This window comes from Rutilus rutilus (assembly GCF_951802725.1).
Source record: "Rutilus rutilus genome assembly, chromosome: 19".
NCBI classification, from domain to species: Eukaryota; Metazoa; Chordata; class Actinopteri; order Cypriniformes; family Leuciscidae; genus Rutilus; species Rutilus rutilus.
In genome coordinates, this window is record NC_140232.1 from 6,456,572 (window position 1) to 6,674,349 (window position 217,778).

Sequence of the window (217,778 nt, forward strand, 5' to 3'; positions counted from 1 at the left end):
CCGCCGAAAAGTCCTCATCTACATCCACCATCCTCCCGGTAAGACTTAGATGGTCTGTCCACGATCACCACTGCACCGCACTTGTGGACTCCGGGGCTGAAGGTAATTTCATGGATCACACCTTTGCACAACAGTTTCAAGTTCCACTCAGAGCACTTCCCCAGAGAATCACCGTACATGCACTCAATGGACAGTCACTACCAGCTATCTCCCAGACCACCGAGAACATCACGCTCATCACCTCAGGGAATCACGCAGAGACTATATCGTTCTACATCATGGACTCCCATCACACACCCATTGTCTTGGGTCACCCCTGGCTCAATCAACACAACCCCCACATTGACTGGAAACAAAAAACCATATCAGCCTGGAGCACTGAATGTCATAGCTCGTGTCTTGTGTCTGCCTGTTCTGTTGTCTCTGTTCCTGTGTTGCAGGAGGAAGCAGTGGATTTATCAAACGTGCTCGCGGAGTACCGTGACCTGAGGGAAGTGTTCAGTAAGTCAAGGGCTGCTTCTCTCCCTCCGCACCGTCCCTACGACTGTGCTATAGATTTACTGCCAGGTAAGTCTCCGCCTAAAGGCAAGATTTATTCACTCTCGGTTCCGGAGAGGGAGGCTATGGAGAAATATATTTCTGATTCTCTAGCATCCGGGTTCATCCAACCTTCCTCATCTCCAGCGGGGGCGGGGTTCTTTTTTGTGGGGAAGAAGGACGGGTCGCTGCGACCTTGTATTGATTACCGGGGGCTGAACAACATCACGGTAAAGAATACTTATCCTTTGCCGCTGATGTCTTCAGCCTTCGAGAGGTTGCAGGGAGCGTCCATCTTCACAAAACTGGACTTACGTAATGCTTATCATTTGGTCCGTATCAGGAAGGGGGATGAATGGAAGACTGCCTTCAACACCCCTAGGGGGCACTTTGAATACTTGGTCATGCCTTTCGGTTTGTCCAACAGTCCCGCAGTCTTCCAAGCGCTCGTCAATGACGTGCTGCGAGACATGATCGATCAGTTTATTTATGTTTACCTGGATGACATTCTGATTTTTTCCTCGTCTCTCCAGGAACACGTGCAGCACGTCCGACGAGTACTCCAAAGGTTGCTAGAGAATGGGCTTTTTGTCAAGGCGGAGAAATGCGCTTTTCATGCACAGTCGGTCCCTTTCTTAGGACACATCGTGTCGGCTGAGGGTATGCGTATGGATCCTGACAAAGTTAAGGCTGTGGTAGAGTGGCCAAACCCAGATTCCCGTAAGGCCCTACAGAGGTTTCTGGGGTTCGCCAACTTCTACCGGCGTTTTATTCGCAACTTTAGCCAACTAGCCGCACCTCTGACTGCCTTGACCTCTCCCAGAACTGCGTTCAGGTGGTCGGAAGCAGCCGAAACTGCTTTTTCCAACCTCAAGAGCCGCTTTGTTTCGGCTCCCATCTTAATCGCCCCTGATCCTTCACGCCAGTTTGTGGTGGAGGTCGACGCGTCGGAGGTGGGGGTAGGCGCAGTTCTTTCACAACGCTCTCCTTCAGACAACAAGATGCATCCATGCGTGTTTTTATCTCATCGCTTATCACCCGCTGAACGAAATTACGACATTGGCAACAGGGAGTTGTTGGCGGTCAAGTTAGCCTTGGAAGAGTGGCGCCACTGGTTAGAGGGGTCTGGGGTACCCTTTATCGTCTGGACTGATCATAAGAATCTGGAATACATTAGAACCGCCAAAAGGTTGAACTCCAGGCAGGCTCGGTGGGCACTTTTTTTCGGCCGTTTCGATTTTACCCTCTCGTATCGTCCGGGTTCCAAAAACATCAAACCCGATTCTTTGTCGCGTATTTTTGATCGATCCGAACACGCACCTACTCCCGAGCGTATTTTTCCTGAGACCCTAATTATCTCTACGCTCACATGGGAGGTCGAATCGTGAGTCAAGAAGGCTCTAGAAGGGGTAACGCCTCCGATCCGGTGCCCACCGAACCGCTTATTTGTGCCGGAGGAACTACGTCCAGACGTTATTCGGTGGGGTCATTGTTCTAGTCTAGCCTGTCATCCAAGAGTTAGTCGCACCCTCTATTTGGTCAAACAACGATTCTGGTGGCCGCTTATGGCTCGCAACGTTCACAATTTTGTTTTGGCTTGCTCAGTTTGCGCCATTGGCAAGTCGTCCAATCGACCCCCAGATGGGTTACTCCAACCGCTGTCGGTGCCTTCGAGACCCTGGTCCCATATCGCACTAGATTTTGTTACCGCCCTCCCACCCTCCCAGGGTAACACGGTAGTTTTAACCGTGGTGGACCGATTCTCGAAGGCAGCCCACTCTGTTCCCTTGCCCAAATTACCCTCAGCCAAGGAGACAGCGGTTGCAGTCGTTAATCACGTCTTTCGGTTACATGGCCTCCCGACAGACGTGGTGTCCGACAGGGGACCCCAATTTGTGTCCAAATTTTGGCGAGAGTTTTGTAAGTTGCTGGGGGCGACGGTCAGTCTGTCTTCCGGGTTTCACCCCCAGAGCAATGGTCAAACTGAGAGAGCCAACCAAGACTTGGAGAGAACCTTGCGATGTACGGCTGCCAGGAATCCTTCCTCCTGGAGTCAACAACTGCCTATGGTGGAGTACGCCCACAATTCATTGCCAGTGTCAGCTACGGGCCTATCTCCTTTTGAGTGTAGTATAGGATACCAGCCACCGGTTTTTCCTAGTCTGGAATCCGAGGTCGCGGTCCCCTCCGCTCACGCCTTCGTCCAGAGGTGTCACCACACATGGACGAGAGCCCGTGAGACTCTCCTCCATGTGCGGGCGCGCACCAAGGCCAAGGCCGATCGCCACCGGTCTAGGCCTCCCGTATACGTCGTCGGTTCCAAAGTGTGGCTTTCTACCAAGAACATTCCGCTCCGCTCCGTATCCAATAAATTGGCTCCTAAATTCATTGGCCCGTTTTCTGTCACCAAAATTGTTAGTCCGGTGGCAGTCCGCCTCAACCTCCCTCCAGTGTACAGGAGAATTCATCCGGTATTCCACGTGTCCAAAATTAAGCCCGTTTTTTTTTCCCGCATTAATCCGCCTGCCCCGGTTCCCCCACCGCCGCGACTCGTAGATGGGGAACCATCCTATTCGGTCCGTCGCATTCTGGACTCTAGGCGGAGGGGACGTGGATTCCAGTACCTGGTGGACTGGGAAGGTTACGGTCCGGAGGAGAGAAGTTGGGTTCCGGCTCGTGACATCCTGGATCACTCTCTTATCGATGATTACAATCGACAGGTAAGGGAGTCTGGGAACGCCGTGAGGCGTTCCTAGAGGAGGGGGTACTGTCACGGTTGTTGAATGCATTGTTTCCTTTTCGTCTCGTGTCTGTGTTTGTTTATGTGTGAGTGGGCGTTGTCCCGCTCACGTGTCTGTCAGCGCTCCAGCTGATAATCATTATCATCACCATCACTGCAGTTCATTCCCGTTCCCTTCATATACTCACACCATTCTCTGTTCCAGTGTCGGATTGTTTGTTTGAGGTCCCGTGGAGTTGCCGTGTCAGTGTTTGTCTCGCCGTGTCTTCCTGCTGTTCGTGGTTTTCGTCATTCGGGTTCACCGCACTCCAGCACCGGGATTTGGATTCTTCACCTTACTGCACCAGCGCACCACAGACCATCTAGTCCCTGCACGAGCCTGAGTCGCCGCCCACCAGTGTATCTGAGACTGTGTTGTGTTGTTCTGAGTTTATTAAATATTAAGGAACCTGCGTTTGCTTCCGGTCTTGTTTCTATCATGACACTAAGAGAGAGCAGTAATCTTTCCTCTTGTATGTCCTTGCTAAAAAATATCTTTGCATGCCAGCAACAAGTGTCCCTTGTGAGAGGATTTTTTCAAAGGCTGGAGAAATTATACAGATAATTAAACTTCAGGTCTTAAACTAAGTCCTTCCACAGCAGAGAAATTAATATTTTTGAATAAAAATCTATAAAAAAGTGAGACATTGTGTTCTTTTATTAATATTCATTTTTCATGACCAAAATAACATTATGCACAGTGAGGAGCCTACAGGTTACAAGCTTCACATATTAGAAAAATACAATAATAAAAAACAAAAAAATTTTTTTAATGGCTCCTTGTCAAGGTTGTTTCAGATCAACACCTGCAAGTGACCACTAGGTGTCATCGTTGAGACGGGTGTCGGATTGTTTCAAAGCCTTGACACAATATGGCACATTTGCTTCAACTGTTTCATTGTTTCACGAAGCCTCGATCTGCCCACCACTACTGTTTGGTTCCTGTGTCCTGTTTCCCTAGTCTGAGTTTGTCTAGTTTTGGGTTTATTTAATAAAGTTTGTTGCATGTGGATCCTGCTTCCTCCTATGATTCAACCTCAACGTTACAGAACGACCGACCAACAACAACTGAAGCACAGAGGTTTAAATACACAGACAGACAAGCTAAACAAGATAACAAAGGGGCGTGGCTAATAAGAAACACCTGGGGAGACTATTCAACATAACGGGGAACTGCCAACATGGGACAAGACAGGAAAACACAGACATGAATCATGACAACAAGAGAGCAGGAAAGGTTTCAGTCGCCGGGGCGACGATCAGATAAGATGTCTTTATTGCTGTAAAAAATGTGGTCTTGTGGTCAGGACCTCGGCCATAGGAGAAAAACCTGGAGACATTAAAACAGACTTTCCTGCAGACTTTCCTGCATTCATTCATCACTAACATATTAGTATTATAATAATCTTTCATAGTTTCTTCATCAGCAACCAATCCAGCTGCAAATGCAAAGGAGCACGCTTAAAACCAAGAGTCATAAATCCTACCAACAGAGGAATCTCCCGCTTGGAAATTCCCCCTTTCTTATTGGTTGAGCCAACCCTGAAAAGTGGGACCTTTCTCAGGCTTTAAATGGTCGCTATACAAGCTCTTCCCTCTCTTCTTCTGGCCTCTACTGCTGCTTCTTCGGGTTGATGTCTGTGGGGACCACCCACCACCATCTGCTATGCTTTCACTCTCCCAAAGGAGTCAGACTGTATTTTCTTCAATCCAACTCAGAAGAAAACTGCAACCTTACCGTCACTGAACGGGCAACGATCAACTCTTCCGGCTTCTTCACTCCTTGGTTGCCTGTGTGGCCTCTCCGGCCCAGGGCCGGCAGGCCACAATCTGTATGTGCTCAGCCATGTGCTCATGGAGAGAGTGAAAACCTTCAACCAGAACAAAGTCAAACAAACCACTCAAGTTCGCCAACTTTTCTTCATTCAACGGCGAAGAAATCGATTGAGACTCATGGAACCATCAAAATGTTTCCGCTGCAAAGGCAATGCAAGTATCCATTTAATGAGGTGCTCTGAAAATGATAAGCTGATGGTTCTTTTCATAGTTAAATGGATCTTTTCCATAGTTTCATTTCCTGCTTCCAGTTCCATTCTGTCACTCACCATTTTACCTATGCATGTGTTTATGTGTGTTTAGATTAGTCATGTTTGTGATTTAGTTAATAAAACTTGTGCACAATATGTATTTGGTTCTGATTCTCTGCTTACAACAAAGTTTACTTTACGTTTTAGATTTTGACTACAGGCTCATAGTAATACTGTACAGTAAGAAAAACATTTCCCTTCCCCGGAAATGAACATTTCTTAGAATTAATAAACAATTAACGCTAAGTGTTCACGGGACGAACAGGTGGGTTGATTGTAATATTAATTTTACTACATTAAGTTAATTCTATTAACTGATCCAAATATTCATAATTATAACAAGTTATTATTGATTATTAATATTTCATTGAGCTAACTCGTTACATGTGTTTTGGAGCTCTCCTACAATAAATTTACATGCATGATTTGAGTTGACTTTCTGAAGTATACAGAAGGCCTGGTATGTGTTGTTTACAGCTGAAAATTATATTGTAGTGTGTCACATTGTAACAGACCTTTGCCTTAGTAAGAATATCTATAGGAAGGATATATAGTATATTTATATATTTATATGAACTGACAGTTCTGCTTACTTAAACTTTGAATTTCTTAACTTACAAATTTTGAGGCAACTGATTGCCTTAAATTCTCTAAGTTTTGCCAACTTATTCGGGTTTACAGTGACCGATGGTTGGAGGGGAGCGGTTAAAGATATTCAACACAAACCGTCAAACTCACATCATCAGAGAAGGAACGGCATTCCAGAGTGGAAGCAAATTCAGATTTTGATTAAAGATTACCATGACAAACTATTTTTTTTCTGTGTATTAACTTGCACAGATTAGTTGTTCGCCACAAGACTAGTAATGTGCACTATAAGTAAATAGGGTCGATTTTGATTTTGTAATGAATTCCACTGAAGGCAAGCTTGATGAAACCAAGTGCAGTTTTATTAAATCAAAAAGGTGAACAGATACCTTTAACATGAACTTAAACTCACCAAAAATGAATACAGAAAACAAAGCTTGACAAGAGATTAAGGGAATATGAGGACAATATATACACAGACTAATGACCGAACAAGGCCTGAAAACAATCAGAACATGATATTTATAAGAGGAGCACATAACAGACAGGAAAGCATGACTGTGAGCAATTACAAAAAAAAAAGACATTAAAAGTGTACCAAAACAGATGTGACAGATTCTATGACATCTTTGAGAAATACTACAGAAATTGAATAATAAAATATAAAAATAAAACACTATAGTTTTCACTGTTTGAATTAAATATAAATTACTTTAATAATAAGGATACAAAAGTGATTCAGCCAAAAGCAGTGAGTGATTTCTGATTTTTTACATTAATGAAATGGATGGCAACAGTTTATTAGGCTGCTGTCTATTTAAGAAAAAATGCACAGATCTAATATACTGTTATACATCTGATTTGCTCCTAACTGTTTACATTCATGTAGAACATAACAGACTGTGTTCATGTGAATACTCCACACAATGTGCATTTTGACAAAATTGTGTGTGTAATTAACCATTCAAGCGCAGTAAGCTGTGAAAGAGAACTGAATTTGGGATTATCTGAGCGGCATCTGTGTTTGAGGTTCGGCTCTATGTCCGTCAGTGCAACACACAGCCGTTTTTTGCAGCTTATTGTGATTACTAACAAACCAACGTCTCAACTTTTAGTAGAGTGAAGTTTAAAAAATATAACGTAAAATTTGTAAATCGATGCGATTCAGCAGAAGATAGAATCGCGATTCATATACAGTGAGGAAAATAAGTATTTGAACACCCTGCTATTTTGCAAGTTCTCCCACTTAGAAATCATGTATCAAATCATGAAGGGGTCTGAAATTGTCATCGTAGGTGCATGTCCACTGTGAGAGACATAATCTAAAAAAAAAAATCCAGAAACAATATAGAAATTGAACTATTTAATTGTATGATACAGCTGCAAATAAGTATTTGAACACCTGAGAAAATCAATGTTAATATTTGGTACAGTAGCCTTTGTTTGCAATTACAGAGGTCAAACGTTTCCTGTAGTTTTTCACCAGGTTTGCATACACTGCAGGAGGGATTTTGGCCCACTCCTCCACACAGATCTTCTCTAGATCAGACAGGTTTCTGGGCTGTCGCTGAGAAACACGGAGTTTGAGCTCCCTCCAAAGATTCTCTATTGGGTTTAGGTCTGGAGACTGGCTAGGCCACGCCAGAACCTTGATATGCTTCTTACAGAGCCACTCCTTGGTTATCCTGGCTGTGTGCTTCGGGTCATTGTCATGTTGGAAGACCCAGCCTCGACCCATCTTCAATGCTCTAACTGAGGGAAGGAGGTTGTTCCCCAAAATCTCGCAATACATGGCCCCGGTCATCCTCTCCTTAATACAGTGCAGTCGCCCTGTCCCATGTGCAGAAAAACACCCCCAAAGCATGATGCTACCACCCCCATGCTTCACAGTAGGGATGGTGTTCTTGGGATGGTACTCATCATTCTTCTTCCTCCAAACACGTTTAGTGGAATTATGACCAAAAAGTTCTATTTTGGTCTCATCTGACCACATGACTTTCTCCCATGACTCCTCTGGATCATCCAAATGGTCATTGGCAAACTTAAGACGGGCCTTGACATGTGCTGGTTTAAGCAGGGGAACCTTCCGTGCCATGCATGATTTCAAACCATGACGTCTTAGTGTATTACCAACAGTAACCTTGGAAACGGTGGTCCCAGCTCTTTTCAGGTCATTGACCAGCTCCTCCCGTGTAGTTCTGGGCTGATTTCTCACCTTTCTTAGGATCACTGAGACCCCATGAGGTGAGATCTTGCATGGAGCCCCAGTCCGAGGGAGATTGACAGTCATGTTTAGCTTCTTCCATTTTCTAATGATTGCTCCAACAGTGGAGCTGCTTGGCAATTTCCCCGTAGCCCTTTCCAGCCTTGTGGAGGTGTACAATTTTGTCTCTAGTGTCTTTGGACAGCTCTTTGGTCTTGGCCATGTTAGTAGTTGGATTCTTACTGATTGTATGGGGTGGACAGGTGTCTTTATGCAGCTAACGACCTCAAACAGGTACATCTAATTTAGGATAATAAATGGAGTGGAGGTGGACATTTTAAAGGCAGAGTAACAGGTCTTTGAGGGTCAGAATTCTAGCTGATAGACAGGTGTTCAAATACTTATTTGCAGCTGTATCATACAAATGAATAGTTAAAAAATCATATATTGTGATTTCTGGATTTTTTTTTTTTAGATTATGTCTCTCACAGTGGACATGCACCTACGATGACAATTTCAGACCCCTCCATGATTTCCAAGTGGGAGAACCTGCAAAATAGCAGGGTGTTCAAATACTTATTTTCCTCACTGTATGAATAAATTTTCCCCCCACCCCTAATATAATCCTTGTGTAACATCGTGTTACTGATCCCATTCAGAGTATGATATCTGATGATATTGGTGATGTTATTAATTTCACATTATTGATTATAGTGAACATGAAGCGTACATCTTCACATTCAGCTGTGATAGTCTGAAGAAAATTAAAACACATTTTAAACAAAAAACTCTGAGCTCCTGCATCATACACGCACAGACATCAAGAATCAGTGTATAAATGTGTCTAAAGTAATTCAGGAGTTATAGGTCATTTAATGGTAAACATTTCCCACCCTGTGCTGCCATGTATTTCTCCTATGTTTTTTTTTTTTTTTTTTTTTTTTTTTTTTTTATACATGCATTTCTTTTACAGTATAGGTCATTTATATTATAAAACTGACTATTTTTAAAAAAAAATTCCATAATAAATCTATAACTGTTGAAAAAAATGATTGTTTATCCTCATTCCTGTCCTTGAATCTCTGCCTTTCCTGAGCTTCCTTGTTAATTTTTTCCTCTTCTTCTAACTTCCGTCTCTCATCTTCCTCTCTCAGCCTCTTCTGAACTTCCTTGTTCATTTTTTCCTCTTCTTCTAACTTCCGTCTCTCATCTTCCTCTCTCAGCCTCTTCTGAACTTCCTTGTTCATTTTTTCCTCTTCTTCTAACTTCCGTCTCTCATCTTCCTTTCTCTGCCTCTTCTGAGCCTCCTTGTACATCTCATTTGTATAATGTCCTCCTCCATTCTCCATCACCATTCTTACTATCTTGTCCAGCAGTTTATTAACCTGTGATGGATTTTTATCTTTGTTATTGAAAACATGATACCTGTCTTTACACTGTCTAACAAGCTCTTCAATCTGCCTGTTTTTGGTCAGATACTCCTCTATAGGTTCATCTATCTGATCTCCTCTAGTGAACAGAATGAGGGAGTAATCAGCAGCTTTTTCTCCAAAGTTCTCCTGAATCCATTTCACTGTTTTCTTCTCCTCGTCTGTGAATCTCACGTCCAGTCTGATGACCAGCAGAAATGCATGAGGACCAGGAACAGACATACTGACACATTTATCAAGCTCCTCCTCCATTATTTTTTTATTGATTTCTGTATCAAACAGTCCTGGAGTGTCAATCACTGAGATTTTTCCACCTTCCACCTTCTGCTGATGTTTCAGGCATGTCTTAGTCACAGATTCAGAAGACATATTTTCTTCAAACACCTTTTCTCCCAGGATGGTGTTTCCTGATGCACTCTTTCCAGCTCCAGTTTTACCAACCACCATTATCCTGAGATCTGCCATGACTGGAGAAGATAAAAAGACAAATGGTCCTGGTATTAACATGTGTTTCAAATGCATATCCCATTACTGCTTGGATTTCGTTGAGACTCTCCCTTTTTTTCCTGACATTTTTGATTAAGACAACGTATGTTACATAATGCAGATATATATTACTACAGTGTTATTTAACCTGTCCGTTATTGCTAGTGGTCGACCGATATTGGTTTTTGATGGCCGATGGCCGATGCCGATATCTTAGAGAGCAGGGTGGCCGATGGCCGATATAAAGCCGATATTTATATATATTTTAATCAATATTTAATAAATTATAAATAAATTATAAAACAAATTTTTTAAATAAACATGCTTTTATACTTTAGATGGCAACTTCTTAAATTTGCAATCCTATTACAGTATTTTTCACAAAGTAATTGTTTAGAAATATATGAATATATGAATAAAAAGAATGTAAACACTGTAACAGGGCACTCAGTAATCTGGTAATTTCGTGCTGGTAATCATATTTTTTCAAATAAAGACAAGGTAACGCTAATTTTACATACAGCACAGTGAAAACGATATGAATATGACACAGATGGCAACTGGATATATCACAGATATGAATATGACACAGTTGGCAACTGGTTATATATCAGCATATTTTAAAATGAAGGATTTAAAGTTTTTCGCTCGCGTCTCCTGTGAAGCTGATCTTCTGTTCGCATTCACTCACTTCGCACGGACCGACCGTCACTCGCAGACAGTAATGCACACTTCACAAGATATCACAGCTGGATTCAATTAAATCTGCAAGGTTTATGAAATGAAATGTTTATTAGATATTCAGAGATTTGTTTAAATGACGTAGATGCGCATTTGCTGAATGTTGACGGCAAATGAGAAAGTATTTTAGCCTGATTGTTTGCCTTTTCTGTTACAAATAATATAAAAGCAAACGCTTTACTTTACTTACTTCGCATAAGTTACCATTTACTTTCTTAGTTTACCAGTTCTGTCTAACAAAGTATTAGATATGACTGACAGAGATCGTAAATTAATGAAGACGGAGAATATGAGTGAGCGCTGTTTGATCTGAGGAGCTGCCGTTGCCGTTCTCTCCTGGCACTGATGTTCTCAGCGCCGCCTGTCAAAATAAAAGTCCGGAGCGCAGATAAAATAAAAGTCCCGCTTCCAACACATCGGGCCAATCAAAAAAAACGTATCGGCCGATATTTGGCATTTTTTAAATATCGGCATTGGCCGATACGTTTTTTTGATTGGCCCGATGTGTTGGAAGCGGGACTTTTATTTTGACAGGCGGCGCTGAGAACACCAGCGCCAGGAGAGAACGGCAACGGCAGCTCCTCAGATCAAACAGCGCTCACTCATATTCTCCGGCCTTGGCGATATATCGGTCGACCACTAGTTATTGCTGTTGAAAAGAATCTCTTTTGGGGTCATTCATGATCTCTTGTTGAAAGTAGGCTACCTTGTTGATGCTTACACTTTTAAATGTCCTTTTAATGTTTGATGGTTGAAGGGTGAGGAGAATAATTTAATCTCATTGTACCGGTTTAAAAAGAAATATTGCGTTCATAGAGCGAGCCTTTCACTGATTGTTTACAGCTCAACGGAAGTTACACCCATAATTCGCGCAAAGCGTTATGGGGCGTAGGAATAAGGTGGATAAGTTTTACATTTTCGGCTCATTGTGAAACAGTGGCGGCACAGGGTCATTAATGGGAAACACTGAATGTTTAGCTGACAAATGTGTTAAAGTTGAGATATATTATATAATTTCGAATGTGTCAGGGGAATGTCCTTAAACACTAATCAATGAAATATCATACTTTTTGTTCTCTTCTTTTTAAAGAATGTCAAAAGATGTTTTTGCATGTTATTGACTGGTGCAGGTATGAAATCACCTTGTAGGCCAAAAACAAGGAAACATGTTAGCATTTTAACACTTCCAGTTCAATCGTCCCGAAATCAATAGGTTTTTTTTTTTAATGGGATTTTGTTTAAATGGCTGAAATAAGATCTGTAGTTAACAAGCTCAAGACACTTTCACATTTTATTCATTCTACTACATAATATACATAAGTATTACCCCACTCATGATTTTTTTAAGCTGTTATGTGTCTTGAAAAAGGCGGTTGCTAACAAGTGGCTAAATGGGACTACAGAGTCTGTCGAGGAGATTAAACCATCTCGCTGAGAAGATTAGTGCAGTCTGCATTTACAGCATCATTTTGGTTATAATTGTTACAAAATATTACAATACAATACTCTTACAAAATATTCTAATACAAACTTTCTGGGAAAATGTTTTACAATAAAAACTGAAAGAGTTGTCGGAAGCTTAGTGATGGTGACTTTGAAGTCATGGGACTGTAGTGTAGTTGGCTATTGCCTACTTGCGAGTGCATTTAGGTTTTAAAATTCATCTGTGATAATTATCTTGATGGACAAAACGTGTAAGTATCATAAACTTTTGTTGATCACAGAGCTTGTTTTTTGCGATAATCCAAAAACCTATAGGAAAAATCCTATTGGGTTTTTGTCGAGGGACCTAGTGTGATGCCTTAAAAATGCCGGTTGGCCTTAAAAAGTGACGTCATACCTGCAACACTCTATTCAGCTGTAACTATAACTGATATCCATTAAAGGGATTTCCTGGCGTTTTGTCACGTCAATTGCTACGGTTACAGGTTACGGTTACAATGACACAATGTGTCCCCCTAATCGTATGGACTAAACTTACAATTTGGAGCAAAAACCTTATTTCTGTGGATTTGGCCAATCATGTATCTGGTTTACAACGTGTTTTTGCAGCGTTGAGCAATGTAGCTAATTGTGGTGAGCAGGACGAGGCAGAGGGCCATGGGAGAACGGCACGAGGCTGGTGGCGTGACTGATAATGAGAGAGGAGCGGAAGCATAAAAGGAGGAGCGACGACGGTGAAGGATGAGAGAGTCCAGACCTGGATTTTATTTGATGTTTTGTTTCTGTTTTATGTGGCAGCAGTCATCCATGAGGGACTGCTGCCTTTACTTTCGACATATTATTTCTCATTGAGCCAATGTTAACAGACTATTGCAACAATTAATTAAATAAATTTTATAGAATTTCACTTGGGCCAATAGGCTCTATGCACGATCGCTTCCGCGTTTTGTCTCAGCCCGCCCAGTTACATCCGGTGCTGCGTCGGAAGCCGTTTTTGCATTAGGTGGAGATAATGGCAAATTACACTCGCAGTTTACAAGAACTTCCAGCGGTTAACGTGAATGATGTTAACAATATTGTGAGGCAGTTAACTGTCACACATAAGAGTAAGAAAGAGAAGTTCTTTAAATTATAAATTTCGAGCTACATCAACAACTTTGAGGGTGAGTATTCTCTCATATCGCGGTAAATCCGACTAGCGAATCAGTTTCTAAAATCGTTGTCTCCGTTTCTGAGAAAATGAATTTTATTAAAGTTTTGCCGCTATACATTTCGCTATAGAACGCGCTATGCGGAAGTAAAGACGCCGGCTGAGATCCTACCGGAAATACGTCAGCAGCGTTCGTGCATAGAGCCTATTGAAAAATTTAGAGGTGACCTGTCACTAGAAAATTTTGAGTTGGGGATGTTAGAATTTGTTTACAGTGAATGTGGCCAACACAATACACACACACACACACACACACACACACACACACACACACACACGTCGTATTTTAAGGCTAGTGATGTTGCCAAGAGTATTTTGGTTGTTTTTCTCTCTGTTATCACTATACTTTTACAGGTATTTCGATGTTTCATGCATTTCAAATTGTCAAATTGTTTCAATATATGTAGATGTGCTTTAGATATTTGAGGATGGCTGCTGCAGCAGCATGTATAGGGTCAGGAATGAAAGAAAATATGTGGGACTGTCATGTCAAGAGAGTAAGATATGATGATGTCATCAGAGTTTGCCATACCTATCCTTTTGGTGAATTGAAAACACAGGTCTTTTTCAGTCGTTAGTTCAGTGAAATCTTCCTGTAAGCTGTTGATAATTTGATTGAACTCTTCAACTTTGTTATTGCAACTGTTTAACTGGTCTCTCTGCGCTTCGATGGTGTTATTGCAACTGTTTAACTGGTCTCTCTGTGCTTTGATGGTGATGTGCTGATGTATGATGGTGGCCAGGAGAAGAACACAGATGAGCACGAGACATACTGTCTTCAACAACACCAAACGTCTTCCTCCTGACAAACAGAAAAAAAACACAAATCAATTAAGAACAATTCACTTCATATTATAAGATATAACACCCAAAATCAACCTTTGTAAGTAATTGATAGGGCTTTTAAAAGAGTGTTCTTTTGAATGCTTTTATAATGACAATCATTGGAAATTAATGTATGGTAAAATATGCAAACAAGAAGATATGCTAAAAAAGTAAAAAGAAACAATCTTTGTTAATACATTAACATTGATGTATTGTTTTTAGAGAACAATGATTTAAATTTGATGTAATATTTCTCAGTATGTAATATTCCTCAAAAATTAACAACATCGCTGCTTCAGGAAAAACTTTCTGCTTACTGCACTTTTTCTTCAGCTTGTCTTTTACCCTGGTGGCTAGGTCCAGTTTCAGTTTCAGTTTCACGCAAATCTCACTCATCCAAAATTTCAGAAATAACCAGTATCGGAGTGCAGCGTTACGGAGAGACTCAGGAAGAGGTTGCAACTTTTAGACGCACATGGATGTCTCTGAATTACATTTACATTACATTACAAATTACATTTATATAGCCTAGTTGTTGAGGAGTGAAGTTACATTGATTCATCTCATCGACTTGCACGTACCGTCATGTTTAACTTTGACACAAGTTGACACAGTTCCCTGAGGTCTTTATAAGACAGCTGAGACATTTTTTGGACAAATAGTGTTCTGTGCCCGAATGTGCAGCAACGACAGGACAGTTTGTATACTGTGCTCGAACTTTTTCCATTCTCATGGGTTTATCATCATTATTACCCTCATTTAACCTTCATTTAAGTTGCTCTGTTTTCAGTTCTCATTGGTCCAGTCGATGTTAAAGTTAGCGTGTGTGTAAGTTGCATCAGTTCTGTACCTTCAGTGGATTATTGTGTGGAATTTTATTAAACTCTGTGTTTTTCATCTTTGTGTATTCCTGCACTTTGCTGACAGTTGCATTGTTATAAAATTAATTAACTTTAAATTTTTGTTCCATAGATGCTGGGATACACTCCAGCTCTCCTGTGACCCGAGAAAGGATAAGTGGAGAGGATATTGTGTTTAGAGCCTTAGGATGGTGTCATGACAGACATTTGGAGAAAAAAAACTGTCATCGTTTTATTAAAAGTTTTCACCTGCTTGAGTTGGATGTTCTTCTTCTGTTGTCTGTTGTTTCTTCTGACTCTTTTTCCCACTTTTATCCTCTTTTTGTTTCTCCTGGCTCGAGAATGTCTGACCTCTATCTAATGAACTCCTTCTTTGTAGATTTGTTTCTTCATCAGTTTTTTTCTTTCTTTGTCTGACATTTTCTGGTTCAAACTCATGTGTTGCTCCTTCTTCCATTGCAGTGTTAATTTCAAAAGTTTCCCGCAGTGCTTGCTCTTGTCTCTCTTTCTCTTGCTTTTCTTTTTTTATATATTTTTTAAATAAGCTAATCTTGTTATTGTAATGTTCATTCTGTTTGATGAATTCAATCTTCTTTAGAAGTTTTTTTTTATGTGAGTGTGATCAATCTCAATTTTACTGTTGATCTCATGATATTGTTTTCTGAAGTTACTGACTAGGCCCTTAAATCCTTCACTAAGTATAAAGTTCTTCCAGTTATTGTTTGACATTTTTTCTCTTCCAATAAACAGCACCATTGTGAATTTCAAAGCTTGAGCTCCAAAGATCTCCTTAATTTCCTCCACAATGTTCCTCGTGTACTTCTCAAAGTTCTCGAGGTTGACGATGAGCAGGAACATGTGAGGACCAGGATCAGAGAGATCCAGACTCTTCATCATCTGCTTCTGCAGCTCTTCATCAGTCAGATGATCGTTGAAGAATCCTGGAGTGTCGATGATGGAGATGTTTCTGTCTTCTTTTTCTTCCGCTCGGTATCTCTCTGGTTGTGCTCTCTTTAAACGCCTCTCGACCCAGTATTGCATTTCCCATTGAACTCTTTCCAGCTCCAGAGACTCCAAGCAGCACAATCCTCAAATCATCTGCATCACCTGTCAAACGCTTCATATCATTAGCTGCAGCTCTTCATGATCATGATAAATGCTTCTAATATTCTAACAATTTAATCCCCAATTAATAACATTGACTCGGTTTTCTACTGTGTATAATGCACAATTTCATGCCATAATTTGGCGTGCTGTTTTTACACAGATTGGTGGATAGAGTCATCCCAGCTAACACAGGGAACATTGGCTAACGTTCTGCCAAGGTTCTCTCAAAGTTGGGGAAAAAAGTTCTTCCAGTAAAATTAATACAATGTTTGTTCAACGTTATCTGGTGAATGACCATCAGAAGAACATAAATGAGCACGAGACACACTGTCGTCAACACCAAACATCTACTTCCTCCTGACAAACAGGAAGAAATCAATTAAGAACAATTACATATTTTAAGATATAACACCTAAAATGAACCTTCGTAAGTAATTGATAGGGCTTTTTAAGAGTGTTCTTTTGAATGCTCTTTTATAATGAAAATAATTGGAAATTAACGTATGGTAAAAATGAAAACATGCTGAAAAAGTAAAAAGAAAAAAAATTCTGTTAATGTAATATTACTCAAAAATGAATAGACTCTGCTTACTGTTCTTGTCCTTTGAGAGTGTGAGAGAGAGTCTAATTGTCCCTCAGCAGCAACTAATCTCACATTCTAGTTATTTATCAACATTTTACTAAAGAGGCATTAGGGATGTGCCATTTTTCCCATGATTAATAAACTTGTGACAACACCGGTGTTAACAATTACACCCATATTTTATGAGAAAAAATATGTCTATGACGTTCAGGATCTGCATCTCTTGTTTTGATCTCGTTAGATCTTTCTTTTTCTTGGAACAAAATGAATGCGTAATGTTGATTCAATATTACTCTTAATGAATAAACACAACAATAAAATAGTAAAATGACAAACTTTGATTAACAAAATGAACAACTAAGACTGATATGGTATCCCTACATTGTATCAAATAAATGAAAGGTAACACTTTAATGCTTTAGTAGATATTTGTTATTAGAAAACACATCAACAATAAAATAGTACAATGACAAATTCGCTTATATTAAACATACATTTATTAACAAAATTAATAAAATGGATAATATGCTAGGCTATACCCGCATCCTAACACAAATAAATAGAAGGTATTTGTATTTTCCCCTTACATAAAAATGAATGCTTAGTTTTTGGTTCATTATTATTTTTAATGAAAACACAACAACAATAAAACAAAGACAAACTCACTTATATTAAACGAAGAAATGCAACTTTTATCAACAAAAGTTCTCTCACCATCTTCCTGTCAGTCATCGCGCCTCACGCTAGACACGTGATTTTTATGTTCTCAGCCCCCTCTCAAAATGTCCAGTTTTGCCCTCAACATCTTTGTTTTTCAAAACATAATAAATGTCTGATTCCATAATTTGCACTTCCTTACAGTTACAGTACAGTATGTGTTCACAGATGAGCTGACACACACACCCACAACCCTGGTCCTGGAGCACCATCAACACTGCACGCTTTGTGTTTCTTCCTACTCAAACACACCTGATTCAACTCATCAGCTCATTAGAAGAAACTCCAGGACCTGAAATGTGTGTGTCAGACAGAGGAGACTTTCAAAATGTGCAGAGTTGGGTGTCCTCCAGGAGCAGGGCTGAGAAACAATTTCTCTTGTTTTTTTATGTTTCAAAGAACTTGATCACATCGAATCTGCTATGAAGCTGTTTAATTAATTACATAAAAAGGTAATTTTTTGTTTGTTTTGTGCACTGTTAACATTTATTTTATGAAATCGCTTAATGTTGCAATGTTAAGTGAATTAACTTAAAGAGAATTAAGTTTTCATTTCTATAGATGCTGGGAGGATGTAGAGAATTGATGGATGAATAATTTACTATAGTGCCACCTCGTGTCGGGCAGATATCTCAGACAGAAAATTAAGAAAGGACTTTATTATTGACAGCAGTTTGATGTTGCAGAGGTTTATAAATTAGAATTTTATAGAGATTGATTTGAACAACTGTTCACCATCTTTTTATTAAAGTTCCCCTGTAGTCAATAATTGTATCCCTTAACCCTCTGATGGTCCTCGGTCATTTCTGACCGAATAATTTTCTGTTTTAAAATTTTAAAAATCACAGCTTCATCGGAAGGTTATGAAACTTGGTGACTTTTCTGGCATTAGGTATGTGAATACAAAAAAAATTTGAGGTCATGATCCGAGCATGCTAAGTGGTCGTAAACAAAAAGAGTCACACTCGTGGTCTTCGGTCAAAAATGACTGACCCATAGGAAATGAATGGGAAATTTACAAAAACACAAAAATTCTCTGAATTTTTGTCTGTACAATCTACAAATCGGACACGATTCTAAAAAAAAGTACACCGCAGTAAAGGGGTGACACTCTACAACATCAAGAGTGCAAAAAATTCACACCCACCCACACACACACACACACATACAAACACACGTTTATACACATACACACCAATAAATTCAGATTACAAAAATCTGTTTTGAATTTTTAAAAATCACAGCTGACTTTTCTGGCATTAGGTATGTGAACACACAAAAAAATTGAGTTCATGATCCGAGCATGCTAAGTGGTCGTAAAAAAATTAGTCATGATTTTGGTCTTCGGTCAAAATTACCCCCATAGGAAATGAATGGGAAATTGACAAAAACACAAAAATTCTCTACAAATCAGCCACGATGCAGAAAAAAAGTGCTCAGCAATGAAGGGGTGAAGCTCTAAAACATCAAGAGTGAAAAACATAACATAATTAATAATTATAATTAATATATGTATATATAATTAATATAATAATTATTAAAATTATTAAAATAATAATTAATAAAATGTTATAAACCTTGGCAAAAAGTATTATTTGAGAATTTCTAAAAAAATACATTCAATCCACATCTTAAAAGTAAGTAATTTGGTCTAAAAACAACTAGAATTCACAAACATCTCCATTTAGAGCTATACAGGCATCTAGTGGTAAACCCATGCAATAACATGTTTTATTTAATTTTATGTTTAATAAATTGATTAATTTTTTTTTTTTTTTTTTTTTTCTGAAAGCCTAGTCTCTATTTGACCCGAAAATACTGCATAGAATTTTTTATTTTTTTTAAATCAAAAAAAAAAAAAAAAATCATTATTTTCAATGGCAAAAAATGGACTATAAATATTGCATAAATATTAATAAGTTCAATCAAATTGTCTCAAAATTCTAAATTAAAAAGAATAAATATTATAGAACAAAAATAAATTGCATTGGTTTTTACTGGGATGGAGGAAGTTTCATTTTTAGGTGTCCGGTCATTTATGACCGGGAAGGCCCCCAGTGTGACTGCTAAACGAAGACCATCAGAGGGTTAAAACTCATCTTTGATCACCAAATGACATATTTAAAAGTTTTTTCCTGTGAATTTTTTTCTTCATGCCTTAACCCTCTGAGGTCGGCAATCACGCCGGCGTGATTTGCTCGGTTTTTTTCTTATCAGTTCAAACGAGAGTCCAAATACTCTGTTGACTTTGATCTTACAAACCAGTTACATACATCAATCTCTCCTGTTAAGTGTGTATTATTTTTGTGTATACTCACAATAAAAACAAAGTGTTGTGCTTTTTGCCAAATAAAGAAAAATAAACATGATGCGAGTTCTGCTTTCTCTCTGTCAATGAAGTCAATTCTGAAACGCTTATAACTCAGCGAATACTCAGTCAAACAGGCATACAGACACACAGGCATGAAGCTTGAATTCTCTTCTTTTAAATGAAGTAATTTTTATAAAAAACTATTTAAAAAAATTTAATAAAAATAAATATTTATAAAAAAATATTCTCAGTTTATGTAATCTGTATGAAAAGAGCGAGATGTCAGTCGTTCTCATCTCAGCTAATTATTTTTAATGTGACCCCGCCCACGGAGAGCACGCGCTATTCAAACGCAAATGACTGAGGCAATACACGCAAACCTGTGAACGCCCCCATATCAGCTCGAGAAAACACATCAAGCTTATTCAGATCATTGTACTTGTTTACACCGTCTCGCGGCGCTGTGAGGAATAATACTATCGTAATAATAATAATGGAAAATGTACCTCAGAAGTGCTGGTATTTCGAGGAGCAGATGCAGCTGAGCTGAGGAATACTGTAGTAAGTTTTTTTCATTCTCAAGTGAATCGCGTTTCTGTGTGTGAATGAATGAACGGCAGAGATGCGCGCTGTTTACCACAACTCGCAAAAAGACGGTTTGAATTTGAATCACATTTCTGTGTGTGAATAATGATCTGCTTTTAGCAAACTGTATTGCTATACTGAGATGAGTAAAAATCGACTGAAATATGTTGAAATAAAATGTATTTGTATAAGCAACGTATTAAACTGCAAATTAACATTTATATTTCTTATATAAACGAAAGACCTATGTTACAGACATATGAAAGACAACATTTCGTTGACTAGTTTTGGATAGATTATACATTTTTACTGTAAAATATCTGCCACCTCAAATAAGCTTTTGTTTGCCAATTTTTGCTCATATGTTAAATATAGTATGTTTTGTCAAAAATAAAGTAATCAAATAATCAATCAAATCCTTAACTTTGAAATATGTATGATAAAATGTATACTTTAGTTTTTACAAAGAAAGATTACACTTGAATTGTTATTGTAATTGTAACCTTTTTAATAAAAAATATATTTACAAGGTAGATGTAAACAAACTATTAAAAGGTAAATATAAGACTTTTCTTTAAATAATTTTTATTGTGTTTTATTAGTGACAAATTTGGGGAGAGGATACATATTCCAAAACTGAAAATATGATAATTAACTGCACAATTACTAGACATATTTTCCTTGGATATTATACAATTTGCAAGCACAATTTGTGAAAAAAAAAGAAAAAAAAAAGAGATGCTTCCAACTGTGAACCAATTTGGTAGAATATATATATACCCTCCTCAGACCCGAGCTTTGGTTTGGCGTGTATTTTAGATTTCTTCTAGCTTTTAGGGGTTAGGAGGGACCAATATATATAATAACCAGATATTATCTTTGAACATGAAGCACTTTTTGAAAAAAAATTATGTCCACATATGTGGACACTGGGTCTGAATTCACAGAAAAAAATCAATACACCATTGTGTAACAAAGTGCAAATCTCTTTTATTTACAGCCTGTGCCTGAACATTTTTCGTTGTTACTCTTGTATAACTTCTGAACATACATACATACATCTTCCGCTTATCTGGGGCCAGGTCGCGGGGGCAGCAGTCTAAGCAGAGATGCCCAGACTTCCCTCTCTCTAGACACTTCGTCCGGCTCTTCCAGGGGGACACCGAGGCGTTCCCAGGCCAGCCGGGAGACATAGTCTCTCCAGCGTGTCCTAGGTCTTCCCCGGGGTCTCCTCCTGGTGGGACATGCCCGGAACACCTCCCCAGGAAGGCGTCCAGGAGGCATCCGGAACAGATGCCCGAGCCACCTCAGCTGGCCCCTCTCGATGTGGAGGAGCAGCGGCTCTACTCTGAGCTCCTCCGGAGTGACCGAGCTTCTCACCCTATCTCTATGGGATCGCCCAGCCACCCTGCAGAGAAAGCTCATTTCGGCCACTTGTATCCGGGATCTTGTCTTTTCAGTCATGACCCCCAGCTCAGCCCAGGTGAGTTGGAAAATTTATCCGGGGCCCCACCCTGGAGCCAGGCCCGGGGTGGGGCTCGTATAAGAGCGCCTGGTGGCCAGGCCTCCCCCATGGTGTCCGGCCGGGCTCAGCCCGAAGAAGCGACGTGGGGCTGCCCTCCCGTGGGCTCACCACCCGTAGGTGGGACTGTAAGGGGCCGGTGCTTAGAGGATCGGGCGGCAGTCGAAGGCGGGGGCTTCGACGACCTGATCCCTGAACCCTGGAGGGGTGCTGGAAAGCGCTCTGACTGGGGACTCCATCGTTCTACTTGGGGACTTCAACGCCCACGTGGGCAGTGACAGTGACACCTGGAGGGGCGTGATTGGGAGGAACGGCCCCCCTGATCTGAACCCGAGCGAGCTAGTCACAGTTTGTCCATAACGAACACCATGTTCAAGCATAAGGGTGTCCATCAGTGCACGTGGCACCAGGACACCCTAGGCCGGAGGTCGATGATCGACTTTGTGACTTTGTGGACGTTTCATCTGGCCTCTGGCTGTATATCTTGGACACTCGGTGAAGAGAGGGGCGGAGCTGTCAACTGATCACCACTTCTGAACATTGATATGGAAAAACTAAATTTATATCCAAATAAAAAACATATCCAAAAAAAAATAGAAAATTTGCTTTCTTTTTTGTAACACTCCAAAACTTCAACTTCTCCAAACTAGGAATGCTATTTTTATTTGTGTGTGTGTGCACGCTCGATCGCAGTGAGCAAGAATGTGTGTGTGTGTGTGCGCGCACGCGATCGTGAATGGGCAAGAGAGAGTGTCTGTGTGTGCAATCGCGAGTGATCAAGAGTGTGTGTGTGTGTGTGTGTGTGTGTTTGCGCACGCGATCGTGAATGGGCAAGAGAGAGTGTCTGTGTGTGCGATCGCGAGTGATCAAGAGAGTGTGTGTGTGTGCGCGCGCACGCGATCGTGAATGGGCAAGAGAGAGTGTTTGTGTGTGCGATTGCGAGTGATCAAGAGAGTGTGTGTGTGTGTGTGTTCGCGCACGCGATCGTGAATGGGCAAGAGAGAGTGTCTGTGTGTGCGATCGCGAGTGATCAAGAGAGTGTGTGTGTGTGTGTGTGTGCGTGTGTGTGTGTGTGTGTGTGTGTGTGTGTGTGTGTGCGCCATGAAGCTCAGTGCACGAAGCTCAGTGCTAAAATTCTTATACAGTTTCATCGAAGTTAAGTCCCAATGTCCACATATGTGGACATCAAGTTTAGCAGCCTAGTAAATCTTTCCTGTTACCAAAGTTTGTCAAATGTGCATGCCATTTTAATCATACAACACTATTATGCATAACTTAACAAGAATCAACGATGAAATGTTATTACATTTTTTACCTTGTGGGCGTTTTGGTCTGATGTGGCTGCGTGACATTTCGCCTCTGTTCTCCGCCATCTTGAAATTATTTATGTTACTATTTTTTCTCCTGACACCACCAGATGGCAGTATAAGTGTCCATGTTTGTGAAAAACATGTTCCAGTTACACAGAATTAAGTATTAAGCTGCACACAGCCAAAAATGTGGTGTCCACGTATGTGGACACGGGGTCTGAGGAGGATACAGTGAGGAAAATAAGTATTTGAACACCCTGCTATTTTGCAAGTTCTCCCACTTAGAAATCATGGAGGGGTCTGAAATTGTCATCGTAGGTGCATGTCCACTGTGAGAGACATAATCTAAAAAAAAAAATCCAGAAATCACAATGTATGATTTTTTAACTATTTATTTGTATGATACAGCTGCAAATAAGTATTTGAACACCTGAGAAAATCAATGTTAATATTTGGTACAGTAGCCTTTGTTTGCAATTACAGAGGTCAAACGTTTCCTGTAGTTTTTCACCAGGTTTGCATACACTGCAGGAGGGATTTTGGCCCACTCCTCCACACAGATCTTCTCTAGATCAGACAGGTTTCTGGGCTGTCGCTGAGAAACACGGAGTTTGAGCTCCCTCCAAAGATTCTCTATTGGGTTTAGGTCTGGAGACTGGCTAGGCCACGCCAGAACCTTGATATGCTTCTTACAGAGCCACTCCTTGGTTATCCTGGCTGTGTGCTTCGGGTCATTGTCATGTTGGAAGACCCAGCCTCGACCCATCTTCAATGCTCTAACTGAGGGAAGGAGGTTGTTCCCCAAAATCTCGCAATACATGGCCCCGGTCATCCTCTCCTTAATACAGTGCAGTCGCCCTGTCCCATGTGCAGAAAAACACCCCCAAAGCATGATGCTACCACCCCCATGCTTCACAGTAGGGATGGTGTTCTTGGGATGGTACTCATCATTCTTCTTCCTCCAAACACGTTTAGTGGAATTATGACCAAAAAGTTCTATTTTGGTCTCATCTGACCACATGACTTTCTCCCATGACTCCTCTGGATCATCCAAATGGTCATTGGCAAACTTAAGACGGGCCTTGACATGTGCTGGTTTAAGCAGGGGAACCTTCCGTGCCATGCATGATTTCAAACCATGACGTCTTAGTGTATTACCAACAGTAACCTTGGAAACGGTGGTCCCAGCTCTTTTCAGGTCATTGACCAGCTCCTCCCGTGTAGTTCTGGGCTGATTTCTCACCTTTCTTAGGATCATTGAGACCCCACGAGGTGAGATCTTGCATGGAGCCCCAGTCCGAGGGAGATTGACAGTCATGTTTAGCTTCTTCCATTTTCTAATGATTGCTCCAACAGTGGAGCTGCTTGGCAATTTCCCCGTAGCCCTTTCCAGCCTTGTGGAGGTGTACAATTTTGTCTCTAGTGTCTTTGGACAGCTCTTTGGTCTTGGCCATGTTAGTAGTTGGATTCTTACTGATTGTATGGGGTGGACAGGTGTCTTTATGCAGCTAACGACCTCAAACAGGTGCATCTAATTTAGGATAATAAATGGAGTGGAGGTGGACATTTTAAAGGCAGACTAACAGGTCTTTGAGGGTCAGAATTCTAGCTGATAGACAGGTGTTCAAATACTTATTTGCAGCTGTATCATACAAATAAATAGTTAAAAAATCATATATTGTGATTTCTGGATTTTTTTTTTTAGATTATGTCTCTCACAGTGGACATGCACCTACGATGACAATTTCAGACCCCTCCATGATTTCCAAGTGGGAGAACTTGCAAAATAGCAGGGTGTTCAAATACTTATTTTCCTCACTGTATATATATATATATATATATATATATATATATATATATATATATATATATATATATATACACACACACATATTGCTCTTGCATTCTTTCTTGTGGCACCTGAATGAATGGCTCATTAAGTATGCGGGCCCCATTGTCTCCTCAGGTGTGAACTACTCAATATGCATGATGGTGTCATTGGATCGTTGATGCCCACTCGCATATTGTCTTTCCAAACAGAAAGTGTTTTGCAAAATTTAAATCAATGTATTGTGTATGTGAATGATTAGGCAGGATGATTTTCACATCATTTTGAAGAAAAAACTCTAGGCGACAACATCCATTAGTCAAAAGTCTTATTGACACATATTTAGTATGTGTTTTGTGGCCTTATTTCAGAAACTTTAGTTTTTTGTTTTTTCAATAACCATGCATAAACATTATTCTCTCAAAAATACAAACATGTACATTCATGTTGCTCACATATTATGGTAGCCCTGTTTGTGCTAAATAGAGTGTAATTACACTTTTGCCATTAATATGTTTATAAGCAACTGAAAAAAGCACAAATGTTAGGGCATGTCAGAACATCTCAAGGACCCCAAAAACACCTTAGACCCCAGAGGGTTAAAATAGCTTGAAAGTAACTCTACATCCTTGCTTCATTTACTATACGCGGATCTATGAATTAGCAAATTAGCCCCGCCTCCACTCACTCACACCAGCTCAGAGATCCACTCGGTCAAATTTACTGTAGAAAACGCTGCACAATTGCAAGTGGAAATACTGGTTTAATTCAGCCATATACGTATGTTTGAAGCAAAAACTGTCACGGTTGATGAATTCACTGACTCTTCCTTGCGCTGTGTTTATGTGCGTGCATGGGTTTGTGTGTGTGTGGGCGTGGTCGCTGATGATTCTCCGGGAGAATCAGCGCCAGCGGATTCTAATCACCAGCACCTATTTATTCTCACCTCTTGCGTCTTGTGTTTGTCAGATCGTTGTTTGTTGGATGATTCCCTGTGCAGTGTCTATACCTCCTCGTGTCTCCGTGCTACCAGCCTGTTCTTCGTGTGGGAGGTTTCACCGTCGTTGTTTCCTGTTGTCATCTGAGTTCCAGTCTTCACGTCAGCTTCTTCACTCCGGGATTATTTCTTCACTCTTCTGACTCATCGAACGACCGAGTTGCTCATTTGCAAACCTGCGCTACCTATAGGACTGTTCCAGTGTTTCTTCCACTGAGTCTGGTTACTGTTTATCTATAATAAACCAGTTTTACTTGCTATTGCCTCTTCTGTTCTCTTTCTCGTGACAGAACGATCTGACCATCATGGAGGCAGCAAGAACACCTGAGCTTGCGGAATTTCTCGCTCACAACACAGCTCGCATGGACCAACAGGAGGAGAATCTAGCTGTGACTGGCCGCGCGGTTCAAACGTTGGTAGCGCAGGTGTCCGGGCTCACCCAGCAAATACAACAACTGGCAACGCCCACTGCGCCACCCCCGCCACCGGTTCCCCCCACTCCTCCCGCACCCAGTCTTCAACACGAGCCACGATTACCGACGCCAGAGTGTTATTCGGGTGAGCCTAATTATTGTAGAGCTTTCTTGAACACATGCTCTATGTTTTTTGCTCTCCAGCCACAGACTTTTTGCACTGAAGATTCGAAGGTGGCTTTCGTGCTCACGCTGCTGTCAGGGTGTGCGGCTCTGTGGGGGACGGCGGTATGGGAGAACCAACACCTGTGCTGTTCCTCGTTCGCGGCACTCTCACAGGAGATGAAGAGGGTTTTCGATCAGGTGGTTGCGGGTAGACAGGCGGCATTACAGCTCGCGGACCTCTACCAGGGAGACCAGTTACCGATTATTCCATCGAATTCCGCACCCTCGCCACTGAGTGCCGCTGGAACGAGGAGACGCAGTGGGACATGTTCCTGCATGGGCTGCTGGCTGACCGCATCCAGCGGGAGATCTACACCCTGGACCTGCCAAAGGACCTAAACGGACTTACTGAGCTGGCCCTGCGAGTGGACGCTCGTTTGCATCGCTTGGAGCAACGCACTCGCACGACTCCGATTCCTAAGACCTTACGACTCCCCCAGGCCAGCGGCTGTGATGCGGCCAGCCCCGTCGACGATCACGACCCCATCGAGCTCGGCTCTCCCGGGAGGAGAGAGAGAGAGAAGGAGGTCCCGGGGATTGTGTCTCTACTGCGGAGGGGCGGGTCACTTTCTCAACAACTGCCCCGTAAAAGATCGGGCCCGGTAGTAGAGAAGAGGATTCTGTCGGGCGGGGTCTCCATACAGAAACCCTCTTCCACCCTCCTCCCGGTGAGTTTGCAATGGGCAACTCGGTCCCATCATTGTCAAGCTCTTCTCGACTCTGGAGCGGAAGGTAATTTTATGGACTGGACTCTGGCACGCAAACTTCAGATACCTACCATACCACTCACCAACAAGATTTCTGTCAACGCAATTAATGGTCAAGAGCTACCTACCATATCATTCACCACTACTCAGTTAACACTCATCACATCAGGCAATCATTCCGAAGGAACTTTCGTTTCTTCTACTGGACTCCCCTCACATCCCCATTGTCCTCGGTCATCCCTGGCTCGTACAGCATAATCCCAGGGTTGACTGGGGACATAATTCTGTTTCTGCCTGGAGTACTCAATGTTATGCGTCTTGTTTAATGTCTGCTGGTTCGTTGTTGTCCAGTTCTGTTTTGCAGGAGGAGCCGGTGAATTTGTCAAACATGCCCGTGGAGTACCTCGATCTGAAGGAAGTGTTCAGTAAGTCCAGAGCTGCTTCTCTTCCTCCGCATCGTCCCTATGACTGTGCCATAGATCTTCTGCCAGGTACGTCTCCGCCTAAGGGCAAGTTATACTCTCTTTCTGTTCTACGCAGGATGTGGACTTGTTCTGTACATCCTCTCCCTCTTCTAAAGCCAGCTTGATTGGCGCGTAGAATCTTGTCGATCGGGTCTCTTATTCGTTAAAGAAGGACCTTGTTGTATACTTTGGCGACGACCGACATCAAGCTGATCCCTCTGTAGTTGTTCATTAGGGTGAGGTCTCCTCTCTTTGGCAGTGGTACTATCAGATTTGTGGTGAACTGTTCTGGTGCTTTTTCTTGACAGTATACATCGTTGCAGATGTTGCAGATGAGATCGGCAACATAGTCTCCTCCGTATTTCAGTGCCTCTGGTGTGATTGCACAATCGCAGCCAGGTGATTTGCCATTCTTCAGTTCTTCAATTGCGCACTTTATCTCTATGATAGTGAATGGACTTGTGTTGATGTCAAGATCCTGGGCAGCTGGTTCGATTGGCAAATCGTCAGTGATTATGTTGTTGTTTAACAAGGTTTTAAAGTATTGTTGCCACTCTTTTAGCAGTTCTTGTGACGATTTGATGTCTCTTCCGTCTGCTCTTTTCATCTTGTGTTTGTTTGTTGACTTAGTCTTGCCGCTGATCTCTTTGACTATCTCCCAAGTTGTTCTTAGTTTATTTGCTTTTGCTGCTTCTTTAAGTCGCTGTAGTTTTTCTTCCAAGTAGTTGATCCTGTCCTGCTCATATGAATCAAGCAGATCTTGACTGAGTTGTTTCATGTTCGCACTCTTGTTTCTCTTAGATTTATTCCGTGCTTTGAGAAGTTCGATCGTTTCGCTCGAAACCCAGTTCTTTGGTGCTTTTTTCCTGACTAGGCCGACCGTGCTCTTTGCAGCTTCTTCGATGGCTGTTACGAATCTATCGTATTTTGGCTGCATATCATCGCGGTCGTCTTCTCTTCTAAGTGCGTTGTAGCGATTTTGGATAGTGACGGTATATTGTTCTTGTAGCTCCTCGTTGTCTTTGAGCTTTCTCCAGTCGAACTTGAGGCGCTTGTTCTTGTTTTCTCTTGGCGCTCTCAGGCTGATCTTGATCTCTGCGCTTACTATTCTGTGGTCTGACCCAAGATCGATTGTGTTGTACGCTCTCACGTTCTTCACCGAATTGATCCACTTGCCGTTGATGAGTATGTGATCTAGTTGAGCTCTGTTTTTCCCGTCTTTTGTGTTTCTATTGGCATCCGGTTGCCACGTCCAGATTCTGGATTTTGGATGAGGGAATCTGGGCTGTATTGGCCTTGTGTTTGTTGCTTCACAGAACTCAACTAGTCTACTTCCATTGTCATTTGTTGCTTTGTGCAGAACGTGTTTGGCTATAACTCTTGGATTTGACTGATGGCTGTCTTCTCCAATTCTTGCATTGAAGTCGCCTGCAATGACGAGCATATTGTGTGGCGATGTTTCGCGTGCACATTTGATGAGCTAGTTATAGAAGTTGTCTTTCTCTGTCTTTGGTTTTTCTTCTGTCGGGGCATAGGCTACGATGACTGTTGTTAAAGGGTTGCCCGCAAATGTTGCTGTCATTATCCGCTCAGACACTTTAGTTGTTGCTGTCAGGGATTTGGCGGCTTTACTGCTCGTTAGGAGCCCTATTCCTCCGACGTGATTGCTTTGGGTTGTTTTTGTGGCTGAGCAGAAGTCGAATCTCCATTCTTTGTTGTTGTAGATTTCGATGTAGGTGTTAATGCCATCGGCCACTGGTAGTCGGTGCTCTTGTATGGTTACGATATTGATTCCTTTCTCTCCACACCCATGAATAAGCTGATGGAACCGGTCAGATTGTTCAAATATTGGTGTTTCTTGGTTGCCTCTCTTTTCTGTTTTTCGTAGAGTACGGACGATGTAGGTACCAATGATGGTTGGTTTGCGATGAGAAAATTGACGCTGCTTGGTCGTGTTGATGGTGCTTGTTTTGTCTTGCTTTGACACTGCATGATCGGGAGCAGATGGCTGCCCCTTCATACGCGATGGAATCGCGCAGCGACGCGGCAAAGACGGTTTGTTGCCCGGAATGGGTACTTCATTTGTGACTTTCGAAGTAATTTGTTAAAACCAAGCGGGTTACTAGCCCTGCATGGAGTGGGTCAGTTTAATGTCATGGCCCAGGACTTATGAGGATTAGTAAAGGCTGGAGTATTGATTGAAACTAATAGTTATTGTAACACTCCCATCTTGCCAGTTGAAAAAGCCAACAAGTCAAAGTAGGGGTTAGTGCATGACTTAAGAGCAGTTAATGAAATAGTTGAAGATTGGCCCGCAGAAGTCCCAAATCCACATATGCTGTTGACAAATGTTCCACCTGCTGCTAACTATTTCACTGTGATTGATCTTACCTCTGCTTTTTTCTCAGTCCCTCTAGCGGAAGAAAGCAGACACCTTTTTTCATTCACTTACCAAGGTAAACAATATACATACAAGAGAGTGGCTTTAAACACTCACCCCATGTATTTAACCAAATCCTGAAGCAGGATTTGGAGGATCTGAGAATGGATAGCACATTGATTCAGTATGTAGATGACTTATTAATATGCTCACCAACGCTTGAACAGTGCCATCAGGATTCAATCAAAGTGCTCACTAAATTAGCAGAAGGTGGTCACAAAGCCTCAAAAGAAAAATTACAATATTGCCTGTCTCAAGTAGAATACTTGGGTCGAATTATTGCACATCAAACAAGGGCAATATCACCCAACCAATTGGAGGGAATCAGCAAAGCACCACAACAGCAAACTGTGGGACAGATGATGACGTTTCTGGGAATGACAGGGTTTAGTGCTGATTGGATAGAGGACTATACTGTTAAAACAGCCCCACTGCGAGCCTTAATGAAACAAGCAGGACAGCAGAATCTTGGAGTGCACTTGACATGGGATTCTGAGGCACTGTTGGCGTTTGATTCTTTAAAAAAGGAATTGCAATCTGCCCCAACATTAGCTACACCTAATTATGATAAAGATTTTTATTTATACGTGGCAAATAGAAAAGATGGATTTGCTTCTGCTGTACTTATGCAGGAAACATGCAGCAGTAGGAAAAAACAACCTATCGCATACTATAGTACAAAGTTGGATAATGTTGCTCAAGGCTACCCCACCATGTTATCAACAAGGCTTAGCTGCTGTATAGTTCGCTTATGATAAAGCTTCTGCCATTACAATGGGCTATCCAGTCATAATTTACACCCATCATAAGATTGCTGAATTACTTGAGCAAGGACGATTTGTTTTAACTCAAGCCAGATGCTTAGAATACTCCACCCTACTAACTTATCCTGACATCACAATCAAAAGATGCACCACAACAAACCCAGCAAATTTTGTCTTGTTAGAAGGGGAGGGAACACCTCATGAATGTGTTTCTGCCTCTCTGGCTTTTACTCGTCTGAGACCAGATTTGGAATCAACACCAATTGTTGATGCAGACGTAGTCTACTTTGTAGATGGCTCTTGTTTTAGAGACCACTTAGGCAATCATGCTGGCTTTGCTGTTGTACAAAAGGATGGGGAAAATTTCAATCCTGTTGTGACGCAGCATTGTGATCAACCTTGCTCGGCACAGTTGGCTGAACTAAAGGCACTTACTGAAGCTTGTACACTGGCCAAGGGCAGAGTCGCCAACATTTATACTGACTGTGCTTATGCCCATGGTGTATGTCACCTCTTTGGTGCAGTATGGAAACAAAGAGGATTTAAAAAGAGTGATGGAACCCCAATCCAACATGGGGACCAAATTGCTAAATTGATCACGGCTATGATGTTTCCTACTAAGTTAGCCATCATCAAATATCAGGCTCATAAAAAAGGTAATGACTTTGTGATTAAAGGAAATAATGCAGCTGACATCCTAGCTAAAAAGGCTTCAGGGTGTAAATTGGCAGTCATGGCCCCGTCTGTCCTCATCCAGCCCCTCCCCACTGTAGATAGCATTGCCCAAATGCAATCCAGAGCCTCTCCAGCTGAACTACACCTATGGCAGAAACGAGGGGCAACAAGAGACGCTTACAATATCTGGAGATCCCACGAAGGCCATATGATAGCCCCAACCCCTTTGCTTAATATTCTAATTCCAGATGTGCATGGTTTTGACCATTGCGCAAGGGGGGAGATTCTGAAAAAGATTAAAAGACAAGGATTCTGGTCACCATATCTGCAAGCAAGAGTAGATGAATTTCTAAGCGAATGTGAAATCGGTGCACAAAACAATGTCAGAAAAGGACCGGCGACCCCAATATCCCTATCTCTATCCCAGTCCCTGAAGGACCGTTCAAACACTTGGTGATGGACTATGTGGACATGATAAAATCAGTAAGGGGAAAAAGATATATGTTGGTTATCATAGACAGATTTAGTAGATGGGTCGAAGCAGAACCCTCAGCAGAACAAGGAGCGCAAACAGTGATCAAGTTCTTAATCAGAGAAGTCATCCCAAGATTTGTTATCCCATCCCAGATTAGTTCTGACAATAGATCTGCATTTATCCAAAAGACAGTGAAAGCAGTAATACAACAGTTAAGAATAAAACAAAGACTCGGCTGCATTTACAGGCCGCAAGCACAAGGGATGGTTGAGAGGGGTTAACGGGACGCTTAAGGCTAAAAATCAACAAAATCTGTGCAGACACTAAACTCAACTGGGTAGATGTGTTACCTCTTGCCCTGATGAGCTACCGTATGCAAACCAATAGAATCACCAACTTGACCCCACATGAAATGTTAACAGGCAGACCCATGCCTGTGCCCCACCTGAGAGGTCCGTATGAAGGGCCGCCATTAGAACAATTGCAGATGGAATTAAGGACATATATGAGACAATTGACTGCTATACATGAAGCTATTCATTCACAGGAACAAAACAGGGGGCCCAGGGAAGAAGAGGAAGCTCCATGTCCAGTAGTCCCTGGGGACCAAGTATATTTAAGAGTCTTTAGGAGGAAGTGGAATGAGCCCAGGAGAGAAGGACCTTATACTGTAGTAAGAGAAACTCCAACAGCAGTGCAGGTAGAGGGCAGCACAACGTGGTACCACTTGAACCACTGCACCAGGGTCCCAAGACTGAGGCCTAGAAAGCAGGGGGAGGAAATAGATAGCTCAGAGGGAAGCAGTGAGGAAACAGAGCAGAATGCCCAAGAAGATCAAAGAGCTGAAGGAGAAGGTAATAATGCTGCTGAACCTCATTCTAGGGAAACTGAGCACACTGGACCAAGAGATGAAATGCCAATACAGAATGATGCACTCCTTCCAGAGGATCCAGAGCATGAAGGTGAGAGAGCTCTTAACACTGATCCTAGTATTGATACATCTGCTGCAGCAGCGACATCGACATCGACTTCTCAAATGTTGAATGGGAGTTACCATAATGTAGACACAATGTAAAAAGTGCTTTGAAATGGACTTGGGCCACTGATGAGAACTATACCAAAATTGAATATGACTTTGAATCAGAACTAGGAAAGGAGAAACTATTGGATACAGCTTATCACAATGAATGGTACAGGTGGGCAGAATACACGGTAAAACAGACAACAAAGAGTACTTGTGTGTTATGCTCACCCTCGCCTTTGAAAAAGTTAACAATAGTGCCAAACCAATATGACAACGTACACTGTGCCAGATTCTATTCGCAGTATTGTGACAACCAAACTGGTCAAATAACTCCATATTGCCCAGCGGAATGTCTAGCCATGTTGCTGAGCCAATATTACCATAAATTTTATAATCAGAAAGGGTGGGGAAGTGAATGCAAAAAACTTGATGTAAGAATAGACCCAGCCAAACGAGAAACTCCAAAGAACTATGTACTAGATACATCATTTGAATATGAATGTTTTAATAAGACTAAGGGGCGGCAAGATATGGGGAAATTCCAAGGCAAGTGTTCAATAATATGGCATCTAGATCAAGAAATGTATTATAACCCAGATGTGTATAAATCTTTCAGAATAATATATGCCACGGCAACGGTAAACAACAACATGACGATAACGACTGTTAAAGACAATTGTAAGAACGCTACATTGACTTTTCCTTTAATAGAACCCTATGAAAATCAAAATGAAGCAATAGCTGACTACTTTTGGTTGTGTGGAGGCAGGAGACTGAGAGCCACCTTAGTTGATTGGAAAGGACTCTGTGTCAGAGTAAGACTGGCTCAGGAAGTTGGAATTATAGACTGGGATCTCAATGAAACAAAAAAACTGGAGAGCATTAACAAACAAGTTACAAACAAACGAGTTAAAAGAGCGTATACCCCAGACCCTAAAGTAACGATAGATTCCATAGGACAACCAAGAGGGATACCCCATGAATTTAAAGCAAGGGATGAGGTAGCAGCAGGCTTAGAATCCATATTTGTACGGATATTACCAAATAAGAATCAAGAATGGATTAATTACATTTATTATAACCAACAGAGATTCATTAATTACACAGACGATGCACTTGATGCCTTAGGCCACATGTGTCAAACTCAAGGCCCGCGGGCCTATTCCGGCCCGCCACATTATTTTATATGGTCCGCGAGAGCATATGGGTGTCTTAAAATTAGGGATGCAACGAAATGTAGGCTGCCGAAAATAACATTTTCGGTTTTGGGCCGAAAGATACTAAAAAGCCGCCGCGCCCCTCCGTGTTCGGCGATGGTTTTACTCTGGCTCAGCGTGTTTTATGACTTTGCGTGCGAGTCCGCTTCCGAAGATGCATAACTTCGAAGCCCGGTTCCGCTGTGTGTGTGCGCTGTGCTCTCCGCTCCGTGTTCACAGCGCGTTCTGCTCAATGTTCCGCAAGCAACCTCCATGTGTGTGTGTGTGTGTGTGTGTGTGTGTGTTTGTGTTGCGAACTCTGCTCACGCTCACCGGAAAGGCAAAGTCCGCTAAAAAAATGTGCCGACATGAAATTTCTCTGGACTTGTTTCTTTTTGCAATAGCAGCACAAAGAAACTCAGCAATAGTGGGCAACACTGGTAAAATTACACGAATCACGATCCTCTCGTTCACTGGTCCTCTCCCTGCTCTGCTCATGCTCTGATAAAAATAGCTTTGTAGGACTATACTTTATTTTTTTATAATTGGTCAAAAAATAAATCTGTTAAATCTGATTCTGCTGCATAGAACTGATTGAAGAATAATATATTGATATTTTATATTATTTTAATATAGGTACCAGTATTAGCCTTTTCACCATTTGTATCACTCCGCTTGTCTGTGTTTGCACCACTTGCATCATTAAGATAGTAGGTGGCGACAAGTGACTGTCTTTATGAGTGAACAATTGAACTTTAAACTGATTAGTGCCAAAAACATTGATTAACTCAGGAAAGAAACAAGATGCTGAAACCAATCTTTAATGCTAATATAAATTGCTCATTTGCCTCTGGACACAAAAAGATTGCACTGGTTTTTGATTGAAATGTAACATCTATGCAAAATAATCCTTGAAAGATTTCTCATTTAAGGCCATTCCTGTTTGGAATATGTGATTGTGTATTGTCAACAATAAGCAGAAACATTCTGCATTTCCATTTTGTAGTGTGGATCATTCATTGCAACATTTATCCTCATTCTCATTTTTAAGAATCTGTTATCTTGACAAATAATTTATGCTACTGCCCATTGACATGCTTTTAAAGCTATTGTTATCCAAATTTTTTGGCCTTTAAACACCTTAAAATGCACATATGTAGGTCCAAGAAATCCAAATTTTACCGGGGGAGATAAATTTGATACATTTTATCAAATTTTATTATGTCCCCAAACCCCCCTAACTACCTCACATTTGAATACGCATGACTGTGTGGTAATGTGTGCTGGTGTGGCTACAGTGCCAGGGCTGAATTTTTGAGCCAGTTTGCCCCTGCATATATACAATATACATTATTCTCTGTATATCAAATCATTATTACCCAGCCCGTGATGTTTCGGGCTCATCCCCTGATGTTTTTAAAACCTAGAAACACCCCTGCAAATGCATATACAATATTTGTAACTTAAATAAGTAATAATGAAATAAAGAGACAATATATTAACATTTTAAAAGTCTTAGAGTTACAACCGGCCCTTTGAGGGCAGCCATAATGCTGAAGTGGCCCTCAGTGAAAATGAGTTTGACACCCCTGCCTTAGGCAATCAACTAAAATATACCAGCAAAATGACATGGCAAAACAGCTTTGGATTGGCTACTGGCAGAAAAAGGAGGAGTATGTGTGATGTTTGGAACTGATTGTTGTACCTTTATTCCAAATAATACAGCCCCTGATGGAGCTTTTACTAGAGCCATGAAGAAGCTGAAGGAACTAAGACAAAGAGGTTACTGAAAATGCGGGAAGAGACAGAAACATTGGATACTGGTTTGACTCTGTGTTTGGTTCCTGGAAAGAATAGTTTATTAAGGTGGGAATGATAATAGCTGTTGTTGTTGTTTTCCTTTTGCTGTTCTGTTGTGTTGTGCCTTTCCTCAGATCTATGCTAGCCAACGCAGCTGCCAAACAGATGATTAATGTGTCAGTCAAACGTTCGGGAATTGACATTGGGTGCACAAACTCAAGAGTGTACCCTATTGGGCCAGGTCTGGACGAGTTGGATGACTTCCTGTGAACAGTACTGATGAAGGAGTAAAGAAGAGAGTGCCTTGTTTCTGATTATTGATTTTCACAATTTTACACTGTTTCTGATAGAGAGGGAGGTAGCCCCACTGTGCATTTTATTTTGGGGGTAAAATTAGATAGAGCATTAGAACATGGGTAGAGTAGGGAGTTAGTTAGAGGGGTTATTTTTTGTTTTTTTGTTTTGTTTTGTTTTTATTATGGAACAAGGGCTCCTTCCAGAGTATATTCTTACATATATTCTTACATATATTCCTACATATAATCCTACTGAGTACATTTTATATAAATCACACTAATTGTTCACAAAATATAAATATGTGAATGAGAGGGGACGATACAAGGTTTGAAGCAGGTCATTGCCCGTGGTACGAGGTAATGCAACCAGATATAAAGGGAAAAGATAAGAATGTTTTTATTACTTTTTATCACTTTACTCGCTATAAAATAGTTATTTTTAATATTTTAAAGTTTTTTTATGAAATAAATGTGAAGTAAGTGCCTTAGGCAACTGGAAAATGTTTTTATGGGGCAAAAGAGGAATTAATTACAAGCGCGGTCACCGATTGCCGGACCAGCAAGGGCAGACTCAACTGGTGGTATAAAAACCCGCTGTCTGCTCCAACACCAGATAGCGCCCTAGGCAGGACCAGGGCACCTCTGGCAACGATGGAGCGACCCAGATAGCACTCCAGGCCACCGGAAGCGCCTGTGCAGTTCCTCTGGCACCGTGGGACAACTCTACCCTCAAGTCTGCACACTAAGAAATGTTGATTAAACACTGGATAACAGATGTTCATCTCTCCCTCAAGAATGATAATAGAAAAGGAAGGTGAGATCTTTTACTCCGCTCTAGTCAAGGGGGGGCGGGGCGGGGCGGAGATGTTTGGTCTCACTATTCCTCCAGAGTGTACCTTTGTGACAAAAGCCTATTGATAAGAAAGACGGATGGTCTATTTTTGGCCATGATTGATAGATAATGGAAGGAGGCTTGCGCATGAAGATACATTCTGGGACAAACACGAAGGTGGGACTAGAATAAGTCCCAAAGGGGGGAGGTGTTGGAGATTTTCCTTTGCCTCATGTAAAAGTCTGTATTGCTGTGTCTCAGTCAGAACCCAGGTTAAATCAGGATACATCATATAAGTCCCTTATCAAATACAAAATAAGTATTTGAACACCCTGCTATTTTGCAAGTTCTCCCACTTGGAAATCATGGAGGGGTCTGAAATTGTCATCGTAGGTGCATGTCCACTGTGAGAGACATAATCTAAAAAAAAAAATCCAGAAATCACAATATATGATTTTTTAACTATTTATTTGTATGATACAGCTGCAAATAAGTATTTGAGACGGGGTTAGAGACTGCCTTATCTCCTCCCTTACCCGGGGGATCCAGTGCTCTCTTGTCGGTGTCGGAAGCCTGCCCTGCGGCTTCTTCCGCTCGGGGAGAGAGCCCCATGCTTCAGTGCTCTAGCTCCGAGGAGTTAGATGTACTAAGTGTGGCTGAAAGTGACACAAACATAAGGGAAGAAGATTCGCCATCTCCTTCCCCTGCATATGATGAGCTAGTGGAGGTTATAACTCGTGCAGTTGATAAATAAAAAAAATGTATTGGCCAGCAGAGAGAAAAGGTGCTCGTACTAAGAGCAAGCTAGACGAGCACTTTTTATCATCCAATTTTTCATCTCCCTCATACATAGTGAGATATGTAGATTGTGGAATAAACCATATTCTTCACGTCTCTTCAGTCCCCAGGTGCACACATATTCAGATATAAGGGGACTGAAGGAATATGGTTACGGGTCGATGCCCCCGTCGGAACAGACGCTCACGAGCTATCTGTCTCCCGGGTCAGCATCGTCCTTGAAGGCGTCCGTGTTGCCCACTAAACCACTAAAAACTACATCTAATTTAGTGGGCAAAGCTTATACAGCAGCAGGTCAAGCTGGAGCCTGCCTTCACACTATGGCAGTGCTTCGAGCCTATCAGGCAGACCTGTTGATTGTTATGGAAAAATGTTTCTTTTCTTTGTATTTTATTTTCAATGATTTAACAAATGAATGCCATGCGGTGTTTGGCTGTATTTTGAGTTTCTTTTATGATGTTGATACAGCTGGAAGGGTGTGTGTGAGACTTCAGAGGTGGGAAGATTCCCGGGCTGAGGAGGGGTTAGGGGAGCCACAGGGGTTCCTCTGTTTCTTTTGTTTGGGGGGGCTGTAAGAGATAGCTTTGAGGAGAACATTATAAAACTGCCAGCCAAGCACCTCTAAAATGTCTCACTCCGCCTGCAGCTGGACTGTGGATGGACTGGGAACTATTCTTGCAAGAATAAATATCTTTTAAGGACAATTTGAATCCTGATGTCTCTTATGCTGTGATGCTGTTTTGTTAGTTATTGTTTTTGCCACAACAGGGGATATTGATAAAAGTGAGGGAGTGAGTCCCGATGAAATTCGCAGATCTTTCTCTCAGGGCTACGAAGGAGACCGCTCATGCTATTGGGTGGTCTATGGCAGCCCTCGTAGCTACTGAGAGACACTTATGGCTAAATCTAGCAGAAATAAAAGAAAAAGATCTGGCATTTTTGTTAGATGCCCCAATTTCTCCCTCTGGTCTTTTTGGCGACTCAGTGAATGTGGTCGTTGAACGGTTTCAAGAGACAAAGAAACAATCAGAGGCATTTAAGAAATTTCTCCCTCGCCGAGTCAAGCCCCCTGGGCCTGAGCATCCCCAGCCGAACACTTCATATCTTGCACAGCAGAAAGAGAGTGTCGCGTCTCATGCTCCCCCTAATAAATCATGGGGACCGAGCCGACACTCTCAGCCGAAGTCTTCTAAGCCAAAGCCGGATCTGATGACCGTTCTTATGGCGAAGAAGGCTTCGGCTTAAAAGAGGTCCTGACGCCACCAGCGTCAGACCATTGAGGACAGTCCCAGCCAGGTTGGAGCGGTGTTCACCTCTGTACACGGTGCCCATTCCATTTGGGGGTCCTCAGAGGGCCGTTCTGCCAACCCCGCCACCCTTGGTGCACAGCGGTCTCCAGCGAGCTCTTGGCTCAATGTCAACTCGACGTTGCGTCAGACTCGCGCCCTCTGAGGGGGGTTCAAAAACAGTCAATTCGGTTGTTTCCTGCCAGGATGTTTCAGGGCACCGAAGGGGCTGTTACATTAACACCAGAGGCCAGTCTCGAGAGACTGGTACCCTTAGTAGATTTTCTGACAGAGTGGAAGAATCTGCCGAATAGATCTCCTTGGGTACTGCAAATAATAGAGAAAGGTTACAGAATCCAGTTTGGTTCTCCTCCACCTTGATACAACGGGGTGCTACTCACGTTAGTACATTCCGAGCAGGCTCTGGTAATGGAGCAAGAAGTAGAGTCTCTATGAGCGAAGGGAGCTATAGAGCAGGTGTACTCGCCCGACAGAGAATCAGGGTTTTACAGCCGCTACTTTATTGTTCCAAAAAGGATGGGGGGTTGCGTCCCATTTTAGATCTTCGTATGTTGAATCGTGCAGTCATGAAATTCAAGTTCAAGATGCTCACACTCAAACAGATCGTGACCCAAATCAGATCCGAGGACTGGTTTGTCACGATAGATTTAAAAGACACTTACTTCCATGTCTCCATCCTCCCTCAACACAGGAAGTTCCTGAGGTTTTCTTTTGGGGGCAAAGAATACCAATGTCGGGTGCTTCCATTCAGTCTAGCTCTATCACCCCGCACGTTCACAAAGTGCGTAGATGCAGCTCTGGCCCCGCTCAGGCTGCAGGGCATACGCATTCTGAACTACATCGACGACTGGCTGATTCTGGCGGAATCAGAGCAGTTAGCGGTTCGGCACCGAGATATCGTCCTCGCTCACATGAAGAAATTAGGGTTGAGACTCAATGCCAAAAAGAGTGTGCTTTCTCCACTACAGAGAACCACTTTCCTTAGTGTGGTATGGGATTCAGTCACGATGCGAACCACTCTATCACCCGTTCGTGTAGCTGCTATCCTCACAGCCACAAAAGAGTTGAAGCTAGGCCAGTCATGCACTGTGAAACAGTTCGAGAAACTATTGGGCCTCATGGCAGCAGCGTCCAATGTGATATCCTTTGGCCTACTGTACATGAGACCCTTACAGTGGTGGCTCAGAACCAGAGGGTTCTCCCCGAGGGGAAACCCACTTCGTACGATCAAGATCACGCGGCGGTGTCTCCGCGCCTTGGTTATATGGAGGAAACACTGGTTCTTATCCCAAGGTCCGGTGTTGGGAGCTCTTTGCCATCGAGTTGCGATCTCGACAGATGCTTCCCTCACCGGCTGGGGAGCGGTAATGGAAGGCCGCTCAGCTCAGGGTCTGTGGAGGAGTGCAAGAGGAGATCTTTCTTGGCACATAAACTGCCTGGAGATGATTGGCAGTCTTCAATGCGTTGAAACATTTCCTCCCAGATCTGAGGGGCCATCATGTGCTTGTCCGTACAGACAACACATCGGTGGTCTCTTACATAAATCATCAGGGGGGTCTCTGTTCGCATCCACTATGCAAACTGGCGCACCGTCTCGTTCGCTACTCAGGGAACTAGGGTTACAGTCGTAACCTGAGACGTTCTTTGTGCCATGCAAGATTTATTGTATAAAGATTTAAATTATGCAAAAGAAAAGGTATGAATCTGCTGTTTTTGTCAATTTTAAGTTTTAATTTAAAATGTAAGCGATTTTAATATAAGTACATAGATAAATATTTTACCACTAATATATAATCTATTTAGAAGTAATGCATTGAATACGTTGTTTAAATTGTGTTTAAACGTGAATACGTCTATTAAAAAGTGTATATGTGTACAAAGAGAATTGTACAAAAACTTTTTAAAAATAAAAGTTGTTGATAACTTCTGGTTTTGAAATACAAATAGTGAGTAAATGTGTTTGTGGTACAGCCGCGGATCAGTTGCGCACTGCAATCGCAGCATATGTGAAAGCACTATAGCGTGCTGCTCCTGTACCGCATACGCACTGCAACACGCACCGCATACAGTGCGCAAATGGAGTATGTGTGAAACGGCATGATTCTTCACATGCTCGTCCTTGGGGAGTGAAAAAAAACTGACTTTACCTTCACATTGTAGAGTACAGCGTCTTTTCGACATGATGCTATCCAGTATCCACAGGAATCAGCTGCTGGTTTGAGGTTCAAGTTTTCCCTGGTGTCTGCATGCGCAATATGCTAATATTCCGTCACAACGAAACGGCTTATGACTCGTTTGAAAAAACGATTCATTCAATTGACTCAGAGTCGACTCTTACTTTTGAAAGACAATAACTTTATGTACGATGCACTTTCAGATTTAAAACTTTGCAGGATGTTTTCATTCACTTAGAGCTATGTTACACACTACATGAAAGGTCATTTTCAAAAACCCATATTAGGGGCTTTCCCCATGCTGCCTTGAGCACAGCGCGATTTTATTCACGCTGCTAGGCAGCCTGGATACCATGGACCAGATTTTCGCCTCAGCTAGGGAACCAATCACAGAACGGGGAGGGAGCAGCAAGACGATGACGACATAACCGCGCGCGCGATCTGCTTGCAGTCGTCGAGATGGATGCTGAGGAGTTGAAGAAAATAATAGCTAGTGGAGATTGTAAAGTTGTCGACAATACGTCATCAAAAATCAAGTCCAGTGTGTGGGAGAAATTTGGAGTTATATGAAGAAAATATTGTGAAAGGCTTTGCTGCAAACATTTTCGTGTTGGATAGCCGCAAATGTGGAACTTCATCCCTGAGGAAGCACGCAGAAACTGTGGTAACAAAGCAGTTCTATCGAACGGTATTTTTCATATTTAACACTGTTAAGTATGTGTGGTGTGCAGGGGGTGTTTGAACCCAAAATGGTCAGATGTAGGCTAGACGAAATTGCGTGGCATATAGTGTTGTAGTCGCGTCTGTTCGATTGGTAAAATGTTATAAGGCTACTCAGTTTTGTGGTAACGTTAGCCATGTTCTTCATGTATCGGCCTTTTGACAGCTTCGGCTGAAGTTGTCCTTGTGTTAATTGTCGTGTAATAACTTCTGTATGACCTGGCAATAAACATTTTTGTAAGTGTGTCTATAATGTGATAGTCTAAACTGATTTTATTTCGGGTGTCGGTTCTATTTTAAGCGGGTCGGGTGCAGATTTTAATTAGTGCTGCTGTTGGGAAACGGGTCGGGTGCTGTTTTAAGCACTGCGGGTACGGGCGGGTGCGAATTTACAAAATCGGGCCCGTGCAGGACTCTGGTGTACACATAAATCTCTGACCCATCGTCGTCTTCTTCATTGAATATCTGTCGCTCTACGTACATCATCTGGTATAATTGAAACGATTGGCTATGAGCTACGTACAGGCGCATTTGATAGACATTTGTAGCGACCAATAAACGGCTCTGGGCATTCGTAAACCACGCCTCAAATACGAGAAAATGAACATGTGGTTCCCAGACCACGTCTCAAAGAGAAAGAGGTCTGACGTTAGCCAGGCTAAATAGGGGCACTTTAAATAGAAAATACTCAGCAATGGTGTTGACTTGTGATTTTGCACATGGTTTGTCTTAAAATCATATTAAAACATCACATAGACATATAAACAACATAAAAAAAAAAAAAAATCACCACAGGGGGACTTTAAAAGTTCTCACCTGCTTGAGTTGGATGTTCTTCTTCTGTTGTCTGTTGTTTCTTCTGGCTCATTTCCCCACTTTTATCCTGTTTTTGTTTCTCCTGGCTCGAGAATGGCAGACCTTCATCAGTCGTTTTCTTTCTTTGTCTGACATATTCATGTGTTGCAAACACAGCATGTGTTTCTCCTTCCATTGCAGTGTTCATTTCAAAAGTTTCCTGCGACACTTCTTTTTGTTTCTCTTTCTCTTGCTTTTCTAGTTTTTTTCTTTCTTTTGTGCTGCTTGTTTGAGACACTGAGTACATTTTGTTATTGTAATAATCATTATGTTTGAAGAGTTCATCAATCTTCATTATAAGGTTTTTGATATGAGTTTGATTAATCCCATTTTCACTGTTGATCTCATATTGTTCTCTGCAGCTATTGACTAGGCCCTTGATTTTTTCACCAAGTATAAAGGCCTTCCCTTTTTCTGACATTTGTTCTCTTCCAATAAACTGCACAATTGTGAATTTCAAAGCTTGAGCTCCAAAGATCTTCTCAATTTTCTCCACAATGTTCCTCTCGTCCTTCTCAAAGTTCTCGAGGTTGACGATGAGCAGGAACATGTGAGGACCAGGATCAGAGAGATTCAGACTCTTCATCATCTGCTTCTGCAGCTCTTCATCAGTCAGATGATCGTTGAAGAATCCTGGAGTGTCGATGATGGAGATGTTTCTGTCTTCTACTCTTCCGCTCTGTATCTCACTCTCTTTGGTTGTGCTCTCTTTAAACGCCTCTCGACCCAGTATTGCATTTCCCATTGAACTCTTTCCAGCTCCAGAGACTCCAAGCAGCACAATCCTCAAATCATCTGCATCACCTGTCAAACACTTCATATCATTAGCTGCAGCTCTTCATGATCATGATAAATGCTTCTAATATTCTAACAATTTAATCCCCAATTAATAACATTGACTCTGGTTTTCTACTGTGTATCATGCACAATTTCATGCCATAATCTGGCGTGCTGTTTTTACACCGATTGGTGGATAGAGTCATCCCAGCTAACACAGGGAACATTGGCTAACGTTCTGCCAAGGTTCTCTCCAGTAAAATTAATACGTTTGTTCAACGTTATCTGGTGAACGACCATCAGAACACAAATGAGCACGAGACACATTGTCGTCAACACCAAACATCTACTTCCTCCTGACAAACAGGAAGAAATCAATTAAGAACAATTACATATTTTAAGATATAACACCTAAAATGAACCTTCGTAAGTAATTGATAGGGCTTTTTAAGAGTGTTCTTTTGAATGCTCTGTTATAATGAAAATCATTGGAAATTAATGTATGGTAAAAATGAAAACATGCTGAAAAAGTAAAAAGAAAAAAAAATCTGTTAATGTAATATTACTGAAAAATGAATAGACTCTGCTTACTGTTCTTGTCCTTTGAGAGTGTGAGAGAGAGTCTAATTGTCCCTCAGCAGCAACTAATCTCACATTCTAGTTATTTATCAACATTTTACTTAAGAGGCATTAGGGATGTGCCATTTTCCCCACGATTAATAAACTTGTGACAACACCGGTGTTAACAATTACACCCATATTTTACAAGAAACAATATTTGTCAATGACGTTCAGGATCTGCAGCTCTTGTTTTGATCTCGTTAGATCTTTCTTTTTCTTGGAACAAAACGAATGCGTAATGTTGATTCAATATTACTCTTAATGAATAAACAACAATAAAATAGTACAAACTTTGATTAACAAAATGAACAACTAAGACTGATAAAATGGTATCCCTACATTGTATCAAATAAATGAAAGGTAACACTTTAATGCTTTAGTAGATATTTGTTATTAGAAAACACATCAACAATAAAATAGTACTGTGGCGAGGGGGGCGTGGTTTAGCGAAGTCTGTAGCGGGAGAGAAAGGAGGGGGCCGAGCGGTGAGTAAGTAGGTCAAGTGCAGATGATGAACACCTGTGTCTGATTGCAGTAATTGGCGTGGAGAGACTGCATATAACCTGGGAGAGCGAGAGATATGGGAAGAGAGTTTTGGACTGGGACCTCACGAGGACGCTGACGTGGAAAGAGAGCAAGCTGAACGCTGAGATTATTGTTTTGTGAGAAGCTGTGTTTATCACGGTGAAGGCGCTTTGTGCGCACCTTTTGTTTTATTGTGAAAAGAGATAATAAAAGTGAGTGTCCCAGTCAGCAAACCCCTGTCTTCTTCCTTCCTACACAAACGAAACTACGAACCTTATTACAAGTACAATGACAAATTTGCTTATATTAAACATACATTTATTAACAAAATTAATAAAATGGATGATATGCTAGGCTATACCCGCATCCTAACACAAATAAATAGAAGATATTTGGATTTTCCCCTTACATAAAAATGAATGCTTAGATTATTTTATTTTTTTTATGAAAACACAACAACAATAAAACAAAGACAAACTCACTTATATTAAACGAAGAAATGCAACTTTTATCAACAAAAGTTCTCTCACCATCTTCCTGTCAGTCATCGCGCCTCACGCTAGACACGTGATTTTTATGTTCTCAGCCCCCTCTCAAAATGTCCAGTTTTGCCCTCAACATCTTTGTTTTTCAAAACATAATAAATGTCTGATTCCATAATTTGCACTTCCTTACAGTTACAGTACAGTATGTGTTCACAGATGAGCTGACACACACACCCACAACCCTGGTCCTGGAGCACCATCAACACTGCACGCTTTGTGTTTCTTCCTACTCAAACACACCTGATTCAACTCATCAGCTCATTAGAAGAAACTCCAGGACCTGAAATGTGTGTGTCAGACAGAGGAGACTTTCAAAATGTGCAGAGTTGGGTGTCCTCCAGGAGCAGGGCTGAGAAACAATTTCTCTTGTTTTTTTATGTTTCAAAGAACTTGATCACATCGAATCTGCTATGAAGCTGTTTAATTAATTACATAAAAAGGTAATTTTTTGTTTGTTTTGTGCACTGTTAACATTTATTTTATGAAATCGCTTAATGTTGCAATGTTAAGTGAATTAACTTAAAGAGAATTAAGTTTTCATTTCTATAGATGCTGGGAGGATGTAGAGAATTGATGGATGAATAATTTACTATAGTGCCACCTCGTGTCGGGCAGATATCTCAGACAGAAAATTAAGAAAGGACTTTATTATTGACAGCAGTTTGATGTTGCAGAGGTTTATAAATTAGAATTTTATAGAGATTGATCTGAACAACTGTTCACCATTGTTTTATTAAAGTTCCCCTGTAGTCAATAATTGTATCCCTTAAAACTCATCTTTGATCACCAAATTACATATTCAAAAGTTTTTTACTGTGAATTCTTTTCCTTCATGCTTAAAATAGCTTGAATGTAACTCTACATCCTTGCTTCATTTACTATACGTGGAACTATGAATATGCAAATTAGCCCCGCCTCCACTCACTCGCACCAGCTCAGAGATCCCCACTCGGTCAAATTTACTGTATTAAACGCTGCACAATTGCAAGGGGAAATACTGGTTTAATTCAGCCATATACGTATATTTAAAGCAAAAACTGATTCAGAAGAAGTGGAATGTTCACTTTCGACTCAGTTTTCTGCTAAGAAAGTACACTTTCATGACAATATTTTTAAAAACACTTAAGTGCACTTTTTAAAAAATGCTCTTTGTAATAATGTCTACTTAAGTTTTACTTTAACATTTTAAATAATAATTATTTTATAGTGTTTTAAATATAAGTACACTTATTTTGATGTATTGACTAATACACAAAAAAAAATTATGGAAAATGTAAAACATGGAAAATAATTTATTTTAATTTCAACTCAAGTATGTTGTCCAAAATGTATTTGTTAAGGTATTTTCAATGTAACGCTTCACAATTCAGTTTTCAAACCATACAATGCAAATGCAAAAATGAAAAATTGAAACAAGACGTTCATTTTTTTTTTTTTTTTTTGGTGTAGGCCTACTTCATCAAGATAACTTTTCTGAATTGCTAACCATTTTCTATTTTTCCATTCTGTTTATTTTTTCTTCTTTCCTCAAGGTATTTTTTCTGACTTTCCAGCTTCTTTGGAACATTTCCATTCACATACTGAATAGAATAGAGATGCTGCTGGAGAGCTTCTGGGACATTGACCTAAACAGCACTTTCCAACAAATTAAAAAGAAAATTGGTGACAAACAAATTTGGTTTTATTGTTTTTGTGCCTTTGGAGTTTTTGTTGTTGTTGTTGTTGTTGTTGTCAAACTTACATTCATTGTAATGCTGGAGAAAGATTATAGAAGAAACCTTTTGGTCCTGTTTAATGTTGGTGCTAGTAAAGGTTTAAGAGCTTAATAAGTAACAAGGTGCGGTAACACTTTACAAATAAGCTCTCATTTGTTAACATTAGTTAATGTATTAGCCAACATGATCTAACAATGCGCAATTTTTTTTACAGTATTTATCCATCTCAATATTTGTTAATACAAATATAGTTTGTTAAAGTTAGTTAATAAAATGTATAGTCATTGTTCAAGTTAGTTCACAGTGCATTAACTAATTTACACAACTTTTGATTTTAATAATGCATTAGTAAATGTTGAAATGAACATTAACTAAGACTAATAAATGCTTAAAGTCTTATTCATTCTTAGTTAATGTTAACTGAAGTAGTTAACTAATAAAACCTTTTTGTAAAGCATTACCCAAAGTTTTGAATCTTAGTGTTGTACATCACATGATACTTTTCTTCACATTTTGTTTGTATTAATTCATGGGTTGTGTGTGTGTGTGTGTGTGTGTGTGTGTGTGTGTGTGTGTGTGTGTGTGTGTGTGTGTGTGTGTGCTTCTGAGATACTGGTAATCCCTACGTTATGGGGACCAAATTACCCCACAAGTATAGTAATACCAGTAAATTACAAGGAAACAATTTTATAAATCATACAGAATGTTTTCTGTGATGGATAGGTATTTTGTATGTGAAAGTGAAAATGATTGTGCACATAAGCCTCATTGTCCTCCAGACTCTTTCTAAATGAGAGTTAAAGTGTTATAACTGTTTGTGTGTATAGTGTTTCTTGGGTTTTTCTTGTGCATCAACAAACAGGATTTTGTGTATTTATTTTAGAGATTGTTTTGTCAGTAAATGTAGAGGGTTTCAGTTCAAATTTGTGTTGATTGTAACTAGGTTATTACGAGATTTTTTAATTAAAATTTGAAATATACTAAATTGCAACTTTATTATTAGAAATATGTAATTACAAATGTATTTAATTATATACATGTATATTACATTAAAGTATATCACATTAATTGCTTGTCAGTACATTTGGAAGTACACTTTTACCATATTTCAAAGTACATATAATAATGTACTACAGACCCACTTAAAGGGATAGTTCACTTTGAAATAAAATTTTGGTATGTTTTAGCTTACCTCAAGGGCATCCAAGATGTAGGTGTCTTTTTTTCCGCAGTAGTTTCAATTTTGATATTTTTAGGTCAAACCGTTCTTGTCTGTCAGTCATATAATGCAGGTCTACGGTCACTGTCTCAAAGAGCATGCACAAAGTCCAAATTAAAACAATTCCCCATCGTCCAAATTAAACAATTCCCCATCGTAAGTACACATTGATGGCCTAAGACACGAAACGAGCGGTTTGTGTGAGAAAACGAACAGTATTTATATGGTTGTTAGCTCTTGAACACAGCCGCGTCCAAATGATCTGAGGGCGCGGACGGGTATAGTATACACACTAGATTTCGCCTTGGCTACGGATTCGTTCCAATGAACTGCAGTAGCGAAGGCGACATCTATGTATATATCTATACCCGCCAGCGGGCGGGTATAGGAATATACACTAGATGTCGCTTGGCTACGGTTTCGTTCCAATGAACTGCAGTAGCTAAGGCGACGTCTAGTGTATATATATCTATACCCGCCCGCGCCCTCAGATCATTTGGACGCGGCTGTGTTCAAGAGCTAACAACGATATAAATACTGTTTGTTTTCTCACACAAACCGCTCGTTTCGTGTCTTAGGCCATCAATGTGTACTTACGATGGGGAATTGTTTAATTTGGATGATGGGGAATTGTTTTAATTTGGACTTTGTGCATGCTCTTTGAGACAGTGACCGTAGACCTGCATTATATGACTGACAGACAAGAACGGTTTGACCTAAAAATATCAAAATTTAAACTACTGCGGAAAAAAAGACACCTACATCTTAGATGCCCTTGAGGTAAGCTAAAACATACCAAAATTTATTTTCAAAGTGAACTATCCCTTAAAGTGTATTGTTAACTGACATTAAATGGTAAATGGACTGCATTTATATAGCGCTTTCACAGACCTATGGCCACCAAAGCGCGTATATAGCCTCACATTCACCCATTCATTCACTCATTCATACACTGACGGCGTAGTCAGCCATGCAAGGCGCCATCCAGCTCGTCGGGAGCAGCTGGGGTTAGGTGTCTTGCTCATGGACACCTCGACACTTGGTCAGGTGGAACCGGGGATTGCACCACCAACCTTCCGGTTTGTAGACAACCTACTGTACATGAACCACTGAGCCACTGCCGGCCCTCAAATTAAAGTATACTTTAGTTCACATTAATTGCTTGTCAGTACATAAAGCAGTGCACTTTATATTTCAAAGACACTAAAGCAATTCTAAAACTATATATAAAGTTGTATTAAAGTCCCACTTAAGTCGTCATCAAAATCTCACTCTTAATTTCAACTAATTGCATTTAATTTGAACTTAAAGGCACAATATGTATTTTTTTTGCTTTAAAAATATAAAAAATCACTATATCTGTTATATATTTTTTAAAGTTGTGTATTTACATTATCCCGACAGTTCCAATTAACTTCTAAATCCAGAGAAATTAATATTTTAATTCGAAGACACGGACCGTGTCTTTATTTCCGTTTTGTCGCCGTCAATGCCGTCATATCCGTGTTGTCTCTGGTTTCCGCTCGTGCTGCCATGGCAACCAGAGCTGTGAACCAGAGCCCTCTGATAGTAACCAAACTGACGCGGACAACTGTGTAGTTCGCAATGTCTATTTGCACGCTGTTGTTGTTTCGTTCAAACATTATGGACCATGGCAAGCAGACTTTGGATAAAAAAGGAGAACTAAACCGAGAATCAATATCAGCGCTGTGTTTTCGAGATGCCGAGAGCTCCCATAGACAGTATAAACGAGAGCTCCACGTCCGAGACTTCGACAACTCCTACATGTACTTTATTAAACAGGTGAGCACATTTACATAAAACTAATCAATGTTATATAGTTCAACAATGATAAAATGTTAGAATATAATCTGTATGTTAGTTATTCTAATGTTCAGTTTACTGCTTACAGCTTACTGCTAGTCTCATACAGACAAACTAACGTTAACACATACATTTCAACACATTCAAATGCAGTTTAGAGTGATAGTGTAATGTTAGACCAAGTGAAACAGCGCTGCGTTACCTCACAAGTTTAATTTGTCTAATAAACTGACCTGTGAGTAGTAATTCTGCGTGTAGTTCAGTAGAATGAAATGTCCATATTCCTTTTATATCCGTGGGACTCGCATCGCGTTTGGAGCTGATAGCTGCTCTTAGCAATCCCGCACTGCTTCATATCACAGTCATGATAAAAGCATCGATGTATTCAGTAATCCATATACATTATTAGATCGGTCGGCTTGACGTTGACGACAAAATCCATAATTCTTAGCAAATGTTGCGTCATCAAACTACGCCTTTGTTATTGTAAATAGGTTAGCGACCCCTAGTGGAGAAAAATCCCATACTGTACGTTTAATCTGTGAAACATTTGAAATAAATTACATAAAATAAAACATTGGGTCAACAAAAAAAAATATGTTAATGTTTTCCACTAGAATTTTTACGTTAAAGGGCCTTACACACCGGGACGAATATCGGCGCGCGTTATTCGCCAGCGTTTTTCAACGCGTTTTTTGTGTTCACACCCAAGCGATTTTCGCTGACGATGAGCCGAGTGAACATGCAAATTCATTCCCTGACATTAGATGGCGCGATTGTCAAACGTTCGTGGGAAAAAGTTACAAGCCTATGTACATGAAAGACAATTAAGTAAAATGAAACTCACCATCAAGGCCCATTTGCTCTGCAATACCACTCCATAACAGTTCTCTTTTATCAAGATTTTTGTAGTCGCGTTTGTCATATAGTTCTTTATGTTCCGACACCAACGAGGCCAGCAGCTCTACATTCATCTTGCCTTGCATCTTCCTCGTCTTATTTCTTCCCAGCAGTGTAGACGCTATCTTCTTCGCCTGTATGTGTGCTCGGCAAGACCGTTTTGTGTTTGAGCGCCCCCAAGTTGTGTTTTACTGTAACTTCAGAAGCTCCAGACACGTGAGCAAAAGCGCCAATCTCATTGGTCGGATAGTTTTTGACGCGGCGCGTCAAACCAAAAAAACGAACCCGAGGCGTTTTTTTAAAAATGACGCTTTTACGCGTGGCGTTTTTCGCGTCGGTGTGCACACTCACATTGGCGCCCTTTGTTTAGTCATGAGGCGTTAAACGTCGGCGAATATCGCGCGCGAAATTCGTCCCGGTGTGAACAGGCCTTAAGACTGCTAGCAGAATTACATTAATTCAAAGCGATGTTTTGAGTACAGTGAATTACCTTTTAGGCCACAATAAAACGCATTTCTAAGTAACATGAACTTAATAATTTTCAACATGAATGCAAGTAATTAAGTTGATCCAACATAATGTTTTAAGTTAGGTGAAGAAGTTTTTTTGGCCACAATAAAACACATTTCTAAGTAACATGAACTTAATAATTAAGTTGATCTCTGCAAGAGTTAAGTTGAGCCCTTTTGATTTGATGTTGATTACTCTTTTAAACATACATGTAACATTCATCTTAATATATTTCCCTTTCAAAACATTTAAATGAACTGTATTACCATTACTGTCCTTTCTAATACAACGTAAAGCATACATTTTCTTAGAAACTAACCTGTGTACTTATCACTTCAAATCAAACATTCATTTGAAATGTATGGTCAACTACACTGTCATTGGACAGGCGCGCACACGCTGTTAACGATATAATTGGCTGTAGAGTGTGACAATCTGTCAATAAAAATCAGCCAACACTTTTTTGTTCTCCTCCGATCTACACTGATCTCATAAATTGCTTCTGTGAAGTTTGAACACAGAAAACATTTCATCACTGGATAGGTTTTGTTCGTTTATTTAAAGTGTGGTTTATGTCAGCTGAATGTGCGGAACGCTCTTCAGAGAAGATAAGGCAACGTTATTTTAGTACAATTCACACCCAGCGGTAACTCAGGGGGAAAAAAATCTCTGAATGCTTCACGTGAAACTTCGGTCTTCCGACCTATTACCATCGTGTCAATTCTCTATTGATTTTGATGGTAATATCAATTTTGATTAACGTTAATATGCGCGAGGGAGGGAGGGAGAGCAAGACAGTTTGAAGACTGTGAGAGTGCGCGCGCGCGGCCGGAGTAGGGTCTCTTCTCTGCTCGTTCTCTCAGTAACATGATGCGCGGGCGCCTACGAAATTTGGAAAACTAAAACGGAATTCATAGGGCCCTACATAACTCCGACTGGTTTTGAGCAAAGTATCTGAACAAATAGTGTAGCTACTCAATCAGTGATAGGCTACAGCTACTAGCTAACTTTACCTCGGCACACAGACTAACGTATACTATCAACACTGCTCAAATTTCAGAGTAAGGACTTCCAGGTTTCGGTATTCGGTTACAGTAACGTTAGGCTATCACCAACAGAATCCTGAGCGAATGCGAATATGTGTAAGCATAAAATTACTTACCATTCACCACATTACGCTTCAGCGAGTTTCAGCTGTGGCCAGAGCCACACTCGCCTGGCCTTAAACATGCGCACGGAAACTGTGGGCCCTTTACACGTCATCAAATAGTTTTTTACATTAACAGAACTTAAAATTAAATTAATTTTTGATTAACTGAAAATGTTAAACTCTGACAAGTCATGATAGTATATTTAATCAATAGGCATAATTTGTGTGTCATCCCAGCTCAATAAAATAACAATTAGGCTACAAGTAAAAAGTCTACCAGTATCTCAGAACTTGATTTTTTATTTCACAACAATATATATATTTAAGTAATGACTAAAGGTCCTCTGAATTAGTTTTTAGAGTGAATATGCATTAAGTGCGTCAAAAACATTACATTTAATTCACACTTAAGTGTATTTGTTACGTCCTTAGGGACGTTTAGGCTGCGTCCGAAATCGAATACTTCCCTACTATATAGTATGCGAAAAATAGTACGCGAGCAGAGTAGTATGTCCGAAATCATAGAATTAGAAAAACAGTAGGCGAGAAGTACCCGGATGACCTACTACATCCGGCGAGATTCTGAAGTGCGCATACGATGGACACTTTACTATCCCATGATGCCACGGGAGAGGAGTTGTCGTCGTTATATTTGAAAATGGCGGAAACGGAGACGCGGCTGTTTTCAAGTGTAAGTACTTTACAAAACCCTTTTTTGTTTATTTGTGGTTAAAGTGTATTTGTTTAACGTCATATAAGTAAACGATTGACTTGTTAAAAGTTTAAATAATGTAAAGCGAGGGTACAAGGGTACAAGTTTGTGAATTGGCTGCAAAATGACAATTTTATCATCATTATTATTATTACCGAACAGAACGAGCTAATGCCTGTCAGCTAGGGCTGGGCGATTTAAATCGTGAGATTGTTATGCGCATCTCGTCAGTAAAGCCGGTTCCTTGATTAGTAGTAAATCGCCATCACCTGCTTTCAGATGGAGCGGCATTTACTACAAAGAGCCGTAGTTAACTGACAAGCTGAGCCATATCGCATTAATGCTATATAATGCTAATACTACTAATCAAGGAACCGGCTTTACTGACGAGATGCGCATAACAATCTCACGATTTAAATCGCCCAGCCCTACTAGTTAACACTGTTTTATTTAAACAACGACGTTGTTTCTCAGTTGAATGAGAGAGTTATAAAACTTTTATTTTTTTATTTTACAACGATTTTATTTCTCCTTTACCAGTGTTGATATGTAATGTGTTGGCTACGTAGCAAGCTAAGTTACTGTTATCAAGTGTACCTCAACTTGTCCATGTAACATTAATATTAATATAATTAATATTAATAGGTTTTCCTTACTAAAAATCAACATCAGTGTCATTGTTCAGAGGTTTGTGTGCGAGCAACTGACTGACGACTCTGAATTGTGAGCACGAACGACATAAAAACGCAGGCGAAAGCGGAAAGAAGAACTAAAAACATTGCTCTGTTTGTGCAATCAGTGGAACGGCTCTTTAAATTTTCGCGCTGATGTGACCGCGCATGTTACGTGACAATACCAACATTGTCCGGAGATCCATCCATACTACCCGTATTCATACTATATAGAACGTACTTTTTTAACGGTCGCGAAGTACGTTCTAATTTAAATGTAGTACCTACTCACATAGTACGCGATTTCGGACGCAGCCATAGTGTTTTTGGTGTGTTTTGTGTTTCTCTTTTTGGTCTATTGTCTCTCTTTCACTTTCTCAGGTTGTTGCTGATTGGCTGTTTTGCCTGTCAGTCATTCCTAATGAGTTGAGTGGGTGTGCCATGTGAGGCGGGATCCTCATCATTCTAATGCTTGACACCTGGAGAAGCCCTACACATGCTACTGCCAGCGAGGAGAGAGACTTTTTGTTTGGTTCTGTCTTATGATGTGTTTTGTTTCTTTTTTGCTTGATTTAGTTTTAAGTATGTAGAGTGTCATGTTAATCGTGCCTTGTTTTTGATTGCCCCAAAAACTTCTTATTTGTGAGCTCTGAAAGATTTAAACAGCTCTTAAAAGCTGGGTTAAGTGGGAAGGAGGAGAGGGGATAGGTAAGACCGTCACGTGACATACATTTACACACTTAGTTGGATTTTTGTCTATATACACTAGGTTAGGGATTCGTCTAACAGAGTTACGGGATGCACGGAGATGAAAAAGGTATGGACTTATCTAACTCTGGAGGATACAGTGAATAAGCTAAAGTGTTCAGGTGCATTGTTGGCGCCTTGCTATTTTGAGGCAACAGAAATAGACTGCGCCATTGACCAACTGAAACCTGGTCTGAAGTCAATGCAATATATATTTTTTTGTTATTTAATGAAAGCGTTAGTAATGTGCGCCTATAGGCGGGTCCACAACGCGCGTACACTCTGCTTATTAAACACTGCAGGGACGCACAGCAGCACACAAATATGCCAATTTTTTTTAAATAAAAGGATTACAATGTAAAAGATTATTATTGTGTACATAAACATATGGTGGAATCCGGCTTGTCCCGTAGATGGTCTGCTTCCACACTTTTACCTCGCGCACGAGCAGATCCGTTTGCGCTCTGGAGACGAGTTTGGTCTTTCCACTATCAAATTCTGTCATGTAAATAGTGAATCTGCCATGGCGTGAGCGCAACTGGCATTTAAAGGGAATGGGAGATGAGAGTCTGATTGGTTTAACGCACGTAAATCCCATAACACACCCATACTCATTATGAGAATAGGGACAACCCCTTTTAGACCATTTTTCCGTCGTTAAACTAGCAAAAGTGGATTCGGACATGCCCTAAGTGAACGTGCGCCGTGCGCTTTAGACCATGCTCTTAGATCTTTAAAGTAGGGCCCTAAGACTTTTACATGATTAAAAGGCATCAGATCATTGCTAATGCTAGATGGACTTATAATCACACAACGATTCCACAGCAAAGCCCGCTTCCAACTTCATTCACGAGACATTCCATCCATCCGCCAACACACCACGTGATTGGCCGCCCAAGACATCAATCCAGACACAATGAGACCGCCAGCCAATCAATGAACCTGGGAAACCTTTTATGCCAGCAAACGCCCCAAAGGAACACAAGTAGCCTCCAGACTCTTAGTTGAACTGGTGCTTTGATATAAAATTTAATAACCCGTCTAAGAAACGATAGAAGGGTTAAATTAATGATTGATGGTTCGTTCAGGTCATGTCTTATAAGTGCATATAATGCTAGAAACTTGGGATTTCACCATCTCACTTTTAAACTAATTCTTTCCTCACTTTCCTCATGAAATCACCACATGTCATTAGTATTGATTAATGTTCTCATAATGTTGGCAGAAAACATTCTTTGAACAACATTCTTTAAACAATTTTAAACATGTTTATTGCTAGTCTTGCAAAATAGCTGTAGCGCAAGTGATTCATGTGCAATGTATCACTTGCTGCTCAATTTAATCAGAAAAACCACTTGAATGGTACACAGAGTGTGAATTTGTTTACTATAGAAAAGATAAATGTATTTAAAAGTTTGACTGACCAAATTAACTGGCTTGGTTTGGCCCAAGCCCAAACATCAAGCTACGCCTATGTTAGGGGTGTAACAATACATCGTTATATCGAGATATCACAATATAAATATGAGACGATATGAAAATATGATGATATGAGAGTTAGTGTCACGGTGGGTTGCAGGAAGGCAGACGGAGACAAGGATATGTTTTCCAAAACGAAGGTTTACTTTAAACAGGTAAGCAGAACAGGTAGCAACACACATCTAAATATAACAGAGATCGGACAAGGACTGACAGAGCTTAAATACAAACACAGATTACACTGATTAACAGAACACAGGTGAGACAGATGACGATGATGACTATAAACAGGTGATACAACTGAACTGATAATGACGTATCCTGATAATTATAGGCCCATAGCTTTGACATCTCACTTATGCAAATGGATGGAGAGGATAATAGTTCGCAGAATAACACATATATTGGAACTGAGAGGATTGCTGACTAACATACAAAGTGGTTTTTGAAAAGGATGATCCCCAACAGACGCTCTAGTTAGAGTAAGTAATGATGTGGAAAAGGCATTGAAAATGAAAGAAATAATGATAATAGTGTATTTTGACATTGAAAAGGCATATGATACCATGTGGAGGGAAGGACTGGATTATTGGATTATGGACTATTTAACAGGAAGAAAAATTAAAGTTAAGGTTGGATCAGAGGTTTCTATGGAATTAAATGTAGACAATGGTATTCCCCAGGGGAGTGCAATTAGCCTGGTACTGTCCAACATAATGATAAATAATATTTTCTCAAACTTGGATGGATGCATCAAATCAGCACTATATGCGGATGATGGGGCTATTTGGATGAGAGGAAGGAATGTGTCATAAATAGTAGGAAATATAAGGAAAGCGATTAGGAAAGTAGAGACGTGGTCATATGAGTGAGGGTTCAAGATATCGATAAGCAAATCTTGTTATACGATGTTCACAAAGAAGCGCAAGTGCCAGGCTGAAAAGTTAACATTATATGAGCAGCCAATGGTGAAAGTAAATTAATTTAAGTACTTGGGATTATGGTTTACATAAGTGAGTAAGTGTACATAGAAAACACACATAAAGCACTTGGAAACTAAATTAAAAAAAGTTATAAACCTTCTGAGAGCTGTGGCTGGATGTGACTGCGGTGCAGATAAACAGTCGTTAATTAACATCTATAGGGCATGCCTGAGGTCATCAATAGATTATGGTTGTGTAGTTTATGGAGCAGCGGCAAAAACAATATTGGAAAAAAAATGTATAAATTACAGTATAAAGCATTACGTGTATGCATCGGAGCTGTTAAGACAACCCCCATTAATGCAATACTCATAGAAGCAGGAGAGATACCACTGGAGTTAAGAAGAGAGAAATTAGCATTGGCGTATTGGATCAGATTAAAAGGAAGTGGGAAAGAAAACCCAACAAAATAAACAATACAGGAATGTTGGGAGTATTCCAAGTTTCAGGGGCTTGGGTATGGATGGACAAGGGAAAAAAGAGTGAGGGAATATGAAATGGAAGCCTTAGATTTCACCACGGCCAATCCAGTTAGTAATGTTTCACCATGGCTTTTTCCAGAAGTAAAGGCCAATATTAATATCCAGGGCCCTCATTTATCAATGGTGCGTACGGACAGATTTGTGCGTAAGAACAATTTCACGCAAAGTGTGGGATTCACCAAGTTGTACTTATACGTAGAAATGTGTGTAAATATAAGCACACCTCTGAGCATGCTTACGCAGATAATCTAGTGGTAGAATAGCGACACTACACATAAAAAGCATTTAAGAGTGTCACAGTAAGCATTAAGCAATCCACATATGTCCTGTGTTTCCTTTAAAACACTCAATTTATAATTTGTCTAGTTTTAAACACGATGCTTAATTGGTGTCAAACCCTATAAAAGACAGATGTGAAATATATTTGTCTCAGTGCAATGGCTTATCTTGTGTTATTGGAAGACTTGGCAAACAATGCGCTCCGCAGAGAGCGCGTTTTCCAAGATCGCGCTGATCTGCTTGGCGAGAGCACAGAGTGGCTTCTAAGTAGGTACCGCTTTCCCAAAAATGTACTGCTGTATTTGTGTCGTGATTTAGGACCAGTGTTGGAGAGAGAAACAAATCGCACGAAAGCCATTCCCGTGCACATCCAACTCCTGTCCACCCTTGGATTTTTAGCTACTGGCACATTTCAGCGTGAGGTTGGAGACATATGTGGTATATCCCAGCCATCAGTGAGTAGGATCATGCCGGCAGTGTTGGATGCAATTATTTCCTTGGCCCCAACCTACATCCAGTTCCCTTATTGAAATCCTCAACAAGCCGCAATAAAACAGGACTTTCATGCCATTGCTAGATTCCCAAACATAATTGGAGCTATAGACTGCACCCACATCGCCATAAAAGCACCATCAACCAACGAATTTAATTATGTAAATAGAAATGGGTTTCATTCTGTTAACGTGCAAATAATTTGTGATGCAAATTTGTTGTTATTAAACGTCGTTGCGCGGTGGCCTGGAGGAACACACGACTCGTTCGTTCTGCAGAATAGCTCTGTGGGTGTGCGTCTCCAAGAAGGCGCTGTTGAGGATGGCTGGCTCATTGGTGAATTTAAGGCTACAACATGTTTAAAATGCTATTGTAGGGCTATGTACAATTACTTAAAACTATTTCATCATTAGGTGATCAAGATTACCCGCTAAAGCCATGGCTAATGACCCCCCTAACCAACCCGAGGACCGAGACTGTACAACCGTGCCCATGCGCGCTCAAGGAGCACAGTTGAGCGCGCAATAGGCCTGCTGAAAGGACGATGGCTGTGTCTGTCAAGCACGGGAGGGACACTGCAGTATCAGCCAGAAAAAGCATGCAAAATCATCATGGCTTGCAGTGTGCTACACAACTTGGCCATCAGACAGGGCATCCCTCTGCAGGAACCCCCAAGACCAGACGGCCCTATGCCCGATGCAGTGCCCCTGCCACCTCCTAATGCCGCTGGCATTCAGACAAGACAGAGGATCATACAGACATTTTAGGTAAGTCTGGCCATTGGTCGAGTGCAGAAACATTTCAGCGATTTCATTTTGTGTTTTGCAGCTTCGTGGAAACAAATAACTGAAATCACATTAGTCAGCGGTTTATGGTTTATTAGCAATTGTATTTGCGCAAGAGGCAATCTGTTTCAGAGACTCGTTGATTTGAATCAATACATTCGTTATGTTGCTCAGTTGATCAGTTTTAGGTCATTAATGGATTTTGTTGTTTCCTCTTGATTTTGTAGCACCGCCTCACTCAGCACTCTTGGCGCACGGCGCATGGAAGGGGCAATGGATGGGCCCGGCTCCTCAAGCTCCTCGGGCACAACGGGTGTCGCTATTAAGGAAACACATGTTCACATTAATTTAATTGAGTTTATCCTATGAATGATTTCATTAAAAGTTTACAAATTGAAATAAAATGTATGCAAACACAATATCCTATTCCAGTTGGTTTATTTTACCTTCACTTTGGGTGTTAGATGGCCCGGTTTGTTCTGTCGCAAGAGCATCAGTGTCACCGTCCTTAGTAATCCCGGACAGAGCCGTGTCTCCGATGATGCAGGCTATGCGGTTATCCAATGGGAAAAGTTCCGTTGTTGTCTGTCCTCCTCCAGTTGCGGACACTTCTCGTCTGTGTGCTGTGACACGTTTTTTAGCCAATACTTTAATATCAAACCATTTTTTTTTTATTTCTGGGACAGTTCTCTCCTCAGACCCAACGGAATTAACTGCATTGGTGACATTCTCCCATGCAGCATTTTTTCTTTTATTTGTAATTCCTCCTGCAGTGAATGAACTAAACAATATCTGTTGGTTGGATTCAACTTCATTTACAAGTATCTCTAATTCTGTGTTTGTGAAGTTCCTCTTCTTTGCTCTCTTTGCCATTATTGCAGTGAGGAAAAAACACAATCACGTAATTTTTAAAGGGAAGTGTTGTCACCATATATGGTTAATTGGAGGCGTTTCCGAATGCTAATGACCATGAATGTGAACGAGCATGGTACTTACGCACATGTGGTATTTATCAACAATGATTGCTTACTCATGTGCGTAAGAACTGCGTGCGCACGTTTGATAAATGCGGATTTTCTTGTACTTAGGCACATTCTAAATTTCATTCGTTGGACAAAATATAGAACCTTTTCTACGCACTGTTGATAAATGAGGGCCCTGGAAAAGAAAAGCGAATGGAGAACGGAGGAAGTGGGAAGTGGGAGTTAAAACAAGCATTTACATGACAAAACAGTTATTATAATTATTTAAAAATTTACACAGACGGATCCAAGTACAAACAGGAATGTGTGGGAGTTGGAGTTCATATCCCAGAATTTGAAATAAATCTCTCCAAAAGACTATCTGACCGGTTAGCAGAAATAGCGGCAGTTATTATTGCATTACAGTGGGTTGAAGAGGTCAGACCTGATAGGGTGGTACTATGCACAGACTCTTTAGCTATCATAAAAAGCATACAGTCAATGACATCGGTCAGAGAAGACCTACTAATAGAACTTTATCACAGTTTGCTAAGATTACATTGGGGTGGCATAGATGTTCAGTTTTGTTGGGTGCCAGCCACTGATCATTGTATAGATCAGTGGTGCCAGCACATGAGGGGGTTAAAGGGAACGAGATTGCAGACAAACTGGCTAAAGAGGCATCGCTAAAGGTAATAACAGTTACAATTCCACTAGGAAAAGGCGAAGGAAAAAACGGTCGTTAAGAAGAAAGGACTTGAAATATGGCAGAAATGGTGGGAGGAAGACAGGAAAGGAAGGAGATATTATAAAATACAAAAATTAGTCAGTATAAAGAGTTACATGGAAAGAACCAGGACAGAGGAAATTGTAATGACTAGACTCAGGGTGGATCACACAGGGCTGAATGGCACACTGTTTTTAATGTCATAAGGTGGCTGACATTGGATTTCCATTAATTTGTTGCCCTGATTCCACGCGCTATGTGCGAATGCACTGTGGGCTCACTCTTGCTCGTATCCAAGGTAAATCATCAACACTATCATCCCTTACATGTGTTTTATTTAACTGAATACATAATCAGCTAAAACGCATGCGCAGGTCTCTTTACTTCCTGAACAAGTGCGCACCCCCAAGTCCGTGTTGCTTTCACATTCACGCGAACCGCGGCACGGTTTGGGAGCAACCGAACTCAGACCACCTCCTCCAGGTAGTCTCGGGTTCGGTACCCCAGTGCGCACCCGGGTCTGCACGACAGCGTTCACATTAGCGATTTTTCACGCGAACTGTGCCCCGTTCCGAACTAAACTGCCAGTGTGAAAGCACCCGTGACAGTTAGTAGCCTATGTAAATTCTGTCATTATGTACTCACCCTCATGTTGGTTAAAAACAAAATTATTGTTCAACTTCCAATTTTTTTTATGAATCTTGAGAGGTTTTTGTCCCTCTTTTGGGTTTAAAGGAACACTCCACCATTTTTTCATATTAAACTATGTTATTCCCTTAACTAAGACGAGTTGATGCATACCTCTCTCGTCTCAGTGCGTGCAATCAATCGCTCTGGCGCGCGGCGACACTTTGATAGCACTTAGCTTAGCCCAGTTCATTCATTAGGATCCAAACAGAGATGAAGTTAGAAGCAGTTACACGAGTAGTTACGAGAAGTATGGTGACAAAATAAAACGTGGCGCTTTTCTAAGCGGGTAAAAAGGATAACTAAAATGTATGGCAGAATAGCACTTGGGAGCACTTCGACTCGGCTGTGCTATTCCGCCATACATTATAGTTATCCTTTTTACCCGCTTAGAAAAGCGCCACGTTTGATTTTGTCTCACCATACTTGGTCGTGTAACTACTCGTGTAACTGTATTTAAATAGGGAAAACGTGGAGGTGTTTGGTCGCTTCTAACTTCATCTCTGTTTGGTCCCTAATGAATGAACTGGGCTAAGCGCTATCAAAGTGTCGCCGCGCGCCAGAGCGATTGAGTGCACGCACTGAGACGAGAGAGGTATGTATCAACCCGTCTTAGTTAAGGGAATAACATTGTTTAATATGAAAAAGCGGTGGAGTGTTCCTTTAAAGTCCATTCCTCTAAAACTTAAAAAAATCCAAAAATGTCATAAAGGCTGCAAGGCATTGCAAAAATGATCAATTGAGTGTTACAATCCAAATCCAAGTCTTCTGAAGAGACACGATGGCTTTATATGATGAGCAGAATTGTGCAAAATCTAAAGAACTGCCTGAGCAAAACGTGGCTCAAACCTGCATAATGCAATATATTGACTCACATGTAAATGAAGGACGATCGCCCATGCTGTTATCACTGCTGTCAGAGTCACTCTGGTGGTCATGCATTTTTACTGCCTCTTAATAAGGTACTCAATCAGTGACGTACCCTTCAAAACAGGATCAGTGACGTACCCAGTGACCCTTCAAAACCTACAGAGAAAGGGTGACAAAAATCAGGATGAGCAAAAATCTAGATAAAACAGCTTGATTAACTCAAATGGATTCACAATTACATTGTCTCTCCTGTCTGAGAGTGTAAGAGGCTTGGATCTGCGACAGCCAATCAGAACTGATCATTATTTAATTTGGTTTAATAGCCCATTGAAGAGCTACTGTTAATGCACGCCACTGAAACGTACATATTATTGATTGTCCTCGATGTTCAAAAGTTCATTAACAATGTATCACAAACATTTGATCTAGCCATTGTTTGTTTCATTAATACACAATGCTGTAATAAACCAGGTTTTATTTTTCTTCACATGCTGAAGCAGTGTACTGCGTCTTCCGGTTATTGCGTTCACCATGGCTGCCTGTTAATTATCACTGGACTACTTCGCTCTCGCATCTCCCAAAAGTTTCTTTTTCTTTTCTTGATTCCATTTTAATGGCTTAATTAAATTGTTATAACCAATTATTTAAAATGTAATTATTTAAGCAACCATTTCTTCAAAGGTTAAACCAAACTTTTATTTTGACGGGTTGCCGTGTAGACCTTTGAGTCTCTCTGTGTTTTATGATATGATGATAGTTTTTTTCAAATGAAGCTAAAATGCTGCTGAAGTGACTCTCAGAGCGGCTTTGTTGATGAAGTGCATTGTTGTCATCATATAGGCTGAAAATATCGTGAGCGTGATGCGTGCCTCAGTGTGTGTGTGGTAAATGAAACAGCGCGTCTGTGCCATTCATTCACAGAGACAGGCAGAACATGCATGATTCCTATTTAAATAGTATTTATGCGGTTTAATATTGACAGACACTGGTCTAAATCGCAATTTTATTTAAGTTTACTGACCTACTTTTCATCTAAAGGTAAGTAACCACCGGAAGTGCGAGTACACTGCTTGACGATTTCGAACGTTCCGAAACCAGGAAATGAGATAAAGGCCAATTTCTGGCTAAGCTGCTGCAGCGTAAAATAATTTACAAAAAAAGAGCAAATGTGACATGGACAAATCTTACAATATTTAGAAGTTGTTTGTTATTCCAAACTTTTTGCTTGTGTGTTTAGTTTCGGTTTCCCTGCACCACTAGTCTAGATTACCATCACAACTCCTAATACAACTTAAAAATGCAAATTTATAGTCCAACATTTATGCAGTCTTGATAGCTAAGTTAGTGTGTTTTGCCTCCGAATTAAAGTGGAGATGCCTACACTTAACTGAACCGATCCAATTTATCTTAAAACTAATTGTGTAACACAAATAAAAGAACATCATGTCATTTATTTTACACTTACCTTATACACAATATGTCTCCTAGTTTTTTTTTGTTTTTTTTCAGAATCGCTCCGTTTTTGTCTGACTGTATTAGAGAAAGAGAAACTAAAACTACTTGCGCGTTAAACTGATGTTTTGTTACAATTCGGGAGTTTCAGGTGTGGTGCCCATAGACAGTATAAGAAGGGTGGTGCCACAGGTGTGGTAAACAAATGAGTCCTAGGCTGCGTTCGAAACCGCATACTTCCCTACTATTTAGTATGGGAAAATGAGTAGGCGAGCGAAAAACATGGCGAAAAAGTATGTACGAATCCAAAAGAGTAGGCGAGAATTACCCAGGGGGGCAGCGTTTCATATTATGTTGAAGCTTCCCCGGGCGCCGCCATTGGCTATCAGACCATCACCTGCTGTTAGCATCCCATTGACTCCCATTCATTTTGGCGTCACTTTGACAGCGAATAACTTTACATCTGAGGCGTTTAAAGACTCCATTTGTCCATCATTTATTTCTAAAGAAACACGAAAATGTATAAAAGGCTCCATTACCTTGTATCTTACGTTATGGCCCCGTAGAAGCAGTTTTTGTAAAAATAGGCTAACGATTGCGTCATACCCACGCGACTCTCTGTCGCACAGTAGAGATATTACCTTATGGACAGGAGGAGAAGCTTGCGCGCAATCGGGGGGACGTGGAGGCAAAATGGCAAAGTAATTAATCAGAATACTTAGCAAAAGTTTCTCCTGCTCCAGCTCATGGACACCTCCTACTCACACTCTCCGTCTCTGCAAGTTTCGGAAGGGAATGATTCAGATTTCGCTTGGCACAGCTACTAGAAGACAGACGGGTTGCTCACGTCACATCTACGTCGTCAAGCTCAGTGTGAGTCTGCGCAGTACGCTCGACCATCAGGAAGTTAGTGCTTCTAATTGACTTCACTTTCCTCCGTTGAATCCAATGGGGTCGCTGTGTCCAGTTTATATACTGTCTATGGAATTACCTGGGTGATGTACTAATTATCGTGAGATTCGGACTTAAGTGCGTTCGAATATGCCTACTTTCCTACTATATAGTAGGCGAAAACAGTACGTGAAGGAAGCAGTACGTTCGAAACATCAGTATTCACAAAAGAGTAGGCGAGAAGTTCCCGGATGGCTTACTGCTTCCGGCCAGATTTTCGAGTGCTCAACCGCTGAATACTCTTCTATCCCAGGAGGCCACGCGAGAGGATACGTCATTATCAAAAATCGCAGAGATCGGCGACGCGGGTGCTTTCAAATGTGAGTAATCACGGTTTCTTGTGTTAAAATCGCATGTGTTGAACTACTGAAGAGTAAACTGTTGAATTGTTGAAGGTGTAAAGACGTTACACAGTATAGTTGTGATTTTGCTGTAAAAACACGTTTTATTATGTATAACGTTAGCTAACAGGGGAGCTCCAGTAAGGAAGGACACGTAAGTTATGTTTCTAACGTGGATTTACATAAACCATATACATCTTAAAGACGCTTATTTTAAATGTCTATTTACATCTGACAGGAAAATCTTCAGTAAGTATTGCAGAAGAGCACATCACAACATGAAATAGACATCTGAGTGATGAATGTGTGCTATTATGTAGAACAAATCTATAAAGTAACTAAACATAAGTTATCTATTTTATTTGTCCATTACTGTTGATAAATTGAGGAACATTTATGTTGGATAAAAAGTTAAAACAACCTCAACATGTAAATGTAGTGTTGAGCTCATAAATCACAGAGGTAATGTGAATCTTGTCTGGATGTTACAGGGACAGATGAACAGATGTGTGTTTATCCGGTGGAGAGTGGCTCATGAAGCTGAATGCTGCCATCAAAGGCTTTGAGTGAGTATACTACAGAAATGGATAACAACAACTATTTAAATATTAAGTTGTAGTTTATTTTAATTATTGTAATTTCAAACAGAGCTATTACAGCACTTTTCTGATTCTTGATTTCTGTGCATTTGCTGCAGATCTTTTGTGGTGGAGCAGGACCTGCAAGGGAAGATGATGGCGGCATTTGTGAAAAAAAGCGCTTTTGTCTTCTAAATAATACTGAAATCAAATGACATTGTGTGGTTAAAATGACTGCTTTTGTGTTATGTTTGTGCATTTTGTTGGATCTGAAATGTCAGCAGGCTGGTGTGAGCACTGAGGATGAGGAGCCCAGAGCTGAATCCTGGAGATGGTGCCATGGATGAGTCCCTCCAATCACTCCACCTGCCCTTACGAGTCCCTCCATCACTCCATCACTCCACCTGCCCTTACGAGACCCTCCATCACTCCACCTGCCCTTACGAGACCCTCAATCACTCCACCTGCCCTTATTGCCTCAGATTGTGAAGCACAGCACATCACACAACAACCTCAGGCACGAAGGAACGGCTCACATCTGCTGGTCAGCTGATTCATCAGAATAAAGCTGCAGAATGGGAACCGCTGTGTTGAGATGGCAGAAGGATGTGGGGTTCACCACCTGTAGCCTACATACATGATTGTAGTTTGGATAAAGCTTTGTTTCATGTGTTGACTTGTATATGCATTTGTTTATTGTGTGATGGTGACTTTCATTCATTCTTTTACTAATTTATTCATATTTCTTATTGTTGTCAGTAAATAAAATATAATTATTTAATTAATGCTTTATTTAATTGTTTGAATGAAAATGTAGTTCACTATATACACATCTAGAGTGTATTCAATCATGCATAGCTATGTCATTTGACATACATTACATTTTGTTTGTTTTATTGAATTATATCATTTTCAGTAAAAAGTAATATAATTAAGTATTGGTCAGCATTTATTGTTGTTATTGTTTTGGGGTTTTTTTGGGGTGGAATAGCAATGCAATTCATTCTGGGGTAATATTAATTTTTAATAGTGATGATACTTACATTTTTCGAGTATAAAATCAACAGTTTTCTCCAAAGGTGAATCTTCGCACAGCTGCCCTTTGTTCAGACATTACACATTTTTTATATATATATATAAAAAAATATATATATCATGGGTTTGCGTACATAATATGAGATTTTTTTACACAGGAAAAAAGAACCTACAAGGTTGAATATCTTAATATATATTTTCTTAAATAATTCATTATAATACATTTGTTATTTATAGGCCTAGGCCTGAGGGATGAAACGAGAGTTAAATTCAACAAGAAAAAGGAAAACATACAGCAGTTAGCCACTTTTGCTTGTGGGTGAAAATGTTTGGATATAAAATAAAGAAATTAACAACATATTCAAGAGATGACAATTTGGGGATTTCGTAATAAAAATAAATAATATCGTTAAAGGAGCCGTATGTAAGATTGTGGCCAAAACTGGTACTGCAATCACTTTCAAATTACTGTAGAGCGGTGTATCCCCTCCCCCTCCCCCCTGACTCGAGGTTGCCAGATAGGCTGCAGGATCCAGCAGGAATGTAGGCTGCTACGTAGCTGTGGTAACTAGAGCAGAGCTGGCAACCCCGATGCCGAAACACTACTGACTTCGTGATTGGTAGATAGGTGGAGAGTGGCGCTTCAGGCCAAAACATCAACATCAGTTGAGGGCTGCAACTTCACTTTTTAAATGACAATATCCTGGCCGGACTACTGTTGTCAGTGATATAAGTATTTTAAATGAACATGATTTCTTAATGTCTAGTTACATATCAGGGCCATTTTATGATTAATTGAAATACATTTCTTACAGCTCCTTTAAGGATAAAACGGTGGGTCACATTAGTAGGGTTAAATATAAGAACTTAAATCAACCCTAAATGTATTCACAAAATAAATGGGCAGCAGTTTCTTCAAAAAGACCACAAAATGAGCAAGTTTAATCAATATCAAGATATTTACAGATAGATTAACGTGTCGTTCAAATCTTTTAAGTTGTTGCGTGTGTGATGATAGGTCACATGATAACGTCAACATGGCAGATGTCCGGTTCGCATTCATACTCAACGAGATCTGGCTATAAAGTACCTGCTCTTTTAGCGCTCGTTAAGTAAGTACTTATTGAAATTAAGTACAGTCTACTCATTGAGTGTGCGGTTTCGAAAGCAGCCCTACTGAAGAGATGAGTCCGAGCTTAGGACCCAAGCAAATATATATTGGTTCAAAGCACGTTTTATAGGTAATCGCTTTAGTGCCTGGTTACAAATCATATAAAATCACTTTATTATAGAAGTTGTTTGTACCACGTTATAACGAGTCATTAATGTATTTGAACTTATATGTTTCATATATTTAACCGAAGCTATAGATTGTGAAATTAAACATTTCTCGTTGTTAGTGTTTTTTTTTAAAATAAATAAACAACATATTTGAGCTTAAAGGGACACTCCACCCATTTGCATTAAGCTTTGCATTGTTAGAAACCCAGTCATACTATTGAATGGTCGTGCAACACTCTCATTTTCCCCTGAGACGGGAGAAATCCGTTATTTACCTTTTACACTTCCTCCTACAATGACGCAAAAATCGTCATTTTGCGTCATTGTAGGAGGAAGTGTGAGAGGGGGGGATTTCTGTTGAGACTACAAGCACTAGTTCCTCATCTTTCCCAGGGGGCGGGACCCGCTCACGCTACAGACCTATTACAGATCAGTGGGTGGGACTTTACTCTGAAACTGAAAGCAATATCCTCCATCTTGTTTGAAGCTAAGCTAACAGGCGCTGTGGAGACAGATGTAAAGTTATGACAATAGCGGAGGAGAGTGCTCAATATGATATAGAAGAAGAGGATTTCGGAAGTCTGATGCTTGAATCAGGTGTTTGTGGCTACCTTTACAAGCCGCATTATAGCGAAGAGCAGCCGAGGCAGAAGACCTGCCTGCCGCGGACGAGGACCCCGGACTGGCTCGAGTTAGGGCGGACTGGTGGCGCCGGTGATCTCACTATGCAACTCATAGACTGTAAGATGCAACTACGAACACAGAGATAGAGTCCGTCTGCGGCAAAGAATTTCAACGATGACAATTTCTCCTGGACGAAATCTCTGAATCAGACGAGGACACGGACGTTTGTGTTGAGAACTATCCTAGTTTCGCACCGCATATGTTCTGACTGAACATCCAGGTACCATGCAATAATTCACCTTTTCGAAAGAAATACAAACGAGGAGTAATGAGTTCGCCAACTAACTAGACATTTTGTGTGAATGTGAAATGAATTTCAAGCTCTGGTGGTAGCTAGCCTTGTAGACGGAAGAGTGATTTCTCTTATAGGCAGATATGCGCTTTCTGGATTAGTGGGAGTGGCTTGCGGAGCTGTGCAATGTGGTGCATTGTGGGAGTTGTTGTCTTTCATACAAATGTGTCCTGAAGTTATTTTTTGTCTTTCCTCGGTCACGAAGGCACCAAATTCAAAATTTATTTGACATTTCGACTACATATATGACCCACTTTAAATAAAAAACAATGTTCAAATGGGTGGAATGCCCCTTTAAAACAAATACATTCTCGACTAAGAAACTCTTAAAACTACATTTCGTGACACAATAACAGTCGTATTTTAAAATTTCGCGATCTTTCTCCTCTGCTATTGACGCAGCTCAGACTCATCTCTTCTATAGGACATTTGTTCACCACACCGGACCATGAAACACGTAGATAGATCAGCGGCCCATTGGTTCTTTTATTGATTGACACTGGGCTGGCCCAATCACATCTTTAAACACCTCCTCCTTTGGGCTCCTTTCGCACGTGCCGTGTCAGTGTGTCTGTGTCAAAATAATCAGATAGATGGAGAATAAAATGCAAGGAATGTGCAGAGAAATAGCGTGAAAAAAAGAAACAGGCCCTTCAAGCAGACTATGTAAAATGTGTCAAAATAACAGATATGTTTTCTGCAGCAGCAGGACCTTCATCAGCTCCTGTGGCAGTGAGTGTAGAGTCCGAGGTACGCAGAACTACTTTCAAAGCACTTAGGCTATATGTCATGAGTGTATATATGAACCCATTACCAGAGAATGTCTAATAAGGGGAGAAGTTTCACTCTCAGTAAACTTCCGGCTTCTGAACTGGTTGCAGTTCCACTCTGGTTCCATATGGGGGCGCTCACAGGACGAGTGCAGAATGAATAGAGGTCTATGGCGAAATACCCCTCAAAATCCACTTTTCTCAGGGTATAATTTTTTGTCTAGTAATTTGAATGTTGTATTCGAAAGGAGATGCAAAGAAATTACACATTGCTGGGTGTTAGATTTATTAAGAGTCACTTATTTGCTTTAAAAAGTCTTTTAAAATGTCAATGATGTCATACACATCGTACGACCAGAGATACTGCTTTACGGCAATCCTTGGTCCTTTAATGGTAATCAGTCCTTCACTGACCAATCAGCGTTCATTAGCAGAATGCTAGCGTGTTATGGGCAACAACAACTCAACCTGTAAGAAATCGAAAGGACATAAGTACTCGTTCATTCAACTTTCAACCTATAACCTAGCCTGGAAATCCAGACCTAAATCTAATAGATGAAGGGTCTGGCGTCGACTAATGAAACTCGGCCAGCTCGAGGGGCGGCACCAAGCATGCATTTGAAAATCTCACTGCACGCAACTGGATAACACTACTACGACCAATCACAACAATCCCCATACGCTTAGCTACCAGCGGAGCTAACTGGTAGATCATACTCTTACCGTATCCGGTTGGCAAAACAGCAAAAACGTCCTTCTTGCAAAGGAACGATTCGAGCGGCATCTTCTGTTCCTGTTTTAGATAAAAAGCCAAGTCTAACTCGTTCATTGTAGCGGCCAAAGCCGTTTCAAACAACTTGTGTTCACCCATAGCCATCTTGCAATGTTTACTAATGACTTCGACGTCACAGCGCTGTCGTCATCTATTTAGCTCGCCTCTGGCCCGCCTATATCAGATAACCCAATGTGATTGGTGCAGCTCAGATCGAGGGGCATATTTAATGAGCATCATTACTCGACACCAGAGTAACTCGCTGAGCAAATTCAACTTGTGCGCTCGCGAGAACTCTGGATTACCAGGGTACCTATAACCCATGTTGAACTTGCAAAACCTACAATCAAATCTGAGATTTCTCAACGGCAATCGGGTGAAAGAGACAAATTTAGCCGTCTAGCACCATAGACATTCATTTTGCACTCATGGGCGATCGCCCCCAGTGGAACTCTGGTGGAACTACAACCAAAATTCAGTACAATAGGACTTAATAGGGAGTGGCCAGGCTCTCCGTAGACGGGCTCTGCCATTACGCATTATTTCCACACCTGCATAGTTGACGATTATTCCCTACAAGGCCCGAGGTCCACCCACCACAGTTTTACCAAAAATCCTGTGAGAAACACTGGTATTGCTATGCCAATGCAGCTTATAGTTTATTTTTTGGATTCATCACCTGTGGAGTAAAGTTCAATTGTATTAAAGCAACACCATGAAGTTTTTCAACCTTCATAATATATTTCCAAGACCCTTGTGATGGTACATCGACTTACAATAGGTTGAATGACACGTCTGCCATAGCCTGATGGGTCTGTATCGCTTTTACTGGCACTACGGAACTTCGGGGTTCGGGTAGTAACCCGAGCACAAAAAGAACTACAAAATTCGACTGCTTTACGGCATACCTCACTTCCCCCACACCCCATTTCCTCAAATTCGGACGTATAGCATGTGGTATAGCGTGTGTATGTTGTTGTCATGGCCGAAGCAGCAACGAAACCGAAGAAGGCAAAGGTTTTGTTGGAGGAGACTAAGAAGAGAAAAAGGGAGAAAGACAAAATCAAAGGCTGGTTAAGCAGTCGATTCTGTTCCCTACCGGAATTCCTGTTCCCCCTCAACGAGCCGTGTCTGCTGACAGTGCATGCGTCAAAGCCTTAATAAACCTTAATAAATCAAAGCCTTAATAAACATTACATTGAAATCGGTAATAACGTTTTAAATGTAAAAAATAAATAATCTGGATTGAACTGACAGATGGGGAAAAACTCGCTTCTAATAAAATAAAAAAAACAATAAAAAAAAAGCTTAAATTTCGGGAAAAAATACTATCCTTTTTTAACCTTTTGGCTTCCCATACATCCAGTTGTGCTTCTTGCTTGTATTCAGTTCTGATGGTACGTATGGTAACTCGGCAACTACACATGATTTGTAGTATGATTGCGTTAAGGGAGCAGTAATTCCGGGAGGGAACAGAATCGACTGCTTCACCGGACGAGGATCAATATTGGTCCAGCGTTCGCTCGCTGGCGTGAGCTAAAGGAGGAGGAGGGGTGCCCAACCGATGCTGACTTGGCCGTCATGCTGTTGGACTAGTAAGTATATTGCTTGCATACTATCTCTAGTTTTTCGAATTTGTTGTCTGCCTGGCTATGTAACGGAAGCTATCTGGTCCTCCATTTATCTTCATGAATCAAGTAATGCTAGTAGAGGAGCGAATTATCAATCTGGTAGCTAGTAAACGCTAACATGCTAGTTTTCGATGAAAAAATAAAACCCATGAAATTATATTCATATGACATATATGAAATATATGCCACTGTGCCTGGGATGAAGACATTTCACACGCAACGCAGGCAGTCTGCCCAAGACATGAGAACTCTGTTGGAAACTCAGAATCGACGACCAGGAGACTTGGTTCTTTCTTCAGCAAGGATTCTTTATTGAGAACACGAGCTGTCGGTAGCTGCAGTCACCAAGTCTAACTGAGTTCTATACAGTATAGTTTTTATACATTTACAAGGAGGAGGGACTTTTGGAGGTGGAGACAACTCAAAACAAAGCATAGGGATGATTTGATTCAATCAAGAATCAGCATAACACTATCATTCAAATGATCCAATCAGCCTGACAGTATTACCCATACCTTCACATGATCATAGCTTAACTTGGGACCATGACACTGTTCCGGATACAAAGGTTAATGTCCGACACCTGGGTTGCTTGACTTAATCTTCTTTGAAATATCATCATCTATGCCTCACATGCTAAAATCAGTAACCTAAATTAAACATTTAATAAACTTGTAATCCTACAGTCCCCTCTTTGAGAGTTTTAATAACTATCACAAAATACATATTTAAACACTTAAAAGTTCATTCTTGTAACTTGATCATTACAGGCACATAGCATATGATCTTTGTAGTTCTTCTGTAATTGCATGCTGACACAGAAACAAACATGCAATTAGGGTCCGTGAAGTCCTTACGGGTAATAGTCTTTTCTGGTTGGAACTGTTATTTCCTTGTGCTGGACGTGAGTCATTTGTTGGTTGACACACTTGATACTAACAGGTTTCCGAACCATGAAGAGTTATCTTCAGTCATCTGGTGTTATTTTGTTGAAAGATCAAGAATGTCTTGTTGTAGTTTGTTCAAGTTCTCTGATGGATGACTGAAGTTCCCGTAGGTGAGTCTCTGTGTTGTGTATTTTTCTTCTGTGTTGGTTGGCTCGGCAGTGGGTCTAGTTGTTTTCTTGAGGTTATGGCTTCATATGCAGGTGAGGAGGTCGGTGCATATGGGTCTTGGGACAGCCATCAAGTGGTATCTGCACAGAGGAAGAAAGAAAACAAAAGAGAACAACGGCAACAGAGCAGTATTCATTGTAAAGACTGCAAACATTAGGGTTGTATCCTCTGTTCAATCTGAGTCTGCTAATTGTGGTTCCTTCTTTCCCTATTTCTTAATTCATGAGACACCTAAAAGGAACAGTGAGGTGAGGATGGACTATGGTTGGGAAGGGCCTATAAGGGAATCTTCACCGCAGGGTGGGCCCCCGAAGCTTATTGCTTTCGGTTCTTCCCCGGGGCTCCTCACTGGTCTGTGTGTCCTATTCTGTCCCTGTGTTGTGTGCACACTGTACAGTGTGTGAGAAAATTGGCACATTTCCATTCTCCAGTGAAACATCAGTCATAATAGACATCATAATAAAGGATGGGTGTCTGACTGGAATATTCTGTGGTATAACATTTAAGGCTGTGAGTCTACTTAACCAGGGTCCCCCAAAGGAAGGCTGAGACAGTCACTTTCCTTTTGTTCTATTAAACAAAAATCAGTCTTTCATCTTTGTTGTTGTTTCTGGGGAAATTAAGCACTCACAGCCTAAATAGTTAACACCTTATCTGCCCCACGAGTTTAATGACAAGGGGAGGGGCCGCTTCAAAGTATGGAAGGCTGAGCAGAAGCTGAGTAACTTTGTTAACTTCTTTAAAGTTCTTTTTGTTTTTCCTACACTCTTTCATCCAATGCCCAGGTTTACCACAGTAATTACAGCTGCCCTCTCTCTTAGGACGTTTGCGTTTCTGTTGATTCTCTGTGTTGACCTTAAAGGATGCTGCTGCAATTTTTACTCTTGCCTTGACATCAGAGTCTCTTTCCCAAGTAGCTAACCTGTCCAAGTTGTTTTGCAGGGTTCTATTGGACCATGTTAATTCTAAGTAAGGCAATGCATTTTTGTGTTCTGACAAAAGACCATCAAACCATGCCCGAACTAGGGGATCATTATCATCTAACACCTTCTCTGAAGTGTCAGCAATCCCGCTGTAAGCTGCAGCGGTCTGGCAAAATCTTTCTGTGTACTCACATACAGTTTCACCCTTCTTCTGTACACAACTAGTGAGCTTTGACCAGTCCATGTTCGGTCCAACAATGTTCTTTAACACTCTCAGAACTCCCTCTCTCAATTAATCTTTTCTGCCATTTTGAAACTCAGAATTGTTTACAGCATTTTCAAAATCATTGAATTCTGACTCAGTCAAGATCTGTGATATTAGCTGGGTGACTTCAGCTAGAGACATATCATAAAGCCGCATCTTTTTGGACAACTCTCTCCTAAACTCAGAAAAATGTATTTGCACTGATGGCAAACTTTCAGCAAGTCTCTCTATGTCTTTAGGACCTAAAGCTGTGTTGACTGCTTGTATGGGGGTTGCAGATGGAACTGGATCAACCCCTTTTCCCCTACTCTGAGCCTTTTGTCTTGCTCCACACACTTCAACTGCATTTACATCTTTCATCAATCCAGCACTGACATTGTCCTCTATTCTATCAAAAGACTGTAAATCAGGATAGCTTTCATCTGACTGTTGGTTTTCTGAGTCACATTTGGATGAGGCCTTATGGCCCACCTTTTTCTTGAGAGAGGACACTTGAGTGTGCAATTGTTTGTTCTGTTCTTTTAACTTAGCAATACACTGAGCTTGTTCTTGTGCAATGGATAAGATAAATTCTCTGTGACAACAGATAATGGCTTTCACATTGTTCTTGCGAATACTTGCTCCTAGTATCTTTTTACAATCTTCAATTGACCATACTTTTTCTGGGTGAATGCCAAATTTCTTCGTCAAATTCAATCTGACTGACTCAGTCACTATGGAGTCCATGTGCTGTGCTAACAATGACTTGAACTCACTGTCTGTCCATAAAGGAGTCGCAAGACCACCTTTCTCAGTTGTGGGGATTAGTCTAGCATTCCTTCTAACCATTTTGTGAGTTTCTTTGTTACCACACAAACAAACACTAAACCTTTTCTGATCAACAGAGGGTACACATGTTAACACAGATCAACTATTGTTAACCTTCCTTGCCCAGAGCAAAGCATAACACAAATTACTAGCACTTTACGCTAATCTTCCCTGCCTGAAAACAGAGGATAAATTTCATCTCTAAAAGAAAACTTTTAGAGGATAACTTAGTTAACAAAACCCTGCAGCTCTCTGTTAACTCTTCTCTGACGGCGCAGAGGATGACAAAATTTTACTGGTCTTTAAAGGTTCTTTTGAATAGAGTGAAACTCACCGAATCGTTGGTTGTACAGAAAACTTTAGTCTGGAAGTTGAACTCAGTCAGAAAAGTTCATTCTTTGTTGAGATCTTTGAGCTTGAAATTTCAAGATTCAGTCTGGAACTCAGTCAGAAAAGTTAATTCTTTGAGATCTTTTTGGAGCTTGAAGTTTTCAATCTGGATTCAGGTGATTCAGTCTGGAACTTAGTCAGATCTTTGTTGAGCTTGAAGTTTCAATCTGGATTCAGAAGATTCAGTATGGAACTTAGTCAGATCTTTGTTGAGCTTGAAGTTTCAATCTGGATTCAGGTGAGTAGCTCTATCCGGGTCACACGGCACCAAAACTGTTGGAAACTCAGAATCGAAGACCAGGAGACTTGGTTCTTTCTTCAGCAGGATTCTTTATTGAGAACACGAGCTGTCGGTAGCTGCAGTCACCAAAGTCTAACTCAAACTTTATACATTGTAGGTTATATACTTTCCAAGGGGGAGGGACTTACATTGAGGTTGAACAAAGCATGTAAATGAGTATACAGGTTTAGGATCCCTTCCAGACTCCATAGTGTTACCAGTCCTAATTCAATCAGCATAACTATTCAAACGCATATATCCTAATCCAATCAGCTTAACTATTCAACGTCTGGGGCTTGGACTCTGGCTCCAAGGGCCATTAAAGACAAAAGGTGAGAGTATCAGGGATCTAACTCATTTAGCTTATAATGGTAAAACAGGTCTGGCAGGAATCTCTTGCTGGAACCTCAATAATCATCTGTAATCAGTCTACTAAACTTTCTTATATTCTTAGTTTATATACTATTGCAGTGGAGACCTAAATTAAACATTTAATAAATTTGTAATACAACAACTCCTTCTGCAGAGTTCGGGGGTATCGGCTTGTCAACAAATGCATGTGTATCCCCTAGTGTTACCATGACAGATTTTACGACAGTAGTAGAAGACAATACTGTTTCCCAACTGTAGGGGGACCCCGAGAGCAAAACTTACATGGTGTTGCTTTAATAAATGACAATTTTGTACTTATTTCATCTGTTAACTCTCACTCTTTCCTACTCATTCATTACATGGCATTAGTGGTTTTAAGGAATCGGAGTTAGTATACATATTCAAGGGCGTGCAAAGATGGGTGGTGTTTGTGATCATATGTAGTGGGCCAGTCTGGGCCAAAATGCCAGGGCCGATTTTTTGTCCCAGTCCAGCCCTGATGGCTGTCAATTGGATTAAACGAACATGCAGCAGTTGTGTTCGTCTTCTCATTAACAGTGTTTTTCTCTTATACTGATCATATTTCATATTTCTGTTGAGTTTAGATTTTTAAATGAATTTGACTGATAAATGGATTATGTGCGCTAGCGCTCTTATCCCAGACTTTTAAAATATTTGAATGAATGAATGAATGTGCGGTACAGGCCTTAAATAAATGTAACGATGTTAAATATTGCATTAATCTTATACAGTAACGCACACAGCTTAGAAGACAATGACAGTCAACTACTTTGAATATTAATATTTGAAAAATGACACAGAATAGTTATTAGTATTAGTTTTACAGTGTGAATATCATACTTACAGGGAGCCAGTCCACCACTAAGTGACTTGGTCTGTCTTTCTTATCTTTTGTAGAAGAGAACCCATACTATGTACTGGAGGTGCAGTTTATATATTATGTACTGCAGGTGTTTGCAATTTGTCCATTTGTTCTTATTTTATTACATTTTTAAATACAAGTCATTCACTCTGCCAGGTTCACTCAGTCACTGTTCGCAAATTCCTTCAGAAAACAATGTGTGGCGCACCTCAGCATTTTCAGCTTTCAGAAGAAAACTAATTGCATTTAAATTGCATTTACTTACAAAACTTGGAAAAATAATGGACAATGTTGCAGTGTGAGCAACAATAAAAAAAATAAAAAAAAAAATAAAAAAGTTTTACAAACAAAAAAGTTTGACCAAACGTTTTATGGACATGAAATCGTTTTATAAAGATCTGCCATATCTCACATACATAAATGTATTTTTAACCAATTGTTATTAACTCAGTACAATAAAAACATCAAGTTGAGATACACTCAGAAACCCATGTCTCTTGAAGGATCTAAGGATTCTTAATAGCAATGTGTTTAGCTTCAAGACAGCGGTCATACATCTGTTGGATTTGTGCTGGTTAGATGCAGTCCAGATGAAGTAGGGATGAAGTCTGAGCTTTGAAATATATGCAACTAAGCTTTATTCAATAAACCCTGATCATTTTTTATCATCACTTCGTCTCCGGCTTCCTTCTATTTCACAGCCTCCTCCTCTGTGGCTTTCAGATAACACTTGCTGCTAACTGTTTTTGGGCATCAGACAAAACAAATGTGTTCTGATGGGATCTGGTAAAGAGGCTGGATCTAATATTCCTGGCGTGGAGATTTGAGCATTTTTGGACAGCAAGATATAGACACGATCTCACACTTTGAATGTTTTGTACTTTGTGCGCACCTCATCAAACCTGAACCTGATGAATGAAGTGAGGGTTAATTCTGAAGCCACTAAAAACAGTTTTTTTTGGTTGTTTTTTCTCCAATTTAATACAATACTATCAACCAAACAAAAAAACATTATTTGTGAATTGTTCAAACTAGAGTCCAAGTGTATTAACTGTACTATTACAGTTATGAATATGAACTTATTCTGCGACTGTGATGACAGTTCATGTAAACGAGAAGAGTTCCAACATGGCTGATCTCAAATGATCTTGACTACAGGGAAGTATTTGTGTGCCGAGAAGTCAAACTCAGGAAGTGCCTGAGAAAAGAGGAAACACAAGGATGCAATGAATTTCACAGTACCTCATTTCATCTATATGCAAAATGTGTTTTTGTTTTGAAGGAATTCAAGTTAGGCTTTATAAACAGCATCTGTGACGTGCTGTCTGTTACCACAAGACATCATTTTGACTCATCTCCAGTTTATAATTAAAATGAGTCTATGAGGCAAAACATTCTGAGATTCAAAGCAAAAATGTTCAGCACATATTTTAAACTAATTTACTTGCTTTTTAAACTGATTTAAGCATTTACTGCGATTTCACACCTCCCTCGTTTGGAGAGCTTGTTTCAGAACCTGGTGCGTTTTCTCCCTTAGTTTGGCTAGTTTAGGTTTGGTTAGCAAACTTTCATGTGGTTTGTAGTCCTATTCAAATCTCATTTCCTGAAATCTGTTTCATTCTGATCAGAATGATTTTAAGTTACATGATCAAAGCAGGAGCTGAAATATTGGATCTAACTTTCAAATAAATGTCTATTGTAACATTTATTCAGTTGCATCGTCTTTCCCAATAGATGTCTCATTAAGTGTATATTATTTTTACAAACTGAGAGACGAGTTAAAATGTTTTTTCCCTGGTAACAGATACGGTCCATAGAGCTTAAGTTGTACTGAACCCAGAATATTCATATAAACATGTTGTACCTTAGTTTCTTTCTTGTGTCCTCCAGCAAGCAGTTTCATAACAACAATATTGGGTTTGGCCACTTTAAGGATGCGGTTAACCTACAACAGGAAGCAACATATCAGTCACTTTCTTTACACAATATATAACTGACAATGTAATGGTGCTTTTTCACTACACAGTACCAGCTCGCCTCGATTCGACTCGACTCGCCTTTGTTTGGTTTTCCACTGTGTAAAAGTTGTACCTGTACCTGCTTCCAGGTACTTTTTTTCGTATCACCTCCGGCGAGGTTCTGAGCGAGTTGAGGCGAGCTGAGGCGATACTAAAATGTGACGTGAAAACACGGCAGACTGCTGATTGGTCAGAGAGAATCGTCACTATTCACTGCGTCATCATTGCACGCACCAGACGCGATTTCCTCCATTGTCCTGTGTGTGTGGGTAGCGGGTGCATAGACATAATAAATACATAGACGCCCTATTGGCCGCTTTGGAACGTTGCTGCGATACGTCAACGCGTCCGCCATTTTGCGGAGGGCAAGACTGCGCTGTAATCAAATGCAAGCAAACAGGTGAGCTGCGGTTTTTCTGGATAAAAACCCCCCAAAAATGTACATTTATCAACCGATTGTGGTTTGTATGTGGTGTACAAAAAAGTTCCATCTCTAGTTATTTAAAATCTCGATAGTTAGATTTATAAAATATTTTTTTTAATAAGGAATGGCCAAAGCTCAGGCTTGTCATGTATTTGGCTTTTTATTCTTGGATAAGAATTGTGAACACCACTATGGAACACCCCCATACTGAGATATAATTTAATTTTCACATTAAATTAAATAAAGTTTTCTTATTGTGGAAAAAGCATATTCTGTCATTGACCCGATTTTAGCAATAACAAAGATAACTGATGGATCCTTTATGGTAATACATATGATATGGTAGGCTACAACTACAGTGCAATGCAAATAGTAAATATAAGATAAAGTGAGAAGTAGGCTAATAGTAAATATTTTAGTCAATAAAATAAACAAACAGTATACAGCAAATAAAATAGTAATGAAAAGTATAATTATATAATAGATCATAAGTACTATAATATAATAATAATAGTAATATATTGATAATAGCATATAGTTTGTATAATACTATAATAATAGCAATAGAATATGAAATATCAATTACAGAATATAGACAATAAAAAATAGGCTAATAAGTTAAATAGTTACTATGTATAGTACAATAATTGAACAGCACAACTATAATAGATTGATAATCGCAAGTGGTATATTATTATAACAACAATAATAAATAATGTATATTTATATATTTTAAAATATTCTTACATAGGCTATATAAAATAAAATGACGCAGCCCTGTCTCTTTTTGTTAAATTTCAGTTTTTAAAAGGTATAAGAAGCTATACAAGTCAAGAAATAAAGTAAACGATTCAGTCAGACATACAGCAGGCTACAACGTTAAAGTTAATAGCCTAAATATATAAAGTTATGAAACTTCACTTTGCCCTCAGCCAAAACGATTTGCCAAGGAACAAATTATAGATTAATGAGACCAAAGATCGCCCGTTAGATACACACAAGACAAATTATTCTCATGTTTAACCACGACTAGACTAAAGACATCAGATCCAGCGGCGAACGTCAGAAGACCTAGCCGAGGTAAGGCTGTTCTCGGCGGGGTACATGAGCGCTGAGCGCCCGGTGATCGCTGGGTCTCACAACTCCGAAACCGCCAGATAACATTTTTAAATAGGCGCTATCTTTATAAATAAACCACAGATTTGAGCTTTAAACAACTACATTGTCGACTGAAAAACTCTTAAAACTACATTTCGTGACACAATAACAGTAGTATTTTTAAATTCCACGGCCTTTCTCCTCTAAAAATAAAAATAGTAAATGAAATACAACCAGGAACAAATTTTCAGTTTTGCTTGTGAAAGGTAATTCCCTGAGACCTGTTTTCAATTGTGTGGCGATTTGTAAAGCCCCAAGCAGCACACGAAATAGGCATTTTTCTCAATTCTCGTTATGAGAGGTATGGGAAAGTTGCCCTCCGCAGTATGGCGGCGCCGTTGACGTACGATCCAGCGGCCAATAGGGCGTCTATGTATTTATTATGTCTATGAGCGGGTGTGTGTCGCGTAAAAGATTACGTCACAGCAGTTTCCTGCGGCGTCGCTATGACGACCAGGTACTATTGTGGAGGTACTATCTGCAATGGAAAACGGAGCGAAAAGCGAGCCGAGTCGAGTCGAGTCGAGCTGGTACTGGTAATAAAAAAGCGCTATAAGACTTAAATGTAACACTATATGACTTCACAGTCTCCATTGTATATAATAATAAAAAGAATATGATATTTTGGTTTCCATCCATCAAAAAGAAAATATGAGTCATTCTTTTAATTTTAAAGGTGCATTAAGCAACTTTTCATGTTAAAAATACCCGTTTTTCTAACCCATACATGCTTAAACAATTGCCTGATGGGCTGAATGAGCCCTTCTATGATCACTGCGATTGCCTCTATAATCCTGTACAGTAAAATAAATAAGAGGGATTCGGGACGGAATCGACTGGGCGTGACGTCATGCGCGTTCACGCTCACCTGGCTATGTCTGGCAGGTTTGTGTATTCGCCGCCATTATCCGCATCAGCGAAGACAACTCAAGCGACTTTTGCAAAAGTAGAAGATGGATTCAAAGAGAACGGCTTCTAGTTCATCCCAAAACCCCAACGCAAACTCCACGTAACCGCGTGCACAACTCTGGTTGCAGTTTCACGTGTCGCCAGAAGGGGGCATAGTTCTGCAAAAACTCAGAGACTTGCGCAATGCACCTTTAAAGTCTTAATATTATTTCTTTTTTAAATTTTTTTGAAAGAAATTACAACTTTTATTCAGCAAGGTTCCATTAAACTGATCATAAATTACAGTAAAGACTTTTACATTGTTGTGAAAACCTTCTTATAAATGTAATATAAATGCTGTTCTTTTGAACTTTCTAATAATTAAAAAATCCTGAAAAAAAGGATCACGGTTTAGACAAAAAGCAGCACAACTGTTTTCAACATTGATAATAATAAGAAATGTTTCAAATCATCATATTAGAATGATTTCTGAAGGATCATGTGCAGAGGTGGGACAAAGTCATTGTTATGCAAGTCACAAGTAAGTCTCAAGTCTTTGCCCTCGAGTCCCGAGTCAAGTCGAGTCAAAGATGAGGCAAGTCCCGAGTCGAGTCAAAAGTCAAAGCCAAAACCGTTTTAGCCTAAACCTTTTTAAACATGTCATCAATAAAATCCTCACTCCTCAAAATTATCACTTCTGAAAAACTGGACCAACCTGATAATATAATTGGAATGCGTGTTGCAGTGCGTATGCCGTGCAAGACCAGCACGCGCAATAGTGCTTTCACATATGCTGCGTTTGCAGTGCGTGATCCGCGGCTGTACCACAAATACATACTCACTATTTGTATTTCAAATCCAGAAGTTATTAGCATCTTTTATGTAAAAAAAAAAATTGTCAGCATTGCGATTCTCTTTGTACACACGTATACACTCTTTAATAGACGTATTCACGTTTAAATACAATTTAAACAACGTATTATTTAATGCATTACTCTTATATAATTATATATTAAGTTGCTCAAGCAAGTGGTAAAATATTTAACCATGTTCTTATATTAAAATCGCATAGCCTACATTTTAAATTAAAACTTAAAATTGACAAAAACCGCAGACTCATACTCTTTCTTTTGCATAATTTAAATCTTTATACAATAAATCTCGCATGTCACAAAGAACTTGTTTTTCCACCTCCACGAATGAGACGAGTGTGTTCATTATGTTGCCTTGTTGAAATATGTATTTTCCCTTGATTTAGGCTACCCCGGTCTTACGTCTCAGCATTGCGATTCTCTTTGTACACATATACACTCTTTAATAGACGTATGCACGTTTAAACACAATTTAAACAACGTAGGCCTATTATTCAATGCATTACTTCTACTTATATTAAGTTCCTAAAGCAAGTGGTCAAATATTTAACCATGTAGGCTACTTGTATAAAAAAACAGCCGACTCTCATGTCTTTTATTTTATATTTAAATTAATACAATAAATCTCGCATGTCACAAGGAACATGTTTTTCCACCTCCACGAATGAGACGAGATTTGTTCATTATGTCGCCTTGTTGAGGTAAATTGTAGTTTTCCTTGCTTTACCCTGGTCTTAAAGTGAAAATAGTATTTAATTAAATACATTTATGGTGAGATTACTACATTTTATTTAATTAATCGCGTTTATGGTGAAATTACTAAATTTTTAGGTCAATCTGTGTTCATGTTGACCACGAAACATGCGCTGTCACTTTAATTCAGCGCGTGCAGCACATGTGCAGCACAGCAGAAATAGACTCGGTGCGGAAACGATCGCGGCACTGCTGTATACGCACCGCAACTGGAACGGATCGACGGACTGCAACCGCATGCAGTGTGAAAGCTCTAACCTGTTAACATGGGTACGGAAAAAAATACGCACCGCTGGCGCATACGCACTGCAAACGGAGTTTGTGTGAAACGGGCGTTAGATGCTGTCGAATCAAAACAACGTGGGACTACAGTGATTGGATGTCGTGCAGGCAGCGCGCGCGCTCGCTGCATGAATACAGCTGGTGCACATTTTTTTCACAGATGCAGATAAACTGAGAGCGGTGTGGACATTTTTTTCCCCAGTTTTCATGGGAAGTAGCAAGTCTTCTCGAGTCAAAAGGCGCAAGTCCAAGTGAAGTCACGAGTCATTGATGTTAAAGTCCAAGTCGAGTTGCAAGTCTTTGTACATTTTGTCGAGTCGAGTCTGAAGTCATCAAATTCATGACTCGAGTCTGACTCGAGTCCAAGTCACATGACTCGAGTCCACACCTCTGATCATGTGACACTGAAGACTGGAGTAAAGATTAGGGCTGTTGGAACGAATTCCGAAATTCGAATATAATTCGAATATTAAAAAAATCAATACTATTCGAATGCTGAAGTTCCTATTCGAATATTGCTTTTTTAGGTTTTTTTTTTTTTTTTTTTTTTTTATGCAATCTTGCCTTTCTCGCCGCCTTGGCACACACATGTGAAAATTAAATGCTTTTGTTTCGTCTGATAAACAATAAAGTTTTTGAATCGTAACACAATTGTGCACGTTATCCACGCTGTATCATCATAACAACTGTCAAAAGTCGCGGAGAGGAATGTCTCCACGGTAACGGAGATCAACAATTTGATTCTCAGTCCACATTACAACGTGAAAACGGCGTCTTCAAATATATCCACTTTGGAGTGCGTTTTCATTAATAAAAATGCCGTCTCATTGTGGACGGAAGGCCAAAACGGAGAGGAAAATATACGTTATTTTTTTTATGACAACTTACAACCTGACAAGCTATGCGATCTGTCCGAGGAACCGCCGCTAAACCAGGCAAGAATTACTTATGTTCTGCCTCTCTCTCTCTCTCCTCATCACGGGGCTCAACTGCTACCAGCTGTCCGCCAAAAGGCAATAACAGACAAACTGACGGTTTATCTGTGAAGATATGAGACCGATCAACATCACGCATTGGCGATCCATAAGACTGTGTAATGTCGTAAATATTAATAATAGGATGAATTTGAGCATTTAATATTCGAATATTATTCGAATATTAAATAAAATAAGGAATGGAATTCGAATAGTATTATAGAGGAAGATTGACAGCCCTAGTAAAGATGCTGAAAATTCAGCTTTGATCACAGAAATAAATTCAGTTTTAAAATAAATATTAAAATCGAAAACCAAATACCAATTCCTACTATATATTTGTGTTAATAAGACTGGACTGGCTCACAGAGCAATATAAGGACTGTTTGAAATGTACCTCTGCATCAGGGCTGGTGACGTTTTCAAGTATAAGTTTGGCCTGCTGGAAATGTTTACTGGCGGCCATATAGAGATCCGCTGAGCGAGGAGGAGGATTGTACTTCTTCAAATCTGACATTTCCTACATTTACACACACACACACAAACACAATTTACTGTAATCTTTGCACAAGATAGTTGCAGTAAACATGACCTTGAAGTGAGTAAATTCAGCGCTACCTTAAACTGGATGTAGTGCACTGGCGGCGGTGTGACGACACTGTTGAACGGGGCGAATCGATGCTCGTAGCGAACCTGCTCGCTGTCCAGTTCAAACTGAGGTTTGCGCACCTTTCTGTCCATATCCAACGCTATCATGGTCTGCAGAAATAAAGACTTTTAGTTTATTCAAAATACATTAAAGGGTTAGTTCACCCAAAAATGAAAATGATGTCATTAATGACTCACCCTCATGTCGTTCCAAGCCCGTAAGACCTCCGTTCATCTTCAGAACACAGTTTAAGATATTTTAGATTTAGTCCGAGAGCTTTCTGTCCCTCCATTGAAAATATATGTCCGGTATACTGTCCATGTCCAGAAAGGTATTAAAGACATCATCAAAGTAGTCCATGTGACTACAGTGGCTCAATCTTAAGTTTATCAAGCGACGAGAATACTTTTTGTGCGCAAAAAACAACAAAAATAACGACTTTATTCCACTATTCATTTCCTTCTCTCTGGGCCTCGAGTGAGTTCACGTAGTGTAACTGAGTAGCGCATCTGTGTTGTACGTCACACGTAGGCTCACTATTGGCCAACGCTGGTCATGTGTGTGATGCGTGTGACGTACAACCCAGAAGCGCTACGCAGTTATACTACGTGAAAAGACTCGAGGCCCAGAGAGAAGGAAATGAATAGTGGAATAAAGTCGTTATTTTTGTTTGTTTTTGCGCACAAAAAGTATTCTCGTCGCTTGATAAACTTAAGATTGAGCCACTGTAGTCACATGGACTACTTTGATGATGTCTTTATTACCTTTCTGGACATGGACAGTACACCGTACATACATTTTCAATGGAGGGACAGAAAGCTCTTGGACTAAATCTAAAATATCTTAAACTGTGTTCCGAAGATGAACGGAGGTCTTATGGGCTTGGAACGACATGAGGGTGAGTCATTAATGACATAATTTTCATTTTTGGGTGAACTAACCCTTTAAAAATACAATTCACACACATACAATGACTCGAATCCACACCTTCAATGATGAGTATGTTTCTAATTTCCACATTAAAATTCATATTCATTTGGAACAAAGTCAAAATTGTGATTTAAATAAATGACTGCAGCACTTGGGGGTAAGGACACGTAATACGCATGTGCATGCCGTCACCGTTTTCACAGATTTGCGGTTTTGTAGTTTACACTGAGACGATAATGGCATCGTTTTCAAAAATTTGCACTTTGAAACCTGTTTTCATGCCACCAAAACACCATTGTTGTGTAAATGAACGGCCAAAACGCATAAAAAGTTCCTTTGTTTAAAAACGGTGTCGTGTAAACAGCTCCTCGATTTCTCCTTTATCATGCACTCTTATTTGTCTCTGACCAACCAATCAAATCCTGATTATTATGATTCATTTCCATTGTTCCATTGTCCATAATTTCCATGTTACATAGGCAGCTTTGAGTACTCCAGTGTGTTTGTGTGTATCAGGAAGCATTACCTTGTACATGCCGGCACACATGTTCTGGTAAGCTTGGCTCATGGTGATCTCTTTACTCAGAGGACGAGCTGAGGAGACAATGGAAACACAATGAGCAAGTCAGACCCAAACATCCCAATCCTCCATAGCAACTGCAACTGTTGAATGAACGTGGGCCTGTGAGAACCTTTCTTCTTCTTCTTGCTCTTCTTGCTGCTTCGTACTTTCAGCTGCTCCTCCAGGATTCTCTCCTCTGCCATCTGAGAGCTGTCCGCTCGACTCAACGTGGACATGAGCCACGCATACAGGAACTCCGACAGATACCTGAACATACATGGAGAGAAAGATATATCTTTACTTTTTTAATCTTTATCTGACTCTCAGAATTTAACAGGCTGTTTTGCTACTGTCCCTTTAAGACTATATGCAAATGACCTCTGTTATGATTGGCTAACCTCTTCACATGTGTAATACTAAATCCGACATTAATGTGCTAGCACTTTGGACTTCATTTAGGAAATCTTTCAGGGATGCACCAATATTAAAACTGTGGCTGATGCCGATAAGCCGATAATTCTATTAGCATATTTACATATATAAAATGTATAATCATAATACTGACATATTATATTCAAAAATATTTTTAGCATATTAAAATCATAATTATTAAACAATTGTTAATTTTTTTACTCCTCCGCAGAGTTTATTGTACATCCCACAAAAGATGAAGCGTTAGTTTTACTCCAGAAAATCACTGTAAGAGCTGAATAAACACAGTATAAGAAGTTATCAACAGTCGTGTGAGGGGCTTGTGCAAAAGTATGTCACACTGCCCTGAATCTGAGAACAGGTTGTTCTGAGACAGTGTTTATGATTTATGGGGATTTAAAAAAAAAAGCACTGGGTGGATTTTTATCATTATAGGGTGGTTGTGTACACACACTGCCAACACACATTTATGTTCAAACACCATGTAAAAATGTACCATGTATGAATTTTGCATAATAGGTGCCCTTTAAATCTTCGGCATAATTGGTCAATGGTCGCTGTCCCTTTAAATTAGTGCTAGATGATGATCTAAATTTTAAAATAGGTAGAAATAATTAAACTTCAAATATTTTCTGATGGATATCTGATAACAGTCGATATTGCCTGTGCATTCTGATCTATCTATAGCATTAAAAGCATGTTTGTTTAGCTGTCGTACCAGTAGATGTAATAATACTCATGCATGCTGTAGAGCTCCAGCTCAAAGCCGCTGAGCAGGTACTGGATCATGATGCGCAGGTTATGATAGAGGATCCAGGTGCCCAGACAGGCTAAATGCTGCCTTTGAGGCTCCAGCTTCATCAGAAGACCGTGAAGAGCAGCGTCCACCTTCTCAGCCTAAACACCAACAAACACACTCAATGATGCTTTACAACTGACATGATGGCAGCAGACTTTCAGAAGCATGAACATTTTGGTTAAATGGACTTTCAAAAGATGAGCAATAAAGATTTAAAATATCTTAATTTGTGGTTTGAAACAACATAGTGAGTAAATTATGACAGAACTTTCATTTTTGGGTGAACTAACCCTTACATTTACATTATGCATTTAGCAGAAGCTTACAAAAGAGGAACAAAAGCAATAAATCTAATTCGTTGGTTAAACCCTTTTAGTTCTTTGTAATAAACACCTATGAATTGTAAGGAATAAGACCAGAAACACTTATCAAAGGGATAGTTCACTCACAAATGAAAATTCATCAATCATTTACTCAAAACCTGTATGAATTTCTTTCTTCTGCTGAACTCAAAAGAAGATATTTTGGAGAATATGGGTAACCAAACAGTTGATGGACCACATTGATTTAATAGTATCTTCAAAATATCTTCTTCAGAAATTCATACAGGGTGAGTAAATGATGACAGAATTTTCATTTTTGGGTGAACGGTCCCTTTAAGAAAGTATTAGGTTCAATTTTTAATTCATGTCATTTTTAACCAAACAAAAAACATCTACGCACCTCGTCCTGAAGGGTGGCAAACTCCTCCAGTATGTGACCCAGTTTGTCTCGCTGGCGTGCTCTGTTGTGTCCGTGAATCTGGATGAGGCTGCAGAATGGCTGTGACACAAAATAACACTCTTAATTCATCTAATCAAAAACACTATTTCACCTGTTACAATAACATACCAAACAAAATGAATCACAAACCCGTGTGCAGTGTGTGACAAAGGAGTCAATGTAATCTTTAGCCTGGTGGTTATTGTTCAAACTGCATCTGTGAAAACAGCGTTAAAACAGTGAGGGAATGTAATGTCATCTTAAAATAGTCATGAAATGTGAATTTTAGCAAGATGATAAGGACAAGCAGGAGAAATACTAAAACAGAATCACGAGACTAAGAATAACATTAGTTAATCTCTGCATCTTTAATAGTAAAAACGTAGTTTAAATGTTTTCAAAAGAGTTCAACGTATAATACTTGTTAGCAGTGTTAGCACAAAAAATGTTAGCAGTGGGTATTTACTTAAAATGTTAAAGGAGACACACCCCTTTAAATGGAGTGTTTAAATCAGTGGGCTAAAATCATGGTAGAAAATGGGGTAAAACTATTTTACAGTGTTACTTTGTTACACGTTACATGTAGTTACTATAGTAATAACTATAAATTATGCATTATTGCATGCAACTAACCCTAAACCAAACCCCAATCCTAACCCTATAGTGTGTACATGTAATTAATTAACATTACTCAGTACTTAAATGTATACTTAACACTGTAACAAGGACATCTTAAAATAAAGAGTAACCGAAAATGGTCTCTTCTTTCTAAATTATGTAAATATTTTATGCAAAAATCCTACTAACATTATAAACGCACCTCAGGAAACATTGTAAATTAAAAAAACAAATGCAGAAACTTCATGTAATTTATAAGCAACAAATTAATTAAAGAGTAAATAATATAGTGTAAAGAAATTATCACTCACTTTGTGGAGAGGACAGGTGGGCTGACAAAATAGCGCAATGCATCTTTAATCATATCCTGCATCAGATGAGTCCCAAACACCTTCCTATTGTCAATCAGAAATGTGGTCTGCATCACACACACACACACACACACACACACACACACACACACACACACACACACACACACACACACACACACACACACACACACACACACACACACACACACACACACACACACACACACACACACACACACACACACACACACACACGTCAGGTGAGTGTTCAGACTATCTACATGCCAAGACCAACCATCATATCATTCTGTCACTGTGTGTAACATAATTTATCCGAGACCAGTTTTATATGTGATATAGTTATGTGTTGAATGTGTTATTCATTGATAATTAAGTATTAAAAAATGCATTTCTTGACCAGAGAAGTTTATTTATTATTTTTTAAAGCTACGACAGCAGCAAGGCGATGTTCATGTTGAGAAAAAGAGTGAATAAGTCATACAATTAAAAAAGGCTGTACAAGACATTTAAAGTCACCATGAAATCAAAATGGACAATTCCTGTTTTTTATGTAATGCTGCAGTGTTTTCTTTTATAAATGATTTATCCGTACACATCATTAAATTTTAAATAATTGATGTGCCCTCATAATCTTTATTTAAAATAACTTCCCCTCCCTCTTGCAGTTGGGCAACATGTCACTAACATGAGATCACAGCAATAGCAAACCACAACCACCCAATCAATTCCCCAAGGACAACATTGAGTCCCGCCCTACAATTTTTGCTCATTCAAGAAGCCGTTTTCACTCGTTTCACCCATATACGTCAGAATAGGAAAGAAAGGACGATCGGAACTTCCATTTTATGCTGCTTAATGCAATATTTAAGATTAATGCAAAACAAATTCAGATGATACTTCTTTAATTACATCAGTTGAACATATGTCTGAATAAAAACGTTGTCTATTTAGATTTAAAACAGTCCAGAGTCCAGTAAAATATCTTTAACAGTCATTCATTGTTTTTTGTCCATTTTCTATATATTCCAGATCTATGAGTAAAGCACAAGCTTCAGATGTAAAGAGAACTTTGTCAGATGAAGTCGGTCTTACCTGTAGCAGAGATCTAGACATCACACATGGAGACTGCTCACTGAATTCACAGAAGAAATCCTGAAACCGCAAACACTCAGCAGGATTAGTTACATCTCTCTCCAATACTTCAACAGAACACATGTGTTAATACGGAGTTGTTTTACCAAGATGCTGTGCAGGTTGGTTATGTTGATGACCTCACAGACGTTTTTAATGCGCTCAATGAGTTTGCTGAAGTAGTTGACCATCTCTTCTCTCTTAATGATCTTGGCGTAGCGCGGGAAAGTGGGCGGGAGCAGGCGCTGGTTAACCAGCGGCTCAAAACCCATCATGATTGGGTGATCTGGAAAAAGCATGATGTGTACATTTGGGGAATTAAGGCAAATAAAACCAAAATGTTTAATTGTTTTTAGACTGTTACCTCCTTTGGTTGTGTCATTCTGTGACTGTATTCCATACTGTATAGAGGAGTGTATCGCGGGCAGTAAGTCAGCAGCCTGAGTCATCAGCTTCTGTGCTTCGCTGACAGCACTCATCTTAAATGTCGAATCAACCAATCAAAGATTAGATAACAAACTGGTGAATCTTTTTGTTAAGCAATATGCTTGAGTGAATTTAATAGTGTCATACCTCTTTTTTAGTGAAGGAGATGAGCGCGCTAAGCAGCAGACGAGTGAATTTAACACGGCTGAACAGAGCCAAGCATTGCTGATGCTGAGGGCAAAAGAGAAGGAGGATAATCAAAAACTCTCAGTATTTCTGTACAGTGCTGTTGTCTGGCTGATAATAGGCTACACGGCAATTTCACCCAAAGCATCCACACATCTCTTTATCTTAACTTTAGTATCGGGGAAATGATTATGTACTTACATCCAGTTCCACCTCAGGATCTCTTTGTTCACCCTGTCGACTGCGTGTACTCTGTAAAAAAAAGAAATGAAAAAAAAAAAGGAAGAAACAAATATTTAACAAGTCAAGAAAAAAGAAGGAAAGGCTAAGAAGTATCCTGAAAAGTCTTGAGATGGAGTCACCTTCACTTTCCTCTGAAGTTCATCCTCAACATCTTTTAGCATTCCTATAGAAATTTTAAATGGTGAAATGAAAACACTGAACAACAAAATCTTACAAAAACATGTAGTCTAATTTACATTTTGCATAAGGAAGATGAAGCCTAATATTTTGCACCGCTGCATTATTTTAATGATAATTAAGAACATTTACCCTTAAATTCTTTTTTATTGTAGTTCATCTAGATGCTTTACTTTGTTTGTTGTACACTATCTTTCAAAAGTTTGGGATCGGTAAGAATTATTATTATTTATATAAGTCTCTATTGCTCACCAAGGCTGCATCTATTTTATCAAAAATACAGTAAAAACAGTAATATTGTGAAATATGATTACAATTTAAAATAACTTATAAATAAATAATATATATGTAATATATTTTAAAATATAATTCATTAAAACTAAATTCCATTACTGCAGTCTTCAGTGTCACATGATCCATCAGAAAACATTCTGATGTCACTTTTTGTCAGAATTGGTGAGAAAAGGTGCTTTATTGTCACAACAGTGAAAAATAAATACAATTAAAAACTAAAATTATTTTATTTTTATTTACGCAAAATATAAAATCACAATCAAGATCTTTACACTCACCTGTCACTCTCAGATCTGTTACGTTATTTGCCATTTTAAAGCCGTAAGTCATGGCCTGAAAATCTTCCTGCGATTGGAAAACAGAAAACTTCATATTCACTGAATAAACCAACAGAAAAATTAAATTAAATAAAAAGTACAATAAAAGTACAATAAAAATAAATGGTGACTAATGGCCAGACCGTAACTAAATATTTCCAATGGTCTTCCAATGGGTTCATTTATAAATAATCTACATATCGTCAGTAATAAAATACATTTTTAAATTAAAGTGCCCCATTATGCTTTTTCCTTTCATGCTGAGTGTAATATTGCTGTTTGCGAATGTACAAGGTCTGCAGAGTTTTAAAGATCAAAGTGCACGATAAATAAAGTTATTGTCTCCCAAAAGAAAGAATCGATTCTGAACTGCCTGAAACAAGTCGTCAGTAATTCCAGTCTCACTTCCTCCTCGAACCCACGCAGGTTTGTAACAAATATAAAGCCTATGGTCTTTATTGGCTGCCCGTGAACAACGTCTACTTTGACCCTCAAACACTGTAGTTGTGGCTGAGGCCTGGAAGAGTTTGGTTTGTGTTTTTCATGTTGAGAAGATGCCGTGTTCTGCACTGCAAATCTTTTGAATGCACTTCCAAAGGATGAGGACTCAGACTCGAATTGATGCGGAATAACCGACGCCATTGTTACTGTTCCCGTATCATTGTGTTATCATCCCGTATCATCCTGTTACATTGTTACCGTATCAGTGTATCAAGGAAGATCCAGAGCTGAAATTCAGATATGGTAATGAGCGTTTGGTTTCCGACACGTGCTGTAAGCTGTCGACCAGCGCATTAAGGGTTTTCTGTTAGAATGGTGTCGTGTAAGCGGCCCCTAAGTTAATAACTAATGATCTTTGCAACGGAAGTGAATCAATCAAACTAACTTTAGCTGGACAATAACTTTATTCTAGAGCTGCTGTAAAGCCAAAACAATCTCTGTTACTTTAATTTCCTATTATCACTGTAAAGCTGCTTTGAAACAATCTATATTGTTAAAAGCGCTATGTAAATGAAGGTGACTTGACTTGACTAATCACAACAGACTGGGCCATCTGACCAATCAGAGCAGAGCAGGCTCTCAGAAAGGAGGGGTTTAGAGAGACTGAATCCTTTATCGAAACGTTTCAGACACTGTGAGAAAAGAGGTGAAGATGCAATGTATATTATTAGAAAATGTATGTTTTGTTTTGTTTTATCTTAGGGTGTATGTAAACCTATTGTAGGAGACCTTCAAAACTAAATCTGGAAACATTTAAAATAGCATAATGGGGGCACTTTAATAAAACAACACAATTTGAACAAGAGTCAAATAAGACAATTGAATGTGTCTTGCCTCCTCAAACACAGCGGCTTTGTTGACTTTCTCGCGGGCGATGTCGCAGATCTTGAGGATGCCCAGAGCGAAGGCTTTAAGAGCAGGGTCTTGAATAAGATCCGGGTTATGAACATATAGACATGTAAACACAGTCTGAGCCAGAGAATGCCCCTCCAGCCATGTGATCTGAGACAGATGAAGACAACAGTAACAGAATATTCAATACAGTCAGTAAACTCAAATGCAGTGTCATTTTTGTAATCATTACAGACACTTTATTATTATTATTATTATTATTATTATTATGTTTTTTTTTACTTTGCAATTGATACACAGCTTCATGAAACACAATTTTTGTGTGTGGTTGATATCAATACTGACCAGACAGCAAAAACATGTGTCCATGATCCCGATGAGCTCAGGAATACTCAGATCCTTCACTCGTATGGCCTCATCCTTCAGAAAAATAGGAAGACAGAAGGAAAAACAGTACACTTTCAATAAAGTATAGTACTGTGAATAATGTGAATAAAAGCCTAAATTAAATCTGTTCATCATATAAAGCGGTCGTGTCTCTTTAGAAAATTTGGACTAAACCGCTCAATTCATATGGATTAGTTTTACAATCTCTTTATTAACTTTTTGAAGCGTTAAAGTGGTAGTTGCGTAGCTGTCAAAGGAGGGACAGAAATCTCTCAGATTTGATCAAAAAGATCTTTATTTGTGTTCTGAAGATGAACGACAGTCTTAAAGCCAGGTTTGGGTGAGGGCGAGTAATTAATGACAGAATGTTCATTTTTGGTTGAACTAACCCTTTAAACTCACTATATTCAGGTTCATTATTATATAAAATCATTCGAGTGCTACCTTAACAGCTTGTTCAAAGTTGAGGACTTTACGGTTGACTTGGTTCCCGATCATCCCAGCATCCATCTTCGGATCCATCATCTCGATGGCTGACATCGCCTCAAACAGACCAAACCTACAGGAACACGAGCATTACATATACCGAGCGAATGCACCAAATGTTGAATGACATGTAAAAGTATTTCTTTGCTCAAAAAATTTAAATAAAAATTTCTTACAGTTTGTCATGGAGCAACTCGCCAAGTTTAAGTTCTGCAAAAACAAACTCATTTAATCATTCGGTTTCTGTACCGCATTTCACTACAAGATTAATCAACACGTGAGCCCAATAAAACACGACTGGTGGCACTAAGAGTATCATTTATAAAACTGTGCGTAGGATCTTTACTAAAAGTGTACGTGCACCCGAAAGCCAAAAATGGCGTAGCCTACACCAAAAAATATTCAGACTTAAAACCGTGTGTAATATGCAACAACCTGCGCACAGTGCGCAGAATTCCCTTTATAAATCTCAGTCAGCGAAATATTGTGCGCACATGCATCTCCTCCCCGAAATAACCATAAATGGAGCTTACAATGCATTTCCTCATCTGCATATCATTTGCATATGCATATTCATCCAGGTGATACCACATTTAACGGTACAAGACATTAGGAAAATATGAGATACGGATGTGCCGTCACATTACATTGATAAAAATCATTTAGTAGCATATCCTTGCCTTGTTTTTGAATAAATAAATCAAATAGTGTAAAATACATTTCAGAGAAAGTTTTCCACAATATCTTCCACTGGCCAAATAGTATTTTTAATTGTTTTATATTTTTAATGGAAACAGATAGGCCTTGGGCATTATTTGCACGAAAATATTTTCTCAGACAATCTGCTATTATCATGATAAGCAATTCTCTCTGTAGTTAAAACATTAAACCACAGCACGCCACAGGAAAAGTGTTCAAAAGCATCGCATCCACTACAAATTTTCATATTTATTGAATATAAAAAATGTTGTAACTTCTCAGTGATGATTTCATGTAATTGAAGTGTTTAACTCCATTAATGAGAATGGCATATGTAATCTAAATGTTTATATCAGAAGTAAAACATAGTTTAAATCATTCTTTTATTTATTTAAATTGTTATTGTGAACATGCATTGTATTTATGATTAGGACTCATAATGAAGATTTACGGTTTTCCTTCATCTGCCGTTAGATAAATATGCGTATTAACGGCCCAATGCGCTCGCTGGCGTGACATTTAAGAAGGGATGGATGTTTGCTTCATGTGATAGGCTTGGTGAGTGAAATTATATTTGTATTATCTTTCCGTATATGTATAATTTTCTTTTAATGTTCTGACATCGACTCCACCATCGGTGTCGCCAAACTGCTCCATCTCCAAAACGTTTGTACGCATGAGTCAGTTTGTGTGCAGGTGCGCCGTCAAGTTTGTTTTTATAAATCACAACTTATGCGTCGGAAGTGGCTTACGCCTCTTTCAGGGCCTGTTTTGTGCATACGATACGCAACGGTTATAAATGAGGCCCCAGAACTGTCCAAAACTCTCCTGTTCACAATAACACAGATGTATTGAGGTGACTTATGGCGCAGTGCTGGAGCTTAATCATGATGTCAAGGTCAAGCTCGCATGGGAAAGGAAGTTAATTTTAGAACTCTTAGTGACCATAAATGGTAAAAATGTTAATTTCAGCAGCCATGCCTCATTGCACTATTAGATGATGGATCCTGCATGCAATCAACATTTCTCCAAATCATTTTGGTGGGGAGAAAGAAAAAAATAAAGGTTAATGCAAGACAGACTATCCTCGTGAATCACAAATTCAAAGAATATTGTCTGTAATGGGATATGAAGTCTGCATCCTGTTTATGAATATAACTTTTTACTTTTATAAATAACTGGCAGTTGCGGGATACATGGAAATTTTTTGCTTGTTTTGGAAAAATCTGGTTTGAATATTAATGTAAATGTTACATAAACAAGGCATATTTTTCTCCCTGTCTTTCTCAGGGATTTGTGGAAAATGGCTATTCTGAGAAAAGACCGTTGTGATCACTGACAGTGACATCTACTGCAGAGTTCAGCCAATGATAACTCACATAACTTTGTCATGCCCATGAAAGACATACACTCCTATGCAAAAAAAGAAGATGTACCAAGCCCAAACTGGCTAAATACTAAGCTTTTAATTGTCTTCTTAACCACAAATTATTGGTCAGGAAATGAGCAAAATGTAACAAAATGCACAAGTTTTTGGCAGAATATGGGAAGTTGGTTCAGGCTCATGTTTTGGCTTTGATCAGAGTCCAGATTTGAACCCTGTAGTGAATATTTGGTCTCACATTAAACTCAAATGACCTGGGAGACATTTTTCAACTACTCTGTTTGAAGCCATTAACATTGAGTGGAACAACACTGACTCTTTTTCCTGTAAAAAGCTGTCTGAGAGTTGGGGAAGGCTATTGCGTGCAAAGTTACTTTATCTACAGTATTTTTGCAATTCTTGCTAATTTCCTGACCAGTGATTTGTGATTAAAATGGTAAAAAACCATCAAAAGACCACTAAATATTTTGCCATTTTTGGCTTGGCCCATTTGTTTTGCCACGTAGTGCACACACACACACACACACACACACACACACACACACACACACACACACACACACACACACACACCTTTACAGGCTCCTTTGAATTCTTTGGTGACGTCCACCCAGTCGGCATTGTTTCTCATCTTCTCTGGGATCCCAAGACCCCAACCTCCCTCCTCCTCCTCTACCGATGACTTCATCACCATTGAGACGGCTATGAACATAAAAAAACATGTGCATTAAAACAAGTGCATCTTTGGAACAAGAATCTGAGAGATTTCTGTCCCTCCATTGACAGCTGCGCAACTACCACTATCACGTTTCAAAAAGTTCATAAAGAGATCGTAAAACTAATCCATAGGAATTGAGCGGTTTAGTAAAAAAAATTTGAAGAGACACAATTACTTTACATGATGAAGAGATTGAATTTAGGCTTTTTCACACATTGATCAGCGAACGTTGAATGAATGTTTATATGTGAATAAAAGCATAAATTCAATCTGTTCTCTTCAGAAATGTTGTACTAAACCGCTTGATTCATATGGATTAGTTTAAGATGTTTTTATGAACTTTGAAAGTTGAACGAATGCCATTTTTGGGTGAACTATCCCTTTAAGAGTTGCCAGAAAAATCTTGTACATGCACATATTAATATGACAAATTAGGGAATATAAGGGAAAGACAGAATATTGAATTAATAATACACATCATTAAGTAAACAATGGAACTATTTGAGTTCTAAGACTTCAGACTGAGCTTGAGGGCCAGTTCAACAGTTTGCATGAATAAAATTTAGTGTTTTTAAACAACTGGGGACAATAGATGTCTCATACAATAACTGAGACAATAGATGTCTCAAAACCTTGTGAGTTACCAAACTATAGACACATTTTGGGGCAATATATGCACCACAAATGCTGTCTCGCTACAGGCAGTTCACTAGTTTTTGACCACAACTAAATAATATGTCCAAATTTGGTGTCTCTTCAAGCTACAATCAGGCATGACAGACCATAGGCAAAGACACTCGAACAAGCTCCAGTATTTTGCTGGGTTAAATACTGTACTAATGAGGACACTTGTGGAGAAGAACTCATGGTCACTGTACTGTAACCTCTCTTTGTTGTTACTGGTCGACGACTAATCGTCTTTGAATTCAGGTGAGTGTACGTTTTAATGGATATAAAAGGATATTAATTACACGTTTGATTTGGTAAAATTATTTAAAGACAGAACCATCATCGATGTGTCAAACTGCACATGAACAAATAGCCAGATGACATTAGCGAAGAGCGATAAATGCTAAGCTGTCTAACCCCTAACATATATCATTACTGCTAAATATATACTTTACAACATTTGAAGTACATATTCATTAACAAAAAACAAATTCAAAGGGTAAATAAATACAATACCTTTAGAGAGACAGTCTTTCTGTCCTGTTCCAAATATACAGCGCTGCTGCAGCGGACGCCTGTGAATGACATCATATTGTGACTTGCATTCTGGGACATGTAGTTCTGAGCTTTGACGCTGTAAAATATGTAAAATGTTTGTTATAACGTGCTATTTATTCTGGATAAAAATATGATTACTTTGTCAAAATGTTTAATCTATAAATATAGGCTTTTAAATAATCTACACTCTATAATAATTATAATATTTAATGAGTTCCGGTCAGTTAAATTCCTGTCAGAATGAGAAATTTATAAATGCACTGAAGTTGCTTGTTTAGTTCATAAAATAATATAATATTGTGTAGAGGTATGGTATGGGAGACCCATTTTCCTGCACTGTTTTTTTTTTTAAATATATATATATATATATATATATATATATATATATATATATATATATATATATATATATATATATTATACTTCAGACAGAACAGCAAAACTCGTGTTTAATATGTAATATGTATAAAAATATTTTTTATTAGTAAAGTAATAGATTACATATATAAAGTAAAATAAATAAATGTATGATTAAAATAAAAAGTAAACAAAAAAAACTAACAATAAATAATAACAAAATCACAAAATTAAAAACAATTGAATAAAACAATGTATCAAGATGTTTTTAAAACGTGTGAAATTGTGATATGATTATAAATGTATATATTATTATATTTATATATATTATATATATATGTATATTTATGTATGTATGTATATATATATATAAATATAATAAATTATAATTATATATGAACTTATATATAAACAAACACATATATAAACACAATTGTATGTTAGATGCGATTAATCGATTTGAACGCACTTATATTTATATGTGTTATATATTTAATAAATGACTAATGGGTTTTTTCCTCACGTCTACCGTTAGTCACGCGAGAAGCTGCGCAGCGCTGTGTGTGACGCTGATCTGTAGTCCATCTGTGCGTCACACTCTGATGTGACACATGAGGTGCAGATCCTGGATTCTGCGCCAGGACGCGCCCTCACTTCCGAGTGTGTGTTGGGGGATAGAGTCAATAATAACAACACCATCAGGGGGCTTGTGTTGTGTCTGTGCTGCCAAGAGATCGCGCTGTGAGGAGTTCAGATGGCGCAGCTCTCGCATGCTTTAAAGGTTGGTGTTCGCTTGTATTTTTATTTCTGTGCCAATGACAGATATCAGCTGTCCTGTTAGCGTGTCTGTGCTAACACTGGAGCTTTCTCTGTAGTGGACAGGTGGATCTGACATGGGTGCATTTCAATTATACAGGAGGGGTTTTGTCAACTTAATAATTAATAATGGCATTGAATTAATTATTCATTAGCTGATCTAAATCTGACTGTAATATATGGCCAACCTCCTCTGACAGCCTTATTTAAATAGGAATGGACTGTACTTGCACAATTACTGGCCTTGGCTCAAAACCCAATGTGCTCCCTACATGGACAGCTTTTTTGGGAGCCTATTATGCCCTAAAATGGCTGTCCAGATTGAAAGCACAGCAGGTTTCATGTCCTAAAAATGCTGTCTGTGTGGGCAGGTAGGCTATGATACACAAACAATATTGTTTATGTTGGCAGCTCTTTAGAGTTTGATGCTTAAGTGGACAGCAAGGCCCCAACAAATATAATCTAGTTAGGAAGCTCAGTAGATTTTGATGCTTAAAAATGCTCTGAAATAGGCTTTGGCACCTTAAATGCTGTTGGAAGCTCTCCTAAAGTTTGATGTCTAAATATGAAGTCTTTATAGGCAGAAACGCTGTCATGTCCAGTAATGCTGTCTAGGTAGGAAGCTCAGTAAGTCTTAATGCCTAACAATGTTGTCTATGTGGATTGATAGACAATGCCCAACAATGTTACCTAGTTTGGCAGCTCACTGATGCACAAGAGTGTTTTCATCTAGGTATCTGTGTAGGTAGTTTGCTCACTAGGTTTTGAGACACAGCCGTTGATCTTGATTAAGATTCTTGCTGCTGTTTTTGTTTTTTCCTCCCTTGAACAAGTAAAATGCTTATGATTTAAGACTGTATAAAGTGGCCTATGTTGCTGTATAAACTCGGACTGATTGTAATGCAGTAGAGTGACTTGATTATCTTTATAAATTAAATGTGATTTTCTGTATAAATGCATTTCTACATTTCCCCCCCTCAGCAGTCAGTTTGACGTTTTATTGAATGTGAGAAGAAATGAATAAACCCAAAATGGCAGCAGAAAAAAGGTTAGTTTTTGTTTAAACAGACACATACACACACACACTAGCAGCTCTATGACGATATGCAGTTTGAAACATCTTTATTATACACGTAGTAAGCTTTGCCAGTGTTGACTTGGCCTGATGTGATGGTTTCCTGTATTCCCAGTGCTTCCCGGGCGCTGGTGTTGCTGAGTCAGCTGGAAAGACTGAACGAGGAGCCCAAAGTCTCTGATAAGGATGCCATCCGTCAAATCACAGGAAAAGTCCTTCACCTCATCCAGACCCAAGGTGACCTGACACACGTATACACAAAACCAATGCATTAAAGGGATACTCCACTTTTTTCGGAAATATGCTCATTTTACAACTCCCCCAGAGTTAAACAGTTGAGTTTTACCGTTTTAGAATCCATTCAGCCGAACTCCAGGTCTGACGGTACCACTTTTAGCATAGCTTAGCATAGATCATTGATTCTGACGAGTCCAGTAGCATTTCTTTCAAAATGACCAAAGAGTTTCAATATTTTTCCTATTTAAAACTTGACTCTTCTGTAGTTAAACAGTGTACCACAGGGCCGGATTATCCATAGACGGGATTGGGCGAGTGCCCTGGGGCACCAGCCAATAGGGGGGCACCAAGTGATTAAGATAATGACTAGACTTTAAAATATTTTTCATGTTTTGTATATATATTATTTTGCTGGAAGAGATGCAGATACAAAATGAACAGTTAATGATACAATATATACAGAGAGAATATTAATTATATCCATAAAGAATTGACCGTTCGCAAAACCCCGCCCTCGAACGGTCCTCGTCCAATCCTAGCTCAGCAACTGTAACTAAGGAGAAAGACCCCCGTGACCGTCAAACATTGCGATTTTCAGCAAGATGGTGAAACGATGCGCCTATGGCACCTGCAAGTCTGACACCAGGTACCCCAAAAGTTTATAGGGAGGGGTCGTTTTTTTTCGCCTTTCCAAAGCCCAAGATCCAAGCGGAAAGATGCCGACAATGGATTAAGACAACCCCGACAACCTCACTCATGGGCGTCAGTTTGGTTTGAAATGTGCTGGGGACAGAGACGCATTCGGAAGTGCATTTTCAGAAGTGCTGGGAATAATGACGCATTATTTTTTTTTTTTCTCTTTCGCGCAGGTCATGTTTTGAAAGACGATGTCCTGTAGCTTACTAATGTAAATAAATAAAAATGTATACAAAAATGTGATGATGTCCAACTCGTTTTATGAATAAGAAAGCCTTAAGTTTTCAAAAAGCATTAGACATCTCTGACCTACTAATCTACTTCATAAGTACCATGCTGACAATGACATGACGTGGTTTAACAATGATTACCAAATTTCTCATTAACATTTTTCAAATGTTGTCACCCAGGGGCACTACACGGTGTTAATCCGGGCCTGGTGTACCAAGATCGACGGAAAATGAAAAGTTGCGATTTTCTAAGCCTATATGGCTAGGAACTACTCTCATTCCAGCGTAATAATCAAGGAACTGTGCGGCTGTACCATGAGTGCAGCAGGCGTAATGATATGACGCAGCGCCTGAAAATAGTCCCCAGCTCGGTAACTTCTTCCAACGTGACCGGGACTAAGTTTGTCTAACCTATTAGACCTATTTTCAGGCGCTGCGTCATATCATTACGCCTGCTGCACTCATGGTACGGCCGCACAGTTCCTTGATTATTACGCCGGAATGAGAGTATAGTTCCTAGTCATATAGGCTTAGAAAATCGGAGTATCCCTTTAACACAACGAGTGGGATCAGCAGCTTCAAACATGCACAATAATTCCTGGTCTTTTTGTGGAAAATTCAGCAAATAAAAATGTTTGACTTAAAGTGCTCCTATTATGCTTTTCCAGATATTACCTTTCATTCAGTGTGTTACATAGATGTTCGTGAACGTGAATGTAAAAGGTCTGCAAACTTAAAGATAAATACTATTAGTAGTAAATACTAATGTTAACCTAAAGCCAAATAGCTATTCAGACATTGTTTTTTAACAGTAGATTTGAATAGATTTGTCAGGGTTGTCTTGAATGTCCTGTCCTCCTCAAAAGTTGGTAGTAGGAGTGTAATAGGAAACACTCACTTTTTGGTAGCATTTTATAGAACCAATGAGGTTCATTCTCGTGTTACACAGCACGTTTGAGCTTCTGCAAGAACCAATGAGGTTCATTCTCGTGTTACACAGCACGTTTGAGCTTCTGCAAGAACCAATGAGGTTCATTCTCGTGTTACGCAGCACGTTTGAGCTTCTGCAAGAACCAATGAGGTTCATTCTCGTGTTACACAGCACGTTTGAGCTTCTGCAAGAACCAATGAGGTTCATTCTCGTGTTACGCAGCACGCTTGAGCTTCTGCAAGAACCAATGAGGTTCATTCTCGTGTTACGCAGCACGCTTGAGCTTCTGCAAGAACCAATGAGGTTCATTCTCGTGTTACGCAGCACGTTTGAGCTTCAGCAAGAACCAATGAGGTTCATTCTCGTGTTACACAGCACGTTTGAGCTTCTGCAAGAACCAATGAGGTTCATTCTCGTGTTACGCAGCACGCTTGAGCTTCTGCAAGAACCAATGAGGTTCATTCTTGTTACGCAGCACGCTTGAGCGTCTGCAAGAACCAATGAGGTTTGTTCTCAAGCGTTAAGCACGTATTGAGCTTCTGTTTATGTTCGCTGATCAATGTTTATATGCGAATAAAAGCCTACGTTTAATCTGCTCATCATATAAAGCGATCGTGTCTCTTCATAAAATTTGGACTAAATCATATGGATTTGTTTTACGATCTCTTTTTGAAGCATCAAACAGCCTGAGCTTGCTGAGGTGCTAAAGAGATCAGCTGTGAAATGTGACAGCTCGGGGATATCCAGCACCCGTTCGCTCTTCCCCCTGACCCCCGCTGACCGTAACCGTACACCACATATGCGTAATATCTCTACTGCCTGCACAGTGACCCCCACACCATGCCATTAGCAACTGAGAGAAAATATGGAAATGTTCCCACGTCTCAGAATGGTCGCCCCTTGTGCCCTCACCCCCTCTCTCTCTCTCTCTCTCTTTAAGTTCCCCTTCACATTCTCGGCCATATCCTGACATGCTCGTGACCGTCATTGATCTGTTATGGGCTTTGCAGGCGTGTGTGTTTTGACTGACAGCTGTGAGCTGTGGGAGGGGTCTGTGTCTATGTGAAATATGATTACCCCGGTGTAGAATTTCCCCAAGTATCAGTGTTATGGATGAAGTGCTGGAGTGTATTCAGGTTATGAGAGTGGTGGGTTGGATATGTGTTAGGAATAAAGATGGACTATAGAAGCCATGTCAGAAGGAAGACGAGTGGTTTGTGTCGGCCCTCGTGCAGCCCTGGTAAGATCAGATCTTCTTTAAACTTTCCAAACAATACTTATGATATGTGATGATCAAGTTTCACACTTAATAGGATAGTTCACCGAAAAATGAAAATTCTGTCATCATTTACTCACCCTCAAGTTGAATGAGTTTCTTCCCTCTGTTGAACACAAAAGAAGCTAATTTGAAGAATGTTGGTAATCAAACAGTTAATGGTGAATTATCAGTATAGTAAAATTCACTAAGGCAGATTAACTGCAAACAAATTGCATTCTACTAAACAAAGATATAACCCTTAAAATAAATGAAATTATTGAATACATTGTCTTATTGAATGTCATAGTAAAAGTTGATTATATTTACTATTTTTATTATTATTATTATTATTATTATTATTTTAGGAGTAGTTAATAGTAATTTTTCTAAAGCAGAAGTGTATAGGTTGAATAAATGTCAAAATGTAATTAATTAATGAACTTGTGGCAGCTATATGAATTAAAGTTCAAAAAAGAATTTTTCAGTTTGAAATTTCTTAGCATGTTCTTACCATTGATTTATTTTGGTGGGGGAGTGATCTTGTTACTCTGCACTTAGATCCGTTTTGAAACGCATTCATGTGTTCGTCTGATCTTTGCTCATGTCTCTTCGGTTACACCATTGGAGAGTTCAGAGTGATTGAAACCAACTCAGCCTGACGTGTGTACTCTCCAGCCTTCTGCCATGTCATCAGTTTCTGATTTGCGCGGCACTTTTTATTTATGTGCGTGTGTACATCTACATCTAGGCTGGGATATGTAACAAGTTCATTTGCCGTTAATAGTAGATGGAGCGGCCGTGTCTCGTGCGCGTGTCATTTAAGAGGCATGCATAACTCAAGCACGCTGATATATTTAACGCTGGCCAAACTGCTTGTTCTTCCCGAGGTGTTGAATTTAGAAGTGCTTTTACTGCCTGCTTGACTGCTTCGCTTTTTCATTTCTCAAGTTGTTTTTAACGTTACTCTGCAGTCTTTAGACTGTGACTGTGTTGAGTTGATAGATGCTTCTTTTGTACTTTGTGCTCTAATAATAGAACCGACCAACAAGTGTCATTATTTTGCCAAAGGTTTAGCGCCATTCTTAAGGTCATAAATAAAAGATGAAAATTGTGGGGAGGGAGGGGAAATTATTATTAAATACTTTTGTGTTCTTTTATTTAACATTTTTTATTAAGTCAATATTCAATGTCCATGGAAGCTTGTTTCCACCACTAAATAAAAAATAAAAGGTAATTGCGACTTTTTATCTCACAATTCTAAATGTGTCTCGCAATTCTTTTATTTAAAACTTTTTCTTAGAATTGCATGATATAAATTATATCTTGCATGATATAAAAGTCAGAATTGCAAGAAAAGAAGTCAGAATTGTGAGATATAAAGTCTCAATTATCTTTTAAATTGTTTCATTCTTTTTAAGCTCCCATAAATATCACATTTATACACTACTGTTCAAAAGTTTAGACCAAAGATTGTAATTATTTGATAAAAATAAGTAATATTGTGAAGTATTAAAATACTGATTTCTATTTGAATATATTGCAAAATGTAATTTATTTAAAGCTTGATTTTCAGCATCATTACTCCAGTCTTCAGTGTCACATGATCCTTCAGAAATAATTCTAATATGCTGATTTGCTGCTCAAGAAACATTTAATAGTAATATAAATGTTGAAAACAGTTGTGCTGCTTAATATTTTTGTGAAAAGTGTGATATTGGTTTCAGGATAATTTAATGACTAAAAAGTCCAAAAGATAAATGTCTTTACTGTCACTTTTTTTTTTAAACCAATTTAATTAATCCTTTCTTAAAGGAACACGCCGACTTTTTTGGGACTTTAGCTTATTCACCGTATCCCACAGAGTTAGATAAGTTCATACATACCCTTTTCATCTCCGTGCGTGCTGTAACTCTGTCTGACGCACCCACCGCTAGCCTAGCTTAGCACAAAGACTGGAGGTAAACAGCTCCAGCTAGCATACTGCTACTTCTGCGGAGTGATTTACTCCAACTCTGAGCGAACTCTCTGCTCCTCACCACGGGGCTTCTCAGGTGCTGCAAGCAAATCACTCCGCCCAAGTAGCAGTGCTTCGCCTTCTGAGAATATAGTTCCCAGTATGTATACGGTTAGAAGATGGCTGTGTCTCATGTGACCTTGTTATGTGTACACGCTGTGACTATACAAATCACAACATGTAAATAGGAAAATGTTGGCGTTATTTTGTCACTTATTGGGAGCTGTATGCTAGCTAGAGCAGTTTACCTCCAGTCTTTGTGCTAAGCTAGGCTAGTGGTGGGTGCATCAGATGAAAAGGGTATGTATGGATTTACAGTATCTAACTCTGGGTGATACGGTGAATAAGCTAAAGCTCCAAAAAGTCGTCCTGTTCCTTTAATAAAAGTATTAATTTAGTTAAAGTCATACTGACCCCAAACCTTTGAATGGTAGTGTATAATAAATAAATACATACATGCATACATAAATGCCACATTAATTCCATGACTAAGGACAACTATAAGCATAAAATCAAATTGAGTATGTCGAAACTCCATGTAATCTGAATTAGGCTACTATTCAAAGAAAAATAATGCAAACCTATGATTCAGCTTTTACTGAGGCAGATCCGCCTCTCTTTTGGCCGAATGCCATACCAAACCATCTCAGCTTTTCAAGGCCTGTGTCATAATAGGCCCTTTAACGCTTAAGTTCCCAGGTCTCTGCGAAGAAGACATTTCTTCAGTGATGCTATTGGATTTTAAATGTGTAAAATATGATGAATGTTCTAAATGATCTAAATGTTACGATAAATTATATTATTAATAATATTTCAATGGGGCTTAGATTAAGCCAGGATTAGGCATTGCTGGTTATTAAAACATTACTGGTTTGCATCTTAAGACAAAACAATGGCACTGACATATATTTTAAGATATTTCAGTGCATGTTGCTTTAAAACAGCTCACACATGCATTTAGTTAATAAATTTAGTTATGCATTAACTGAGAACTGGAAAACGTACAAGTCTTAGGGCCCTATCATACATCCGGCGCCAGGCAAGTGTTTTTTGCTAGTTTCACCCTGACGCAGTTATCATTTTCGCGTCCTGCGCCACGTTTTTTAAATGGCAAATGCATTTGCGCCCATCTGTGTGCCCATGGGCTGCTGGTCTGAAAACGGGGGCTGACTCCGAAATCGCCCCCATACCCTCAAATAGGGCATTATTTGAGGGCAGAGCCATTTGTAGTGGTATCCGAAACCATAGTGGATGTTATTGAGTGCACTTATTCAATCCCACATTGCACCGCAATAACAGGTGTACAGCCGATATACGCACAACAGCTGTCCGAATTCGCTCGCTCTTTTTAATTTTTTTTATTCACTCCTTTAAGTGAACAGTATTAGTGGACTAACGTTGTGAATAGTGATAGAGGGTTTAGGGGGCGATTTCGGATTCAGCCGATGCGTGTTCAGGTGCATTGTTGGCGCGTTGCTATTTCGAGACAGAAGCGCACAAACATGCCAAATATTAAACATAAAAGGATTACAATGTAAAAGATGATTATTGTGTATATAAAGATATGGTGGAATCCGGCTTGTCCCAGTAGATGGTCTGCTCGCTCGCTTTAACCTTTCGCATGAGCAGATCACTGATATATATAATGACTGGATAGCTCATGACGTTCTTAACTGCCAGCAGGCAGTGAAGCCACCGGAAGTGTTCGAGCGGCCATCTTACGATTCCCTACCAGCAGAGGGCTCCAATGGCACTTTTAAGCTATGTTTAAGCCTTGTTTATACTTTCGCCTGGCTCCGCAGACTGCACACGCACCTCCCCAAACGGACGAGGTGTTTATACTTAACGCGCTCGCCGTTGTACTATTCTTTGAAACGATAGGTGGCGACTCGAGTAATTGTCCTCTAAACCATCAGGAATCAGCGGTGAGAAGAAGAAAGCTATACACACGTGACAATGTTTATTTTAGTACACCACCACCAATTCCACACTACAAAAAGAATTGTGTAAAACCCAGTAAACCCTGAGATTATTACTCGTGACAACAAAACAAAATAAATGTATATGAGAATGTGTATACAATATAACAACATTAACGATCTCTTACATATTTTCTAATTTCACTAAACATTTCATTAAGTTTCATGAACATTTTTATTAAACATGGACCTTTATGTTCATTAAAGGGTAACTAAACCCCTGGTCAGAGCCTGACTCCACCCACTGGCAATATTTGAAAAATGCTAGAAAAGTGGGCAGGCCCCAGCGGAGATAGAGGGGACGAACCGTGAGCGGGAGGACGTGCACCTGAGACCTGCTGTCAGACTCTCTAAATGGAGAGTGACTCACAGGGTCGCAAGACGACGTAAAGCACATGCATCTGATGAGTTTTATCGAGTTGATGTCAATAGCACGTGCTCTCTGTAGGCATTTTCATATTTTGCCGCTATGTGAAAAAATCCAGCAAAATGCGCCGGCGCGTTTGTCGACCCCAGAGGATTAACTTTAGCCTAACCATAAATTGTGATTAAAATATATATGATCAATCACATCAAGACGCCGCTGCGGTGGTCCATGCAGGAGGAGCAGCGTTTGGCACTGCGTCGCTTTTCAGCGCGAGCTGTGTGGAGAAGCCCATTTCCACCTCTATTGCGTTTCAAAAGCAATTCCCCGTAAAATGCAGGTTTCACACTCACGGTCTTCCAGGCCAAGTGCATGCAACCACTGGTGCCTAATTTCCAAGTCTGCTGGAAAGCTATACAGTCCAGCAGTGCTGTTGCAACCAGCAACACTACACCTACGTACCCTCCTGACCACTGTACTAAATACAGATAAATCTACGCTAGCTCATCCAAGGGCGTGGTGAGCTGGAACCTGCTTACGTCACACAGTACCGCTTACGTCACGCAGTACCGCAACATCCAATAGGAAAATTCAACTGCAGTAGCCACCGTTCAACCTGAAGAGGGCAGCACTCAGACGTTTTTACACCATATATTGTAGAATTAAAACACTTTATACCCAAATGTCAAAAAAGTTACTCGAATCTATGAACAGCACTAATACTAAGGCCCCATTCTAACAGATCATTAACTAAAACAAGTTGGTTTAGGGTTTAGTTACCCTTTAAAAATACTTTTTATGCTATTATATGCAAATTTTTAAAATGTAAGCAACTAATTTAGACGTGCAAACTGGGTGCCAGTGTGGTGAGAAGTTCGAGCTCGGCCAGATTCGGCTTGAAGTCATTCATCTTCGGATGCGGAGCCGCGCGCGCTGTTACAAAAAAAGCCGTGCACACCGCCAAGCGAAATGGGTCTTGCGCACCCAACGCGCACGACCGCCCACACCGCAATGACGTATTTTTACCACGCGCACCTTCGCGCTCATGTGGACGCGTCGAGTATAAAGGACGCGTATAAAGCTTTATACTGAGTTCGCTTGGCGGTGTGCACGGCTTTTTTTGTAACATCTCTCTCTCTCTGCACGATCTTATATGCGCCCTGTCCACTGATCTGATTCGTTGTTACGACGACTTATTTGTTCCCTCGTTTTAATAAATCGTGGACACGTTGAACGAATTCCCTCCCTCATTTTGATTTAACGAAATCCTATATACACAATATAGGAAAACGAGGGAACAAATTAGTAAAACGTGCTGAGGTATTATTAATTCGCGGCCACGAAACAATTCACCTGAATATTCACCAATTCACAAAAATATAGGTCTTTAGCATTCACTATTTAATAGTATCAAACTGTTTTTCTTACCTGTGAAGATAGCTCTTCAGTGAAGGCCGACTAGTGTTCTCGTACAGCTTTTTATTCCTTTTGCAAAGAAATTGCTGTTTTTTAATAAGCAGGAAAAATGTCAGACTTTAAACAAATACCCATTTAAATGCTTAGGATGTTTGCGTTGTAATAATGTACAGGAAGACTTTAGATTTAAAAACTGTGTTTTAGCCAATGTTTTCTCAGTCAAATAAAAAAAAATTCTATTGATTCAATAGAACGGTGAGCTCACTAGGGAATACCAATATGGCGGCGCGGTGGCTTCACTGTTTATGACGTCATGAGCTATCCAGTCATTCTATATAGATCAATGGAGCAGATCCATTTCCTCTCTGGAGAAGCGTTCAGTCTTTCCGCTTACAAATTCCGTCATGTAAATAGCGAATCCGCCATGGCACGAGCGCATCTGTCGTTTAAAGGAAATGGGAGATGAGACTCTGATTGGATTTTTGCACGTTACACCCAAAACACACCCATTACTCATTATGAGAATAAGGACAACCCTTTTAGACCATGCGCCGGGTGCGCCGACCATTTTTCCCGTCGTTAAACTAGCAAAAGTGGATTCAGACACGCCCTAAGTGCGCTTGCGCCGTGCGCTTTAGACCATACACTTAGATCGTTAAAATAGGGCCCTTAATCTTAAAATCTTAAAATGCAACTCCTAGTGGATGGTGATAGTTTAGTTGTCTAGTACACCAGGGTCCGGTTGCATAAACGACTAGTCTTACAAGTTCTTAAAAACTGTTAACTCATAACTGTTTTAAGTTAGTTACATAAAAACGTAGATTGGTCTAATGTGATACTAAAAAGGAAGACTGATTGTCCCTTGACTAACCGCTAGTTGGTCATACTCTTACATAAGACACAGGCTTAACATAAAGGCAATGTTTTTGCAACTGGTTCAAACCAATAGACTAGTCTCCTTGAGCAGGGAACTTGTTTAGTTAATAATTCAGTTAAAAACTCAGACATGTTGTGACCAGCCTACATCGAGTGTTTTTTTATTTATTACTTATAACAAAGACTGTCATGATTGGAGCGTGTAGAAACTAAATTTATTAGACCATTGTTGTCAGGTTTCATTGGTAATTTCAACTATGAAGTTTAATCGTAAGCTTGGCGAACAGTTTTGGAGAATTTGATGTTTCCCCATTCAAAGAGATTGGAGCTGCACTTGTATGCCCGAGAGGCATTTCAAAGATGGTCTCTGAGTGAAATGGGACTTTACTTATAATGAGTTTACATTGAGTAAAATGTAAAAGTATTGAATAGTTAAGCTGCATTTTCAAAATTCTGGCTGGCAGTTGAGAGAACGTAGAGTTACCATGACAACTGCAGCACATCCTCAAACAACACGGAGGACCGCTTGAGTAACTCTCGTCTCTTTCTCTCTCATTTACTCTTAAGGTTAGTTAAATTCACAAAATTGTATATCAAATTGTTTTTTACATGCTAAAGGCCCGGTTTCACAGACAGGGCTTAGACTAAGCCAGGATTAGACCATAGATCAATTAGGACATTTAAGTAATTTTTATAAACATGCTTAGAAAAAAACATTACCGATGTGCATCTTAAAACTAAAAAGGCACTGATATATTTTTAAGATCAGTCAGTGCAAGTTTATTTCAGTGGAAACAGCTCAGACTTACATTTTAGTCTAGGACTAGTCTTAAGCCCTGTCTGTGAAACCAGGGGTTAATGTCCAACCAATTTGTTTTAATTTTTGATGCATAATTTTAAAGGGATAGTTCACCCAAAAATGAAAATTCTGTCATTAATTTCTTGTGCTCATGTCGTTCCAATCCCGAAGACTTTCGTTCATCTGTGGAACACAAATAAAGATCTTTTTGATGAAATCTGAGAGATCTCTGTCCCTCCATTGACAGGCTACGCAACTACCACTTTCAAGCCCCAGAAAGGAAGTAAAGACATCATTAGAGTAATCCATGTGATTGGAGATTAAAATTGGTAAATTATGTTCTCTTGCACAAACAAAGCAGTCGCGTCACTTCTTAAACTTGAGGTTAAACCACTGGAGTCACATTGACTACTTTAATGATGTCTTTCAGGGCTCCAGCACCTGATTTGGTAGTGCTGGGGGAAAATGTATCATAAAGGTCATTTAATCATAAAATTACTATTGGTTTGCATTGATAAGTGCAGTTACTAATAATATTACATGTTTGTTTATTGGAGATTTAAAAGTAAAGCACTGAGCTTGAATTGATATGGAGATAAATGAACTTTTTTTAACAACAGTAACATACAAAAAACTCATTTTTACAGGGAAAAGTTAAATATTCTACTCTTATTAAATGTGCCATTGCTCTTCTATTGGATCATACTGAACTGACCAAAAGCATCAGTGATTATAAAAGAATCTGTGTAATCTTTATAATTCAGTCACAATTTGAAGAACAGTTTTAGTGTTTCATGACATTTACATTTACATATATTCATTTTGCATTTTTATCCAAAGCGAGGAATACAGCAAGCGATTCATCGTGAAGAGGCAAATAAACACAGGAACTGCTCAAAATGCAAAGTTTCAGACATTGCTCAGAATAGCATCATCTAAAATAGAAGGGATTAAGGGAAAGTGAAAGCATAGTCATGAGACTTTATGACTTCCTACTTTTTCCCATATATTCAAGTGGTGCTCACTGCAGAGTCAAATGACGTCCAGCTCCACCTCTCTGGATGTCTAATGGGGTGGAGGGATAGAGTTGTGGGAAGGGTTAGGGTGTGGTTTTATATTCTAGCTCCACCCATCAGGCCCAAATTACATTCGCTCCTCCTCGATGGACTAGCGAAGGTGAGCTAAGACGTAAGATCCACCCATTTGCTCTGCAGTGAGCAGCCTTTCCATATATTAGGGAGTAGAAACGGCTATTAAGCCAATAAGTGCTCCTCTGCCACCATCTACTGGTTATAGTGGTGATTTCATGCCTTTTTTTTAAATGAAAGCGTTTGTTTTTGCCACGAAGTGTTCATCTTTAAACTTCAAGTTTTCGAAATCGTCACATTGAAAATAACATTTAAACTGGATAATATTTCGAGTTTTGAGGTGCTGGAAAAAGTGTGAAGCACTGAAGAACTTCACTCTTAAAATGTTGTACGAACCCTGAGATGAATAATCTAAAAACACAACAATATTTGACTACTTCTGCCACACAACCATGGTTACAGTTAGCATTGTTATTCAATTCATGGTGAATGTTGGTGATTTGTGGGTTAAAAAGCCTTCTATAACTTGTTTGTTCATGGCACAATGTTTCTCCTGGTTTCCAGGTCAGCGCTGTTTGATGATCTGTGGTTCATAACCGAATTCTGCCCCAAATTTGAATGCTTCCCACTAGATCTTCCAGTGACGTTATTAGTTCTGTGGCAAATTTGAACGCTTTCTCTCTGGATCTCCTAGAGCTGTGCAGCAACAGAGTCGCGTGATAAAGATCGGCCCGCGAGTAAACCTGTTCTGAGCTTACTACTTTTCTGGGACTTTAAAGTGGTAGTTGCGTAAGCTGTCAATGGAGGGATAGAAATCTCTCAGATTTCATTAAAACGATCTTCGTGTGTGTGTTATGAAGATGAACAGTCACTTACGTGAATTACCTGAGTTACTTACTTGAGATACTTAACTGATTTGTTTACCTGAGAGACTTACCTGAGTTCAGCTAGTTGTGTAAAAGAATTGGAGCATTTGTGCATATTGGTAGGTTTTCTTTATTAATTTATTTACTTATTTATTATGGTTTTGATTAAGTATTTATATGTATTAATATTTATTTCAACATGTTTATGAATACTGTGACTTTATGACTCAAAAAGACAACAGAGAGGACTGCTTGACTGGCACTCACTCACTCACTCACTCGCTCACTCATATTTATAGTTAAGTTAAGTTTTTCACTACTTGCAGTCCACTGTAAAAAATGATCGTAATTTTAACGGTAAAAGACTGTTAATTGGTTGACAGAAAGTTTCCGTACTATATACGGTAAATAACTGTGATAGATCTAACGGTACATTTAATGTAATTTTACTGTAACATACCGTTACATTTACAGTTTTTGAAAGTGAAAAAACAACTCATTGTATCATTTACAGTGAAAAAACGTAAATTGACATTCCCACAATTCCCTGTGACACTTCACATTTGATGTATTTTTGTTGAAATAACTATGTTTGTTTCTTCATAGTTTTCTTCGTTTTTTCTAATCAGTTATGTACATTAGGGGTTTATGTTTCATTTAATGTTGTTAAATTAATGTTTATTGCATTTTTAAAATTTCATGTGTTACCATGATGGTGTTTAATGTTTGTGTGAATGACACTGTGCAGCTTCTATATATATTAGTATTAACTCTCTTGTGGAAGAACTGCTTATGTTGAGCTTTTATTGATCATGTGACTCTCATCACTGCTGTGATTGGTGGTTATCAGTGTACAAAACAGATATTAATACTTCAATAGGATGGTAAATTAACATTATTTCATATTCATATTACCGAAATCCAATGTTAAATATACAGTTTTTTTCCGTAAAAACAACGGGAAGAAATTACCATTTTTTTTACAGTATTTTTCCGTTTTTTAACAGAAATTTTCTGGCACCCCTGCTGCCAGAAAATTACCGTTTTTTTACGTTTTTTTTTTTTACAGTGTCCCCCCGACTGCCCTGGACCTGTAACAATGTACATATGGGCTGTGTGTTACTTTATGTTAATGTTTAGGAGCCCAGTTGTGTGATAATATGAGAAATCAATACATCACTTAAAAAGTCAGTTATAAGCAAAAAATGGATAAAAGGATCTAATAATCACTAACGATTATCCCCCATAGAATTGCATTGCATTGCATTTTATTTTATTTTATTTTATTTTATTTTATTTTGAAGCTTGTTTCCGTCATGAAAAAAAAAAAAAAATATATATATATATATATATATATATATATATATATATATATATATATATATATATATATATATATATATATAGGCCTAGTTGCGACTTTTTATCACAATTCAGACTTTAGAAATAGTTTCTCAGAATTGCGAGATATAAACTTTAATATAAACTACGACTTTATATCTTGGAATTCTGAGGAAAAAGTAAAAATTGCTAGATGTAAATGCGTCATAAAAAAAAAGTAATAAAAGTCACAATTACCTTTTTTATTTAAATTGTTTTATTCAGTGGTGGAAACAAGCTTCCTTTTTATTCTATTTTTTATTTTATTTTATTAAATTTTTTAGAACAACTGTTGAATCATGAATTGTATGTTAACAGAATGTTTTTGTCATGTTTTAGAGAAGACCCGTAAGGAGGTGGGGTCTAAAGGCTCTGGTGGGATGGAGGTCATTCTATCATCTCTCGAGGTACCATCACTCAGAACTGACAACTTTACGCTGCCATGAAATCACGTCTGTTTTATCTTAGCTCAAGTGCTTTTCAGCTGCTAATCTACTTGATTCTTTCAGAATACACGGGATTTGCAGACCAATCTGAACATCCTCGGTATTTTGAACGAACTGTTGACTGTGGGTGAGTTTCAGTGTTGTTATTGTTACCTAAAACTATTAAAATATGTAAAATAAAATATAATGTAAATCTTAAAACTTAAAAAAGTCCGAAATATTACCTAGGCAACCAACTGAAATTAATTAAGTTGAAGTACTTAAATTATTTAATCTAAGCGTCGTGACCCAACTGAAATTAATTAAGTTGAAGTACTTAAATTATTTAATCTAAGTGTCGTGACCCACCAAGCTGACAGTCGACCGTCTGTGAGCGTCTGTCAGGCTAGTTTTTGCAGTGTGTTCCACCCGATTGAATCAGCATCAGGCTGTGGGTGAGAGAGATCGCTTTGATTGGTTGTTCAGTTTAGCTAGCGAGTCAGTGCACATGAATAAAAGCGAAAGTGAATGGAATGAAGAAAATTATAAAGCATGATTGATATTCAAAATGGGAAGCAAGCGCTTGTGCATTTTCATTGTCATCAAAATCTTAGCCATATTTCATATCTGAAAATACAGACAAAGGACACTGTTATATTGACAACATGACTAAGCATTTTGACTATCTTGTTTGTGAACAATGACACAGAGACTTCTCATTTTGATGGCACTGATATGTTCACTGACATAAATACTTTTGAGAGATGAACTAAGGATTTTGAGCAAGTTTCAAGTTTTTTACAGGTAATCCATTGTGTTGTGCTGCTGGTATGAAGTGTTTTGAGAAAAAGCACTTACTGGTTTGCGAATCTAAAGGATGATTCAAGAAACTTGACTGAGAAAAACTGTAAAATAGTATAATAGTGGCACTTTAAGTGGCACTCTAAAGGTGATACATGGGGCGAGATTGCTTGGGCACTTTCCCATTGAGTATGTGCAACAAATTTCTATCTGGATACTTTAGATCGGTCGTGGGCCCTGTGTCTCAACTGGTTGCCCAGCAACATTGCTCAAAAAGTTGCCCTGTGTATCATCACCTTTAGCTTTCCATAAAAGTCCCATTGTACACTACACTAGAATCAGCTAAGAAAAGCTGTAATCAGGAGACTTCAATCAAAACATTGTGTTTCTGAAGGACAGAATGACTGTGTCAGGTCTGGCATACTGTTTGTTTCACTCTAACTCTGCTGTACTTGTTGTGGTAGGTGGAGGCCGTAGGACCGGGGTGTTTGTGTCTAAGGGAGGAACAGCGATTCTGCTGCAGTTGCTAGTGAGCTCCAGCAAAGACCCTCCTGCCAATGAGGAGCTAATGATTCTCATTCATTCTCTACTGGTCAAAGTTGGCCCGAAAGGTACAAAAGACACAAAAATTTCACTTGTTTTAGCTTTGCTAACCCTGTAACCTAAAGTCAGAATACACAATATTTTGGTACAATCCAAGCAACATCTTATAAGTCTACAGTTATTATTTATCTATTTGAATCTGTTGAAATTTGATTAAGATGTCAGAAATTGCAGCGGACAAATGAACAATTTCCAGTGACATCACTTCCTTATTCAGACAAGAAGTTTGGTGTTAAAGCGCGTCTGAACGGGGCTCTGAATGTGACTGTGAATCTAGTGAAACATAATCTGCACAACTACAAGCTGTTGTTGCCATGCCTGCAGGTGCTTCGGGTCTACTCAAGCAACTGTAAGTTCACTCGCATTACATTTGATGATCTCTGTAGTAAATTTACAATAATAAATCCCTTTGCAATATGCTGATATGAAAAAATGTGATTTGGTCACTGATACATTTTGCATCACTACAGTAGGACATTAGTGAACCTCAAGATTTTCTGTCTTTTTTGTAGTGGTAAATGCAGTGTCGCTGGGACGGAGTGGCGCTTTGGAGATCATGTTCGATATTATTGGACCCTTTAGCAAAAAGAGCACCACTCTACTAAAGTATGTAGAGTGTGTTCATGTTTACCTGATCTGAGAAAGATATAATGCACATTCCCTATATGTCGGTCTCATCGACGTTTTGTCGAAATGCCGACTCTAGGGGTTGCTCCTGGGAGCCCCAAACACCTCTGATGTATTCAGAAAAGGCCAATGGAATTGGAAAATGAAATTTGCATGTCCAGCCACTCCCCTGGTATAAAAGAGGGGTCTGGCCTGCTTAACTCATTCAGCTTTGTTCTTCGGAGCCAATCAGTGGTCTCTATCTCTCCTCGCACACACAGATAAGTGGAGAGAGTTCACCTTGAGCACATCATTCAAGCATGCCTTTTTGTCCATGTCCTTCTGGGAGCAGTAGATTTACGTCTCCCTCGGACGGCAATGATCACTGTCCTGAATGGTTCATGTCCTCACTGTGAGGATATGGCCACGGGCACGCTGCGCTTGCGGCTCTCGTTTTTTTTCAAGAGACCAAGAGTCACCTCAGATTTTCCCCGCCTTGGTCCTTCTACCTCTGGGTACTAATCCTCTGCAATTCCCATGGGACTCCCATTCCTCTCCACGCTCATGTCCTCCGGATGAGTTTCTGGATGAGTTTGGCGGTTCGCCCCAGGGTGAGCTTAATTTCTCATTCGGGGCTGGTGAGGAATATGAATTATCAATTGCAGCATTAGCGGGCGGGCTTGCACCTTTAGAAGCTGAAGACTCACCTGAGCCTCCACCCTCAGGTGTGACGACTCAGTCTGAGGCAGATGCTGAGTTGGCGGCAGTGCTTTTCCGGGCCGCAGCGAGCATTGGGCTGGAGTGGACTCTGAGCGCTCGTGGCTGGACGATTGATTCTTGGAGTCTGAGCGTGAACTGCCCCAGTTCCTTCCTTCCTGGATGTGCACAAAGAGCTGGGTGAAATTGTGGGAAGCACCTTTTTCTGCTAGAACGGAGTACACCAGCTCCTCTGTCTTCACCACCCTAAGTTTACCTTGTCTCTCGAGGGCTTACAACAACGCTGGCCAGGCCACCTCCGCCCTGCATGTTATGGTGATCCTGCAAGTCTACCAAGCCAAAGTTTTGAGAGATCTGCACAAGTGGGGTCCCGATACAGAGATGATGCAGGAACTGCAATCGGTGACCGACTACGCTTTACGAGCTATGACGGTCACGCCGCAGGCTCTGGGTCGGGCGATGTCAACACTCATGGTCCAGGAGTGGCACCTATGGCTTAACCTGATGGAGATGAGGGATGCAGAGAAATAACTGCCCAACCGTCAACAGGCCGCTGATCTGCTCGCCTAAGGATTGTGGACAATTCTCACTCCCAATGGAGGGATGCGAGGAGAGCATTTTTCTTTAACCAGACAACACCAGTCTCCCACATGATCAGCAGAAGAGCAAGTTTCATCTTTCCCCTGGGTCACACACACACACACACACACACACGGTACTCATGGCTCTCTTTATCACGATGGCCAGGCATCGATCATTTGCACCAGAACCTTAATGGATGCAGAACCTTCATGAACTCCTCATATTCTGCTGCATCAAGTAAGCGTGACGAGTTATGACTAGAATGAGAATGGCCCACAGGCTTGTGGATGCAATTCTGCTGACCTACCAAGCTCTAATGCTTACCGAGCCCCTTGGGATTGAGGACTCACTCCACTAGGGGCATTGCAGCCTCTTTTGCTCTGGGGAATGGTGCCTCGTTAGCAGACATCTGCAGTGCTGGGCTACACCCAACAACTTTGCGTCTCGAGTTTCGCTCTATATGTGTTGACTCCCTAACAGCGGTTCCATATGTATCCTTCCACTGTTCGGTTTCCCTGATGGTGAACACTGTGTCTTCCCCTGGACAAAGCTCTGCTCTGTAGCCAGTCACTGTGGTTGGTAGTCTCTCCCCTAGTTGGTGTAGCCCAACACAGAGACTTCTTTCCTTCAGATAGGAGAGAAGGAAAAAAAGCGAAGAGAACGCTTCCCAACGTTAACAACCAGTTGTGCTCAACTGCAAAATGCAATGGAAAATCCCCTAGGGGCAAAGGGAGATTAGGGGTTATAACCTCTGGGCGTTGGAAGGTTTTGAGTGGGTTGAGTGCACTTGTTACTTGGCATCTGCACTACCGAAGCTTGTAACGTTAGTTTTGGCTTTTAGTATAGGGACCCCTAGTGTCAGTATTTCGACACGTCAAAGAGACCGACAGATAGGGAACGCCCTGGTTACTATTGTAACCTCCGTTCCCTGATGGAGGGAATGAAGACATAGTGTTCCTCCTGCCACAGCTCTGAATGGCTCCTCACAAACCTGAATGAGTGAAGCACGCCGGCCCTTTTTTATACCCGGATGTCCGGGGAGTGGCTGGACATGCAAATTTCAGTCGCCAATTCCATTAACCTTTTCTGAAAACGTCAGAGGTGTTTGGGGCTCCCAAGAGCGACCCCTAGTGGTCATATATCAACACATAGTTGAGGTTACAATACTTACCAAGATGTTTTGTCTAATTGTTACAAGAATGATATTGATCATTGATTTTATAGAATTTTTTTCTTTATTCATTTATTAGATTTTTTTTCTATCTCAGGGTGGCCTTGGACACACTAGCAGCATTACTGAAGTCCGGTAAGATGCCTCCTTGGATGATTCTCACAAAAAAGAACAATATCAACATTATACACCAAATAAGAAGAGAAAAATATATATTTTGCATCAAGAAAAAGAAACCCAAATTACATGATTTGAGTATGACTTTATTCCCATAATAGTTTTGCACATTTTTATCACAATAAAAAAAAAAATCTAATTTTCATTACTGTAAAAATAACATTATATAAATGTAAATTATAAAATTATATAATTTAAATTGTGAAATATTTATAACTTGTAGTAGTTTGTTTTACTACCTTTGAAGTTATGTATTACAGTAATGAGAATAATAGGAATATTAGTAAAGAATGAAAATATTACAATATCTCCTGATTTATACTTAAATTATTAACCTTTTTGTACCACAGTTATGCATTTATTACAATATAATATAATAAAATATAATATAATATAATATAATATAATACTATTTTATATGTGTATATATACATTATATTTTTATATATATATATATATATATATATATATATATATATATATATACCATGGTCTGTCTGAATACTCAATTCTGATTGGCTGGAAGGTGTGCAATAAAACCGTTTAATGCACATGTCAGTTTAATCACATCATATTAATGCATTGTTTTCATTGAAGCCTCACACAAGCATACGTCACTCGCACACACAAAATCAGTGATCACACTGCGCACACACACAAACGTTCAGGAGCACAGAAACTTATCAACGCTGTCCTGCGACTGTTACAACAACAAAAAAATCCACTACCATGTTATATTTCTCAGCAACGAGGGAGTAACATTGCTAATTTTTAAGTAATTAAACTCACAGCTTTGTTGTCAATAGAGAGAGATGCTGAACAGATACAGGTAATTCACACACGCATCTCTCTCTCTCTCTCTCTCTCTCTCTCTCTCTCTCTCTCTCTCTCTCTCTCTCTCGCTCTCTCTCTCTCTCTCTCTCGATAATTAATTAAAATAAATGCTATAATTCATTCATTCAAATATCAGTCAAATATTGCACTGCAAATATTGACACCTTTAAGTTGTCATTGTCAATGCTGACAATTTAAATGACCATGGTAAAATAGTTGAATGCACTGCTAGCTGTGGATTATCCCTTACATGTAGTAATGTTGTGAAAAATATTACAAATTTAAAAAAGATGTTTTCTGTTTTACTAAATTAATCTATTCCTGCGAAGCAAAGCTGAATTTTCAGCATCATTACTCCAGAAAGCTGTTGTGCTTCTTAATATTTTTGGGGAAACTGATATAAAATGTTCACGTTTCTTTAAGGAATAGGAAGTTCAAAAGTACAGCATTTATTTAACATAAAAAATGTTTAACATTATGACTTTACTGTAACTTTTGACCAATTTAATGCATCATTGCTGAATAAAAGCATTCATTACACACACACTTCCACTACATTACAAATGATCTCTCGTGTGTGTGCTCTTTAGGAATGAATGCCCGTCGGGCGGTGGACAGAGGATATCTTCCCACACTACTTGCAATCTACCAAGATTGGCACCGCAATGACACACGTCACCGCCATGTGGTCATCCGCAAGAGCATCCTGGGATGCATCAAAAACATCACTAACATTAAGCTTGGCAGGAAGGCCTTCATAGACGCCGGTGGGATGAGGATCCTTTATAATGCATCCACTGTATGAAAGTTTTAGATTACGTTTTTTACTTTACTTTTTATATCATTGGAATGTGCCAAACAGCTTCTCCACAGTATAAAGATATTTTATTGTGATATGTTCAGGAGTGCCTGCCCGTCCGGACACTAGATCCACTGGTCAATACCTCTAGCCTAATTATGAGGAAGTGCTTTCCAAAGAACCGCCTACCACTGCCTACCATTAAAAGTGTCTTTCTCCACCCGCTGCCACACGTACCAGCTGGTGGACCAGTGGCGCAGCTGTACAACCAGCCGCCAGGAGGTAAAACACACTCACAGGTCTCAGAGGGCTGGTGCTTTTATTGGTCTTGGTGCATGATAATTCTGATGCACTATATTTATTGCCTTTACTGTTGTTATTGTGGATGATTTATCAATACTCAATGGATAAAAAAAAAAAAAAAATCTAAATATGTCATAAGTAAAAAAATTTGCAAATGCTTTTTCTTGCCCCATTTAATATTAGCTTATAGCACTGCATAATGTGTCAGTGTTGTTTGTTTGGTGTACCGTCATTGGTAAGAGATCCCTCTGTCTTCTGTGTTAGTGGATGATGTAGTTGATGAGAGCGATGAGAATGAAGCTACGGAGGTCGACACAGAAAATGACACGGAAAATGAGGAGGATGAAACCGGTCACAAAACACAGGTAACAGTGGTCTCATTAAACTTCACTGAGATTCTAGTGATCAAACGATGTGGGTCTTTTAATAGCTGATACCAATATGAAGAGAACAGGGTGACTGATGGCAATTATAATGTGATTCCATCTAATATTTATATGGGTCAAATGTCACGTTTCCCCTGTTATATATTGCAATTTTAGCAATTTTTTCACCCTAATTCTGATTATTGTAATAATGAAATAATATAAAAAATGTTTTTAAGATTTTCTTTTTATTATTATTCTAATTTTTAGGTGAACATGATCCAAGCAGTTTTTGTGTGGTTCACAGATACATTACAAATAGTTTAACAATATCGAATGAGATTAGTGTTATTTTAGTATTATTTATATTCTGTTGTAGTATTTATTAATATTCTGAATTAGATTTTATTATTATGTTTTTACATTTTTGTTAATTAATTTTAATTTCTTTTGAGATTCACCCTTATCAAATCACTTTATGAATTATTTATTTATATATAAATTACAATTATCAAATAATTTTATAAATAATAAATGAATAATAATAAATTACTTTTTGGTATCATTTAAAGTAATTAAAGCAATTTCATTTTACATTTTAGTAACTTTGTTATGAGCTTTTTAAAGTTGATATATAGTTGGCCTAAATGGGGGTTCAGAATATTTGTAAAAGAGTGATCAAAGTTCTGGAATACTGATGTTGATCAGGTTTGTTATGCACTACAGAATGATGACATAGAGACAGATATCAACAAACTGCGGCCCAGACAGACCAACATGCGTCCGTTTGATGAGCTCAGAGTCTACGAGCATTTCTGTCGGGAATTCACAGAGAATTTTGAGGTGAGGACATTTCTGATTAACTGGTGAAAGGTCAATAAAAATGCATGTAAATTAAAAATCTGATTACAAAATAGCAGACACAAAAATACTTGCCCTAAATTAATTTTGCTCATCTAAGGGAGCTTTGCTTATTATTTATCCATAGCACAAATGTTTTTTTTTTGTTGCATTCACTTCTTAAAGGGAAACTCAGTTCTCTCAGTGCTTTTCAGACCTGTAGATTGTTTGCTTTGTTTTGAAATGGGGACTTAATTTGTTACAATATAGCATTTTCTTCATGGTTCGGTTCGCTTTCACAAGGCAACATTTCAAAGCGTACTAAAATGTTAATGAATAAAACTGACCTCTTATTGGTCAGGGTTTCCTCTGCATAATTCATCAAGATGGACTGGCAAGTTCGCTCCGTGATTCATCTTTAGAAGGTGATTTTAATAAACGTGAGAAGTGTTCAATAAACATGATAATAATTTAAAAAAAAACAGTCATCATTCAAGATAGTACAAGCTAGAACAGGGAGAGACATTCCTGCTCTAACTGATAAAAATATATATAAAATTTTATGCAGTTAGAGCGGGAATCAAGGCTTTGTCAGGATGGCATTCTTGCAATGCATGGAGAAGAGCAATTACAAAACATTTTAAGATGTAGAGGCGCTTTTTTGTTTTTCAACTGCGATAATGTGCTCACTCACAGAATCAGACACTGTTATTTCTTATATTACACATTTCCTGTTATGAATTATGATACCACTTGGTCCGTTGTGTTGGATTGCTTTCTCACCTCGACCGAACCGCTTTTGTTTAATTTTCATTCGTTTTCAATGGGGCCGAGACCACGTCGTTCAGGCGATCTCAGAGCGATTGTTTTGGTCCGAAACAGAGCGCGATTGTCGTGTTCATTTATGCCTAAACAAACCAAACTAAGGGAGAAAATGCACTAGATTCCAAAACAAACTGTTTCTGTTTTGTTCTCAGGAAAAAGACTTTGAAAGCCCCAGATCTTTCATTCCTCTATCAAGCGTCAGCCCAGAGCTTCATCATGGTCCCATTATCATTCCCACCACGCCGACATCCTTGGGGCCCCAAAAAAGATGTTCCCCACAGGGAGACGTTCTGCTTCCCAACTCAGATAGATCACCTCTGGAGCTGGACAGCATCTCTATATCAAAAAACCCAGACAGCAAATCGGACTGCGATCTGGTCTATAGTTTGGGTCGTCTGGTTCTAGATGGTGGCGTGAATGGAGGCTCTGTGGATGGGTCTCAGGAGGAGGGCGGGGAACAAGCGGATCTCGAAGTTCCAGATACAGCGGCACTGCTGCCACTGCATGACCCTGACCTCTACTTGGAGATGGTGAAGAGTACACGCTCAGTGCCTGCCTACACAGAGGTGGCATACCCAGATTACTTTGGGCATGTGGCACTCAACCTCCGCGAGCCCATTCTAGAGAGGGTTTATGGTGTGCAGAGGTACTGAACAAATGTTTTACTTTTTTTTGCTGTGAAATATAGTTCTTGAAAGGGTAAACAAAGCCTCAAATTTCTATGTAATTCAGTGACGATATTCCAAACCCGTTGGAGTGGAGCACAAAAGGAGATGTTCAGCTGAACATTCACGCTGCTCTTTTCCATACAGCAAAAGCCAGGGACTGTCAAGCAAGCTCCAAAAACACCATAAAAGCATGATTAAGTGTCTTGTGAACTATATTCCAAATCTTCTGGAGACATACGAAAGTTTTATGTGACGATCAAAACGAAAATTTAAGTTATTAACTTAAGGGATATTTCACCGCTGGAAAGATTAATGTGTATTTAAATTGGGTCATTTATGTAGTAGAAATGTGAAATTATTTTAGAAGTTGGTGCCTTCTAGACTGAGAAAAGCCAGAAAATGTATTTTAGGCTCATGTGGATGAAAGACAACAACTCCCAGAATGCACTTGCTTCGCTGCCCTACGAGGCCACTCCCAAGCCACGCCTACTGGTTACAGAGGGCAGTATCGGAAGAAATGATACAACCAGGCTACTAGTCGACTCGAAACTGAAAAGACGCCGTTTTATCGTGAGATCGCACCCTCTATGGGCGGGTTGAAAACATGCGTAACTAGCTCCTACTACTGGCTGTAGTCTCTCGCCTCTGGCCAAAAAAGCCTCAGATGACACAAAATGACGATTTTTGCGTCATCTCAGGTTTTTTTCCAGACACACAATACAGAAATCTCTCGTCTCAGGGGGACATGAGGGAGGGAAGCATGGTCATTTGAAAATACTACCGGGTTTCTACTGATAGAAAGCTTAATGCTAATCGGTGAAGTATCCCTTTAACTCGCTGAATGTTTTGTGTGGAAAAGAACGTTATTCAGAACGTCTCATTTTGTGCTCCACGGTAGAAACAAAAAGTTACAAGTGTAAGTAAACGATGACAGAATTTACATTTTTGAATGAACCATTCAGTTAAGACATCATTTTTTTCAACAGAATGAAGATCTTCCAGGATATTGAGAGGCTCATTCACCCCAGTGACATCATCGATAAAGTTGTATATGACTTGGACAATCAGAGGTCAGTGTGCAATTTTTAGAGGAGTGTCTGAAACAGAAGTAAACTGTCTTACTATTGTAAGGGAAATGGGTCAATTTAGCTCAAAGGGAATTATTAATTAATTTATAGGGAATTTTGAAAGAATCACTTATTTTACAGCTGAGCAAACGACTCGTTCAGCGTTCACTTGAACGAAACTATCAGCTCTGCAGCGGATATTAATATCCAAACTATAGTGAAAACACAATTTATTAGCACAGTAACATAGATCAGCAGTTTAAGACATTTAAATTTCTAAGGTCTCGAGTTAGCTCAGACTGGCTGGAGCCCACTTCATTTATGGTCCTAGATTGCTGATTTGGGGTCTGGAGTGTGGAGTTGAGGTTTTTGTGTGGAATTATGTTTGAACAATTCACCCTCAAATCCTACACTATGATGAGCTAAACAAATTCAATTAAATTAATTCTTAAATACAACATTTTGATCATCAACAATATACATTAAACATTTTCTTTTTGTTACTAAATATTAGTAAAAAAACAATGAAAGGTGTTTTTGACTAAAATAAAGGTAGGATAAAATGTTTTTAAGGTAAAAACTTTAGATTTTAATAGTCATGTAAAACACATTTTATATAAAATAATGGCCAAGCACCCTAATAATAATAATCTTTAGTGTTTTTCTTATTATTATTCCCTTTTCTTCTGCTCTTGAGTCAACGGCAGCCCATAAAACTGCTTGTGGGAAAATGATGAAATTTGGAGCACAGATAGAGCACATTCTCGTCATTAACCACAGCTATTTTTGAGTCTCTAACTCAATGCCTCTAGTGCCACCAACTGTCCAAATCTTCACTTACGTTTATGTTAATAAGTTATGAACCGTAAGGATAGAAATCTTTTTTTCCTCTGATTCCTTGGCTCAAGATGATTAGATTTTTCTGAAAAACTTTTTCAAACTCGTCTTAGACCATTCAAATAATTTTCACCCAAAAATGGCTCACATCATCTTCAGACCATGCTGGAAAAAAGATATTAAAAGCATTTTGATGAACTCAACTGTTCTCAGATATCGCGCAAATGAAGAGCATGCCAAATTGGATGTGAGGCTATATATCTGCACTGCTTTTGTTTTTTGAGTGGTGCAGGTATGACGTCACTTTGTAGGCCAACCGGCAGTTAGCATCACGCTGGCTCCCTCGACAAAAGGCTTTTTCCCATAGGCTTTTAGATTATCGCTAAAAACAAGCTCTGTGATCAGCAAAAGTTTATGATACTTGCAAGTTTTGACCGTCAAGATAATTATCACAGATGAACACAACTTTTATTAAATTTTGAAGCCTAAACGTAGCCACCAAAGGTAAAAAGCTAAAGGTAGGCTATAAACGGACTACAGTACACCACGGTCCCACGACTTCAACGTCACCATCACTAAGGTTCTGACAACTCTTTTAGTTTTTATCTAAAACCATTTCCCCAGAACATTTGAGTTAGAATAGTTAATATTTTAAGCATAATGATGCTGTAAAAGCGGACTGAGTTTACCTGTTCAGCGGGATTACGTTTAATGTCCTCGACAGCCTCTGTAGTCCCATTTAGCCACTTGTTAGCAACCGCCTTTTTTCAAGATACATAACAGCTTCACGAGTGAGGTAATACTGATGTATTTTATGTCGTAAAATAAAATGTGAAAGCGTCCTGAGCTTGTTCACCACAGACCTTATTTCAGCCATTCAACCAAAACCCTATTCAAAAAACCCATTGACTTCGGGACGATGGAACTGGAAGTGCTAAAATGCTAACTCGCTTCTTTGATTTGGCCTACAAAGTGATGTCATACCTGTACCACTCTATTGAGATTAATCTTGGTACATGTCATCAAGCATGACCTGAAGCTACATGCAGCATTTCAGCACAGCGCCACCTACTGGTCGGGAGATATTAAATGTGTATATATATATATATATATATTTTTAACTTCTGAACAGTTTGACTAAAAATCATAAAAGTGGTCTTGTTAGATTCGGTACTGCATACAGTGTCAAATGGAATCCAATTTTCCCATATCAGCCATTTTAAACTTTAAATTAAAATGCTGTAATTTACAAATGCATTAGTGTATCGTTATGAAACTAAGTATGGGTCACTGGCTCCATACCCTAAAGATACTCATAAAGTTTCAAGAAAGCGCCAACTTCTGGTCAAAACTTCTGGTCAAAACTTGTAATGAAATTTTAAAAAGTCCTAATAGCTTTTGATTATTTTGCCTATTTGAATAAAAGTGGTCTTGATACGTTCCCCTGAAAATAATTGCACACCTTCGAACATTTGTACATCAATCAGATTCAAGCATTCAACAGCCCCGTAGTATAACACCGATTTATTTGATCATCTGGTATATATCGGCCAACACTGGTTAATTAACTAATTGCTCAGGTTTATGGAATATCACAGATATGACCACATTTATTGTTTTATACACACCCAGACTGTCTTTGTTTGTTTTTTTGAGTTATTCAAAATATGTGAATCATCAATGTAAATGTATCTGTCTTTTCAGTTGTCCAGTTATTGACAATGGGGAGTCTCTCAAGTTCAACTCTAAATTTGAGTCTGGAAACCTACGGAAAGCAATGCAAGTCAGAAAGTATGTGCAGAATAAGCTTTTGTTGTTGTTGTTGTTTTATAAATGTGCTTTTCATAAAATGAAGAAGCTGTCTCTTATTTTTCTGTTCTGTGTATTGCCTTTTTCCATCGGCAGGTTTGAGTATGACTTGATCTTGAACTCTGACATAAATAGTAATCACTATCACCAGTGGTTCTATTTCGAGGTGGGAAATATGCGTCCTGGAGTTCGTTATCGATTCAATATAATCAACTGTGAGAAGTCTAACAGCCAATTCAATTATGGTGGGTCATTTCAAGCATTAGTCCAGAAACATACTCTACTCTGGTACACGAACACAGATGTGAATGGCGATTGATTATTAAGTAACCCAGTACTAAAGTACTAAGTGTTATGAAATGTGTTAGAGCTAGAACGTCATTGTGTTATGCAGAGTATGTTTGGATGTTGTATAGTATTCAGCTACTTAAATGCACTTAGTCAACCCATCTCTAGCCATCTTTAAAGTCAGAGTGTTTTTGTCTGATTTTGCCTGCTGGTTTTTCCTATGATGTGACACAGGTATGCAGGTGCTCATGTACTCTGTACAGGATGCCATCAACGGCAGGCCCCAATGGGTCAGAACAGGATCAGACATCTGCTACTACAAGTCAGTACCATCCTTTTATGTTGTAAATCATTGTATTACAGCCTGTAAAAGTACTTTGATTTGTGGGTTGTCATGCATTGACCTCTGATCTTATCATCTAGGAATCATTTCTCACGAAGCTCCATTGCAGCCGGAGGGCAAAAGGGCAAATCATACTTCACCATGACCTTCACTGTGACCTTTCAGCATAAAGATGATGTTTGCTACTTTGCCTATCATTATCCATACACCTACTCGATGCTGAAGGTACTATACAAATGTACCCTCTTTTAATTGATGCAACAGTTGATGTACAGTAATGCCTGAATGTGTCTTATCAAGAAGCACATTAGTTTGAATAGTATTCCTCAACTCACATACTTCTATATGTACTAAAATGATGTACTTTGCTGGTTACAGTTGTACTGTAAATGGGAGGAATCTAAACTAGCTGTTGGACAGCACTGTACTTAAGTGTAATAAAATTCAAACTGCAATTTTGAATAAGAGGCGGCTGTTATTTAAAGTAGGAACGCGTATAAATAACATGCAGATTTATGTGAAGGTAAAAATTAAAAATAAGCAGAGAATCGAAAATAGCCTTACCTTGAGTCAAATAGTAAACTGAACAACAAGAGAAATGGATATTAAGAAAAAACCACTTGCGCGCTCTTGTTGTTTCAACAGACTGACCGCTTGTTCTTTACCTTAACAATCAGCATTACTGTTGGCGCTGTGGACTGGTGGTTTAGTGTGCATGTCCCACTTTTAGTGTGCATGTTCCAACTTTTTTAATGTGGCAATATTAGCCCTGTAAGCATGCAAACTTCAGAAATAAAGGTGACAAATTGACCAGAAAATGGATACCGTCAGGGGACATATGGGGCCAGATTTACTAACAGCTTGTGCCAGCGCAAACCCTCTTTTGGCGTTAGAAAACTACTCTCAGGATTTACTAAAGGCACACAGTGAAAAATTTGCGCTGAAAAGCATGGACAGGGTTATTTTTGCAGCTGACCTTATTGCTTATGCATTTGTAGGAGTTTCCCTTTCACGCGCAAAATTTCTGGGAGGAGAGTATTTAAATGAATCATGCGAGGTGATTTACTAAGGTTTGCACTCGTCAATTTACCGGTGTTTGCGCCATTATTTACCGTCCCATAAAAAGCATGTCTTAAACCAGACGCCAACTGGTAGATTGAGTTGGTCATTGTGGAAATGATCTGTGTTCTTTAATTTGCGTGTGGTCAGTAGATCATGCGCAGAACTTTACACTACCATTTGCACTGTTTTGGAATTGCTCACTCTCACACTAATTTCCCCTGTTTAGTAAATCTGCCCCCATGGCATGATATTTTCAATATACCTTGATTTTACCATCATATATAGTAGGATTCAGTTTGATTTTGTTCCTCATTTGTTTAGATGCATCTGCAGAAGTTGAGTGCTTTGAGTACTCCTCAGATCTACTACAGACAGGAGGATCTGTGTGAAACGCTGGGAGGAAACAGCTGTCCCCTGCTCACCATCACAGCCATGCCAGAATCCTCCAGCAATGAACATATCAGCCAGTTCAGTATGTAACACACACACACAGGAACGTCACTGATAAACATACAGCTATAGCAATCAGTTTAGTGCAGGGGTGCCAAACTCAGTTCCTGGAAGGCCACAGCCCTGCAGAGTTTAGCTTCAACCCTAATTTGACGCACCTGATCTAGCAAATCAAGTCCTTCAGGCTTATTTTAAAACTACAGGTATATTGTGTTGGAGTAAGGATGGAACTGAACCCCTGGTTTAGTGGGTAAGAAACAGCGTGTACTCTTAAATGCACTCACTCTCACGAATCACATAAACTCACTTTCACGCTCATAAAAACACTCACATGCATTCTTACACACTCTTGCATACACGCTCTTTAGCTCTCGCTTTCATGAAAAAAGAGTTTCTCACTTCTCACTCTCACTCACACATGCAAACTCATGCATGCACACATGTACTCTCTAATGAACAATCCCACATGCATCCTCATGCACGCTCATGCACTCACTCCCATGACCTCTCTCACGTGTCCTCATGCACTCTCACATACGCTCTAATGAACTCTCTCTTATGCACACTCACATGCACTATCTCTTATGAACACACTCACATGCGTACTTATGCACGCTCGCATCCATTCACTCTCATGAACACTCACATGCAATCTCATGCATGCTCACATGCATTCACTCTTATGAACACTCTTATATGCATTCATATGCAACCTCACATGCACTCTCTCTAATCAAGTATTTCACAGGCATCCTCATGCACACACATGCATTGACTCATGAACACACTCACATGTGTCCTCATGCACGCTCAACATGCACTCTCTGATGAACACTCACATGCATGCTCACATATACTCTCGTGAACGCTGTCACGTGTTCTTATGCATGCTCACATGCACTCACTCTCATAAACATTTACATGCTTCCTAATGCACACTCACATGCACTCACTCTCATGAACGCTCTCACATGCTCAAATACACTTTCTAATATACGTACACTCTCATATGCACTCCCGCTTACGTCATACAACACACGAGTGTCACGAACACTGTCATGCACTTTTGTATGCCTGCTGACATTCATGCATGCACAGTCACATGCTCACACTTAAGCACGCTACCAAGCGCTCTCACATTCACCTTTTTTGGCTCTCTTACATACATGCCGTCATGCTCTCTCATTCACATGGATCCTAGTTCGATTGTCATTTCCACCTCTCATGCACTTTCACATAAACCCTCTCATGCACGCTCTTTCATTAAAGGAGAAGTTCACTTTTAAAATGAAAATTCTGTCATCATATACTCACCCTCATGTTGTTTCAAAGCTGTATGAATTTCTTTCTTCTGCTGAACAGAAAGGAAGATATGTAGAAGAATGTCAGTAACCAGACAGTTTTTGGGTCCCATTGACTTCCATAGTAGGAAAAAAATATACTATGGAAGTCAATGGGACCCAAAAACTGTCTGGTTACTGACATTCTTCTAAATATCTTCCTTTCTGTTCAGCAGAAGAAAGAAATTCATACAGCTTTGAAACAACATGAGGGTGAGTATATGATGACAGAATTTTCATTTTAAAAGTGAACTTCTCCTTTAACACTCTCACATGCACTTTCTTATTCTTCATTCTTGAAAGTTGCTTACATGCTCTCATGCGCTGTTACATGCGCCTTAGCAGCACTCCCTGTGCATGAACTCACTCAGGCTCACTCAGTCCATAATGTCTCGGTGAATGAGTGTGACTCGATCAGCAATGCTGTAATGTGTGTGTTTATAGGAAGCCGTCCAGTGGTGTTTCTGTCTGCGCGGGTTCATCCTGGAGAGACTAACTCCAGCTGGGTGATGAAGGGCACTCTGGAGTTTCTCATGAGCTGCAGTCCTCAAGCCCAAAGTCTACGAGAGAGCTACATCTTCAAAATCATCCCCATGCTCAACCCTGACGGGGTCATCAACGGAAAGTATGTCAGCAAACAACAAAATCACCTCCGCGTGCCACACTGGTTTTGCAAATGAACAGAAGATGTTGATAATGTTCCTTCATCATTAGTACAGCACAAACCAAGGATTTTTATTATCATATTATTTAAAAAATGTAATACATGTATGATATGGGCAGGAAAATATACTGCATTTTAAAAATGATGCAGATATTATGATACTGTTTGTTAACACTCTTAATGAAAGTTATCACGCAGAAACTGCAATACTTCTTCATGAACTTTATCTGTAATCGCATATTTCAATCTTCTTTATGCTCACGTTGCAGTCATCGTTGTTCTCTGAGTGGGGAGGATCTGAACAGACAGTGGCAGAACCCCAACGCCGAGCTTCATCCCACCATCTACAACTCCAAGAGTCTCCTGCAGTACCTCAGAGCTACAGGAAGAACTCCACTGGTGAGAGAGCAATCATGCTGTAGAGGAGAGAACTCGTTTAAACGGTTTAATGACACCAGCAGTGTGTGTTTGTCTGTTAACTGTGTGCGTTCAGGTGTTCTGCGACTATCACGGCCATTCACGGAAGAAGAACGTTTTCATGTACGGCTGTAGTATTAAGGAGACGGTGTGGCAGACCGATGTCAACACCAGCACTGTTGACCTACAAGAGGACCTTGGATACAGGGTAACGCATCTGCACACTTTATATACTTATCTTTTATTGGCATCTTTTTGCCAAGTTTGATGTATTATTTAGATATAATCTGACATTTACAACACACAGCTCCCTCTCAGTCCATTCAGACCATTTCTGAAGAAAAAAAAAGGCAAAATTGGGTTATTCACATTTAACTGCCCACATTTACACATTAAAGGAATTTGTGACCCGAAAATTGGAAATGCTTGTGCACAACACAAAAGAAGATATTTGATAAATGTTTCAGATGTTTTTGTATATATTAAATTCATGCTACACCTTCGTGTCATCTTTAGAGATTAAAAGTTTTGGGTTCCATTAACATTCATAATATGGACAAAAACAACTGAACAATCTTCTTTTCACAGAAGAAGGAAGGATATGATTTTGAAATGACATCAGGGCGAGTAAATGACAGAATTGTCATTTTTTTGGGATGATTATTCTTTTAAAGAGGACCTATTATGCCAAGTCTTGATATTGTATTGGGGCTCTAGAACAGGTTTTCATGCATGAATGTTCAAAAAACACGCTCTGTTTCGTTCCTGTCTCTATGAAGCCCCTTCTTCCAAAAAAGCGTAGTGTGCTCCAATTGTACAGCTGGACCAGTGTGTTATGATTGGTAAACCGCTTTGACCACAGTATGGTATGACGCGGTATGTCACACCCCTTACCATAACGCATTAGTTTGGGGGTTTAAACAGTGTCTATTGGACGTCAACATGGCGACAACACACTACTAACGCCAATCAACCAGGCCTCTCCCACTTTATTTTCTGTTTGTCTTGGGCGGGAATGATTTATATGCGGAATATTATGAGGTGTTCGTTCCCGGAAGAAAACTCAAGACTACAACGGAGGCATTTCAGGGAGTTCAGAAACAGTGACACTGATAATATAGCAGTGTTTCCCAACCCTGTTCCTGGAGGCAAATCAACACTGCACATTTTGGATGTCCCTCTTATCTGACCCATATATTTCTGGTCTTGGAATCTCTACTATTGAGCTGATGGGTTGAATCAGGTGTGTTTGATAATGTGTCGTGTTGGTGTGCCTCCAGGAACAGGGTTGGGAAACACTGATATAGAGAATAAATCCTTTTGGAGTGATTATGTGCTTTGGAAATGTGCAGACCCTTTTCATGCTCAAACAGCAACATTACACACTAAAGAATGTTGAACACGTAAAAAGGCAGAATAGTTCCTCTTTAAAGGCAGCATAAACATTAGTCTTAAAAAGTTTACTCTTCATCAGTGTTGATTCTGTCAAGTAAATAAGTTGAATGTAAAAGCCACTTGTCCTGTGTTTTAGACTCTGCCTAAGCTGCTGTCTCAGATGGCTCCAGCGTTCAGCCTGTCCAGCTGCAGTTTTGTAGTTGAACGCTCTAAAGAAGCCACGGCGCGTGTGGTGGTCTGGAGAGAGATCGGGGTGCAGCGCAGTTACACCATGGAGAGCACCCTGTGTGGCTGTGACCAGGGCAAATACAAGGTGAGGGCTGGTTAGTTTTACACACAAACTTTACCTTAACATAACCTTTTATTTTTTTAAACTTCTAAATATTTCTGAGATTGCTGGTAGAAAATGAGTTCTTCTGAAAAGTACTAGGAATATCAGATAAAAACAACACCAGATAAAGAACAAAAGTACACGTAGGAAATAAATGACCATGAATGGATTTACGCATTGATGCATTGCAAAATACGCAACTTCAAAACGCTGTGATTTGTGTATTCGTGATTTGTTTCTGGCCTTGCTCTTATTGTTTTTGCTGTTATCTCGTAATCGCCATGGAAATTCATTTCTCATAGGGTGTGGGAATACTAAACAAAGAGACAAGAAACGTTCAAAATATGAAACACTGTAACCCTGTGTGAATGCTGAGGAAATAAAATAAAAAAACATGACAAGAAAAATTTAAATGACTAACACATGATCAGTTTTAACTGTGGTTCATATTTGGGGTGCAAATAAATGTTGGTCAGTCTGACATCAAGGTTCTTGGCTTTCTGTGTGGGTGAGATTAAACTATCTATTGATATGACAAGGTCTTGGCAGGGCGGTGCTCAGCTGAAATGAACAACAGCTCATTGAAACAGCACATGAAAATTCAGCCTTCTGAGATGCCATGCTTTAACCCGTGGTAGCAATTCTCACTGGATTCATTTGGCACTGTAATTCAGACTGTCAGGGCTTCATAGCCCAAGGTTTATATTTTTTATATATATGAATGATATGAGTAATCTTTTCACCAGTTGTTTTGTTCTAGAAGAATGCTGTAAGCTTTTTTGCAATCCCGCAAGTCAAAACATCTTTGAAGTGGAAGTGGAAATGATTATACTCATAGCCAGTCCAAAATCAACTTGGTGTCCCTAATACCAGAGAAATGACGAGAAACAAGTTTGACCGTATCTACTCATTCTTTTGACGTTTCTACATTTTAGAATAACAGTTCAAGTCACCAAATCTATTACATTTTGCAAAGGGGTGGAAAAGTTATTTTCATGGGAAGTTAAGCTGAGGCTTTTTGGAAATATATATATAAAAAAAAAAAATCCTCTGATTCCAGAGCAACCAAGGCCTGATTTATAAATGTTGCCGTGTGCATGTGATTGAGGAATTCGCAGGGTAGCATTTCAACTGAATTTGCATTCTGGTTGTTTAAACCAAGATTATGCTGCAAGATGTTTTTTTTTTTTTTATTATTATTATTATTTTAGCTACATTTAAAGGAATAGTTCACTTAAAAATAAACATTTACTCACCCTCAAGTTGTTTCAAACCTGTATGAATTTCTTTCTTCTGGTGGACATGAAGGACGATATTTTGAAAAATGCTGGTAACCAAACAGTTGATGGACCCCATTGACTTCCATAGTAGGAAAAAAAAAAAATACTATGGAAGTCAATGAGGCCCATCAGCTGTCTGGTTACCAACATTCTTCAAAATATCTTCTTTTGTGCAGAAGAAATAACTTCATACAGGTTTGAAACAACTTAAGGGTGAGTAAATGATGACAGAATTTTCATTTTGAAGTGAACTATTCCTTTACGTTTCCTGTTATAGGCTAACTTGCAATTTAGAAAATTTCCAGTTTATTCTCGTTAATTCCCTGGAATATTGCAACCCTAGAAATAACACAACTGCAATTATGTAGTTTGTCTAGATTCAGATCTGTTTACTCTGGTCTCTTAATCACTTCATAAGCTTTTTCATCCAAATTAAAAGGACAATGCTATTTTGGTCCGTGTGCTTTTTGTGTCCATTAATTTTTCTATTTTTAAACCAGAAATGAAATATGGAAGATGTGGTTCTTCTTTAATAGTTAACACTGACAAATACTATATTGTATTTTATTGAAAATTAGAGAAATAATATACAACTTGTTTATGTATATACAGTGTATATATATATATATATATATATATATATATATATATATATATATATATATATATACATACATACATACATACATACACACACACACACACACACACACACACACACACACACACACACACACATATATATATATATATATATATATATATATATATATATATATATATATATATATACTTTATATACACTCTTAAAAATAAAAGTTCCAAAATGGTGTTTCTGCAGCAGTGTCATAAATGAACCATTTTTGATTTCCCAAAGACCCTTTCAGTGAAAGTTCTTAAATGAACCTTTTTGTGTGTGTGTGTGTGTGTGAATAACTTTTTAGTAATCTAAAGAACCTTTTTTTTTCTACTATAAAGAAACTTTTGTGCAATGAAAATGTTCCATAGATGTTAAAGTTTCTTCATAGATGCTATTAAAGAACCTTTATTTTTAAGAGTGTAAATGTTCAATTTAGGGTGTTTTGGTATCTAGCATGTTTTTTGTTTAATTATTCCACCTCGTCGCTGGGCGCTTTTGGTGTCCGTATAGTGAGCACATTTCTCTTGGATATCGGATGCCTTGGGAGCGGAAACGGATTGACTTTTAAAGGAGAAAGATGGGAACAACTGATTAACATGTTGAAACGTGTTGTGATTGTTCGTTTTTAAATGAAGTTACCTCTCTGGTTCATGAGACGGCTATGATTCAAAAGTGCAGGAGAAACATTTCTAATTTAGCCAAAGAGAAATTTTATATATTAATTTGTGTCTTTTTTAATAATTAATAAAGGTGTGCAAAGTCATAAACACAATTCTTAAAAGATCTCAATATTTTATTCTGTGCAAAGCATGTACAGGTCTAAATTCGGTTTTGGGATTCAACATTACAACCGTTCTTTTTGTACTTTTCTCAACCATGTTAAAAAAGGGTGTAAAACTACACGGAGCAGTTTTAAAGTAAGCATGGCCTGTTCAATTACGCCTTTTTAAATATTATTAGTAGAAGCACTAGCATTTTGTAATGCCACATCTTAATCAAGACATTGGTGTCCAAGAAACAAAATTTGTTACAGATTTGCTCAGATTTAAAGCTACAAATACACTGTCACACGAGATCTAAACAGATGGTTTCAATTGTCAAAGGCGATGACCTCTACTTGTTTTTATAACTGTCTTGATGATAAAATGTCAGTAAATATAAAATGACAGGTTGTCATGATGAATGTGAACAGTAGATGGCGCTATAGACCATTCTGTGAAAGATGCAGCAGTCTCTGATAGTGACTCACAGTCTTCTGTCTGTAGGACACATAATGGCGTCTCTGTGAGTTCAAGTAACATGGCTGAAGAAGCTTCTTTCTGTATATTCTCTAATGTAAACTGTATGATTTTGGGCTGTCCGAGATGAAAGATGACCAATCATGGCGATTTCTGTGGTCGTGGCTCCAAAACGGTCCTACATCATACAGTGAGAGAGGTTCAAAGACGGCCATTGTCATGGTCTTGTGACCAAAGATGGCCTGCGATAATATTCTGACATTGTGTTTGCTGCTACGACCTACGTCTACTGACTAGCCAATAAAAATGCAACATGAAATGGCGTATTGCTGGTCAATGGTCAACGCATTGGCGACTTGGTACGCCCCATTTGCATAATTTACATGCCAAGTTGCCCTCTTTTCCCTAGTCCATATTCTCCTTTCGAAGAAACAACATAAAAAAACAAAACAATTTAAGGTTTCACTTTATTTTAAGGTGTCATTGTTACAGTGTAATTATATATTTAAGTACTGAGTAATATTAATTAACTACATGTACTTACTATTGGGGTAGGATTAGGGTTTGGTTGAGGGGTTAGTTGCATGTAATTATGCCTAATTTACTGTTATTACTATGGTAAGTACATGTAACATATGTAACAAGGACACTGTAAAATAAAGTGTTACCCAATACTGGCTTATTCTGGTTTGTTCTCTGTGAACAGTTGTACAGAAGACAACAGAAAATTGTGTGTAAATATTGTGAATTTCTGCCCAAAGCAATACAGTAAGTGCTGTTTTCTTCACAGACAAAACCCAGAAAACAAAGCTGATGTGTAGTTTACTTGCTTCTAAGTGACTCAGACAAAACCCTTTTAAAGATTTGGTGCCATTAATCACAACTTCCAATCCAATGATTAGTTCTTCCCTTGAACCGCTCCGTGTATCATCCCGGTGCATTGTAAACATGATACTTTGCTTCCAGGAAGACTGATAAAAACCACCTGTGTGCACGATTAATGCACGGACTGTTTTAGTTCCACAGACACATCCGATTATTCCAAAAATACAAAAATGATTTTTCTAAAAAAAAAAGAGTTTATAAACTGTTTATTTAATATTGAATCTTAATTGTTTCTGCCACGAAAAAAAAACGTAATTGCGAGTTATTTTTATCAGTTTATATCACAGTTCTGAGAAAAAAAGTCTGAAAAAAAGTCTGAATTGTGAGAGGAAAGGAAAAAGTTGCAATTACCTTTTTTATTTCTTTATTCCATTGGAAAACAAAAACAGAATTCTGTGAGAAAAAGGTATAAATTGCAAGATATAAACTCGCAGTTGTGAGTAAAAAAAAAAAAAACTTCTGAATTGTGGGATAAATAGTCACAATTACCTTTATTTTTTCCTTGGCGGAAACAAGCTTCTATAATAGCTTTGATCATTTATAATAATAGAATAATTTTGTTTTAGAGATTTTTACCTTGCCTCACTTTCCGGGTGAAAAAAAATAATTTGTTGGTTTCTGTGTTCAATACAAGTTAAGCTCAATCACCAGCAAATTCTTGCAAAATGTTGATTTCCACAAAAATGTATTTCAAGATTTGTCCTGCCTTCTCTTTATATATATATATATATATATATACAGTGAGGAAAATAAGTATTTGAACACCCTGCTATTTTGCAAGTTCTCCCACTTAGAAATCATGGAGGGGTCTGAAATTGTCATCGTAGGTGCATGTCCACTGTGAGAGACATAATCTAAAAAAAAAAAATCCAGATATCACAATGTATGATTTTTTAACTATTTATTTGTATGATACAGCTGCAAATAAGTATTTGAACACCTGAGAAAATCAATGTTAATATTTGGTACAGTAGCCTTTGTTTGCAATTACAGAGGTCAAACGTTTCCTGTAGTTTTTCACCAGGTTTGCACACACTGCAGGAGGGATTTTGGCCCACTCCTCCACACAGATCTTCTCCAGATCAGTCAGGTTTCTGGGCTGTCGCTGAGAAACACGGAGTTTGAGCTCCCTCCAAAGATTCTCTATTGGGTTTAGGTCTGGAGACTGGCTAGGCCACGCCAGAACCTTGATATGCTTCTTACAGAGCCACTCCTTGGTTATCCTGGCTGTGTGCCTTGGGTCATTGTCATGTTGGAAGACCCAGCCTCGACCCATCTTCGATGCTCTAACTGAGGGAAGGAGGTTGTTCCCCAAAATCTCGCAATACATGGCCCCGGTCATCCTCTCCTTAATACAGTGCAGTCGCCCTGTCCCATGTGCAGAAAAACACCCCCAAAGCATGATGCTACCACCCCCATGCTTCACAGTAGGGATGGTGTTCTTGGGATGGTACTCATCATTCTTCTTCCTCCAAACACGTTTAGTGGAATTATGACCAAAAAGTTATATTTTGGTCTCATCTGACCACATGACTTTCTCCCATGACTCCTCTGGATCATCCAAATTGTCATTGGCAAACTGAAGACGGGCCTTGACATGTGCTGGTTTAAGCAGGGGAACCTTCCGTGCCATGCATGATTTCAAACCATGACGTCTAAGTGTATTACCAACAGTAACCTTGGAAACGGTGGTCCCAGCTCTTTTCAGGTCATTGACCAGCTCCTCCCGTGTAGTTCTGGGCTGATTTCTCACCTTTCTTAGGATCATTGAGACCCCACGAGGTGAGATCTTGCATGGAGCCCCAGTCCGAGGGAGATTGACAGTCATGTTTAGCTTCTTCCATTTTCTAATGATTGCTCCAACAGTGGACCTTTTTTCACCAAGCTGCTTGGCAATTTCCCCGTAGCCCTTTCCAGCCTTGTGGAGGTGTACAATTTTGTCTCTAGTGTCTTTGGACAGCTCTTTGGTCTTGGCCATGTTAGTAGTTGGATTCTTACTGATTGTATGGGGTGGACAGGTGTCTTTATGCAGCTAACGACCTCAAACAGGTGCATCTAATTTAGGATAATAAATGGAGTGGAGGTGGACATTTTAAAGGCAGACTAACAGGTCTTTGAGGGTCAGAATTCTAGCTGATAGACAGGTGTTCAAATACTTATTTGCAGCTGTATCATACAAATAAATAGTTAAAAAATCATACAATGTGATTTCTGGATTTTTTTTTTTAGATTATGTCTCTCACAGTGGACATGCACCTACGATGACAATTTCAGACCCCTCCATGATTTCTAAGTGGGAGAACTTGCAAAATAGCAGGGTGTTCAAATACTTATTTTCCTCACTGTATATATATATATATATAAAAAGCTGTGGGTTACAGTGAGGCACTTACAGTAGAAGTGAATAGGGCCAATTCATAAATATTTAAATGCTCTGTGTATTGGCACAAGACATAAACAATATGCTTGTTGACTTGCTGTGATATGATATGATGTGACAATCACTTGTATACCTTTTATGAGTGAAGATATTTACAATTCTATAATGTTATTGCCATGGTAACGTAGCTCCTAAATCCTACAACGTCAATAAAATTTATATTGCAAATTTACAGCTCAAATAATGCACAAGATTTAATAGAAGAATTAATCTAAGTTATTTTATAATATCATAAGCTTCACATTTCTGCATATAAGCCTTCCAGAAATTGGCCCCCAATTCCATGGTAAGTGCCTGACTAATCTTGGATTTGTTTTTTTATTAAAGAAAAGGAGAGACAAGTTAAAATAATTTTTTTGTGTAAATGACATTATGCCACAAATACTAGATGCTGAGCTTAACTTAAGTTACATTGAAGGGTGGTCCCGACTCCTGAGTTTTATCTAGAGAGCCGAACAAGCGGATTGGTCTCTGCAGCCAATGAGATTGCTTGCTCTACATTTAAATATTCTGGTTGTTTGCTGTAAGCTAGTCCTTCATTTAATCTGAACCCCTCCACCTCCCCCAGCTCCACCTGCCTAGATATTCTACGGGATTAATGCATGTCTATTTATGCAATTAATTAAATGAATTCCTTCCCTTAATTTTATATACATAATGCTTTATTTATATAATTCATCGTGTCTCACACACAGACAATACACACTCCCGTTTTAGTAAAATCTAAAGAACCCAATGCTGTCTGTATCAGTACATGAAATCACAGACCTGTTAATGAATGTGAACCAGATGTCATTTTGCGAACTAAAACTGTACAAAAAGTGCTTGTAACGTGGGATCTGTGTGTGTGTGTGTTTGCAGGGTCTCCAGATCGGGACAAATGAATTGGAGGAAATGGGCGCTCAGTTTTGTTTGGCTCTGCTCAGGCTAAGACGCTTCACGTCCCCATTGGAGCTCCACAACCACAACTCCCATCTACTGGACATGGAGAACGACTTAATAGACACACGCAGCATCCCCAGCATCACCAGGTAAACACACACACACACACACACCAGCACAACGACCATATCCAGCTCAGGGACGTCCTGTTATTGTGCTCCCGTATGAATCGGCACAAACCGTAGAAGACGCAACAGCTGCCATATCAAGTTTCAATACAACATTAAGCAGCTCGAAGCCCACAATGTTCAGAACAATAATAGCCCTGATGTCCATGATGTCAGAAGCTTCTAGATTCTAGAAGCTTCTTGGGAACATACTTCGGCCCCTCCCAACTTGTGTATTTCTGTAATGGATAATAACATACATACACACACACACGATCTTGCATCCCTCTTCTAATGGCCGGCACCACTTGAGGAGATGTCAGTCAAATGGGGCACAGCGCACTTGAGTGAAGAGAGAAGCACTCTGCTCATTATAGTCATCTAATCACCTGATCAAAACGCCCGCTAATCCACTTTGAGTCTGCTCCCCCCTCCCCTCAGCCTGTCTCACTTGGATCCAGTTTCTTCCCCCTCACACCATTAAAACCATTAAAAACCCACTAAAACCAGCCAAACCACCAGACCACACATTAAACCATTTAACTACTTAACAAGAGGGCCATAAAACCATCATCACTCTTAGTAAGGTTATTGTGTTAGGAGAGAGAGAGAGAGAGAGATGCTGAGAAATGCCTCCTCTGCCGCCACATGAGGTTTTCGACCGCTACCCTACAGGAGTCGTTTGTTGGTTTTGTTGTATTGACCCGTCATTTATTAAAGCTCAAACTTAGGGTTAGAGATTTGAACAACCCCCTAACCTAAAGTATTAAACTGTGGCTCGTAACTCATCCCGCCTTGTTTTGCTACAAACATGAATGATGCCTCAAATTGTGTGGCTTGTCGAGGAGAGGTGGGAAATCCCATAGACCTGCATTGAAGGGGGTCCCGAGCTATATATAGAGAGCCAAATATCATAGAGACTTGGGGATGGGATCTGGTTTCTTGGTCCACAATGCACCAACGATCATGGAAATATCTGGCCATTTTTAATTTGTAATATCTGAACTTGTCATCATCTGTAAAATGATATTTTTGTTCAACCCGTTGAATTAAATCTGAAAGTCTGCACTTTAATTTTATCTTGATTTATTTGAATTCTATTCTGGCGGTATACAGAGCCAAAGTTATGAAAATTGTGTCAGTGTCCAAATATATATATATTTACCTTACTAAATCTATATTTGGGGTGAAATGGTACAAGGAAGTCACGGATCGGTACGTACCTTGGTTTTGGGGTCACGGTTTGATATGAGTTCGGTACAACAAATCCCCAAAGCTATGTTTCTTTTCACTTATTTTGAACAGACAGTAGTGCAAATTACAGTTTGTTCCACCTAGCAGCATTTAGTCCTCCTGAGGTAGATGCCACAGTACAGCCTCCTTTAGTGTATTAATAAGCACTAAACCATAAACAGAATACACTCTTGCACAGGTTTTTTTTTTGTTTTTTTGTAGGGCTGATAAATAATAAAAAGGTATTTGGTCACAATCAGCTACAAAATCGAAAAGCATCTCTTGTGTTATAAAAGTACAAAATAAATAGAATAATGAAAGATAAAACTTGGTTAGTTTTTTAGAGTTTACTTTTTTGCCTAGTTCCGGTGATTGGCACATCTGGATGATTGGCACATAGCCTACGATGTCATTTTCTTTGCTCGTGAGAGTTCATGAACATGCAGTGACAATGGGAGATGCACAAAGTTCAATGTTACGCTTTTTTCAAGAAATCACGGAAAGATGAGCGAGAAGGAGAAAAAGTGCCATACATCTGAGTCTACTTCACCTTTCCACGATTTCCAAATGATTTTGTCTCATAACAATGGAAACAACTTAAAATACTCCATCATTTATGTTCATACAGATAAGAGTAAAGGTCATTGCACATGAGTCAGAAATTTTTGCACGTTAAAAAATAAATACGACCTCACGTTGTGTCAATCACATTTAAGGTCCTTGCACACAGTGTCCGAAATTTTTGCATGTGTTTTTTCGTATTCGTGAGTCGGTGGCTTTGTCAAATTGTCAATTGTCAAAACACCATTCAAAATGCTTGCTACGGATGCGAAAAATGCAGAAAATCGAACCTGATCCGAATTTTTTCATGACGGACGAAAGTTTCGGAGACATAACGTGAGGTCGTTTTTTTTTTTTTTTACGTGTGAAAATTTCAGATGCGAATTTCAGACTCAGTGCGCAAGGGCCTTAACACACTGCCTCCGAAACTTTCGTTCGTCATAAAATGTATCAAATTGGGTTCAATTTTCTGCGTTTTTCGCATTTTGAGAGGTGTTTTGACAATTCAGAGCCACCGTACAAGCGAACGCCAAAATCCAGAAATGTTTAGGATCAATTGGTTCATGGAAATTGGAGCTCTTCTTTTTAACATGTGGCTCCAGTATCGCTAGCAAAGCGTCAAACTGAGCCACTGACATCCTGAAGTAAACTTTGAATCGCTCGGGATAATCCCGCAGTGGAACTTTCCAAACTCTCTCTCTCTATGCAATGTCAGGAATTGAATGATGGACCCAATATTTCCTTTTTATCTTTTTAAGAAGAGAGAGGACAACAAAATCATCCTCACTTGCTTGAAGACTCCATTTTGTATTATTTTGCAAATTTTTGGCAACGGATTGATTAATACGCATCGGACTCCGTGTGTGCAAGGTTTCTGTGTGTGACCAATTTTTTAGGATGACGAATACGAAAAAAAACGCATATGAAAATTTCGGACTCCGTGTGCAAGGACCTTAAGACCATGCGAAACTGTAAAGGGTCTGTTTTTGTGTGTACACTCAATGGGAATGAACTGTTCTGTTGTATGTGTCTGTCAGAAGATCTCAGCTGACATAATAAATGACAGCCATGTGTCTGTGTGTGTTTTCTGCAGTAACACCACATATGTGTTGGATGAGGATGAGCCAGCGTTCCTGGAGGAAGTGGACTACAGCGCGGAAAGCAACGACGAGAACGACCCCGATCCTGAAGGCTATCTCCAGGATAACCATGCTCTCCCGGACCCCAATTCTGACTCCGAGTTCAGCCACCAAGACTCTCTTAACTGAAATCGCACCAGGCTCACTTTAGTGTAAGGCTTTAGCTGAACTCACCGGTCGTTTGCCTGTGTTGTGTCACCTGTGTTCGCCTGATCGCCTACTTCTTCATAGAACTTGTTCACAAAACGTACCTAAATAAGTATAACCAAACCACTTTTCTGACAGCAAACATAACAAAATAATGCAAAAGGTCCTTTTGAGACCATGACGAATATAGTTGCTTTTCAAGCTATAGCACTCTTAAGTAATGTTGCATAGAAATCATCCTCTTGTCGTTCCAAACCTGTTTGACTTTCATTCTTCCGTGGAACACAAAAGGAGATGTTGTGAAGAATGTTGACACTGCTCTTTTCCTTACAATGATGGCATACTGTAACCAGGTGCTGTCAAGGTTTTTAAAAAAAACACTATAAAAGCAGATTTGTGTGCTCTAGTCCCGATCTTCTGAGATGTAACTTGTTACACAGTGTGTTCCACAGAAAAGAAACAAGTCATACAGATTTGCAATGATACGAAGTTGAGTAAATGACAGAAACCTTCAATAAAACCTAATCTAAAAAGTGTACATGTAATAGGTCCCTATAATAAGACATTGAATTAAATTAGTTATGCTAAACAAAATGTACATGTTATGTGCTAAACAGAAAACAGAAAAGGTCATGACCATGTTTCCTAAAACACCATCTTTACATCTCTTTAAGAGCTATAATCCTGATACTGAATGATGAACCTCAATGTCACCTAACTTCACCCTGAGGATAGAATCAACACCTCACAGTACAATGCAATCTAATGAATGTAACATCACTCTTATTCTCTCGAGAACGCTCACCTCTGTGCTTCCTGCGGCGTCCTGACAGGACCATGACGTCGCAGTGCTAGATCAGTATTGTATTCGTGGGAGTGCGTGTTCACAGTACATTTTGTGGCTGTATTTGCTTTTTAAGTGAGAGAGCTTCTGTATTTTAATTTAGATGTTAATATTTCTTTGTTGCATTTGTATAATTAGTGCATGATTTTTTTGGAAAATCTTTGCCTTTTTAATTTATTTTATTAGTTTTGTCTATTGGGAGAAAAGAAGGGTAAAACTTGATTTCGACGGTGTGTTAGTGTGCTTGTTTGTATTTGTGTTTGTTTGACGTCAGCAGTTGGCCAAAGTATGTATGTATGGGGTAGAGAAAATAGTTTGGTTGTTTGAATGTTTGTCAATCTTTGATTGAAATTATGGGTAATAAACAACTAAGTTAAGCTGATCCGTCGCATTTTCATTTTGCACTTAACTTGTATTTAAATGATTAAATGTTTGCCTCCCCCCAAAAAAAGCATTTAAAATAAAGTTTGGGGTCAGAAAGATTTTTGTTTTAATTAATACTTAAATTCAGAAAGGACACATTAAATTGATCGAAAGGGACAGTAAAGGCATTTCTATTTCAAATAAATAATGTTCTGCTGAATTTTTAAACAAAAGTATTAAGCCAGCACAGCTGTTTTCAACTTTGATGTTAATAAGAAATGTTTCTTGAGCAGCAAATCAGCATGTTATAATTATTTCTGAAGGATCATGTGACACTGAAAACTGGTGTAATGAGTTATTTTATTTTGTAATAATATTCCTGTTTGTATTGTATATTTGATATGCAAATCAATGCAGCCTTAAACATAAAAAAAAAAAAAAAAAAAAAAACTCTCATCAACCCCAAACTGAACAGTATTGTGAGTACTAAGAAATTGCTCACTAATTTTATTAGGGATGCACCGATAGGATTTTAAATTGTAAAAAAATATACTTTTTTTGTGGCCTACAATTACAGATTCCAAAACTATATAACTTTTGTTATTAAAATAGATTACTGTTTTGATAATGTTTTAAATTAGAAAAATTTAAAAATGCATGCATTTAATGCTGCATAAACTAGTATAAATGATCCATTTAACATTCAACAGACCAACATAAATACAACAGAACAAAGATGATTATGAAATAGCAGTGATTTTCAGGTAGGTCTAACAGTAGTTTTCAGGTACATAAAGTAATCAAATGTAAGATAACACTGCTGTATTAATTAAATATAGGCCTATATTAATCCTTAAAAGGTACAATAGTTATTTTGTTGTTTGGTTAATATTAAAACAGACTGCAGCGCAGCAGGAATATTAGGCTGCTGTCGCTTTAAGAGTTGCATGGATCTAGTGCTGATACACACCTGTGTTTTATTTCTCAACTATTTACACTCAGTTAAGCCACAACCGACTGTGTTTACTAGGATCCTCCTCAACGAAATGGCCTTTTAGATATAATTCTGTGTGAATATTGTCCGTTCAAGCACAAGAAGAATCGAAAGAGAAATCAATTCAGTATTTGCGTGCTGCCTGAGACACGGCTTTCTGGACGTGTGCTTTGAGTGCGCTCACAAAACATCTCAAACTGGTAAAGCTTAAAAACACATGGATGAACTTTCATGGCGATGCAGAACTGATTGGGACAGTGACAGTTCCGTCAATCGTCCTGTGTTGTTCACGCTGGCACCAGGCAGACCAAATATTCGATTGTTCATTTTGTTTTGGCAGGTATTTAATTATTTTACCCAGAGAAAATATTGGATTATGTAACAGATATTAGTGCCTTCACGCAGTTAATTAATTAAAACCATCAATAAATATCGTCACCTGATACATCGGTGCATCTATAATTTTTACTCGTTGACCATGTGTTTGAACAGTCCCGGTTCAATACCACTTAGACTCAATGGTCAGTATCTGTGTATGGTTTTGATTGCCACAATAATTCTCATCTATAAAAACAAGCAAAAATCGTGTGTACAGCAATGGAATTCTCTACAGTAAGGCACCTAACCAGGATAAACATTAAAATCGGTGATAGACTGATATCAGCCAGGCCACTTAAACAGACGATATTAGGCCATTTCAAGATAACTGGCCGAGAAGCATGCCAAAAAGATTGGCCGATGACCATCTCCGCCTAGTATAGTTTCCAAATTCTTCCAACAGCCTTGCAAATAGATATGCCTACTGCACAATTTTTTTTTTTTTTTTGATATTTTAGTGGAATGTGAGTAAATATTAAGGCCATGTAGGCTGGTCCACTAGTTAAAATACACTCTGTTTCCAAATATTATCACAAGACTCAAACATTTTACATGCTAACATGAAATTAAAATAACATGATGAAATGTACAGTTCCAGACCTGGTTGCTCATTTCAACAATCCAGCTTTGTTATATTCCACAAAACATTATATTTATGACATTACTGTCAAAGAGTAATTAGCTGGTGAAGTGGATTTACTTATTTTAGAGCTAGCGAAAGTTATCATGATGAGCATAGTAATGTTTGAAGCGGATGTCATAACAAATGTATGTAGACCGGGCAGATTTTAAAACGAGGAGCTCATTCATAAATCCGAAAGATCTTTCCTTCATGCTGTGGAAATACAAACCGGAAGACAGAACACAACGAGTGCAGCGATGAAAGGGGCGGAGCTACAGAAGTTATCACTGTACAGCTCCTACAGCGGATCCTTATATTTGTTGCATGTTATTGTTATATGAGTTATATGAGTATTATACATAGACTGTACAAAAATATGGATGTAGTGTCCGTGACGTCACCCGTAGGTTTCTGAAGACCGTTTTTGAAGCCTAAAGTGGGCGTGGCCGACCGTCGCCATCTTGGTAGCGCGTCACTCCCGAATTTATTTATTTTTACAGTCAGACAACGGCTAATGATGACTAATGACCACAGCAGCAGGAATCCACCTGTCACTCAAAAGTGGACACCCTTAATTATGCAAAAAATTTAAGGCTTAATATAATTTAAACGGATGAGTTATAAATAAATACACCCCCCTCACAGTTGTCATGAAGGGCAAAATTAGCTGTATAGACCAAAGCCACTTTTTACTCCAGGCTGTAAACGCATAGACAGTATATAAACTGGACACAGCGACCCCATTGGATTCAACGGAGACAAGTGAAGTCAATTAGAAGCTCTCACTTCCTGATGGCTGAGCTTACTGCGCAGACTCAAACTGAGCTTGACGACGTAGATGTGACGTGAGCAGCCTGTCTGTCTTCTAGTAGCTGTGCCAAGAGAAATCTGAATCATTCCCTTCCGAAACTTGCAGAGACGGAGAGTGTGAGTAGGAGGTGTCCATGAGCTAGGAGCAGGAGCAACTTTTGCTAAGTATTCTGATTAATTATTTTGTCATTTTGCCTCCACGTCCCCCCGATTGCCCGCGAGCTTCTCCTCCTGTCCAGTGACGCCAAAATGAATGGGAGTCAATGGGATGCTAACAGCAGGTGATGGTCCGCTAGCCAATGGCGGCGCCCGGGGAAACAGACTGAGAGTGACTCTTGAAGGACCAGCACCATATCCTCTTCTACCACTATTTGAAGAATTCAGCTTCCAGAATCTGACAGTATGTTTTGGGAGTTTATTTTTAGTCCATCTCTGCAAAACGGACTTCAGGGTAGGAGATGGACTAACAATAAACTCCCAAAACCTATTAAAACCTATTCTGGAAGATGAATTCTTCAAATAGTGGTAGAAGAGGATATGGTCCTAGTCCTTCAAGAGTCACTCTCAGTCTGTCTGTCTATAAAGCCTATAAAAAAACAGGCTTCATGTATTTCACAACACTTCAGCTTGTGATTCTTATTAAGAGGGGGTTCATTTTTAGGATTCTTTACCTAACCCAAGTCTCTGAGACCCTGACACCTTGCACTTCTGGAGACTGCAGTTAGGTTGCAGGTCTGGAAAATGGTGGCGCTGGAGACTTAAGGGTTCCTGATGGTTTCACACTTAATTCTTCACCTTAATTCCTAATTCTTTTGCAGTTAACATGTGTCTTTTCTTCTCCACCTGTATTTGTCTGACCCTGCTGACCTAATGAGTATTTCACTGTCCAATGGTCATGCCTTAACTGCAATTTCTAGTATTGCATTAGTATTGTATCCTTCTCATGGGCATTTAATAATTTTTGACTTTTCAGTCTGAGTTAAACCTCTTTTTTGGCTTATTTCATCTGTAAAAGAAAACTTGCCTAATAATTCTGCACACCTGAATTAAGGCGTTTTTCATTTCCAGCCTTCATGAACAATTATATATCACTTATAAATGATTAAATACAAAATTAATAGTAGTTATTAAGATTAATATGGTTTGGAATTGGCAAAATGTGCCTGCATGGGAATAAAATATGATCAGAAAATCAACGTGCCTAATAATTCTGCACACACTGTATATATATACAAGACCAAACGAGGAACTAATTGGAGCTAATTAACGAGCAACAGGTGAATGAGATGAAATAAAGAAACACATGGGAAAGCTGGATCAACTGAAGATGAAGGTGAACACAATGAAAACAAAGACAAAACAGAACAAAACCCTGACACTTCCTTTACATAGTGGAAAACCATCTTTACATAATTACATAGTGGAAGTTCATCTGTGCAGAAAAGAGCCCCAAATGTTGACTGTGACAGCTTTACAGCTCAAATAACACATATCAAATAACACGTTTTGTATGGAAGAATTAATGTGAGCGCTTCAACAAAATGACAAGATTCACATTTATGATTTTAAACGCTCCTAAATGCCTTGGCCATAGGCTTCTTTTGTTCATTATTGCAAATGCTATTTTAGCTTGTTTTTACAAACTGAGGCAGGACAACATGCCACAAATGCTGCCCATAAAGCTTAACTTGTTTTGAACCCGGAACACTGTGGACAAGTGGATGGTCAGACAGGAAAGAGTGAAATGAGTGAATGAGTAAGTGGGAGCAGGAGACGCAAGTCTTAAGCAGCGGAAGAATGCTAATCCACAGCCGGCATTCCAAACGAAAGCTCCCGTCTTTTCAGCTCCATCACTTCCTCTTTATTTTCAGCATCCCTTCATTTTCCACCGTGCAGAAACAAAAGACTCAATCCCAGCTGGCCCTCGTCGACAGCTGTATTCACGTCAGACCCCTAATTAACCACACCAATACATTTGACATGCATATGTCAACACAATCTGATGCTCTCCTGACTATTCATTTAAAAACCATTCATTGGCTTTCATGTAACTCATTCATTGTGCAGATCTTTATCAATGTTTTTCATGAGACTGAGGTTGTAAAAGCCCTTTTCTCTCTCTCTTACTCACTCTTTCTTGCTTTGTGTGTGTGTGTGTGTGTGTGTGTGTGTGTGTGTGTGTGTGTGTGTGTGTGTGTGTGTGTGTGTGTGTGTGTGTGTGTGTATCACACCATCTATGCCAAAAGATACCTTTTTCATACAAAGAACAATCACAAACATTGCTATCATTTGCAAAACAGAGTTTGTATGACTTAGGTTGTTGCTCCGCTACATAAATAAAACCGGAGCAATAGGCTACCATGCTGATGCATTCATTCTTAGGACAAATGAATACAGCATTAAGCCAACATAACCATGTGTTTCACCATAAGTCAAGTATTTTCCTAGTCTAGTGTAACACTATGCCATCACTCACGTATTTAGACTGTCACAACCCAAATGAATTCTCATAAAGTAGGGGCAAGGTATCTTCATAATCACACACACACCTGATTTTACTCATCGGCTCATTAGTAGAGACTCTGAGATCTGAAATGAATAGGTCAAATAAAGGAGACATCTAAAATGTGTACTGTTGGTATGTCTTGGAACAGTGTTGGGAAACACTAGGGCATTGTTCTCACTTTAGGTGTGAGAGGTTGTGGGATATAAATCCCGCACGAGCCCCCAATTTATTTGTGAATTCCAATTGGAAGTGAGAATTCCCATGCCCTTCTCACTCTGAGGGGCAGAGCCATTGAAGTAGGAACTCTGGAGGGAGCAAGACAATTGTCAAAAAATGTGGCCATTTGGAGCTCACTTGGTGAAGGCTCACTTGGTGAAGGCAAAATGCACATTGGAATGCAAAAATGGTTAATTTTCTAAATTTTAGGTTTGTATTTGGCCAGAGGTCTTTAAAGTGCCCCTATTATGTTATTTTAAAGGTTTCTAATTTTGTTTTGGAGGTCTCCTATGACAGGTGTACATGCATCAAAGATCAAAAAACCCTTTCATTTTCTCATTGCACATCACCGCATTTTTCAAAGATTCACAAATGACTCGTCCGCAAATTCAGTGTCTTAAAACCCCTTCTTTCCAAGAGCTTACTCTGCTCTGATTGGCCAGATAAGCACAGTCTGTTGTGATTGGTCCACCGCTTACAGCGTGTGTTGGAAAAGAAATGTCCATTACCATAAACATTGGTTGTCCAATACAGTTGTCCATTTGTTCAAGTTATGTCAAAAAGATCGTATTTACGAGTTAAACACACATGAACCGCCACCACAAAGTCTTAAATACGAGTGGGAAGCTCGGGATTTTCTTTAAGCCCCGATCTTTATGTGTTGGGGTGTGTCAGTGAGAAACACGGTGGAAAACAACAATATTTAGGTATTTAGCAGTGAAATTGTCAGGCTTTTTAATTTACAGTACAGCAAAACAAACTAATTATATGCACAAAATATATTAGCATTGTAATATAACAATATAATATGTAATGAATGTGGCTTCATAAATAACTTACAAATATTAAAAAGCAAAACACACCTGATCCACATTTTTTATTCTTCATTTTCTAGAAGTAGATTTCAAAAACCTTGCTGTATTTTTGTGTAGTTAATTAAGAGAAGGTACACCGCCATCTTGCTCCTACAAAAATGACTTGAACACACCTGACGTCGTAAACACACGACTTCCCAACCCGTAAATATGAACTTCCCAGGAGGATTTTGAGTGCACCATGAATTTTAGCTCTGGAGGCTTCCTAAAGCTCATTCAAGCGCAAGTCCGATGATAAATCATTGACAGACTAGTAATTCAACCCGAACCTCCATCGCAAGGATGACTTGAGCAGGACGTTTCTCGGTGATACACTACTCAGTTTGTTGTATATTATGAGATGTTGCACCTGTAATTCCTCACCATCAGCATTAACAAGTGTATGTCCATCAATAAACCGATGTGTATATTCCTAATTTATTACAGTGTGGGAACTGTATCATTAACTATCAATACCAGTGCATTATGTTAGCTGTGAATGACTGATGTTCCACATCAGTTTGTAAAACAAATCTTGCTCCATCCTTTATCTTTACTCAAAGTAGTAAGAACAACAGACAATCTGCATTAATAGACACAGTTTTAGGTAATAGTGGCCAACAGCTGATTAGCAGAAGTATTTCAGTAAGACAGTAGTAACGTGAGTTAGCCGGTTAGACGTATTTTGAACACCCGGTAGAAAATACAGTATATACATCAATAATTATTCATACTTACAGTTTGTGATTCTGAGGAGCAAGTTGGGTTACACTTTATTTTAAGGTGTCATTGTTACGGTGTAATTATACATGTAAGAACTGAGTAATAATAAGTAACTACATGTAGCCTACTTACTATACTATATTAGGATTTGGTTGAGGGTTAGTTGCATGTAATTATGCATAATTTACTGTTATTAATATGGTAAGTACATGTTACATACTGTATGTAACAAGGACACTGTAAAATAAAGTGTTACCACAAGTTGGTCCAAATAAAGTGGGTACTACTGTCCCATCTTTATTGGATAAGCGTTTTTTAAATCCTATTTAGACCTCACAGAGATTTAAGAAGCTATCATCAAAAAGTTAAACTGCTGTTGTATCGCTGTGGTCATTTTAACAACTGACCCTTCACATCCTCATGCTTTGGAAGTGTTTACAAAGAGAAATTCTGGACCACAAAACCAGTCACAAGGGTCAATTTTTTGAAATTGAGATTTATACATCACATGAAAGCTGAATAAATAAGCTTTCTATTGATGAATGGTTTGTTAGGATAGGACATTATTTGGTCGAGATACAACTATTTGAAAATCTGGAATCTGAGGGTGCAAAAAAATCTAAACATTGAGAAAATCGCCTTTAAAGGTGTCCATTTATGTTCACGATTGTGCTGCATTCACTCACAAAAATAAATGTTTTATATATTTACGGTACGAAATTTACAAAATATCTTCATGGAACATGATCTTTACTTAATATCCTAATGATTTTTGGCATAAAAGAAAAATCTTTAATTTTGATCCCTACAATGTATTGTTGGCTATTGCCACAAATATCCCTGTGCAACATTTGACTGGTTTTGTGATCCAGGGTCACAATTGGGGCGCTATAACCCTGCTCCTGGGGACCCACTGACCTGCAGAGTTTAGCTACAACCCTAATCAAATACACCTGAACCAGCTGGTCAAGCTCTTCAGGATCACTTGGAAATCACATTGGTGTGAAATTCAGTTGTGTTGAAGCAGTTCGGATATAGACTTTGCAGGACAGTTAAAAACCTCTGCCCAATTCATTCTGGTCCACACTCTGCATATTTTGTAAGTCTCCCGTATCTAACATACCTGATTTAGTTAATCTGCTTACTGAGAGCTCCATGAAATGAGCTGTGTTCCAATCGACAGAGTCCCTACACAGTGTTCACTGATCCCGATTCCCTGAGCATGGCATAATATACATAAATAAAGCTAATTTGGTTATATTAGGTGCAAAATACTGCTTGATTTGGTTTAGTTTTTTTTTAAAGCTTATATTTCTGTGTGCGTGTAGCACATGAGTTTATGGGTTAAAAATCCAGGACATCCCCAATTTACTGTTGTACAGTGGCCCCAAAATGTCATTTGACACTCAAGCCACACATATCTCTTTGGATAACAAAATATCAAACCACGTGGCATATGCAAATTATGTAAGACCTTTTCTCTGAACGAACTATTTAGAGCCACTACATTTGTTTATAATGGGATACAGTGTATTCATAGCTTCATAAACATACATACATACATAGATAGAGCTGCTCTCACACACAAAACCTCACCAATAATGCGCACACACATACTCACATTAATGCAGATGTCCTCTATGGATGAGTGAATTATTTAGTTGTATATGAAAGAACGTTATTGACTGATTATCTGTGTTCTGAATTATTAATTTGTGAAGATGCTGGTCGGGGGTGGGGTGGAGGTGTAGTTTATACATGATGTGTGTGTGTGTATCTTTTAAAATATAAGGCATGCGGTGGGAAATATAGAGAGGTAAAGACGGGAAGATGGGTCGAGGTCAACCACAGGAAGTGAAACCTGGTACCAACCAGACCTACAGAAAAACAGTGACACTGCATTCTTTACATTTAGACCAATATTGAACATGGACATCAGATACAGGACAATCTCAGGCTATAAGATCCCATTGTTTATTATGTGCTGTTGGTTTTCATCAGAAAAAGAAAAAAAAGATGTAGACAGACAGGCTTTTAGTAAATCAGATGTAAAATAATCTCTGTAAAAGCTATTATTTCAATACAAAAATATACAAACAACACAAGGTCAAAATAAGTACCAAACTATAACATTTTATTTTGTAAATATACCTTGGGTCCTTAATTCAATGTCTATTGAGCACTATTTTTATTGTCAGCTTTTGAAAAATCATGTCTGTAATAGTAAAGCACACTTCTCAATTAGCAGCAGGATTTGAGATGTCATTCATTTACGTGCCATATATGGGGCAGGAACTGGAAGAGGTTTCATTTCAGCAATAGTCTTAGTAAACATCACTAATTAGCTGATGACAGCTAATTCAAGGAGTGCTAATGATTACACTGCTCAGCATCACACATGAATGCCAGGATAACATCTTGTCCCTGATTATGAACTCAGTTTGAATCAAGTCAACAGGAACTATATGCTTCAACAGATTTGTCAAGTCCTCCTGGATGAGGACTATCCTGCTGAATTTAGCTCAACTCCTAATTAAACACACCTAAACCAACTAATCACAGTGGTCAGCATTACTGGGACTGCGTTCAAATTTCCGCAAACTTTCCTCCATCTCGTTCACAAGGATGTACATCATTGCTTATGTTGCACGAGTGCCCACTACTGCCGAAACCCTTGCAATGTGTTTAAATGGAACGCCCTAAACCCTTGATCACTTAAAATATGCAATGGAGCTGATTCATTGTTTATATTATGAATTTGTTTTAAGCACCATTCTGCACCATCCTATATGCATGCTTGGGCTGTTGGAAAAAATTTAAAAAATTACACAAACGAAAAATCAATACAATAAACTATAACAATCAGCTTAAGTTAGCTACAAGTATTATGCGGTTAATTGTCAAATTAACTCCAATATCATACACTAGAGCTGTGTGGGGTGTGCAGCTGCTGTGATGTCACAATCATGTTGCATTGTGGTCTATAGATCTGCCTGAAGTGTACGTATTGAGTAGACTTGCTCCCTCAGCTAAAATCGGGTCGAGAGTCTATCCAAATAAACTTCCCTCGCCAAGGGGAAGTGCTTAGGAAAGTTTGCAAGTGTATGTCTAAAAGTGGAGTTAAATGCAGCCTAGAAACTTCCAGGCAAGTGTTGGAGCTAAACTCTGCAGGACATTGGCCCTCCAGAAACAGGATTGGACACCTCTGCTCTATGTTGGCCATCAGTACAGGGTATTGTCAGGTCAAAATAAGCACTTCTGTCCCTTTGTAACAGTCACCAGAGGGCACTCCACACCAGATTATTATCACTCCTTCATAAACTACATTTCCCATAACTCACTGCCCGCACTCATCCTCACTGATTGCATTCACCTCTGTCTCATCACCCTGTTAGTCTCAGCCTATTTATACCATGTTCACTCATTCACTCACTGCGAAGTTTTGTTTGTGTCACACTGCATCTCTGAGTATTTTCCCTGGTTTCCAGTCTCTTGGTTTTTGGATTTCTTGCCTGTTCCGTGGATTACTCTCTTGCCTCTGACCCCTGCCTGTTTTGTTTTGTTTTGTTTTGTTTTGTTTGTTTGTTTGGATTGCCTACCTGTGTTTTGACCCATTGCCTGTACTTTGGATTAAGCCTTTGGATTGCCCATAATAAAAGCTGCATTTGGATCTCAACTTCGAGACTCGGAGCAGTTCATGACAGAAAACTTCGCCAAACATAGATCCAGCAGCCAAGTAAGACCCAGACCTACCATGGACCCAGTAATCCGTCTCTTCCGCCTCAGCCAAGCTAACCGCCCAATAGAGGAATATGTTGAAGAGTTTTGTGAGCTCTGCCATGGGGTGGACTTAAACGGTGCGGTCTTAAAGGACATGTTCAGATATGGGCTTGAGGACATGTTAGGCGGCGTTCACATATCGCGCCTAAAAACGCAAAGAAAACCGCGTCGCTTCCATTATGAGCGCGCATACCGCGCGCCTACATTTGAAATAACGAACTTGCGCTCCACGTCAGCCCTGCCGAGCCCGAGCTTCACGTCAGTCCCGCCGAGCCCGAGCTTCACGTCAGTACCGCCGAGCCAGAGCTTCACGTCACGTCTGCCGATCCAGAGATTGTTCACGTCACGAAATGTTTTGGGGGGGCAGGAGGTCCCTTGATAAGACCATGGAGGCCGCGCTGCCATGGTCTCCTGAACTGTCTGGTCCGCCCTGTAGCCCTGAACCGCCAGGTCCACCTGGTCCCCCTGAACCATCTGCTCCGCCCTGGCCTCCTGAAGAGTCGTGTCCTCCCTGGCCTCCTGAAGGGTCATCTCCTCCCTGGCCTCCTGAAGAGTCGTCTCCTCCCTGGCCTCCTGAAGGGTCATCTCCTCCCTGGCCTCCTGAAGAGTCGTCTCCTCCCTGGCCTCCTGAAGGGTCATCTCCTCCCTGGCCTCCTGAAGAGTCGTCTCCTCCCTGGCCGCCTGAAGGGTCGTCTCCTCCCTGGTCGCCTGCACTGCCGTCTTTCTTGCCTGTTCCGTGGATTACTCTCTTGCCTCTGACCCCTGCCTGTTTTGTTTTGTTTGTTTGTTTGGATTGCCTACCTGTGTTTTGACCCATTGCCTGTACTTTGGATTACGCCTTTGGATTGCCCATAATAAAAGCTGCATTTGGATCTCACCTTCGAGTCTCGGAGCAGTTCATGACACCCTTACACAGGAGCTTCTGTTTACTTCAGGGGTCCAATCCTGCTCTTAGAGGGTCAATGAGCTGCAAAGTTAAACTCAGCTGGAAGATGACCCTCCAGGAGCAGGATTGGACACCCCTGGCCTACTTGAATGTTTAAATGGCCTTGTTTCCTTCCAGTATTAAGATCAGTGATCCGATCACAAGCATTGAGCAAGGCGTATTGCCGGTTTTACCTGGTATTCATATACTTCTCCAATGCATCTCCTGTTACCACTTGTGTTGTGATAGGATTTTGTCATACCCTGCATCAGTGGATCTAAACTCTGGTCCTGGGGACCCACCGCTCTGCACACGGTATCATTATGTATTTGTTATTCAGCTTAATTTGGTCTAAAAATGTGGCCCTCTTGGAGGAGAACAAAACGTTCGGGGCAGCATTTCCCAAAAGCATCGTAAGCCTAAGTTGATCGTAGAGACCATTGGTGGCAATTGTTCTACGATCAACTTAGGCTTACAATGCTTTAGGGAAATTCAGCCCTGACCAATCAACTATTAAAATAATTAATAAAGTCACTGTCACAAAGACTGTGACTTTTATTTTGAAATTCTTTTGTCTTGCTGTGCCTACGTTCTCTTTCTGTGTTTAGTTCCTGTCTGCCTGTGTTTCAGTAGTTACAATTGTTAGTTAACATGGTTACTAATCAACTTCACCTGTCCCTCATTATAGCCTCTTGTTACCCAGTGCATTTATACCCTTGTGTTTCAGTTAGTGTTTGTTGTCCTTACAACTGTTCCCCGGTTGGATTATTACCTCGTCTTCAGGTTTGGATTATTTTTGTATTGTGTGACTATTAAATAAAAACTGCTTGCATAAGACTCTCACCTCTCTTCGTCCCTGCTACACACATGACACAAATTTCTTGGTTACAGATATTCTGCTGTCTAACACAAACCACCAGCTTCATGGAGAGAAATTAGCCTTCTACATAACGTACAAATTATGAACAATATATAAATATTTCATAAAAAAATCTCAGTTCAAATTAATGTACACCTAACGTTTATCTTAAATTGTAAATCAACAACTACTGTACACCCCTGGCTAATCATTTAGCTCAAGGTGGTTTCTAATATCTTTAGAGAGCTTCTGTTAGCATTCAAATTTACCATCAATGCTATGCTAAGCACAACATGTGCCAATCTATGCTAAGCACAACATGTCTTCAATATGTACTTCACACTGTCAGTTTTGTTTTGTATTTCAGAATATTTTGTTTTGGATAATGTCTGATACTACTGGCACAACATTCATTAGCATTAGCATGTTGTCTTCATTGTCCCGTTTATGTTGATTAACTCTGCACATATGTAAACATAACCTTCTCTAACAAGAAATGCTACCATGATACTACCATAGGTTTTGGACATGATACAATGGTATTATTTAAAGCACCTTTGAGTGTAACCACATTCTGAAAATTCTGGTGAATCATTTACTCACCCTCATATTATTTAAAAACTGCATTTCTTCTGTCACAGAATTTTGTGGTAAAATATCCCTTTATTGATCTATTCACCAAAAACAAACTTAAATCTAAAGTATACAAGGTAAAACTGACACCAAGCACATGCTCTGTAGGCTTTGATAGTTAAAAGCAGCATCATACCACAACACAGATTTACTACTGTGGTAAAACACATTGCTGTCAGCGACTGTTTTCTCTCCACACACTGACACTAAGCAGCTGCTAATGTGGTTAATCTGATGAATAGCACATGCTAATATCCCAAATGATCTTCCATCCTTTCCCAGAAAAAATGCCCTGACATCAGGATGAATCTGTGTTTAGTATTTAACAGACCACAAAACCTCACAGTTGTCCACTTAATGCACTGGAGTGGCATTTAAAAGTTAATATCTCTGAGGAAGTAAGGTGGGAAAAAATCAATTTAGGATGAAGAGGAGGGGCGCTGTCATAAAAAAGCATCTCTCTTACAATTTTGATGAAACCATCTTTTTTTTTCTCAGTCTTACCAAACATGGGTAGTTACCTTCTGTTAAAAGTTCTGTACAACTGGTTAGTTCATTGAAAAAGGAAAATATTTTAAAGAATGTTTCTGCAGCTTTTGTCCATACAATGGGGTTTGAAACAACATTAAAACCCACTGAATAAGTTTTTTTTTTTTTCACAGAAGAAAGAAATATGATTAAATGTTTTGGTGAACTATGCTGGGATAAATGGTTTATCCCATTTGTGGTCTCTAGCCTTGGATTCAAATCAAGTCAATGTATTGTAGGCCAAAATATTAGTCTGATCACTTAGGCCGCATTTACATTACATGGTCCAAGGGACTTAATGTCCTTAATTTTTTTTTCCTCCCATGTGGCACAAATCAGATATGATCCACGAACGTTTAAGCCGAAAAGAGCACACGAATATTCACTGATATCGTATCAGGACACAATATTCTCAGATCTGTTTCAGGCCTCATTCATATGTGGAAATAAATCTGATATGAATCGGATATGTGCATTTTCATTTGCCATGCAAGTGAACAGATCGGATATTCCCGTCAATGCGAGTCGTACGTCACTGAGAAAGTGACGGTGGAGAATGACGTCAACTAAAGTGGACACCAGCCGCGATCACATGACTCTTGTCAATGGCGCAATGGAGGATGAAGGCTCAACCCAATGATTTGCTGACCTTTAAAGATGGCGAGGAAAGCAAAAGCTTGTATTATCATTTCATCTGCGTTCATTGCAACTCTTGCTGTTTTACTTCCTTTTTGGCATTCGTTTTTCCTGGTCAGTCCGTCTACCTTGGGTTGTTTCGCCAAATGCATAGTGTAAATGCAGATATCGGATATGGGTCACTTTAAAAAGAAGATGTAAGCTGGTCATCAAATATGAATATAGTCAACCAATTGGAATCAGTCATCAAGACCTGCAGTGTAAATGCGGTGTAAAAGTACAGCACACCTCTCCTCAAGCACAAACTGTAGCACAAACATTGCAGCGCGGTTGACATGCTGTAGTTTAAAACTGTAATAATTATAAGTATGAAACGTATGTATATAAAACTGCAAGATTGGGTTTGCAAAAATGACATCAGAAGAGTGGATCTTTGTTTGTTCAGAGCTGCAGTTGTTTGCACACTCACTCGGTCCTTCGAGAATTCTGCTGCATGCTCTGAAAAATCATGGATGTGTTTTTAAAAGCATTTAGCCCTCTGGCAATTAGTTAGGTCTTAATGTACAATGTCAAAACAAGCCATCGATCCACTGATTGATCAGTCTTCCCTTTCTTTTTCCCCTCTGACCATGTCAGTGAAATGGGAATTGGAACAAACTCTTTGTTTTATTCTACTCTCGAAGCTTCAGATCTACTATAGCAACGCTAATGCTACATAAACTTTATGGATTGTGTCATGTCATCATAAATTGTTTTTAACTTGCTCTGGTCTCCATCATGTTTCTGTATGAGGTAAAATTTCAGGCTGACAGCCAATAAAAAACATGGCTGTCAATAAAGCATTTTAGTGCCTGTAGGTCAATACGTTCGGCCCATGTTGTCAAAGCACTCTGTATGAACCTCTATTGACCAACCTATAAACATGGACCTACAGTACGCATAACTCACTGTCACAATAACACACTCCAAACGCACACGTGATGAGGTAAGACATTACACTTTTATTAAATACAATGGCGGACAACTTGACTTGTCCATATACCTCAGAGAAATCATACAGACAAGGACGTTTGATTGTACTTTTGTAGCTGAGTGTTTAACTGTATAACACACTACTTGATACTTTGCAGAAATCTTCTTTCCAGGTGTAAGTAGGCATGTATCATTTAAAAGTATCAAGAAAAGTATACTAGGTGGGAAGTGTGTTAAGAATGTTGGATTCAAAGTCAACATGAAACAGCCTTTGCATCATTCTACTTGCGTAAATTGGTGACTGGTGAAAAGGAAAGATGTTTCAGACTAGGAAAGTGTAAGAAAGTAAAGTAGATCAGTTTTGCTGTCATGTTGACTTTAACACTTGTCAGGTGGTTTAATTATGGACAGTAGTTTAGCTTATAGACATTCTGAAACATCAGAAGAAGTTCTGTACATGTAGAAGACAGTATTTGATATGCAGTCACAGTTCATTGTTCTGTCGCAGACTAATCTAAACCACTTAAACTCCCCATCCATATTGATATCTTTGAACAACCTCATGAAAACCTGCATTGTGGTATTATTTTCTTGACAATTAAGCAGATTTTTCTACATTTCCATTCATATATAACATAAGAAGAAAAATCATAGCCATCACTGTAATGCGAAAAAAGTTATGACAGTTCAATATTCATACTTCATGGTAGTTTGTTGTACTGTAAAAAAAAATACTAAGTTAAAAACATTAAAAACATTGTTCTTCAGTAAAAAAATGAAATGACTTCATTACAGAAATCAACATAAAAAATACATTGTTTTAATTAGAATTTGAGAACATTTTCTTAATGTTCATGAAAAATAGTCACAATCCAAAATTAGTTACAGTCAATGTAACTTTTAATGCAGTTTTCTTAACGTTCACCCCAAAATATGTCATTTTTCTATATTCTTTTCATCAATACATCCCATTCCACAGCTCTTAAACTCTCAACCAAATATGAAAAAAATGTAATATCAATAATTATTATTTTTACATAAATAAAATAATTTACAAACACAAAAGTGATTCACATTAAAGTACACAATAAATAAAATATAAAATTAAAAGTTACATTCCAAAATAAGTAATCAACTCCGAACATGTGTAAACTTCGTTGGGGATTTTATGCTCACAGAATACATTTTTTTAGAAGATATTTGTTCGACTGTTTCACGGATTTGATTAGTGTGCTAAGTCTTCTGTGGGAGATTGACAGTGCAATAATCAATGCAAAAAAAAGGATGCTTTGATAGGATCTCTATAGTGATAAATAGATATAATCATTTATGTATGATAAAAGGAAGAAGAAATGCGGGTTTTAGTGAGGTGACTCAAATTTATCTCTTTAATATTATTTTCCTCCCAACGTCTCATTCTCTCCATCCTGTCCCCTCCCGTCTCTCCTCTTCTCCGCACTGATAGCGTATATGAGCCTAGAGGGAGTTGCTGCTAATAGGAGACATTTGTCCTGTAATGAAATATATATTACACTATAGCATTTGTACGACCCGAAGCTTGAGTACTACATTAGTGCTTCAACTCAGTAGTAAAACATGGCGAATGAGAAGGAGAGAAAGAAAGGTCGTAATTTAGCCCACACCATCATAATCGGCCACTCTGTATAATTAAGCTCCTGTAAGAAATGCAAGCTGATGGTATTGAGGCATGGCCTCGTCTCAAATGACTCCATCCAGCCCTCCATGGTGCACGTCGTGTACGGACCTGAAGACCATGGCCGTTGATTTGGTCGAGGGCACAGTGGCGGAAAACAGACACGCTGGTTGTGACATCACAAAATGGAGAAGGCTTAGCTTATGAATATTAATAAGGTTATGCACAAATAATTTAACGTGATCTTATAAACATGAAGCATCGATCTGGAAAGCAGGTCAGTAGTAGAGCTTTTCTCCAAGTTAAAACTGAAACGTGAAAAATGAAAAATCATACATCATTGCTAATTCCACCAACTACTCATACTAACAAAATATAACCCCTGCTCGGCAACTGGAGATGCATTCACTGCCCTGGACATGAACCTGCTGCAAACTATTTCATAAAGTAGTGGGACAAAATCAGCAATGGCAAAAGTAGTGGGGAAATGTCCCACTATAAATAACGCCTATGCTCTCGACACATTTTAATGGACTACTTTGCATTTCAGATTTGCTCGGCAGCACCAACATCCTGTCAGCGTCCAGGAGCATTTAATTCGAGTCGCTCAACTGTGAACATCCAGTTTTATAAACACACATGTATACGTATAGATATAGTTGCAGTTTGTCACTGTTGATCACCATGCTAGTTTCACGTTCTGTGCTTTGTATCGGATGTATGAGCTGAATACAAATGGGAGCTGAAAGGACCAAATCTGTCCAGTGGGCAGAAACGTTGTTTATTTCTCCTCTCATTTGTGTTTGGTCATTGTTCGGAGCTGCTATTTCCTCTTTGTTAAGATGGACACCCTTCCTCAAGTCCAGAATGCATTTATTCACTGAACTGGAATTTGCAGGTGTAAACTTGGTCCAGAAGTTGAGGATGGTCAACCATTGAGGATTTTGTTCACTGTAAGTAAAACTATAGTCACTTGAGTACGGCTCTTTCCATTCAATCCATTTTTGTTCATAAATACATAATTCATAGTCATTGGACACAATCCTGTTGCCAATGTATCTAGACGTTTACATTGAGAAGAGGAGCAGTCGATGAGGAGGAGGGCAAGGGCGGAGGTGTTAAAGCTGTAGAAGAAAGAGATTTTGGGTGGGATAGAAGAGGGGGGGCAATTTCAGGGATCCACTCCCAGTCCCAAACGCGGCACATGCTCTCTTATCCCAGGATGTCCAGATACACTGGTGATGCCTTGGCCAGGTTGAGGAGCAGGTTATTGATCTCTTTAATGTTGAGTCGGGTGTGGGGTTCTCTCTGCCAGCATCCCAGCATCAAGTCATACACCTCCTTTGGACAGGTCCGGGGTCGCTGCAGTACACGACCTTGGGTGATACACTCAATCACCTAAAAAAGAGCAAGGAGTGAAAGGTCAAACAAATGAAATGTCCAGAAATATATGAGTCAAACTGCTATAAATGTAGAAAAGGATTGTTTATTAAGATAAACCACCATCCAAGGAGTGATAGAATTTGAATATACAGCATTTTGAAGTTTTTATAGTGTAGCCTTAAGTGTTTGAATACTTCAGTTCTGAGGTTTGAAGGGATGCAGGCCTTACTCAGGTCATTGCTAGGGTCTTTGGGTTAGGTGCTAATTAGTTCTAAGTAGATGTCCAATTTGTTCCAATGTCCTAAAGAGTTTAGCTCCAACTTGTTCCAACACATCTGCCTGGAAGTTTCTATCAATCCTGAAGACCTTGATTATTTGGTTAAGGTGTGTTTAATTGAGGTTGGAACCAAACTCTGCAGGATAGTGACACCACTGTGTTCTGGGTGGTCTCTAGGGCACAGCTTCCCAAGCCCGTTCCTGGAGGCACATTTTTATATGATAATATTGTAATTTATATGAGCTACATGGGAACTCAAGGTATCCAGCAGACGGTCGGTTAAGCAAGTCTGTCTGCTTTCTGACCTGGGCCCCGGATAGTCAAGCACTAACACTAAGAAGCAGCAGGTCAGGTCTACCCCAAAAAGTCTGAATCCTATGCTATTCTGTGAACACCACTTAGACCAGCCAGGGGTTTTCAAACCCGTCCCGGAGGATCCCAAGCACTCTCTCTATCATCTAACACACCTGATTCCTCTCATCAGCTCATTAGAAGAGACTACAAGACCTGAAGTGGGTGTGACAGATAAGGGAGAAGTGCAGTTTTGGGGATCCTCCGGGAAAGGTTTGAAAACCCTTGACAACAAGCCATTGGGAAGAGTTAAAAAATGTCTACTGTTGGTGTGCCTTCAGGGACAGGGTAGGGAAACACTGCCTCAGGATCTTCTAGTTGGTTGTTAATGTGTTCTAGATGCTTGCTATAGTGTTTGGTGCGTTTGATAATGTGTTCAAGGAGGCTGCTGGGATGTTCTGGGTGATCTCTAAGGCAGAGGTAAGCAACCTTTCTCCAGGAGCGGGGTTGGCTACCCCTTGCTCTAGGTTCTTCTGGTTGTTGACTAATGTGTTCTAGGTGGCTCTATGGGTATTCTTGGTGGTCTTCTGTTTGGATGCTAATGTGTTCAAGGTGATTGCTATGGTGTTTTGGGTGGTTTCTGGGGCATTGGTTACTCCTCAGAACAGCCTAAAGAACTGTACAAAACATCCAAAATGTGCAGAGCAGTAATACTACATTGATCAAATAGCAGATTAGCAGATTAGATATATTTCTTGTTTTTTTGGCTCATTTTTTAAAATAAATAAACAAGTGCTGGAGAGTGGGGCTGCCCCCCCAAAAAAGGCATTTCACTGCATCAGTACCTCATTATTTGACAGTTGGTACCAGGGCTGTTTCCCATAGGTAAAGATCTCCCACAGCACGACTCCCAGACTCCAGACATCACTCTCCGTGGTGAATTTCCTGTACATGATGCTTTCTGGTGGCATCCAGCGAATTGGCAGCATGGTGTGACCTCCAACCTAGACATGTGAAACAGTAAGTACACACTGAGTCATCCGACATATTGAGTCATGGTGCTGCTGTAGGTGACGTGAGTTTGAATCTGTCGAATCAATAAAAGTGGTAATGGACAATGTAATTAATTACAAAATTAGAATGGCACTGGAACTTAGAATATATGTTAGACTGTGGTTTGATGTTAAGATGACCAGGTGTGCTCAAATCGATAAAAACAGAAGATATATAAATTCAAGCTACTCTAACAAAACTCCCTGCATTTGACAAGCGCTAATGGATAAGATCCATAAAGACTTTTAAAGCAAGAGTAGACAGTGGATACTAGTTTGTTGCCATTGGAGCATTGTTCAATCCAAAAAGCTCTCAGGCAAATGCTGACAGTATTTCTAGTTCAGGACCTCAGATGGTGCCGTAAGTTGCGCCTCTCAGGATTTGGATGCTGTAAGCTTGGGGAGTTGGTCTGGCCTGGAGCTCAACCCCAAAACCAATCATTTCATTTATTAGCTTTCTCCATAATGCGCTGCCTCTGAAATATTAATTATGAGATTGTGGTCCAGTATGTGGATTAGTCTCAGATTAATTGGTTTAACATACTGGACTCATCAAATATTAAGGTCAAAAGCTTTTAGGCTTTTTCACTGGTCCCATAGTGGAGCTACAGACTGGAAGGGTCACTTAAAAAGAGGTCTACTGCACAAGCACTATTAGAAACCTTTTTCCTCTGCGATCAAACACGCACATACACACACACACACACACACTCATACACACAAAAACATTCTGCTAAAAAGCTTAGACCAGTTTGCACCAGTTTAAAATCCAAGGTTCTTTTAATTGGTTTTAGGTGGGCAATTACTGGCAAAGCTGGTTATTGTTGCAGGTCATACCATGCTTTTGCTCACACTGTCAAATAGCCTGTTAAAGTGCCTCAGTGTATGAGTATGTAGAAAGGATTAACAGCTGTTGTTTTCAGCAGGGTACTTTTTTCTCTTTTTTTATACTGCATTTAAATTTTCTTATAAAAAAGAAAAGGAAAAAAAAGAAAAATTTGTTCAATAAGGTGACCACTTTTTTCCATAAAAAGGAGGTGTTTGCTAAGGTTACGTTAATAATAATAATAGAACTGAATGACTATTAAGATATTACACTTTACTAAAATGACATGAAAGCTGTTCACACACCATTTTACTTTCATAATTGGGGAAATCTGGATATTCAATGAGGAAAAAGGTAGGACAACATAATCTTTGGTTAGTAAAAACTGTGTGTTTCTAAGAGGGATTGGTGACATCAGCCAAAAAGTTTATGTGTAGAGAGACAGAGCAAGTTATAACATTTGAATGAAAGATTAAAAATACATGTTTTTATCTTTGGTATAATGTGTAGTGATGAATGGTGCACAATATGACCGAGACACTTAACTCTCTATTAAAGAATGAAATGCAGGCAAAGGCAATAGGTTGACTATGAGGATTCTCAACTAAAGCTTTTGAATATAGGTTATAATGCACAAATGTGGCTTCATAAGAAGTTCTATGGTTACACAACATGCTTTCACAACTTCAAATCCACCCATCAGCCTCTGCCTGACCAGCTGTTTCTATGGAAACTGATGTTCTATAGGCCTAATCAATGGTGTACACACAGTGCGCACACACACAAATCTACTGACCTGCATTTGAATCTCAATGGAGACTCGTATAATGGAGATGTGTCATGATATTCATCAGTATTCAGAGATAAATGAACTCGAATGAACTTGTTGGCACAGTTGTCAATGAAGAGAGTTATCTAATAGCACATCTCTGCATTTATAAACATCATTCAACCCATTTTCAAACACTGGATAGATGATTCACACTGAATACATGAATGGAGCACAATAGAAGAACATCATGCTATCAAAGAATAAATTAAGTTGTCTTTCTCTCTTCAAATGCTTTATTTACCAAAGTGCAAGGTTTGGTTTCTTGATTTTCTTCTCTGTAACCATTATATTTCTTTATCTTTTCATTAGTTTTTTTTCCCCCCTAACTTAGACCCCTCTCCTTCTTGGTAGGCCCTCATGCTGAATTTGGGGGTGAATACTAATGAGAGATCTTTAATGACTTTTTCAGTTTCTGTCTGATGGCGCAAGTGCTCTATTCTTTTTCTTTGCTGTTGCCATAGTAACACCTCTTTCCTGTTCCCACGCCACCTTCCTCCCTGACTCCTAATCTGGGAGAGACTAACTGACGGGAGTGAATCAACACACACACACACACACACACTGAAATTCTGCTGACATCATACAGGAGGAGAGCCAGTAGGGTCAAGGTGTTCGAATAGCTAGTATTCAGTGATCTGTATAGCAAAAAACATGAGAAGCATATTGATTTATACATATACTGGGAAAAGGATTTGAATATCGCCTTTAAGTGTCCTTGTGAAGTCAGCATTAATTTCCAACTAATGAATCTGAAGCATATATATATATATATATATATATATATATATATATACACACACACACATTTAGTTTTAAATTAAATTATATTTTTGAACTTTCGTTAAGTAGACCACTTTTTTTCCTAAAGGAGGTGTTCGTTTAGGTTACTTGTAAGTAATATTAATAATAATAGCACACACACACACACATTTAGTTTTAAATTAAATTATATTTTTGAACTTTCATTAAGTAGACCACTTTTTTTCCTAAAGGAGGTGTTCGTTTAGGTTACTTGTAAGTAATATTAATAATAATAGGACACACACACACATTTAGTTTTAAATAAAATTATATTTTTGGGCTTTTTTTCATTAAGTAGACCACTTTTTTTCCTAACGGAGGTGTTCGTCTAGGTTACATGTAAATAATATTAATAATAATAGCACAAAAAAAAAAAAACTATCAATATATTACACATTACAAAAATGACATCAAAGCTGTTTACACACACACACACGCATACATATATATATATATATATATATATATATACAAACGAGGACATCCGGATGCCTAAACGTCATTGCATTAGATCTCAAAACAGCAATAAAACATGACTCGATTTGTATTTTTTAATCAAATAAATATTATAAAATGTATAGTTCCGGTCCTTGATTCTGATTGGTTGAGCCGTGTTCGAAGCCGTTGTAAATTACTCAACAAACATACACCTGTGACCGCATTACATTAGTATTACTGCGCAACTGCCTTTTGTGATTCTTTGTTGCTGCATGTGTTGCTTGGCAACCTCTCTGGAACTACATTGCTTGGCGGATGAATTTAGAACAGCTAAGGGGGTTTTAGCTGACAGTGACAACGCCCCTTAGCTGTTCTAAATTCACTGTAAAACACGGCTTTGCGGGGCTTATTGCTTTATTTACTTATAATATACCAGTAACACTGTGGCGAGCAGGACGAGGCAGAGGGCCGTGAGAGAACGACGCGAGGCCGGTGGCGTAATTGCGGTTGAGCGACACCTGCTCGACGCACTTGTCTCGTATCTCTCACGGAGGAGGAGCGATGACAGTGAAGGATGAGAGAGGCCAGGCCTGGACTATTTTCTTTGATGTTTTGTTTTATTATATGTGACAGCAGTCGTCCGTGAGGGCTTTCGTTTTGTATGTGTTTATTTATTTTATTCTTAAAGTCTGTTAAATGTTCACCAGTTCCTGCCTCCTTCTTCCCACAACATCTAACCTCGTTACAAACATAATTATGTAATATTACTATTAATAATGTTAATAAAAATGTCTATTTATAATTAATTTGAAAAAGCACAGACAAACTGTAAAGCAAATCTTACCCGATAGTAATCTGTACTGTAGACATCTCGGGACATTCCAAAGTCTCCAATCTTCACCAGGAGATTCTCCCCGACTAGGCAGTTTCGTGTGGCCAGGTCTCTGTGAACAAAGTGCTGGGAAGCCAGATACACCATGCCTGCGGCGATCTGCTGTGCAATATGAAGCATCTGAGACTGAGTGAGCTCTGCCTGCTGAAGTATCTGTCCGTCAGCCATCAGAACTGCATCAGGACCATGAGCCCTGGGCCGGACAGAGAACGTGTCAACCACAACCAGACCACAATTCGTTTTAAACTAAAACATTATATAATTGTCCATCAGCATCCTGATAGATCATTTGGATTTGTTTACCAACTAGAACACTTTCTTAACTAGCTTTAAAAAGCAGCAATGAAAGTCCTATGGTTTACTGTGTATTAGTGACAGATTTTCAATAGCTACATGAAAAATGATCTGTAATTATTGGCTTACAAGGACAAAGCAATTAAAGAAAAGATGTGACTAAGCACTATTGGATTCCAATGCGAACGCGCAGACACTATCAGGAAGCTGTACCTGAGGAACTTGTTGAGGTCGCCATGCTTCATGTACTCGAACACCATAATAAGCGGATCGCTCTCCACACACACTCCGTAAAACGTGACGATGTGCTCGTGCTGCAGATTGGTCAACAACTCGGCCTCACGATGGAAGTCCTTCCTGGCGTTCTCGCTGGCCTCTTTCAATGTCTACAAACACAGAATGTGTACAAATACAATGAGTATACTGAACGTATAGTGATCAATAAGCTAACATCAAAGCTAAATTAAACGGCCGACCTTGACAGCCACCAAGATCTTCTCCTGTTCTGCGGACAGGTTGTAGCATTCGGCCAGGAACACTTTCCCAAACGCTCCTTCTCCAAGTTCCCTCTTCAGTACAATGTTGTGCCTCTTAATGTGCTGAACAACTGTCGAAAGAACAACACAATCACACATTTATGTTACATTTTGCCTTTTTGCACTGACCTTTAACTCTGTAACCTTCAATCCCAAAATAGTATAATGGGATTGGAGCCAAACATGGTGAACTTGGGCTGTGACCTTGGGGATCAAGATTGTGGCTCACAGGATGAAGACTCAAAAGCTGATGACTCCTCAGGAAACTTAAGGAACTAAATATGAAACTAAGTGATAGTCTCAGTAACAGGAGAATCAGGAACATTCTCTCAAACAGGAAACATTAACAAGGTCTTTAGGTACATGTCATTCTGGGATGGATGATACAAAATGCGATGATCTGTCAACATATGTATTTCCATACCTCCACGCACCTGTTCACGCAGACATCACACATCATGAGCGCGTTCAGTAAGGCTGTGCAGAGTTGTGTACAGACAGTCACCCTCCTTTTATAGTTTCTCCTGAACCAAAACAACAAGCTTAGGCTGCATTCACTCCATGTCAATTGTTAACTACGAGATGGCAACCCGTGACGTTCTACCTGGACCAGCTCACGTCCTCAGACTCAGATTTATGCGTTTCTATGTCAACACTATCAACACCGAAATGAATCTGCAGCAGTCAGGTGGTACAGGTCAGAGCTCTTTAAGTTGTTTATGTTCATTATTATTGTAATGTTATGAGCTTTGAGACATGAGGTAGTTTAACACCGTCTCTCGTGAAGCTTTGCAGACTCTGCTGTGCGCGTTCATGTGTTTTGAAGGACGCGTGGCTTTGGAGACTCTGAAGGGACGGTGGTATCTTATGCTTTCAAAGCTAGCTTGCTAATGCTAGCCTCTCTGAAATTGCCTACTCTACCTTTAAGACAGTTCAGAGGACTGGATATTTCATAAAAACAGGACGAGTAATCCAAAATGGATAAACCCACCTGGCAGAGTTCACAAAATATAGCTTGATGGTCAGATGTTCTGTAATGTAAATCTTAGAGAATGAGAGTTAAAGGATCTAAGTGCTTCTTTATTCAAAGAAGTCCGCGAAGATCGAAGGATTGAGAACAAGTAATTCAAGAAAGACAATAAATCAGACCTTTTCAAACATAACATACAAACAAAGACACTTTTTTAAAATAGATATGACATAAATCCTGAAATGAACCAAACTCATGAGACTGAACCGGAATGTGTAATAAATGGTAATAACACAGTAATAATAAGACTAGTACCATAATGTCAGCTAGGCAGATCCTTGAATATGCTTGAGTTAGTAAGAAACTAATATGCATAAAGTATACCTCTTTATAGTCTATTATTGTCTATACTATAGTCTATTATCCGAAGCTAATCAATATCAAGGTCAACTATTGAAGAAGCTAACTCTTTTGTTTGGAATCTGGACGTGATGAGTATGTAGGATTGGTGTTGTCAGCATTATGGCTACTATGCAACTGGATGGAAGTGATCTGTTAAGTATAGACACCCTGACCAATGTTAGTGCTTCATTCATGGTAAGTTGAGCAATTTCAGATGAGTGACAAGCCTGATAGGAAGGGACTGAGTAGGTTATTCTTGTGAGAACCTAGGGCAAAATTATATTGTTTAGAGGTTGCTATTTAAAGCATGGTAGACTTAAATGGCGTGTCTCCTTAATCAAACACACCTGGTTTAACTCATCTTGGTGGAGACTCCACAAATTAAACAATGAAAATACTGTCATCATTCACTTGAAATTTACGTGGTTATTCACTCTCTGATCAAATCAAATCATTGATCAACAAAACAGAGCTCAAATCAAATATGCTGACATGTCAAACTTTGATGTTATTGATGTGTCACCATTTTTTATTTACAAAGAGATCGCAATGGTTCTGAAGACTTGGATTAAACTGCCGGAGTATGTCCTTTTTGTGCTTGGACCCCATTGACTTTCATCGTACGGACAAAAACAGCTGAAACATTCTTCAAAATATCTATTTTTTGTGTGTGTGTGTTCTATAGACATCCCAATGGCTAAGTTTTTTTAAATAATTATTATTAAATAATGGGTTTCCAAGAGCGTTATTTATAATCAGACACATGCAATTCCGGACATTGGACATAATTTAATAAAAGGTGTACTAGAGATTATTTCAGATTTGGTGGAAAAGAGACGTTTCTTATCCCAGATGTCCCTTAAGAGAGTGAGGACAGTGCAGAGATAAGACGAGATTAATCAGCCGTTTAGTGTGCTGGAGGAGAGAGAGATAAAGAGAGAGAGAGAGAGAGAGAAGATTCTGAACAGACACTGCACTCTTAGAGATTTATCCTTAATGTGATTAAGAAATGCTTTTGAAGAAAAACTAGCCAGTCAGCCGATTACATTAGCGAGAGCTAGATGATGAGGCTGCATCGATCTACAGTAACTCACTGTACACCATAACCCTATATTAAAAGTAACCAGAGTGGGAAGGAAAGGACACAGAGAACGTAAAAAATGAGAAAGGCAAGTGATGAGGGTTATAAAATAAATATTTAAGATGCTGTGTGATTGTGTATGCAGATGCACAGTCAAATAAACCTGCCAAATAAATGTTTGAGTATGTTCCCCCTAATTCAAAAGAAATAAACAAGAATTATATTTTGCCTACTGTAGGGCCATTAAGACAATTAAGCACATTTCCACCCGTATTCTCATTACCAGAATGTAAAAAAAAAATGAAATGGATAGTTCACCCAAAATGTTTAATTCTGTCATTAATTACTCACCCTCACGTCGTTCCAAACTTTTCTTGACTTTCGTTCATCTTTGGAACACAAACTAAGATCTTTTTGATTAAATCTGGGAGTTTTCTGTCCCTCCATTGACAGCTGTGCTACTATACTTTGACGTTCAAAATATTCATAAAGAGATTAAGAGATTTGTTAAACTAATCCAAATGTATTGAGCGGTTTAGTCCAAATTTTCTGAAGAGACACGATCCCTTTATATGATGAACAGATTTAATTTAGGCTTTTATTCACATACAAACATTAATCAACTCTCACATCAGTTGCGGTAAACGGAAGCTCAAGCATGTTCGCTTGACGTGCGAGAACCAATGACGTTCATTCTCGTGTTACGCAGCACATTTGAGCTTCTGCAAGAACCAATGAGGTTCATTCTCGTGTTACGCAGCACATTTGAGCTTCTGCAAGAACCAATGAGGTTAATTCTCGTGTTACGCAGCACGTTTGAGCTTCTGCAAGAACCAATGAGGTTCATTCTCGTGTTACGCAGTACGTTTGAGCTTCTGCAAGAACCAATGGCGTTCATTCTCATGTTACGCAGCACGTTTGAGCTTCTGCAAGAACCAATGAGGTTCATTCTCGTGTTACACAGCACGTTTGAGCTTCTGCAAGAACCAATGAGGTTCATTCTCGTGTTACGCAGTACGTTTGAGCTTCTGCAAGAACCAATGGCGTTCATTCTCGTGTTACGCAGCACGTTTGAGCTTCTGCAAGAACCAATGAGGTTCATTCTCGTGTTACGCAGCACGTTTGAGCTTCTGCAAGAACCAATGAGGTTCATTACGCAGTACGTTTGAGCTTCTGCAAGAACCAATGAGGTTCATTCTCGTGTTACGCAGCACGTTTGAGCTTCAGCAAGAACCAATGAGGTTCGTTCTCACTCGTCAGCGGTTAAGCTTCTGTTTATGTTCGCTGATCAGTGTTTATATGTGAATAAAAGACTAAATTAAATCTCTTCATCATATAAAGCGATCAAGTCTCTTCAGAAAAATTGGACTAAACTTTTGAAGATGAACAAAAGTCTAACGGGTTTGGAACGACATGAGGGTGAGTAATTAATGACAGAATTTTAATATCTGGGTGAACTAACCCTTTAAGTATATTATTTAAATAGTCAATTATTTATTGCCTTTAATTTACTCCACAGTACACTTCCCTTTTAATATGACATTATGTTTAAACACCATTAGAGTATTAGTACACTAGTAGTATTAGTAGTATACTACTATTAGTAGTATTAAAGTTTATTTTGATGCTCCCCAAAAGACATTCTACTGACTATAAGTAACTTAACAACTACATGTCAACTTATTGTACTAACCCGAACATTAACCTAACCTAACAGTCTACTAATACTCTAAGGGAATAATAATCAATAATGAGAGTTAGTTGACATCTAGTTGCAAAGTTACTTATATTTAGTAGAATGTCTAAAGTGGACCATCGAAATAAAGTTTAAAACAATATATTAATGTTGGGGGGGATCTACTTATTTGAAATGGTCTCACTGCAAAAAAAATCTTGACAGATTATTCATAATGTTAATTTTTTGTAGTCATTGGGCTAACATTGTTTCATAGGTTGGCAAGACACAAATGAAAAAACAAAGACAGACAGACACAGGTACTCACAGGTATCAGATTTGAGAAGACTGCTGGTGCTGCGGAAGTACTGCGGGTTCTCTATGACGGGAATCTTGGTCATGCCGATGATGACGGCGTCCGCGTTCATGTCAGAGGACGAGGGTGTGTTAGAGCCATTGGACACATGATGAAGAGGGCTGGCAGAGTCATCGTCATTACTGATGACTGAGGAAGGACCTGTGTCAAAGACAAAGATTTGCACTCAGAACCAAAACATTTCTTTCCTGGCAAGAGTACTGCAATTAAAATGTCATTTTTATTGGCATCAGGATTATAATTTTTTTTGCCACCATACACTTTTGCAAAGGAAGTTTAATATTCTGTGCCACATTAAACAATCGCTTGATCGAATGTTCCAACAAAATTAAACAAAAAAATGATACATAAAAACATCAGAAATGATTAACTAAAAAACATCACTGCAAGGTCTCTCAGGGACAGCAAGCCCATTTGAAAAGATTGACACTGTTCCAGTTTAAAGTCAAACGTTTTGGCAGAACCAGAAAGGAAAAATGTAATACATGGAGGAAAAAAACAGTGGGGGGCTTCCTGTCTGACAGGAGATTTTTATGTATAGTAGGATCCAAAACTCTGAGACCACAATGAAAATGTGGGGCTTGTTTTTTCATTAAAAGCTGGAAATAAACAGAAAGGCAGGATTATGAACTTTCATATAAACTTTAAAATGTAAAATGAATATGAAACATTTAAAATTCTGCACTATTTCTTGGTCACTAATTAAATTTGGGACACTGACATCCTGTGACTCGATGGTCAGATGTTCTTGATTTAACTGAAGCACAAGATGCTCTTTGAATCATTCTCAAATTATGCTGGAAAACTTCTGGATTTTATTTATTCATTGACATAGACTGAATATAAAATATTTAAAATTCTGTTATGTCTCGGTCACTAATCAAGAAATTTGAGACATTGATATCATGCTAACTCTTTTTTTTTTTTTTTTTGACCGTCAGATGTTCTTGATTCAATTGAATCACACAATGATGTTTGAATCATTCTCAAATCATGCTGGAGAACAAGATCACCAGGTTTTATACAAACTTGTATAAAAGTTCATGCAGCTCAAATTCTGCTGTCATTAAAGCAAAAGGGGAACATAACTAATTCCAAGATTAATAAATACTACAGACAAGACCCCCAAAATCACAGTGTTCAGCCAGTCATGATACTCAATCAGTGTCTGAAATCAGTTTTCTGTTGAAATTGGAATAAAACACAAGGAACCAACTAAAAGAAATGAATAGTGCACATGTAAACATCTTCAAGAGCCAAAAAAAACAAAATGTTTCAACAGAATTGCCATCAAGGGTGTAATTGTTCCATTTCCATGAGGTTTACAATATTTTGCAATACATCTATCATGACCTATTCCCAGGAAAAGATACTTTGCAAAAAAGCATTTTAGCTGGAAATACAGTTTTAAAGTTGACCTATTATGCCCTTTTACAAAGTCTTGATTTTGTTTTTGGGGTCTACTAGAATAGCTTTTCATGCTTGAATGTTCAAAAACTCATTATTTTAACATATTTTACATTATTGCAGCACCTTTCTTCCCAGTCTGTCAGTAACGTTCTGGTCTTTGTTTCCCAAAAGTATCGTAAGTTAAGTTGATCGCAGAGACCATTGGTGCCAATGGTTTTACGATCTACTCATAGGCTTATGATGCTTTTGGGAAATGCAGTTCCTGTCTCTATGAAGCCCCTCCTTCCGAAAAGTGCAATGTGCTCTGATTGGTCAGTTGGACCAGTGTGTTGTGGATTAGTCAAGAGCTTCGAGCGTGTATGGGAAATGTCACGCCACTTACCATAACCATGAGTTTCAACACACTACTAACTCAACTCCACCAGGCCCGCCCCTTTATTCTTGATATGCCTTAAGTCTTTGTCGTCGGTTAGAAACCTGGGTGTGCTCTTTGATACCAATCTTTCATTTGAAAGTCATGTGTCTAGTATCTGTAAAACCGCATTTTTCCATCTTATAAATATATCTAAATTACACCATATGCTCTCATTGACAAATGCGGAACAATTAGTCCATGCGTTCATGACATCAAGGCTAGATTATTGTAATGCTCTTGTGGGTGGTTGCCCTGCACGCTTAATAAACAAACTACAGCTGGTTCAAAACGCAGCAGCTCGAGTTCTTACCAGACCCAGGAAGTATGACCATATTAGCCCGGTTCTGTCAAAACTGCATTGGCTCCCTATTAAACATCGTATACATTTTTAAATATTGCTGATTACTTACAAAGCACTAAATGGTTTAGCTCTGCAGTACATGAGTGAGCTCTTAACACATTATAGTCCTTCACGTCTATTGCGATCTCAAAATTCCGGCCAGTTTATAATACCTAGAATATCAAAATCGACTGCTGGCGGTAGATCCTTTTCCTATTTAGCACCAAAACTTTGGAACAGCCTTCCTAACATTGTCCGGGAAGCAGACACACTCTGTCAGTTCAAAGCCAGATTAAAGACACATCTCTTTGACCTAGCATTCACATAATACATTATAGACTTTTATAATTCAATGTTAGGCTGCATAGATTAGGTCAGCTGGAACCGGGAACACTTCCCATAAATCCTGATGTACTCGATACATCATAAGAAGAATGGCATCTACGCTAATTTTAGTGTCTTTGTTTATCCCGAGGTTTTCCCGCAGCCTGGCCGTATCCAGATCTGACGAAGGACCTTCGCCTGGACCCGATGTCAACGCAGTGCTGAAGTGCCAACTAGTCTCTCCCTATGGAGGATCCCTTTCCCACTCTACAGATAAAGCGTTGTCGGGAAAATTCATTTTGCGTACCTACCCCGAAGTGACAAAATAAAATTCTGTATCAAAATTTATAAGGAAAGACCAGTACTTTGTTTAGGCTTGGTTTGTAGGGAATTACAAACCTGCTCACATATATTCAAACGCACATAACTATAGAACCAATTCTTAATGCGCATGTGAACGCCATCAGCGTTTATCACAGGTTCGCGTTTAAAGTCTGTGTAGAGAGAATGGTGTCGTCTTAACGGCCCCTAATTTAATAACAAATGATCTTTGCGACGGAAGCAAATCAATCAAAACTAACTTTAGCTGGAAAATAACTTTACTAAAGAACCGCTATAAAGCCAAAACATTCTCTGTTACCTTAAATTATACGTTTATCTCTGTAAAGCTGCTTTGAAACAATCTACGTTGTTAAAAGCGCTATATAAATGAAGATGACTTGACTTGACTTAGGCAGGAATTATTTAAATAAAGGAATATTGTGACGTGTTCATTACCGGAAGAAAACTCAAGACTTCAATGGAAGCGTTTCAGGGAGTTCGGAAACAGCGACACTGACATAGAGAATAACTCCCGCTGGAGTGACTTTGTTCTTTGGAACTTTGCAGACATGTTTCATGCTCAAACAGCAACATTACACACTAAAGAAAGTTGGGGAAAAAGCAAAAGGGCCCGTTTAGTTTTAGATTCTTTTTTTTTTTATTGAGACTATAATTTTCTTCCATGCTTTTATTTATTGTGAAACCTGTGTATCAATATAGCAATATAACTACTATACATTAGTTTTAAGTTTATTTAAAAAATATTTGGTAACACTTTCTATGAAGCCTGTATTTATAATCAGGGGTGCACATAACTTTTTTTGGTCTGGATCTCAAGGGAGCAACTGGAGATGCTGCTTGGTACTCACACTATACGCGGAAGACTTATCCTACAAGCTGTCGTCATCACTTCCCTCCTGACTGCTCTCCTCGTTATCTTCTTTTCTCTCCAACATTGTAGATGATGATGATGTTTTTTGATTTTTTTATTAACCATTAATGACACAGACAACAGCAGGAATATTAGGCTGCTGTCACTTTAAGGCTGAATGCACGGACCATATACACTGGCATACATCCTGTTTCTTTCTCAACTGTTCACTTATGACATAACCAAGAGAATACTTGTCGAGACGGGTAGTTTGACATAATTTTGTGTGCATGCGTCAGTTCAAGCGCAAGTAAACGCGAAAGATGAATCAATTTGGTGTTTGAGCGCTGTCTGAAACGTGCCGCTCTCTCTCTCTGCGCGCTTCGAATGAGTGAGGCTGTGCGCACACATAACAGCACGCAAATCCCGATTTTCACCTCTTCTTCCGCATTTAAAATCGTTCGAACGTGTAAATTGGCAAGACAAAACACGTCCAAATGATAAACTTTCACTCTATGATGGTTACACTTATCAGTTAATCCACAGATCACATGCGTGCCGAACCGTGGGACTTGATCCGTACGGATCATGGATCAACTGTGTTCCGTTGCACCCCTTATAATTAATGAACACACTTATCATCATGATTGCTATATTACCAGAGATGGAGAAAAATCCAACTCCAGTTAGTAAATGTCGTATATTTTTACCACACATGCGCACCAGTTATGTGCACCCCTGTTTATAATGCATTATACGGGTATTCTTAATGCATTATAATACATGAAAAACGTCTTATAAACAACCTTATAATACGTTCTGTCATCTTACAAATAATCATAACAACAGGTACAATACATTATCATACTTGCCAATTTGTGGTTATAACTTTTAAGAGTACAATGCATTATAACAACAGATAAAGCCTGCATTTATAATGCATCATAAGGGTAATTTTTTTCCAGTAGTGTCTTGTCTTAAGATCAGTGGTTTGGCTGTCTTTGTACAAAAACAAGACATCCACCAATCTTAACCCGAATCCCATCCATAAAATCAGTGCACATAAAGGGTTGACAGGAATGTTGTTCCAGGAACAACAGGATGTTGATTTTGGAGCATCTACTTGAACATCTAAATTTTAAGTTGCATAACAGTAACAGTGCACAACAGTAGGATGAACAGAAGACAGAAACATTTCCAGAAACAAAGCCATGTTCCTCAGGTGTCAGATACCATATTTAATATGAAGGAAATGTAAATGAGGAACAGACATAAAGTCCCTTCAAATGTTTGCATTGTCCTAGAGCGATAGCTCATAAAAAAAAAGTGTTCTGCAGAAGAAAGAGACAGAAAGAAACATTTTGTATGCATCTTAGGCCCAGTTTGCACCCGGTATTATGCTTTAATCCGTCTCTTCTGTCCACTTTCAACCACTTCTGTCCTGATTTCTTCGAGGGGAGGGTCTATGGGCGGGTAAATGTATGGGTTTTTCAGATCTTTTGATCTAATGGAGAAAATAAGCTCATGCATTCTACATATGAACGCGACTGGAGACGACGAAAAACATACGGAGAGCAGCAGCTTTCATTTCTGCTCTGACTGTGTGTGTTAGTGTGTGTTAGAAATCAGGATTACTGAGAGAACATTGTGCTTGGTAAGTTTTTCGTCTTCAAACCAAACTTGGATCTTCAGCCGACAAAGTTTAAATCCCGTCTGGCTAGAGCTATTCCTGTAATGAATGCATTAGGTCAGTAGGAGGAGAGAAGACGATATTTTGTGGCTGTTCGAATGCTTTCGACCGCATGAGTGTTTACACTATGAAAGCAATCCTGTTGAATGTGTTTTCGACTACCTCTGGAAGTGGTCGAAAGTGGACAAGCTCAAAACGTTTTAGAAACCATTTACACCTGTATTTAGCGTCGCCCACTTGTGATCCGACTGACCAAAATGCATCTTAATACCACGTGTATACAGGGCCTTAGAGCACCTCCTGCACAAATTCTGAGTTTGATTGCTATTCATGTTAAATATGTCTTAGTGGCCATTTTGACTTGTTATTATATAAATGAATGGGTAGCTATTCCATAATTAAAAACACATGACCAAGTAGATCCATCCGTAACCCTGCCTGATATTGTAAAAAATATTGTTGAAGCCAGTAATTCCAGCCCAAAGCCGGTTGCTCCATGACCAACTAAGTGATCCAGGAACTTGTCTTACGTGGGTAAATCACATTAACCATGACATCATCTTCCTTCTATACTCTTAGATTGCCAACTGCACTTCTACAACAGAGTTATTCATCAGTAAGTAAAAGATAGAGACTGTCAAGACAGAATATTTGGCTTAAAGAGTCAGTGGCATGTTGAATGATATAGCGGCGGTAGAGGTGCATTAGCCTCATTGATATCTGAGAAAAAAAAACAGGAAACTGGAGATCAGCCGTGTTGCGATGACCCCTCTGATGGCACATGACAGCTTAAAGCATTTACTAGAAAACCCAAGCGTCTTGTTACCAGCAAAAGTGTCTGTGAAAATAATGAACAGATTTTACAGGACGTCAACACCGTTTTACAGCTATTATGACATCATCTAGAGCTGGAGAAGACACTGATGGCTGTAGTAATGGGGCGATTGATTGGCTCATTGCCACGGTGGCAAGTTCTGGTCCTTGAATTTGATTGGCTGAGTGGCGTTCCAACCCATATATACAACCCAACAGCACTGCGACTTTTCACTGTTTTTATAATTACACTTTTCTGTGTTTGCAGAGTATACTATATCAAAGGTTTGGGATCTTTATGATTTTTTTATGAAATAATAATTAAAAAAAAGTTTCTTCAGCTCATCAAAAATACAATAAAATATAAAAAATACAGTAAAACCAGTAATATTGTGGGAATTTGTGACATATTATTGTGACATTTCTATTTTAATATTTTAAAATGTAATTTATTCCAGTGAATGCAAAGCTGAATTTTATATGAATATTTTATATATTATAGTCTATTATTTTATATATTTTATATATTAAGCATACATTATGTTATACACTCACCTAAAGGATTAGGAACACCTGTTCAATTTCTCATTAATGCAATTATCTAATCAACCAATCACATGGCAGTTGCTTCAATGCATTTAGGGGTGTGGTCCTGGTCAAGACAATCTCCTGAACTCCAAACTGAATGTCAGAATGGGAAAGAGAGGTGATTTAAGCAATTTTTAGCGTGGCATGGTTGTTGGTGCCAGACGGGCCGGTCTGAGTATTTCACAATCTGCTCAGTTACTGGTATTTTCACGCACAACCATTTCTAGGGTTTACAAAGAATGGTGTGAAAAGGGAAAAACATCCAGTATGCGGCAGTCCTGTGGGCGAAAATGCCTTGTTGATGCTAGAGGTCAGAGGAGAATGGGCCGACTGATTCAAGCTGATAGAAGAGCAACTTTGACTGAAATAACCACTCGTTACAACCGAGGTACACTGAAAAAAATGATTTATTGACTTAGTAGAATTTACTAAAAAAAATTATGTTAATTGGTTCCACATAATTGATTTTAGCTAGATTTAAACAAATGCATTACGTTGAACTAAGTTCAGCTTAATGCATTTGTTTAAATGTAGCTAAAATCAATTGTGTGGAACCACTTACGATAAAAACATTTAGTAAATTCAATGAATTTACTGAAATCATTGAATTTACAAAAAAAAAATTATCATAAGTGGTTCCACACAATTGATTTTAGCTACATTTAAACAAATGCATTAAGCTGAACTTAGTTCAACGTAATGCATTTGTTTAAATCTAGCTAAAATCAATTATGTGGATCCAATTAACATAATTTTTTTTAGTAAATTTAACTAGTCAATGAATCATTTTTTTCAGTGTATGCAGCAAAGCATTTGTGAAGCCACAACACGCACAACCTTGAGGCGGATGGGCTACAACAGCAGAAGACCCCACCGGGTACCACTCATCTCCACTACAAATAGGAAAAAGAGGCTACAATTTGCACAAGCTCACCAAAATTGGACAGTTGAAGACTGGAAAAATGTTGCCTGGTCTGATGAGTCTCGATTTCTGTTGAGACATTCAGACGGTAGAGTCAGAATTTGGCGTAAACAGAATGAGAACATGGATCCATCATGCCTTGTTACCACTGTGCAGGCTGGTGGTGGTGGTGTAATGGTGTGGGGGATGTTTTCTTGGCACACTTTAGGCCCCTTAGTGCCAATTGGGCATCGTTTAAATGCCACGGCCTACCTGAGCATTGTTTCTGATCATGTCCATCCCTTTATGACCACCATGTACCCATCCTCTGATGGCTACTTCCAGCAGGATAATGCACCATGTCACAAAGCTCGAATCATTTCAAATTGGTTTCTTGAACATGACAATGAGTTCACTGTACTAAAATGGCCCCCACAGTCACCAGATCTCAACCCAATAGAGCATCTTTGGGATGTGGTGGAACGGGAGCTTCGTGCCCTGGATGTGCATCCCACAAATCTCCATCAACTGCAAGATGCTATCCTATCAATATGGGCCAACATTTCTAAAGAATGCTTTCAGCACCTTGTTGAATCAATGCCACGTAGAATTAAGGCAGTTCTGAAGGCGAAAGGGGGTCAAACACAGTATTAGTATGGTGTTCCTAATAATCCTTTAGGTGAGTGTATATTATTTATATATTAAGCATTTTAATTCTTATATTTATATATTTTATCAACACACAAAGGCTTCACATGGGTTTGATTGATTGCCATTCGGTTTAAGTACTTGTTTCACTGCAAAAATCATTGCAAATGGAGTTAATCGACAGGGGTCAGACTGCAGTCTGGTGAGGGTGAAGAGGGCAAAATAATGAGATAGAGGCAGCAGACGAAAGAGGAGACAATCAGGAGTGACCAAGTGATCAAGGGTCCTGACATTACAGCGCATGAGCCTGAGGCCGGACAAAACTCAGGCCGTTGTATTGATTCTCTCTGCTGTTCAAGGGGTAATTGAATGTTGAAGGTCTCTTGAGATACATGACACTCAGTGATTTACATGATGCTGTCTTTGAATCGAAACTCACAATTGTCCTATTCAAACATGATAATCCACCTAATACAATTACATTGGGTTAAAGCTATCAGCTTTGTAACACTGCTTTGGTTTGTGCATGGGCTTATATGAAATATTCACTCATTAAAGCCCCCATGAAATGGCTTGACAAATACAGTTTGGTAGTCGATCATCAAATTTAAACTTTGATATTTTATCTTCATTTGAACATATTACTCCTGTTTAAGTGTTTCTGCACTGGCACTTTAAAACCAATTATAAAATGAAAGTGTTCTTGCTTTCTTTTTAAATGTTTAAATTGCTTAGCACCTTCTTACATCTTTGACCTTTTAGATCATCATCCAGGGAAAACTCTTATGTCTGTCAATCAGAGGTTACCATTCCTGAGTGTAGGCTCAAACCATAGGGGTAATCGTGCATGCGCTGTGGCTGCACCTAAACTGTGCAACAGTTTAACAATTCCCATTAGAACCGCACAAACAGTACATATGGGACCCTGGATCACAAAACCAATCACAAGTCGCACGGGTATATTTGTGGCAATAGCCAACAATACATTGAATGGGTCAAAATTATAGATTTTTCTTTTATGGCAAAAATCATTAGGATATTAAGTAAAGATCATGTTTCATGAAGATATTTTGTAAATTTCCTACGATAAATATATAAAACTTGAAGAATGGGCAACTTTAAAGGCTATTTTCTCAATGTTTCGATTTTTTTTGCACCCTCATATTCCAGATTTTTAAATAATTGTATCTCAGCCAAATATCGTCTTATCCTAATGAACCATACATCAATGGAAAGCTTATTTATTTAAATTTAATGTGACATATAAATCTCAATTTAAAAAAATGTACCCATGTGACCCATGTGTTTTGTGTTCCAGGGCCACATATTATTCATGAAAAATAAAAACTGTCGGGCAGGACTTGATCTTATCCTTGGGGAATTGATTGGATGGTTGTGGTTTGCTATTGCTGTGATATCTCATGTGAGTGACAGGCTGTAACTCACATGTTTATTTTGATGAGAAGTTAAAGGAATAGTTCACTTAAAAATGTAAATTCTGTCATCATTTACTCACCCTCAAGTTGTTTCAAACTTGTATGAACTTCTTTCTTCTGCTGAACACAAAGATACTTTGAAGAATGTCGATAACCAGACAGTTGATGGATCTCATTGACTTATAGTATTTCTGTTCCTGGTTACCGAAATTCTTCAAAATATCTTTGTGTTCAGCAGAAGAAAGAAGTTCATACAGATTTGAAAAACTTGAGGGCGAGTAAATGATAACAGAATTAAAACTTTTAAGTGAACTGTTCCTTTAAAATAACTAAGATACAGGAAAACAACTAACTAACTAAAAGTTCTTAAAAGTTCATTACCCCCAGTTCCCGGATGGCGCCTCCTGGCACTGTTAACACTAAATAACACTGAAGTGGTGGGAGGAGGTGTTATTATCCCCAAAGGGGTGGGAAGGAGGGCCAGGACCCCCAGGTGGAAAACTCCAGGGAAGGACTTATGGAAGGAGAAACCAAGGAGGAACCACTGAGGGGCCAGTGGAGGCCACGGTGGAACTGGCAAACCTGAGCTCGCTGGAGGGCTCAAGGCCGTGTTGACCAGGGCGAATCTGCAGACCGAGGCGGAGTCAGGTGGGCCAGAAGCCAAGGCGAAGTCGGAGGGATGAGGGACCAGGGCGATGTTGCAGGCACTGAGGGTTGGGGGACCAGAGCTCGATGGAGCCGAAGGGGTGAAGAGCTGAGGTGTACCGGTGATGAACACGGGCCTTTAGAGCCAAGGGGCCGAGGAGGACCGGCTACTCATGAACAGAAACCAACAGAATGGTGCTTGGTTTGAAAGTGACTTTGGTGTGTGGTGCTTCATGCATTACTATACTACTGACAGTACATTTTTGGCAGCAAAATTTAGCTAAAATATGTGAAATATGTTAATATAAACTATTAAATATTTACATAATATATATAAACGGTTTTCCTACTTTTAGCACACAAAAATGTAAAATAGACTAAATGTTCAAACACAGAAATGCAACAAGCAGAAGTGAAAATCACTGGTTTGTTTTCAGTTGTTTTAAATGAGGACATTCAGATGCATATTTAGTGAATGTGCCAAAATACACACAGATACTCTCAGGCTGAATCCAGAGCTCTTGCGCACATTTGTGTGTGTGTGTGTGTGTGTGTGTGTCCGGTAAGAAAACCCAGCCAGTCTACACACTCTTAAACTCTTTTTCTTGCTAGCAGAGAGGAAGTGATCTATCGATCAGAGGAGTTAATGAGAAGAGATGGATAGATGGATGGATGGATGGAATGATGGATGAGGGGTGGGAAGGAAAGAGCGTTGAGAGAGGACAGCAGCGGATGGATTGTTTTCAGGATTGGATTTCGGTTACACAGCAATACTGACTGGGACCCCTGTGCCGAGCGCTCTTTCAGGCCAGAACATGAAGAGGAAAATATCATATTCCCAAAAATAACAGAGATTGATCGCTTTTCTCGCTTTTAATGCCTGCTGCTATTTTTAAAGAGCAAAAACACCCTCATCCTCTCGTGTGACAGTAAAACTCCAGCCCCTCTTCCTTCTGAAGACCCCAAGGTCACAGGAAGTTCAAGTAACAATGGAAAACACTCTCTCTTTCTTCCTCGTGTTGCATTCACATTTTCTCACTGGTCTGAGATGAAAATCTATCCTAAAACCCCATAAACCTAAATTAAGAAAGCTAAAAATAAACTGTGCTCTCAGATCTTATTCATATTTGACACTGTGAATGGTGACCAGGGCTGTGTTCACAATGAATACTAGCATACTACAATATGTATATACTTTATTTGGTTACACTACAGTATGAAAAACACTATTATAGAATGATTAATGCTGTCACATGACCTTGTCACGAACACAGCAAGTGTAAAAAAGCTTAGCTGTTATTACTTCTGGTTCACTTGTTACACTGGAAATGGAAGTTTAAGTCAGATGCATTGCATTGTGGGATGCACATTTTGGCAAATGTACACTACCATTCAAAAGTATGAGGATTATACTAAATATTCAATATTTAGGTGTTTTTTAAAGAAGTCTGTTATGCTCATCAAGGCTGCATTTATTTGATGGAAAATATAGTAATATTGTGAAATATTATAACAATTTAAAATAAATGTTTTCTATTTTTATATATTTTAATTTATTTGTGTGAATTCAGTTAAGCAGCCATTACTCCAGTCTTCAGTGTCAAGTGATCCTTCAGAAATCATACTAATAAGCTGATTTGCTACTTAAGAGACACTTATTATTATTATAAATGTTGATAAAAAGTTCTGCTGCTTAATATTTTTGAGGAACCACAAAACTTTTCTAAGGATTCTATGAAGAATGGAAAGCTCAGAAGGACAGCATTTATTTATTTTTTTTATTTTTCTGTAACTTATGCAAGTCTTCACTCTTTACTGAAACTTTTGGTCAAATTAATGGATCCTTGCTGAATTTTATTTTAAAACAAATCCGTCTGACCCCAAACTTTTGACGTATAAATACTGTGAGAAATATACATAGTAGGCTACATAGTAACTAGCAAGAGACCTATGGCCGAATGCTTTTCCAAACATAGCCCAGCATGAGCATTTCTCTTTGAAAGAACATGTCCAATGAAAACACAGATGGACAGAGATTCAACAGGGTAATCGGAAAGCAAACTTCAAAATCATCAAAATCCTTCACTCCAAACATAAAATTACTGGAATGTTTGTTATCCAGCTAAGCTTTTTAAAGTAAGAGTACTAATTTTCTTTTCGAACCATGTGTCATCACATTGGGGGTTGTTAAACTGGAGTGCATCACTCAGCATGTTTGAAGGCAACCACATAGTCCAAAGGTGAAAAGTTAGATTTGAGATATTTTTTAGAGACTATATACTTTTACTTGTCTTGTTTTTGGTCACAGAGTTTGTTGAGAGATTTGTCTCGACTTCTAAATCAACACGAGACCCTTTGGATATTTTCCGGGTATAGAAAAGAAAACATTTGTCATAGAAAGAGCATATTCACAGGGGTCAGAGGAGGGACTGTGGCTCCCAGGAATGGAAAGAGAAATCATATTGAGAGAACAGATGTTGTGAACAGAAGGGAGGACGGCAACAATCTAAATAAAAGTGTCATGCAGGACATTGGGGAGTGGCTAATGGGCTGCCTAGCAGGTTTCTACATAATACAACACATTATACGACTGAAATAGGATTACAGAAGATTAGATTAAAAGATAAACTGTCCATAAACACACCTCGAAAATCAGCTTTTCTGTTCAGCGGGTCTACAGTTACAGTGATTTTCAGCCTCATCCACAACCCGAGGTGGCTAATTCGTACGATTTTAGCTAAATTGTAGCTACATATTTTACGAGTTGGCCAATTCGTATGAATTCGTACGAATGACCTACCTCTGACCCCTGACCCCACCCCTAAACCTACCCATCACTGGGGTTTAGAAAAATCGTACCAATTAGCCACCTCTTACTCACTCTCAAATTTGTAAGAATTGGTCGTGAGATAGCGTTGTTACACGCCACGTATTGCGTATGAACTGCCCAGATAACACTGATCTCTGTTTTACCTACAACCACCAAGTAACTGCCCAGCTGTGGTGAGGCCGGTTGTGTTAATGCCAAGCCCAGGGCCGTCCCAAGCATGAGGAGGGACCCAGTGGGAGTTAGAGGAAGGGGGGCATTGTCATCCGCTGGGGTCTGTTCGTGTTCGCCGTGTGCCCCCTAAAGCGCCTTTGATAAACGGTCCTGGCCATGCCTTTATCAAACTGCCACTCACAAAAAAGGGACAAAAAAGCTGGTTTCAAAAGAGCTTTTCATTTTTCCGAGCTGCACCCGGGAACTTCAAAGTCACCCAAAGGTCTTCACAGAAATGCCGAAAACTTCACCTTACAGTTTCTGTGTCTAAGCCAATCACTGCCTCCGAGCTGCAATATCATACTGCATTACGCCTTTCATTCTTGACATCTGTGTTTGTGTGCGAGAGAGAGACACACAGAAAGAGAGAAAAAGAGTAGGAGGGGGGGCAAAAGAGGAAATTCTTCCACCTCCACTTTGGGACATGAGACGGATTGTTTTTTTATGCGCGTTGAAGAGCGTTTCTGTCAGGCCGGCTAAAGCGATGATGACGTCCAGACACAAGAAAGCAGCAGCTTGTTATTTGAAGTAATGCATTTTATTAAATGCAGCAGCATCTCTTGCTTGTCTTCATGATATTTTGATAAATCATTTGATTTGCAATCTCATTTTTAACTCCTGATGAGCTTGGGGTTGTTATATCTATAATACATTGTATTAACAAAATCAAAACTCCAAAAGTCTATATATATATATATATATATATATATATATATATATATATATATATATATATATATATATATACACACGACACAGTAAATCAAACAAAAACAAACATAAAGATAAAATCATTTTATGAATAAAATTATGCAGCTGTGCATGTCCAGTTAAAATGAACTACATTTTACACTTACTGTATGTTAGTGAGTCTATGATGTCTAAAATTAAACTTTTGTTTGTACTGATAAACAACGTGCACACTTGTCGCAAAATACAGTGATTAAACAACTGCACAAATGCAGTTTTATTTGAAAGGTTATTTGTCCCCATTTTATTTCCATAATGTGATGAATTTCTGCACGAAACAGCATCTTCCAAAAAGTTGGTGATGGCCAGAAAAAAAAAATCGTTCCCAGTAAGACCATGAAAATGTATTAAGAAAGTAAATCAAAGCGACTGTGATTTCATGCAGACTTTAAGGATTTTTCAGTGGCGGTCTGATTTTCTGCCTCAAATGAATTGAACATCCCGAGTGTCAGCTGATCCTGTTTTAGTAATAGTGGCCACAAATCTTCACAATTCAAAATATATATTAAAAGTGTGTTATCTGCATTTTTACCATACATAAATATGAAAGGATGAACAAGACACTGTCTCGTACATGTTTTTGTGTGTGTGTTAAAATGAGAACACTGTCTCTTTTCACACATATGTGTCTGTTTTCAGTACGTGCAAATCTTTATGGTTCAGCTGTCACTTTGCTATCTGGTCATTAAATGTGTGAACAGGGTGAAAAAAGGTCCATCTGGCATGATTCATTTATGAGCGACTCCATTTGGGTGAGATCTGTCCTTCTCTCTTAAAGCATCAAGGGTTCATTTGCCCACTGACACAGATTCTAGCAGCTTACAGTAAACCCAGTGACGGATTCACCCATTTATTCCTCTCAGCACAAGTACGAGACCAGGTCACACCATTCCCCCACTGCATGGGTTAGTTAGAGAACCATTCTTCTGCAACAACCAATAAGAATCCACCCTGTCTATAGTGAGCTATCGTATGATTGGCTAGATGGCTTGGCGTGTTGCAGGTGGGGTCAGCCATAAACCTCTCTCCCAAAATGGTCCATAAATTCTCGGTCCAGTTCAGTCTGGTGTGACCACAGTCATTCTTATCTCGCCACAACCTCGACGGGAACATTGTGAAATAAAACAAAACCTAAAAAGAAACCAAAACACAACAAAACAAAACATAAAAAACACAACATAATGAACACAATACATCATAAAAAAAACAAGAAAATATATAAAACATTGTAAACTGAATTATCTAATAATAAATGAAAAAAGGGAAACCGGTAAATAAAACAAATAATTTCAGACTTTTTGTATAATAATCAAACTGCTAAAATGTTATTAGCATCTAGAGGTTAAAGTCAAAAGCTGTGTGGCAGACGTACAAAAGAGGGATAGTTAGTCCTAAACATGCTGAAAGTCGCTGCAGAAACAAAGTTGAGTTGTTGCAAAGTGTCGCATCCCAACACAGAGTGGACAGTCAACAATTTAGATCAGATTCCAATCGGATATACACAAATAATGGGATTTGGACTGACAGTGTGAACGCAGCCCTAGTGATCGCTAACCAGAGAGAAGACAACACAGGCATTTTTTAGGCATGTTTGTGCGTGTTGTGCATGTTACACAAGTGAATGTGTGTGTGATCTCAGCTAATGGTGATTCATGCTCTGTGAGAATGATTCATCATTGGAACAGAGTAACTATGACGCTTGCAACTATGGCAACTATGTATGTGGTGGGAAGGCAGGTCCACCCCCAAGTTCTTAACACACACACACACACACACACACACACACACACACACACACACACACTTTAATAGCCGAGCACACTCTGAATGACAGGCGGAAGTCGCCGTTCGGCAATGAGAGTTTTCAGAACGCTAAATCAGGGCTTATTCTGTTCGTCTTAAAGAATTCAATGAAATGAGCCCTTAACCCTTACCAGACAAATATACCATCTAATCACTGATGAAACAGAAGAATGAAAGGGTTACTTTAAATGGCATCTCTTTACATTGCAGTGCCCGTTACACATATTACATGCTATTAATTATTAAAATGTTTAATTACAAAAAGATTCACAAAATGCACTTTAGTTATATGTTGTAATTAACTAGTAATTACAATGTAATCACATAGTAATATGAAAGCTAATGGATTATTTTCAACTAAGTTGCATGTAGAACATTCTGGGGTTCAATATAAGTTTTTGCTATGAGTCAAAAATGATTTTGACTCATCTCTCATTTTCTTAAAAAAACAGGTTACATTGAGGCACTTTGGCTGCACTGTTGTTATTGTTGACTAAAACTAAAAAATATATATATTTTTTTAAATTGCAATTGAAATGAAGCAGAAATAAAACAAAATGTAAACATAAGATAAAAAACTTAAACACCTAAAAACTAGGGCTATATATATTTATATATATATTTAGCTTTCAATTTTATTTAATTTTTAGTAATTTTAGTACTTCAACTTATTTCAGTTAGTTGCCATTGGTTTTTAGTAGGGCTGTCAAACGATTAATCACGATTAATCGCATCCAAAATAAAAGTTTGTGTTTACATAATATATGTGTGTGTACGGTGTATAATTATTTTCTATATATAAATACACACACATGCATATATATATTTAAGAAAAAAAATTTATTTATATATAAAATATGTATATATAATATAAATTATATATAATATATATATATATACACAGTATATACATGCAAATATTTCTTAAATATATACATGCATGTGTGTGTATTTATATATAGAAAATAATTATACACCGTACACACACATATATTATGTAAACACAAACTTTTATTTTGGATGCGATTAATCGCGATTAATCGTTTGACAGCCCTACTAAAAACCAATGGCAACTAACTGAAATAAGTTGAAGTACTAAAATTACTAAAAATAAAATAAAATTGAAAGCTAAATATATATAAATATATTTAAAAAAATGACAAAACAACAAAATTACTAAAACTAAAATGAAAAATGAAAAATAAAAATAAAATATTAATTCAAAATACTAATAAATAACTATAATGGTATATAAATAATAATACTTAATACTTCATTTTACGGCCATTGTTTTGTAAAATTGTATATAACAACTAATAGAAAAAACACTAAAAACATGTTAACATGTTGTGGCGATACTATTGAAAATGTGAGAATTTTAACATTAACGAATTAGCACCATTCACTTCCAGTGTAAATGTCTTATTATAACCAAGACTTTTACTGCTTTGTTTTACAGAAAAGAAGGAGGTAGTAGAAAAAAAAAAAAAAAAAAAGAGTAATCAACATTTACCTGAATCAGTAATACTCTTTAATTAGCTATTGAGAAACTGGCATAGCCAAATAACTGCACGCTTGATTTGATAGTACACTCTTGTGTCAGTTCCTAAATCTGCCAAAGCCCTTTTTTTAAGGGAATTTAAGTATTGTGTACAATAAGTGTTCATTTAATTAAAACAATAGTGTACATCTCTTTTGTTGTAATTAAATTGTGTTCTTGCATATATATATATTGACATTATAACAGCCTCCCTGCTCTCTAGACATCTAGTATCGGTCAGCCACTTGAATGCTTGAATGCACTTGAATATTGAATGCTCTCTTCACAATAATGAACCATCAGTGTGCTCAGAAACACTGTAATGTGCCCTTGGCCTACCGGCTGGACTTTTTACTGTGGTACTGCATGCGCTTAATAAACTCAACATCCACAGCAGTCGTGACACTGGTTGTGATTTAATAGTTCTTTAAAATAATGTGATCGAAAACACGAGTTTAAATTTCTTATATTATATTTGTTTTACAGTTACAAAACGCACATTGGTGCTTTAGCCCGAGATTCATTGTGTATTTTGTGTCACTTAAAGGAATGTTCTGCGTTCAAAAGAAGTTAAGCTCTATCTATAGCATCTCTGGCATGCTGTCGACTATCACAGAAACTCATTTCGAAGTTACTGTTACTGAAACTAACTGTTTAAGCAACAAAAAAAGTATGCATTTTAGACTGTGTTCACACTTGACAGGTTTGGTTCGATCAGGAGCGATTGCTCTGTTAGTGCGGTTCATTTGAATAAGTGTGAACGCTGCCATCTGAACCCTGGTGCGCACCAAACAAGCGGACCGAGACACTGAAAAGATGGGTCTCAGGGTGTGTTCACACTCGTAGTTCGATTCGCTTGGTTTGTTTGGTCCAGACCAAAAAACAAAACAAAAAAATGTATTTAGTCCTGACCTGGTCTGCTTAGCGCTCACATTGGCATTTTAACACAGAACCTAAAGACACCGAAACCAAAGGCATAGGGAAATGTTTACAACCTGAATGGTCGGCTTTAACTACGTATATTTCGGGACAGAACTTACCGAACATCCAAAACAATGCTGTTTGCTGGGAGAAATGCGCTCACTGTGTGTAGCCTACGTATGATGGTATTTAACTCGTGAAGAGCTTATAAAATGTGTAAAGGAGTCAAAAGAGAGGCAGGAATCCCTCCGTCTGAGGCCTGTACCGAACTGTGATGGGCAACATCACGACTTTGACGAGAAAAGTCTTTTTTAGGGTCGCATCTTGACATCATGTCCCCTTTGTGATGGGTCTTTTTCACCCATCTTTTCAGTGTCTCGGCCCACTTGTTTGGTGTCATCGGGGTTCGGATGGCTGCGTTCACATTAATTCAAATGAACAGATTGAACAAAGCAATCGCACCAGGGTTTGTTTTAATCAAAACACATCCCCAGTCCACTTCCAAACGAACTTTAGTACGGCTCAACTGCAAAACGTCACCAGTTGCGACAGAATACTGAAGCATACCAGTTTTCTCTCATTATAGGAGCTACAATGCCCATCACAATTCGGTACAGGCATCAGAACCATGTCTCCTCGCAGCGGAGGGATTCCTGATGCTGTTTTGACACATTTTATAAGCTCTTCATGAGTTCTCAGCCAGTCAAAATAGCATCATATGGAGGCTACGCACAAACAGCGCATTAACCCAGCGCATTGTTTTGGTTGTTCAACAAGTTCCATCACAAAATTTGTTTGTTGTTTTTTTTGCCAAATTTAGGATCTGCCTTAAAAATGACAGCGTGAACGCTAAGTAAATCAGGACTAAATGTATTGTTTTATTTTTTTTGGTCCGGACCAAAAGAACCAAGAGATCCGAACTGCAAGTGTGAACACACCCTTACAGTAATACGTGAACAATGGAAGTCCATGGGGCAAGTGTACAAGACCGTTTAAAAGCTGAAATATGCAGCTTGATTTTTAGGTCAAAGCAATTAAATTAATTATTTTGTATAAAATGTGTTTAGCTTTACATTCAGATTTTTAGTGGTGGACATGCTAATACATTCTCATGTCAATTCGTAACTATTTTACGGTTTTGTGAATTGGTGGCTATTTTGATATGATCTCATTCGTACATTTTGTACAATATGCTTACACCCCAGTGGTTGTGTTTAGGGGTGGACCTTCATTCTTGCTTTTTTCCCTTTTTTTTGACAATTCACATTGTACAAATCGCCACCTCGTAAAATAGTAATGTTTTCTCATGAGATCGGGTTAGACATTCTGTTCTAGATTACCAACATCATTTAGCGGTAACACTTTACAATAAGGTCCCGTTGGTTAACATTAGTTTATGCACTAACTAATATTAACTAACAATGAACAATACCTTTGTTACAGTATGAATCTTTGTTAACATTATTTAATAAAATCACGTAAGTAAATTCATTGCTAGTTTAATGTTAGCTCATGTCCATTTCATTACCATAAAAAAAAAAAACTTTTGATTTTAATAATATATTTGTAAATGTTGAAATTAATATTAACTAAGATTATAAAGTATTTTTCCATGTTTAGTTTGTAGTAGTTAACTGTTGCAGTTAACAAATGGAACCTTGTTGTAAATTGTTACCAATTTTAACATACTCTTTCTAATATTCATATGAAAGTTACTGGAATACAAGTTTTCCATGGTCATGACAGAAGTTAAAATATATATAACCTTTCACTTTTGGCTGTACTTTCAAAACAGCCTTTTCCAGAGCAGAGCCTTTCCCCATAGACTTCCATTATAAGTGCATTATTTTAAAGTCATGTTCAAAGTATTCAAATGTTGTTTTGAACCAGGGACATTCCTATAAAAACCTTCACGTCTGATGGTGGAGAGAGGAGAATTGTGGGATGGTGACTGAGGGTGAGGAGCACCTTTAGTTTGTCAACCAAAGACCACGAGTGAAAGACTGATGATACTTCTGACCTTGACGAGCTTTATTGATTTTTTTGATTCGTCCAAACCAGAGAAAACTGATACCTGGCCTCTGAATCATTGATAAGCACAAGGTTGCTGACTCTCTCTGTCAGGCAGATGGAGAACTGCGTCTCTGCAGACACCCACACTTCCTGAACCCGAGGGCTACAATTTCACCTCGTTCCTCATTCCCACTCCACTTCCGCTCCTCTCTGAATGGTGCAGGGGTCTGCTTTTCTCTATGCTGCAGTGAGATGTGTTTGTGTGTGTATCTACAGTGGGGTCCGAATGTTTGAGAACACACTGGGTTTAAAGAACCTAGAAATAAAGTGTTCACTCAAATCCTTATTCTTATTAAATTATTTGTATAAAAAATAAAAATAGAGTGAAAACACATTCACGCAGTGATTACAGCATGATTAGGATCATAAAACATGGGCATGAAACCTTCATATAAGTAAGTAATCATGCATTTTGTCCTTGTGGACAACCAAGGAGGCACTTACACACACACACTCAAGACCACTGTGCGAAAATAAGCCCCTTAGGACATCTAACTCGACACTTCCTCTCAGAGAAACCACAAAAACAATCACACGCTCTCACTCAGAGACATACTGACTATCAAGCTGTCAGGAGCAAGACAAACGCAAACACACGTATATGTGGGGAATAAAACAATGAAAATCTGCTTTAGAGGATCATTAGTAAATTACAGAGAACGTGCCGAGATTATGCGCGGTCACATTTACTGATGTCCAGCAAATTTTCGCAAGCAAAAGGTGAAAGATTTCCCCATTCATCGCGCTGACCAAACGAAAGCCTAATGGTTTTTAAAGTGACTTCTGTGTGAGCTGTGCTTCACACACTGCTACACTTTTTACCAAAATTTCGCTAATGTGACTCTACCTTAACAGTAAGGGCCAGATTTACTAAACAGGGCAAATTCACCCTTCGCCAGGAGTTTGATTGACAGGCGATCTGACCAATCATAATTCGCCATCTGCCGAATCCGCCATTTTGTCTGACAAAGCAGTCAAGAGAGTTAATAGATTAACGTCGGTGGACTTGAACTTGAAAATCTGTACTGACGTCTTTCCGCGGTTGAAACAACGTTCCTTCTGATGTTCATTCATGTTTATTTGATGCTATAAATTAACTAGAAGGAAGAGATGATCGGTTCACGAGCAGCTTTAACTGAGACGCTACAGCGATCTGTCAGACACATTAAAGAGCCACAAAATGCTATTTATTGTTTAAATTTCTTAAAGAAAAGACAAAATTTGAAAGTTGAGACTTAGTTTCAGATAAAAAGTAACCTGCTCTGTCCTGTCTATCAGTGTCCTCTTTGCTCCGAGATGTATTTTTCTCTGCGTGAGAACACGATGTGTGGCGTGAGAGCGGCATGGCTTGTCGGATATAGCAACAGTAACTAAAGATGGCGGGTCTTTGCGAACGGTCAATTAGCATGAGAGAGCAATTCCAAAAAAGGGCCAATGAGAATGGAAAGTTCTGCACGCGATCTACTGATGACGCGTAAATTAAAGAACACAGCCGGAACATTTCCATAATGACCAACACAATCTAACAAGAGCAGTACAAATTAGCATTTGGTTAAAGATATGCTGTTTTGGGGCGTTAAATAATGGCGTAAATACCAGTAAATTGACTAGAGCAAAGCTTAGTAAATCACCTTGCATGAAAGCATTACCCAAAGCATAGCGATCAGAATATCAAGAATATCAAGAATATCATACCAGGGCCAGTAAATAACCACCTAGCAACCACACAAAACACCCTAGCAACAACATAATGAAATAGAAACTACTCAGAGCACCTTAACCACCATATACTGTAGCAACGCCCTGGCAACCACACTAGTATCAGCAACATCTGCACTTTCACACTCCTTTCTTAAGAAAAATCTTCTAACAAACTTACTAAATGAAAAACAATCACCCCTCCACAACACAATGCACAAGTTTATTCCCTAAGAGGAGTCATGTTTAGTCAAGAAGCATGGCACACATCATTGGGAGAGACAAACAAGAATGCAAGAAAACGCTTTAGTATCTAGTAGTCAGCAAAGATTATTTAAGCAAACTTTAATATATTAGTGAGCACTTTTTAAAGAGGACCTATTATACCCTGTTACATAGTCTTGGCTTAGCTTTTGAACAGGGTTTCATGCTTGAATGTTCAATAAACCTTATTTTTTTTTCACATTTCATTTGATATTGTTGCAGCTCCTCTCTTCCCAGTCTGTCAGTTACTCTGTTTAGTTCCTGTCTCTATGAAGCCCCTCCTTCCGAAAAGGACAATGTGCTCTGATTGGTCGGCTGGACCAGTGTGTTGTGATTGGTCAACAGCTTAGAGCATGTTTGGGAAATCCCACGAGTTTCAACACACTACTAACTCAATCAGGCCTTGCCCCTTTATTTTCCGTATCCCTTGGGCAAGAATGATTTAAATGAGGAATATTGTGAAATGTTCGTTCCCGGAAGAAAACTCAAGACTACAATGGAGGCGTTTCAGGGAGTTCAGAAACAGTGACACTGATATAGAGAATAATTCTTGCTGGAGTGACTTTGTGCTTTCGAACTTTTTTTGTTCAAACAGCAACATTACACACTAAAGAAAGTTGGAAATGTAAAAAAGCATAATAAGTCCTCTTTAATATTCTCCCTGAGAAACAAATGTTATAATAGATTAAGTGTGTATTAGTAATTATTACAGCTCATTAAAGAGTCGAAGCACAGCCTTCCTTTAGCATTCCTCTTTTTCAATTTCCACAAAGGAAACCCACTTATTCCGCCCAGAACAATGTGTCTTTCCAAAGCAGTCCTTAATGAAGGTTTGGCAGAGCCGCGCACAGAGCTGAGAGGTGCTTACCTTTGATTCCAAACTTTGAGTTGCGTCCAAACTTCAGAATGACAAGCATCAAGATGAAGCCTGTGAATGTGATTGCTGCAATTCCCACGACCACGTACACCTACAAGCAGAATGAAGAGTCTTCAAAGAGCAGTCGCTGCATTCAAAGCTTCATTGGGTAAAAATACTTGCTCTCCATGAGGAAGAGATTTTGACGAGTTTACTATACTAAAAACTGATTGGGCATCTAGAGGTCACAAACATACATCACAGATGGCTTAAAGGGATAGTTCACCCAAAAATTCTGTCATTACTCACCCGTAAGTAAGACTTTCGTTGATCTTCGGAATACAAGTAAAGATCTTTTTAATGAAATCTGAGAGGTTTCTGTCCCTCCATTGACAGCTATGCAACGGACACTTTAACACTTCAAAAAGTTTATAAAGAGATCGTAAAACTAATCCATAGGGTTTAGTCCAAATTTTCTGAAGAGACATTAATAAACATTCATCAACCCACACATCAGTTGTGGTAAAAAGAAGCTCAAGCATGTTCGCTTGACGTGTTGTGTTGTCTTGTGTTACCGCAACACGTTTGAGCTTCTGCGAGAACCAATGAGGTTCATTCTCGTGTTACGCATCACGTTTGAGCTTCTGCAAGAACCAATGAGGTTCATTCTCGTGTTACGCATCACGTTTGAGCTTCTGCAAGAACCAATGAGGTTCATTCTCGCGCCACAAGCAGGTTCGGTTGAGCTTCTGTTTATGTTCGCTGATCAATGTTTATATGTGAATAAAAGACTAAATTAAATCTGTTCATCATATAAAGCGATCGAGTCTCTTCAGAAAATTTCGACTAAACCACTTAATTCATAGTTTTACGATCTCTTTATGAATTTTTTAAAGAGTTTAAGTGGTAGTTGCGCAGCTGTCAATGGAGGGACAGAAATCTCTCAGATTTCATTAAAAAGATCTTAATTTGTGTTCCGAAGATGAACGAAATTCTTATGGGTTTGGAACATAACAATGACAATAACAACATAAAAATGCCATAACACTGTGAAGTAATACAATTTATAAAAGTGTATTTATTCTAAAAAGGTTTAGACCATTTCTGATTTGATGAAATGCATTTGAAGTTGTTGTAAAATTATGATAAACATACATTATATATAATTGTGGCAAGCTATTCCATTGCTTGTCAAGCATGAACAGCCATAATTGACTATATTACTTGTTAATTCCAATTATTAATATTAATAAAAGTAACTATTTGTTAAACATCAGTGTCAATTATCATATTGCTGTTGCTGCCATTTAAAAAAAAGAAAAGAAAAGAAAAGAAAAAAAAAGTCTATAAGCCACTTGAGAGTGTTTGACATTTTAACATTGTTAAGGGGTTTTAGCAACTCCACCCTACATTGTCCGTAAAAATCCTACTCGTGGTAAAATCACTGTAATGCACAGACTTTTTTATTTTTATTTTGATGCAGTATTAAAAACCTATGAAATTATGAAACTTAAGAATAATAAAATTTCACTCACAGCAACTTTGTCCTCAGGTGGTCCAAGAGGAGTGTCATCTGTTTGGAAGAGAAGAAACACTCAGATATATGTGCATAGATTACAAATCTATCATCTATAATTGCGTATGTTCCTGTGTCTTTTGTACATACCTGTAGTGGGATCTCACACACAAAAAGACAAACGGAAGAAGAAAATGTACGATTTTTTATGAATTATCACTTTTTTTAACAAAAATTTTGTAATAAAGATTTCATAACATTATGATGAATACGTGTATTATGTAATAAATGACTAAAAAGCAATAGTTCACCCCAAAATGAAAATTGTCAACATTGACTTGTGTTGATCCAAACCCATATGACTTTCTTGCGTGGAACACAAGAAAATCATAAGTCATATGGGTTTGAAATGACACAAATGTGAATAAATTATGAATGAACTATGGCTATAAACATTCATAATATTCCATAATTTCTTAAACTAGACTCACCATAATACACCGGATCGGTAACTGATTCTGATGAATAAACATGAAAAAGAAAACAAATAGGGCAACTTCTCATTCACATTCATAGAAATTGCTTTGATTTTACATTTATTCATTTAGCAGATTTGGTTGCATGCTAATTTCAACTCACCGTTCCATGGCTCATGCATGAAATGAGCGAATACTGCCTTGCTGTCATCTCCGTATGCATTACTGGCCATCAGCGTGTATTTCCCATTGTTGATGTGTGTGGGACTGTCAAGCTGTAAGCAACCGTGGTATTCCCCCTCTGAATAATCGTGGATCATGGTATGGATAAAGCTGCCCTCTTCCACAGGTTGGTCGTTTAATAACCAGCTCAGTTTCGGCTCTGGGTTACCCGCCACGCTGAAGGGAATGCACCAATGGTGGTCTGAGATCGCATCCATCAGCTTGCTGATCACGGGGGAAACTAAATGACCCAAATAAATGGACAACACAAGCATAAACAAACTTAAATACTTAATGTTTTATGGTAGCATTACAGGCTTGGTCTTATTAAAATGTATTATTTGCTGATTAAATAATGTAACACTTTATTTTACAGTGTCATTGTTAGATGTTACAGTTAGTTACTGTAGTAATAAATAAATTATGCATAATTACATGCAACAAGCCCTAAACCAAACTCCAATCCTAACCCTAACCCTATAGTAAGTACATGTAGTTAATTATTATTACACAGTACTTACATGCATAATTACACTGTAAAAAGGACACCAAATAAAGTGTAACCCTTTATTTTAAGGTGACATAGTTACATTGTACCAACTCAAATAAGTACTGTGTGATATTAAATATCTACATGTACTTACTATAGTTACGGTTAGGGTTAGGTGGATGGCCTTTATTTTACAGTATGTGTACTTACAGTGTACTTAACTAAGAAAGTACAAGGTAACTACATAGGTTAAGGTTTGGTTTAGGGGTAGTACCTAGTTATTACCCAGTTGTTGTAATGACTATAATAAGTACATAGTATGTACATTGGGGATCAGGGCTGTAAAATAAAGTGCTACCGGTTTGGTTTAGGGTTAGTTACTTGTAATAATGCATAATTTACTGCTATTACTACATGTATAATTAGTTTCTGGGGAATTAGTTATAATTAGTTTCCTTTCTGGGGGTGTGAGTTACAGCAATGTCAAAGTCATTTCTATTTAAAGTCTATGCAACTACGTCACATTAAAATTAAGTGTTACTGATTTTTTTCCCCCTGTTATTCAGCAAGGATGCATTAAAATCGATCAAAAGTTACAGTAAAGAAATGTATAATGTTACAAAAGATTTTAAATAAATGTAGCCCTTTGGGAATGCTGTTAAAAACGTTAAAACTTGGGTAGTGTATATAAAAATCCCAGACTTGTGCAATCATTCTCCTAAAACAGTGGGTATCTGTTCTTGTTTTACAGCTGTGTGTTTCTCTTGATAACTTACACAGTATGTCCAGATGCACAGACGCCTCAGACTCTCCCACCATGTTGTCAGATCTGCAGGTGATTTTGCATCCGTTGTCCAGAGAAGAGACATTAAAGAGCTTGAGCTTCAGCTCTGACATCTGACCTGAGCCTTCTTTCTGGGGGTGTGAGTTACAGCAATGTCAAAGTCATTTCTATTTAAAGTCTATGCAATAGAACTCCTCCTTAATACAGATAATACAGATTCCTAGCCTTATTGTGGACAATTCATTGTCGCATGTTATTCCAAAGAAAACAATACTTGTCTTTAATCAAAATGTAATCAGTTGCTCCTCCTCTGAAATGACTTTCCTTTTCCATTGGCGTCGCTTAGGCGGATGGCCAGTTGGATAATGTTGACCAATAGCTATTCGGGGATTGTTGTTTTTGGGGATATCCTGTTACGCCTCATTATGAAAATGGTTTGCAAATTGCAATATACATTAGCCGCTTTTCCACCATTGGGCCGAACGGTTTAGGAATTGGTTACGGTTATATTTCCGCCTGAGCTTGGTTCGGCACATGCATGATTACAAACCGGTTTCTCTGTAGCTGGCCAAGCACGCTATTTGAGCGAAGTAAACACAAGTTAATAATAGAAATACCTGATCATCCTCCATAATGCGGTCGCTACTTACATCTCATACCTCTGTAAATTCTTGCATTTCAAAGGCATTGACTAATATTACATTCCAAAGAGCTCTGATATCAGAAAATGAAATCTTATCCGTGCCGTCTGGGCCGGATCGGCACAGAATGGAACGGTTAGGCAATGATAACGGTTTGGCCGTGGAAAAGCGGTTATTAAGGTGGTTTTGCCCTGTTCCATCAATCAAAGCCTTAAAGGCCCACGTAATTTCCACTGAAACAGGAAGACAGGGTGGGACATATCGAATAGCCCCTCCCCTTTTTTTAAATAGCCAATAGCGTTTCATTTATATCACAGCTCGACTAGAGCTGTTGAGCTCAGTAAAGCCGCAGTTCCCTCCTAATCTCAAACCATTTCTTCTCATAATCTACACCATATTTCTTTAAAATATAGCTTTCTGTGCAGAATTCAAATGGGTCCGATACGGTTCCTGGTCTGCGTCGACTACATCATGTGATCCGCTCTGTGCTATTGTGTCTCTGGATCAGAGCAGATTGTGTGCGCAGCGCAGGTGGTTCGCGTGACTTCATTCGCCCCAGTGGAAAGCATATTTACACTGTCTGAATAGTTCCCTATCCCCTATATAGTGCACTACGTGCCATTCACCATGTAGAAAATAGTAATTGTGTGAACAAGTGACCGATTTCAGCCGCAGCTTTAGCGTCTATTTATAATATAGGGGGCGGGGCTTCAGATTCTAGAGAGTATTTGATTGGACAGAAAACCTGATGCGAAACTGAAGTTCAGAGTGATGTCATCAAAATCATTGAGCCATATAAGTGAGAGAGACTAAGTTTTGAATGCTTATATCTTCTAAATGCAAATTTTGTCATTGTTTTAGAGCACACTAGCTTATAGATAACAGAAAGGCTAACATTATACTACAAGGCAAAAAACTTAGATTTTTATTTCATGGGGACAATGGAAAATTAACAAAATCTGTTAAATAATTAAGCAATCCTCTCAGCAAAATCTAATGCAAAATGTCATGAATAAGGAATGGCTTTCATAATGTATCATCAAAATGACTGAACAATACTGGTCTGCAATACAATTTTAAAATGCTGTGGAGAGACCTAACAAACTAGAGAAAACAGTGAAATGAATTGGTGTTGTTACCCATGCTCCTCCAGTCTGGATGTCCTCTGGCATCCACACGAAAAGAAATTGCAACAACCACTAATAATTACAACTGAAAGAGATGAAGATCAGATTTACCTGGTGCGCTGAGTTTAATTTGCAGGTGTCCCAGTTCAGATTAGGCGTGGGCGTTCCTGACGTGTTGCACACCAGCGTCACATTTGACCCTTTCCGCATGGTCACTTTGGTGGGTTTGAGAGTCACAGTGGGGAGAACTAGAAACAACAACAGACCACCAACCAGAACGTTTATACACTGATTAACAATAAAGTAGTAATTAGTAACAAAATTATACTGTTAATCAGTATCGTTGTCTTGGTTTTAGATTAAAAAAATATCTAACGGTCCGTAGAATATAAGTGGTTTGTAATATTTTTTCAAAATGCGTTTAAGTCTGAATGGTCAGATTGGCAGTAGTTTGCCATTCAGGACATGACACTTATAACAACATAAAAAAGGAACAATATTATCTATATCTGTGTCTCAATCTTTGAGTCTTTTGAACTTTCCAGTTTTCCATATTATATTGTTTCAAATGACTATTTTTTTGTTGCCATTTTCAGGTTATATTTAAAATTACACAGAGATATGTATTTGATCCTTTTAAAAGCTTTTAAAATGTACACATTTATTCGATTTTTTTTAATTGAATCACTTTAAATAAATGTAATCAAAGTAAATTAGTTTTAACATGAATAGGGTTTCAAATTCTCAAAAACATAAACCAAATACTTTTTGTGATCTGTAAGAAAATTTGTACTGTGCTTAGAGTCGATTATTTTATTTGTGATAACGCAATGAAATATGCCAAATTGTGTGGACATCCACTTGTGCAGGCCATCATATAAAGATATTAAGAACATGTAAGAGAGAACCAACGACATATTAATAACTGATTATGTTGCTTGTTGTAGTCAATGTTTGCTTTTTCCTGTGAGCGTTTTGTATTTCTATGCATTTTTTGAATAGTAAAATAAAACCTTTGGCTGTATGTTGCCTTTTTTAAACACATCATTTTGTCAGATAAACACATGAACCATTTTTATTCTTCCCTCATATTCAAAATATATAAAAATATGTAGCCTATATAAAATATTTCGGTTTAATTGAACTTGTAAGGTCATTAAAAATAAATATACCCTTTCGGACATCACTTTTGGCCACTACTGTATCTATATTTAATTTAATGTATTGTTTTGAATAAATTTTAAAGAAATCTTTAATTCTATTTCTAATTTTTGGACATTTTCCGGGTATAGTTAAAGGGGCACTGAGATATGTATTTGATATTTTACTTTTAGTTCAGAAATGTAATAAATTAAATTAAAGTAACTTAATTTTAACATGAAAACATTTTAAAACCAATTGACCAATTCTCAAAAACAATCATTTTTGATGTTATGTTATGTTATGTTATAATATAAAAATAGTCTTAAAAAAACTAATCTTATTTCTTATTTTCTAACAGACAATTATTTTTAAAGTGAAACCGAAGTGTATATTTGAATTAAATTTAGCTCAGATTAACTCGTACTTCTCCATCGGCATCACAGGAACACCGATCTATCCCGCTAGGCGCTCCCACTAAACTCAAGGCCATAGAGTGCGGACAGCTCTCAGATCTCTATCTCCATCTGCTCCCAGGCTGCCGCAGGTTACATCCTTATCACCGCGTCCCGGGAATCTCTTTCTGCTGCCGGAAACTGCAGGTCACGCAGCTACGATCATTTTAAGACTGTATGTACTTTTTTATGTTTGAAGGTAAATATCCAACAAAACACACCTTCAGTCTGTTCCGACTGGATTTTCCCATAGCAGCTCCTACTCTTAAAAAGCAATTCACCCAAAATGTTTAATTCTTTCATCATTTAGGCTACTCATGCTCACATCATTCCAAACCTCTGTGGCTTTCTACAGAAAACAAAAAATATATATATATATTTTGAAGAATTGTTTTTGTCCATACAATGAAAGTCAGTGGAGTCTAAATGTCACTGGACCCCATTGTATCCCAAAATATCTTCTTCTGTGTTCAGTCATACAGGGGTGTGTTTCCCGAAAGCATCGTTCGCCAACTATGTTCGCAAGTTCCGTCGTTATCAGCATAGTTCAACGACTCATTGTTTCCCGAAAGCATCGTTCGCCAACTATGTTCGCAAGTTCCGTCGTTATCAGCATAGTTCAACGACTCAGTGTTTCCCGAAAGCATCGTTAGCCAACTATGTTCGCAAGTTCCGTCGTTATCAGCATAGTTCAACGACTCAGTGTTTCCCGAAAGCATCGTTAGCCAACTATGTTCGCAAGTTCCGTCGTTATCAGCATAGTTCAACGACTCAGTGTTTCCCGAAAGCATCGTTAGCCAACTATGTTCGCAAGTTCCGTCGTTATCAGCATAGTTCAACGACTCAGTGTTTCCCGAAAGCATCGTTAGCCAACTATGTTCGCAAGTTCCGTAGTTATCAGCATAGTTCAACGACTCATTGTTTCCCGAAAGCATCGTTAGCCAACTATGTTCGCAAGTTCCGTCGTTATCAGCATAGTTCAACGACTCAGTGTTTCCCGAAAGCATCGTTAGCCAACTATGTTCGCAAGTTCCGTCGTTATCAGCATAGTTCAACGACTCAGTGTTTCCCGAAAGCATCGTTAGCCAACTATGTTCGCAAGTTCCGTAGTTATCAGCATAGTTCAACGACTCAGTGTTTCCCGAAAGCATCGCTAGCCAACTATGTTCGCAAGTTCCGTAGTTATCAGCATAGTTCAACGACTCAGTGTTTCCCGAAAGCATCGTTAGCCAACTATGTTCGCAAGTTCCGTAGTTATCAGCATAGTTCAACGACTCAGTGTTTCCCGAAAGCATCGTTAGCCAACTATGTTCGCAAGTTCCGTAGTTATCAGCATAGTTCAACGACTCAGTGTTTCCCGAAAGCATCGTTAGCCAACTATGTTCGCAAGTTCCGTCGTTATCAGCATAGTTCAACGACTCAGTGTTTCCCGAAAACATAGGCTAGCTCTAACGAACATTTGCAAACAGCATCGCAAAGTTGTGTGGTTGGAACGACAGCTCTCGACCTGTTTGCATGACATGTGGACTCACTAAATCCTTATCTTGAGCAAAATAAGCAAGCTGACAATCAGTACAATCTATCTTTTATTTAGAATACGTACAAATGTCCTTTACATCTTTCAGTTTGTCAAGAATTAAAGCACCGTTTTTGAAGAGTTTTTTGTTTATGATTGAATCTGGAAATAAAGCTAAATAATTGAGAAAAATGATAAATAATCCTCAGATGCCATGTCCGTAATTTATAGCAAAACATCTAGCATTAATTTGATCTCAAACAGATTCATTAAAAGGAGTTATTAGCCTACTCCACCACCTGCGTAACATCATTAAACAAACGTGGCTGAATGACCACTTTGCGACAGTACGGTTTCGGGAAACAGTCGTGACTAGCTAGTTGGTTTCTTCAACGATACATCATTCTATGGTAGTGAAGCAGCGAGTTATGGCGTTGTACGGGAAACACACCCCTGGTTTGGAACGGCATAAGGGGCAAGTGAATCATTTTTGGGATTAAAAGGCATCCTCTTCATTGTTTTGGCAAAACATCATTAATGTACATCTGGCACTCGAGATGTTCCAAAAACGATGGCAAGTTCAAACGAGTCAGTGGAGCAGCTTTTTTTCTTTCATGGCACAAAAAATGGAAAAGAAAGGCACATTTGGCCACAGGCCAGCAGACGCTCAGCAGAGTCTAAATGTCTCAGTGTTTTTGCATTCTGGGGATCCCCCCGTCTGTCTCTATTTTTCCCTTTTCCTCCCTCTCTCTCTTGTCCTCTCTTCCTCCCTCGAGGCCCTTCTGCTGTGGTACTGCTTAAAATAGGCCTGGCTGGAGGCTGATCTTCGGATCAATAATGATCCGCGTCTCAAGCCGCAGCCATAAAACTACAGCCTGGACAAATCACATCTTACCAAACAAACAAACCTAAACTTCAGTCTGGAATATTATATGAGTGAAACCGCAAGTTTCCTTTCAAATATGCGGATTCTCAGTTATCCAGGCCATAGTGGAATGTCTTAGTTAATTCTTTCAACTGGCATCTGGTTGACAATCAGTTTTAGGGGATTCAGTTCTTAAAAGCTTGTAATAAAGGCCAGTGTTGGTGTTGTTAAGTAAAATTACAACTGTTATAAATCATTTTCGGTAATTGAAATAATAAAACAGAATATAAATATTATATATTATATAGTATAGTTGATATTTAGAAATGTTGCCTTTGCAACTAACTAAAATAAATCAAGTTGAAGTAATAAAATGACTAAAATTTAAAAATATATAAAAGTTAAATCGACACTCTAAAAAATGCTGGGTTGTTTCAACCCACGTTTGGGTCAAATACTGTATGGACAAACCCAACCATTGGTTTACATTTTTTAAATTACATTTTAAATCCAACGTTTGGGTTTGTCCATATTTTACCCAAACGTGGATTGAAACAACCCAGCATTTTTTAGAGTGGAGAAAAAGTAATCAAAATGACAAAAGCACATAACAAATTTACTATAACTTAATATTAATAAATACTAAAATAGCAAATAATACTAAACTTACACTGATAAAGACGAGTGCCTCTTATCAATCAAATGATCCATAGATATCATTTATTATCATTATTTGTTACCCCCTCAGGTGTACTCACGTTCTTTTTTCACCAAAACAGCCACAATCAAATTTTTTCCTGGTCGTTTTTCTTTCTGATTCTTCAAATTAAGCAACATTTTTGCTGCGGTCCTTTTTTAAAATTCAATGTGAACGCCCTCTCACATGTGAAATAGATACAGCACTGCGCTCACAAGCTTATGGTTAATGCTGGTTCCTGTTTTTAACTGTCCCATCTTTGCTATAGTACATTATAGTACATTATGACAGATTCGCAAAACAATCTGTGGTGAAATTAGCAGTAAACACTGTTTAAATCAGACTGAAACGATCAAGGTTCTTGTTAAAAATCGAATTCAGCCACTGGTTTCAAACATTCAGAACTATTTGCAGAGTTTGCTTATTTCACTCACTTATCGTTAGTTTAGGAATTACCGTCTAACAATAATCTAACCAGCTTCATCTTATCTCACTGTGTCTGGGCAGGACTGTGACTATCTTGCATCAGAACGTTGGGGAATCATGGAATGTTTGTTTTTTCAACATTGTTTCAATAAATGGCCTAAAAATTTGAGTTCTTAAAGTTACAGTACATTTTCACAGAGCTCCTACTGTATATCTTACTCAGAAGATCAAGGATAATTTGATTACTCTGTAAAAGGAAATCTAGACTGTATTGTCCGTATGTTTTCTTTATCAAGTAATTCTTACCACAGTTGGGCAGTGTGAGCATAGCCAGAGCTCTCTTCTTCCCTCCCTCCTCCACACACATCAGCTCCTCGGACTCCTCTCCTCTCCACTGCTTCAACCACACGTTTTCACACGAGCACTGCAAAGTATTGCCTGCCAGCAACCTGCGACATACCAATGCATACAAATGTATTATAACAGTGCCCTGCTCACACAAGAACCCAAATAACTCTACATGTAACCTGGTAGGACTACATCATAATCAGGATGTATCACACAGTGGATATGGACAGTGCTGAGGGTAACACATTACAAGTAACACGAGTTATGTAATCAGATTACTTTTTGAAGTAACTAGTAAAGTAATGCATTACTTTTCAATTTGCAACAAATATCTGATACTTTTTCAAATAAATGACGCAAGTTACTTTGTTTTCCCCTGTATTGACTGACAGCTCGGGAGTGAGTGCAGAGGCGTTGTGTGTGTGAACAAGATGGGTATTGTAAATGTGAACATGCATTTACTCATCTCACTTGCAGAAAAGCAGATTCAGTATTCCTCAAAAATGAATAAAAACAGTGACATGCAAACTCTGAATATTACGCAAACCTGCAATAATTAAATGTTAAATCACATGAATATACTTTATGCATTTAATCTCACTTTATTTACCGATGTCTTTTCTGCTGACCTCACTGATCCAATTCAACCATGCCGAAAAGCAAAACTGGCAAGTCCAGTTTATCAGACAATATTTTCAAGAGTGTCGGCACTGGCTGATTCCAAAAATGATCCAATTTACCAACAACCTTGAAAATTTACAATTTTTGTTTTCAAATACATTTGACTTTTTAATAGTTTTGGAATATATTATTTAATTGTATATTGTGTGCAAGCATAATTTGCTGTCATAGAAAATGAAATATTTTAATCACCAAAACCAAACCAAAACGTCACACTGGAGGCACAGCACACACTGAATGGTAACTGTAATATATCTTCAATAAACATTCCGAGACTCACAGGGATGAAATGTTTAAATGATGAAAAGTCCTCCAGGATAGATACGACAGATTGTTCTCTTTGAGATTCCTGAAAAAGGAGGCAATGATCAGCACTGATAAAGATACATACTAAATTCCCACAATATCAGATGTTTGTAACTTTGCTAAATTGAACCTCCAGCTCGTCCAAAACCAAAACACTCACAGATATTGTAGTTTCAGGTTGCTCTGAAAGGCCTGCCTCGAAATATACGTGAGCCTCGTGTTTGTTACAGTTCTGAGGGATAAGACAAACACCGATGTCATAAACTTCCATCTCACCGCATATAAAGAACATACAAGTTGTTCCACATTTTAGTACTCACAAGTTTCTGAGGTTGCGGTACAAGTTGAGATCTTTTTCATTAATGGATGTGAAACTGCCTTGATTTGCAATGTATCTGTAAACAGCAACAAGAACATTCTCTTTAAAAAATCATCCAGGGTAATTCAGAAAATACATCACGCTCGATAAAATATGGCCTTGACGCTCTGGTGTGATTTGTGACCTAAAGTCCATCAAAATGTCTTCATTGGCATCTGTCTCATATCATTATTTTAGCAAACATATTGTGTAAACATACCAGAAGCAGCACTGAAGAGAATATAATGACAATAATAATGTGGTTTGCACTTATAAAATTACTTTGGCACAGTAATTCACGTACAATAAATCAAATTGAATAAATCATAGGCACAATTATGCAAGTTAACGACGCTGTAATTCATTGGCTGGCTGCTTTAAAGAGTTGACACAACATGCATGATCACCTTCAGTGACCCCTGGCATCTTCTGTGTGACTTACATGTCTGTGATATTCTCCATCTCCGCCTCGGACTGCAACATTGGAAAAGCAATGATACTGCGCTCCGCATCCACGCACGAGATCCGCACGCCCGTGCACGTGCAGAGCTCCGGACAAGCGGTCCCGGGCCTCCAGAGCGCGAGCAGCACCAGAACCAGAACCCAACGGAACCCCCAGCCCGCCATGTCGAAGCCCCTCGACAGCAGGCTCATCCCCGGGTCCTCGCCTCCAGATTTAAGACCCCTGGAAACAGACGCGTGGAGAGGAGACAGCGCAAAACACACGCGCCCGCGTCTGGAGCGTCCGAGCGCGAGACACGCAGAACGGATCGTGAGACTCAGTCGACCTTGTCTCGGGCGTCTGTCTCCTCGAAGTGTTCGTATTCCTCTCTCCCTCTTGCCTCTGTGTGTGTCGCTCTACCTCGAATGATGCTGGCGTTAAATGCAGAAGACGCGCACTTGAGAAACGCGAGTGCTGAAGTGAGGGAGCGCGAGCGCTGGATGATGCACATCTGAGGGGAGGAGACGAGGAGAGGAGGAGAACAGATCATTAAAGCACTTTATTGATTATTGACAACGTGTCACATCCTTACACCGATCAAGACTTGAGACTTTAAGTTAAGGCGTACGGATAAATCGCATACGTAGCCTATGTTGTGATTCCGTTAGGACTATCATGTCAATGCAAGTCAGGACAGTTGTTTTATCTCCTTTCAGGAATGTTGCTCAGATTATGGTAATGACAGCCACTAATTGGCACAGAATTACTAAAAGACTAAAAACGGAGGTAAATCGTAGCTACGTCATCATGAGTGACGATCGCATGTTTGAAACATCAGGAGCCGCTGAGACAAGAGGAAAATGTATAGCACAGCAGTAGCCTATGTTTCGTTCGTGAATGAATCCGTTTTTGGAATGTATTTTTAAATGAACGAATTGCTCTCGTTTCTACTCGTAGTTTTCGACTTCCCCTGAAGTAGGCTATTTCTTTTTTGAAGCGCGTTTTCAAACTGGGGACCGGCCGGGATCCCTACAGTTAGAACCTTTTTCAAGATTTACGCATTTCAATTAATAGTAAAATTCCATCAAATTGAATTGAATAATCCTTTCATATTATTCATCTTAAGAATTTTAAATGAGTAAAAAAAACAAAAAAAAACTTGAGCTTAATAAAACATTTTGTATAAATCGTAATGGAACAAGGGAATGGGGAATGTGATTCGTGTACTCATAAATGTAAAAAAAAAAAATTAAAAAAAATAATAATTTAAAATTAAGTTTAAGATTTATACAAAATGTTTTATTAAGATTTAGTTGTTTTTACTCATTTGAACAATATGTAAAGATTATTCAATTCAATTTGATGGAATTTTACTATTAATTGAAATGGTAAATCTTGAAAAAAGGCTTAATTTTTTGAGTGAAGGGGGCCACAAGGGGGTGCTAGGGTGTCCGTGGAAAAGTCTAAAAAAAGCAGTGTGAAAAATCGATTCAACTAAATAAATTATTTATAAATAAATTGAATAACACGTAAAACGAACAAAATAAATGTTAATTGGTTAAAAATACTATGCCTTAAAAATGATCTACAGTATAACACAATAAATAGTGTGTGGAAAAAAACTTAATAATGTAACATAGAACCAGCAATGACACGATTCGTTCAGAATTGTGTTACAAGAATTGTGATAAAATAACGACCATTCACAATTAAAGTGTCAGGCTACAGTAAATCATAATGCTATTATCTGTTTTATGATGATGATGATGATGATGATGATGATGATGATGATAAGCAATGGATGAAATGCTTTGTTGTCTAGTCTAGATATTAAACTTGATATAAATTTCTCTCTTGGATCAGCGGCTCATGTCTTTGATATTTCAAACAGCGATCGTCACTCAGATGATGTAGACTAGAGCATCGCCATTAACTGTCAGCGAGCGGAAAATCAGGGCTAAAATCGTGTAGGCTAGAGTTTTGGTGGCATAGTTGCAAATTTATAATTGTTTATTTATGTCTATGTGGTGTTTTTTAAAATATGTTTAAAGACATACCACGTGTAAATGCATAAGTCAACACCATTGCTGAGTATTTCCTCCTTAAAACTGCAGTAAACCAAAGATTCTCAAAAAGGCGGTTTGAAATCGCTGGTGTTTCTGACATCACAAACTACCTTGCAACCAATCAGGTCAACGTGTGATCGTCAACGAGTGGATCTCTCAGCTTGTGTGAGTGAGTGGAGGCGGGGCTAATTAGCATATTCATAGAACTGAGTATGAAGCAAAGGTGTTACATTCAAGCTATTTTAAGGCATTAAGACATTTTTTCCCAAGGAAAAAACTTTTAAATATGTAACTTTGGTGATCAAAAATGAGTTTTAAGGTATCAAATTATTGACTACAGGGGGTACTTTAATCGAATGATGACTCGCTCATAACACAAAAGGCACTCACTTGTCGCCACCTGAAGATTGAACGAATCGTTTTAATGAACCGATTCAGAACAGCAGCTCGCTCAACTCCGTTACCCGGGTCAAGCATCATTCTAATGACGTCAAGATTGACGCACGACGCGGGAAAATAAATCAAAGGAGAATTAGATGAGTGCACAAGTGGTAGTTTACGTGCACTCAGTTAATGACACTCAAGTATTTTTAGGCCAGATCCCAGTACCATAAACGCATAAACCATAAAGATAAAGCTGTAGAATGTAGAAGTAGAGGCTGTAGAATGAATTTATGAATAAAGCCAGGACCGAATGTAACAGATGGAGTTTGGGCTTAGGTTACTTAACACAAAAGATACTTCATTATGAAAGCTTGTTGTGGTCTTGAATTGTGCATACCTTTCCACTACAGAGAATTTTATTTTTTATTTTTTTGCACCTTTATGTAACCAGCAGGAAGAACATATAAGCTGGTTCATTAAATGGTCCATTTGGGATGTAGAAATGCAGAATTACATTCCACTGCTGCCATCTACCGGTATGCATTGGTATTTGTTTAAGGACTTTCAAGCAGTCTATGTTAAAGGCAAGCATCACAATTAAGCTATTGTTTCTTATATTTAGGATGACGAATTTAAAAGTCGTAGTCGTTTGTGCTATAGACATAAATGATAGTGTGTAGATTGAGTATAGTTGTAGCATTTGCTACTTTTGCTATACTTGCACAAAGACTATAAATATGGGGGTGTTTTTTTCATTAAATGCCTTTATCTGTCTACTAACAAAATAATCAAAAGCTACATATTTCCTATTTTCCACAATTAATTAATTAATTTATATTAGCCTACTACTTATACTACACTGATTTTAATGTGGTAGTAGATATTAGGCCTACATTTAATAACTGACAGGGTTTATAATCTATTGATACACACACACACACACACACATATACATACATACATATATATATATATATATATGTGTGTGTGTGTGTGTGTGTGTGTGTGTGTGTGTGTGTGTGTGTGTGTGTATCTCACAAAAGTGAGTACACCCTCACATTTTGCCAACCATTTTAATATATATTCTCAGAGGACAAAACTATAGAAATGAAACTTGGATATATTTTAGAGTAGTCATGTGTGCTGCTTGTATAGCACTATAGATTTACTGTCTTCTGAAAATAACTCAACATACAGCCATTATTGTCAAAATAGCTGGCAACAAAAACTGTGCCCAAAGTGTCAATATTTTGTGTGGGCACCATTGTTATCTAGCACTGCCTCAATCCTCCTAGGCATGGAGTTCACCAGAGCTGCACAGGTTGTTGCTGGGATCCTCTTCTTCACCTCTATAATGACATCATGGAGCTGCTGGACATTAGACACGTGGCGCTTCTCCACCTTCCGCTTGATGATCACCACAGGTGCTCAATAGGGTTCAGGTCTGGAGAAATACTTGGCCACTCCATCACCTTCAGCTTCCTCAGCAAGGCAGTTGTCATCTTGGCGGTGTGTTTGGGGTCGTTATCATGCCGTTCGGCACAGTTTCTGAAGGGAGCACATCATGTTCTGCTTCAGAATGTCACAATACATGTTGGAATCCATGTTTTCCTCAATGAAGCGCAGCTCCCCAGTACCAGCAGCACTCGTGCAGCCCCAGACCATGATGCTACCACCACCATGCTCGACTGTAGGCAAGACACACTTGTCTTGGTACTCCTCACCAGGGCATCGCCACACATGCTGGACACCATCTGAGCTAAACAATAGTCTCATCAGACCACAGGACATGGTTCCAGTAATTCATGCTCTTGGACAGATTGTCTTCAGCAAACTGTTTGCGGGCTTTCTTGTGAGCCAGCTTCAGAAGAAGCTTCCTTCTGGGACGACGGCCATGCAAACTGACTTGTTGCAGTGTTCGGTGTGAGCACTGACAAGCTGACCTTCCGCTTCTGCAACCTCTAAAGCAATGCTGGCACGATCATGCATCTGTTTTTTGAAGCCAGCTTCTGCACCTGACGCACAGCACGAGGACTCAACTTCTTTGATTGACCCTTGCGAGGCCTGTTCCAAGAGGAGCCCTTCTTGGAAAACCTCTGACCCTGGCCTGTACTGTAGCTCAGTTTCAGGGTATTACCAATCTTCTTATAGCCTAGGCCATCTTTGTGGAGTGCAACAATTCTAATTCTCAAATCCTTAGAGAGACCATGAGGTGCCATGTTGAACATCCAGTGGTCAGTATGAGAGAATTGTACTCAAAGCACCAAATTTTAATTGCTCTAATACAAGATGCACAAATTTGTATGGTCCTGTCAAGCAGACAAACCATGAACATGATGAATAGGACATGTGGCTTTGCATGGTTAAACGACGTAATGCTGTTATTATTGTGTGTGTATGTATTAGTTCAGTATTTTTGTGACTTCATTTCACAGATACAATATGCCACTATCAGTGCTGTTACCGCTGAGTCTGACTATGTTGGATGTTTGCTTGGTTTTCTCAAAAACCTAATGGCCTGGTTTGACAGACAGGATTTAGATAAAGCCAGGATTAAACCTTAATTAAATTAGGAAATTTTTAACTTTTATAAACGTGCCTTAAAAAAAAAAACAGTAATGCATCTTGAAACAAAACAATGACTGATCTATTTTAAGATATGTCAGTGCAAGTTGCTTTCAGTTAAAACAGCTCAAACATGCATTTTAGTCTGGGACTAGGCTTAACCCTAGTCTGTGAAACCGGGGAGAAATGTCCCAAAAACAATAGTTTGAGCAAAGCAGTAATTCCAACGGGCACAGCTTGTTTTCATGATCACCTTGCTGAAAACCTGGTCTTAAAACCCTTCGAAAACAATCAAAGCTCTGACCGGATCAGCTCCTAATATAGGCTATCTGTGAACTTTTAAATCCAAACTCATCTGTTAGATCTCTGAGGTCTTCTGAACAAAGTCTGTTGATGGTCCCGAGATTAAATTTGAGAGGCGACAGTGCTTTTTCTGTTGTTGGGCCAAAACTGTGGAATAGTCTTCCGGTTTCCCTCAAATTAGTTAAACTTTCATCAGAATCTTAAT

At 39.0% G+C, this 217,778-nt stretch overlaps 5 protein-coding genes across 7 annotated transcripts; 1 reads left to right on the plus strand and 4 right to left on the minus strand.

Moving 5' to 3' along the window:
• Positions 1-9,164: 9,164 nt before the first annotated feature.
• LOC311278500 (uncharacterized protein) lies at positions 9,165-15,816 on the minus strand. Its single transcript, XM_084389395.1, has 3 exons — positions 15,439-15,816; positions 14,037-14,306; positions 9,165-10,091 (listed from the first exon to the last, which is right to left on the minus strand). Exons 1-3 carry the CDS (start codon positions 15,644-15,646, stop codon positions 9,178-9,180), a joined length of 1,392 nt encoding a protein of 463 aa, XP_084245521.1. The 5' UTR covers positions 15,647-15,816; the 3' UTR covers positions 9,165-9,177.
• Positions 15,817-16,056: 240 nt separating this feature from the next.
• LOC311278501 (GTPase IMAP family member 9-like) lies at positions 16,057-64,583 on the minus strand. The gene is made up of 4 exons (XM_084389396.1): positions 64,442-64,583; positions 62,982-63,132; positions 43,276-44,118; positions 16,057-16,296 (listed from the first exon to the last, which is right to left on the minus strand). The coding sequence occupies exons 2-4, from the start codon at positions 63,046-63,048 to the stop codon at positions 16,106-16,108; spliced, it is 1,101 nt and encodes a 366-aa protein (XP_084245522.1). The 5' UTR covers positions 63,049-63,132; positions 64,442-64,583; the 3' UTR covers positions 16,057-16,105.
• A 13,309-nt stretch (positions 64,584-77,892) lies between these two features.
• naa35 (N-alpha-acetyltransferase 35, NatC auxiliary subunit) lies at positions 77,893-99,323 on the minus strand. The gene is made up of 23 exons (XM_084388399.1): positions 99,241-99,323; positions 97,911-98,039; positions 95,431-95,464; positions 95,213-95,327; positions 94,727-94,801; positions 94,364-94,531; positions 92,990-93,056; positions 92,360-92,403; positions 92,199-92,249; positions 91,959-92,042; positions 91,750-91,864; positions 91,493-91,671; positions 91,347-91,406; positions 90,231-90,337; positions 89,452-89,518; positions 89,263-89,361; positions 88,459-88,637; positions 87,439-87,575; positions 87,273-87,340; positions 85,786-85,926; positions 85,565-85,687; positions 79,663-79,743; positions 77,893-78,996 (listed from the first exon to the last, which is right to left on the minus strand). Exons 2-23 carry the CDS (start codon positions 98,029-98,031, stop codon positions 78,937-78,939), a joined length of 2,175 nt encoding a protein of 724 aa, XP_084244525.1. The 5' UTR covers positions 98,032-98,039; positions 99,241-99,323; the 3' UTR covers positions 77,893-78,936.
• Positions 99,324-100,240: 917 nt separating this feature from the next.
• Positions 100,241-147,221, plus strand: agtpbp1 (ATP/GTP binding carboxypeptidase 1). 3 transcript variants are annotated; one of them, XM_084388977.1, is made up of 26 exons: positions 100,241-100,420; positions 101,437-101,503; positions 101,646-101,767; positions 116,004-116,071; positions 116,174-116,237; positions 117,355-117,501; positions 117,711-117,842; positions 118,006-118,099; positions 120,667-120,704; positions 122,171-122,379; positions 122,484-122,661; positions 122,947-123,047; positions 123,774-123,890; positions 124,865-125,358; positions 126,367-126,450; positions 128,989-129,075; positions 129,190-129,338; positions 129,616-129,703; positions 129,805-129,949; positions 131,108-131,258; positions 133,021-133,201; positions 133,510-133,639; positions 133,734-133,865; positions 135,189-135,365; positions 142,728-142,897; positions 145,803-147,221. In XM_084388977.1, exons 2-26 carry the CDS (start codon positions 101,472-101,474, stop codon positions 145,975-145,977), a joined length of 3,465 nt encoding a protein of 1,154 aa, XP_084245103.1. In that variant the 5' UTR covers positions 100,241-100,420; positions 101,437-101,471; the 3' UTR covers positions 145,978-147,221. The 3 variants fall into 3 exon arrangements, with proteins under 3 accessions (XP_084245103.1, XP_084245101.1, XP_084245102.1); XM_084388975.1 differs by having other exon boundaries at positions 100,281-100,420; positions 117,690-117,842; XM_084388976.1 differs by having other exon boundaries at positions 100,285-100,420; positions 101,440-101,503; positions 117,690-117,842.
• A 15,456-nt stretch (positions 147,222-162,677) lies between these two features.
• ntrk2a (neurotrophic tyrosine kinase, receptor, type 2a) lies at positions 162,678-213,253 on the minus strand. The gene is made up of 17 exons (XM_084390120.1): positions 212,256-213,253; positions 211,776-211,850; positions 211,616-211,687; positions 211,430-211,498; positions 210,427-210,569; positions 205,133-205,269; positions 203,246-203,384; positions 201,921-202,220; positions 201,773-201,799; positions 201,301-201,338; positions 199,778-199,877; positions 176,371-176,559; positions 171,855-171,985; positions 171,592-171,764; positions 171,037-171,277; positions 167,089-167,247; positions 162,678-165,690 (listed from the first exon to the last, which is right to left on the minus strand). Exons 1-17 carry the CDS (start codon positions 212,465-212,467, stop codon positions 165,505-165,507), a joined length of 2,391 nt encoding a protein of 796 aa, XP_084246246.1. The 5' UTR covers positions 212,468-213,253; the 3' UTR covers positions 162,678-165,504.
• Between the last annotated feature and the right edge of the window lie 4,525 nt (positions 213,254-217,778).

Bases quoted from the DNA above. Each gene is read 5' to 3' on its own strand.
- LOC311278501 (XM_084389396.1), bottom strand. From the start codon at position 63,048: ATGCATGACCACCAGAGTGACTCTGACAGCAGTGATAACAGCATGGGC. The intron at 44,119-62,981 runs GTGAGTCAATAT...AGTGTTTGACAG, and splicing joins CGATCGTCCTTCATTTACAT to GTGATGCAGATGATTTGAGG. The intron at 16,297-43,275 runs GTGAGAACTTTT...AGCGTTTGACAG, and splicing joins AGAACATCCAACTCAAGCAG to GTGATGCAGATGATTTGAGG.
- ntrk2a (XM_084390120.1), bottom strand. From the start codon at position 212,467: ATGAGCCTGCTGTCGAGGGGCTTCGACATGGCGGGCTGGGGGTTCCGT. The intron at 211,499-211,615 runs GTGAGTGTTTTG...CTCCTTTTTCAG, and splicing joins AACCTGAAACTACAATATCT to GAATCTCAAAGAGAACAATC. The intron at 171,765-171,854 runs GTCGGCCGTTTA...CTGTGTTTGTAG, and splicing joins AGATCTTGGTGGCTGTCAAG to ACATTGAAAGAGGCCAGCGA.
- agtpbp1 (XM_084388975.1), top strand. From the start codon at position 101,472: ATGAATAAACCCAAAATGGCAGCAGAAAAAAG. The intron at 120,705-122,170 runs GTAAGATGCCTC...TGTGCTCTTTAG, and splicing joins AGCAGCATTACTGAAGTCCG to GAATGAATGCCCGTCGGGCG. The intron at 129,339-129,615 runs GTGGGTCATTTC...GATGTGACACAG, and splicing joins TAACAGCCAATTCAATTATG to GTATGCAGGTGCTCATGTAC.
- LOC311278500 (XM_084389395.1), bottom strand. From the start codon at position 15,646: ATGGAAGAAGGAGCAACACATGAGTTTGAACCAGAAAATGTCAGACAA. The intron at 14,307-15,438 runs GTGAAAACTTTT...TCTGTTTGTCAG, and splicing joins AGAACATCCAACTCAAGCAG to GAGGAAGACGTTTGGTGTTG. The intron at 10,092-14,036 runs GTATGGCAAACT...TATCTTCTCCAG, and splicing joins TCAATTCACCAAAAGGATAG to TCATGGCAGATCTCAGGATA.
- naa35 (XM_084388399.1), bottom strand. From the start codon at position 98,031: ATGGTGATGAAGTCATCGGTAGAGGAGGAGGAGGGAGGTTGGGGTCTT. The intron at 94,802-95,212 runs GTAGCACTCGAA...ATTTTTCTGAAG, and splicing joins ACTTTGAACAAGCTGTTAAG to GATGAGGCCATACGAGTGAA. The intron at 92,250-92,359 runs GTGACTCCATCT...TTTTTTTTACAG, and splicing joins AACTTCAGAGGAAAGTGAAG to AGTACACGCAGTCGACAGGG.